Consider the following 288,358-nt stretch of genomic DNA (forward strand, 5'->3'; position numbering starts at 1 on the left):
AGACTGGGAAAGAATTTGGAGAGAGATGTGGGATGTGCACAGACCCTAGAGGTGGCTGAGGTTCTGACTGGTTTCCTCAGTGGCTGAAGGCACCCTGTTTCACTGGAGATTTCGGTCAAGAGAGGAAGGATTTGGAGTGACCAGCAGAACCTACCTGAGAGAAAGGGAGAGTCTGGGGTTGGCCTCATCACAGAATTTATTGATCAGGAGACAAATTGTTACCTGAGGGGTACTTTCATACCTTGGACTCTCAAGGAAGAAAGACATTTGAGTGAGTGCCCTGCTTTGATGATTTCTATGTTAGAAGTCATGCTACAGCTTAAGGTAGTGAAGGAACAGCTACATATACTGAATGGGACAATAGCAGGTAGTTGGAGCAACTGCATTTTGATCAGTAAAACTTTTACAAAACATTGAAAGATTTGTTTGTGCTAGGTATAAACTTAGATTTCACCCATTATTTTGATCAGCTTTATCATGAGTATATTTTGCTAGTTTATCCTTTATAATTAATCTTCCTCAGTCCTCTTAACTCTCAGAAGTTCTACCAGATGGTTGTTATTATTATTTTTTTTTAGCTAAAATTGGGTCCTGGGAAAGAATGCAGAGTAGATGATAAGAAGATGACTGTCATCTGACAATGTTCATTACGTACCTCACTGCCTTCCTCCCTGGAATTGAAAAGACCAGAAACTTAAGGTGACCCACATTCCTGAGCTCTTAGGAGGAAGAATAACAGTTTTAGGAATTCCTTAGTATTTCTGAAAATTATCAGAAGCTACTCCTTGTAAGTCTACTGTAGCAAAATCACAACACGCCAAACCTGCGGCAGGTTGCCTATCTCTAGAAAAATGCTTTCAGAGTCCTTTTCCCTGGTATGTGATTCCAAAGGGACTGCTTCATTTCGAAGGAAGTGCTTCAATTGAGCACTCAGGTCCCACCAATCAAAGATACGTTAACACTGGTAAAAAGTCTTCCCTAAAACGGGCCCTTCATCTTTGGTTATACAGGAGCTTCTGCTGGAGCTGAGGGCCTGTTACCCTCCTGACTGTTCTGGCCATCATCCCTGGCCTTGGTGTTGTCCACACTTCCCAAAGCAAGACTAGAACATCCCCAAACTCTCATACAATGTCACAGACTCTATGCATTCATCACACGTTTTTCTCCTGGTCTACAGAGAAGTCAAGTCCCATATTCTGACATGAGCGTTCATTTTATTCTTTTTTTTTATCCTTTCATTCTATTTGATGGTGGAGTCATGAACACTACTAAAGATATATTTGGATATTAATTTCTGTTTGTACCAGTGGCTTTAAAATAATTTTCCCACTTTAAAAAAGAGGAATATATAATAAAACAAACTGGAAATGATTAGTGAGGTTTTTGAAACATTATTATTAGCAATAACCTACTAAGGCTGCTTGGTCATAAAGATGAGAAAAAAAATAGATTTAGCCTAAAAATGAAGACATAACAAAAATAAATAAATAAATAAATAATCTACATCTCTGTTGGGTTTTTCCCACGTCAGTTGATTTTTAACCACAATTCTTAAACCTTCAACACCTTAACATTTAATTTTTCAAAACCTTCAAGTATTGGCCCTGGCCGGTTGGCTCAGTGGTAGAGCGTCGGCCTGGCGTGCAGAAGTCCCAGGTTCGATTCCGGGCCAGGGCACACAGGAGAAGCGCCCATCTGCTTCTCCACCCCTCCCCCTCTCCTTCCTCTCTGTCTCTCTCTTCCCCTCCCGCAGCCAAGGCTCCATTGGAGCAAAGATGGCCCGGGCGCTGGGGATGGCTCCTTGGCCTCTGCCCCAGGCGCTAGAGTGGCTCTGGTCGTGACAGAGCGACGCCCCGGAGGGGCAGAGCATCGCCCCCTGGTGGGCAGAGCGTCGCCCCCTGGTGGGCGTGCCGGGTGGATCCCGGTCGGGCGCATGCGGGAGTCTGTCTGACTGTCTCTCCCCATTTCCAGCTTCAGAAAAATACAAAAAAACAAACAAACAAAAAAACCTTCAAGTATTTATAATAGATACAGCTATTATATATAATAGAAATAGAATGTTATCATACAATGACATATCTCTAATTTTAAAAAATAAATATTATTTTTAATGGTCCATTATATAATTATCTGAGAAGCTTAACATATAAATTAATTACAAAATTTTGCAATGTTGACCTCTAAAATTTAGGTTTTTAAAAGAAACATGAAATTCAGCTGTGATCTCTATAGTGTAAAATTCAAGCTCATCAGTGAATGAAATATTGAGTCCTATGGGAATGACTAGAAGGTAAGTTTTTTTAATTAACAATCTCATTTTGACTTGTTGGTCACCATTAAAGAAAATATGTGCTCCCCAGAACTACTGATCTATGTCATAGCCTTAAATTATATGCAAAAATACAGCTAACTTATCTTAAGGAAAAAATTCTGGTACAAATGACTAATAGATTTTGAAACATATAATTATAAGAACAGTGATACAATGAAGTGAAAATCAAGAAAGCTATAATACTTTTGCAAATTTTTCAGTTTTTTTTTTCATTCATTCCAATTGTTGTACACATTCTCTTTTGAAGTTCTGCAATTGCTTGAATATAAAAGCTCTTTTGCCTGACCAGGCGGTGGCGCAGTGGATAGAGCGTCAGACTGGGATGCGGAAGACCCAGGTTCGAGACCCCGAGGTCGCCAGCTTGAGCGTGGGCTCATCTGGTTTGAGGAAAAATTCACCAGCTTGGACCCAAGGTCACTGGCTCAAGCAAGGGGTTACTCAGTCTGCTGAAGGCCTATGGTCAAGGCACAAATGAGAAAGCAATCAATGAACAACTAAGGTGTCGCAATGCGCAACGAAAAACTAATGATTGATGCTTCTCATCTCTCTGTTCCTGTCTGTCTGTCCCTGTCTATCCCTCACTCTGACCCTCTCTCTGTCTCTGTAAAAAAATAAAATAAGTAAAAATAATTTTTAAAAAAAGCTCTTTTTATCTCCATTCTGAAAAGTAGTAAAATAACAGAAATATAAAGAGAAATAGACATTTCAACCCAATGGCTCTCCAGGTTTTTCAGACTTCTCATCTGCTTGCTTCTGAAGGTTTACCACTTTCACAGTTCCCCCCAATGCTGTAGGCTTGAACCTTTATAAAATCTTAGAAACCATGTCCCTACTCTCTGTCCCTTATATGCAAAATTATCTGAACAATCTAAAAAGTTATGACATTTGAATGAAAACGTTTTGAAGACAGCGTGGGAAAACCAAATTTGGCTCATATTTGTAACCTAACAAAACGATCATGGGCACAAGGGTATGGGTAGAAGGAAAGGATAGTCATCTTAGCCTTATACATGTCATAATAGTAAAAACTGAGAATCTGTTTAAATGTCTAATAACATGGGATGGTATTTTATATTCATTCAGTGGACTACCATGCAGGCATTGAAAATAATATAGTGCCGAATAAGAATATGTGATGGCCTGACCAGGCAGTGGTGCAGTGGATAGAGCGTTGGACTGGGATGCAGAGGACCCAGTTTCGAGACCCCGAGGTCGCCAGCTTGAGCATGGGCTCATCTGGTTTGAGCAAAAGTTCACCAGCTTGGACCCAAGGTCGCTGGCTTGAGCAAGAGGTTACTCGGTCTGCTGAAGGCCCACGGTCAAGGCACATAGGAGAAAGCAATCAATGAACAACTAAGGTGTCACAATGAAAAACTGATGATTGATGCTTCTCATCTCTCTCGGTTCCTGTCTGTCTGTCCCTATCTATCCCTCTCTCTGACTCTCTCTGTCCCTGTAAAAATAAATAAATAAATAAATAAATAAATAAATAAAAATAAATTTAAAAAAAGAATATGTGATGATATAAACTTGTTTAAGGAAGGCTGTTAAGCCGAAAAAAATTCCTTACAATTAGAATGTTTATAAATATATTTTCATTTTTGCTAAACAAATATATATACAGCCCAAAGACAATCCAATTTAAAGGTGGGCAAAGGACTCATGTTAGACATTCCTCCAAAGAAGATATACAAATGGCAAAAAAACACACAAAAAGAATCTCAGCCCTGGTCGGTTGGCTCAGTGGTAGAGTGTCTGCCCGGTGTGTGGAAGTCCCAGGTTCAATTCTCTACCAGGGCACACAGGAGAAGCACCTATCTGCTTCTCCCCCCCTTCCCCTTTTTCTTTCTCTCTCTCTCTTCCCCTACCGCAACCAAGGCTCCATTGGAGCAAAGTTGTCCTGGGCACTGAGGATGCCTCCATGGCCTCTGCCTCAGGCTCTAGAATGGCTCAGATTGCAGCAGAGCAACTCCCCAGAGGGGCCAAGCATCACCCCTAGTGGGCGTGCCGGGTGGATTCTGGTCGGTTGCATGTGGAGTGTCTGTTGTCTGTCTGCCACCCTCCTCTCCCCCTCCCCGCTTCTCACTTCAGAAAAAATAAATAAATAAATAAATAAAAAAGAAGAATCTTAGTTTCACTAGTCCTTAGGGAAATGTAAATCAAAACCACAATGAGATACTACTTCATACCCACTGGGACAGCTATTATTATTATTTTTTAATGGAAATAGGAAGTGATGATGATGTGAAGAAATTGGAATGTTTATACATTGCTGTGGGAATGTAAAATGATTTTGGTAATCTCTCGAAAAATTAAACAGAATTATTGTCTGATCCAGCAATTCCACTTATAGGTATATACCCCCTAAAGAATTGAAAATGGTGATCCAACTATGTGTACAGGCATGTTCATAGCAGCACTCGTCACAATAGTCAAAAGGGGGCAACCAGCCAACTGTCCATCAACGGATGAGTGGATAAATGAATTGTGACATATATACACAATGGAATATTATTCAGCCATAAAATGGAATGAAGCATTGACACATAGTACAATGTGGATGAACTTTGAAAACATGTTGCTGAGTAAAAGAAGCCAGATACAAAGACCACATATTGTGTGATTCCATTTATGTGAAATATCCAGAACAGGTAAATCCATAGAGATGATGAAGACTGGTGTTGCCAAGGGCTGGGGGCGTGGGGGCCTCATGGGTATGGTTGCCTTTGGGGGTATTTAAATGTTTGAAACTAGATAGAGGTGGTGGTTGCACAACATAGTAAAGGTACTCAGTACCACTGAATTGTCACTGTAACATGGTTAATTTTATGTGACTCTCACCTCAGATTTTAAAATGTTATATTTTAATATTTAATTAATTAAATGTATATTTATACATGTATGACCTATATAAACCTGAAGGGCACACAGTATTTTTAAGCCTTTCTAATTAGAATGGTGATTTTTTTTTTTTTAATTTTCTTACTTGTTTTCTTTCGGTAAGTGTAAATTTTATTCAGAATAAAGGTAAACAGTTTTTCAAGTTATTGTAGAGTGTAGTGGACCAGAATCCTTCCTTCTACTTCTGGAGGTCCAGGCTGCTATTCTGAGGAGATGTCAGTAGCACCATGTCAAAGTTCGACCTTTCCAGCTCTTTATAATCAGGTAGTTTATAACGTTCTATAAGATTGGGAGTACTTTCGTTTTGTTTTGTCTGGAAGTGTTCTGAGACCAAGTAACGACAAGGAGGGAGGCTGGGGAGAAATTACAGTGATGGTGGCGTGCTGCCTTGCTCACATTTTACAACTGTAGCCATGGCATGAGAACCCAGGCATGAAAGTGAGGGGCCGCAAGGAAGCCTTCCAGCCCCTTGTTACCAACCTTAAAAAGAAAAGAACTCACACTATTTTTTTGCACCTGTGAGCCTGACACTGCTAGATTGTTTGACGCTGCTTGTGGTCCTTGAGCAAATCTCTGAGTCTCTGTGGGCCTACAGGCCGAACTGGCAGAGCCCTTTGCCTCTAATGTGCTATAGAAGCCTGCACTGGCCACCAAAGCATGGGCACCTTTTATTCCTCTTGTAAAAAGAGGCTTTGAGTCAGCCTCCCTGCTTCGCAGCCTAAGGGTGCCTAGCCCAGTCGCTACACCCAAGTTCCAGGCAGGCCAACCGCAGAAGCACAGCAAGACCTGAGCTTCTGCCTGACCAGGCGGTGACGCAGTGGATAGAGTGATGAACTGGGATGCCGAGGACCCAGGTTTGAGACTCCGAGGTCGCCTGCTTGAGCGCAGGCTCATCTGGTTTGAGCACAAGCTCACCAGCTTGGACCCAAGGTCGCTGGCTCCAGCAAGGGGTTTCTCCTTTTGCTGAAGGCCCACGGTCAAGGCACATATGAGAAAGCAATCAATGAACAACTAAGGTGTCGCAATGCGCAACGAAAACTAATAATTGATGCTTCTCATCTCTTCATTCCTGTCTGTCTGTCCCTGTCTATCCCTCTCTCTGACTCTCTCTCTGTCTCTGTAAAAAGTAAAGAATGAAATAAAATAAATAAATAAATAAATAAATAAATAAATAAATAAATAAATAAATACCTGAGCTTCCCTGAATTTCAGGTGGGGGCGGGGTTGCCATGTCTTTGCCGAGAAGCCTCCAAGCTCTCTCTCCACACCTTCTGAGCGTCAATACTGGTACCTGAGGATGTAGTGACTGGGCTTCCCGTCTTTCTGTAGGAGTACTCTCTCTCACCTAGCAGATACTTTCAGGACCTTTTATTCTCTTGCTTGGTTATGTTAAGAACATTTTATAAGATGATCTCTAATGAGAACACAATGAACAAAAATATGGTGTAGCCTGTAGTTAGAGATTCTATGCAACTCTAAGGAACGAAGTTTAATTCCACTTTAAGCCTGAATACAACTGTGTTTATAAATGCATTGGCATGTTTTCCATACCCTAAAGTACCATCTCCAGCAAGGAGGTGAAGCAGGGGTCCACTTTATCCCATTTAGGGTAGGTCCTCAGTATCCATTCCACTTTTTCAAGTATAACCAATCATCTCCTAGTGCCTGGAATCCTTCCCACACAGCCCTAGACTTCAATTTACAGCCAAACTTGAAGCTTTTCAAAAACAGTTGTAAAGATTGACAGTCTGCTAGAAAAAGCCCTCCCCAGGTAAAATTTCCTGACACTCTCATTTAGGACATAGGTTCTCAAACTTTTTGAAGTTGGGGTGCATTTAAAATCCTACAAATAACTGTAGGTGCACTATATACAAATTTCTGAGAAATACGTTATAATAATTAAGTCAAATATTAGAGAAAAAAATATAAAGTCCAAGCGTGCTTTTATGGTAATTAAACAAAATAAATACAATATTAAATTTATTCTGACATTTTATGTTACATTTTTTGAGTTATGCTTTTTAGAATTTGTAAGAGGGGATAAAAAATAAAAAAACGACAAAAAAAGTTATCTTTATATATAGATAGATACATTCTTAGTAAGATTTAGTAAATTCGGCAGGTCCCAGAGCAAACGTGTTTTTTCATTCTTGTGTTTATGAGAAACATGAGCCTGAAGTGTCCTAGCAATTTGTTCAATGTTTGGGCATATATTTGAAAGGCAAACTCTCATTTCCTTGTCAATACATTGAAGAATTCCTCTCCTCAACACATTTTACTCAATTAAGTGTTGAGGGTAGAAAATCCTAATTCACATATATAGGATATTGAAAATTGTAGTAAAATGTTCAAAGCTGTTTTAGATATTGCCACATATTCTTTTATAGCAGCAGTTCTCAACCTGTGGGTCGTGACCCCGGCGGGGGTGGTCGAACGACCAAAACACAGGGGTCGCCAAAAGCCATCGGAAAATTTCTTAATTTACACCAAAGAATAGAAGAAACTTGCCTCCAGTCTTTCAGAGAACATGGGGGTAGTGTAAACAATCCAGCACCACAGCTTAACAGCTTTTTGCAACCTAATCAGGCAAGTGAGGTGGGGGGTTGGGCGGACTGTTAGTTTACAGCCAATTCCCCACAACTCTGTCCTCCAAAAATCTAAACTCCAAAAACCCTGTTGGTTTTTGGTCCCCAACAGGCACATATTTCTCTGGACTACCATAGGGCACATCTGGAAATCTTCTAGGGTGCACCAGTGCGCCCTGGCACACACTTTGAGAACCACTGACATAGGATGTCAAATTAAGAAGGAAGTTTATTTTCACACTATGAATTACTTAAATATTGCAATAACTTTTTAGATAAATTATTTGTTCAGTAGTTTAAATAGCCAAGGTCTTTCACTTCTGATTTATCTTCTTGTATTTGGACAGCTCTAGACAAATGAAAACATTTCAGTATTTTTTTTTTTCTTTTTTTCCAAGTGAGAGGAGAGATAGACAGACTCCCGCATGCGCCTTGACTGGGACCCACTCGGCAACCTGTCTGGGGCCGATGCTCTGCCTATCTGGGGCCATGCTAGCAAAGGAGCTGTTTAACGCCTGAGGGCGAGGCTCCAAGGCCAATGAGCTGAACCAATCGAGCCATGGCTGCAGGAGAGAGAAAGATGGGGAAGGGGAGGGGTAGGGAAGCAAATGGTTGTTTCTCCTGTGCCGACTGGGAATCAAACCCAGGCCATCCACCAGCCAGGTTGACGCCTTACTACTGAACCAACTGGCCAGTGCCACATTTCAGTATTTTAATTTCACACCTTTTAAAAATTTATAGTTATTTCATGGAGCCTAAGAATAAACAGCAAAAATCTTGATTTATCATAAAAATCATTGCTAATATGCTTTATAGGAAGTATAGCTTTTGGGGGGTCAATTTGTTAGTATCTGCCAAAGTTGTAAACACAGGAATCTTGACTCAGCAATTCTACTCAAAGGTACCTAAAGACCTAAATGTGCCTAAGAAAAACATACTGAAGTTCACTGCAGTTAGTAAAAAATAGAAAATGGACAGTGGGGCATACTATGGAATGTTACATGTCTGAATTGTGACTAGAGAAAATAAAAATATGTACTTCATCATTTACAAGGACCTCTGCAACGTCCGTCCTCAGACTTGCTGATCACTACTGGCTTTCAGTTCTCACACCCAACCCTCACCTACCATTCCTGTCACCTACTGGCATAGGTGACATAATTCCCATTATTCCAGACCCATATTACTTCCCTTTTACTATGTGGAAGGTTCCAACCAACAGACACGCCTCTGGGTAGATACATTTCAGATCGAAAGTCATTAGAAAACGGGTGTTACACATTGCTGGATTGTGGCATAAATTGTGCTTGTGTCATTCTGTTATTTCTAGTGTACCACTAAACTGCAGCAGTCCTAGGGAAATACTTCGCCTTTTTACTCCAGGGAAAAACTTGGCTCAGACCCAGGGAATTTCCCAAATTATAGCAAGTGTTAACATCGCTGTTATCTTTGCTTGGAAGAGGACAAAACCAACTTGAATCTTCTGTTGCCTAGATATTCAAATAGTTTTGACTCTTAAATAGTTAAAAAAATAATTGAAAACACCAAAAGCTCAAATATGAGAGAACGTTTAAAATAACTTACCACACTCCTTATTAATGAAACAGCCTATTTACTAGCCAGTGATTCATACTCAAGTGAGTTAATTCCAAGGTTTAAGATGTATTTGATTTGTGCAAACTTGCAGTGCTACTATCACACACAAAGTGCCTGGCTGATAAAGAGCTGATAAAGGCCTTCTCAGGTGTGCTGCACCAAAGCGACCTAGATCTAAGCTTTTGTCACAGGTTATATGGTGCCAGAGGAGCTGACCACAATTTTCATTCATAAATCTCTAACTTCTGAGCAGTATTTACAATTCCCTCATCAGTGGGGGAAATACTTGAATGACTACACATTCATCTCTTAATTCTTACCCGTGACACATGGGACTCAAAAGATTTTTCATCAACATCTTGATCAGATTACAACTACTCAACAATAGTTCTCAACCTGTCCACTGAAGTGAGGAAACTATTATGTAAGTTTCAATCGGTATACTGATTTTTAAAAATGCAGAAAATTTAATACTAAAATTTATACCATTTAATCTTTTATGTTAAGAGCATCTTTATACCCGTGCTGAAACTATTCCTAAACATTATCTTAAAACATTAAAAATCCATTCAGTTTAACACTAAATCATCTAAATTACCTCCCACCTTCTTCTAGTTTTAGACACCCAAGTTCTAGGGGTTACTGTTGAATCACTAATGAAGTTTTCAAAGGGGGGGTTCTGTCCATTCCTTCCTGTTAAGATCTGAAGCCAATTAACTTTTCACACTTTGTTCAGATTCTCAACATCTTAAAAGTATTCATGACATACCCACTCAAATTTGTTTCCTTGAAGTCAAGTTTTCAACTTATAATGAAAATGTAGTTTTGCAGCCATAGCAGAAACCTTCACGTAAATCCAAGACGCAGATTTCTTCTACAAATTTGAATAAACTTGGACACGATGTCAGCCTTTCTTTTGAGGTTCTCATTTGGCTTAGAAAACTGGTTTTTACATTTATAATCACCATCCTCTGAGACTGCTTGGAATGTTTTACAAAAACCTATTTTTTTTTCTACCAGCCCATTAACCTACTTATAAGCATAAAGTATTTTTGAGAAAAAAAATTGCCAGTCAGTCCACATTTAAAGTGTTGCTAGTTGTCAGAAACAAGATTAAAATATGTACATAACAAATTCTTGAAATCTTAAGTGAAAGCCATTTAACTAATATTTAAAACCTCTGTAATTATTAGTTTATTAGTATCATCCAGGACTCAGATGTTCAGTATTCCTCCTGAAATTACATAAACAAATGCAAATGGAAAGATCCAAGTCAAAATTATATAACAAAACAGCACTCCATCACAAAAGCGTGTAAAATTACAAGAACACTATTTTAAAACACTGGCACTGTAAGAGAATGATGTCAAAAACCACAAAATTGCCAAATTGTTTCCTAAATGGCTAAGCAAATAAACATGACCCTAATAATAAATTTTGAATTTTATGAAGTCAAATTTAAATAAATTGGACAACTCATACTGTGATACCAAGTTTAAGTGTCTTCTTCCCTCATGTCTATTTGACTGATAAAGGGGCAAACCATATTTTGGAAAATATCGACTTTAAATGTGGCATACTTTAAAAGTTGGCCCATTTAATTAAAAATACCTTTAGTCAAGTTTCCTAAGCAATCCATATTAAAATAGGAGAAGACATTTAAAGCCAGCACTGTTTTTCAGAGCCTGTGTGCCAGTCTTGTATTTTAAGCTCACGCTTTTGGGAGTACAATCTCAGGTCTTAACGTGGGAACTGCAAATATAACTGCCATTACATGGTAATGGAAGCTTAAAAAAAAAGACGTCGAGTTCTCAATGTAAAGATTAGAACATACTTTTCTATTAGTCCTTCAAGGACAGACTTTCAAAATGTTTGATTCTAATAATCCCATGCTATTGAGTTGAGTGGTCACTTCTCACTTTGTAAATGTAACTGGGCTATGTGAAACTTGCTATCCACTGTTGATGATTTTAGACTTTCAGCTATGGATGAAAACGGTCTCAAGTCAACTCTTATTACCCCTCATCACAGATATGCAGGGTATGTAGACAAAAGCTTTTTATCAGCTAACTATATGAAAAGATAAACATTGTAATAAATCATAATGATCCAAAGTGGGCAAAAGCACAACTAGCTTCCCCTCAAAAAGAAAAATTTCAGACCTATGAAAAGGACAACAATACTAATAAAAAAATTGTATTTACTTAGAAGCATTCAGAATGTCAACAAAACAGCTGCAACTTTTTTTTTTTGCAATTACAGAGTGGTATTCGGTTAACAGAACAATTATTTCCTATAAGCTGCATCAGAGACAACTGAAAATGAAAATACTACCATCCCCATATATAACTAATTTGTGCTGTGCACCAAGAAGAACCTGCTTTAAATTTCCATGCCAATTTACAACCCCCATACTGTACCAGGCAAGGTTAGTGGCTATTGAAAATACCACCAGGACAGGGCTATCTAAAGACACATTCGGTAGTGTGTTAACTATACAAAAAAAGACACTGTACAGTTTAAAAACAAATCTTACACAGCCTTACATTTCAATTTTTTTCTTTAAAAGGAGTGAGTTGTGTACAGGGGGGTTAAATGCTTTATAGACAAGAAAAAAAACTGCGCTAGAACCAACTTATTCATCATCATCATCCTCTTCTTCATCTTCATCTTCTTCCTCTTCCTCCTCTTCCTCATCCTCTTCATCTTCCTCGTCTTCCTCCTCTTCCTTCTTTTTCTTGCTTTTTTCAGCCTTGACAACTCCCTTTTTAGCCACATCAGGCTTTCCTTTAGCTCGGTATGCAGCGATATCCTTCCAAAATAAGGGCAGGAGAAATTGGCAGGAAAGATAATACAGTTCAGTAAGGAAAGAAATAAAAGTAACATGGCAAAATTTTATGAAAAATCAAGATCCTAGTTATGCTAAAACACCACATATCTGAAGGCTCATGCCGGCTCCACAAAAAAACCCAGGACTCTGAAAAAATGCATCTAAAAATACTATGAGATGATTGTAATAAATATTCCATAGTTCATGGAATGACACGGTCTAGTATTTGCCATGTTATGCATCACTTAAGTAAAATTATTCACCACATCCTACCTTTCGTTTATCGAAACTAGAATGGAGAGCTTTGATTAAAGGGTAGACACTGCCACCTTCTGAATATAAAAAAGCATTCTACAGGTTCATATTGTCAGACTCTAATCCATAGTCAGAAATTGTCTTAAAAAGAAGTAATTTGCCAAAGTAAGCATGCAATTAGGTAAAGAAACAGAGAAATGAATACATTTTCCCAAATTAACTTAATAAGCTAAAATTTAGTATTTCAATTCAAAGTATAGAGGTTATAGTCTTCACATCAATTTATTATACGAACTTTAACTTTTTAACTTAAAACTAAGTTTTTTGGGTTATCTAAGGGAGAGAACATAAACGTTTTAGGATGTTTATGAAAACACAATCTATATTACTTTGTCCAGCCTATTTTTATATTGCGTGCCTGACCATTTAAGATAACTAATCTGACTCAAAGTACCTATCAAAATTTTCATCGATTTGGACTTTGGGAAATAACAAACCCAGCTTAAATGTATGGCCTTTGACCAGGTCAAATTATATAAAGTAAAAGAACATTCATAATGTGACTTGGTATACTATATAATTTGAAAGAGAGAAAAGGACTTAAGACTATATAGCCAGTGACATACTGAGTGTAACTGTAATACTGAAAACTGCACTACACCCCAAACGTTTAGAAATTCCTATGAAAATACACAATTAAGGTGAGGTACCAAGTATAATTACTCAACACCTGTGTACCCTTTCAGCATCACAACAGGCAAATCTGAACTCCTTACCTTTTCGTATTTCTCCTTCAGCTTAGCAGCCTTCTTCTCGTAAGGCTGCTTGTCGTCTGCAGCAGTGTTATTCCACATCTCTCCCAGCTTCTTTGCAACGTCACCAATGGACAGGCCAGGGTGCTCTCCTTTGACTTTTGGGCGATACTCAGAACAAAACAAGAAAAAGGCCGAACTACAACGACAAATTTCATTTTAGAATTTTTAGTTTACTCTCAAATGTGTTGTACTGACAAAAACTGCTTCTAATTTCTAGTATTAAGTGGATAGGGTGGCAAATGTCATAGGATGCTAATCATCCTTCATAACCAAACTCTGAGTTACAATTATTTAACTCACGACACTAAACACACTACTGATTATTTTAGAGCTCCAAAACAACATTCTGCAAATTATATAAGTTATTTCAGATAAATATTTGAGAAAAGACTCAAAACTACATTTGGAAATATACGAGGTGAAGAAAAGCAAATGTCAAATTCAAATGGTCTGGCTAAACTACTATCCCACAGGAATTTTACTTACAATACTTAAATATACCAATGTGAGCCACTATTCGCTAACAAACTTTTATTATACACTCCAAACCCACAGGTGGCTTGCTGAACTTCTGATTCTTGCTGCAAAACACGTATTTAAAGAAAAATGTCAAGATACTTACGGAGGCCTTTTGGGTGCATTGGGATCCTTGAACTTCTTTTTTGTTTCCCCTTTAGGGGGGATATAAGTTTTCATTTCTCTTTCATAACGGGCCTTGTCCGCCTTTGCCATGTCTTCAAATTTTCCTTTCTCTTTAGCAGACATGGTCTATGAAAGAATTATTTGTAAACGTAAAGTCAGAGACAGAATTTTAATAAATTTTCCTTAGAAACATTAAAACGAATAAAACCAGTGTCCTTAGCTATTAAGTAGCCTGTTCTAACATTATCACTCATATTATACAAACATGGAAGATTTCTTTAAAATTCTCTTTTGGTGTTGACTTTCTTTTTGTATGTTTGAAGCTCTTACCTTCCACCTCTCTGAGCACTTCTTAGAAAACTCTGAGAAGTTGACTGAAGCATCTGGGTGCTTCTTCTTGTGCTCCTCCCGGCAAGTTTGCACAAAGAAAGCATATGATGACATTTTGCCTCTCGGCTTCTTAGGATCTCCTTTGCCCATGTTTGATTACTTTTCTAAAAAGAGGATAAATGTTCAATATTAGCAATGAAACTAAGACATTTAATTTAAGAGCACTTTAACTTCTCGGAGTGTATGAAAACTAAGACACTGGTTATTTAACACAGGAATGACATCAACCTCCTACAATATCAAACCAAGAAATGGTAGTAATAGCCAATTCCTAGTAGAGGCAATGTCAAGCAGAAAACGGTTCTTCGGTGGGATCTCAAAAAGTCTAGACACAATGGTATGCGCATATAGTGCCTGTTACTCATTAGTCCGTAAATAATTAAACGGCCATTTAGATTCTTTTTAAATGTAAAAAGACCATTTAAAACCAACAAAACCAAATGCCAGAAAACTAAAGTGCTGACTTGTGGATTTGAACGACCTAAGGAATAAACATGTAGGAGCCTAAGTTACAGTAAGCAGGCCCTTCCCAATAACGGGCCTACACCATTCAAGTTTAGCCATTACTTGAAAAACATTCGCTAGGCACAAACTTTGCTGGGACGAGTGGGCGGGCAGGCCGCCCGGCTCGGACCCGGGCTGGGGAGGCGGCGGGGTGGGCACGGCACCACCGCACCGCGGGGCAGCCTGTTTCCTACGGGCTGGCCCGAGATGTCTCTCAGTTCTGAACAAACACGTCCCGTCTGAAGTTTCTCGAGTAAACAAGGACGAGGGACAAAAGCCACTCCTGCTCACAGCTCAGGCTGCCCCCACCTCCAAACGGGGATTTTTTTATCCATGCATGTTGGGCCGGGCGGAGCGGGCTCCCGGCGCCCAGGCTCCGCGCACCTTCCCGCCACTCGGCACCAGGAGTCCGGGGGCGACGCGGGCTCGGGGCCGCCACGTGCGCCCGCCGCCCCCATTTTGTCGGGCTCGCCGAGAGAGAAGCCCCGCTCGAAATGGGGGCTGGCTCCGCCCGCGGCCGCCGGCCCGGAGCGCACGGAATGGCCGCTGCGCGTCTTCCCCGCCTGCGCCGCCGCGAGGGCGAGCGCGAACATGGCTCCTTCCCTTTGTGTGTGTGTGTGTGTATGTGTGTGTGTGCGCACGCGTGTATAAGAGTGTGTGTGTGTGTGTGTGTGTGTGTGTGTGTGAGAGAGAGAGAGAGAGAGAGAGAGAGAGAGAGAGAGAGAGAGCGCGCGCGCGCGGGCGGGTGCGCGGCGCGCTCCGGCGCACGCTCGGCCATTGCGGCCGGGGGAGGGGCGGGGGGCGCGCGCCGGACCCTCCCTCCTCCCTCCCCGCCCCTCCCCCGCCCGTCCGCAGCCGCCGCCGCGCCCGTCTCCCTCCGCGGCCCGCGCGCCCGCCACCCCCGCACGGGGATCGCGGGGCTGGGAGCGGGGCGAGGAAAAAAAAAAGTTGCCTCCAAACTGCGCGCCCCGCTCCCCCGCCCGCTCGCCGCCTTGTTTTCTCCCCGCCGGCAGCGCCGGGCGAGTCAGCCATATTCCAGCGGGCGCAGGGCGCCGCTCCCCCCGCCGCCGCCGCCGCCCGGGCGCAGGCCGCCGGGCCCACCGCGCCCGCCCGCGCCCGGCTCTGCGGCGGCCGATGCAGCCCGGGGAGGCGCCGCCGCCCGCTCAACCGCCACGGCCCCGCCGCCCCCCGCCGAACGCTCGGCCCAAAGGCTGAAAACACATTAAAAATGTTTTTAGTAAAAAAAAAATTTTTTTTGCAGCAGTCAGCGCGGACGCCAGCGGGCGGGCGGCGCGGGCGCGGGGCTGCGGCGCTCGGCGAGCGGGACCGGGAGCGGGGTCCGGCGCGGGGCAGGGCTCGGCGCCCCGGGCTCGCTCCGTGCGCAGTTTCCCCCCCTCGTCCCCCCTCATCCGCCTTTGTGTGGATCCCGACCCGCCGCTCCCGGCCGCCGGATCCCGCTGCCGCGCGGCCCGGGCGCTGCCGGAGGTGCCCTCCCCGCTGCCGTGCCGCCCGGGACTCACCCTCAGCGAGCACAGAGTCGCCCAGTGCCCGTCCGGCTCGACTTGCCCCGGCGCTGTCTCTATGGAGCTCAATGTACTGCAATGGCTGTGAGAGCGGGAGCCAGACGCAGCCTCCTCACTCTCTCCGCTCTGTAACATTACTCTCCAGCCAGCGCGCCTCCTATTGGCTACCGCCAACTCACGGGACTCGCTCATTGGCCCGCTCCCTCCCATTGTCCTGACCAGAGCCCGTCGGCTATTGGCTGTCTCCGGGGACACGTCATCAAGGATTGAAACAGCGCGCAAATCTGAATGTGTGTGGATGCCGGGCAAGGAGGCTGAGGCGGGAGAGGCAGAGGCAGAGGCAGCAGCTGCTACGGGAAAGCGAGCTCTATGGTGTGTGTGCCTGTGTCTATCCCGAGCCGGCCCCACGCCGGAGCGGCCGCCGGAGCGGCGCGGGCCTGACTTCTCCACGAGAGTCTCGAACTCCTCAAGCAAAACAGACACCCACATGCCTCCCCCCCTACCGCAAACTCACTTGCAAAGACGTTGAGAAAAGAGACCCCAGAATTTCAACAGACCCTCAAAAGTGAGGGAAACAGTCTGAGGTCCCGTGCCCTGAAAACCTGGGTTCCTACCAGTGCAGAGGGTTGAAGGCAGCAAGATTGGGGCCCCTCGACAGCATGTGGTTGCATTACACTAGATCTCTGCAAAGGTAGAGCTTTTCGTATAAGAAAGTGACATGATCCGGTCGGCCGGTTTTAAAATGCCCCCTTTCTGGGCTTCTAAGCCGTAACGTCAGGCTTGCTGAGCAGCTGAAATTCTGACTCGCTGCACAGGCATTCGGTTTCACCCCTTTTGTTGGTTTGATCGAGTTTCACAGCGTGTTTAGAACTTTTTATTTAAATACAAAGCACTGTCTTAACTTCCTGGAAATCGAATAATTATTCCTTGTAATTAAAGCACAGCTATTTCTTTTTGATATGGGGCACTCCGGCAGGAAATGTTTGCGAGGGCCTGCTAGAATTAACAAATTCATTAAAGACTACGTTTTTAACTGTTTGGCTATTTTATTTGACTTGGTGTGGATTACTGTTATAATCAAACGAATCCTTGTGATGCTATCTCCCCCTCCCATCACACCACTTAGTGCATCCATGTACCTGCTCTAGGATTACAGAAACTGTAGGGATATGGTTACCTGAAGGACTAGATGAAGGAACGGAGTTCTATACCCAAATCCACAGGCTGTACTTTCTTCTAGTTTACCAAGCTGGCTGGTAGTAATAGACACATTTATTATGTCTGTAAAGAAAATGTGTTAGCTGTATGGACCAAACAGCTGAAGACCATACACATATATTAATGCTTTATGAAACTGTTATCTAGCTCTCCTTAGCCTGAGCAGAACACACTCATATTCAGTTATAACAGACTTCTCCCTTTTCACCCCTCCAATGCTATGATTATACACTTTTAAATCCACCAGCCAACTCCCCCTAATGTAATTGATGAATAATTTTCAATCCTTTTCATCTCATGGCACAAATAAACTAATTAGTGAAACTGCAGCACACCAAAAATATATTACATCTAACAAAAAAATAGAGATAATTTTGATTAATTCACACCTGATGGCCATTGTTCCGTTGGCTGTTGTCATTTTTTTTATTTGACAATCTAAGGGAAAAGAGGTCAGTGCCCCTGACTAAGTAGTCCAGTATTGCATGTTTTAAAAATTCTTGTGGTTGAAAATTGCTGTAATAGATCAAAGTTAATCACTTTATTATGATCTTTTTATTTCTTATATCCACTATAAGCATCCATAACCTAATGTATTCACTCTACGTTATTCAGGTGTTTGAGAATCAGCTTAGATAACCTTTCTTGACCTATGATTTTAATGTTTATACCTTTTTGTATACATGATTGGTCTCAGGAGTTAGAGTCTTGATGAACAGATAATACAGAACACATGCACATGAAAAAGTATATAATATATAATCTTAAAGAATACATAAAATAGTATAATGCACACTCAGTTAATTTTAGATGACTACTTTTTACACTTTTATATTGTTATTTTCACATGTATTTACTTTTATCCACTTTAGTAATCACGCTTTATTTGAATCTAGATATTTATTTCAATTCTGTTTTGCCATTTCACTTGATCTTAGCCAAAAGGCCGAGAAGCGATATGTTTTGCCATTTCAATGCCCATATTACAAAATATTCATGACACACCAATTAACACTTTATATCAGCGGTCCCCAATCCCCAGGCTGCGGACCAGTACCGGTCCATGGGCCATTTGGTACCGGTCCGCAGAGAAAGAATAAATAACTTACATTATTTCCGTTTTATTTATATAAGGTCTACCGGAAAGTTCTGTCCGTTTCTATCACAACAAGTTTCGACACGTAAGCACATGTTTATTTGGCGCATGTGTGCCTCTCTATTTTTATCACTTAATGTATACATACTGACGAAGCAAATTAACTAAAACAAAGTTGATTCACGTTAGTCTTATGTGTGAAGCGATAGTGTACCCATGGCTACTGATAAAGTTCATTTATGCCACTGTAATTTTTACAAATTTCAGCAAGGAAGAAATGCTATAGAATCATGTCTGTCGCATCCACCATATTCCCCGGACTTAGCATCCTCAGACTACCACTTGTTTTTGTCCTTACAAAATTTTTTGAAGGGCAAAAAACTCAAAAATGAAGAAGATATCAAACAAGCACTAGTTCAATTTTTCGCATCAAAAGATAAAACATTTTTCAAAAATGGAATATACAAATTGCCCTCATGCTGGCAAGAAATCATTAATAATAATGGCAATTATATTATTTAATAAAATTTATTGACAGTAAGAAAAATTTGTATTTTGTTTTATCCCAAAAACGGACAGAACTTTCTGGTAGACCTTATATTTAAGTCTGAATGATGTTTTATTTTTTTAAAAATGACCAGATTCCCTCTGTTACATCCGTCTAAGACTCACTCTTGATGCTAGTCTCGGTCACGTGATACATTTATCCGTCCCACCCTAAAGGCCAGTCTGTGAAAATATTTTCTGACATTAAACCGATCCGTGCCCAAAAAAAGGTTGGGGACCACTGCTTTATATGACACCCATGATAGGTGCTTTTCTTTCTCTTCCTCCCCCCCCACCCCTTCTCTCTCTCAAAATCAAGAGGATAAAAAGGAAGGAAACTTTTAAATAAGCCCAACAACTTCTAGCTCTAGTCCTACAACCTTGATGTTTTCTTATTTATATTAGACCCTGTCCTTCTTGAAAATAAATCATTAGCTACAAATTTGGCATATATTTTACCAAATATATGTTATTGGATGTTTTATCCCAAATACAGATTTGTCTAATTCAAAAAGCCTAAACAGAAAGCATTTAAGATCTTGCTCCCGGCATATGTCGCCAGTTTGGCTCAAATAAACTCATAAAAAGTAAAAGAAAAAAAGAAAAGAAACCTGAACACCCTCTCCCATGCCCAGTTTAGCCAAATGAATTACAGATCTTCATTAATATGGTTTATGTTCTTCCTGAAGCCTGCTTGATCTCCTCTGGGGTAGGTGAAGTGCCTGTCTTCTGTGATCCCATCCTATAGTATTTTGTATATTAATTACTGGGCTCACAATTGTAACTATCTAGTCATGTGTCTACTTGTCCCTCTGCACTGTGCCCCTTACAGGCAAGAACTCTATCTTACCTTTGTTTCCCAAACACCTAGCGGAGTGCCTGGCCTATAGCAGGCACTAAATAAAATCTGTTGAATAAATGAATTAATAGCTGAAAGAGTGCTTACTAAAAATTATTGTTTTAATCTTCCTCTTCCATCTTTGGAGACAAACATTTGGGTCTCTAAATCAGAACGTTAGAAAATAGAATAATAATTAATAAGTAAATGTTAGGATACTAAGATTGAAGATAGATGCCAATTACACCTCATTCTTATAACTTAAAAAGAGGATAATGAACCCTGGCCAGGTGCTCAATTGGTTAGAGTGTAGTGCCAGCTTGCCAAGGTTGCAGGTTCAGTCCTCGTAGGGACTGAATCAACCAATGAATTCATAAATAAGGAACAACAAATTAATATTCTTCCTCTCTCTCTCCCATTTTTTCACACACTCTCTCTCTACTCCCTTTCCTCTCTCTCTAAAACCAATAAACTTTTAAAAAAAGAGGAAGATGAAATTGAGAGGCTCAAAGGGAGCTCAAATATAGATAAATACTAAAATTTTTGGTATTTACCAGTTCCCAACTAGGTCAAGGTTACTCCTTGTTGGACACAGTGAACTATAGCAAGCCAAATAGAATTTATCACAAAAACTGCCAGAACGTCTGCCCAAAGGTTGCTTCCAACAGGCCTTTGAAACTTAACTCTAATGTAAAAAGAAAACATAAAACACAGATGAGGGGTTGCACGTCTTTGGCTGAAGGATATTGATTTCTCCCATTGCAATGAATCCTAAAGTTCAGCTATATGAAGCCTCTTGTTTCGCCTTCTTGAACAAGGTCAGTTTCTGAAAAAGATAGAAAACAATAAACCAAAATGTATGAAGAAGGCAACCATACTTAAAACGTTTATTCTTTCTTTCTTTTCTTTTTCTTTTTTTTTTGGGGGGGGGGAGGAGCAGTTGCTGAAAATAAAGGAGGGAGGAATTCAGGAAAAGAAAGCACACAGGTTTGTGAAGGCTGGCCTACACTGAGTTCCAACCCCCCACCCTCATCCCATTCACCACACATGGGCCTCTGATAGCCACTAGGGTCTGTGCTCAGTTTCCTCAGCTCTTAGAGCTGTGATACCTTACCTAACTTGCAAGGATGTTACAGAAGTGAATAGACAGACACCAAAGGTGAAGGAGGAGAAGCAGTGTTCTCTTTGTCAGTATGTGGAGAAGGGGAACCTCTTCCTGAACTGCTTAAGTCAGTGGTTCTCAAAGTGTGTGCCAGGGCACACTGGTGTGCCCTAGAAGATTTCCAGGTGCACCCTATGGTATTCCAGAGAAATATGTGCCTGCTGGGGACCAAAAAACCAACAGGGTTTTTGAAGTTAAGATTTTTGGAAGACAGAGGTGTGGGGAATTGGCTGTAAACTGACAGTCTGCCCAATCCCCCACCTCACTTGCCTGATTAGGTTGCAAAAGGCTGTTAAGCTGTGGTGCTGGATTGTTTACACTACCTCCCATGTTCCCCGGAAAGACTGGAGGCAAATTTCTTCTATCCTTTGTTTGGTGTGAAGTTAAGATGATATGTATGGTGGGGGTTTTCTGCACTCAACACAATTAGGAGTAAAAAGAGAGGAATTCTTCAATGTATTGATGAGGAAATGAGAGTTTGCCTTTCAAATATATGTCCAAACATTGAAGAAATTGCTAGGACACATCAGGCTTATGTTTCTCATAAACACAAGAATGAAAAAACTTAACACACTTGTGCTGGGACCTGCCCAATTTACTAAATCATACTAAGAATGTATCTATATATATAAAAAGATAACTTTTTTGTTGTTTTTTTTATTTTCTAACCCCTCTTTTTTATGAATTCTAAAAAGCATAACTCAAAAAATGTAACATAAAATGTTTTTTAATGTCAGAATAAATTTAATTTTGTTATATTTATTTCATTTAATTACCATAAAAGCATACTTGGACTTTACATTTTTTTCTTTAATATTTGACTTAATTATTATAACATATTTCTCAGAAATTTGTATATAGTGCACCTAATTATTTGTAGGATTTTAAATGCATCTCGACTTCAAAAAGCTTAAGTACTTGTGATTGAGCTCGAGTTTTCTGCCTGAATGTTGTGTGCGAGTGGGAAAACCAGCGGCCTCAGCTGCAGGCTGCATTGATGGCACAGACAGGGAAAATATACAAAGCTATTTTATACCAATACTTTCTCTAGAATTGGACTAGTTCACTGGTGAGTAAGAAAAAAGTACTTGGCCTGAGGTGGCGCAGTGGATAAAGCATCAACCTGGAACGCTGAGGTTGCTGGTTTGAAACCCTGGGCTTGCCTGGTCACAGCACAAATGGGAGTTGATGCTTCTTGCTCCTCCCCCTTTCTCTCTCCTTTCTCTCTCTCTCTCTCCTCTCTCAAATGAATAAATAAAATCTTTAAAATAAGGTATTAAAAGAAGGAAATATCAGACCTTTAAGAAAAGGGAAAATATCAGACTTTTTCTTAATAAGAAAGGGAAAAGGTCATTAGTAAAAGATTTTATAAAATGATGATCTAAATTCAGAAAAGACCACTATTTTAATTTTTTTGAGAGATAGTGAGAGAAGGAGACAGGAAGGGAGGGTGAGAAGCATCAGCTCGTAGTTGTGTCACTTTAGTTGTGCATTGATTGTTTCTCTTATGTGCCTTGACTGGTGCCAAGCCAGTGTTCCCTTACTCAAGCCAGCAACTTTGGGCTTTTCATGCCAGCCACCTTTGGGCTCAAGCTGGTGAGCTTTGGGATCATGTGGATAATTCCTCTGCTTCAGCCAATGACCCCGTGCTGACAAGCCTATGCTCAGAGCCAGTGACCTCAGAGTTTTGAACCAGCAACCTCAGTGTGCTAGGTCATTGCTTTATCCACTGCTCCAAAACAGGTCAGGTAAGATCACTATTTTATGTCTTGATCTAAATAATCACATAACATACCAAATTCAGCTGTCCTATTAAAAGTGACATAGACCTTAAAAATAAATATCTCAACCGCCCTACAAGACTGACTATACTCAGAAAGACAGATAATGGCAAGTGTGGGTGAAGATACGGAGAAGCTGGAACCATCAGCCACTCTGGAAAACAGTCTGACAGTTCTAAGTTTAAACATAGAGTTCCCTATAAATTACCCAGCAACTCCACTGCTAAACATGTACCCATGAAAAACAAAAACATGTCCACCCAAAAACATGTACATGAATGTTCATAGAGGCATTATTTGTGATAGTCAAAAAGTGGAAACAGGGCCCTGGCCAGTTGGCTCAGTGGTAGAGTGTCAGCCTGGCGTGCAGAGGTCCCAGGTTCAATTCCCGGCCAGGGCACACAGGAGAAGCGCCCATCTGCTTCTCCACCCCTCCCCCTCTCCTTCCTCTCTGTCTCTCTCTTCCCCTCCCGCAGCGAGGCTCCACTGGAGCAAAGATGGCCCGGGCGCTGGGGATGGCTCCTTGGCCTCTGCCCCAGGCGCTAGAGTGGCTCTGGTCGCGACAGAGTGACACCCTGGAGGGGCAGAGCATTGCCCCCTGGTAGGCGTGCCTGGTGGATCCCGGTCGGGCGCATGCGGGAGTCTGTCTGACTGTCTATCCCTGTTTCCAGCTTCAGAAAAATACAGAAAAAAAAAAAAAAAAAGTGGAAACAACCCAAATATCCATCAGCTGATGAGTAGATACATAAAATATGGTCTCTGCCTATATGATTGATTGTTATCCAACAACAGAGAGGAATGACATGCTGATTCACTATACAACACTGATGAACCTTAAAAATATGCTAAGTGAAAGAAGACAGCCAGAAAAAGACCACACAGTTTATGGCTCCATTTATTTAACCCTTTGAGTAGTAAGTTTTTTTCATGCTCCTTGACACCTGGGAGTGAGTTTTTTTTCAAAAAATGAAATTAGTTCCAGTTATAGTTTTATTAACTTAAAATCATGTTTGTTTGATAACCAATTTATGGAAACAAGAAGAACATACATTTGCCTTTTTTTAATGTTGCCTTACACATGTACAATCATACTCTGGATGGTCAGGAGGCACGAGAACGTACATGAACGTTCGTACTACTCAAAGAGATAAAATGTTCAGAATAGAAACATTTATTTATAAGCAGAAAGTACATTAGTAGTCTCCAGGAGTTGGGAGTTAGGAGGAGGGGGAGCGATTGCTAATGGGCATCAGGCTTCTAAAATTATAGTAATGGTTGCACAACCCTGTGAATATACTGAAAAAATCACTGAATTGTATGTATGTGAATTATAACTTGATAAAGCTGTTTTTTAAAGAAAAGAATAGATGTTTTACGAGTGGTTTCTATTAACCAAATAGAAAGAGATGACAGAACACGACCTACCTGCCAGTTATGCCCAATACTTTCCTGTAGCCCAAGGTGTTTAACACCACGTGAAAATGATGGCCTTCCTCTTTATTAGTCTGTACTTAAAATGTATTAAAAGAGCACTTTTCAAGGGTGGCTTTGGAGGTTTTCCTTGAGAGCCCAGGTTGGCTGTAGGAAGCTGAGCCATGAATGGTAGGCTGGACCACACTAACCAGCATTCCTCTGGCCTTATGTGACACAAAGATGTTTCATGTGGCCAGCACTGTGTTTTGAAAAGTTGGATTTTTTTCACATTTAAATTCAGAAATTTCACTTTTTTTGAAAAATCATGGCTATATCTAATAAGCTTGGATCCACGTTTTGGCAGGGTGACAATCTTGTGGAGTGAACACAGGCTGTCTCCATCAAAGGGGTATGTGTTCTGTGGTTTGCTACAGTCCCCACCTACCATTCTACTGGACTTACCCAGTTATGTCACCTGCCTGGCTCCTGTAATTGGGTCCTAAGCATTTCATGACTATGACCTGTGATTCTGAATTTTTCACCATCAGAGATTCCTTTCATGGGAAACAGAACACAGAGTAGGAAACTGAACTGAAGGGGTCCCTCGAGTGAGAGTAGAACCATTTTGGTGACAGAGGTAACATATACACTTGATGAGGAATGGAGAAACTGGCTGTGCTGCACAGGATGTCTCTGGCTCAGACCAAAGTCTAGAAAATAAGTTTTATTTATCATGTGTTTCTTCTGTGCTGAGCACTCTACATAGATTATTTCATTTAATTCTCACAGTGATCCTTCTGGCCAGGATATTTATCTCTCTTTTACAAATCATGCTAAGGAGGCTCAGAGACATCAGTGAGGTTGTTCAAGGTCACACAGCTAGTGAGAGAGTAACAATATTGACCCTGTTCTGAGTCTGAAGCTAGCTTTCTCCACTAAGCCACATGACCATCCAGGTATTAGCCTTGCTAATAAAATGGACACTGATCACATTTCTCACTCACCCATCCCTCATATTCTCATGGGAAGTTTCACACAAGTTTACAGCCTTACTGTCAAGGTTTTAGAATAGGAGCCATACGTGTTACAGATACAAAATTTGAAAAAAGTTTTATGAAGCAATACCTACCACTTCTGTGATGGAGTTTGATTTTTTTCCCCCTATAATTACAAATTTACTTCCAAACCCACCAATGGGCCCTGCTGATAGCAAAACACTGTATTGGAGCTATAGTAAACACACCTCATTTCCTAATAAAGGAGACATCCACCCTAACTGACAAGCACCGGTGCTGCAGGCTAACTGGGCATGACTGGGGAGAGGAGCAGGTCAGGAGAGGTGCCCACACTCAGGACCTGCAACCAGAGCACCCCAGAGCAACCGGTGAGGCTGGTGCCGAGACTGCCGGACTGCTCCAGAGAAAGAAGAGTACCACGCTCTGCCAGGGGAACCTCAGACCAACACTAGCAATCTAGTTCAGAGACCCAGGAAATGTGAAGAAGATGCCTGCAAATCCTGAGGCCTGGGGGGGTGGGAATCCTAGCAGACTTGGCAGACACCTCCTCACCCGGGGGACGCTCCCGATCCCAGCTTTGTCAGTGGGAAGTGGACCCATTGGGAAAATGGCCTCATCTCCCAAGGTTCCAGGACTTTTTGTTTAAAAAAACACTGAGCACCCAGAATGGTTTGTGGGACTAAATAGAAGAGGACTGCCAACCCACACCTGTTGCTCATAATAATAATAATTTAAAAAATCAACAACAACAAAAAACATGTTGGCCTTTTCTGAAGGGTTACTGTTGATCCTTGTTTTGAAGTGTCCTTTTGACTTCTAAAGATGGAAATAAGGAACTAGAGGGAAAAAGCACAATTTAGTATAGTTTAACCTAGTAAGTACTACCAGCAAATTGATACTTATGTTCAGAAACAAACTTTAGCTTAGGAATGTTCATGGCATTTGACCAGTGATTTTATTTTTAGGAAATAGTTAGAAAATACTAATCATAAATAAGTAAAAAAACGCAAATATTTAAATATTAATTACAGCATTATCTATGCTAGTGGTGGGCAAACTCATTAGTCAGCAGAACCAAATATCAACAGTACAACGATTGAAATTTCTTTTGAGAGCCAAGTTTTTTAAACTTAAACTATATAGGTAGGTACATTCCTTATCGAGGTAGTGCCCGCACGTGGTATTTTGTGGAAGAGACACACTCAAGGGGCCAAAGAACCACATGTGGCTCACGAGCTGCGGTTTGCCGACTACTGAATACTATTGAAACAACCTAGATGTTCAATGAAGGGGCTTGGTTAAATAAATTTTGGTCCATACTTATGATGGATTACTATTATGCCACTATCAATTTGTTATAAATAATAAAATATTCCTAACACCTTATCACAACAAAAACAGTTTCAAAAGGATTCCCTGGTTTGAAAAAAAAGTTCAAATAAATCCAAAATAGACTGGAAGAATATACTAAAAATATTATTAGTATTCACTTCTGGTGAAAGGTAACTATTTTCTCCCTATACTCTTCAATATTTCCTCAGTTTTGAATAATCTGTTTATATTACTTCTATACTTAGAAACAAAAAACTCCAATTTGTGTGTGTACATAGCTAAAGGACTTAAGTAAATATTTCTTTGGCACTTTTAAAAAACTGAATTTATTTGAGTGGTTAATAAAATTTTTATCGGTTTCAGGTACACAATTCTTTATATAAAAAGAAAAACTCCAGTTTTTTAAGAGAAGAAATTTGCTAATTGAAGACTCAAAGATTCAGATCATTTTTAAAAAGTCAGACGTCATTACTCTAGAAACTCTTCCCTATAAGCAGATATACAACATCTATAAAAATCATGTATATTTATTCTAGCACTAATGTCACCAGGCATCTCCAAGCTGACTGCCCTGAGAACTCAAATCAGAATCAGATAACTGCCTGCTTAAAAACTTTTGCCACTCATCTCTACTGAAGTGTCTTCTTTAATGGCTATTCCTTCTTTTCCCACAATTTGGTCCTGAATCCTCTCCTCTCTGCTTCTCTAGGCTTTCTTAGAGACTTTGGCAGCCAACACCCCATGGAGATTTAACTTTCACCTCTATGTAAATGACCCAAATTCCCTTTCAGCCTCAGGCTCTGTCCTGGACCCCAGTTCCTCCCAGTTCCTCAGGCTCACCAGTTTGCTCTGTAACTCACACCTCTTTCCAGTTTCTGTCCTTGCCAACCAGTGGCTCCAGTTCTAGGGGTCTGGCCCCTCTTCTTCCTTTTCCCTCACATCATATTTTATAGTATCTATGCCACACTATTTTGAATCATTTCCTTTTAATTTATTTTATTTTTCCATTTCTGTTGCCCACAACTCTCTACCGGTGTTTATTATTTTGTGGTTCAGAAGGGAGACTTTGGAACCAAATCCTTAGGTTAAAATCATGGCCCTGGCACTAGCTAGCTGTGTCACCTTGGACAAAGTGAATTAACCTCTCTGAGCCTCCACTGCTTCTGCAAAATGTATAAATACCTTTACAGAGGGCAGCTGGGAGTCTAAAGTAGCTTGTAACAGAGCTGAGCCTAATATGTAAATTGCTTCAAACATTGTAAATGATCAACCAATGTTGGCTGTTTATTTTAGATTACTTTAAAAATGAGTATTAATATTTTCCTAATGCACCAAAGTCCATTTTGAAAAAATTTCTATTTAATTACAATATTTCCTTTCAAATTAACTATCAATACAATAGCCTGACCTGGCCCTCAGGGCCATTCCTAATAAGGCAAATTTCTCTTTTGCTTTCCTTCTCCTCCGTTCTCCTAATTTCCAATCAAACTGGACCTTGTCCTGTCCTACCTTCGAGCTCTGGTCACACTGTTTCTTTTGGTTGTAGTGTCCTTCCCCCACCTCTGCTGCTAAAATCCAACCTGTCTTTTAAAACCTTCCTAAACTTTATTAATTCTCAACTGATGGGCTTTCTTTTATTTTTGAATTCTGTTGCTTTTGGTTGTACCTTTCTAATAACTTTTATAGTATTATAACAAAAATATATAATTATACATTTTATAACCTATCTAAATGTATTACATATTATGTTATCTTACTCATCTTCTCATCCTAGTTTCTCCAGCACTCACCTATCACTGGTACTCAATAAATGTTAGTGGAACATGAAGGTCATGTTCAATTTTCTGTCCACACCTATCACATTGTTTCTACTCAGTTTTAATACCCTATATCCAGAATTCTTTTCCCTTCATAGATTTAATTACCTTCTACTATGCCGACTTTAGGGACATGGAGCAAAACATATGGTCATTCTATCGTTTCTGTTGGTCAAAATCAGTTGATACTGGCAACATGTTTTTTGTTTTTATGATCGGTTGTTTTAAATTTTTTTCTCCTTTGCCTTTTACTGTGTGAGGTGTTCAGAAGGCTGTAAACTTTTGAAATTATTTATGTTTTAATTTAGAATTATTTATGTTTTAATTTGTGTATATTATGAAAAATCTTTAGCCTTGGCCAGGTAGTTCAGAGCATCATCCCGACACACCAAGGTTACAGGTTCAGTTCCCGGTCAGGGCATATACAAGAATCAACCAATGAACGCATAAATAAGTGGAACAACAAGTGATATTTCTCTCTCTCTCTCTCTCTCTCTTCCTTCTTCTTTTTCTAAAATCAACCAATAAATAAAATATTAAAAATAAATCTTTAAAGTCAAACAATAATGCCAGGATTCTAAATGGCTATATTTGTGTGGCAACAAAGATGCTTTTTGAGGGTAACACCTATTTTTTTCTACATATTACCAAATATCACACAAGTTTTTAAACTCCCCCAAAATGTTATCATCCTTCATGTGTAGAAATTTACTTTGACACCAAGAATATGTGCTTGTTGAATTCAACAAATTCAATCTAGGTTTTAGATTTAGATGAAGTCAGTTTGAATTTGCATGAAAGGACTCAGATTCCGTGTGGGGGATGTGGCCGTGTGAAGCCAGGAGTGCTCAAACAGGGGAAGTAGAACAGGCTGACCTGCAAGGTTCCAAGAAGGACCTATTCTCCTGCAGTGTGGTCCTTCTCAGTCATGACTGTGGTTCCTAATACCATCGTTTTCCTCTCTCTCTTTCCCTTTCTCCCTTCCCTACCCCCTTCTCTCTCAACAATAGTTTCAGCTCCACAAACACAGTACTTCAAGTGCCTCGTTCTTGGGGTTTATACTTGCCAAGTGGCTTTGGGGAACAAGCTTTTCTCAAGCCCGGACATCAAAAGGCACTTATTTCAACACTTCAGGGAGAAACAGTAACTGAAGAAATTCATAATCTCATCCGAAGCAATAAAATGGATTTTGTGAGGCTATCTCTATGGTTTCCTGCCTATGTTCTAAAAGATAGTCTCTTGAATCTCCTTCTTCTTGTATTTTCTTACCTTACTTAAAGAAATATAAACTTTTTTACAGGCAGAAACTATATCCTGACCTAAGAATTATAGGGTGACACATTATCTTCAAAAGCTATGTGTTTATTAATGATGATTGGAAGACTCAAGAACATTTCTATGTGGCTGTAAATTCTTCAGTGGCTAAAACTGAACTCTGTGTTTTTTTTCAGAGGGATTTTGGGATGGAGCAAAAATAATATAAATGAGATTAGAAGAGGAACTGCTAGAGCAATAGAAAGAAGACTGCCAAGAAGGGGCAAGGCAAAGGTAAAGAACTGAAAGCCAGTGCCAAAGCATTCCACTCAGACATTCTCCCCAAGTCTGTCCAACATCTGAGAAATATGCCTAAGGAAGTTGGTGGATCTCAATTGCAAGGGTTAGATCAGGGGTCCCCAAACTACGGCCCGCGGGCCACATGCGGCCCCCTGAGGCCATTTATCCAGCCCCCGCCGCACTTCCGGAAGGGGCACCTCTTTCATTGGTGGTCAGTGAGAGGAGCATAGTTCCCATTGAAATACTGGTCAGTTGGTTGATTTAAATTTACTTGTTCTTTATTTTAAATATTGTATTTGTTCCCGTTTTGTTTTTTTTACTTTAAAATAAGATCTGTGCAGTGTGCATAGGGATTTGTTCATAGTTTTTTTATAGTCTGGCCCTCCAATGGTCTGAGGGACAGTGAACTGGCCCCCTGTGTAAAAAGTTTGGGGACCCCTGGGTTAGATGCTATCTACATCCAGAAAGACTTATAAAAAATAATTTACATGAGTATCTCCAAAAGCTGAAAGATTTGGAGAGGGCTCAAGGCCAGAAAACCTGCAGTTTTCTAAAGAGAGATGCCAATTGCATCTTTCAGCTTAGAAGTACAAGATCCAACGACAGATGTGTGGAGCAAAGTCAGTCTCTAGAGCAGTGGTTCTCAAAATTTTGAAGTCGGGGCGCATTTGAAATCCTACAAATAATTGTAGGTGCACTATATAAAAATTTCTGAGTGGCCCTGGCTGGTTGGCTCAGTGGTGGAGCATCGGCCTGGCGTGCGGAGGTCCCGGGTTCGATTCCCGGCCAGGGCACACAGGAAAGGTGCCCATCTGCTTCTCCACCCCTCCCCCCCTCCTTCCTCTCTGTCTCTCTCTTCCCCTCCTGCAGCCAAGGCTCCACTGGAGCAAAGTTGGCCCGGGCGCTGGGGATGGCTCCTTGGCCTCTGCCCCAGGCGCTAGAGCGGCTCTGGTCGCAACAGAGCGACGCCCCGGATGGGCAGAGCATCACCCCCTGGTGGGCATGCCGGGTGGATCCCGGTCGGGTGCATGCGGGAGTCTGTCTGACTGCCTCCCCGTTTCCAGCTTCAGAGAAATGCAAAAAAAAAAAAAAAAAAAAAAAAATTCTGAGAAGTATGTTATAATAATTAAGTAAAATATTAAACAAAAAAATACAAAGTCCAAGCATGCTTTTATGGTAATTAAACAAAATGAGTATGACAAAATTAAATTTATTCTGACATTAAAAAACATTTTTAAGTATCACAAATCCAAAAAAACCCCACATTTTTATGTTACAATTTTTGAGTTATGCTTTTTAGAATTCGTAAAAAAGAGGGGTTAAAAAAAAAGACAAAAAAGTTATCTTTTTATATATATAGATACATTCTTAGTAAGATTTAGTAAATTCGGCAGGTCCCAGGAGCAAATGTGTTAAGTTTTTTTATTCTTGTGTTTATGAGAAACCTGAGCCTGATGTGTCCTAGTGATTTCTTCAGTGTTTGGGCATATATTTGAAAGGCAAACTCTCATTTCCTCATCAATACATTGAAGAATTCCTCTCTTTTTACTCTTAATTGTGTTGAGGGTAGAAAATCCTAATTCACATAAATAGGATGTTGAAAATTTTAGTAAAATGTTCAAAGCTGTTTTAGATATTGCCACATATTCTTCTTTTATAGAAATATAAAAGGTTTCAAGAGACAATTCCTTACGTTTAATCATCAATCCAAACCCCCCACCATACATATCATCTTAACTTTACACCAAACAAAGGATAGAAGAAACTTGCCTCCAGTCTTTCAGGGGAACATGGGGGTAGTGTAAACAATCCAGCACCACAGCTTAACAGCCTTTTGCAACCTAATCAGGCAAGTGAGGTGGGGGATTGGGCAGACTGTCAGTTTACAGCCAATTCCCCACACCTCTGTCCTCCAAAAATCTAAACTCCAAAAACTCTGTTGGTTTTTTGGTCCCCAGCAGGCACATATTTCTCTGGAATACCATAGGGTGCACCTGGAAATCTTCTAGGGCGCACCAGTGCACCCTGGCGCACACTTTGAGAACTACTGCTCTAAAGGAAGGGAAGCTACTGTCTTACTCATTAGCCAATATTCCAGCTCAGTCAAAGTCTTCAGAGTCTGAAATGAGGTATCATAGATGCATATCAGCGTCGCAAGCCCTAGGGCTAGGCTAACATTTCATTTGTAGTTGAAAAAGAACTGATGTTAGACACCTGAAGGAGCTCTTTCCGACAAAACTTTGATTTACTTAGAAAAGTCCTAAATGTAATTTGGATCCCTTCCTCTCATCTCTTCCTTTCTCTCCATTGTCTAAGAAACCAAACACACACACACACACACACACACACACATACACAGTTATCAGCAAGATAAATAGTAAAGGTAAGGGCAACATGAGAAAGCTTCCTTCATCAGTGAGAAAGCAGTATTGTTCAGGTGGTAAGTGCCTATGGATGGAGGTGAGAAGGCGAGCAGAAACTAATATTAATTGGGCATTAACCATCTGCTAGGCACCATAAACACTGTACTTCATTATTTCTCTCAAAACAACTCCTTGGAGTGAGTGTTACTTTCCTATTTTACAGAGGAGGAAATTAAGGTTGCCTAGTCTTATCCAGTTAGTCTCTCTGGCTCCAAAACCCTTTACATGGTGCCAGGCATGGACATGTCCTTCTAGTCTCTGCTTTAATACTAAAAACCAATAATCACAAAAAGATATGTTCCAAAGGTAGCAAAATGGCAGCTGTAGTGAAAATGGTGCGACACTGCATTTTTCTAAGAGAAGATGAGGAAACTGATGTTCTTTACCAATTATTGAGGACAAACCACAATGGAATGGGTGCTATGTCAGAGAATCTAGCCAAGGACCCCAGCACTTTTCACCCAAAGGTAAGAGAGTCCAGTGGGCACAGAAAACCCACTTCATTCTTACAATATACCTCCTCATTCTGAGTCCACCAGGACTTGGAAACCTGGTACTACTTTATGGTAGTCATGAGATTCAGGGCCCCATTCACCTTTGCACTCATCATTAAAACCTCATAGGGTGCTCTCAAGCTCAGCGGCTTGGCCTAGAAATCTGAGTTTCATCAGCGACTCTCCCCTTCCCCCCAATCCCTGAAAACAACAAATCATCAAGTTCTGTGGACTCTCCCTCTATCATTTACTGTATTTGCCCATGTATAAGATGCTCCCATGTATAAGATGCTCCCATGTATAAGATGCTCCCATGTATAAGATGCCCCATGTATAAGATGCTCCCATGTATAAGATGCTCCCATGTATAAGATGCTCCCATGTATAAGATGCACCTTCATTTTGGAGCCTGAAATTTGAAAAAAAATGTATTACATAAAGTTATTGAACTCAAGTTTTATTCATCATAAAATTCATACAACTCCTCATCACTGTCAAAACTCCTATCCATTAGCTTGTCCTCATCTGTGTCTGATGACAAATCACTGTCTTTATATATTGCCTCGTCCTCAGTTCCATCTATGGCATTTGAAATGCCACAACCACTAAACTCACTTTTTAGACACAAAATTTTTCAAAAAAGGGTGCATCTTATACATGGGAAATACGGTATATCTCTGATCTAACATTTCCCTCCATTCCAAAGGCCACCATCTTAGTTGAAGCCACTGTTTCCTGCCTGGTCTACTCCAGTGGTTTCTAACAACCTAAAGTCCTTGGGCCTTAGTGTTAGAAAAAAAAAATGCAAATTTTCTTAAAGTAAATACGATAATATGGTTATGACATTCTGCTACTTTAAAAATTCTGCTAGGACTTCCCGTTGCTGCCAGGAGAATGTGCAAACTCCCCAGCAGACCACCTAAGGCCATTCGTGGTAAGCAGCTGCTTCTCTTGTCAGCCCTACTCCAAGTCCCCTATCGTTAGCACTAGGCCCATGATGGCGAACCTATGACAAGCGTGTCAGCACTGACACGCGTAGCCATTTTTGATGACACATGGCCACATGCAGCTGCATACCAGAGAAGTATGGGGCCGCATGCCAAGAAGGACGCTTCATCATTGGCTCTTGCATGGCCAGGTGCAGGGGCTGAGGATAAAACATTTACTGTAGTGTGGACACTCTGTGCCAGAGGTTTGTAGGCCAAAACAACAGAACTCTGGCACAGAGCGTCTAGTTCTGGGACTTCCAGTTAAGCCGCTAGGGGAACTTTGACCTCACTTCCGGCCGGCGGAGCAGGGAGCAGCAGAATGCCGTGGGGGACGCATTTCTGGGGGCCCTGTGATTGCCATCACCAGCAACCACATAACCACAGCAACCATCATCCAATCTACTGTTCTGGGGTATTGTGGATTTCTAATTGACCATCATTACTGAGATAAGTGAGGGGGAGGCTGGGAGAGGCGAGGACCTGTGCTATGGGTGCCATTTCCTGCCATTAGAAATAGCGGCAGCCATCTTAATTTACATAAGATGCAACCTGCAGAATTTCAAGACAGCATCTGGGCTCAGGTGTTTGTCGACTTGAGGTCAAAGCTTGAGAATCTGGAAAGGTGCTGCTTGGAGAATCAAGAGGAGTGCCACTACGAACAGGAAATTTGGAGTGCCTGGAACCGATTACCAGACACTTTTAGCACCCTGAAAAATATAGCAATGGCTTTACTCACAATTTTTCCCTCTACATACTTTTGTGAGACCTTATTCTCAGCATTAAATAATATCAAAAACCAACAAAAGAAACAGATTGACAGATGAAGTTAGTAGCGCTTGCTTAGGCTTGAAGTGTACAAAATACCAACCTTCAATTGAAGATTTAGCCAATGAAATTCAGCAACAAAAAAGTCACTAATAGGCAGGTTAGTTAAAGAATCCCCCCCCTCACTTATCTTAGTTCACGGCACCCCACACAAGTTAAATAATATCAAGACCAACAAAAGAAACCGACTGACAGATGAACAAAGAAGTCACTGAGCAGGTAAGTTAGATAATTAGTTTTTGGTTTATTAAATACAGTTATATATTACAATTATACATTTTTGTTATTTAAACTATAAATATCGTGAAATTATGGTTTTTTTCTTAAAGTGACACACCGCCCGAGTTATGCTTGGGTTTTTGGTGAATTTTGACACACCAAGCTCAAAAGATTGCCCATCACTGCACTAGGCAGTCCTGAAGCAAGCACACTTCCCCAGGCACTGGCCATTCCTTCAGTCATGAGGTCCTCCACCTGCCCAGCTCCTGCTTGTCTTTCAGTCTGCTCCCTCCGTGGCATCCTGAGCCCATTCCCCTTTGGTGTTCTCACCCAGGCCTGCAATTGCCCGTGGTCGGCAGCCTACCTGCCTGCAAACCCCTCACGGGCAGGGTGTGCCTTAGTTACCATTTTTCTCAGCATCTAGCTTAGTGCCTGGCCTACAGGAGCCACTCAACTCGTGAGTAAATGTTTAACTATGATAAATTGGTAAAGTAATGAAGAGATGTGATTCTAATCTTGACTTTGCCACTAACGACTATATAACTTGCTACTGAAACTCACAGTAAAGCCAAATGCCAAGTTTCCACATCGTCTAGGAGGATATTCACCTTGCTCTTCACTCACCAGCTCACACCACTGCCACCTTCTCCCAGGGATCAGGATGACCATGAGAGTTGCTTTGTTTTTGTTTTCCAACATTTAAAAAATGACACAAACATCAGCCCTGGCCAGTTGGCTCAGTAGTAGAGCGTCGGCCTGGCGTGCAGGAGTCCCGGGTTCGATTCCCGGCCAGGGCACACAGGAGAAGCGCCCATCTGCTTCTCCACCCTTCCCCCTCTCCTTCCTCTCTGTCTCTCTCTTCCCCTCCCGCAGCCAAGGCTCCATTGGAGCAAAGATGGCCTGGGTGCTGAGGATGGCTCTGTGGCCTCTGCCTCAGGCACTGGAATGGCTCTGGTTGCAACAGAGCAACGCCCCAGATGGGCACAGCATCGCCCCCTGGTGGGCATGCCGGGTGGATCCCGGTCGGGCACATGTGGGAGTCTGTCTGACTGCCCTCCCGTTTCCAACTTCAGAAAAATACAACAACAACAACAAAAAAATGACACAAACATGGAAGTACACAGTGTACTCTTCAATTCTGTAGATGACTCTCGTTCTGAGTGATGAACAGCCAAGGGGGTGTATAACCAAAAGGTCTTTTCAAGTTTTGTGAATATGCAAGAAGTGAGAGACAGGTATTTCTGTGGCAGAGTCAGGTATTGGGGAGAAAAAACTTCAAATGTACTTATAAGATAATGGAGTCTGGGCCTGACCTGTGGTGGTGCAGTGGATAAAGCGTCAACCTGGAACACTGAAGTTACTGGTTTGGAACCCCGGGCTTGTCTGCTTGTCTGGTCAAGGCACATATGGGAGTTGATGCTTCCTACTCCTCTCCTCTTTTCCTCTAAAAAAAAAAAAAAAAAAAAAAAGAATAATAATAAAAAAGATGACAGACTCTGAATGCCTATTTATGACACAGGAAAAGCCTCTTGGGAGACATGTGGCAACCCCAAAAGATAACGACCCAGTGTTCTGCTGATGTCATAGAGCCGCCACACTGGGAGATTGTGAAGAAGCACACAGAGAACAGAGAACCCTGACTTGGGTGCACACTACTGTCTTCAGAGCCGGGGGCCCTGCTAGAGGTGGGTAATAAAAATAATTAGGATAAATTTGAGACTTTCTAAATAAAAGTGTATTTATAAGGAGAATACAAGAAAGTAGATTTGCAACCAGTAAAGCTCAAGAAAAAGGGTGTGTGTGTGATATTAATTCAGTAATGTGGCCTGACCTGTCATGGCTCAGAGGATAGTGTTGACCTGGAATTCTGAGGTTGCTTATTTGAATTCCCCGGCTTACCTGGTCAAGGCACAGACAAGAAGCAACTACTATGAGTTGATGCTTCTTGCTTCTCTCCCCTCTCTCTGTCTCTCTTTCTCACTCCCCTCTTTCTCTCTCTTTCTCACTCCTATCTTAAAAAAAAATTCAGTCATGTAAGCATAGACAGGGTGAATCTACAAGACTAGAAATAGCTGTATTCCTTTAAGTGTGACCAAAGTAATTTAGGGGCAGCTGTGGGGAAAATACTTCCAACAATAGTATTTTAAATACTATTTTGTATTGCCTGACCTGTGGTGGCACAGTGGGTAAAAGTGTCGACCTGGAACACTGAGGTCACCGGTTTGAAACCCCAGGCTTGCCTGGTCAAGGCACATATGGGAGTTGGTGCTTCCTGCTCCTCCCTCTGTTCTCTTTCCTCTCTCTGTCTCTTTCTCTCTCTGTGTCTCCTCTCTCTAAAAAAATGAATAAATAAAATGTAAAAAATAACTAATTGTGAATACTATTTTGTACTTACTATTAAGTAGTAGCTTAAAGAAGATTTATGGAATGTTAGAACAGTTGTAATCAAATCCGTCTTCCCACCCCACTATTTTAGCTGAAGGAACTGGGCCCATAAATGCCTTGTCCAGGGTCAGACATCACCTTACGGCTCCAACTAAATCCAAGACTCCTGACCCCTTGCCTAATGAATGTTCTTTCCTTTAGATTATTTAATATAAAAACACTACAACAGATGATAGAAGCCCAAACTAGAGAAGCTAGATACAAGGCCAGATAAATACTGTATTGTTAAAGAAAGCCAGAATGTTGCGTGCAGTAACCCTAAAAGTTTAAGTAAGACCGACATGGTGGAGAGCAACAGTGTTTTTTCACAAAATCACTCCTTAGAGCCACTGTCAGGGGTAGGAGACTGGCCTGCATGGTCTGCTGACCTAAACCAACCTGAACTTCTAATTTGGAGCACCTGTTCCCTGGGCTCCAATGGCCCCTGCTCACTTTGCTGCTGCATTCCCTTCAAGGTTGGATGTCCAAGCCAATTCTAGCCACCCTTGGAACTCTGAGGGCAATGGAATTCTACCAACACTTGCAGGGTGGGGAGGGGAGACAGCTGCCAGTGGAAGTGGCATGGAGGATGGGAGGGCTGTGCACCCCAGAAAATTTGACTGCTACTTTTGCTGGGAGTCTGGTAACTAGGATGCTTGTTTCCTAGGAGGACTGGGAATGGGAAATATCTGAAGTATTCTAGTCCTCCCCTTGGTGCTGCAGAAGCAAGAGAAAATAGAGCAGGGGAACCTGTTGAACAAGACCGTCAAGGCTGTTCTTGCTGTTGGAGACCTCCCCCTGCTAGCAGCAGCCTGACAGCTCTTCCTTCCTAGCAGAGGAGGGCAAGAACCAGAGACCAAGCAGACAGGATGCCTCTCTGCCCAGATCTCTAAGGAAGTGCAGGGGAATGCCCTGTGAGGCAACAAGCTTGTGCTCTGTCAGTCTGTTGCTCTGGGCTGGGTGACATATGTAACTGCCTAAACAACACAATTAGGGAGAAAAGGAAGCTGCTTGAACAGATTCTGCAGCAGAGGTGTGCGGCTCGGGGCAGATGCCAAAACTTGGTCCCAGGAGGAAAAAAAATCCCAATATCCCTCGTCTTCATGCTTGCTTACTTTCCTCTGGGTCGTTTTAATAAAATGGTGGTTCTAATGCAGAGACAGATTTAACGGCAGGCGCACTGGGCACACACCCTGGGCCCCAACTTCTGAAGGACCCTGCAAAAGCCCAACTTAATACTTTTTTTCTAATGACACCAAGTTTGGGTTCATATGTGCAATTTTAACATAATAGCACATAATATTTTCTATTTATTTAAAAATATGGTTAACATGTATTTTTATTTTCCCTGTCTCTCTTTTTTTTAAAGGGCCCAATATTTTCTTCTGTGTCCGGGGCCTCAACCGACCTTAATCCGCCTCTGTGCTATTGAGAGAAAAAAGAGTGTGAGAAATAGGACAGTGAGAGAGTGGAGTGAGAGCCTGGACCTACGGGGCAGAGATAAACGCAGGTGAGTGAGAGGTGTGAGAGTGCCTTTCCTGGAGAGATCTTGGTGTCCTTCCTCCAACATGCTGCAGGATGAGGATGTGGCTGTTTCTAACTGCCTACCACCTCTCTGCACTAATAACCCATGCCTGGCAAAGGCTAGTGTCCCTGGCTTGCTGGGCCTGAGTTTTGCATTTAGCACTTTGCCTTGATGTTTTCATCTGCAAGGAATGGGATGAAACATTTAGCAAAAAGCAGACCACAGGAGATGGCTTTGTCGACACAGTTCTGTGAGTGGAGACAGCTGAGGCGCCCTGTGGCACAACCTCCTCAGGAAGGGACCAGGACTCATGAAAATTTATGCAGAAATCTGCAGGAAAAAAAGCATCTGAACTGAATTCTGACTTGGTGGTTTCCACCAACCTGTATATAAACTCGGTGTAACTCAGTGTCTAAGACATATGGTATTTATCTTTCCATTTAGGAATGAAGTTACATGACGTTTTCCCCTTTCCATCTCCCCCTTCATCTTTCAGAAAGCTGCCACATCTATTTTACTTTATGGTCTAAAAAAAAGTTGCCTTACATTTGGTATCCAAAGGGGGAATGGACAGAATTATTAAAAAGTACAGGAAAACAGTACTGCTTGCTTAGAAAATAAGATGTAAGAACTGTTAAGAATGGGAAAACACCAGCTACAATAGCAGGGAGAAGACATTTTTGCCAAATTTAGAATCCAGTTGAAAATCACAGGTTCTAAGTTTAGAACTGAATTGAAACACTTGAGCTCGCATTGCATTTGGCATTGGTTAAAAAATTTTAAGATACTAAGTAAAGGAAAAAAATACATTCTCCTAGTAGTTCTAGAAGCTGGAAATTATTTTCAAACAAATTCTTTATTGGCTGAATGGATGGGCCTACAATTAGAAAAGGAATATTGTTTTTTCTAATTAAATTTTCCTGAAAAAAATAATAACTTTAAAATTGAGAAGAAAACATTTTGCCAAAGTCTTTAGAGAGTTACAGAATTGCTGTATAACCTTTGGACCCGACCAACCAAATACACCAGGTGGTTGTAGAAAGTTTGTTTCTATACTAAATGATGTCCAGAACAAAAGTAAGGCTGTCCTACAGCTGGTGCACTTTAAATACATCAACTTTGGAAACTATCATCCTAACAAAACAAAAAACTCTCACAAGCATTATTTTTATTGTCTGATTTAGATGCTGAGATAGTTATTACAATATCATTATGACACGGATCAGAATTGCTGCTCTGGAGAGAACTCTAAAATGTTTCAGACATAAAAGATCCAAAGTAGTAAACAAGGAACTAGTATTGAGTAGATGGTGCTCCAAATGCATCCAGGGGCTTAACCAGCTTCAGACCACTAACAACTCCTCCAGTCACAGACTTAAAGATAGCTTATGCTGTCTTCCACATAACTCTTTCTCTCTTCCTCTCTCTCTCTCTCTTTCTGTCTCTAACACACACACATGCAAATACAGATAATAGACTAAGAAGAGGACCTGAATTCATATAAGTGAACAAAAGCTTATTTATTGCTTTTTGAGAGAGGGGAGGAGGAGCAGAGCATCAATTCATATTAGTTGCTTTTCATATGTGCCTTGACTGGTCTAACCTGGGGTTTTGAACTGGTGACCCCAGCGCTCCAGGTCAATGCTTTATCTACTGCACCCCCACAGGTCAGGCGGCAACTGCTTAAACATCAACACTCAGTGCCAATATTTATTCATCACAGTGAGCACTAAAAAACAAAATATGTTGGGGGGTAGGGGGGTTGTTTTGTATTGGCGTAAAGAGGGTCAAAATGTAAAGTTGTAAAAGCAAAACAAAATAAAACAAAACAAAAACACTGCATATGTAAGTGGAAAAGAATTTGTCTGGAATATATTTTTAAATTTACTTGTTATTAAATTAGCATAGTTAAGCAGTCATTATATATTTCTTCTGATAAGGACGGAGGCTAATAGCTCTAAGATGTGTGTCAAAACCAGGGTACAAACATGGTGTTCTGGAGCCGCTGAATCACATGCTTCTGCTTACATGTTCTCCAACATATTCTTCTGTCCTTTCAAAGTTGAATTTTATATTTAGTCTTTTCTACTTCCATGTCTTCAAAAGTGCTCTCATATTAATTTAAAATTCTTATTTGTAAAAAACAATCTTTTAGACCTGTTTCCTTCTTTTCTTAGGTCATTATATCTAGAAAAACGGCAGGAAACTAGAGAATCTTTATGGTAACAAAAGTATTCCCTGGACCTCCATGAGGTGGGACGGGCACTATTCTCAGACAGTGGTTAAATCCATTTTCTGTAAAGCATTTGCTTTTCTTGGACTCTGGCAAGAAAAGAAAGGCTCACAAATTTACCCCAATGCCGGGGAAAGATGGCCAGTCATGCCAGTGCCCTGAAAGGTGACATTAGGTGGCACAAATAGGAACAAGAAGAGGCTGTGCAGTTTGCTGATGTCCAGGTACCTGCTTGTCTTTGCAGAAGAGTTCTCAGGTCCTTAAGCTGTCTTCCAAGCATTTTCAATCGTTTATCCTTTAAATTATTCCACAGAAATAACACATAAGTTCAGTGTTGTCAACATTTAGGTCCCCTAAATACTTTGTGCTAATGTGCATTTGACCAAGTCTAAACCCAAGTTTCCTATCCACTGCATTATAATTTTAGGTCTTGTCTGTAATTTTAGCCCATGAGAAATATGTATCTTTTATTTATTTATTAAAATTTTAGCCTGACCTGTGGTGGTGCAGTGGATAAAGCGTCGACCCGGAAATGCTGAGGTCGCCGGTTCGAAACCCCGGGCTTGCCTGGTCAAGGCACATATGGGAGTTGATGCTTCCAGCTCCTCCCCCCTTCTCTCTCTCCTCTCTCTCCCTTTCTGTCTCTCTCTCTCTCCTCTCTAAAAATGAATAAAAAAAAAAAAATTTAAATCAATAATTTAAGAACCAACAATCAAACTTGACGATGGTAGACAAACCTTCCTGAAGAGAGATTTTCTTCTCACTGGACTGGGCAAAGATACTTTGCTGATATTGAGCAAATGTGTAGTTCTAACTTCCTATTTCCAGCTTCTTGTTAGATACTTCTACCTGAAACAGAAGAGAGACCCCAGAAATAAACCCACATATACACAGTCAAATGATTTTCAAAAAGGGTGCAAAGGCTGACCTGTAGTGGTGCAGTGGATAAAGTGTCGACCTGGAATGCTGAGGTCGCTGTTCAAAACCCTACACTTGTCTGGTCAAGGCACATATGGGAGTTGATGCTTCCTGCTCCTCCCCCCTTTCTCTCTCTCTCCTCTCTAAAATGAATAAATTTAAAAATATATATTTTAAAAAGAAAAGGGGTGGTAAAACAAGTCAGTGGGGGGAACAAATTTGTTGGAACTACCCAGCCATATGGAGGGGAAAATGAACACTGACCCTTACTTTACACAACACACAAAAACTAACTCAAAATGAATGACAGACCTAAATGCAGAACCTAAAATTATTAAATTCTTGGAGTTACACAGAGGATAAAATCTATTTGATATTGAGGGATGCAAAAAAAATGTTTTAGATAGGACATAAAAAACAAACTTTAATAAAGGAGGAAATTGATAAACCAAACTTTACCAAAATTTTAAAATTTGTTCTTAGAAAGATACTGTTAAGAAAATGAAAAGACAAGGCATACATAGTATTGGAAAATATTTGCAACACATAAATCTGATAAAAGGCTGGTATCCAGAATATATAAAGAACTATTACAGCACAATAAGAAGACAAACACTGCATTTTTTAATGGGCAAAGATTCTTTTTATTATTTATTGATTGATTTGAGAGAGAGAGGAAGGGAGGAGACAGAGACAGAGAAAGACAGACAGAGAGTGAGAAAGAGAGAGAGAGAGAGAGAGAGAGAGAGAGAAACAGTGATTTGTTGTACCATTTATTTATGCATTCGTTGGTTAATTCTTGTATGTGCCCTGATCAGGGATTGAACCTGCAACTTGGCATATCAGGATGATGCTCCAATCAACTGAACTCCTGACCAGGGTCTAGCACCATTTTTCTAAACCAGTGATCCTGTCCCTCCACTGTTGAAAGACCTTTGTGTCCACTTTCAAACTACTATGAGATCCTATGTCTAATCCTGTTCTGCAGTGTACTTTTTTCCCATTCAACTTTTGAACAACTCTGATTAATTGAAATTTCTTTTTCATTTTAATTCAATATATACCCTCTGCTGTCTCTCTCCTATTGCTCCTTGATTTGCCCTTGAGAACAACATTGAATATGACTTCTCTCTCTCACATGGCAGACAACACTTCAAATCTGAAGATAGTCACCTGGTCTCCTTTTTCCAGGCCTTTAGTCATTCCTCAGATAACATGGTGGTCCTAGCTAGTCTTTGATTGTAATCTAAGTTGGTCCGTGTTCCTCTAGAGTGATTTGACTTTGGGTGGATGGGCACACAACACAATCAACAGTTCAAATGCTATATAGAAAAACCTATGCACTCTTATTGATCAATTTCACCCCCTTAAATTTAATTTTATAAATAAAAATAAATAAATAAGGGTATTAAAACAGAAGATGGAATTATTGTCTCCTCTTCTGCTGCTCTACTTCTATATAGAACAGCTTAATATGCCATTTATCTTTTTAGCTCCAAAGCTGATGTATACTAACTTGAAGTAAATTTAAAAACTTAGTTTTTTTTTTCCCAAATAAATATTTATGACACCACTGGTTACCTGAAGAGGAGGTGGCCAAAGGAAGGCAGAGGGTGAGTGTTGAAGGTAGGAAAGAATGTTTTCCTTAGAAATTCTGCCTGTTTATTGAACATTTACTGTTCTTGATAGCAAATGCAGGTAATTTCCACACCCACATCTCCCTTCAGGTCTCCTATCAGTTACTTACCAAACTTTATAATAAGTAATTGCCATTTCAACAATCAGCCTAGACATACAACATACAATCTGACACTTCCTCTTCTATCCCTGATAGCTCTGGGCACCTGTGGTGTGCAGGCAATGTTGGCAATTGCCATAAAATACACGTATCTAGCTCTGGTCAGATAGCTTGGCTAGTTAGAGCATTGTCCTGATGTACAGAAGTTGCTGGTTCGATCCCTGGTCAGGGCACATACAGGAACAGCTCAATGCTCTTGTCTCTTGCTCTCTCTCTCCTTCCTTAATCACTAAAATCAATAGAAATAAAAATAAATAAATAATTAATTAAAATAAATAATGGCTGCCTTTAAAACACACACACACACACACACACACACACACACAAACACACACACACACATACCTAGGAAATGCATTTATGTAGAAGTACTTGGCAGTTCAGACAATGAGCAATGAATAAAGACCTTCCAAAAAACATGCAGGGGAATTGAACCAGAATGCAGTCTTCTTAATTACCTTCCTCTATCTAGCTAAAAGGTTAAGCTATCAAGAAGATTCTTGATAAAAGAGATGTGGCACTTTTGTTGCTGGATTGTCAAAAGTAAAGTACAATATACTCAACAGGCAAGTTTAAGGATTGCTTTTCCAGACAATTTTCTCAAAACTTTGAGGTGTTAAAGAGGAAAGACAATTAATTGAACAAGCTTTGGTCCTTTTTTCCCTTAATGGCCAACTTCAGGCTGATGGGTTTCTACTCCTCTACACAGGGTTTCCTTCCATCACACACTTCACCAATAACACACACGTTTTACCAATATTCTCTTCATCCCCAAGCTTCCTGTGTAATGTCTTTTACTCTTCTTAGAAGTTCAGTGCTGGCCCTGGCCGGTTGGCTCAGTGGTAGAGTGTCGGCCTGGTGTGCAGGAGTCCCAGGTTCGATTCCCGGCCAGGGCACACAGGAGAAGCACCCAGCTGCTTCTCCACTCCCCCCGCTCCGTCCTCTCTGTCTCTCTCTTCCCCTCCCGCAGCCGAAGCTCCATTGGAGCAAAGATGGCCCGGGCACTGGGGATGGCTCCTTGGCCTCTGCCTCAGGTGCTAGAATGGCTCTGGTCGCAACAGAGCAACGCCCCAGATGGGCAGAGCATCGCCCCCTAGTGGGCATGCCGGGTGGATCCCAGTCGGGTTCATGCGGGAGTCTGTCTGACTGCCTCCCCATTTCCAACTTCAGAAAAATACAAAAAAAAAAAGAAAGAAAGAAAGAAAAAGAAGTTCAGTGCTAATATTCTTGTACACAGAGCAACCATTCTTTCCCTGGGCTTCTTTCATGTCAATCCTAGTTAGAGACCTTAAGGTCTGAAGTCATCTCTTCTTTTCCCAAAATTATCCCCTAACTCTTTCCACTAGCTCTTTCCTCTTTAAATAAGACCAGGACCCTCTGACATGAAGACTTTTGTTCAGTACAGCTGCACCAGCCTACTGCTCTCTCTTTTTGCTCACAGCAGCACACCTCAAACATTTATTCAACATTTTTTCCATCCTTGAATCCACCACTTCCTCTATTTTCATAAATCTACAAAAATATGTCCTCTGAGGACTTTTGGTTGGACAAATTCAATAGTCTTCTTTCAGAGTTCATCTTCTCATATACTTTTTCTTATCATATTGGGATCCAGCAAGAGTGGGAGAGAGTGCAAAGGAGCAGTAGCTGCTGGGAGCACAGGGCAGACCACTGAGTCTGGTTTCCTCTGCAAGGTTATTGTTCACTCTGTCCCTTAGGGCTTTTCTCCCTTAAGTCTAGTTATGGAGCAGGATACAAATGCAACAGTTCTTGCCCCAAATATCACAAATCTAGAAAAGTTTCTTAGTACAGGAAATAAATTATTTGCCCTGAACACGGAGTCAGAAATCACCCCAACCCCTTCTCTCTTCCCACTAAATATTAATATAACTGAATGATAGGTGTGCTGAAGTCTGAAATGGGCCTATTGAATCTCTGATGTCCAGACTGGTAGCTTGTCAACAGGAAGTCCATCAGCAGTTTTCAAAAAATGTCACTCTCACCTCTTCTTAATCTTTGATCCAGTGCCTTTGTTTCTTCCCCATCTCTCTGTTCATGTTTGGAACTGAGTTTCCCTTGATATGGCTGTCTTTCAAGCAGCCCATAGTGTGTCCCAACACATTCTCCAAACCACACTTTAAAATCAACAATTCCCTTCTCTTGTTCTCACAGAAGCACAAAGTGTAAGAAATAGCCCTTCATGAGCTGTTCAGACTCCCTTTCCTTTAAAAACCATCATTGTTGGTCTTGAACTTCTTAAGATCTTAAAACCAAAAAGGAAGCTTAAGATGTCAACCCTTTAGCTACATCACCTTTACATAATTATGTTATAACTTTATTAAAAGAATGAAGAAAACTGCTGACTTGAGATGTGCTAGTAAGCCAGGACGAGCAGAACAGGGAATCTGCGACAGAGAGTTAAACAGCCAAGCAGGTTACAGCCATCTAGTAAATCACAGAACCCTATCTTCTGTAACCAAGGACACTTAAGAGGAAATGGTTTTATACTTCTCCCCAACCAGAGAGTAAATAGTTTAAACACCCTGCTCAGGGAGCCAGAGAGCAGAAATCCAATTAGTGCCATTTGTGCCAGCCACACCCAAGGATAGATGAAACTAAGGGAATAAATCTCATTTTGGATTATCAGCATAAAGCTGATGAATATTCTATTGAGATCCTCCCCTGAGACCATCCCTAAACTCCTAGCCTTTAAAACCCTCGAGACAAAGGACCCAGGGGTGCTCTATCTCCCGGGAAGATGCTCTTTCCTTTCTTCTCTCTCAGGTGTGCATCTCCTAAACTCTAAGGGTCCCCATGAAACATGCAATCAGGGGAGCCAGAGGCAGCTTGTCCAGGCTAATGCTTTGAACCTGTTTCTAGGACGCTTGTCTCTGACTTCCTAGGGAGCCAAAGCAGCCCCACCCAGGCTCTCCTGCTGCTTCTTCTATCCTAGGCCCTTTGTTGTTCATGGTCCCCAGCTTTAATAAACATACTCTCAGGATCACCTAGACTTGTTTTGTGAAATCTTTTGTGCATGAAGAACCCACACATTACAGGCCGGCCCAAGGCAGACCCACTCTGGGCCCAGTTCCTTTCTGGTAACAACTTTATTTAAACAAAATTAAACTCTGTCCCAAACCACTGGGGATTAATGTGAATCTAAAGTTGGCCTACCAATTATTCAAGAGTCACTTTAGTATCTCTTACCTAGAGAAGTGAGTGTGATATTGAAATAAAGGAATTTGATTGTTTGAAGGGCCACAGGTTAAACATGAAAGTCACAATCAATACAAGAGCTAGGAGCTTTAGTCAAATTACATGTATTTAAGGTAAATATATATGAAAACTATGGATGTGAACATATCTATGGACATCTTCATGCATCTAAATGATTTGGAACAAGAGTTATTAACTTGAGGTTTGGGATCGTCTGCAAAAGTGTACGTTTTTCTAGTGCAAAGATTAATCACTTTCATCAGATCCTTAAGAGATTTTTGGCCACAAGTTTTAAGAACCACTGTTTTAGAGGAAATGTGAGATTTAAATCAAGATATTATTATTTTATATATTTATAAATGCATTAAGTAAAAATTACAAGTAACTTCCATTTCACCAAACAGCAAGATAATAATGTCCAGTATTGTAAATAATCATAACATGATTAGTAAGCATGTTTAAACACTAATATAGACAATACTATTCCAGTATTTTAGATACCTATCAATAAGTATTTACATTATAACCAAACAAGCTTATTAGGGGAGGGGAAGTTCAAACAAAGATTTTAATCTAGGTTGAAAACTACCAATAAAGTTACTTTTACTACTTTTGAAAAATAACTTTAGGTAATTTTAAAGCAATACCAAATACAAATAGAATTGCCATTTAACATAGTTCCTCAGAGCATCTCATTTTCTCATATTAGATAAAAAAATAAATTATTACATATACTTTATAACAGACTGAATAAAAGATATACTATGGAAACTCCTCTTGTAGCCAAATTATGCAGCCAAAAATCAGGTTCAGACCTGAACTTTTTAAGCTAGAACCCATTCAGAGGATTCCAAGAATAGTTCTTAAATTGCTGAAAAGCATCACTTACATAAATTGATTTTGGAAATGGATTTTAAAAACTAGCAAGCTTGAGAGTGCCATACACAAACCTACCAAGTTATTGTGCACAGTCATGCAAATTTACTTCTCCATTGATTTGACAAATATTTATTAAACCTGTGTGATATGCAGGCATTGAACTAGGTGCCAGAGATACAGCAGTAACTGACCAAAAAATGTAATAATACATGTATTTTTGCTCACTATAAAGCGTTTCGGTACTGAAGTGCATAGAAAAAAAATCAAAGTTCTCTTCAAGAAGGTCTGCCACATCTTAGTTCTCTCCTTATAAAAACTATTGTTAACAGTTTAGTGTATTTCCTTACAGACTTCTGTTTATGTACGTAGAATACCTTATAGTATAATGTTTTAAACACAGCATTATTGAGATATAATGAGCATGCTGTGTGTGTGTGTGTGTGTACTATAATATTGATTTGTGTAAAGGGTACAAGTGAATAATTTTTAGTATATTTTCAGGTTTGTGTAACCATAATCATAAAGTAGGTAAGTAGATTTTTAAATTATAAATATATATAATGTTAAAATCTACTTACACTGATTATGGTGATATATATACGTAAAGCTTTCACTTCTGGTTATCACTAACCCTTGAAGGTATTCTGTCAGTGCCAGCACGAACAGATTTGTGGTTACTTTTTTCTACAGAGGGGAATGTGGCATTGCTCAATCTCCCTTGTCAGGTTCCTTCGAAAAAGGATGCTGAAAGATAGCCATTCAATAGGACTGATTATGATAACCCTGTGATTTTAAAAGACAAAGAGAAGTTAGTTGATTTACAAAAAGTCTTACGAGTCCACAAATGAGCTGGGGAAAAAAAAGTATAGATAGTTTTTTTATTAAAAAAAATTTTTTTTTCTATTTATTCATTTTAGAGAGGAGAGGGAGAGACAGAGAGAGAGAGATAGAGAGAGGAGAGACAGAGAGAGAGAAGGGGGGGAGGAGCTGGAAGCATCAACTCCCATATGTGCCTTGACCAGGCAAGCCCAGGGTTTTGAACCGGTGACCTCAGCATTTCCAGGTCGACGCTTTATCCACTGCGCCACCACAGGTCAGGCCTTAGGTAGTGTTTTAAAACATACAAAATCTGGGACATATTGAGTCTCTCCAAATAATAACATTAATAGCTAAACATTATCTAATCTTTTACTACATGCAAGGCACTATATAACTTTTGAGTCTTCACAATTTCATGAAGAATTTATGTTTATCATACCCATTTTATAGATGTGAGAATGAAGGCACAAGAGGTCTACCACATTAATAAGCTAGAAAGAGGCAGACTGGAGTAGTTTAGGATAAGGGTAAAGGAGGTAAGTTGGTGAGCACTCTCACTCATGCACTCATTCAATCAAATACTTACTGTATGTTGTTCTCTCTCTCTCTTTCAGAATGTGCCTCTACTATGAGAAAAGTAACATTTCTGTTGCCAGCCTAAGTTGTCTTTATTTGGGGCCGCCACCATTCTGCAGGGTAACTGATGCTGCTAGACTTTCTCTGCGGAACCTCCCAGGTACTGAGCCCACGCCCTGTAAAGGTGAAGAATGGATAAATCGGTATGATTCTGAGACCTCAGGGACAGCTTCCAGGAAGGAAACCTTGAGATATACATGGAGAGAGAGGTGGAGTCAATCTCTAGTAACCTTACATGCCTTTAAGAAGGGTTTTTATCCTAAAGGAAATGCAGAGCCATTAAGAAGGAGGAATGGAGCGCCTGGAAAGGACATTTAGGAAGCTGAGTGTGAGTTGCTCCGCCCCAAACATCTGCAGTTCTTGCTAGTGGTTCCTTATCTTTGGATTTATGAAGTTAGTTGTTTTCAAGTTTCTCAATCACAGTGTGGTCTAAACCGAAAACAGTCTTTTATATCTGAAATTCATTTTTGCATGCTTGATATTGTTAAGCATCCTTTCAGTGCTAAAGAAGCTCTAGACGCTGCTTTGTCAAATTTCAGACCTATGGAAAACCTGGACTAAAAAAAAAAGGATTATTTAATTTGGAGATACCCAAGGGGAGAGTTTTAGGACATGAATGATAACCAGCAACTTGCTGTCACAGCGAGGTCACAGCTGCGGTAAAAGGAGAGCTTGGGCCAAGAGAAGGTTCCAGTTAGGTGTGGAGGGCAACCGCCTTACAAGGGCTACCCTCTCACATTCCTACCAGGCGGAAGAAAGGTGCCCCTGCTGCAAGCATGCTCCACCACGAAGGAAGCTGTAGGGTAATTCTGCTGAAAGCCAGGGAGGGAAGGTACCAGCTACCTCCGTCGAAGACTGGAGTTGGCTATGGGACAGAAGGAATGAGTCAAACTAGAAATGTTCTCCCAGAACAGTTCCTGCACAGTTTTTTTTTTACATTAGTAAATAGCATATGTTTATTTATATTCATTGGAGAAAATTGAAGTATTATTGTAAATTTACAGTATTTTCAAATTCCTACTATTTTATTTTTCACGTTATGAAAAATTGCAAACATGCAAAGGCAGACAGAGCGTGTCATGAAACCCTGTGTCCTCACCGTCCAGCTTCACGTTATCAGCGCAGGCTAATCTTGTTCTCATTCACACTCCTGCTTCCCGGACCGGTGCGCAGCTCTCACTGCGCCTGTAATCACCTCCGGGAGCACCAGCGTTTCTCAGTCGTGCTTGCCATTTCAATCCCACTTCTCCTCACTCAGTTCCATCCTCTCTAGGAAGTAATCTGAAGACAAGGAGGCAGATTGGAGGAGACAAGGTGGCTGTCTCCATTGACAAACCAAGCTGGCTGAACAGAAGAGAGGGAAGCCATGGAAATCGGGAAAAGACAGGAAGAGGACCCGAGCTGCACTCAGCTCCTTCTCCACGGGAGCGTGTGGGACCTCCCACAGGCAGCTGTGGGGCCTTAGAATGGGAGGAGTTCCAGGCCTAGCACGGCAGAGAGGAGAAAGGGGCAGGCCCTTGGGCGGAAACACTTAAGCTGTGCTGCCGACTCTGACTCTCACGCTGGCTCCCAGACCGAAGACCACATTCTGCTGGGCTGGGAGTAACTGAAGGAGAGGCAGCACTGGCTGAGCAGAAGCCACATTCCCAGAACCATCCGCGTGTGGTGCTAACGGTATACTGTACTATTATTTGATTGACCGGAACCTGAGTTGATTTACTCCAACCTGGTAAGCCAATATCTAGAGCCAAGTGACCCGTCTGCCTCCGCTGTTTAATTTCCGAAACATGGTAGCTGCTTTCACAGTGGACACACCTATGCGTCCAGTCATCAATTCATAAAAGCCAGGACATGCAATGGGTTGACTGGACGGGCACAGAGCCATTGCTTCCATATTACATTGTATTAAAAGTTGAAAATTAAGCGGGAATATGTTCCTTACTCTTTCAGGTCAGATCCTAATCCATGAAATTGGCAATAGTAACATTATTGAAAAAATAAAGATTAATCTAAGAAAGTTGTTTTTAAGCCATAACCTTATGCTGCTAAAAATGACAAAAACAAAACAAAACAAAAAAACCCAGACCTTAAAAAAAACCCTCTTTGTCACCTATTTCATGCTTTTACTCAAACAGTGTTCCTAAATTTGGCACCCTCCAACTCTGCTTTGAATATTTTTCTAAAGGTATCTTTGCTCCCCCCCCCTTTCATTTTTACAATCAGGGGATTTCCTGATTATAACTTAAATTTTTCTCTCAAATTTTTCTAAATTTCCTCTCCTGTCACTTTTCAATGGTCAGAATATCTGAAAAAACTTTTGCCTATTAATTTAGAAGGCAAGTCGCACAACAACACACAATAGTCCTGCCTTGGTTCCTATCAGGCACGCTTTTCACTTTAAAATGCATTCATAAAGTAGTCTAAAATCTTCCATTTCTACTCAAAGCATTGCTATTAAGACCTACTTCTAGCTCTGGTCAAGTAGATTAGTTGGCTAGAGCGTCATCCTGATACGCCAAGGTTGTATGTTTGATCCCCAGTCAGGGCATGTACAAAAACCAACCAATGAATGCATAAATAAGTGGGACAACAAATCAAGGTTTCATTTTCTCTCTCTTCCTGTCTCTAAAATCACTAAGTAAATAAAATAATAAAAATATTTTTTAAGAAGACCTATTTAAAAAAAAAAAGACCTATTTCTATTTGGCTCTTGATCTCTGCCTGGGGAAGGGAGGCATGATAATGAGATAATGGAGGAATATTAGTACAAAAAAATTTTTTTTGAGAGTTGAGAAGCATCAACTCATAGTTGTGTCTCTTTAGCTGTTCACTGATTGCTCCTCATACATGCCTTGATGGGGAGGGGTGGATTCTAGCTGAGCCGGTGACCCCTTGCTCAAGCCAGCAACTTTGGGCTTCAAGCCGGTGACCTTTGGGCTCAAGCCAGTGACCATGGGGTCATGTCTATGATCCCATGCTCAAGCCGGCAACACCCCACTCAAGCTGGTGAGCAAGTCCTCAAGCCGGCGACCTCATGGTATCGAACCTGGGTCCTCAGTGTCCCAGAATGACGCTCTATCCACTGTGCTACCACTGGTCAGGCCAAAATTTTGGTCTTTTTGAGGAATTTGCTAAGCTGTTTTGTCAGAGAAGATGTTGATACTATAGTGATGAGATACCAGTAATATTTTCAGTTTATATAGTGCTTTGCTGTTTTTCAGATCTGTTCACATTCATTTGATCTAAGGTAATCCATTGATGCAGACATTATCTTCATTTCCTACAGAAAAGAGAAAAGCTTGGGGTTCTTAAATGTCTTACCCAGGGTCTCCCCAGGTCATGTAACCCACTTGAGGTCTTAACTCTCACCAACAGATACTCATTTCCAAATCTGTATCAGATCCCAGACCTCTGTGCTGCAAAAGTCTAAATTCTCTGTAAAAATTACCTCCTGGTCAATTTCACCTGGGTGTCCCATGGACAGGTGGGGATCTGAAGGACAGTCAGCACCAGGTGCTCTTCTTCTGTGTTCCCCGTCACAGGCAATGGCACTATGAGCCACTCGGTAACCCTAGCCAGGAATGTGGGACCCTGGTGCCAGTGCACAGATGGACAATAAAAGGACCCTTGAAGAAGTTTGCTGCAAGGATGATTTAATAAGCAAGTGAGAGAGTGAGTGTGGGCAGGTCATCCTCAATGCTTTCCCCACCCTCAATTGGAAGATTAATTGGTCATGAAGTCCTGCTGTTTAAACATCACAAATCTCTCACAAATCCTTCCCCCTATAATCCCCACCTTGCCTCCTTTGCTGGACTGTGTCAAGACCAAAATGAGATTAATACACATAAAAGTGTTTTGCAAAGAATAAACCTCTGGGGGAGAAAGGACAAATGCCTCTGAACTCTGTGACTAAACATACCGGCCCCAGTTTGTCTATTGCCTATATCACGGCCTTCAAGCTAAGAGGTGTTTGTCCCCCTGACCTTGTTTTTTCCTCTGCGATGGCTTCCAGAGGCCCAGTGCCCTGTGTATGCAAATGCCACCCATGCGTGGGCCAACTGGCAGCTCACATAGACCCTTCATGCCACTTGCTGCTGGTCACTCCTCACAGGGACACCTGGCTCCTGAGAAGGCATTCAGGGCCTTGGGGAAGGGGTAGTTTACAGATTTCACAGCCACAGCATCTGACAACCTTAGCATACAGTAAGTGCTTAATAAATGTTTCCTGGTTGAGACGTTAGTCAATTCTCCTCCTCATTAGCCTGAGTTTCTCTCAAAACTCTATTCTATATATTCTGCTTATGTTAGGGTCATTTATTCCTAAGAACTCTGACAAAGGAAAACGTTTGGATGAGATTGTAGGCCGGAATTTCCAAGAAGCTGCTCATTCCATTAAATGTACTGAATAAACCAGGGTAGGCGTGGCAGGCTCTGACAGACCGGAATAGTCAAGTTGTACAGATACATAGTGCTCATAGACATACACCTAAAACAATGCATAATATTAATTAAGATACCTAAAGCACTGCCAATAACAATCACAGAACTAAATAAAAAGAATATATCACTGTGTTCCTCACCTTTATCTGCCATAGTCCATCAGTCACCAGATCTTGTTGCTTCTCTCTTTGAAACGACTGTTCAACATGGTGTTTCCCTTCTATACTGTGTCACCATTTCAGTCCTGGCCTTGCATAGGCCATCTACCTCCACTGCCATTAACTAGACTTCTGGCCTCCAGTCGATCCTTACTCCAATGCCACTTACCCTCAGTTTCAGATTAGCTTCCCCTAAACATGGATTTCACCGAGCCATCCCGCTGCCCCAAACCCATGCCTCCAGGGCCTCCCTAGGATTCACAAGGACAAGACACACCACTAGAATTCACATCCTTAGCCCAATTTGCAAGAACTTTTAAGCTAGCTTGCCCTCTTGTCCAACCTCTCTGACTCTTCTTCATAGCAGTGACGGTGGGCTGCCCCTAACACCTACAAAGTTGTCATCCACAATGTACATGGCTAGGCTCTCCACATGGATGTCACCGGCATGCGTGAATCGAGAACAGGCTTGCTCTGTAGATGAGTGACTGAGGATACGGTGGTGACCCAAAGCTCCAACCAAAACCTGGGAGCAATATCAAGGAAGTAGGATTAAAAAATGATTGTAGCAGATGGGGGTCAATGCGGCTGCAGATGCCTCGTCCAGGCTGGGGCCACCACCATCATGCCAGGACAGTGGGAATGCCTACTCTGGAGGATATGAGTCCAGGAGGTGACAACCAGTTCTGTTGTGCTTAAAGCTGCAGCCCATCACTGTGGAGCTCAGTGACTGTCACTGTGGAGCTCAGTGAGATAAATCCAACAAGGAGCTCAGCCTGTGCTACTGGGAAGGGAACAGCAGCAGTAGAGGAAGGCAAGCTTGTCAACGAGTGCACTCTGGACTTCTTCAGGCAGATGGAACGTCACTGTGCCAAGCCTCTCTCAGAACACTGGAATTGCATCGATTATTCTGGCCCACAGCTACTTTGTTGCTGGCGCAAATGATGGGCAAAGTTTTAGGAGAGTGTGCTGGACCAGCTGAGCTGGGTATGACCTGACCTGGGAAAGTTGTCCAAGGTCACCAAAGTGAAAACAGACCTTTATCAGACAATACTTATCACTCAAGATCAAGACCAGAGCCCAGCTCTGAGGTAGTGGAGCTCCGAAGCCTGCCAAACATGGTGATTGCCTTTTTTTCTGGACCCTGTAAAGATGGGTCCATGGTCTACACTTAGTCACACGCCCAGAAAAGGATGGATGAAAACTCACATGCAGTTCTGAGATCACAAACAAGAACAAAAAAGCTAATTTATATGACTTGTCAGTATACCATTTCCTGGCCATTAAAATACATAAAGGAAAAAAAGTGATTGTAATTTGGCAAGTAGGAGCAAACAAGGAAGTTGGTTCAGAGAAAAATTATGACTAGAAGTGCTGGCAAAGGAAACCTAAGGAGCAAGAAGCAGTGGACAACAGCCATCTGTTAAGTCAACCAGAATGTCTGTTGACAGGGAAAGTGATAGCCAGACTGACACTAGCAAACATTATAGACACCTAGCAATTCCCTTCACTAGGTCATGATCCCAGAGCAGTCTGCTAGCAGCTCAGTTTTCCATGAAATTGGCCCTGGTCAACCAAGCTGGCTGCCATTGTAGTTTCCCCTGAAAATCATTGTCCGCATGTGTGGCTCAGTCTTGGTGAAGTTGTTTAAAGAGAGATTACTGTGGAGAAACAAAGCCACTTCCACTCCAACAATAACAATGAAGATATATTAAATTCCTAAGCTTGAGAAAGAGCTTCAAGACTACGCTGAAGTGACTTCATAGTGGACAGAGTGCTCACCTTGTGGGCATAGTTACTACATCACTCTATGCTGTGTGCACTACTGTGAAACCAAATGGCAACACTCTCTTCATCTGGAGTCCATTTTCTCCCCAGCCACCTTTTGTGCTCTCTAGTCATTTTTCACCTGCTCTAGAAAATTTCTTTCACTATCCCTCCTGGCTTTCCTACTATCTCCCTAGAATTCTCCGCTTTAGGAAGTCACCCCACACAAATACTCTTTCCGGCTGGGCATGTGTCCATTGTAACATTGCAATACCTGCAGGTGGGTTTGGATGTGTCCACAGTGTAATACAGATAACTCAAACTTGATCTGGGCAACACTCAATTTACTTTTCCCTCCTTATGTTAGTCAATGTTGCCATCATCCAAATAACAAGCTAACCCAAACCCAGAGTGATCCTAAATCCTTTCTTGTTCATGCCATCTCTCTAACCAGTGTCAGACCTCACCTCTCCATGGTCCATCCACATTCACTTGTTTTGCCTCTCACCACAGGCCCTCGATATCACTCATGTAGACTGTGATGGTAGTCTTCTAATTGGTTTTCCTACTGTATTACTGTTCTTCTCAAATACATCCTCCGTGGAAATGCTCAAGTGACTTTTTGGGGGTATAACTCTGTTCATGGTATTCTACTGCTTAAAACCTCAGTGGATTCCCTACCTATGGGATAAATCCCAACAGGCCATTATGTTGTGCGAGTCCACTGATTATTGGATTCCTGGCTTCTTTTTCAGCCTCATCTCTTCTCTCTCCCCTTCACCTAGGGTACACTAGCCTTTTCGTAACCAGGTCACATGGCTTCATTCTTCCTTGCCTTTGCCCACATCTGGAATTTCTTCTCATCCATCCCAACCCTCCACATTCTCCTGGAGAATTATTCATTCTTCAGATCTAGCTCATGTCACCTCCTCCAGGAAGCCCTCAGTGACCCACTGAGGCAGAGTTGATCATCCTGTTTTGTGAGGCCATTATACTATTATTAAACTCTACATACTCCAGGCACGTAGTTTGTTTCCTGGACCCTCTCTCTCATTGTGACTTCCCAGGAGTAGGAATTGGATCTTACTTTTGTATTAACAGCACCTAGAGAAGTGTCTGGCTCGGGGTAATGGCTTAACAACGGATTGTTACATTGAATAGTAATAAGGAACCCATGGCTTGGCATTGCTCCTGGTTCTGCCACTTGCCAGCTCTCACTGCTCTGAACTTCTTTTTCCTCAAATGCAAAATGGGAATGATAGTAGGATTTTTGTAAAGACCAAATGAGATAATACATGTAAGCAGCATAGTACCTGTGGCTTATATATAACTCAGTAAATGCTAGTCATTGCTATTATTCCTCAGGACTCAGCACAATTAAAAAAAAACAACTGTAATTTTATATGTAACTAATGTCACCCTATAAACTATCAATACTTAAGTACTTTCTGTAGTAGTCATTTTAAAATTTATATTCTGTTTATATTTGTCTATCTCCTGAATAATTCTTAAAGTTTGGAGAACTGGGATTCACCTGATACTTTGCAACAGGCAGAATTCTAAGGTGACTCCACATGACCTTCAGCCTTGCAGCCTCTCCTCCCCATCTGAATGTGGTGCAGTCTGAATGTGAGACTACTCCAGTGATTATGTTAGACGCCACAGTTGACTTCAAGAAAGGGAAATTACCTAGGTGGGCCTGACCTAATCTCAATGAATCATTAAAAGTAGAGTTTTCTCTGGCTCGAGGCAGAAGTCAGAGACTGAAAGCGCATGAAAGAATGGACATACCCTTGCTGGCTTGAAGGTGGAAGGGGCTGTGTGGAAAGGTCCTGAAAGCAGTCTCTGGGACCAGAAAGCAATGCCCTACTGACAATAGGCAAGAACATGGGAACCTCAGTTAAATGGTCACCAGTAACTGGGTTCTGCCGATTACATGAATGCTTGAAAGTGTTAATTTTCCCAGTGCCCTCAGACAAGAGCTCAGTTTGGCCAACACCTGGATTTCAGCTTCCTGACACCTTGAGTAGAGCCCTGGCTATGCCTAGCTGGATTTTGAACCTGCAGAAGTGTGAGCTGGTATGTGGGTGATGTTTGACTATTTGTGATGATTTTTGTTATGCAGCTATAGAAAATCAATACTTTTTAATGCCTCAAATATCGAGCAAAACATTATTTAACATTATACTCAATAAATTTTCATTGAGGAAACATTAACAATTTAAATAACTTTACCACCAATGAGGTCAAAATGTCAACTGGCCTTCTTTTTTATCAAGATAAAAACAAAAATTTTAACAAAGATTTTAATTTGAACACTATTCGTCATGCTCACATTATACAGTTATTAAGTTGCTAAAAACACATTATATTCCAGAAGCAATGTTTTTGTAAAACATGGAAAGAATTCCTTAAAGCAGAGATGCACTTAGACATAGATTTCATATATCCAGGGGTTATATTTTAGTTTTAGGACATTAAAAATCCTAATTTTTAATAAATTAGGATTTAATTTTTAATAAATAAAATATTATTTTATTTATAAAATAAAATAAAATAAGATATTTTATTTTACCTTTTTAATTTATTGTGCTGGCATAGTTTCAAGTGTCCCACTCAATATAACACCCTCAACTCCCAATCTGCAGGATATTTTACAAACTAAGGTAATCATCAAACAAATTGACAGGCAAAATTTCTTTGCATAAATTACCATTACAAGAAAGATTCTGTATAGCAATATTTCCAAGTCAGTGCAGAAGGTCCTTAGAAACAATGCTTTATTGATTTGTTTCCAAAAATTTTTTTATTAGAAAACTATGGCCAATGCTGTGTGTGATATAACCCCCTATAGAGCCACAGTGCATATTACCTACTAAAGACTCAAAACAGTCATGAAGTGAATCTATGGATTTAATTATTTTCACACAGCATTTCCCATATGTATTTGACCCTGAGCCTTTGCCCTGAGGAACAAGTTGATATCCTACAGGAATTCGTTTGGGAAAGGCTGACCTGAACAAACTCCTCACTTCCCCAGAACGAGAATCAAATTGTCATATTAGTAGGTAAAGAAACGTTTCAGAAATTGAATTAAAGATATTCAAGAGCCAGAAAAGTGTTCTGTCTTCTATTGGCTATAGCAACTTTTCATCATTTTTTTTCTGGAGTCAATAAATTAGAAAATTGATATTTAACAACTATATTAAACAGATACCTATATGGCAAAATGAATATCCCTAGGAAATTCTAGAACAGTTTTAGTGATATCACATCTCTATTTGTACATTACTGATGTGGATATGTTTCCAAATAGGTGAAACAAAATGCTTTCTGTCATCTATACCTTAAAATTTAGAGCAGAAAACACTTCAGACTGACAGACTTTTTAAAACATATTTCTAGTCAATGTTTTTTAAAATTTCATTTATTTATTGATTGATTTTAAAGAGAAGGAGGGAGGAAGAGAGAGAGGGGTAGAGAGAGAGAGAGAGAGACATTGATTTGTTGTTACTTCTATTTATGCTTTCAATTCTTGTGTGTGCCCTGACGGGATCAAATCCACAACCTTAGCATATTGGGAAGACGCACTAACCAACTAATCTACTAGGCCAAGGAAATTTCAAGTCAACGTTAATTGCTAAGGAGGACAGCAGGAGAACAAGATCAGGGTTTCAGATTAAGATTTTTGTGCTTTTAAATAGTATAAATGCTACAAGAAATTTCATGTATGAAATATGAAAGTCAATACTTTTAATTGAATTTGAAATAGACCAGCAATATACTTCCAAAAAGGAGGAACAGCCTAGGATCCTATCCAAATTTTTGTTCTAGTTCAGAGATTTTCAAATGTTAGTAGGTGACTTGGAGTGGTGAACACACAATACAGTGTACGGATGATGTGTTATGGAATTGTGTACCTGAGACCTTAACCAGTGTCACCCCAATAAATACAATAAAATGGGAGGAAAAAATGTTAGCAGACTTCATAAAGCACAAATTGCAGGACCTCAGCCCCAGGGTCTCTAACCCAGAGGTCTGTCTGGGCCCCAACAATCTGCATTTCTGACAGGTTCCCAGGTGATGCCGCTGATCCAGGAAGCCTACTCTGAGAATCTAGTTCTTGGAAAATGTTCATTGGTGGTTTCAATGTGCGCCAATCTCTGTGGTCCTTTTTGGCTTTATAACTGTTTTTGGCATTTTGTTATAGGATACCCTTGTTCTGGCTCTACGTCTCAAACCCCATGTCGTTCTCTCTACGGGTATTGCCACACACTAAAGCAAAACCAGAATGCTTGAAGAATAAAGTTGGAAGACAGAAACTTAGTTTACAGTCAATCAGCAGAATTTATAGGAGGAGAAATCTGGAATGTGTAAGTACAGATTCTCACTTATCTTCGTTCCAAACTCTTTCCAGGGACTGGAAAGTGCGGGGTGACCGAGTTGACTTTCGTGTAATTAGAGAATGCCCAGAAGTCTGCAACTACCATATTACTACATCCATCTTCCTTTCCCCATTTCCCTCTGCATTTGTTTAATTGTTTGTAATTTTAAGACCCAATTTAGAATCAGCCATAAAGGTGTGTTAGCAGAGCAGTCAAAAGCAGGGTCTTCTGGAGCCAGACGAATTCAAGTCCCTGCTGAGGAATGCTGGGAGAGTTCTTTAATATTTTTAACCTCAGTTCCTTTCCTATAAAACAGGAAATGGTACCTTCTACACCCCACTCTTGTTAGGTGCCAATGAGAACATGTACAAAAAGCAGTCAGCACTATGTCTGGAACAGAGTAAGGGGTCAATAAAGAGGACATAACTCTGACAAAATCTCCAGGCAAGTTCTAAAACAAGTGTAAATTCATTTCGGTGCTCAAGAAGCAAGAATTATACTACTACATATGTTTTCAGTGAAACTGCTAGACATGTCATATTAGCTGAGATGGCGCTCATGGTCTACCTTTAATAAGTACCAAATATTACCAGATGGAAGACCTCTGCTTCTAAGATGCACAGAAGAAAATGCTGCCAATTGAACTACAAGATGTTTTCTTATAACTTAGTTTTTAATTTATACATTTTAAAAGTTGCTCTTTTACACTTAGATTTTTACAACATTTCTTACATTTTGCATACATAAAAAGTGAAATATAGGCAAAATACACTGGTTTAAAATATTCTTAAGTTGTCTTTGCATTCAGAGTCCCAGACTGCTGAATCCATTGTTGGACCCAGAGTCTGTGTCACTGCTGACTCACTCAGTGTCATCCTTTGTCCCATCAAGGGTACTGGTGATGCAGCCTTTTTAAAGAGAATCCACAAGTACCAGAGGCTCTGGGGGGCTGGGCTCTTTGCTGTCTATTTTTGATTCTTCTTTGAGATGACAGACCACATATGAAGACCTATCCTTTCTCCACTTCCTTTTCCATAAACATTGGTTACTACGGGTTAAAAGAGTGCTTCACTCTTCCTCCTGGGATTTTATTGTAAGGAACTGACACCATTTTTTAGGTTTAAACACTGGTGCTGTTGATATTTATGAATATGCAGGCAATGACAAGTGTGGTCTGGTCCAGCTGACAGACTGTGGGACATCCTGAGATCTCAGATGTTGGTAATAAGTCAACCAAGTCCTGAGTTGATCCTTACTGGAATTAAGCTGGGTTTGATCATTTGTAGAAAACACATCGTTATTATTAATGGCCTCTGCATTGCACTACTTGTTTTCCACAACATAATAAAAACAGTAATGTGACAGCTTGAGATAAAATTCACATACCATACAATTTATGGTATAAAATTCTATAGTTTTTAGTATATTCACAGAGAATACCAATATATCAACTTCAGAATTTCATCACCCTAAAATAACTCCTGGACCCACTAGTATCCAGTACCCACTACTCCTCCCAACTCCTAACCCTTCCAACAATTTTCTTTTCATCTCTATGGATTTGCCTATTCTGGATATTTTATATAAATGAAATCACAAATTGTAGCCTTCTTTGGCTGGCTTCTTTCACTTACCACAATGCTTTCAAGGTTCATTCATGTTGTAGCATACATCACCTCTTGTCAACATTTGTTATTCTATCTTTTATGTTTTATTTTATTTTATTTTTTTAGCTAGAGAAAAACAGAAAGGAAAAAAGGAGAAGGTAGGAGAGAGATGAGAAGGATCAACTCATAGTTGCTTTATTTTAGTTGTGCACTGATGATTTCTCATACATGCCTTGACAGAGGGGAAGAGGAGGAGATGCTCAAGCCCAGTCAGTGACCCCTTGCTTGAGCCAGTGACCTTGGGCTTCAAGCCAGTTAACTATGGGATCATGTTGATGATCCTGCAATCAAGCCAGTGGCCCCATGCTCAAGCACATGCCTGTGCTCTAGCCAGCAACCTCAGGGTTTTGAACTGGGGCCCTCAGAATCCCAGGCCAACACTCAATCCACTGTGCCACCACCGGTCAGGCTGTTATCTTTTTCATTACGGACATTCTAGTCAGCATGAACTGATAACTCATTGTGACAATTATGTTTATTTGTACTTTCACTTCAATTTTCTCATTTGATCCTGGCAACATCTGTTGATGTTCCTGATTCGGTAAAAGAAGCAAACAGATGGACTAACTTGCTCAGGATAGCTCAGAGACAGCATGTGAACTACAGTGCCTCTAGGTTCTGGTGTTACTGCTCCTCCACTCCAGCAGGTTAGTTACTCTATCCCTGGCATAGCTACCAGCTACAAAGGGAGAGCAAGAATGACAACAATTACATGTGATACGGGGAGGCTGGGCGGGGTGCAGGATGTAGTCCTGGCACTCTGTTATATGATGTGGTACAGTGCACAGCGTTCACAAGACAGGACTAGCTGGTGAACTGTATTGACTTGCAACAACTCAGTAAGATGATTCTGACTTTAGGAAAAGGCCCAGGTGTAGCTTGGGAGGTCTACAGCTTTGCCTTCGCAACTGGTAGTAAAAGACTGCACAGTCCAGATTAGTCTCTTTTTACACATCTGTTCCTGGAATTATAACTCTGAGGAAGAAGAATATTCTAGGTCGGACTACCTCCCAGTAGGTATAGTAGACATAGGCCTCAGCTGGTAAGCAGAATTCTTTACTTTTTATGTTCCTGAATTGAGAGAATGGAAGAATTTTTGCTTATACTAACATTTTCTATTTATGAACTATCTCTTTTATGCCCCCCCAAATCAATATTTTATGAAATAATCTCCTTAGAGGTTAAGTGTTACAGTACCACTCTTTCCTAGAAAGAGAAAATCTGCATGTTCCTAAATCTGCATGTTCCCAGTTGAGCGAGGGAAAAGGCCTTTAAAGGAAGCTTTCCTACCTCGCTGGTAAAACTTCTAATTAAGGACTAACACACTTTATTGGACTTATAGAGTGCAACAGGTTGATTGGTATGTCGTTTATCTTTTGAAGCCGAACTTTTTTTCCAGGATCTGTTCTAAAGATGTGTTACATTCTCAGTATAATAACAAGAAAAGGATGGTACTGATAGGGCCATTCTCTACATATGCTGGTGTGGTTGTAAGGCTTTGGTGTCCTCTGCACATCTAGAACATTAGTTGTTATTCTAATCATGTTGAAAGTAGCTGCCACTTGCAGCACCTGTTTTTTTTTGTTGTTGTTTCTGTTTTTAATTGAAAGGCAGTATATAACAACATGAAATAACCTACGACTAGCAGCTTCTAATTATATTTTGCTTCCAAACCCTTGTCTACGCGTTAATTCATGTAGTTGTAATCAATGTGCGTTATACTATTTCATGTTTTTCTTTATTAATCTAACATAATATTCTACAAACTTTATACTTTTACAGTTTTTGTAGATATTTTAGTGGTTGTATAATATTCTGTTCTAATCCACTAAGCCTTTCCCTATTGCTGGACATGTAGATGGCGTTGAGGCTACTTCCCCATAATCAGGACTTGTGCTCCTTTTTATTATTTCATTGGGACTCATTCTCATAGAAGAAACTTGATGTGAGCTAATCATTATTTTTCCAACTCTATGAGGTAGTATTTTTAAAATTCCTATTGTGCAGATAGGAAATGAAAGCTGAGAGAGGCTACGTCACTTAAGAGTCTCAGATTCCTCATCTATAAAGTAAAGGTAATAATAGTAATTACCTCACAGGGCTGTTGGGAGGTAACAGTTGTAAAGCACCTAATAGTACTCACCACACAGTAAGACCTCAACCATGTGAACAGTGAGAACTAGCATCACAGTCCTATCTCTACCATCACTGCCGAGTCATCTGTCCTCCCAAAAATAACCAGAAAGGGGCCTGGTCCACCTGACACCAACTCTCATGTCTTCTCCACTACAGTACTGTCTTCCTGTGGGAGGGCAGGGCCAAAGATGTCTTTATGTTCTTGCTATTTTTCACAATTGCTCTTATAATTTAGCAACACTTGGCACTGTTCCGTCTCAACTGCACAGAGCACAATCAGCCTGAAGTCTCTGTCCCCATGAGCCACTCATTTCTTACCTCAATGTTTTCAACATGTCCTGCTGATGATCTTTTCCTTTGCATCTGACAGCCAGGCAGGCTGCTTGGCCAAGCAGGGGACAAAGGGGGCCAACAGCTTGCATTTTATACAAGTGGCCTGGGCAGTTAGGCATTGGTGGCTCAAGGATCTCCAGCAGAGCAGGGTCCCCAGTGGTTGTGGGTCGGATGCTGAGCCTTCTCTCTGCAGGGAGGCAGGGGAGAAAACTGGGGATAGGACCCTGACTGGGGAGGCAGTTGCTGGGACCTAGGACTTGGGTCTGTTGGCTCCTATTGGCCAACAACTAAGTGAAGCCTTAGTTCTGAGAGACGCTTTAGGGAGAAAAGGTGCTGGCCAGAGGCAAGAGGATGGACAAAGCCCTCCACCCTCACCTCCCTTCATCAAATACAGGAAGTAACTGCTTCTCCTTTCCTCTAGGGGATGGCAGGGGTCTTAAAGGCAGGGTAGCTGGGTAAGTTAAGCTGGAGGGCTGGGTGAGAGCTCTCTGAAGCCTCTTCTCACCTTCCTCAGATATTGGCTAGTCTGCAGTGACCAGGGGACTTTCCTCTACAGGTAAAATAAAATCGACTGTCTTTTGCCTCCTCCTTCCCCAGAGTCAGCGTCCCCTTGTAGCATCCAGGCTCCCTTAAATACAGGTGGACTAGAGGCTCTGATTCCCTGTGATATAAAGGGATGGGAAAGGAGGCAGGTAAACTGCCCTCTACGGGGCCAGCATGTTCTGCCTTCTCCATATTTGTTATTTCATATTCACAACAAGGCTAGGAGGTAGTAGTATTCCCACTCCCCCAAAAGTTAGTCAAGCCTTAAAAGAGTCTTTCCCAAGGCCATGTAGCCAAATATTTGGTGGAACCAGGGTTCAAAGTCAAATATGTCTAATCATGAAAAACTGTGTTCTTTCTTCTATTAGAATGACTTCTATAGCCCCCAACCCCCCCCCCCCCACTCTCCCTCATATAAAAAAATTTAAAAAGCAAACTAGGTGTTAATGATTTTTAAATTTTATTTAAAGTTGAGAATGACTGCTTAAAGAAAACCGTCAGAGGATTTATGTGCTCTGGTAAAATTAAATTGGAAGAAGCAGACACTTTTACAGCCTCTGTCCTCATGTGGTCTTAACGATCTGATCCCTGCAGGGAACTGTGTGTGCTGGAGCTTCAGTGACCAGCAGTTCCTGGGCTGTTTTTGGCATAAAACTTTGGACTCAGGACTCCTGTCACCAGCTAATTGTGAATGTAAATCGTCCTTCTTCAGGTGTGGGGGAGGGGTGAGTTTGGTGATCTTGAACCACTTGTTGGCTTTTATGGCCCAACACCAACTGACTAGGAAAGTCAGAAGGGTGGGATAAAGACATTGAGGGGCTTTTAGCTCAGAGTCCTTCTTTTTTTAGGACTATAAAGAAGATAACCACTGTGGTAGGGGGAGGGTAAGGTTACTTTTACTCACGAAGTCCTAACATATTACATCCCCTTGCCTTTGATGGAATCTATGCATAAACTCCTGAGGTAACTCTGGTGCTATAGGTTGAGTAGAAGGCTTATGTGCCTATCCTGTATACATATTTGCTTAATTAAAAAAAAAGAAGAAACAATGAACTAGTTGTGAATGCAGTGTGTTTGGAAGACATGAACTCTCGAGACATAAAGTTTACGGGGTAAAAGCTGATAGGTGTTTAAGAGAGAACCACTGGGCCTACCTGGCAACTGCAACAGAATCGGGGAAAACGTCCTCCACTGGCACTTGTGGGAGACTGACTTGTTTTTGGAGGGCCTGGGGGGGTCAGGACTCACATTCTTCCCCAAGTAGATATCTCTGGGTCATGCGATGAAGACGACAGTAAAGACACCCTAAATGGTGAACAAGACAGTGGTGTCTGGGAGTTCCTTGCATAGTCCCTGTCACAGGGTGCCCTGGAGGCCAGTCTGTCTGCTCCCTCTCAGGGAGCTTGTGCCTCTATTGAGGCTCCTGGTTCTAAAAGGGGGGGGGGGTTTAATGTTTATTGGGACAAATGTTATAGTTCATATATGCTGGGGTATAGATGCCTGATGTATGCATGACAACTAAGGCAGTAAAATGAGACTGACCTATTACTGGTTGCAAAGATATCTGAACACTCTTTTCTGCACCGAAGGCCCTGCTCACATTTTCCTACATTTACAGTGGTTTGAAACATGACCACTTCAAGCAGTGATTCTGAAACTGAGTTCTATGAAATCCTTTAGGTATCGGAGGTACCGTTAGGTGATAGGTACGGTCTTGAAAAACTGATACGGGCTTGTCCAGATGCAGAGTCAGTATCAGGCCAGATCTCTGTGGGAAGAAGTACACAGAGAATAATGTACAAGGTTTCCATAGTTTCAAAACAAGTTGAACTGGAAGAGATGGCCCATTTCAGCCATCACGTGAGGAAGTCAGGGGTGCTGGAATCAGTAGCCATACAGGTATTGATTTCTATGCATGGAAATGTGCCATCATCTGACCTATCCCCCGTTTCCCCACCCCACCATGATGGCCAAAAATAAAACCATAAATATACCCTTGCACCATCTTCTCTGTCTCCTCTTCTTGAATGCTCTCTCCTGGACTCCATTTTCAAGCACATGCACACATGCCTCCCACAACTTAACCAAAATGTACATTCTAGGCCAGCCTCCATGTTGGATCTGCAGAATCTGCACACATTTCCAAATAGGTTGTACCAACAAAGAGATATTCATCATCAATGAAAGAAATTCAGATAAAACAATGAGATTCATTTTTCACATATCAGTTGACAAATATTTTAAGACAATAATAATTACAATATAAGTGAAGTTGTGTGTGGGAAAGGAATTCATACAATCAGTGCTGGTAGGAATGTAAATTAGTGCATGGATAATAATTATCCATGCAGATATGTTTTAACCAAAACCAATTCCACTTGCAGGAATTTATTCTACAGATCTCCTCACTGAAGTGGGAAAAATATATGTAAAAACATTTTTGCGACACTAAAGGCAATAGGAAAATATATATTGATAGGGGAATAGTTAAATAAATTATATTACACTTATCAAGTAGAAGAGTAAGCATTTTTTTTAAAAAGGATGTAGTATATCTAAACCTATGGTATGAGAAGATATTTACTGGTATATATGATATGATCTCATTTGTCTAACAAAAATACACACATTTGCATAGAAGTTATGCATAGAGGTTTTTAAGATGATATATTGAACCATTTCCATCTTTGGGGGTTGGAACTTGAAGGTAAGGGTGAGAATGAGGCTTTAAATTTTTACTTTATAAACTTCAGTATTGTTTGAATATTTAAGACAAGCTTAATTCACTCTTATAATTTTAAAAAACTAAAATGAATGATGGCATATCCTGTGAGGCATGCCCAGGGCCCGCTCACTAAAGCTGATGATAAAGGGAAAAGAACAGCTTTCAACTACAGTGGTCCCTCATCTGTCGCGAGGGTAGGTTCCAGAACCCCCGCAATAGGTGAAAACCCGTGAAGTAGCGACTTTATATTTATTTTATTATTTATATATAATTTAAGGCTTTATACACTCTCCCCAGACTCTTATAAACTTTTCCCACACTGTTACTAACCTTTCTCACACTCTTATAAACACTTTCATTTATTTAGGCTAGAAAATGCTTATTTTCCTGCAAAAATAACTAAAATAATAAGTATATAAAAATACCTATATACTGCAAAATCCCATGATATAGTGAAAAATCTGCGATACAAAATTAGATATATACAATTTAAAAATCAGCAATACAGTGAGACTGAGAAAAGTGAACCGCGATATGGCGAGGGACGACTGTGTACTGAGTCTAACAGGAAAGACAAATGTATTTATATATTTTCACACAGAAACCCTAAGCACAATGGTTGTTCTACTGCTATAAGAACATTCCATTTTAAGATGCAGAACACTTGTGCTGAAAGTGAACAATCACTAACTACCAAGAAGGTCTAGTTATGTGTCCACAATTACTATGCGGGGTAATACACCCATGTGCATGTATGTATATACAGCTAAATTTTTTTCTGAATATAAATTCACACATGCCCATGGTAAAAACAAAAAAATGTACAAAACAAATTTAAAGTCCTTCACAGTTCTGACTTCCAGAGATAACTGCTAGAGTTTCAAGTGCACACCTGTTATTAGATATTACATAACTTACTAAGCAATCATCCAGATAAATCTCACAACCATCTGACAACATACATAGATATTAGAATATTGACTGTATTCTCTATGCTGTACTTTACATCCTCATGACTGTTCTGTAACAACCAATTTGTACTTCTTAAAGAAGACCCTTTAATAGTATTTCATGTAATACTTATTTGGTGGTGAACTTCTTTAGCTTTTTCTTCTCTGGGAAGTGCTTTATCTATCTGTCCTCTGATTCTAAATCAGGGGTCCCCAAACTTTTTACACAGGGGGCCAGTTCACCGTCCCTCAGACCGTTGGAGGGCCGCACTATAAAAAAAACTATTGAACAAATCCCTATGCACACTGCACATATCTTATTTTAAAGTAAAAAAACAAAACAGGAAGAAATACAATATTTAAAATAACAAACAAGTAAATTTAAATCAACAAACTGACCAGTATTTCAATGGGAACTATGCTCCTCCACTGACCACCTATGAAAGAGGTGCCCCTTCCAGAAGTGCGGTGGGGGCCAGATAAATGGCCTCAGGGGGCCGCATGTGGCCTGCGGGCCGTAGTTTGGGGACCCCTGCTCTAAATGATAGTTGTGCTGGGCAGAGTAATCTTAGTTGTTGGTCCTTGCTTTTCATTTCTTTGAATTCAATTTCTTGCCAATCCCTTCCGACCTGCAAAGTTTCTGCTGAGAAATCAACTGAGTCTTATGAGAGCTCTCTTGTAGGTAACTGCTTTTCTCTTGCTGCTTTTAAGATTCTCTGTCTTTAACTTTCTGCATTTTAATTACAATGTGTCTTGGTATGGGCCTCTTTGAGTTCATCTTGTTTGGGGTCTGCTGAGCTTCCTGGACTATGTCTATTTCCTTCACCAGGTTAAGGAAGTTTTCTGTCATTTTTTCAAATAAGTTTTTAATTTCTTTCTTTCTCTCTTTTCCTTCTAGCACCCTTGTGATGCAAATGTTGGTACACTTGAAGTTGTCCCAGATGCCCCTTACACTATTCTCATCTTTTTGAATTTTTTTTCTGCCTTTCTAATTGGGTGTTTTCTACTTCCTTATATTCTAAACCTGATTTGATTCTTAGCTTCATCTACTCCGCTATTGATTCCTTGTAAATTATTCTCCATTTTTGTTAGTATATTTTTCATTTCTGTTTTTCTATGCTATTGATGTTCTAAATTCATTGAGCATTCTCATAATCAGCATTTTGAACTTTGCATCTAGTAGATTGCTTGTCTCCATTTTAGTTCTTTTTCTGTTGTTTCATTTGGGATATGTTTCTTTGTTTCCTCATTTTGGCAGTCTCCTACGTTTATTTCTATGTATTAGTAGAGCTACTATGTCTCCCAGACTTGGTAGAGTGGCCTAATGTAGGGTCCAGTCGCACAGCCTCCCCTATCTCCCAACCTGGGCACTCAAGGAGTGCCTCGTCCCCCCATGTGGGCAGTGTACACCCTCCTCTTTTAGTTGAGCCTTGATTGCTATTGGAATGTCAATGGGAGGGATTTAACCCTAGGCAGATCAGTTGCAAAGACAGGTTGTGACCACCAAACACTGACCTCCAACTACCATGGAGGGTAAGCTGTGCAGGGGCCCACTCCACAGAACAGCACTTAATTCAGCAGGGCTCTGGTGCCTACTAAGTATGCCTCTTGAGTGTATTGATTGTGCAGATGGTTTGTGATGATGCTTCAAATGTGGTCTAAAGTTGTCCACTGGGTGTGCTCTAGGGCCACTTGGGAGGTGCAGGTCAAGGTTAGCCACTACCTGTGTCCTGTCCAAGGCCATCCGGCATGAGCTACAAAGAGATCTGCAGATGGCTGCTACTTGTGCAGAACTTGGAGGTGCTCAGGTGTAGCCAAGCTGCAAATCAAGGCCAGTTGCTGCTAGTACTGAGCCTGGGGCCACTTAATGAGAGGCATAGGGCATGCTTAGGCCAGATGTTGTTTGTTTTAGAGATTTTAGGAAAATCTGAGGCATGAGCTATGACAGGCCAAAACCACTGGAAAGAGCATGGGTCCAGTCCAAAGTTGGGTAGGCTGGGGCAAACAGTGGGAGCCAGGTTGGTGGAGTCTCAGATATAGCTCCTGCCTGCCAGCTCTCTGGGTTAAGAGCTCATCAAAGGAACAATGGCCTCTGCCAACACTTTGTCTGGGAGAAAACTGTCCTCCAGCTGGTGTCCCAATGCCATACAATTCAGTTCCTCCCAGTATGCCTCTGCTGCCTTTTTAACTGCTGCTCCAGTGCTGGAGCTCAGAGGGAGTGAGTCTGAGTAAGTCCATGCATGGGCCTTTAAGAGAAACCACCTGAGATTCTAGCAGCCTCTGTCTCCCTCAGCCACAATCTCTGCTGGTTTTTATAGCCAGAAGTTATGAGGACTTCTTTCCTGGCACATGAACCCTGAGACTGATTTGGGGGAGGGACTCCTCACACCTTAGCAGGAACCTCCACCACTGAAGTATCCCTCCTGATTTTTATCCCTGACATGTGAGTGTGGACCAGCCTGTTCTGTGTCCCTGCTGCTCCTACCAGTCTTAATGTGGCTTCCTTTTTAGTTCCCTAGTTGCAGGACTTCCATTCAGACAGATTTCAGGCAGTTCTGAATGATGCTTGTTCTGTAGTTTAGCTGTAATTCTGACATGGTTGTGAGAGGAGGCAAGTACTATGTTTATCTATACTGCCATCTTGACCAGAAGTCCTTACAGCATTTTTTAAAAATTTACTGGATTGACACGGTTCACCAAACCATACAGGTTTCAAGTGTATAACTCAATATCATCATCTATACACTATATCATTCCCCCTCACTGTCCCAGTGAAAGTCTCTGCCCCCATTCTCCCCCTCTGCCTTCCTCCCCTACCTCTACCTCCCTTTCCCTCTGGTTAATGCATTCTGTAGTCTGTAGCTATGTGTTATGTATATATATTTATATACTAGAAAGCCCGGTGGCCATACGAAATGACTGCTGTTCTAGATATTATAAATTGTAATTAAAATGATTTGTGCAAAGGTGTCTACTAATTCAAACTGAATTACCCAGGGCAGGCGGCGAGGACACCCCTTTGCTTAGTGCCCCATGGGGTTTCCCCCTTCTACTTGCTTAATTGCTTAAAGTAGAGTGCAGTGAAGGAAACCACTGGAGATACATTTCTTAAGAACCACTGCTAGCTCAATAAATAAAGGTGACTTAAATAATAAAATGTTAATTCACATGTCAAAGATCTCTTTGTACACAACATTTCTTGTGTAGATCTTTCCATCATTTTTAAGCTCGCCTTGCAGAGGACCATCAATTATTTTTAATTTTACGTCCGTTCTTTCACGAACTCTTGAACAGGCAACATAAAGTTGACCGTGTCCAAATGCAGGCTCAGGTAAAAAAAATGCCAACACGCTTAAGCGTTTGGCCCTGAGACTTATTGATGGTCATAGCAAAGGCAAGTTTTACAGGAAATTGTCTACATCTCAATTGAAACGGCAACCCTGTTTGAGATGGAGCCAAATCAATTCTTGGAATGACATGTATTTCACCTTTAGAGGAGCCAGTCAAAGACTTAGCTATTATGACATTATTTTTTAATTGGAGACCCTCTAGTCTTGTACCATTGCAAAGACCCCTTCTGGTGTTAAGATTTCTTAACAGCATAATAATTGCTCCAATCTTTAACCTCAATTTTTGAGGTGGCATGCCAGAAGGCGGGACTATTTGAGTGCCGTGGCAACTTCACCCCATTGGCTAGTACAGTTACGCAAGCAACCAATAAGCTATCGGTGACAAACAGACACTTAAGCCACATATAATAAAGATGCTTTTCCTACAGTGTTTATGTATGTCCAAACTACTATATATTTTAAAATATGAAATCATGGCTTTACAACTTTTTCCTCCCAAATATCATAGTATTCAAGTATCTTTCCATATCAAGAGATCTAGGTCTATTTTGTTCTTTTTAATAGCTGCATAGTATTCAATACTATTGATGTATACTTAAAAAATGTTTAAGTGTTTCTAAATTTTTGGTTCTATAAGACTGCAACCAACTGTCCCTGTATATGAATCTTTGCACATATGAGTACTTATAGAGATATTCCCCTAGAAGTAGAAGATAGCTTGATTAAAGGGGACATTTACAAGTATCCCTTGCTTTTTAAAAGTTTGCTTTACTTCACTTTACTTTTACAAAAGACCAATGTTAGTAACTGTTTTTGCTAATTGAAAGAAATTCAAATAGGATTTTTGCTTTTATGAAAAAAAGTGAAAACAGTGTTCAGTGTTTGTCTGGCAGAGAGTTGCTGTTGTAGTATTGACTTCCTATCACAAGATACTAGGACCCAAACTTTCCCCCCAACTTTTTCCTTACAACACAACTCCCGTGTCTTCTCCCTAATTTCCTAATATAAAGATTTTTAAAACTTGAGTCAGTAGTCATCATTTATATTATCCATGGTACTGGACCATCATGACCTTTCCTTCTTGTACCTCTTTGTGTTTCTACAGTTAGTAGTCATCTTTGTTTCTTTTCTTTGGCTTAGATTCTATGTGCCTATCACCATTTATCACCGTGCTCTCCAAGAGCAGTGTACACGTCCTCTCACTCCTTAGGCCACTTCCCAGCAGTATTCCTTTTTGTTCCCTGGTCGTCCTTGGACTCCGTCCAGGCTGCACAGATTTATCCCTGGCCTGCTGCATGGCTAGGGTTTGGAGCTTCTTTTTACCAGCATTTTGCAGATTGTTTTTACTATTTTTTGCTTCCTGGATCATGTCTTCCCTGTTCTATTTGTGACTTTTATTTTCTAGAAACTTCCTGTGAATGGGCGCATGGGCAATAAGTTTTTTTGAGACTGTTTTATGATGTCTTTTAAACTTTTTTTTAAAAATTGATTTTAGAGAGGGGAAGAAGGGAGAGAGAGAAAGACTGACTGCTGTTCTACTTATTATTCATGCATTCACTGGTTGATTCTTTTTGGTGCCCTGATCAGGGATCCAGCCCACAACCTTGGCATATCAGGACAATACTCTAACCAACTAAGCTACCTGGCCAGGGCTGAAATGAAATGTCTTAATTTCACCTCCTTGAGGTTGAAAATAATGTTCCCTCAGAATGTTATGGGCATTTCTCCATTGTGTTGCAAGTTCCAACAGGACTGTTAAGAAGTCTTAAGTTGCCTGACCTGTGGTGGCGCAGAGGAATAAAGCATCCAACTGGAACACTGAGATTGCCGGTTCGAAACCCTGGGCTTGCCTGGTCAAGGCACATGTGGGAGTTGATGCTTCCTGACCCTCTCTCTTCCCTTCTCTCTCTCTCTCTCTCTCTTCTGAAAATTGAATACTTAAAAAAAAAAACAAAACTGTTCTTTATAAAAAAAAAAAAAAGAAGTCTTAAGTTATTTTCTGGCTTATTCCTTTTATCTCCCTACCCCCACCCCAGTGACACTCAAAGCTTTTAGGATCTCTTCTTTATCTCTGTTCTAAATTTCACTGAAATGTGTTTGGGTATGGAACTTTTAGAAATATAAGCTTTTTTATTGAAGAATAGTATACTTACAGAAAGGAGTACAAATCTTAAATACCATTTGCTGAGTTTTACAAAATGAACAGACTGGGTAACTAGTATCTAGATTAAGAAATTAAGAAACAAAATACTACCAAGAGCCTGCTTCCAGCCACTACCTGCCCATAGTGGTAAGCAATATCTTGATTTCCAACACCACAGACCAGTTTGCCTGTTTTTGAACATTTATAGAAATAATAGCATATAATTTATACTTTTTGCTACATTTACCATTAAGTTTGGGAGGTTCATCCATGTCAATTGCATGTAAGTAATTTATTTATTTTTCTCCCACTATATTAACATATTACAATTAATTTATTCAACTCTAGTGCCAATGAACTTCTTTTATATCCAAATACTGATTTTTTAAAATTAAAAAAATTTTTTTTGCCAATGGACTTCTAATTGTTAATAGTTTTGGGCTATTACAGATAGTGTTGTCACCAACATTTTTGTACAAGGCCTTTGCTGAATAGATGTGTGTACTTGTGCTGGCTGTTGGGTGATACTTTCTCTTTTTGCTTAGGACTCAGTGAACCTTTTCATCTGAATATTTATTCAGTTTAGAAAAATTCTTTAATAATTTCTTCTTTTTTTCATTTCCATTTATGTTTTCTTTCTGGAGCTCTATTAATCATTGATCATTTAATGCTCCAAACTTTTCTCTCGTATCTTCTTTTGGTTTATTTTCTGAAAGAACATTTCAACTTTACCTTCCAATATCTCTATTGCTTTTTAAAAATATTGTATTATTTTTTTTTTAAATTTTTTATTTTATTCATTTTAGAGAGGAGAGAGAGAGGGAGAGAGAGAGAGGAGAGAGAGAGAGAAGGTGGGGAGGAGCTGGAAGCATCAACTCCCATATGTGCCTTGACCAGGCAAGCCCAGGGTTTCGAACCGGCAACCTCAGCATTTCTAGGTCGACGCTTTATCCACTGCGCCACCACAGGTCAGGCATTATTTTTAATCTTGATGAGATTTAAACACTTTCCTCCTGATTTTTAAAGCCTGATATTTTACTGCTGCAATATTTTCTCTTTAAGAAAAAAACATTTTTTTTTCTAACACTCTCTGTAATATCTTGGTGTTAGTTTTTTGGGGTTTTTTTTTTAAGCAAGAGAGAGAGAGAGAGAAAGGAGAGAGATGATAAGCATCAACTAATAGTTGCGGCATTCTAGTTGTTCATTGATTGCTTTCTCACATGTACCTTGACCAGGAAGCTTCAGCAAAGCCAGTGACCTTGGGCTCAAGCCAGCAACCTTGGGTTTCAAGCCAGCAACCTTTGGGCTGAAGCCAGTGACCACAGCTCATGTCTACGAACCCACGCTCAAGCCAGCAACCCTGCGCTCAAGCCGGTGACCTCGAGGTTTCAAACCTGGGTCCTCAGCATTCCAGATGGACACTCTATTCACTGTGCTACCACCTGGTCAGGTGGGTTTTGTTCCATTTTCTTGTTTGCTTGTTTGTATTTGTCTTCCTTTTGGCTGGGAAGCTCCCCTCAGACATATGGTGATCCTTCATTGCCTAGTCATATTTAAGAGTGAGGCATTTAAAAGACGGATGGAGAGTTCCATGTGTGAAGGAATGCATGTTGTAAAGTGATGAGGCAGAGTGCCAGGCATGCTACGGAGGCAGGAATATCTGAATTTGTAGATTTTGCCTCTGTGGCAAGTCAGTTTTCTTAGAAAGGACTCTTCCAACCTGATCCCCAGGCAGTAGAAAGTGTTGAGAGATCTAATCATTCAGTGTGAAGAAATTTATTTACTTGCCTTGCTTTTCAGTGAGATAATCAATCTTGTTCTCAGCAGTGCCTGCTTTTCTGTCCCTCTGTCTAGAGCTGCACTGTCCAATATGGTATCTTTAGCCACATGTGGCTGCCTGAATTTAAATTAATTACAATTAAATAGGAAATTTAGATCCTGAGTCATACTGGCCACACTGACTGTTGAGACACCTGTTGATAGGCAATGCTGATATAAAACATTTTTATCATTACAGAAAGGTCTATTAGACTGTTCTGGAGAATAAACCTCACAATGTAGGCTTGGGGAGAGCAGTTTCCTAACTCTACTGTGGATAAGGAGATCTGAATGTTTGATGACTTCTTGTGTAACCTTTAATTCTTTAATTTTAAAACTTGCCCCAAATGCAACGTCAGAGGTACTCAAAGTCTCGTTTCTTAAAATTTGGCTCTTAACCACTCTCCACTTCAGCAAGCACACTGTCGGCAATAGGTTTCAGCGTTCTGTGTTAATAACCACTATCCATCTGTCTTCCATCCTCCAAAACTTATTTCTATCTATTCTACCCTTTACAGTCATTTTAATAAGTTTTAGGCAGGGAGAAGAGACAAGAGTTTGATCTGCTATGTTAAAGCAGATGACAAAATGAATACGCAAAAAGCAGTCTGAAGCTTAGCTTTGTCAAGCACAATCTCCCCAAGATATGCTCCTAAATGTTATAGTTTCCAGAAAATTTTATCACCTCTGATTTTTTAAATATTCTATTGCTTTGTTGTTTTTTTCTAAATCTTTTTTGAGAACTTAGTGCAGGTAAGTCTCTGCTATAGTTGTTACATTATCTTACTTTATCATTTCACCTTGTGAAAAATACTGTTGGTAAATATTTTTAGTGACAGTTTGATGACTGTGTATGATGGCAAAACCTAAAATAGGGCAAAATTGTTTTCATATGACTAAATATTAGTGTCCTTTACCCAGAGGCTGAATCAGAGCACACAGGCAAGTCCTTCCTATATATGCAAACCCTCTGTCAATATTAAGACCAATGAGAATTAGAATAAACTTATGTCAAGCACTGCACTTGGGGCCACTTGTTACACTTCATTGTCATTGCAAGAGCTAATAGTATGGGACAGGAGTCCTATCAAAAGGACTCTAGCATTAAAGGACTCTACAATGGAAAGTTCTTTCTCATCATTTGTTGCCTTTTTATTTAATGGTGTTTTCCTAAGAGAACTTGCAATGGCAACACCACTGTTTCAGATTTGTAAATGGTGTCATAAGCACCCATTATGACAAACCTTGACATCACAGATACTGTTTTACTTCCACTAAGAAAAATATTTCAGTAATAAACAGTGACTAGTACACAAATTACATCAAGATCTATGTACCTCTTTCCCAAAAGGTAAATTACATGAATTGTAACAAAATTAAAGAATATGCATTATTTGAAGAATTCTTTTTTTTTTCTTTTTGTATTTTTCTGAAGTTGGAAACGGGGAGGCAGTCAGACAGACTCCCGCATGCGCCCGACCGGAATCCACTCAGCATGCCCACCAGGGGGTGATGCTCTGCCCATCTGGGGCATTGCTCTGTTGCAACCAGAGCCATTCTAGCGCCTGAGGCAGAGGCCATAGAGCCATCCTCAGTGCCAGGGCCAACTTTGCTCCAATGGAGCCTCAGCTGCGGGAGGGGAAGAGAGAGACAGAGAGGAAGGAGAGGGGGTGGGGTGGAGAAGCAGATGGGCGCTTCTCCTGTGTGCCCTGGCCAGGAATTGAACCCGGGACTCCTGCATGCCAGGCTGATGCTCTACCACTGAGCCAACTGGCCAGGGCCTATTTGCAGAATTCTTATGAGAGAAATCCTTCTTTTCCCAGAATTATGCTTGCTTCTGTGTTTCCACTCAGTTATAATGTCACTCAGGACCTACATAGTCTTTGCTCCAGGGGACCTATAATGAGTCAGAACATCTCTCTCATGAAAGGAATTGCCCACAGAGCTGTCCTGGACTGGGGACAAACACTTCAGGGCTAAGACCAAATGAACCACACCATTTTGGACATGCTGGCCTTGGACAGCAAAGGCTATCAGTGCAGAACAAAGTCCTGGAGGCAGTCTCTGTTAAACAGTGTTCCTGAGAGTAAGTAAAGGAACAGTACAAGCTTCTTTTGGCTGCTTTCTCTCTTGGTGTCCTGAAATTTGTTTCACTAGAATCAAAAGCATCAGAGAAAGATCAGTCCAGATTGGGACAGCATTCTAAAAACAATGCTTTAGTAATAAATACTAATTTTGTAAAGCACACAACCTTAAATTTTGTAAGTTAATATTCATATTTACTAGATAGACTCTAAATGGAATATGTGTATAATAATAAAACAATCACATGTTTTCTTTAAAACAGTAAGTTAAAACTTATTATAAGGAAAAGAGTTAATACTCGTCTTGTTATGACTATTGGGAGCTGTGATCTTTTTAAGAAGTCACATGTGTTTATTTGTTCATATGTTCCTTCATATATGTAAAAACCATGGACCATTGACCTTGTTGTAGGCACAATGCTGAATGCTAGGTACACAATGGCAGGTGGCTTTCCTATTTAAGTCAGGGGAGGAAATCAGACAGTTATAAGCTACTATAATAAGTGTGATAAGTACTGAGGTTAAGTGGGATGAGGGCATGTGGTCTCCCCAGTATGGTGGGGAGGGATATATAGGACAGAACATCTAACTTGCTCCCTGATGTCCTTCATGTCTTCTTGATTTAGAGAGTCTCTCTTTGTATTTTTCATTTACTTTCCTTCTTTGTTGAGCTCACTAACCACCAAAGGAATCTTCTGATGACACACTCAGGTCACCTCTTTTTATGCCAGAGCACCTGCAATGTCTAGGTGAACCTGGCTTCAGTATCTTATTCTGTCACTGCTACAAAAACATAGGCATCACTCCCAGGACAAAATTTTTACATTTGAAAATTCATGTTGCATGAAATATAAGTACTTCCTACTTTGCAAGTTCTGTGAATGTACATTTCATGTATTAAGTTTACTAAGAAGTAAAAATACTTGTATTTTCTAAATTGAGACAATAAACTAGCTGATGAAAGATGAAACTAATCCTAGATATATCTGATAGAATTTTTTAAATTGCAGGTATTTTGAGTGGCACTGCCCTGGCAGGTGTTCATTTTAGATGGGGTGTAAATCAGTCCAACAAGTGTCAGAAGGCAGATGTTCAGCAAATGCTTAGCCTTCAAGGAGAAAACATTCACAAAATATAGAGCAGTTTCCTCTAAGTATCAGCAACTGAATAAAACATTTTACTATCCATGATTTCTAAAAACAACTTAAATTTTTTTATTGAATCACTACTTCATGCCAAGCAATACTAGATATGGTGATAAAAGATAAGGAAACCTTTTATATATCAGTGATGGCTAAAGAAGTTCTATAATTTTTTTCTCTCCACAAGTCTTTCCTTTGGGTTTAAAAGACTCACCCGACTGAACTGAACCAAGTTGGCATTCTTACCAACTCACTGAGTAAAACTGATTGCCAAGGCCTGGTAATTCTTCTGACCTAATACAGTTTCAAAGCTGTCTGTTCCATTTCTCTCTGACACCATTTTCCTTTAGGTCTACATCTGAACTACTGTAACATCATGTGAAGCTCATCGTTCTGCCATACTTATACCCCTTCTAGACCATGCTTGTTAAATTGCTGCTAGCACAATCACCTACAACACAAAAGATGTATACAACCCTTCAATGTCACCCTGATGCCGTCAAGTCTCAGCCCAGATACCCTAGCACGGCCCACTCCTTCTCTTGCCTTACTTTTCTCTCTGTCCTACCATAAGCATTCTGTGTTTGTCATACCTAACCACTTGCAGTTTCTGAAGAGCCCCGTGCTTCCTCACACCTTGGTGTCTCTGGCACAATCTCATCCGAGATCACTCCTCACTTTCTTACAGCCCCCGCCCATTGCCCAATTCACCAACCTTTCCCTCCATTTTTTTAATTTTGGAAAATTTCAAAAGTTTAAGATTAGTACAAGAAGCACCTGCATACCCTTCACCTATATTCATCAGTAGCTGACACTTGGCCACACTTGTATTCATTTGCTGGATTATTTGAGAGCAACCTGCAGACCTTACAACACTTCACTCCCACATTCTTCAGCATCTATCTCCTAACTACAGAACATCCTCTTATGTACCCACAATACAATGGTCACACTCAGAATATTTAGGAGTAAAATTTAATTGGAATATACAGTCAATATTCAAAATTGTCCCCAATGGGCTATTATTTCTTTCAAGACTAAGCTGAAGGAAAATGATATAACAATCTAACACGCACACACATACACATATCACATGTGCACAAGTTGAGTGTCTCTGTTCTATACAGGGTGGGCAAAAGTAGGTTTACAGTTGTGAGTACATGAAACAGTTTATTGTATTATTATTTATTATTGTACTATGTTTCATACAAACAATTGTAAACCTACTTTTGCCCACCCCAGTATTGCTACTTTCTTTTGTATAGTTCTCCTGAAGCACTTACCCATTTTGTCATACTGTCTACTTCCTTTTTTGTAGTATCTGAAATTTAACTAGACTCACTTCAACTCCTCTTGCACTTCATATGCTATGGTATTTGTTGACTGAATGGATAAATGAGTGAATAGTGACATTCAAGATCCTTATTCCACTCTCATTTCACTCTCATTCTAACAGTCTCAGAGCCTTCTGGGTACAACTCAGGTCTACTCGATTTCACCTCATTTCAAAAGCTGCCACTGGTGCCCAGTCCTGCACAGACTTCTACCAGCCTTGTGCAGGTGCAACCTGATAGCACCTCACTCTAAGCCTGTGCTGTGACTCCCCATTCTGGTCCCAGGCTACACTGGTGTTGTGGCAAAGTATTCCCACAAGAACTACTGGGCCCTCCGGTGTGCACACAACCTGGGCTTGATCACTGAGGGACAGGAACTTACGGAAAAATGCTTCCCCCACTTTTGATCTCAGGGTGGCCAGTTCTGAATGTGTTTTGTAAGGTTCCTCAGAAACTCCCACAGGATCAAGTAGCAGATGTTCATAATGGCTGCCAATTTGAAAAGGACCCTTGGATTGGCTTCCCCTCCTTCCTGGGATCATTCCCATTTCTCACAGTCTGCTCCCTGGGCTCATATTCTCAAATGAGCTACCTGCATCTAAGTCTTTGGTCCAGTCTCTGCTTTCAGATTGTCCAAACACAGTGTGTGTGTGTGTGTGTGTGTGTGTGTGTGTGTGTGTGTGTGTGTGTGGTGGTGGGGGGGGGGGTGAAGTGAAAAGAACACAGACGGGAGTTGGACAGACTTGATTCTGTTTGGTCATCTGCTAGCTATGATTTTGGGCTAGTAATTTACCTTCTTGCAGCCTCACTTTCCTCAGTTTACAGTAATAATAATGATACTTTGCAGGACTGTAATTATTAGAAGCCTGCCCCCCCATATAATGATGTTTATAGGTATATAGGTGTGTAGAAATACAATGCATACATTCCTAGAGTAATGCTTGACTACAATAAACCATGTTGGATGTCTGTCCAGCCTAAAAAGCCAACTGCCCCTTTCCCATTTCTCTTAAAACTCAGCTCCCTGGGAGTGGGCTCACATGCTTGCATTTGTCTAGGAGACTTTTTGATCCCCCCCACCACCACCTAGCCATAGCTAATTGGACGCTGAGTAGATTCTTTATCTTGGGAAATTGAACTCGAGTTCAAGACGTAGGCAATTCAGCTCTTGAATGGCTTTAACTCTAACGTGTAAATCTGGGATCTGCAGAGGGGAAGAAGCAGCACATAAAGCTGATCTACAGAAAGAAGCAAACACAGTGTCCCCCTTCATTATGGTACTTCATGAAGAAGCAGAGACAGGAGACAAAGAGGACAGAACAAGTTTCTTGGAGTCCAAATGGCCTCCACTTTTAGGGTCCTCTCCCTTCTTGAGGCCCAGCTTTAATCTTCTATCCACCTCCATTTTTTGCATTGACTAATTTTAGTTAGTTGTTTTTACTAGCACCCAAAGTTCTAGCTAAACACTGAATACACTAATACACTGAATGTCTAGAATTATTTTTTAAAATTCCCATCCTAAATTTAGGAATAGACAAACCACATTTCACAGTATACTATAATATAGTAAATCTAAATTTCAGGAAGAAACTCTCAATCTGTAAGTGAAAATATTAAGAAAACAAGTAGGACATCAACATCTGAGAGGAATATGTTCTCTTATTTCTACTTAAGATTTTTGAAGCTTTGGGACCTCAGAAGTAGCTTTCATTCAAAACCTCCTATTCATTACCACAATCCTTCTCCATAGTCAAACCAGAATGTATAGATTACTGTGTTTGAAAATATTAATCTGTATAAACCTCACAAAATACTCCAGGTTGCTTATACACTTAGTAGAAAATGAGATTTAAGAAAAAAAAATCTACCTTCTCAACAGAAGTGTCAGAAAGCAGAAAAGACCCCAGGAAAAGCAGCTTTTGAAAACCGCTGCCATAGTTGTTAATAAGCAGGAGACACCAGCAAGCCTCCAAAGAAAGAATTCATTAAAACAATTTATTGAATCTTTAAGATACTGAAGTTGATTTACTTATACAACAACCTGACTGCTGGTGGCTCCGTGGTTAGAGCTGAGGTCCCAGGTTCAAAACCCCTAGGTTGCTGTTTGAGCGCAGCTCATCAGCTTGAGCATGGAGTCACTGGCTTGAGTGTGGGATCATCGACATGATCTCATGCTCACTGGCTTGAGACCAAGGGTTGCTGGCTTGAAGCCCAAGGTTGCTGGCTTGAGCAAGGGGTCATTGGCTCAGTTTGAGCCCCCTTGGTCAAGGCACAGATGAGAGACAATCAGTGAACAACTGAAGTGCTGCAACTATGAGTTGAGGCTTTTCATTTCGCTCCCTTCCTATTTGTCTGTCTCTCTTACTATATCTATCTATCTATCTATCTATCTATCTATATATATATATATATATTAAAATTTTACTTATACAACTTAAAATCAAATGACTTATTGTTAATGTTTTTAATGTCTTAACTTTTTATGATTTTATGTAAATATTTTAAGTATGTATTGTGGTGAAGAGTAATAATTGTATAATGTGTTTCTGTAGGCTGAAAATTTTATACTGAATTCCACATTCTTTTAGGGTTACCATTTTCTGTTTTCATTTTTTTATACAAGCAGTGTTCTAATGGAAATATATGCCCTAATTCTAGCAAAATATTCCTTAGTTGCTGCACATCAGTCTAAATCAGTGGTAGTCAATCTGGTCCCTGCTGCCCACTAGTGGTGGGCGGTAGTGGAGCAACCAAAGTATAAATAAAAAAATAGATTTAACTATAGTAAGTTGTTTTATAAAGTATATTCTGCCAAACTTAGCAAAAATCCGACATAAAGTACTTGGTAAGTAATTATTATTATATGCTTTAACTTGCTGTAACTCTGCTTTATAAATATTATAAAGTAAAGGTACTTCCCTACTTTATAAATCACCATTACTGTGGAACTGGTGGGCAATTAAAAAATTTTACTACTAACAGAGATACAAAAGTGGGCGGTAGATGAAAAAGGTTGACTGCCCCTGGTCTAAATAATGTAATCTCTAAGAATTTAATTCTAAATATCATAGTGATCCTCAGCTACTTGAGGATATGTAATATAGCCCTGTGTATATTATTGTTATTATTTTTATATTTTTTATGTATATGTGTGTATATGATGACGCTTGATGGCAAAGACCAGGCTTTGTATCTCTTATATTTTCCCAATACCTGCACAATGCCCTGTGCAAAGCTGTGCTCCAACAAATGTTGATGACAGAATCCTGGATTATAAAGTCACCTTAGAGATAAAAGGGCTTTTGAGGTCATCTAACCAAATTCTCTAACTACCATTCTACTGTACAAATCGCTAGCCTTTGCAAAAACACTTCCAGAAAAAAGAATGCCTCTATGCCAGGTAAACTTCATTAACCATGACAAAGGTAGTACATAATTATTTCTTCTTTCTTTCTCTCTCCTCCCTCCCTCCCTCCCTTCTCTCTCTTTTTTTTTCTTCCCTTTCTCTTTTCTTTCCTCTTTCTTTCTTTCTCTTCTCTCTCTCTCTCTCTCTTTCTTCTGTCTCTCCCTCCCTTCCTTTCTTTTAAGTGAGAGGAGGGAAGATAGTGAGAGACTCCTGCATGCACCCCAACCTGGATCCACCTGGCAACCCCCTTCTGGAGCAGATGCTTGATGTTCTAATCAACCAAGCTATCCTCAGTGCCCAGGACCGACACTCAAACCAATCAAGCCACTGACTGCAAGAGAAGAACAGGAAGGGGAAACGAAGCAGATGTTCGCTTTTCATGTGTGCCCTGACGGGGGATCAAACCTGGGATGTTCTTCACGCTGGGCTGATGCTCTATTCACTGAGCCAACTGGCCAGGGCCTAATTACTTCTTCAGTCAATTTGTCTCTTTTTAGTCTTTCGCCCATTTGTCCTTGTTCTAACAGGAAATGTTATAGAATATGGTTATGGAAAGAACAGGGGATGCTGGGGAGAGAGCAAAAAAGACTTATTCCTCCATACTTAGGGAGGGACTTGAAACCCAGGTCTACCAGTTAGTCTGCATTGAAGTGGGCTTTGAGTCTAGTATATTGTTACATGAGTGCCCCAGAGGTTCCTATGCCTGGTTCCCTCTTCTTTTCACATCTGGCTTATCTTGTGTATGTCAGAGAAGGATCCATGCTAAAACTATATTGACATATATATCGAAATTAGCATCACACCATTTCCAACAATTGAACCTATGCAAAGGCTATTTTTAAAAAAAGGATAATGAAGGGAAGAAGGATTTGAATTGCTGCTTCTTGCCTTTCCCTTGGAGCTTTCCCAGGCAAATACTGAACAGAAAGCCTTCTTGTCGCTTCTGACTTGTGGTGATCTGGAAACTTAACCCTTGCTATCTTGATCGCCTGATTATATTTTTCAATAGAAAGGAAAAAATGAAAAAATAAAATATTCTAGATACTCTATAATTTGATGCAATTCAGTTTATGCTCTCTTGGCAAAAGTGAACAGTGCTGAATTTAAGAACTAGTGTCTGTATTTTGCATCTCATTGTTAGCCAAAATTGTGGAGTTTAAAACCATTTGCTCACCAAGACCTCAGGAGGAAAATACAAAAAAGGTAACTGAAATGAACACATAATTCACATAAAAAAGAGATGCATATATTTTTTTTTAACATAAAAAAGTGTTCAACTTTGTTGGCTTTAGGGAAATACAAAACAGCTGGGCTTTCAGCAATGATACTAGTTCTCAGTGAAATACTGAGTCTATCTCTAGCAGCCATGGACTCAGAAATCTTCAAAAGACATTCCAACAGATACAGTCAAATCTTTCAAGTATACAACAAGTACTGTAAATGTTAATCCTCAAAACCTGTTTTAGCTTGGTTGCTATTAACAAATTACCACAGACTAGAGTATTAAACAACAAACATTCATTTCTCATAGTTTTGGAGGATGGAAGTCCAAGATCACAACTCCAGCCAGCAGGGATGTTTCCCTTGAAAGCCCTCTTCTTGTTTACAGATGCCCCTCTGCTTGCTGTGTCCTCACATGGCAGAGCCTAGAGGAAGCAAGCTTTCTCATTCTCTTCCTATAAGGCCACTAATCCCATTACTGAGGGTGCCACCGTCAAGGCTTAATCACCTCCCAAAGGCCCACCTCTTTATACTATCACATTGGAAGTTAAGATTACAAATATGAATTCTGGGTGGGTTGGGGGGACACACAAACATTCAGTCCATAACAGAGCCACAAGTGTTTCCTTTTCTGTATCCCCTAACAATGGTTTTCAAAGAGTTATCCTGGTTCAGCTTCATGGGCACTACTTGAAAACTTGCTAGAGAGGCAAATTCATGGATCCTACCCCAGATCTACTTACTGAATCAGAAACTCTGGTGGTGGGGTCCAGCGATGGATTTTAACAAAACTTCCAGTGATTCTTCTGCATGTTTAAGTTTAAAGACACCACTTGGTTATGCAGGAATCAAAGCCTGCTGAAAGTTGAAACCCTGGCACATGGCTCATAAAGTGTGTTGAGTGAATGACTACATAGTTTCCTAGAAAACTCTGAATCTATCATTGTTTTTAAAAATAAAAAGTACCATTTGAGTACTTCACTAGAAATAGGTGACTGTTTCTTTCATCTATCTTTAGGCACAAAGTCAGGAAATTATTACATTCCCATTATCTCTTAGATTAGGATTTCTCAGCCTCAGCACTGTTGGCATTTTAGACTAGATTATTCTTTGATGTAAGGGTGTCTCTCCTGCACTGTACGATGTTCAGCAACACCTTTGCTCTCCACTCACTAGATGCCAGTAACCCCCACCCGGTTGTGATAATCACAAATGTCTCCATACATTACCCATGTACAGGGATGGGGGGGCAAAATCACCCCTTTTGTGAACCACTACCTCAGCCCATTCCTTACCAACACAGATCAGGCACCTGCCTTACTGTAGGCTACCTACTTTCTGTGCTTCTAGAATGGTGAGGAAATGACATTATGGGAGGACTGTTTTCTCACCATGGCAATGGTCACTCACAAAACAATGGACTGTTTTACAGGTTAAATCCCCAATCCCAGTAAGACTGCCAGAGTTTCAATGCTGATTTTCAATGTTTCCTTGAGCAGCAAATTTAAACAGTTTGTCAAAATTAAGAAATGGTAGAGGTCAGATTCAAACCAACTATGAACTCTGTTCACACCTCTTCAACACCATGGCATATCAAAAGGACTATTCATTGGTGTGCTAGTAATAGGCTGTCTACTCTAACACATAAGCTCTGCATTAAGAGAGCTACCTATGAAAGTTCAATTTCTAAGTAAGTTGATGGAATTTAGTTTCAGACAGATGGACATCTGGGGTGCTGTGGAGTTCTGCTGCTGCTCAAGTAAGGCATTAACTGAACAGAAGAAAATTTACAAAAATGTATTTAAGCCAAAGTCTTTTCATAACTACTAATAGAGATTGGGTAGGAAAAGCCTAAAAATATATAAAAAGTGTAGAAAATGGCTAAAACTATCTCCATTTGGAGACAGAATATTGTGAAAGGACACATAACTGAGTTATTAAATAATTTAGGGTATGACTAAGATGAATGTGCATTCATTCACTTGAATCCCATATTGAAAAATGAAGGAAGCAGTACAGTGTGACAGATGACTCCTGTGCATGTTCCAGATCCCAGGTGCACCAAGATCAGGCTCACATCGTGCTTAGCAGAATCTGTAGCAATTTATCATTACTTGTGTGATTTGATTGGCTCTTTCCTTGAATCCTGTAAACTCCATGAGGGCAGGGACTGTATTGTACTCATCACTGCAGCCCAGGGTCTAGCTCAATAAATATTCGTTGAATGAATCAAGAGAAGTCCCAAAGCTGCAGCAGAGAAAAAAGCTAGAAAGTTGGGAGAAGTGCCAGGGAAAAACAGGATCATGTAAATAATCAAAGGAGAAAAGTTCCAAGGAAGAGGGCCAGCAGTGTCTAATCTCACAAAGGTACAGTGTAAGGTAAAGATGAAAAACCATCCATTGGCTTTGGCAAACATGAAGCTCAAAGGCAAGTTAGCAAGAACTACTTCATCTGAGATTTGGGAACAGAAGCTAATTGTAGTGAGTCGAGAAATCAAATAGGCACAAGGAAGTGAGGATAGCCAATTAGATGCCACTCTTTCAAGAAACTTGAATCTCAGGGATGAATAGCAGGGTTAGTAACTAAAAAGGAATATGAGGTCAGAGACTGCTTTTCCCAAGAAGGATTGGAGTATCACACTGGATAAAAAGCCTGTATCAGCAGAGGACTTAGAACACAGTCCTGGAAAGTGGGAAGGGATTGAATCCAGCTAAGAAAAGTGGAAGCACATTGCTTCTCTTGGGACAGAGTAAGGAAGAGTGGATAGGTTCCCATGAGGGTATATTCCCAATGTTAAGGAAGAGGATGAAGAAATTCTGGCATGATGGACTCATTCCACTGCACCTCTATTTTTTCCTGTGAAGCAGGTGACAAAGTTAACTGCCAGGAGAAAGGGTAACAATACTAAAGGATTTGATGAGTGGTGGAAATTTGGAATAGCCATTTAGATCAGCAAAGACTGGAGTTCATAGGTCAGAACTGGCTTCAGGTCATATAGTTATACACATGAAGCAAGAGACAAGAAAGCTAGGTGTTTGAAGAAATAAAAGACTGGTCAGATGAGGACAGCTAGGGCTAGTGTGAGGGCGGAAGCATCTAGAGAAGTAGGGAGGAGCCAGATAATCCCTGGACTTATAATTCACACTGAAGTCAAGTAACTGAAGTGCTTTTTAAAGATAAAGTGACAGATTTAAGAAGAGAGAAATCTTTGCCAAAATGAAGTAGGAATAAATGCCAAGGCCTTCTGGAATCAGGGAAGCCAAAGAGAGTTCATCAAAGTGGGAATGGTCAGTAACTTCCTGTCTGGAGCTCAGAATGAGGAGGCAACGCTCTCAGGAGGTATCACAGTCATGGAGGTAGCAGAGATGACCCAGCCTGTGTCAGATAAGAGAAGATGAACCAGGAGAAGTTCCTGAGGAGCACAAGCATTAAGTGGGCAGTGGTAGGAACACAAGAAGATAGGCTTGCAAAGCCTGAACAGCTGTCAGCAGAGAGCTAAGTCAGTGGACTCAGAGAAGCCAAGGGGAGATAATGTGTCCAGAAGAAAGGATAAATGAGTAGCAGTGAGACTACTGCCATATATGGGTAAGCAACTGCTGACAAGGACATGTCTAAAGACCTCGGTGAGAGCAATCAGTGCAGTTATAGGAAAGACAATGGATGACACTGGGTTGAGGAATGAGAAAAACCTGAGAAGCTTGAGTTGTAATCGCTCTTCCACTTAGTTGTGCATTCATTAATCACTTCCCGTATGTGCTCGAACTAGGGAATCTAACCAGCAACCTTGTTGTTTTGGGATGACGCTCTAACCAACAGAGCTACCTGACCAGGGCGTGAGGAAGAATATTTTTTATAAGGTAGAAAGAAGATACTTAAGCATGTTTAAATATTGGTGGGATGATGTTATAGATCCTGAAGACACACCTCATTTTTGGATATATAGATCAGAACATGGCCAACACATTTAAAGATGACAGAATTGCCCTTGGGTTGGTTGGAGGAGGTACTACTGTTGTAATGTCAGGGGCTTGGTCTTAATGTCAGGGAGAAAAACGAGAAAAAAGTTTCTGGTTTTTCATGTTAGTATCAAAACTAGAGGATTCCAAAAGAGTATGGGTAAGATACTTTATAGAAGTAACCATGAGAGATTTGCTCTGGGAGAGGAAAGGGGAATAGGTTAAGCGTTAATGACCATGCTGTGAAAGAGCTGGAATGGGGATGAATGTCGCACCTAGTTTGGGCTATAAATCAGGTGTCAGCCTCCAGAAGTCAGTACTTAAGGCTCCACGCAGCAGTGAGAGCAGGAAGTCCACTGGCCCTGCCTTCTAAGGGCAGTTACTTCACCAAGTTTTTACTAGAACAAGGAAGATTTGCTTCCAAGTCAAAATCAATCCCTGCTATAGGGAAGCAGCTAGAAATTCTCTTGTTTAAAGAATAAGGGAGCCCTGGCTGGGTAGTCCAACTGGTTAGAGCATCGTCCTGATACACCAAGATTGCAGGTTTGATCCCTGGGGAGGGCACAGACAAGAATCAACTAACGAATACATAAGTAAGTGAACAAATTGATGCTTTTTTCTCTCCCTTCCTCTCTCTAAAAGTACAAAAAAAAAAAAAAAAAAAAAAAGAATAGGGGAAAATCCCCACAAATTTAATTTCTGATAAGTTGTCCCCCTACACTGCCCGGCAAATATTAACATCACCTGGCTATTAACAGTAAAACATGTTATTTATTTCACTTGGTACATTATCACTATGTGCTTCAAACGCTAGTAAGAGTTATTTTTTCTGCAAATCTACATTTAAATTCTCACCAACAGTAACCTAGGACCTTCATCTTAGGGGTGTCTCAGATGTGTTACATGGGAGAAATGTATTATCAATGGAGGATAAAGACACCTCACTGCCAACTGAGATATGGTTTAAGAATCTGATGTATCCAGTTCGTTTATTAACAACTTGTTTAAACTTTATTAGCTGGGTTTCTACTCTAAAACTGGTTTTTTTTAAATGTACAAGGCAATGAAATTAAAATAGTAAATGAAAAACCTATCTTGCTTTTCAATAAAGAGTTTATTTTAATAACTTCAATAACTTCAGGAGCATTGTGCCTAAATGGTTTAGCTGTGGGAAAAAAATTCAATTCACATTTTTTAGAATCAATTTTACTGAGGTGACAAGATTCTCAAAGGAAATGTAGACAAATAAATGATCAAGACCAGTACATGCTTAAGATACTAACCACTGCCCTGTGCTTGTAAAGGTATGTTTTTCTTCCATTCTAAAGACTGTTGGAAGTAAATTTTAGTAGGCTTATGATAAGCAAGAGTAATCATTTCTGTCCTACAGAAAAGGTCTCCTGAGGTTTTCTATTGCTGTTAGTAGTGGCAATAATCCAGAAGTCATATTTAAAGAATACAATTAGTATACTCAGCAGCTTTCCAAATATGTGCTTTTATCCCTCTAATATTCACAACTACAATTTATCAAAATGACCTGATGGTATTCAGTGGTAGTCAACCTGGTCCCTACTGCCCACTAATGGGTGTTCCAGCTTTCATGGTGGGTTACGGTAGCAGAGCAACCAAAATATAAATAAAAAGATAGATTTAACTATAGTAAGTTGTTTTATAAAGATCTATTCTGCCAAACTTAGCAAAAATCTGACATAAAGTACTTGGTAAGTAATTATTATTATATGCTTTAACTTGCTGTAAATCTCTTTATAAATTTTATAAAGTAAAGTTACTTCCCTACTTTATACAGTGTGTCCGTAAAGTCATGGTGCACTTTTGACTGGTCACAGGAAAGCAACAAAAGACAATAGAAATGTGAAATCTGCACCAAATAAAAGGAAAACCCTCCCAGTTTCTGTAGGATGATATGGCAGCATGTACGCATGCACAGATGATGTAACACCGTGAATACAGCAGAGCAGCCCACGGCCATGCCAGTCGAGATGTGGACGGTACAGAGGAAAGTTCAGTGTGTTCTGTGGCTCACTAACTTCGAATCCGTGACCAAAGTGCAATGTGAATATTGGCGCGTTTATAATGAAGCGCCATCACATAGGAATAACATTACTCGGTGGGATAAGTTGAAGGAAACCGGCAGTTTGGTGGAGAAACCCTGTCCTGGTAGGTCATCAGTCAGTGACGAGTCTGTAGAGGCTATACGGGATAGCTACCTAAGGAGCCCTAAAAAATCTGTGCATGAGCCCACATCGAATAGGTATGAAACTGGGAGAGTTTTCCTTTTATTTGGTGCAGATTTCACATTTCTATCGTCTTTTGTTGCTTTCCTGTGACCGGTCAAAAGTGCACCATGACTTTATGGACACACTGTAAATCATCTAATTACTGTGGAACTGGTGGGTGGCTAGAAAATTTTACTACTAACAGAGATACAAAAGTGGGTGGTAGGTATAAAAAAGTTGACTACCTGTAGTATAAACTGTACTCTATGATACCTTGTGGTGACAAACTGGAGGAACCAATAGAAACTGGAGGCCAAAAATCTGTAATCCAGTTGTAACAAATCTCTTACACAATGAATTGGTAAACTGTCACACTTTGGTTAACTAAAGCATAAAAGACCATGGTCTCCTAAGTTTGCAAATTAAAACATTTAACGATTGCTATAATTAATGAAACACATAGTTCTTTCTGGGCACTGTGGTATATCCTTTATATAGATTATCTTCCATACTCACATTCTTACCTCATTTCAGAGATGAGAAAATTTTCGTTCAGAGATGTTATGTAAAAATGACAAAATAAGGCACTGGCCGGTTGGCTCAGTGGTAGAGCATCGGCCTGGCGTGCGGAAGTCCTGGGTTCGATTCCGGGCCAGGGCACACAGGAGAAGTGCCCATCTGCTTCTCTGCCCTCCCCCTCTCTTTCCTCTCTGTCTCTCTCTTCTCCTCCCGCAGCCAGGGCTCCATTGGAGCAAAGATGGCCCGGGTGCTGAGGATGGCTCTGTGGCCTCTGCCTCCGGCGCTAGAGTGGCTCTGGTTGCAACAGAGCGACGCCCTGGATGGGCAGAGCATCGCCCCCTGGTGGGCGTGCCGGGTGGATCCCGGTCAGGCGCACGTGGGAGTCTGTCTGACTGCCTCCCCGTTTCCAACTTCAGAAAAAAAAATACAAAAAAAAAAAAAAAGACAAAATAAGTGACAGAGCTGGGATCTGAATTCAGGTATGACTGGGTTCATATTAAGCTTCCATTTTTGAATTTATATTAGGTCAATAACTCACCTTTGGCCCTTTAAAATATTATTTGGCCCTGTGATCTATACAGGCAAACCATCATTTTCAAGCCACCCACATAATTAAATGCCTGCTTCACTACTGTCCACACTTACTGTCAGGACTCCTAGTGTACTGCCACAGAAAATGCTCTTATTTTGGAGGTTTTAACCCTGAGGGTTTAAGAAAGAAAGAAACCAAAAAAGCAGGCACAGCCTATGGTACTAGGTTCCCAGGCAGAACTGCAATGGGGTAACCTCCTAGGGCCAAAAATATATGCCCCAAACTGCCTGAATATGTCCTTTTATTTCATAATATTGCTTGAAGTCCTGCAAAAGTAGGACTTTATTTGGATCTCATCTCAATTTTCTTTTCTTTATTTTATTTTATTTTATTTTTTTAAATTTTTCTGAAGCTGGAAACCGGGAGAGACAGTCAGACAGACTCCCGCATGCGCCCAACCGGGATCCACCTGGCACGCCCACCAGGGGGCGATGCTCTGCCCCTCCGGGGCGTCGCTCTGTTGCGACCAGAGCCACTCTAGCGCCTGGGGCAGAGGCCAAGGAGCCATCCCCAGTGCCCGGGCCATCTTTGCTCCAATGGAGCCTCGGCTGCGGGAGGGGAAGAGAGAGACAGAGAGGAAGGAGAGGGGGAGGGGTGGAGAAGCAGATGGGCGCTTCTCCTGTGTGCCCTGGCCGGGAATCGAACCCGGGACTTCTGCATGCCAGGCTGATGCTCTACCACTGAGCCAACCGGCCAGGGCCTCTCATCTCCATTTTCAATGCACATACAAATCACCTGAGGATCTCGTTAAAATTTGGAATCTGATTCAGGAGGTCTGGGGATAGGCTAGGGAGGCTGGACATCTGTAACAAGCTCCCAGGTGACTCAGCGCGATGGATCGGTTCTACCGCCACATTCCTAGAAGCAAAGCTGTGTTTCATATTCTTCAATTGCCCTTTCAGGGCTGCTCCTTTGGGGGGAATCTCCTCTTTGTGTATCACAGAGGAGAGAGGGGAATGCATTGAAAATTAGCAGTTAGAATTAGAATGAATTCTTCACTCCTTTGATTAAGTTAAAGTGACTTTGAATGAGTACCTGGTATGTAACCTAGGTCTGGTCAATCAGAAACTTTTTTCCAGAGCTAGGACCCTTGTGGCTTCACTGCAAAGATGCAAGGACAATTTAAAAACAGTTCCCGGGACAGGTGGCACTGGGAGTTCCATTTCAGTGGTTTCAGAGGCCTGTTCAGACCAACTGTTCCTTGGCTCACCTGCCCCACTGTTTGGCCATTTTCTCAGTGGAGTGTCTACCTGGCTTGCAGGTCCCTGTACACTGCCTTCAGTCCCCAGGAAGGAAGTCTGGCAGCAATCTGATACAACACACCCCTACTTTTCTCGGGTCCAACAACAGATTCAGGGAACAAACTCAAGTTTTCAATGTTCTGAAGTTCAAAAATCAGTATTTTGATTAAGATTTCACTACAGTAGGGGTCTACAAGGCTTTTTTAATAATGAGCCAGAGAAGAAATGTTTTAGGCTTTCTGAGCCCATATGGTCTCTATTATAACTACTGCTATGCCATTGCAGGACAAATGTAGCCATAGACAATGCACTAGTGAATTTTTTTCCCTTTGGCATACATCAAATAGCTTTATTATTCCTTAACTAATGATGTAATAATCTTGTTTAATAAAATAATGTGTGTAAAGTGTTCAGCTTCATGCCAGACACAATAAATATTAGCTGTCATTTTTATTATCACAAAACAAGTTAAAAAAAATAAAGACTTTTTGAATGGAAAGGAAATATAGGAGTAGAGTCAGAATCATGCAGACAGATCAAGATAAATCAGTCTACAGTGGGTTCTAGACGTCACATTCCTGTTGCCCCTCTAGGAGCAACTCATCCCCACTATTCCAATCAAATTTTGTGGACCCTGAAATTTCTCAATTTCATATGCTTTTCATGTATCATAAAACCTTCTTCTTTTGATTTCTGTCCAACTATTTATAAAGGTAGCAACCATTTTTGGCCTGCAGGTGACACAAAAATAGGCAGCAGGCTGGGTATGGCTCAAGGGCTAGAGTTTGCTGGCCTCTGCTCTGAAGTAACAATGCCTTGATTCAATTTATACCAATAGACTTTTCTCCTTGACACCAGGCATTTATTTCTTCTTACCAAGACAATGGGAAGTTATTCTGAAAAATGACAACATGGTACCTACTTAATCTAGCATTTTGATCATGTTATTCATTTACTTATCAATATTTTGATCATTACGGAAATCAGTTACAGCATATACTAAATAATAGGCTGGCTAAACATCTACAAAGGCACTGTAACAGGAACTATGAATGCAAAAAATAATGCAGTAATTAATTCTGAGAATATCTTGGTCCAGAGAGCTGATGAACAAATGAGTTTTGATTTTAAAAACTAGTGCAAAGCTTAATGTTTTCACAGGCAGTTTGCTATGTGTAATGGTAGAAAATTATATCATACAGAGTTACAACTCTCTACCAGCCTGAATTTTCTTCAACTAATTATCATTCCAAACCATTTTAGGGATAGCTACCAGGATCAAATTCCAAGTCTCTGGCAAAGGGCCCTGGTATTAGCACCATCCTTTTTCTAGTCACAACTCACACTGTCCTGAATAAAATTTGATTTCCTCATTCAGCCCTTATAGCCAATTTCCAGTGCTCCATTCAAAGCAACACCCAAAATGTCAATACCAATCCCCTCCACATACTTGTTAACCAAATCTCCATTAAATGCACCTAAGGTATGGTAAATTCCTGATGAAAGGGTTGATGTTAGTAATGCGATTGAAGAGGATGACAAGTCCTGGTAATGGTAGTGATGTAAGTGGAAGAGCTGACAGTACTGGCCATGTGGTGAAGTCACTGGGGGGGGGGGGGGGGCTGATGAGCTCTGATAACTACTGATACCTTCTGTAGCTGGTGCTGTTTAGAAGATCCCACATCACTCTCAAGACCAGCCACATGCATGTACTTCTAGCTCCGTTGCTTGTTCTTTACCAAATACAGCTAACAGGCTCCAGAAACTAGAGAGCACTGGCATAATTCAAAAAGAAAACTGGACAAATCCCATTGGCTGTTCACCTGCAGCTGAAGAGTGACAATTGCCCACTGGGCAGAGGTTTAATTGTACCTAGAAAATTAACCTTCAGTGGTCCCATGTCAAATGGCAGTGAAGCTCTAGTGTTCCCAGTGGGTGGATTCTTCAGGAAGTGTAGTTTTCCTGTACCAGTTCACCGTCCCAATCCCCTCAGATCTGGTCCTCTCTCTCATGCAGTACACAGTGGTTGAATAGGGGTCCTCCAAAAACATATGTCCTTGTTCCAGCCCTAGAACTTGTGAATGGAAACATGGTCTCTGCAGAAAGAGATCATCCTGGATAAAAAGTTGGCCGTAAATCCCATGGCCAGTGTACTTGTAAGAGAAAGGGAGAGGGAGACTTGGGACAGACACAGAGGGAACCCACATGAAAAGAGGCAGAGATGGGAGTCCTCAGCTACAACTCAAGGTATGCCAGCAACTCCCAGAGCTGAGACACACACAGGACAGCTTCTCTTCCAGCGGCTTCAGCAGGAACCAGCCTTGCTGACACCTTGATTTTGGACTTCTGGCCTCCAGATATTTAAAGAATAAATCTATGTTGTTTTAAGTCACCAAGCTTGTAGGTAATTTGTTATGGCAGTATTAGGAAACTAATCACACTACAGTGAAGTAAAAATGGTTCATCCTAGGACATAGCCCAATCTACAGAGGTTGATAAAGGTCTATTGTTCTGTATTCAACAAAGAATGTGGTTATGATTATAGGGGTGCTGGGATAAGCTCTGTTAAAGGAAGATTTTTCCACTAATACACTGTTTAGTGTACCTAATTTCATATTTATAGGTTATGTCCTTAAACCCTGTTAAAAAGTGAATTTTTCTAGAACACCTTACCTAGTAAGTTAAATGCATGACTCTTACTGCAAACAGGTCTAGTTCCATTTCCATTTCCAGCTATTTAGTATGCATTTTTATATGCTGGGCAGTATAAAAAGCATTTAAACACACTACTTTATTTAACCTTTGCAGAATTCTGTGTGGTAGACATTAGTCCTATTTCATAGATGAGAAAATCTGAGCAAGCAATACTATTAGTTGTCTCACTTGTCTGAAATGATATGTGTATTTATTGAGAGGCAGAGCCAGGCAATGAACTACTGTGAGTCTGATTCCCAAAGCCTCTGTTCCTCTAATGCCTTTCCTGTATTGCCTTCAGGGAGTGCTCTGATGGATATGGAATAGAAAGCACCAGTCACAACGTAGGGGTAAGACAGGGGCTGGGGGGAAGAAAATGATAAAAAATAATAAATAAGGGTCTAGGACACCAAAACCAAATTTATATACTTTACAACTTGAATCAGTTCTTGAGTTAACAAGGCCGAAGGTTATGCATTTCATCTCTTATGTGTTTATCCTTGCTCAAGTCTGGAGAAAACTAAGAATGTCTAAGCAGAGTCCATAGCCATCCACAGTTCTCTAACAACTTGCTAAGTCTATGAATGCATATGCTTCAGTAGAAGATAGAATAAAGCAGAACAGATGTTAGGAAGCTAGTTTATTCCCTGAGGATGGGTGTTTGTTTTCCTACCCCCATTCATGTTGATGAACTAATCCCCAATGTGATCATCTCTGGAGGTGGGGCCTTGGGAGGTGATTAGGTCATGAAGGTGGAACCCCCATGAATGGCATTAGTGCCCTTACAAGAAACATGAGACAGAGACAATCAGACTTCACCCTCTAGAACCATGAGAAATAAATGTTGATTAAGCCACCCAGTCTGCCTGTAATTTGTTACAGCAGCCTGAGCAAAGACTTCTTTGTATGTGAAGGACAGCACATTAGTCACAAACAGAGAGTAGGAGTGAAAAAGAAGTCTGAGGTTTTTCATAGAAGCAACACTTCTGCTTGAGTAAGTACACTAATACAGCAAGCAATAAATGATTCAAATTCTCTTTTTTTAAAAAAAAAATCACTTGTGAATTTCTAAATATTAGTGAAAAAATCTAACTGCTTTAGGGCATAATTAGGTTCTAATTTTACTCTTAGCCTACAGTAACTTTTTACTTTAAACTTGTCTTATTTTATGACCACTTAGTTGTTTTTTTTCCCCTTGAATATTTTGCTTTCATGGAGCAATTTCAGTAAGTGATTAACTTAATCTGCATTCACACACTGATATGTGTGGCTTTACTTACATATCCTTCATGACCAGGATTCCAGAAATCTTGATCTTTCTACATAGTGTACTTTTTTGTGCTGTTTTCTTGTTCAAGTACAGTATTAAATAAATGCTCTGCTTCCTACACTTCTAAGGACAATGAGAATAAAAGCAGTTTTGGTTACTTCTTCATATCAGAGAAAATTCATATCCTGATTATTAAAAGCTTTTGTTACATGCCCATTTTTTGTGCCACTGTGCTAAACACACCAAATAAGGCTTGTGCTCCATACAAATAATTTTATATTCCATATTTGGGGGGGGTGTGAAATTCTGATTTCATGCAAATTCCCTTTTCTAAAATAAAGACAATTTTCATATTCTTATAAGATTTCTCAAAAAATAGTAGCATGGGCCCTTTAAAAAGTGTTGTTCAAAAGTCAACCTCATGAATAAATGTGAATTACTGTAATTATATTTTCATAAATCAAATTTAAAAGAGTAAGGATAGTTGGAAGGTGTTAAAAAAATCTTATTCTAACTAGCCATGCACAGTCACAAGGAAACTTGATGTATATAAACATTTATTCTGTATTGACTTGTTTGACTGTGGCAGGAAAAAACAATGTAGATGGTTTGACAACTTAAAAGAATAGAAGTGCAGGAGAGCACTCTTTTAGTATTAGCAAAAAAAGTCTTTTATGAACAGGTAAGCTCATGAATAAGATTCCACTTTTTATAGATGGCATGGTATCTTGAGTCTTGAAGCCACATTTAAATCTGTTCCAGTCTGGGGAGAACTAGGAGTGTCTAAGCCGAGAAGGGAAACAGTTCAGTTTAAGGTTAGTAAGAAAAATTAATAAATACATCTGAGTACTATAATTTGTAAGCATTACTTTACATTCTTTTTATATTATAGTAATAGAAGCTAATATTTACTATATATTACCAATAATTTTATTGAGTTTTATATATTTTAAAATAATTTAATGGACAACTGTTTATATTTGCTCTCCATAAACTGAGTGTTATCTTAAGTCCAGCCCTATGCACCATGAAACCACGCCCAAGATTGTTTCTGCACTGCATTGACCTGAACAGCAGGTACTACCTGAGAGAAATAAAACAGCTTCAGGCCTAGTTCTGCAAGCTTATGATGTGAGAGAAAGCATAACTTCAAAGAACTGACTCTGAGTTAAAACTTAAGGGGTGAATGTGATGTCAGCAGGTATAAAACAATTCCAGGACTCCTGAAAGAGTATTCAGGTGTGTTGATAAATACTCTAATTAGGAAGTACCTTTCTTTCCTATACAAGTCAGCAACAGACTGTAAGGAAATACCAAGGTAAAGCATTTACCTTGACCTTCAGAGACCATCCAGTTACATTTTATAATGTCATAAGAATTACTGAATTTTCAAGGCAATTCTAAATGCAAATTCTCCACCTATTGATAGAAATTGGGCTATTTGTTTATCATAAAAAAGTTTTAAACAAAGTAAAATATGTAATTAGCATTATAGTAGTAAAAACAAAATCAGGATTCAAGACTTTACAATCATGCTAAAATTATTTTAATGTAACTTTTTTCTTTTTTTTTTTTTTATTAAGTGAGAGGTGAGGAGGCAGACAGACAGGCAGGTGTCCCGATTGGGCTTCATCGGCAAGCCACCTACTAGGTGATGCTCTGCCCATCTGGGGCTGCTGCTCTGTTGCTTGGCAACCAAGCTATTTTAGTGTCTGAGGCGAAGAGAGAGAGAGAGAGAGAGAGAGAGAGAAGGGGGAGGGGTGGAGAAGCAGATGGTCGCTTCTCCTGTGTGCCCTGACTGGGAATCGAACCCAGGACTTCCACACACCAAGCTGACACTCTAATGCTGAGCCAACCGGCCAGGACCAATGTAACTTTTAATTAACTGGAAATTTCCTTTATCTTTACATCTAACTTCTACTTTGAAAAACATTTTTCTATAGTTTCATCAGAGCAAGGTATCAGAAGGGCAACTCTTGAATCAGTGAACTTTGCCAGTTCTTAGTAACTCTGGTATGAGAAGAAATTGAATGGAATTTACATTCACTTCTGCTTTCTGTAACTTCTAAGACCACTCTAGAAAATCACTACTTATAGATACAATTTTAAATCTTGGATTAAGCAAGACCATGATTTTCAATATGGTCTTAGCTGGTTTCATTAGAAAAGCAGAGGCTTCCTCCACTCTTGATTTAATCTCACCTTTACCTAACTATCAACAACATTCTAAGGAGTTGGTTAACTATCAATGCCAAGGGCTTACAGTTTCACTTTCAATTTTCAGAATATCTATTGTTTCAGTGGTGTAAGACTATCACTAGAATTCCTACAAAAAAATTAGTTATAATTGTAACTCCCATTAGATTAGCACTAGGAAATAAAGAAGGTACAATTCATTAATTATGGGAATTTGACTTCGGGAGGCGGGGATCTGAATTTCAAATGAAGGCATTTTTGCAAGTCAGATCAACTGCTCACTACTGTGATAAAGGCTCCTCCAAATGGCGGCAGAAATGTATTACTGTTTAGAAATTCTAGAATAGTGCTAAAACTTACAGTTCTGCAGAGAGAACAAATTCAAAGAAAAATATTCTCAGAAGAACAGTATTATTCAAATTAAATATTGTCCTGACTGCATACCAGTACAGTTTTTCTAAATAGTAAGGTCGTTACAATTTTCTGCACATTATTTAAATATTAGAATATTATTTTTTTACTGTGGAAAAAAATGAGTGACTTGTTTCAGATAAGATATTTTATGTATAATCTAAGAAAATTTTTAAAAAAGTATTCATGTGGACTGATATACTCAAATATTTTTTATAAGCTTTTGGTTATATACAAAGTACATCAATTGTAAAAAACTGTCAACTATTCAAATTTTCACATATTAGTTACCAAATTAATATGGGGGGGGAATTTGTACAGCCAAATGATTCTAGCACTTCCCAACAAGAAGGATCTAGGCATGAATAGTAACATCAATAATCATGCTCAAGATCAGCAGGCCCAGAGGTCTAGCACAGACAGGTGGAAGGGAAACACAGTGACTATACCAACGGGCACACCATACCCAACATACCAGTGGGATATTCTTTAAAAGTTCAACTCAAGTCACTTTCTTTGTCAAAACCTCGCCAAACACTCCCATTGCACCTGAAATGAAGGTCTCTTCTGGAACCACACAGCTCTTTGCATTTTGGTAACAGCATAACTACATTTTGTTTGTAGCCACCTCTATAACTGCATAGCTATTTTTATAGTTACTTGTCTACATTTCTCTTACAGTAGCCATCTTCTTCATCAGAGTTGTTTACAGAATTTCCTTTTTCTTCTCTCTCTGCTCTCCCTCAACCCCACTGCTTCAAGGCCTGTCTTATTATTACTTCTGGTGCCAACACAGTGAGTGTTGACACACTGGTGGTGCTCAATAAGAGGTTGCTAAATATATTCTCTTATGTAACAGCACTATATTAATATGGTCCCCAGTCAAAAGTTCTTAATGTCTTACTTTATGAACAAAATGCATTCATTTGATAAACATTTACTGAGAACCTACTAACTTCCATGAACTATTGTATAATGGGACTATTAAATGAAAATTACAAGCTTTCCATTCTACTAAAAGTCTTGATTAGTACAGTGTTATGAATCAAACTTTTCATGAAATACGTTTGGTTATTCTTATTTGGGATAACACATTATAGATTCTGCTAATGTTCTGATACACTCTGAAACTATGCTTTGCCTATTTCATAATTTTCCTGAGAGCTCTGGCTGATACCATAACACCATACCATCCGTAATTGAATGTTATCTACTCCTTTTATATAATGCTTGAATAAATCCAGCTTGGTTTATTTTCTATATAATATACAATTGGTAATATGCATATACCCCCCCACACACACACACACACAAAACAACTCATGGACATGGATAAGTGTTGACTGCTGGGGGGATTTGGTGAAGGGAGGTGGAGGAGGGTACAGGGGGATAAATGGTGATGGATGGGGACTTGACTTGGATTAATGAATGCAAAAGACAATGTACAGATGATGTGTTGTGAAACTGCACCTGAAACCTGTATAATTTGGTGAACCAGGGTCACCCCAATAAATTCAATAAAAAGGAAAAAAATATATAAAGGTTTGGGAAAAAAAAAATTCTGGTAATGGCCTAGTACCAAGGTCGTGTCAGTTAGTGAATCAGTTATTTTGTATAATTTTTTAAAAATTTTCCATTGATTTGAGAGAGAGGAAGGGAGAGAGGGGAGGGTGGGAGGAGAGAAGCAACAGCTCATTTCACTCAGTTGTTCCATTTAGCTGTGCACTCATTAATTGCTTTTTGTACGTGCCCTGACCGGGGGTCAAACCTACGACCTCTGGTGTGCCAAGAGAATGCTTTATCCATTGAACCACCCAGCTAGGGCCTGTATAATTCTATCTTAATCAGTATATTAAAACCTAGCAAAAATTAGAGCAAAAATATCTTTACAGTGTGAATATATTTATTATGTTAGCTTATACATTTTCAAACTACAGCATTATACAAAATGAAAAAAAAAGTCATTTTATTGTATTAAATCAAATGCATGCCTGCTTAGCTAGTTTGAAAAAAAAAAAAGAACGCATTTAATACACAAGCCAAGATGGTAGTTAACCCCACTTTAGTTGTTTGTTCTTTAAAATGTGGAAGTGATAAATATAAACAAAGTCAATGCACATATTTTTAATAAGTACTGAAGAGAACATGCAGGCACTCTTGACTGCACTGACATCATAAAAATCACACATTGTTCCTAGTTGCAACATGCTCCACACATCTTACAGAGGGACTCTGTAATATAACCTGCAGTGCTTAACGTAGTGCTTTATTTATAGTAGACACTCAATATGTACTTCATTAATTGAATTACAAGATAAACTGTCTCTCTGTTGCCGACAGAAATTCTCACTTGGGGAGTTTGTGTGGCTGAAGGCAACTTTGAAATCCTGTAATAGAGCTGCTCCTCTCCATAAGTAATAACGTCTGTCAGTCTCAAGCTTGTAAGATATTGACTTAAAATTATTTTCCTAACAATACAGTATTGCTACACACCTAATACGGGGTTAGTCAATAATAGGAAAAAACATTTAAAAGTGTGTGCCCAGGGGTAATAGGTGATACACGGCTTCCACTCTAAATATAGTAGAGACAGAGGCCCTGTCTCTAAGTCCTCTCCCACGACTAGTCAATTTTCTTACCACTACTCAAGGTTGGCACTATTATCTTCCCTTTTAAACAACATTTTATATACATCTTCCTCCTTTCCCAAAATGCATATAATAAAATTCTTATGCTTCTTTCTTCACTTCAGTGTAATTTTCTACAACTTGGATCCAATTTTCAAATCCTACAGTGATGGATTCTATTTGATGTATTGTGAAAAGCACTAGATTGATGTGAAGAGGCTCGTGAGATGTAAATGTTGGTCTGCTTGGACCATGGAGACAAAACACTGGGCTTTGCAAGGTCTCACTTGTTTGCAGAATGAGGGCAATTGTAAAGGCATCTCTCTTGTCCTATTAGGCACTGGAATGCTATGATTCTATGTCTGTTTTCTTATCTCACCTAAGAATAAAAATCGGACACACAAGGCTGCAGGATTTGAGTGCTAACAATTCCTATTGCTTAAAGTTCTCTCTCCTTTTGGATTCAGGGGTGAATGTCTTTTATTTCTTAAGTGTCCTGGTTTTTCCTTTACCTCGTTTTTCTCAAGGTGATCAGACCCAAACTGAGGCTTCAACTGCCATCTATGTGCTGATGCCTAATCTCACATTAGCAACTATCTCCTGACTGCTCTCCAGAGGTTTCTGATTTACTACAACCCCAAATGAATTGTCATTCTCCCCAGATTTGCTCCTTTCACTGTCCTTTGTGAGAAATCCCAGAGTTGTCCTAAATTCCTCCTTCTCCCTTGCTCTCCACATCAAATCAGTCACGAACTTATGCTGATTTTATCTCCTATTTTCTGGAATTGTTGCTGTTATGGACTGAATGTCCACCCCCAAGGAAGAAGTTAGGTTTAAGTGCGTCATGGTGGGGCCCTGATCTTCAGCACCAGAGAGTCTGCTCTCTCCACAGGCACACACACAGGAAATGCTATATGAAGGCCTAGGAAAGGGCAGCCATTCACAGCCCAGAAAACGAGCCCTTACAGAATCCATTCCTGATCCTGATAGCACCCTGATGTTGGGTTTTGAGCTTCCAGAGCTGTGAGAAAATAAATTTGTTGTTAGGCCACCCAGTGGACAGTATTTTGTCATGGCAACCCAAGCTGACTTTTCTCGTCTGCCACCATTACCCCAGGCAGCTCATCACAATCTCTTCCCCATGATCAGGCCTCTCTCATTTACCTAGCAGCATACTGCTGTGGGTTAGTGTCAGGTCCCTGGAGACTAGGTCCTGGCTCTTTTGCAGACAGGGTAAACTTGAGCACCTTACTTACTCTGTGTGTCAGTAACCTTGCTGTAAAACAAGTAGGGTTGTTTCAACAAGGTGAATCACGTGAAATGCTTATAATAGTAATAAAAACACTATAAGTATTCAATAAAAGTTAGCTATTATCTTCTAATTTAACAGAATAATCCACCTGAGTCACAAAGCTACCTTTGTCGTCACCATGCTTTAAAACCCTTTAGTGGGCTCTCCACCACAGAAAGGATAAAGTCAGCCTCCTTAACATGATTTATGGGCTCTGTATAGACCTGCAAGTTCTACAGCAGGAGTTCCTGGAAAACTACTGGGGCCTCATTCATATCCTTCCTCAACACATGATGCCCCAGCAGTACTAAAATCCATGTGGTTCACACTGTTCTCTAGTTTTCAGGATGGCTTTCCTCTGCCTTACGCCTGCCATACTCCCAATCTTCTGCTTCAACTGGTCAGCTCCCACTCATTCTGCTAGATTCCACTTGGAAGTTTCCTCCCAGGAAGCTATGAACTTCTCGGTCTGGGTTATGAACCCCTCCCATCTTGGCTATTTATTTTATGGAAGCCTTTCTTGTAACACTTTCCCATTATAAATACTGAAGTGATTTATTTGTGTGTCTTTGCTTCCCACTAGACAGAAAACTCAAGATCAGGGACCATTTCTTACTCCTTTTAAAATCACAGTATTTAACAATCTGATACACAGTTAACCCTCAATAAACGTGTGACACTGAATGAAACTGAATTCTGGAACCTAACTATCTTTTCCATACCTACAACTGTTATCTTAGTTTATTTATTTATTTTTTTGTACTTTTTCTGAAGCTGGAAATGGGGAGAGACAGCCCGACCGGGATCCACCCGGCACGCCCACCAGGGGCGACGCTCTGCCCACCAGGGGGCGATGCTCTGCCCCTCCGGGGCGTCGCTCTGCCGCGACCAGAGCCACTCTAGCACCTGGGGCAGAGGCCAAGGAGCCACCCCCAGCGCCCGGGCCATCTTTGCTCCAATGGAGCCTTGGCTGCGGGAGGGGAAGAGAGAGACAGAGAGGAAGGAGGGGGTGGGGGTGGAAAAGCAAATGGGCGCTTCTCCTATGTGCCCTGGCCGGGAATCGAACCCGGGTCCCCCGCACGCCAGGCCGATGCTCTACCACTGAGCCAACCGGCCAGGGCCTGTTTTCTTAGTTTATGTCTTCATTTCTCATTTGAAGCAATGCAAAGGAATTCCTGCCTCGAATGTCTCTTTTCTCTAAACCATCCAGAGGCGGATTAAGGTCGATTGAGGTCCCGGGTGCAGAAGAAAATATTGGGCCCTTTACATTAGAAAAAAGTGTAAAGTTGGGGTTTTGTAGGGCCCTTCAGAAGTCAGGGTCCAGGGCGTGTGCCCGGTGCGCCTGTTGTTAAATCTGCCTCTGATACCATCCTTTAAAAAGTTGATAGAACTGTTTTCCTAAAGCCCAAATATCTTCGCTTACATATCCTAGATTGAAAGCCTTTTTGGGCCTCTCACTACATAAGAACAAAATCTAATCTCTTAACAAGGCAACAGCTCCTTAACCTCCTCACTTCTCTTCACTCTCCTAAAGTTGCTAAACTGAACTTATTACTGCTGCTGGAGCAAGTTCCAATCTGTCAAACCTCCCCATTTGTGCCTGCTCACTCAGGTCCCTTTGCCAGGACCACCATTCTCTTTTAGCTGGAAGATTCTTATTCATTCTAACATGATCTATTTTTCATAAGTCACCTTCTGTATCAATTCTTTCTTGAATTTCCACTGGGAGAGTTACAGATACACCTCGCTTTGCTGTGGTTGCATTTTTTTTCTTTTTAAAAAAACTATAGGCAAGCCCCTCCATCAGCAGTTAGGTTACAACCTGCTGTATATAGCAGGACACCCTGTATTGTGGCAGTCTGGAACAAAATCCACCGTACCTCTGAGGTATGCCTGTAGTTGCTTGCTCTTCTGTTCCCACTGTACATTGTTCATACTGAGACATTATAAAGATTATTGTAATTCTGTCTGTTTTACCCATATGAGTCAAAGGCAAGGGCTGAATCATGCCTATATATATATTTGTATACATTGGGACCTAGAACTGCCCCTGACATATACAGTTGTCCCTCACAATATCGCGGTTCACTTTTCTCGGTCTCACTGTATTGTGGATTTTTAAATTGTATATATTTAATTTTGTATAGAGGATTTTTCGCTATATTGCAGGACTTTGCAATATATAGGTATTTTTATATATTTATTATTTTAATTATTTTTGTGGTAAAATAAGCATTTTCTAAGTGACGTCAGAGAAATGGCACCGTGAGGAGCACTCCCGATACCTCTCCCCAAAATTTCAACAAGTTCTTCAACCAGCGACAGAAAAATCTATCCTTGGAGCATGTGGAAGTCCCATACACTGAACACAAAGGCAGAGGCAGCGGCAACCTCACAGCTGGATCATCAGGCTGCTAATTCAGGAAGGAGAGACTAGGAGAGAAGCTCCGGGAAAATGGACTCTCTTTTGTTGGAGCCTGCAAATGCTAACAAGCCTTGACTACCAACAAGACTGAAGTCTAATATATGACATCGCTGTAGAGACTCATCAACTGTAAATCTCTACCTAAGCATGCCACAGGGGCAGAGCCTGGGGTACAGAGCCACCGACTAGGAAGGAGAGGAAAGAAAAAGGAAGAAGATAACCTCTTAAAATCAAGAAAAATCCACAGACTTTATAACTTTTTCCACTTTTTTTTTGTTTCTTTCATCTTCTTGTCTTTATTATTATTATTTTTCTTCCACCTTGGTCCTTTTATTCTCTGCCCATCTTATTCTATTCTCTTCTTGAACTACATTACCCATAAGTGTTACATTTCCCATTTTCTTTATTTTCTTCTTCCTTACTCTCTATGAGGGTTACACTCCAAAACCCTTAACTCTCTCTCTCCTTTTTTTTCTTTTCTTTTATCTTCTTTTCTTTTTTCTTTTTTCTCCCTCTCTATTAGTTTCTTCTTTTCTCCTTTACTTTTCCTCTCATTCAATCCTCACTCATGAACAAATTATTTTATTTGGGACTCAAATTTTTTCTTTGTGGCATTTTGGGTGCTTTTTACTTCGCTTTTTAACTCATTAGCATTCCCCCCACCCCGGCTCTCCATTCTATCTAGTTTTTGTTCCACTTAATACAATAGTAATTTTTTTCCTTTTCTTTTTCCTGTTTCCCTCTTATCCTTCTCATTATATCCCTCAGTTGACCATCATTTACAAGCAAATCATTTTATTCTTGATCGAAATTATTTCCTTTTTTGCATTTTGTGGGTCCCTACCTCTTTTTCTGCCCCTTTATCACTTCTCCCCAACTCAGGCCCTCCATTATAGGTAGTTTTTGTTCCATTTAGCACAACATAATTCACAGTTTATCACAGTATTTTCTCAAGGAGGAAGGGAAAGGAGAAAAAAAATAATTTTTTCCATTTTTTTTTACTTTTTTATTCTTTATTAATTCTCATTAGTGCTATTAACAAAACCACCCTCAGATGCCATTAAGAAAAAGGAAATTGAATATCATGGATACAAAAGACAGAGATGTGGCACAGAGAGATGAGGAGAAATCTATGGAGAAAAAATTTAATATACTGGAAACCTTGGAGCTAAATGACAGAGAATTTAAAACAGAAATCCTAAAAATACTCAGAGATATACAAGAAAACACAGAAAGGCAATTTAAGGAGCTCAAAAAACAATTCAATGAACACAAAGAATATATTACCAAGGAAATTGAAACTATAAGAACAAATCAAACAGAGATGAAAAACTCAATTCATGAACTGAAAAAGGAGATAACAAGCTTAGCTAATAGAACAGGCCAGATAGATTGAAGGGAGGATTAGTGACATAGAAGACAAGGAACTTGAGGCACAACAGAGAGAAGAGAGAGACGCAAAAATTTAAAAAAATGAGAAAGCCCTACAGGAATTGTCTGACTCCATCAAAAAGACTAACATAAGAATAATAGGTATATCAGAAGGAGAAGAGAGAGAAAATGGAATGGAGAACATATTCAAACAAATAATAGACGAGAACTTCCCAAGCCTGTGGAAAGAACTAAAGCCTCAAATTCAAGAAACAAACAGAACACCAAGTTTTCTTAACCCCAACAAACCTACACCAAGGCAAAGCATAATGAAATTGGCACAAACCAACGACAAAGAAAAAATTCTCAAGGCAGCCAGGGAAAAAAAGAATACAACATATAAAGGAAGGCCTATTAGATTATCATTGGATTTCTCAGCCGAAACTCTACAAGCTAAAAGAGAGTGGACCCCAATATTTAAAGTTCTGAAAGAGAGGAACTTTCAGCCAAGAATACTATACCCATCAAAGCTATCCTTCAAATACAAAGGAGAAATAAAAACATTCACAGATACAGAAAAGATGAGGGAATTTATCATCAGAAAACCCCTACTCCAGGAAATACTAAAGGGGGTTTACCAACCAGATACAAAGAAAAAAACAAAACAAAACCACAAGTAAAAGTTCCACTAAGAATATAATAAAACCAAATTTAAACTGTGACAACAAAAAAAAAGGGGGGGGGAGGGGAGGACAGAGATTAGCAGTAGCAAAGGATAATGGGATGCAGAAGCACTCATAAGATAGTGTACCACGATGAACACAGTAGGTATCCTTTTCATTACTTAATGGTAACCACCCCTGAAAAAAACACCACATAAGCACATGACTTAAAAAAGGTAGCAACAGAGGAAAGAAGTATGGATTACAACCAAACAAAAACAAATGATAGAAAAACAAAAAAGAAGAATCAAACAAGATACAAAACTAACAGAAAGCAATTTATAAAATGGCAATAGGGAACCCACAAGTGTCAATAATTATACTAAAAGTAAATGGATTAAACTCACCAATATAAAGACACAGAGTAGCAGAATGGATTAAAAAGGAAAATCCAACTGTATGCTGCCTACAAGAAACACATCTAAGCAACAAGGATAAAAACATATTCAAAGTGAAAGGCTGGAAAACAATACTCCAAGCAAATAACATCCAAAAAAAAAGCAGGTGTAGCAATACTCATATCTAATAATGCTGACTATAAGACAGAAAAAGTAATCAGAAACCAAAATGGTCATTTCATAATGATTAAGGGAACACTGAATCAAGAAGACATAATAATTCTTAATATATATGCACCAAACCAAGGAGCACCAAAATATATAAGACAGCTACTTATTGACCTAAAAACAAAAACTGACAAAAATATAATCATACCTGGAAACCTCAATACACCGCTGACGGCTCTAGATCGTTCATCCAAACAGAAAATCAATAAAGATATACTGGCCTTAAACAAAACACTAGAGCAATTGGATATGAGAGACATCTACAGGACATTTCATCCCAAAGTGACAGAGTATACATTTTTTCTCTAGTGTACATGGAACATTTTCAAGAATTGACCATATGTTGGGCCTCGAAAATAACATCAGCAAATTCAGAAAAATTGAAATTGTACCAAGCATATTTTCTGATCATAAAGCCTTGATACTAGAATTCAACTGCAAAAAAGAGGGAAAAAAACTCACAAAAATGTGAAAACTAAACAACATACTTTTAAAAAATGAATGGGTCAAAGAAGAAATAAGCGCAGAGATCAAAAGATATATACAGACAAATAAAAATGAAAATACGACATATCAGAATCTCTGGGATGCAGCAAAAGCAGTAATAAGAGGAAAGTTCATATCACCTCAGGCCTATATGAACAAATAAGAGAGAGCCCAAGTAAGCCACTTAACTTCACACCTTAAGGAAATAGAAAAAGAACAAAGACAACCCAAAACCAGCCAAAGAAAGGAAATAATAAAAACCAGAGCAGAAATAAATGAAATAGAGAACAGAAATACTATAGAAAAAATCAATAAAACAAGGAGCTGGTTCTTTGAAAAGATCAACAAAATTGACAAACCCTTGGCAAGACTTACCAAGGAAAAAAGAGAAAGGACTCATATAAACAAAATCCAAAATGAAAGAGAAATCACCACAGACATCATAGATATACAAAGAATTATTGTAGAATACTATGAAAAACTATATGCTACAAAATTCAACAATCTAGACGAAATGGATAAATTCCTAGAACAATACAACCTTCCTAGACTGAGTCATAAAGAAGCAGAAAGCCTAAACAGACCAATTAGCAGGGAGGAAATAGAAAAACTATTAAAAACCTCCTCAAAAATAAAAGTCCAGGCCCAGACGGTTATACTAGTGAGTTCTATCAAACATTCAAAGAAGACTTGGTTCCTATTCTACTCAAAGTCTTCCAAAAAATTGAAGAAGAAGCAATACTTCCAAACACATTTTATGAGGCCAACATAACCCTCATACCGAAACCTGGCAAGGACAGCACAAAAAAAGAAAACTACAGACCAATATCTCTAATAAATACAGATGCTAAAATACTAAACAAAATACTAGCAAATTGAATACAACAACATATTAAAAAAATAATACATCATGATCAAGTGGGATTCATCCCAGAATCTCAAGGATGGTTCAACATACGTAAAATGGTTAACGTAATACACCATATCAACAAAACAAAGAACAAAAACCACATGATCTTATCAATAGATGCAGAAAAGGCATTTGATAAAATACAACACAACTTTATGTTTAAGACACTCAACAAAATGGGTATAGAAGGAAAATATCTCAACATGATAAAGGCCATATATGATAAACCATCAGCTAACATCATATTAAATGGCATAAAACTGAGGACTTTCCCCCTTAAATCAGGAACAATACAGGGTTGTCCACTCTCTCCACTCTTATTTAACGTGATGCTAGAAGTTCTGGCCAGAGCAACCAGACAAGAGAAAGAAATAAAAGGCATCCATATCAGAAAAGAAGAAGTAAAGATTTCACTTTTTGCAGATGATATGATCCTATACATCGAAAACCCCAAAGACTCCTCAAAAAGATTACTAGAAACAATAAACCAATACAGTAAGGTCGCAGGGTACAAAATTAATATACAAAATTCCACAGCCTTTCTATATGCCCAAAACAAAACATTAGAAAACGAACTAAAAAAAATAATCCCCTTCACAATTGCAACAAAAATAATAAAATACCTAGGAATAAACATAACAGAGAATGTAAAGGACCTATATAACAAAAACTACAAAGCATTGTTAAGGGAAATCGAAAAAGATACAATGAAATGAAAAAATATTCCTTGTTCTTGGATAGGAAGAATAAATATAATCAAAATGGCCATATTACCCAAAACAATATACAAATTCAATGCAATTCCCATCAAAATTCCAATGACATTTTTTAAATAAACGGAACAAAAAATCATCAGATTTATATGGAACTATAAAAAACCCAGAATAGCCAAAGCAATCCTAAGGAAAAAGAATGAAGCTGGGGGCATTACAATACCTGACTTCAAATTATATTATAGGGCCACGACAATCAAAACAGCATGGTATTGGCAGAAAAATAAACACTCAGACCAATGGAACAGAATAGAAAATCCAGAATTAAAACCATATATATGGTCAAATAATTTTTGATAAAGGGGCCAACAACATACGATGGAGAAAAGAAAGCCTCTTCAACAAATGGTGCTGGGAAAACTGGAAAGCTACATGCAAAAGAATGAAACTCGACTACAGTTTGTCCCCTTGTACTAAAATTAATTCAAAATGAATCAAAGACCTAAATATAAGACCTGAAACAATAAAGTACATAGAAGAAAACATAGGTACTAAACTCATGGACGTTGGTTTTAAAGAGCATTTTATGAATTTGACTCCAAAGGCAAGAGAAGTGAAGGCAAAGATAAATGAATGGGACTACATCAGACTAAGAAGTTTTTGCTCAGCAAGAGAAACTAACAACAAAATAAACAGACAGCCAACTAAATGGGAAATGATATTTTCAAACAACAGCACAGATAAGGGCCTAATATCAAAAATATACAGAGAACTCATAAAACTCAACAACAAACAAACAAAGAATCCAATAAAAAAATGGATTAGCTATTATCAACAAGACAGGTAATAGCAAGTGTTGGAGAGGCTGTGGAGAAAAAGGAACCCTCATTCACTGTTGGTGGGAATGTAAAGCAGTACAACCATTATGGCAGAAAGTATGGTGGTTCCTCAAAAAACTGACAATAGAACTACCTTATGACCCAGCAATCCCTCTACTGGGTATATACCCCCAAAACTCAGAGACATTGATACATAAAGACACATGTAGCCCCATGTTCATTGCAGCATTGTCCACAGTGGCCAAGACATGGAAACAACCAAAAAGCCCTCAATAGATGACTGGATAAAGATGTGGCACATATACACTATGAAATACTACTCAGCCATAAGAAATGATGACATCGGATCATTTACAACAAAATGGTTGGTTCTTGATAACATTATACAGAGTGAAATAAATCAGAAAAAAACTAAGAACTACATGATTCCATACAAAGGTGGGACATAAAAACGAGACTAAGAGACATGGACAAGAGTGTGGTGGTTAGAGGGGGGGGAGAGGGAAGAAGGGAGAGTGGGAGGGGGAGGGCAGAAAGAAAACCAGATAGAAGGTGAGGGAGGACAATCTGACTTTGGGTGATGAGTATGCTACATAATTGAATGACAAGATAACCTGGCGATGTTTTCTTTGAACATATGTACCCTGATTTATTGATGTCACCCCATTAAAATTAATAAAAACATAAAAAATAAGCATTTTCTAGCCTAAAAATTAAAAACATAAAAAATATAAAAATATTAAAATATATTAATATTTGCTGATGAGTACCCATATAGAATTTTATATGTTGTTAAAATTACTTAGGTTTAAGAGTGTAGAAAGTGTTTAAGAGCATATGAAGTGTGTTTATAAGAGTGTAGGAAAGGTTTGTAAGAGTGTGGGAAGGGTTTATAAAGCCTTAAAATATACATAAATAATAAAATAAGTATAAGGTCGCTACTTCATGGATTTTTGCCTATTGTGGGGGGTTTTGGAACCTAACCCCTGTGAAAGACAAGGAACCACTGTAGTAAGCACCCACTATATCCAAATATACTTTAAAATGAAATAATGAACAGAATGGCTAGAAAAAAAATGAGAAGAACTTCTGGCTTATTGAGTATAATACTTTCATACTAAGAATACATACTGAATAGAATCACATTAGATCACTATTTTTCAATCTATTAGTCATGTTCCACTAAAGAATTCAAATAAGAAACCTCAGAGGATATCACATACACTAAAGGCTGAGTACTAGTTTGCACAATTATTGTTTCAGTTTGTGTGTGTGTACCAGGTTGAAATGTTAAATGGTTTCCCCATTGTAGAGAGTGGTTTTTAAAAAACACTGCATTGGTCATTTTTTAGTTTAGTATAATTTATTTTTTATAATGACCTCAACTATAATGCCCACCATGTAGAGTTTCAAGAACATTCAGTGACATGTGAAAATTTTTTAGGTAGACTGGGTTCACAGCCTACTGTGACTGTGATACCTTACCAAACTTAATTAGCCTTACCCACAAGTTTCAATTTAGTCACCAAAATCACCCAGAGGACAATAATAGTACCGTTTTCATAGAGTGACTGTGAGAATTATATGGGACAATGTATGCAAAAGCCCTTAGCATAGTAGTTGGTACCTAGTATTTACTCAGTAAATCATAGCAATAATGATGATAACAGTATGGTGCCTGGCACATAAGACATTTAAAAATGTTAATTCCTTCCTTCCATCAAATACGCTTAAATTGACTGCTGATACTAAATTAGGGCAGGAGATCATTGCTAGCATCTTGAAAAGATAGATTAAAATAAAAAATGACAACCGTGTAAAAGGAATAAATACTAACAAAGTCAGGATCCCTTGGTACAATAGTGGAGCCACTCAATTGGGAGGAAAAGAAAAACAATACAAATGAAAATATAAACTTACATATGACAGAATAAATAAAACATCAAACAACTGTATCAATCTCCTAGATCAAGACTTTATTTCTGACACAAAGAGGCAGTGAGAAGAGAGGGCTTCCCTCACATTAACTACTTCATCTCTTTTAGATTCAGTTTTTCATTTGTAAAAATAAGTAAGGACAATTTCAGTTTTTTATTTTAAAAAAATCCTAGTAAAACACCAGAACACTAGAAACTTAGTAGGTGTTCAAAAAGAAATATTAGTTCTGCTTTATTAGCCAGCAAATACCCAGCTGGTTCTAAACTCCAAATTAGCTTACTTCTTTTCATAAATTAGTCTAGTGTATTTATTTAATTCAATCACTTCCTTTTACATACTTCAGCACTTATGTAGCAGTTGGAGACAGGAAGAGCTATTTCAATGAACTTGTTAAAACCACTAGACATCAGCAGCTATTGGGAATCACCTGGGGTTCATGGTTGGACATTAGCTTTGGCTTGTTTATTTATCAATTCATCCATTTATTCATGTTAATTGAGTCCATAACAAGTAATTTGCAAACAAGTTCAGTTTATTGATTTATAATAGGAGATAATTCAGCTGCAAATATTTATTGAGCATCTCCTACAGACTAGGCAATGAGCTATATATAGAGAGAGGCAGAATCCAATCATTTATATTAGGCATTTTTTTCCTAGTAAAAGGACATTCTCTGGGGACATAACTAGCACCATGCCTTGTACATAACAGATATTTAACAACTATTGGTTGAATAATATTAGAGATTAGAATGACACCCAAAGAAGCAAGAAAGCAAGTAAATTTGGATCTTCTCAAGAATTTCTATCATGTTTTCCCCTTGAGCTGTCTTTACCAATTCCTCATATTTTTACATGCATTTAATGACCATTGGTAATCATAAGTTACGTATCTTTTCCCTGAAAACTACTGGCTATATGAGGGACACTCTTTCTCTTTGGCATGTCTATTCTAGATGCAAACTTATAGTGGTGTATCTACCTGCCTAATGCAAAAAATATTTTTTTGGTAAAAAAACAAAAGAGAGAACCAAATTTCAGAATTAAATCTTATAATTTAGATTACTCAGAGGAGTGGATATATGATAGTTCCTTCTAATCACATCTCATAAATAGTATAGCCCAGCTTTTGATGATAGCTGAATAGTATATAGTTTGTCTAGCCATGGCCTAGAGACGAGTTTAGCAAATAAAGGCTTCTGGGCCAAATCCAGCCTGCAGCTGTTTTTTTTTTCTTTTATTATTATTATTATTATTATTTTTTTGTATTTTTCTGAAGCTGGAAACGGGGAGAGACAGTCAGACAGACTCCCGCATGCGCCCGACCGGGACCCACCCGGCACGCCCACCAGGGGCGATGCTCTGCCCACCAGGGGGCAATGCTCTGCCCCTCCAGGGTGTCGCTCTGCCCCGACCAGAGCCACTCTAGCGCCTGGGGCAGAGGCCAAGGAGCCATCCCCAGTGCCCGGGCCATCTTTGCTCCAATGGAGCCTTGGCTGCGGGAGGGGAAGAGAAAGACAGAGAGGAAGGAGGGGGTGGGGGTGGAGAAGCAAATGGGTGCTTCTCCTATGTGCCCTGGCCGGGAATCGAACCCGGGTCCCCCGCATGCCAGGCCGACGCTCTACCGCTGAGCCAACCGGCCAGGGCCTTTTTCTTTTTTTTTTTCTTTTCTTTTTTTTTTTTTTTTTTACAGAGACAGAGAGAGAGTCAGAGAGAGGGATAGACAGGGACAGACAGACAGGAACGGAGAGAGATGAGAAGCATCAATCATCAGTTTTTCGTTGCAACACCTTAGTTGTTCATTGATTGTTTTCTCATATGTGCCTTGACCGTGGGCCTTCAGCAGACCGAGTAACCCCTTGCTCGAGCCAGCGACCTTGGGTCCAAGCTGGTGAGCTTTGCTCAAACCAGATGAACCCACGCTCAAGCTGGCGACCTCAAGGTCTCAAACCTGGGTCCTCCACATCCCAGTCCAATGCTCTATCCACTGCGCCACCACCTGTTCAGGCTGCAGCTGTTTTTTTAAATAAAGTTTTATTAGAACATAGCCATTGCCACTCATTTTTGGCATTACACTAGTAGAGTTGGGTAGCTGGCCTGCAAAGACTAAAATATTTATCACCTGACCTTGTCTTAGTCAGCTTGGGCTGCTATAACAAAATACCACAAACTGGGTGTCTTACTGGGTGCAGAAAAGTATTTCTCCCAATTCTGGAGGCTGGAAGTCTCAAATCAGAGTGCCAGCAGAGTCAGGCTGTGGGAAGAGCCCTCTTCCAGGTGCAAACTACCAATTTCTTGCTGTGTCCTCACATGGTAAAGTGCACAGAAAGGAAGCAAGCTCTATCTTAACCTCATTCAGGGGACCCAATCCTCATAACCTCATCTAATCCTAATTACTTCTCAAAGGTCCTGCCTTCTAATACTGTCACATTGCGGGGTAGGCTTTCAACACATGAATTTGTGTGACATAAACATCCAGTCTATAACAGACCCTTATAGACAGTTTGCTTAATCTTGCTGATGAAGAGCAGAACTACATGTATATGAGGCAGATAAGCAGGTGATATTATAAATAATCTATAATGGAAACTGAGGTTCCTAAGCAGACTCTTCCTCTGGCAGAAGGCCATCTTAACTCAGCGAGGAGGGAGACAAAGACAAAACATTCTGCAGGAAAAAGTTTTTATCCACTTCACATATGAATGAAGGCTCAATTATTTATTAAGTCTGTTAACCAATCTTCCATAGATGGTTCTCCTTGGCAAAGATGGCTTTCTTCAATAAGCCCAACACCTTCTAGGAAGGTGGGAGAAATGGGAGATAAAGTGTCTCAGGACTTGCTAAACAGGGGTATTTTATAATTTTTAACAGAATCACCAAATCATACCAGAACAAGTAGGCATCAAAGCTGGAGTCAACAGCAAAAGGTAGAGAAAAACAAGACAGGAGGAAGAGATGTGGGGGTTCAGAACTATGAATGCTTTTATGTGGGATATATCAGTGTGCTCGGAGCTGGACACTTAAGCAAGATGACATACAGGAATGCTGATAAAACAACATCCTCCACTGGAATTGACACTTGTCCTGTTTCTTTCATTTTGCAATCAAAACCTTTAAAAAGTTGTTTGAAAAATACTATCAATACATTATTTTTTAACTAGAAAGAAAATCAATTTTATGATGTCATTTAGATGGGGATGAGAAGAAGTGATGAAGAACTACTGTCCAAGAAGGAGGAGGCAAAGCTGCTTAGATCATTTGTGTACTTGTTATCTAACATGGCTCCACATTTGAACAGGTGCTTTAATAAACATTTCTGCTGAATACGGTGACTGTTTCCCTCACACTCCACACATACCAGTACACCCTGAATCTAACCATGCTCCACTATCACGTTACAACCTTAGTCTCAACTATCACAATGGCTGTAGATGCCTCAAAATAGGTCTTCTTGTCTCTGTTCTACATGGTGTTCAGACTAATCTAAGTAAAAACCCTTCTCTGTTTCAAAACACTTAGATAGCTATTAAGAAACCCAAATCCGAGTTCTTTATCCTAGTCAACAAAACTCAAATAATCCCAACTGTCTGAATATCTCCTACCATTCTATTCCGATTACTCCACATCCCAGTCACACTACCCTTATCTTCCTGTTCCAGCCAAACACAATCCTGCCTCACATTTACATTTGCTCTTTTCTCTGACTTGAACCACCTTTACTGATTATTCAGTCTTAACTCAAAGGTGACTTCAAAAAGGCTGTTCTTGACCACTTAGCAAAAGTATTATCACAGTCATTCTCTACATTATTCCACTTTATTTTCTTCCTAGTAGTTACTTGCACTATACTAAGTATTAAACAACAGAAATTTATTCTCATAGTTCTGGAGGCTAGAAGTCCAAGATCAGGGTGCCAGCATGGTCGAGTTCTAGTGACAGCCCTCTCTCAGCTGCATACTGCTGTCTTCCTCTTGTGTCCTTCACATGGTGAAAAGAGAGCTCTCTGAGGGCTCTATTATTAGGGCACTAATCCCATTCCTGAGGGCTACATCCTAATAAATTAATCACCTTCCAAAGCCTCTTCCTCCTAATACCATCACATTAGGGGGGCCAGGATTTCAACACATAAATTTTGAAGAGACATAAATATTCACCTCTAATTATAATGTTGACTGCCTAGTTTACCATTTTTATTTTAAAGAAAATGAAAGCTCAACAAGATTAAAGCTAAAGTCACACAGTAAGTGGAAGGGCCAGGATTCAAAATGAAATGTTTGATCCCTAAGACTCTGATATTTCCACTACATTTAGAGTGAAGTGGATGAATTCAAGAACTATTTAGAAGGTGAAATTTGACAAGTGTATAGTCTGGAAAGGAAGACATATATGTAAACCCAAATTTTCACAGTTAAATACCAATAATAAAGACAAATATGCCAGAATAAGGGAGAAATCTAACCCAGAAACTGGGAACAAGCGGGACTAGTTAGAAATGGTTCTTCCATTAAACATGATATAAATCTTGAAGGAAAAGTAGACTTGAAATAGATAAGAAGAAGAGAAAGCAGTGGTGGATGGAGAGAGAACAGAAGGGTCCAAGGAAAGCACTGCCCAACAGAACTTTCTGCAATAATTTAAGGATCTGCCCTGTCCAGTAAGGTGGCTACTAGTCACATGTGGCTACTAAGCACTGCAACAGGAACTAAATTTTAATTTAATTTTAATAAATTTAAACTTAAATTTAAATGGCTACATGCTGATAATGGCTATCAGGCTGGAAAGTACAATTCTAAATTGTTAAAGTTAGGTGTGAAAAGGAAATGACTGGCTGCATGTTAGAAGATGAAGTTCAAGGTGGACTGAGGCAGGACAGGAGGCTAGAGAGGAAGGTAGAAGCCATATTACAAAGAAACTCACCTTAAGGCTGAAGTATAGAAAGTGACCAATATTCAACAGGCTTTCATTTTAAAAAGACTCCCTCAATAATTTTATGTACTAGGTTGTGCTAACGATTTTAAAACCCTTTGCATTTTGCTCTCAAAGCTCTGTGCAAAGCAATAAAAAAATTTAAATTTAAGACAAACTAGTTAATTCTTAAACTATATTAAAAATATAAGAACCTCTAAGTAGGCTATGTTTCATTTATAATGAGATTCAGAGTCATCTTATGGTTCATAATACTGTCCCTACTGTGGACAGCCCAACTAAGGTAGTTTGAAAGATCAATTATATTTATAGACTATACTTAACTGCATTTAAACTGCATGGGTGAAAATTATCTGTGTTCCTTTCCTCTCAATTTTAATAGAAAAAATACTCTCAAAATTAGTCAGCTTATTTGAATGTTATGTCAGAGACTTATTTTGATTAAAATACATATTTATCAGTTAAATATTTCTTTGGTTAGTATTTTACCAACATAAAAGCAAGGGCATATCTACAGACACTTAAAAAAAAAGAACTTCCCAATCTTATGTTATATTTATGGGTCTTCTTAAATTCTTTTCTGTTCTCGAGGTGCCCTTAAAATCCTATTTCTGACCATATAAAATCACAATCACAGTTCTTTTCCTGGTATTTAGTTACTGCATTAAGAAAATATAATACAGAATTTAGAATAGGTAGCTATTACATATTCTTTATTCTTATATTGAAAATTACATGAAAACATCAATCTTCCCATGTAAAACAGTTTCAGTTAAAGATAAAGAGTATCTACAATAGTACGCATACACTCATTCCTCTACACTGTTGGAAATAAACAGAAATGATCTTAGTGGTATTCTTATTGGAAATGATCCTAGCTTCAGCATATTAGTATGTTATTGCCAAGTTCAAATTAGAGTATTTTAGGGAGTGTATGCATAATGACATTGCCCTACTAAAACCAGAGTCACAAAGTCAAGTGGCTGAGAACAAATTAGTCGTTAGGAGAAATGAACTGCCCAGGACATTGCTGCATGGAAAGTCAGGAACAAAAGCATACTAAGATCATGGCATCAGAAGATGCAAAGTTGTTTTATTTTCAGACTAAAAAGACATTTTTCACCTTAAACTAATGTTAAACACTCATCCGTGATACTGTTGGGACTGATGCATAAATAAATAGGTATAAATTAAATTTTCAGCACTATTATTTTTTTAAAGTGAATTCCTGGGCATTTCATATAGTACAAACCAACTGCAACAATTCAAAAATTCAAGCATCAAAGAAATAACCTATCTTATCCCCAAGTTTCTTATAGGGATTGTTAAACCTACTGAAGTTTAATTGTAATTCTTAGGAATTATATAGTTAAGAATTAGGGAGTACAGGGTTATGAGGTATGTAAGTTAGTTACCTTTAAATGATTTAGAATAAACTCTGTGTGCATTGTGTGTCTACATATATGCACACACACAACACACAGTATCTACAAATGCTAGCACTGAGAGAGCAAGAACACAAAAGAGCATATGTGATAAAACAAATGAGACAAATTCTTAATAGGTAAATCTAGGTAAAAGGTATACAACAGGTGTTCTTTATGGTTTTTTTTCCAACTTATCTGTAAGTTTGAAATTATGTTTAAATAAAGAACACAAACAAGCAAGAATAAAAGGCATTACTTTTCTCAGTAAATTCTCTAAAGATAGCCAACTCCAACAATTCTTTCTGGTCCTGCTGTTTAGATACCTGTTAAAATGTTAAGTCCCATATAAATAATTGTATTTATGTTTCAGTTACATCTTCTTTCTTTATTTATTGAGAGGGAAAGGGAGAGGAAGAAAAGCATTGACTCATTCATTGCTCCATTTATTTGTGCATTGATTGTTTCTTGTGCATGCCTTTACTGGGGAACAGACCAGTGACCTCAGGTTCACACCAGCAACCTTGGGTTTTCAACTTGCGACCTCAGGTTTCAAACTGGCAATATCACCATTCCAGGTCGACACTTCTATCCACTAATCCCGCACCCCACTGGTCAGGCTCCTTTATAGAAAACCTATTTAAAATATAGCATTTATTTCAAACAAAATAGTAGAGGTAATTTATATCTTTCCCAACAGAAGCAACCCAGGTGTTCCAGACTTTTAAAAAAGTTAATCACACTCAATTAAAAATATTTCCAGAGCAATGTCATTTCCAGAATATCTCACTGGTCACAGAGGTCAGGCCTATTTAGACTGGGAGGGAACTTCACAAGTACATGAGTAACAAAGGACAAGAGTCATTGGGGGCCATTTTGCAGGCTGACTATCACAAAAGGCTGAGCAAGGTAGTGCCAAGGAGGTGTAATTAAAATCCATTCCTTGGGATGCCAATGATTATGACCTTTTATTTTCTTTCTTTTTTTATGATTAATTTCTTTATTTTTATTTATTTCATTAAATTTATTGGGGTGACACTGGTTAATGGGATCATATAGGTTTCATGTGTAACCTTTTAAATTTAGTTCATTCAAAAATCTGGCCAGTAATTGCAAGAGAAAATCTGACAGTCTATTCCTCCCTCTTGTAGTCAAATGTCACTAGAATATATCCATAGAGAGCTTTGGCAACAGATTTTAGAATCACATGCTGGGGCTTCACAATTAACACCCACACATACTACTTCAACTACTTCAAGTTTTAATCTGTATAGAAGTTTAGCATACCTCACCTGACCTGTGGTGGTGCAGTGGATGGAGCGTCAACCTGGAGCGCTGAGGTTGCTGGTTCAAAACCCTGGGCTTGCGCAGTCAAGGCACATACAAGAAGCAACTACTGCAGCCTAACCAGGCGGTGGCGCAGTGGATAGAGTGACAGACTGGGATGTGGAAGACCCAGGTTCGAGACCCCGAGGTTGCCAGCTCTCAGCTTGAGCGCAGGCTCATCTGGTTTGAGCAAAGCTCACCAGCTGGGATCCAAGGTCGCTGGCTCGAGCAAGGGGTTACTCGGTCTGCTGAAGGCCCACGGTCAAGGCACATATGAGAAATTAATCAATGAACAACTAAGGTGTCGCAACAAAAAACTAATGATTGATGCTTCTCATCTCTCTCCCTTCCTGTCTGTCCCTATCTTTCCTTCTCTCTGACTCTCTCCGTCTTGTAAAAAGAAAAAAAAATAGCAACTACTACAAGTTGATGCCTGCTGTTCCTTCCGCCCTTTCTTTCTCTTTCTCCTCTCTCTAAAGTCAATAAATAAAATCTTAAAAAAAGGTTTAGCATATCTCCTTAGTATAAAGTTAAATATGTGGTCCCTAAACAACAGATACCTATAAGTGGGTCTCATTGCACACACAAAATTAGAATCTCAGAATTCTAAAAGTATAAGAGATGTTTGAAAACCTCATCCCTTCTTTTATTTTATTTTTTAATTTATTGATTTTAGAAAGAGCCCTGGCCGGTTGGCTCAGTGGTAGAGTGTCGGCCTGGCGTGCAGAAGTCCCGGGTTCGATTCCTGGCCAGGGCACACAGGAGAAGCGCCCATCTGCTTCTCCACCCCTCCCCCTCTCCTTCCTCTCTGTCTCTCTCTTCCCCTCCCGCAGCCGAGGCTCCACTGGAGCAAAGATGGCCCAGGCGCTGGGGATGGCTCCTCGGCCTCTGCCCCAGGTGCTAGAGTGGCTCTGGTCGCAACAGAGTGACGCCCCGGAGGGGCAGAGCATCGCCCCCTGGTGGGCGTGCCGGGTGGATCCCGGTCGGGCGCATGCAGGAGTCTGTCTGACTGTCTCTCCCCATTTCCGGCTTCAGAAAAATACAGAAAAAAAAAAAGAAAAAAAGAGAGGAAGGGAGAAAGTGAGAGGGGGAAAGAGAGTTCAATCTGTTCCTGTATGTGCCCTGATCAGGGATCAAACCAGCAACATCTGGGCTACAGGACACTGACCAACTGAGCTATCCGGCCAGGATCATCCCTTCTTTTAAAGAAATGGGAATTTAGGCTTAAGGAAATTATTTCTCAAAGGTCAAAAGTAAGTGAGAGTTGATTCTAGAGCTCCTGGATGAGCTATCTGCCTATAAATGCTATTGCAATAGATCATGCACAGGTCCACACTAATGGAGCTCTCTCCAACCTTCCAACCACCACCACCTAGCCTGCACTGTGCACATACGCTTAGACACTCTACAGTAACAATGAACCTTTGTCCAATGCTTTCTGAACTAAATATATATAGTATATTTAATTTAATCTAAAATTAGTGCATGATGTGCTTGTTTGTGTAACTGAAATGATGGATTAATTCTGATCCATCTCTAATTTATTAATCTTCTATGATTAATGGAAGGCACATAAAAGATGTGGAATAATATAACTAAATCAATTTTATATTATGGTGTAAAGCATGAGGTGAACAAGTACTGGACCACACAGCCTATATTTTAATACTAGTTTTGCTCCTAGATAGTTGTAGGACCTGACTGGCTTCTTTAGACATTTTTGGCCTCTGTGTTCTTATCTGTAAAACAAAGATTTAGAAAATGTTGTAGGTAGAAGTAGAACTGAGTCCTCCAAAAGGATGTTGAGGTCCTAACCATCAGGACCTGTGAATGTGACTTTATTTGGAAATAGGGTCTTAGCAAACTATCAAGTTAAGATGAGATCATTAGAGTGGACCCTACTCCATTATGACTGTGTCCATATACAAGGGGAAATTTGGACAAAGACAAATTCACAGAGAAAATGCTAGGTGAACATGACATAGATTGGGGTGATAATGATTAGAAGCCAGGGAACACCAGTCTGCCAGCAAACCACACAAGCTAGGAAGAGGCCTGGAACAGATTCCTTCTCATAGCCCTCACAATAAGCCCACCACATTGACCAGCACATTATTTTGGACTTCTAATGTCTGGAACTGTGAGACAATAAATGTCTGTTGTTAAGCCACCCAGTTTGTGGTACTTTGTTACAGCAGCCCTAGCAAACTAATACAGGGGAAGATGATCTCTTAACATTCTATCAGGTCTAAAATTGAATAATTCCATGAAATACTACACATGTTCAGCAAGACTGCTCATTATTTTGCAGTTTATAGTATGCTACTAGTCTTTCAACAGAAAACACAAAACAGATCCTCCATAACTATAGGCAAGAAATGGCAAACTTTTCTGCAGAGTCAGATAGTAAATATTTTAGGTTTTGTGGGCTAAGTGCAGCAATAACTCTTTAAAAATTATAAAAACATTTTAGCCAAACAAAAACAGGCCTCAAGGCACACTTAACCCACAGGCTATTGTTTGCTGACCCTGATGTGTAGGGTTAACAAGCCTCCTTTTGCTTGAACTCCTTTTTCTTCAGAATTTCAAGCCTAAAGAAAACTATTTCAAAGTTCTTCCACAACAAGGTAGAAGATACTCCGCACCAATCCAGGCATGCTTCCAATGTCCTTACAACTAGCTGTCCCTTTTTGACTCTTATAACCATGTAATAGTAGTCCAGAGGTTAGCAATATTTCCCATTTTTCCTTCAGTTACTCTCTATGAAGAAGGGGATACAAACATGCAAATTACTTATGACTATCAATGGGATACTCTCAGCAACCTTATGGTATTTCCAGGGCTTTTCCTGAAGGATACCCCAAAGATACACTGCTTTCACATCTCACAAAATGATTTATATCTAGAGATTTAAATAGTTAAGGCCCTTTTCATAACCACCAGGTATTGTGGATCTTATAATGGTATGGCTAAGTATATAAAAAGTAGGGCAATGGCCAAAGACTCCAAGTTCCACAGTGATGTCATACAGCTGTTACATTTGTTCTTCCTTCTCTTTTTCTAAATTAGGCCACTGCTCTTTTTTCATTAAAGATGATTTATGGAAAGTGAGTAACATAGTGCCTAGCATAGGTGCTCTCTAAATGCTAAGGCCCTCTCTCCTTCTTCAATCAGGCTACTCGTGTTTTTTTTATACAAAATGAAGGCAGAAAAACAACATGAAAGATTTATCTGTTGCTTAGGAAAAATAACTAAAGCTCGTTGACAGAATGTACCTGACAATACAAGAACTGAAGCTGAAAGAGCCAGTTACCTGGTATGCCTGTGTTGGGATGGGATAGGGTGGTTGTAGGACAGGGTGAAAGGACAGAGAAACAAAAGGAAAAGGGGTTATGGTCATTGGGGTAAAATAAAAGGAAAGAAGACATTTCTTTTTTTTTTTTTTCCTTTGCATTTTTCTGAAGCTGGAAACGGGGAGAGACAGTCAGACAGACTCCCGCAGGAGCCCGACTGGGATCCACCCAGCACGCCCACCAGGGGGCGACGCTCTGCCCCTCCGGGGCGTCGCCCTGTTGCGACCAGAGCCACTCTAGCGCCTGGGGCAGTGGCCAAGGAGCCATCCCCAGCGCCCGGGCCATCTTTGCTCCAATGGAGCCTCGGCTGCGGGAGGGGAAGAGAGAGACAGAAAGGAAGGAGAGGGGGAGGCGTGGAGAAGCAGATGGGCGCTTCTCCTGTGTGCCCTGGCCGGGAATCGAACCCGGGACTTCTGCACGCCAGGCCGACGCTCTATCACTGAGCCAACTGGCCAGGGCCGAAGACATTTCTTAACCTGGTCTATTTCAGAGACCAGATCATACCACAATTCAATGACTTTTTAAGAAAAGGTTCCTATAATCCATTCCTAATTTGTTTTCCTAAAACAGAAATTTTTGGTTTTGAAAAAAATAAACATTAAACATCATGTGCAACAGTAGGAAATGAGCCCTCTATTAGTCTTCTTGGGCTGCCATAATAAAATACCAGACTGAGTGGCTTAAATAACAGAAATTTGTTTTCTCACAATTTTAGATACCAAAAGTCCAAGATCAAGGTGTAAGCAGTTTTAATTTATCCTGAGGCCTCTCTCCTCAATCTGCAGATGGTCACTGTTTCACTTGATCCTCATATGGTCTTCTCTGGGTACAAGTGCATGTCTGTGTCCTAATCTCTTCTTCTTATAAGGACACTAGTCATATTAGATTAGGGCCTAACATAAAGATTTTATTTTAACTTAATCACATCTTTAAAGACCTTATCTCTACATATACGGTACTTACATTTTGAGGCACTGGGGTTAAAGCTTCCACATATTAATTGGGGGAGGGGAAGGAACACAGTGAAGCCTATAATAGGCCAAAACCTTAATTTTGCAGCATTGTAGTTTGCATTTATAGTACTGAGACTGCATTTGTATTTATCTAAATGTTAAATATGCAAATGAAATAATATAGCATGATTATCTGAATTTATTAAAAGGCATCTCCTCTTTTTCTATGGAAACCCAAAGCGTAATGAGTTACTTGGTAAGGTGCCAAAGCTGGCCCATGGTGGCAGGCAGACCACAAGAACATCACAGAAAGATCCCTTTCCTAATCTTAGTTTCCTCACTGGCTTGTCACTAACCTAAAATTCTATTTCATTCCTTCACTGGCATTTATTTCCTCTGGAAATATAAGTGATATCTGGAAGAGTAATATATTAAGTGATCATCAGCCACTAACACCTTAGGGTAGAACAACTAAGACTGTAATCTAACTAATTCCATTGGAATAGAATATTTTTGTTTTGTTTTTTTAATTTACAGAGACAGAGAAAGAGTCAGGAGAGGGATAGACAGGGACAGACAGACAGGAACAGAGAGAGATGAGAAGCATCAATCATTAGTTTTTTGTTGCAACACCTTAGTTGTTCATTGATTGCTTTCTCATATGTGCCTTGACCGTGGAGCTACAGCAGACCGAGTAACCCCTTGCTCAAGCCAGCAATCTTAAGTCCAAGCTGGTGAGCTCTGCTCATACCAGATGAGCCCATGCTCAAGCTGGCAACCTTGGGGTCTCAAACCTGGGTCCTCTGCATCCCAGTCTGATGGTCTATCCACTGCACCACCACCTGGTCAGGCAGAATAGAATATTTTTTTATTACTGCTCTATTGGAATGTTAGTGACAGTCTACTTTAACAATGATTCTAATCTAGGTTATTCACAGTTTTTTTTAAAAGATAATGAAACTAAAAGTGTGTATAAAAACATTTCCTGATCTAATAAAGAAACCTGAGAAGAGTAAGAGAAAGGTGGTAAAACTAACATTTTTGAGCACCTGCTCTCTATCATATACTCTAAGCACTTTAGAAATCAAATTATTCATCCTAAAAAATAATTCTGTATAGGAGTATTTTTTTTTCTGAAATGAGAAGCAGGGAGGCAGAGAGACAGACTTCCACATGCACCCGATGGGGATCCACCCGGCATGCCCACCAGGGAGCGATGCTCTGCCCATCTGGGGCATTGCTCCATTGCAATCGGAGCCATTCTAGTGCCTGAGGTGGAGGACATGGAGCCATCCTTAATGCCCAGGCCAACTTTGCTCTAATGGAGCCTTGGCTGTGGGAGGGGAAGAGAGAAATAGAGTGAAAGGAGAGTGAGAAGGGTGGAGAAGCAGATGGGCACTTCTCCTGTGTGCCCTGGCCAGGAATCAAACCCAGGACTTCCACACGCCTGGCGGACACTCTACCACTGAGCCAACCGGCCAGGGTCTGTATAGGAGTATTAACAACATTTTACAGATGAAGAAATAGGCTCACTGAATCTGCTGATAGGTAAGGAGAGAGTGAACCCATGTCTGGTTCTGGCTTGCCTGCTGGTAATCTGGGTCAAATAGTGGTGAGCTTCAGTTTCCTCGCTTTAAAAATTAAGATAATAATGGTACCTATATTAATAGGATAGCTGTAAGGTTTAAATGAGTTAATCTGCACACACAATAGTGTGGTAGAATGTAGCAGAGCTGATGTTTTCACTTCTGACAGTCTCAGGAGAGGCCTTGAAGCCTTTAGCTTTTGTCCTCTTGGACATTTCTGCTGCCATGTTAGACAGTCTGAGGGAGACAACAAATAAGGAGAGATCACTAGGAGACACAGAAAGGTCCAACTGGCCACACTGACATGCAGCATCTGGCCCCCAAACATGCAGTGTGGCCACTGTAGACTACAGCTGCACGAGTAGACCCAGGTAAGACCAGCAGAAGAACATTATAGCCCCCCTTCCCTGCATCTCACGTTTTCCTCTGTGGCATTTGATTCAAGAATTTTAGTTTTATCATACTAAATGTCAAGGCTTTCCTTTCAATCTTGCATATAAAGATCCTCTCATTTCTATTTATTATACTGCTCACAAGAATTAGGGGATATTTCAAAATGAATATGAAGTGATAAAATACCCCTAATCTTTGTGAGCAGTGTATTTCCAAACCTATACCTACAGCCCTGACATTTCTCCTGGGATCAGGATGCACACCTCTTAGCCACCTGACGGACTGATCTCCTCATGCAAGTACCTTGGAGTCAGTTCAAAAGTGAACTGTTTGCTTCATTTTCTCCCTCTACTGGTAATATCTTTCTCTCCTTGACACTACCAGACCAAGTCCTATTCACACATCATTTTTTCTGTGAGAACTTTCAAGAATCTCTGGGGCTAGGTTAGGTGCTAAGCCTTTCTAGAAATGTTAGCACTTGTTCTTGGTACACTATCACAGTTGTATATATTATTAAAATTGTACATCTTGTGTACATTGTTGTACTTCACATTTTACCATTCACTCAACAAATACAACATGTAGGGTGGTGATAAACTATGAAGAAAAAAAAATAAAGCAGGGGAAGGAGCTGCCTCTACCTAGTTGAAAGGGTGCCCTCAACAATCTGCAAGAAAAACAGATCTACACAATGAGGAAAAGGTGATGTTCAGCTGGGTGTGTGTGTGTGCAAGGGAAGGAATCTGTAAGCACTTACAAGATTTGATCCTAATGAGATGCGATGGGAAGCCACTGGAATGTTCTGAGCAAAGGCAAGAAATGATCTGATTTATGTGTTTATATGACAACTTGGTTGCTGGATGGAGAATAAACTGTAGGGAGGCAAGGAAGGAAGAAGCAAGGAGAATGGGAGGCTATGGCTATAATCCACTGGCCCTCAACTCTAGGCAATTTTGCCTCCAGGAAACATTTTAGCAATATTTGGTGACATTTTTGGTTGTCACAAATGATACTTGCGTCTAGTGAGTAGAGGCTAGGGATACTGCTAAGCATCCTATAATGCACAGAATAGCCCACTTCCTCAGAAGAATTACTGTCCCCAAATGCCAATAGTACTGAGGGTGAGAAACGATATAATCTGTGATAGAATGGTGGCTTCGATTCAAATGGCAGTGGTGAAAGTTGTAGAAGTGCTTAGATTCTGGATATATTTTAAAAGTAGAGCTAATCATATTTTCTGAGGGATTAAAAAAGAAATCAAATATGATACCAAGGTTTCTCATCTGAGCAATCAGAAGAATAAAGCTCGTCTTAAGGAAGTGAGAAAGAATGTGGGAGTAGCAGGTAGGGAGCAGGTGCTTTGTTTTGTTTGGGGCTGAGCAGAAGTGACTGGTAAGACTCAAGTGTTCAGTTCTGCACATTATTAAATTATAAACTCTACTTCCTTGGCATCAAGGGACTCTACCAGGTGGGCAGATGGACACATGAGTCTGAAGTTGAGGGGAGAGGTTGGGGCTGAAGATACAAACTTGGGAGTCTTAGTAGCTACACAGAGTTTCAAGCTATAGGAAACGTAAGATCACTGAGGGATGAGTGTAAACTAAAAAGAGTTCTGGACACTGAGGCGTGCCAAAGTTTAAAGAAAGGGACAGCAGAAGGTACTAAAAAGGTGTAGACCTGAGGTAGGAGGAGAACTGAGAGTAGGACAGAGTACTACATGATATCTGGGGGAGAATATTTTCTCCCAACTTCTTGTTTCACATACTCAAACATACAGAAAAATATGACACCCTCCCTTATATCTACCACACAGATTTGACATTTAACACTATACTTGTTTTTCCTACATGTACATATATATATGCACACACAAATATTGAAGATAACTTTACCTCTAGATACACTTCAGATACACTTTCTAAAAAAAAAAGACCCTTCTCCTAAATGACTTTAACAACCATTAACAAGCCTACAGAAATAAAAAACATAACCCCAAATATATTTTTACAGCTAGGCATATTCAAATTTCCCTAATATGTGTTTTACATTCCCCCGCCCCCCAAATCAGGATTTAATCAAAGTCTATGCATTGCATTTGGTCATCATGTTTCTTTGGTCTCTATTAATGACATTTTGAAAGACCTGTCTTATAGAATGGATTTGGCTGATTCTGTCATGCCATTCAACTTGTTCTGTCCTGGAAAGGAGGTTTTTGAAGACAGTAAATATACTTATTATTCCTGGCACAATATCCTAAAATTAACATTTCCCAACTTTCTTATATCTCTGCCCTTTAATTTTCAGAAAACAATTTATTCCAAGATGATTTTCATTTAACTGCCAACTGAGAAAATTTCAGGGTTTAAATACTTCATATTCAGAAAAAACACACTACCACCTCTCATTTACTACAAGAATTCATGGGAGATCTAGCCTGCCCAGTGGTGGTGCAGTGGATTGAATGGTGCCCTGGGACACTGAAGGACCTGGTTTGAAATCCCAAGATTGCTGGCTTGAGGGCAAGATCATTGACATGATCCTAAGGTAGCTAGCTTGAGCCCAAAGGTCACTGGCTTGGCTTGGGTGTCCTGGTCAAAGCATGTATGAGAAGCAATCAATGAACAACAGAAGTGCCACAACTACTTGATGCTTCTCACCTCTCTCCTCCCACCCCCTTTAAAAAAAAATTCATGGGAGATCTCATCTTAAAGCTAATCAGTACCCAAACCAAACATCATTTTATTGATTAATCATAACAATTACACTTGAGAAGTAAAATGAATTGTCTGAAATTTATTTCCTAATTAGAAAAACAGTGTCTCCTAATACTTCTCCGGGGTGAAAGCTGTCAAATGTGTTTACATGACTGAAAATTCTAACAGCCAAATGAGCCAGTTGGTTTGGTCCTAGGTCAAATGCTCTATATGTTCTTCTGTCTGCATAGTAAACAACTTCATTAGAGATAAAAATTTTATCAGGGCTTCTATAATTGGTCTTTCATGTATAAATTCTTCAAACAACTTAATAAACATTCTTTTAGCCAACTGAAATGGCAGACTGACCCAACAATGTTTATGGCTAGAATTCCAAAGAACACTGATACATTGCCAGTTAAAATATTTTCTGCCAAAACCTTCAAATTATTGTTGGAAAGCATTAAAAATAGAATGTTTTTAATATAAATTCTTTATACAAATGAATCTAATATTCTTTAATTTAATTCAATGAACATTTCAAGTTCCCTCTAACTTACCTTGCTATTTTTTTTGCTATCTTACAAAGCCTAAAATTTAGTATATGAACTCTAAATTACAATAAATAAATAAAATAAAATGATTATCATTTTAAAATTTTTTATTAAAGTATAGTTGGCGTATAGCACTATAGTAGTTTCAGATGTACATCTTAGTGATTCGACATTTATATGCCTTACGATGTGATCACCATGATAAGTCTAGTAACCATCTGTCACTGTACAAAGTTATCACAACATTCTGAAAATATCCCATATGCTGGAAGCAATGTAAGTGTCCATCAATAGATGAATGGATAAAGATGTGGTATATTATACAATGAATATTACTCAGCAATAAAAAAGAATAAAATCTTGCCATTTGCAACAACATGGATGGACCTAGAGGATATTATGTTAAGTAAAAAGTTACACAGAGATATTTATAAATACCATATGATTTCACTTATATCTGGAATCTAAAATAAAAAGGTTAATTATTTTGACTATTTTATTTCCCTTATTTGGACTTCTTTAGTGCTCTGGCATTAGAATTTTAAACCACTGACTCTTACTTGAGTGATAATTTTTTTCAACTCCTTTGGGCCTGTAGATTACATTGAGGTAAATGACATTCACTAGCCATCTAGTTAGTCTGCCTAATCCTGATTAACACTGGTAAAAAGTCCTCACTTGAATAAACCAGATGCTGAGGATCAGACTTTATGAAGTCCTTCCCAGAAGACCGTAAGTAAATGATTAATTCATACTGAAAGCAAAATTGTAGCCATTATCACCTTAGAATAAGGTACCTGTAGATCACCTGAACTTTCAGACTATGGAAGATCATGCAAACCAAGGGCAGCCCCTGATCATACTATCTAAAATTTTGATTTAGAAGGAGTTACACAAGAAGTAGGAATCAGTAACAGGAAATCATCCTCTTTTTTTTTTTTTTTTAATTTATTCATTTTAGAGGGGGGGGAGGAGCATATGTGCCTTGACCAGGAAAGCCCAGGGTTTCAAACCGGCGACCTCGGTGTTCCAGGTCGACGCTTTATCCACTGTGCCACCACAGGTCAGGCAGAAATCATCCTCTTAACTTATTCTCCAGCTAGGAAATTATGCAACATTTTTAATTTCAATTATTTCACAGAGCTACCATTAACATTTTAATAATTTTAATGAGATATTAAAGGCTACTGAAATACTTGAAGCAATTTGAGGTAACAAAATCAAACCAACATATATGATTGTGGTAGCAGCGTCCCTGATGACCTCCAATGATCCCTGCCTCCTGGCATTCACACCTTCAGGTAGGTTCATCCCACATTACCTCCAGGTGAGTCTGTGCAAGAGTGATGGTAAGTCACTTCTGAGACTAGAATAAAAGACATTGTGGTCTTGGTCTCTCTGAGATCACTTGCTTTGGGAAAAGCCAGGTGCCATGTTATGAGGCCACTCAAGCAGCCTTCAGATGACTGTAACCATGTAAAAGACCCTGAACTGGAACTACCCAGCTGATACACTCCTAGATTCCTGACTATCAGAAAATGTGTGAAATAATAAGTATGTTTGTTTTGGGGTAGTTTCTTACATAGCAAAAGATAATACAATTAGGCCCTGGCTGGTTGGCTCAGTGGTAGAGCGTCGGTCTGGCGTGTATAAGTCCCAGGTTCGATTCCCAGCCAGGGCACACAGGAGAAGCGCCCATCTGCTTCTCCACCCCTCCCCCTCTCCTCCCTCTCTGTCTCTCTCTTCCCCTCCCACAGTGAGGCTCCATTGGAGCAAAGATGGCCCGGGCGCTGGGGATGGCTCCTTGGCCTCTGCCCCAGGCGCTAGAGTGGCTCTGGTCGCTGGTCATGACAGAGCAACGTCCCGGAGCGGCAGAGCGTCGCCCCCTGGTGGGCATGCCGGGTGGATCCCGGTCGGGCGCATGCGGGAGTCTGTCTGACTATCTCTCCCCGTTTCCAGCTTCAGGAAAAAAAAAAAAAAAAAAAAAAAGATAATACAATTATATATACTAATTTAGCTGGTTAAAGCTGCAACTTTAGAATTTCTCATTAGGTATTAAAAATCACAGCATGCTGATGCAATGCAAGGTAAGTATTAAAATACCCCTAACAAATAACTACGTTGTGCCTTTGAGGGCAAGAAAGCTCTCTCATACTCCACATGAAACTTCCTTAAAATAATATTCATGGCTGATCTCACTAAGTCCTCCTGAGGCTCAGCCACCTTCATTCCCATTTCTATTTGGGATTTGTCCAACGGAAGAGAGCCATTTGTTCAGGTCAGCTCTCTGTCACATAGTAGGTATAGTAGGACAAACTCTATTCTTTTAGACAGAGAAACTTAAGGTTTCCATCTGCCTAATTTTGGAGTGCAATATGAGGAAGCTTATTGTGGCTGCAAATCTCAGCCATATTTTCCAAACAACTTTCTCAGTAATCAAACTTCTATTTGAATCTTGATCTACCTGACTTCTGCATCTTATTTCTTAACTGGATTCAAACATCAGCAGGAAAGGGTACATTACTTATCTTTTAACCTCTAAACTTAAGTACAAAGTCAAGTACAAGTGGTATTTTTCACCCTGTGGAGTTTATATTTGGGGTACAAACTAAAACACCTGAAGGGGTTACATAATTAAAATTACCTAACAAATATAAACTATAAGAAGCACATAATTAACAAATAGGTGAGAAATTATGATCATTGGTGAGCATCAGAAAATCTGAAGGAGAAAAGTAAAAACTTTCTGGATGCCCAGACTCCATCCATGCTAAATTCACAGAGCCAGAAATGAAACCCAAGCAATTGCATTATATGTTTGCAAATATAATGCTGATCCATACTAATTTAAGAACCCAAGTATACATGGTGAGTGCAATGACTTATAATGAGACTTCTATGAGCTAGCAAGGAAAGATGGTAGCAGTCAGGCCTTCAAAGGATATGATATGAAAGAGGGTCGGGGAAACCAACTTTTTTTTTTACTGAATTTACTGGGGTGAAATTAGTTAAGAAAATTTTATTGGCTTCAGGTGTACAATTCTATAATACATCATCTGTATATTGTATTGTATGTTCACCACCTCAAGTCAAGTCTCCTTCCTGTGGGAAACCAACATTTGCTGAGAACTTATTAACTGCCAGACACTGTTCTACATATAATCTCACTGAATTTCATTTTTTTTTTTCTGTGACAAAGAGAGTGAAAGACAGAGAGACAGATAGGGACAGACAGACAGAGATGAGAAGCATCAATTCTTCGTTGCAGCATCTTAGTAGTTCATTGATTGCTTTCTCATATGTACCTTGATGGGGGGGAGGGGGAACAGCAGAGTAGAGTGACCCCATTGCTCAAGCCAGAGACCTCTGGGCTCAAGCCAGTGACCATGGGGGGTAATGTCTATGATCCCACACTCAAGCCTGCAACCCTGTGCTCAAGCTGGTAAACCCATGCTCAAGCTGGATGAGCCTACATTCAAGATGGTGACCTCGGGGTTTCAAACCTGCGTTCTCTGCTTCCCAGTCTGACACTCTATCCACTGTGCCACCGCCTGGTCAGCCTGAAGATAATTTCACTTTATATATGAAAAAAACTTAGGCTGAGATTGAATAACTGGCCTAAGGTCACAAAACTAGTTATATGACACAGTGGGATTAGTAAATATTTTCATTTTACAAATGAAATCGAGTCTCAGGGATGTTAAATATTTTGCTGTAATAAAATTGGAAAGTGGCAGAACTGTAATTAATAAGTGGCCAAGTTGCAATCAGGTCTATGAATATAAAGCCCAAGCTTCTTTGTTTTTTTAACAAGAGGGAAAGAAGACAGTCTATATTGCTTAGGAAAATATACAAAGGTAGGAAAACAAAAGTAAACTTAAAAAAACTGAAATTAGATCATCGAAAAAAAATTACCTACATTTTATTTTTTTAATTAAATTATCTACATTTTAACCCGTAATAGTCTGAGAACCAAATGTTAGAACCACCAATCGCTTTAAAAAAATGAATGTTTTTAAAAATAATTCGTTTGTCTTACTTGATTAGTTTACTAAATGATTACTAACTGAAATTAGCAATCAGTTAGAATCCAATTATTAGCTTGAACCGATTATTAGCAACTAGTCAAAACAGTCAAGTTAGTTTTATGGTTAGCCTCAATTTTAGAAGTGTAATGTTTAAGCTCAGAGTAATTTTATTTATAACTGAAGCTTTAAAGATTGCTTCTTTGTGGTCAATATTACTATTTTAAAGACTTTTAATTTATTTTTTTAGTTGTTTTTAGTGAGAAAGAGAGGAAGAGGGAGAGAGAGAAACACTGACCTGTTGTTCTACTTTTCATGCCGTCTTTGGTTATTTCTTTTATGTGCCCAATCAGGGATCAAACCTGTGACCTTGGCATGTCAGGACAATACTCTAATCAACTGAGATATCCAGCCAGGGCTGAGGACTTTTTAAAAAGAGAAGCTAAGCATTTATTCCTTTCTATTCTGCATGTAGAGAAACTTCAGTTCTATTTCTTTTTCTAGCTTCAAGACCAAAGTCAAAATTCAACTCCATGAGGCCCCTCCTGTTATTAATCACATTTCTTCATTACTGCTACAGAACAGTGCTTCTTCAACTCTATTTAGCATCTATTTCATTTTGCCCTATATGAAAGCTATTTATTTACAAATGTTTCTACTTTTCTTTAGGGCTAAGGACTATGCATGACTCACCTTTATATTCACCCAGCATTAAGCACATTGCCTTGCATATTCACGAAGTAACAAATCTAAGAACATGGGGTGATATACTATTGAAAATCTTTCATTTTAAAAGTTTGGTCAGCCAGGTAAATTAGGAACTAGGAATCACCAAGATCATTCATCTTTATTATATACGTCTTAAGTGTCTGTTTGTCGCCGATAGCTTATTGGTTGCTTGCATAACTGTACTAGTCAATGGGGTGAAGTTGCCACGGCATTCAAATAGTCCCGCCTTCTGGCATGCCACCTCACAAATTGAGGTTAAAGATTGGAGCAATTATTATGCTGTTAAGAAATCTTAACACCAGAAGGGGTCTTTGCAATGGTACAAGACTAGAGGTTCTCCAATTGAAAAATAATGTCATAATAGCTAAGTCTTTGGCTCCTCTAAAGGTGAAATACATGCCATTCCAAGAATTGATTTGGCTCCATCTCAAACAGGGTTGCCGTTTCAATTGAGATGTAGACAATTTCCTGTAAAACTTGCCTTTGCTATGACCATCAATAAGTCTCAGGGCCAAACGCTTAAGCGTGTTGGCATTTTTTTACCTGAGCCTGCATTTGGACACGGTCAACTTTATGTTGCCTGTTCAAGAGTTCGTGAAAGAACGGACGTAAAATTAAAAATAATTGATGGTCCTCTGCAAGGCGAGCTTAAAAATGATGGAAAGATCTACACAAGAAATGTTGTGTATAAAGAGATCTTTGACATGTGAATTAACATTTTATTATTTAAATCACCTTTATTTATTGAGCTAGCAGTGGCTCTTAAGAAATGTACCTCCAGTGGTTTCCTTCATTGCACTCTACTTTAAGCAATTAAGCAAGTAGAAAGGGTAAACCCCGTGGGGCACTAAGCAAAGGGGTGTCCTCGCCGCCTGCCCTGGGTAATTCAGTTTGAATTAACAGACACCTTTGCACAAATCATTTTAATTACAATTTATAATATCTAGAACAGCAGTCATTTCGTATGACCACCGGGCTTTCTAGTTTATTAATAACTATGCACTATGTACCAGACAATGTATGTATATAATGGTGAACAAGACATATGTGGTTCCTGCCCTCAGAGAGTTCATAACCTAGTAGAGAGACAGGCAATAACAAATAGAGAGGGACATATGTTATGAAGAAAACAAACAGTAGGTGGTGATAAGGAACTGGAGTGGGGGTGGAGGGCAGAAGGCTTCTCAGATAGAGTGAACAGCTTGACAAACCAGCAGAGTTAAGGCCCCAAAAGTATGCTAGGAGTGTCAGGTGCTGTGATGCCAGTTTTAAGGAAATAGTTACTACAATACATTCTCTAATTTTTCTATAACTTTTTTTCTGATGGTTTACTTTAGATTGTCCTGGCTAAATTAAGTGATGGCATGAACTCTGGGGAATGTAAGACTATCCATTTACAAATAATTCTAATTTCCTTGCATTCCTTATGAGTGATAAACTATGGCCGTTAGGAGTGTTTCTCTGTATCAGCTTTAGTTTTTTTGATTTGGAGCCCTTCTGATTGCTAATCAACATGTTGTGTGATTACTTTAATAATCTTATAAAATGCCATTTTGTCATCAAAAGGAAGTACGGCTGCTTTCTGGAACTCCAGGTTGTTCTAGAGCCTAGGCAGAGTAAACATATCTAAACTAGTCCCTAACCACCCAGCATTTTTCAGATCTTCTGCTACAGCCACATGTTAAATTATGAGAATGTGATCTACTAGAAAACCTCCTGGGTTAGAAATCAGATGTAGGTTATATATAGTCCTAGGTCTGCTACTTTTTCATGTAAATCTGAGTCAATTGTTTACTTCTTTTAGGCTATTTTCTTATTGGTAAAGAGAAAATACATAGAAATTACATCTTACACAAATTCAACTACAGGTATATGTGCTTGGCAAAAAACCTGAAATAAAAATATCAATTTAAATAGCACTCAATGAGCATATGCCATGATGTGAGCATGAGATGAAAAGCACACACCTATTGTCACATCAATTAATATCAGTTCTTACACACCTCTCATCGAAAGTCTTGCTCTGTTGCATGATTTTAGTGTTTAAAGATACAAATATTTGTTCAGCACAATGGGCCTACACATAATCCACTTGCTTCGTCTAAGGCTCAAATTAAGAGACAGCCATTTAGGAGTTATGATTCAGTTTATATAATTACTTCTTCAGAACCAAGTAGGGCAGGGGTCGAGAACCTATGGCTGGCGAGCCTGATGTGGCTCTTTTGATGGCTGCATCTGGCTCACAGACAAATCTTTAATAAAAAAAATGTTAAAAGTATAAAACATTCTCATGTATTACAATCCATTCATTTCCTACCGCTCATGTTCATGGTTGCGGGTGGCTGGAGCCAATCACAGCTGTCCTCTGGGACAACACCAAATTTTTATTGGATAATACTTAATGTACACAGGTCATTGTATGGCTCTCATGGGATTATATTTTAAAATATGTGGTGTTCATGGCTCTCTCAGCTAAAAAGGTTCCCGAGCCCTGAAGTAGGGTATTGACTGCACTATACTTCTCTATTATACTGGCACAGGAAATACTTTAAGTCAAAGTTGATGGAACCCTAGAAACACATCCTTGAAACCCTGATTTACCAACTAGTTCATGTTACTAGTTACTAAGTAATATTTTATCAACTGTGTCACTATCCCAACAGAGACATGCCACTGTCTTGTGCACAAATATGGACACATGTGGAAAAAGATGTACAAAGTTATTCACTGCATAATAGTTGTAATAAGAATCAGGAAAAAACCTAAAAGTCCAAAGAGGAGGCCTGATGGAATGATACATCATACAATAGAATAATACACAGGCATAAAAAATTATGGAAAAACTCCTCATATAATGATACAGAACTTCTGACTTCAGTGAAAAATTCAAGTAAATTTTGTAAGGTATGTACCATTTACGTAAAAAAGGAAGAAATATAAAACATATAGAGTATTCATTTGCTTTTATTTGCATGTGTATGCATTATTATTATTACTGGGCGGGAGGATATATAGCAAACTGTTGGTGTTAGTTGTTTCCTAGGCAAGAAACTGGGTGGTTGAGGAACAAGTATGGAAAGAAGATTTTTAACTGCATATCATTTTTACTTTTTGAATTTTGAACTGTGTAAATGTACTGCCTAATCCAAAAGGAAACAAAATTTAGATCAGCAAGAAAGTAGTTTGAGATGAAACAGGATCACATTCTTAACTGAAAACATTTATAATACGTAAATATAGTCTAGGGTAAATGCCTGCAGGTAGAATGTTGGGACTATAAAGGGACCTTCCCAAAGAGACTCATCTATTGCAAACTTCTCATATCTCTGTAAACCAAGGCCTTGAATACTACTAAAGGACTTGTCTAAGGTCACATGGCAGAAGAGATAGGATTAAAAATCAGATATTTGAATATCTACTCTTAGGATTCTTTATCATACAATCTTTATCATTTTGTGCAGGCAAAACAGAGACAGGTAAGTTTAGGCTACATAACGGGTTGTCATGTTCTAGCTAAGATGTAGAGTTGAAAGTACAAAATAATCTCAAATGCTCAGACTACCAATTTCTTGTGTGGTTTCTATCTCAAACGACGAACATACAGTATTACAGTATGATAAATGTACTTTTTTCTATCCTTCTCCCTGAAGTGAATTCACTGAGGGAGAGAACTAAACTGTATGATTTTAATTTTTTAAATATACAAATGCCTAACAATTGTTTTGCCAAAAATTAATATAGGTTTGCATTCCTTAACCAAAACCCTGGGATGATGTGTTTTAAAAATAGTAATTTCTTGGAACTTTAGAAATGTTATAAGGTACACAAACCATTATGTAACACCTAACATACCAGTGAAGAAGGGCCACACCTCATAATCAAACATATTTCTTGAGCAAAACATATGTGATAGACTATATATAAGCCCATAATCAAACACAATATATGTGATAAAGACCACATATAACTCTTTCGTTCAGGTCATATTTTGCTATCAAATGAATTGTTTACAAGCTTAGATTTTGGTTTTCAAAGCCTTCTAAATGTTGGAATCAAGTAAGAGATAGGTGATGTTAGAAAGCATGGTTAGTCACTTCAACTCTCATCTTTCTGATGAGACCAGAACAACCAAGCAGTTTTTACATCCCAAGTTTGGTGGAAGACGTTTTATGATTAAGGAATCCAACCTAACAGAGGAGATAAAAGCTCACATTGTGAGAAGAGAAAAATGAAAAAAGAAAAGAAAATCCTAATTGTACAACACTATTCCTATTGTAGCTGCTCACTGGTTATTAATTTAATAAAAGCTCTCTTGATTACATAATGTTAGTTTTTAAACGGAAATAGATAAAACTCTGTCCCACAATGTTGAAAGGGGATAGAGGCAATTAGCTTTAATCCTACCAGAAGGTAACTGCACTCCTTTTAAGACCAGTGTAGTACATAGAGACATTCCAAATATACCAGTAAGGAATAAGCATAAATGTATACAATTTTCTGAACATGGTACCATTCCTCTATTATAAATTAAAGGAGAATTTTGTAGCTAAATTCTCCTGACTGTTCTGTATTTGTGTTCTTCATTTTATAAAGCCTTATATGACTTTTTCTACCTTTTACAAGGGAAAAGCTCTGGGATATACACTAAAATCCCTTCCTTTAACAACCCAAGCTCCACCTCCATTTTGTTTGTTACAGTTAACATTTTATCCTTGCAAAAGACTACAAATCAATTTTGCAGACACGTTTGATATAATTCAGTTTGGGAACGTTGATTTTCAATCTAACAACTTTTATGTACATTTTAACTGAATCAATTATTTTGTTCAATTTATGAAGTTCATATTCAGCAAGTGTTCTAATTCCTAACTAGCGAGATCTTATAACAAATATACCAACCAGCACATTAATAATCTAGTTCAACAAAAAAGGTAAGCAAAAACTAATCGATCTGGAAAAACAACAACAAAAAACCCCTGCTTGATTTCTTGACCAGCATTAAGATTTGCACTAAGTACCAAAAACTAAAACCCTTTTTACAGAAGAACTTGTTAGTACACAGGACTTGTTTCCTTTATACTACTCTATCAAAATGATGAGCATTATTACACAATATGATCATTTAGAGACCACTAAAAACAACAACAAAAAATCCACAATTGCCAATGGTTACTCTGTAAAAAAAAACCCAAAAAAACTGGTCCGAAACTACACGTTGCTATTCTAGGAAAGGACTACGCTGCCCCCAGGATTCAGAATGCAGACTGCGAATTAGCACGCGCGGCCACCACGTCCGTTTTAAACCAGTGCTTTTCCGTTTGGCCAGAAATGTCACGCAGGTCTGCCCTGGTGTATGAAGAGTATAGACACCATGATCTTAGCCGGATTTGCTTCTACTCAGGGTGACTTCTGCCTTAGTGGTCCTGAGATCATTCTATTTTCACCGATCCCCCAGGGTGAAAAGGTTGAAAACCACTGCCTGAAACCACGCGACCTTCCTACCAAAGCAAAGCTTTCAACTTAAAAACACTAAATGAGAACTGCCCGTTGCTCCCGTTAAAACCGGGCAGGCGCCGGACGTCGGCGGGCAGGGAGCTGGAGGCTGCCGGGTCAGCCCCGGTCACGGACATCGGAGCCCAGGGCTCTGCCTGCTCCCCTTACCGTCAGAAGAGGGGGGGGGGAACACCCCAGAATCCGGGCAGAAACGCCCCTGGCCTCGAAGACGGGGTATGGAGCGACAGGAAGGGGCAGCCTCGTGTGTGGGGACCCTTTGTGAACGCGCACTCGGGCAGCTCGCCTCTCACTGAGGCTTCGGCACGGCGGCCCGCGGAGGCCTGGCGCGACCCACGGCCGCCAGCACGGCGGAGCCTCTGCGCGTCCGCGGGCTCGGGAGCGTCCCTCCCCGCCCGCCAGGTCTCTCCAGGGCGCCTCAACTTCCCACTCGGGGACGCGCCGGCCACGCCGCTGCAACACGCGCGGCGCTCTCTTTCCTCAGCGTGATCCCGCCGCCAACTAGTTCTGATCACGCCCCACCCGGCGTCCTCTCCGCTGCTCAGAGCTTTCCAGCGGCTTCCAGAAACATCGCCTGCTCGCCCGGTCTCTCCCTCCCCTCCCCCCCCCCTCTCTCCCCCTTCCTCTGTCTCTTCCTCTCTCCCTTTCTCCCTCCCCTTCTCTCCCTCTCCCCTTCACCCTTTGCCAAACCCCCAGTCGTATCCGGGCCGCGGCCACGCCCCGCAGGCCTCCGGAAGCGCTGTCGTCCTCACCTTCCGCCGTGTTCGCCGACGTCATATTTCCGGGCTGCGCTCGGAGCGGCGAGGGGACTATTTGGCCGCGGGCACAAACCGGAAGCTGCTTTCCTAGCGGGGAAGCCGCGCGGGGGGGTAGGGGGGGGCCGGCTGAGCGGGAACGTGGTGTGAACGTCGCCCCGCTGCTGTGGAACGGGAGTTCGGGTTGAGCCCATGCGAAGAAGAGTAGCCGCCGCAGGTAACGAAGAACGTGTCCTTCCTCCCCTGAAAGAGGGGACGGGGACGGAACCGGGTCGGTATGTGCAGCAGTGCGCGCGCTGGAAAGACAGGCTGGGCTGGGAGAGGGAGGGCCGGGGACCAGGTTCGGGTGGGAGGGTTGAGGATTAAGGTGTGGAGATACAAGTATAGATTCATTTGAACTCAGAGAGGTAAACGCTGAAGAGAAACCAGAGCTGTTCTCCTCTCTCGCTAGGAGCGGGGGAACGGGGAGGGTTGACAAGGTTGGGGTGTGAAACAGGCCTCTGTGGGTTCTGTGCGTCTCCGATTCATGGCTTGGGGTTTGGTAACCTATTTCAAGCCCACCCCACCTCATTCCTCGGTTTCGAGTCAGTTGTGGCCTCACTTTTGACAGTACATGTGCTGGGCCCACTCGGTCTTGGAGGGGAAGCTCAGTTAGGTATAAGGCTTCTTTTGGAACAGTTTGCGCTCTGGGTTTTCCTGTTTTGCACGCAGGACTGTGAATTAATTGCGTCTTTTTCGCTATTCCAAGGGTTACCTTTACACGTTCATTGCTCTGACTGGGTCCAGCCTGGGTTAGTAATTAACACTCGGGCTTCTGGAATATCAGCGGCTCACAGTAGTAATAGAAAAAGGGGTGCAGTCAGAAGAATGATGTTGGGGGTGAAGAGGAGCGTAGGGTCAGACTGCGAGGTCACAATGCAGTGGACCGCTGTTTTAGGTCACACTGCGCTTTTGGGACTTTTCCTATAATCAGGCTCGTGTTAAGAGATGATTTTAAGCTGGTAAGAGAGAAAATCAGACTTGTTTTATAGAGGCATCACTTTGGCAGTGATACGGAGTGCGGATTCCTGGAGAGAGGTGGGGATTTGAGACGCTTCGAAAAAACTGTGCACAGATCTTGGTGACTTCTACCGGGTGAAAAAGAGGGAAGTGAAAGGATATATAATCACTCCAATTTTCTAATTTATGTGTTTGGAAAGGTGGAGATTCCAGGATACAGATGAGATACAAAAGAGGGACCAATTTTTTTTCGAAGAGAGTACAAAGTAAATTGTATTTGGAAGACCCCACTATCTCACTTATGGTGTTTTATTTTAGTAACTTTTTCCAGGGTTCTGCATATTTAGGATTCCAACCACCAATCTACCTGCTTTCCTCATTGAAGTATTGGTGGTGGGATCCAGGGAGCAGATTTGAAGGCTTCTTCTGTTTCACTTTTATAATTGAAAGAGAGCCTGCTAGAACCAGTGGGGGAAAGTCTTATTGATCCCTCAGGAAAATGGAAATTTTTGTTAAAAACAGTTTATTCAAGATATGTTAGAATACTGGTTTTTCTTTGGAGAATGATACAAGATGGGTTGCATATTTTCAACAGTGAAGTATAAAATTAGCACTAAATATGGAGCAGTTAGGATTTACTTTGTGTTAGGTGTTAAACATTTTACATGTATTTGTGAATTTAACTCTTAGAACAACCAATTTTACAAAGAAATTTCTGAACCCAGATCTGCAGATGTAAAAGCCCATGCCTTTAGCCATTGTAAAACCATAGAAGTTTGCTCTTTCCTTTATAGATCCCTTTTGTAAGCAGATTTTAAATAGAACCAGCCAAAGATAATAAATTGGTGTTGTCCCATGAGCAGTTTAAAAAGGAAAACTTTAGCACCAAACTTGTTTTTACCTTTTCACCAGTGGTTCTCAGTGGGGTGATTTTGCCTCCCAGGAGACATTTGGCAGTGCTTGCAGACATTTCTGATTGTCACATGTAGATAGAAGTCATAGATTGAGGCGTCTAACAGGCATCCGCAAACTATGGCCTGGCCGCATGTGGCCCCTAGAGGCCATTTATCTGCACCCCCCCACACCACTTCCGGAAGGGGCACCTCTTTCATTGGTGGTCAGTGAGAGGAGCACTGTATGTGGCAGCCCTCCAATAGTCTGAGGGACAGTGAGCTGGCCCCCTGTGTAAAAAGTTTGGGGACCCCTGGTAGTAGATAGAGCTCATAGATGCTGTTAAACATCATGTGAGTAAAACACACAGGGCAGCCCTCACAACAAAAGATGAGTTGGTCCAAAACGTGTCTGTAATACTGTAGTTGAGAAACCCTGCCTATATTTCTTCAGGAATAAGAATTTGATATTAAATGATACTGACTTTCTAAAAAGAATTTTTAATTTTTAAATTAATCTTTGGCTTGAATATGTGTGAACTGTATACAGCTGGAACAGACTAGCATAACTAGTTTTTCAAGTGAACCTGTGTGCTGAAGTTTCCTAGGAAATGGTTATTAGCAGAATCATGAATTCTTAGATTTGGAGAAAGCTTTTGCTTGAAATTATTTTACAGCATCCCTACTAAGTGGTGATTCTGCTTAAGATTTTTACTTTTAAAGATTTTGTTTATTCATTTTAGAGAGGTGGGGTTAAGGGGAGTAGTCATCTTAACCGGTCATTCCGGGGGCCCTGAACCTGGAACCCCAGCCTTCCAGCTCTATCCACTGTGCCACCACAGGTCAGGCTGGTTTCCCTGTATTTTAAATCCATGTCTACACTAATTGAAACAATCACTTTTCATACACTGCGCTCCAGTCGCATAATTTTGACTTTCCTGAATGTGATTCTAGGCCAAAGGAGTACACTCAGAATAGGCTTGTTGTGCGTAATTTGTACTGTGACAATGTTTATTTTTTTGTTCTGGTACAGATCATTTACTTTAATATGAAATGGTATTTTGTTGGCAGCTTTTAAAAAGTGACATTATTTTCAGTTGGTGAGGTATTCTTGGTGGTTGAAAGCACTGGGAATGTATGGGGTTCTTTGGTTCCTGTCAAGTAAATAAATAGCACAATAGATCTGAGATCTGATGTATTTTCTTAGTGTGATGCTGACCTGTTTATTTCAAATTGTGCATAGACTAAAAACTTAGGCTTTCAAAGTCTGGTCAATAAAAATTGGTTTTAAATAAGTTACCTCTATTACAACCTTTTTTTTTTTTTTTTTTTTTACAATTATTGATTTTAGTGAGAGAGGAAGGGGGAGACAGAAACAGGAACATGGATCTGTTCCTGCATGTGCCCTGACTGGGGATGGAACTGGCAATTGCCTCTTCACTCTGGATGGATGCTCTAACCAACTGAGCCATCAAGCCATCGGGCTAGGGCTTTATTACAGCTTTTGATAAATCTGTTTATAAATGAGTCTATGAAAACCAGTTCTATTGCTAGTCTCTGCCCTCTTCTCTCAAATTTTCTAGATCTATAAATATATTTAGGGTTTTTTTTTCACTTGAAGATTACAATTTCAAAATATGTTTATCCTAGAACATACAGTTCTTAAAATATACTTTTATGTATACATCTTGTATAATAGCATAGCTCTATTTCAAATTAAATAGGATTTTAATTTAATTGTCTATTAACTTTTTTTTCAGGGTTCATTGAAAAATCCTTAGTGATATTGACATGTTTCAAGTGACATAAATTAGCCAGTGACTCGGAATGATGGATTCCCCGAAGACTGGAAATGGTTTGCCAGTGATTGGACCAGGGACTGATATAGGGGTATCTTCACTCCACATGGTGGGGTCTTTGGGAAAAGTTAGTGATCTTATTTTTTGCCTCAGTGGAGAGTTGGGTTTTTTCCCTCCTGATTTTGAGACTCAAATTTGATTTTAATTTTACCACTTAACTTATGAATAAATTGTATCATCTTCCACGGAAATCTTAAGTATTGGCGAAAGATTGTTTTAATGTGTTTACCTCTCTGTTTTATTAATATGTGAAACTAGAAATAAAATATAGACCTTACAGTTTATTATTTTTTGAAAATATGGAACATGCATTTTACCTGGCAGTGGACATCACTTTTTTTCTTGCAAATAAAACTGTTATTTTTAACACTTTAAATTTAATATTTAAAACTACAATATGTTCTTTTTGGAGTAATTTTAAAGCCTATATGCATTTTTTTTTTTTTATTGCCATGGTCAAAATAACTTGCCAGGATACTTCTAGGTTAAAGTTGTGCTTCTTTTCTGGTTGCTTTTCCAGTTAACATTTTGTAACTTGTTACAATCTAGGAATTGTCTATATTTTAATTTACTTTATTTCTCTTTTAGAATTATGATTCTACTAACATCCCACCAGATGGGTATTGCCCTGCTTGTAAAGAGAAGGGAAAGTTAAAAGCCTTAAAAACTTACCAAATTAGTTTCCAAGAATCTATCCACTTGTGTGAGGATCTGCAGGTAAAGTATTATTTTTAGATAGTATCAAGGTTTTAAATAGTAACAAAGTTTTGGCCTTTTCCTTTTTCTCTTCCGTGTTTAAATTTGTATTCATTTTGTATATTTTAGACTGTACATTTTTAATAGATAATCAGAGTCTTAGATCTGTCTGGTATACTCTTTTAAATGTTATTATTTTTCCACCTGCTTTCCTGAGTTCTTGCAAGAAGATGTTTGTTTTTACTGTCATAAGATTTGTAAGAGGAAAAATATATTTCAAGATTGATTTTTTTTAACCTTGTTGGGAGCCTTATAGTTGGTATGTAATCTCTTCTCTTTGGTTTATTTGGGATTTACTGGAAAAGTTATTAATCACTACATGTTACAGTATATACTTAAGGCTCTAAATATCTTATAGGATTAATTACAGTAATTTGTATCTGTGGTATAAACTTTTATATTGAAGCTCGTTAAACTCCATAATACTCTGTTTTATTGTACTTGACACTTATGAAACTGTTATATTCACATTTAATTCTTAAAACTTTGTCAAGGTAGGTGTTCCCATGTTATGAATAAGAAAACAGATGCAGCAAGTTTAGGCACTCAAGATCTCCATAAAACGGCAGGACTGTGATAGGATCACAGTCATCTAATTTCAGATACATACTTTTATTCCAGGTAAACTAGCAGTTCATCAGAGTCATCTGAAGGCTTTTCAAAAATTCCTAGTTCTCACTTTCAGGTGCTGATTAAGTAAAGCTGACTGAGACTTCTGTAGTTTTGCAACTTTTGAGGGGAAGTCTAATGAATAGCCAAGTTTGGAAAATTCTAGACTAAATCACTCTGCTGGTGATGCTTTCCTGACTGCAACTTGAAAAATCCTGAGCATTCTTAAAATTTGAAGTAAACTTCTTTTTATTTATTTGATAAAATTTTTTTGAGTGTCACTATGTTGGCACTGTTTCAGATGCTAGGATACAATGAGTAAAACAAAATTTTCATGCTCTCTAGAGTGGGGAAGAAAAAAAGTAAATTTTTGTGTGTGTGAGGTGATGAAAAGTACTGTGGAGAAAAATCAAGCCACATGGACTGAGTTTCAGGGAATGGGGAAATCACAATTTTAAATAGCATGGTGAAGGGAACTCTACATTGAGAAAGAGACATTTGAGCAAAGGCCTGAAGGAGAAGAGGAATGAGCCCCCTCGGCAGGAAGAGACATGGGTGGAAGGCTGAGAGTGGAGGCTGCCTGTCCGTGTTTGTGCCACTGCAAGGAGGCACGGGAGCTGAATCTGAGAGCATGAACAGTGTCAGAGAAGATGGGTCAGAAAAATAATGGGAGGGGTTGGGCCAAGTACATTCCTAACCGGCCATTTGAAGGTCTCTGGGTGACATAATCTGATTTACATATTAAAAGGATCGTGATGGCTTGCTTGGGTCCTGCGCATGACCTGAAGCAGAGAGACTAGCTGGAAGGCAGGCGTAGTACTCCAGGGGGACCAAGTATAACTAAGGTAATGAGGTATGGTTGTATTCTATAAATGTTTTAAAACTGGAGCCAAAAGGAATTGCTGAAAGGTTGGGATACATGGTAGGAGAGGGATAAGTCAGGGATGATTCCCAGAATTGTGGCTTAAGTGATTGGAAGAATGAATGGAGTTGCCAGTGACTGAGATGAGAAGACTTTGGGAAGAGGAAGATGGTTGGAAAGACCAAGAGGTCAGGTCCAGTCAAGCCTGAAACATGTATCTAATAATGTATGTGGGTGTGTAGAGCAAACAGTGTTCTGTCTAGCATTAAGTGGAGAGTTTGGGATTGGAGATACACCTTTGTGAGCCATTATCATATAGATGATTGGACTGAGAGACTGGGGGAGTTCACCTAGGAGTATGGATTAAAAAAACCCAATAAACCATAAAGGACCCTTGTTTATTGTTCTTTTTCTTGAGTAGGGGTGCTGACACTGTGATGGGTACAGATTTTTGCCTCTTAAAATTTTTTATTGTGACAAAATTTTATCATAACCATTTTTTTAAGCAAGAGAGAAAGAGACAGGAGGAAGGCAGAGAGGTAAGAAGCATCAACTCACTTTAGTTATTCATTGATTGCTTTCTCATACATACTTTGATTGAGGGTGTTGTAAGGGGCTCCAGCTGAGCCAGTGACCCCTTGCTCAAACCAGTGCTGTCGGGCTTCAAGCCAGCAACCATGAGGTCATGTTGATGATCCCATACTCAAGCCAGCGACCTCAGGTTTTCAAACCTGGGACCTCCGTGTTGCAAGTTGACTATCCACTGTGCTACCACCGGTCAGGCCCATCTTAACCATTTTAAGTGTATAGTTCAGGAGTGTTAGCTATATTCACATTGTTGTGCAACAGATATCCAGAAGTTTCTCATCTTGCACAGTTGAAACAGTCCCCATTAAACAACTCCCATTTTTCTTCCCTCAGCCCTGGCAACCACCATTTATTTTTGTCTCTATGGATTTGACAACCCTAGGTGCCTCGTATAGGTCAAATCATACAGTATTTGTCTTTTTGTGACAGGCTTATTTTACTTAGCATAATGTCCTCAAGGTTTATCCATGTAGAATGTGACAGGATTTCCTTTTTAAAGGCTGAGTAGTTTTTCATTTATGCATATACCCCGTTTTCTTTATCTGTTTGCTCATGGATATTTGGGTTGCTTCCACCTCTCAACTACTGTGACTAATAGTTCAGTGAACATGAGTGTACAATATATCTTTTTGAGGTCCTGTTTTCAATTTGGGAGGTATGTACCTTTTTATGATTCTTTGAATACTAAATCATTGCTATTGATTTTAAAGCATTCTCCATTTATTGACGTGGTAGTATTTAGGAAGTAAAGGTATAAAGTTGCTGTTTATGGTGACTGTACAACTAGTTAGTGACAGAAGGGTCCAAAACTTGTTCTGTTAAGAAATTTCATAACAAATGCAGTATTATGAATATCATGTTCACTTGTATTGAAGAAGCTATGTTTTAAATGAGGATTTAGTGCATTTCAGTTACCTCTTGCTATGAAATTAACCACCTCAAAACTTACTGACTAAAGTAACTTAATGGTTTACTTATTATTCTTCATGATTCTGTAGGTTGGCCAGGGAGGCCTTACATTTTAGATGCTGTTGTCTGGGACAACTGACATGTCTGCAGGGCTGATAGTGGTGCTAGCTGCCATCTGCGCACTCAGCTCAGGCATCAGCCATGATCTTGATTCTTTTTCACAAGGGTTATCCTGTGAGGCTTATGGGCTTCTCACAATACAGTATAGTGGCTGGGACTAAGAAGGAATGTTCCACAAGGAGGGCTCCAAGAGGATAAGCCCCGTGAGCCAGTGCTTATCAGGCCTCCGTGTACATCATGGTAGTCACATAACCCAGCCCAGAGTTGTGTGGCAGGGGCTGCTTCTGTGAGGGCACAATACCACAAGGTATGGTTTTTCAGAGGCCACTAAGGTAGCAGTCTGCCATTTTTGTGGAGAAGGTGGCATACTTTATTTGTTCATTTGTTGTTATTTTTTAAGGACTACCTACCAGGCAAACACCTTCATAGGTGATGAAGGGCTGCCTTAATATGGGGAGCAAATTCCTGATGATGGGAGCCATAACTGAGGAGGGAGGGAGTAGAGAATCAGGAAGGAACTCATTGAGCTCGGACTCCAGAAAGAAGCAGAACTCATATATTTATATTTTAATTACTGTTTACATTCAGTGTTATTCTGTGTTAGTTTTAGATGTACACATAGTGGTTAGACAATCATGTACTTTATACCAGTGGTCCCCAACCTTTTTTGGGCCACGGACTGGTTTAATGTCAGGAAATATTTTCACAGAACGGCCTTTAGTGTGGGGCGGATAAATATATCACGTGACCGAGACGTGTTAAGAGTGAGTCTTAGACGGATGTAACAGAGGGAATCTGGTCATTTTTAAAAAATAAAACATCATTCAGACTTAAATATAAATAAAACGGAAATAATGTAAGTTATTTATTCTTTCTCTGTGGACCAGTACCGGTCCACGGCCCAGGGGTTGGGGACCACTGCTTTACACAGTGGTCCTCCCGATATGTCTAGTACCCATCTGGCCCCATACGTAATTATTCCGATATTATTCACTATTCCTTTTGCTGTGGCTTACATCCCTGTGACTATCTGTAACTAACTACCAATTGTACCTTTCCAATTCCTTCACCTAGGTCCTAGCCCAACTCCCCACCTGTCATCCATGAGTCTGTTGAAGGTATATTTTTAAAAAGGCACAGAGAATATCTATTTCTTGAATTTGTCTTAGAAAATTTTTTGCTGGCTTTCAAACTTAGGGGAAAGTCACTGATTATTTTAGTTTACACTGTTGCTATTTGGCTGAAATTGTGTTAATGTACAGTGTGTACATTAATATTGAAGTTACTAAAATTCAACCAGCTTGACCCTTAAACCCAATAAGGATGTAAAGTTGACGTGCTGATTACTCTCAGATTACAGTACTATACAGTTTCAAAAGTAAGAAACAGAAATTACTCCATGCAACTTTTTTTATTTGAAAATACTCTTCTAATTCTTAGTGTTATGCAGTGTACCTGTCCAAAAAAGAATGACACACTCATCATAAAATATTTCTTTACACTGTTGAAATTTTTTAATTCATTTGACATTAGCTTTTTGTTAAGGCAAAAATATTTTTCTTGTTAGAGGAACCTAGTAGAATTCAGATTAAAGCTTTGATCAAATTAACTAGGAAAAATTTTTTGGAGGGGACCAAATGTTTTATTAAACAGTTGTTTATTCCTAGTTCCTTCAAATTTAGATGTATAGTATACTCATGTCAAATTAATGCTAATATGTTATACATATTTCTCATGACTTAGAAACATAAAGTAAAATTTGAGCTTGTTTGAATTTTTGTAGTTTTTATCATTTTATTTTTCCTTCCTAGTGCATCTATCCTTTGGGCTCTAAATCACTGAATAACTTAATTTCTCCTGATTTGGAAGATCATCAGACTGCTAATAAGCCTCAAAAAAAAAAGCTCTTGGAAAGCGACTATAAAAATTCCCCTTCTTTAGCAAATTCCAAAAGGATTAAAAGTCATATTGTTATTGATGGTGAACAGGTTTTGAACAGAAAACATAATGGAAAAGCATGTGATGAAACCTCATCACACTCACCTGACTTACTGTGCAGTGGTCGGCAGGGTCCAGCTTGGACTGCTGATTTCTTGGGACAGGCTGAGATTTTGGAAGCGGTTGTCACTGATGTGGCTGCTGAAGAACATGCTGCTGCTGTCATCGGTTCTGGAACTGGGGAGACTCCTCCTCAAAATGAAGGAGGCCCATCTGAACTGGAAATGCCACTGCAGGGCAGATGTACACCATTTTGCCAGACTTCATGTGTTCAGTGGAAAAATTCTTATTCCCTTTGTTGGTTAGACTGTATCCTGTCAGCATTGGTGCACTTGGAAGTGGTAAAGAAGGTGGTGATGACTGACCTCTGCCCTAGAGAGGAATCCGTGTTCTGGCAGTTGTTCACAAAGTATAATCAAGCCACTAAGCTTCTGCACACCAGTCACTTGGATGCAGTTAAAGGTTGGTGATAATAGTTTATTTCTCTTTAATTGTAAAGAGGTTAATATTGAGTTTTGTCTCACAGCACGTGGAAGATGCCATCAGTTCCCTCTGTTTTATGTGGAGACCTGGGAGCAGTGAGCCCAGGGAGTGGTCATGAAGCTTGAGACAACACCAGTTGCATTATCCTGACTGCCCCAAAAGACATCTTTTTAAAAAATAGAGTCAAGATAAAAACGGCTGTGGTGTATCCTAGCTGTCAGAGTAATGGTGGTCATCATGGAGCCCATTGAAGTATAATTTTAAGTTTTTAAATTGCTGTAAGCAGCAAGAAGGAATAAATACAAATCACCCACTGTTCTGCAATTCCCCCCAAATCTCTCTTCACAGTGAGGGATATACTTTACGTTTTAGTTTCTATAAAAGGGGATATCCATGAACCACCTCCTGACTAAAGAATTGAAATATTTTTAGTAACTTACACCTACCTATGTATTCCTCCCTATCTCAGCCTGTACCTCCTCCAGTGGTAATGGTCATCCTGAAATGTTTTATTTCTTTTTAACAGTTTCCCTACATATGAATGTTTAAAAAAATTATTATCTAGGGCCCTGGCTGGTTGGCTCAGCGGTAGAGCGTCGACCTGGCGTGCAGGGGACCCGGGTTCGATTCCCGGTCAGGGCACATAGGAGAAGCGCCCATTTGCTTCTCCACCCCCCTCCCTCCTTCCTCTCTGTCTCTCTCTTCCCCTCCCACAGCCGGCAGAGGCTCCATTGGAGCAAAGATGGCCCGGGCGCTGGGAATGGCTCCTTGGCCTCTGCCCCAGGTGCTAGAGTGGCTCTGGTTGCTGCAGGGCGACCCCCCGGAGGGGCACAGCATCGCCCCCTGGTGGGCAGAGTGGTTGCCCCTGGTGGGCATGCCAGGTGGATCCCGGTCGCATGCAGGAGTCTGTCTGACTGTCTCCCCATTTCCAGCTTCAGAAAAATACAAAAAAAAAAAAATAAATAAAATTATTATTATCTAGTATGTTTTCAACTGTAATACTAAGGATATACAATGTGTCTTTTGGGACCTTTTTTTTTCATAAAGATTTATCTAGGAAGCTGCTTGTATTTGTGCTTCCTTGATTTTCATTGCTGTTTTCATTTAGTAAATATACTAATACATTTATTTATTTATTTTTAATTTTTTTTTTTAAAGGGAAATTTTTTTTAATTTTTTTATTTTATTCATTTTAGAGAGGAGAGAGAGAGGGAGGGAGAGAGAAGGGGGGAGGAGCTGGAAGCATCAACTCCCATATGTGCCTTGACCAGGCAAACCCAGGGTTTTGAACCAGCGACCTCAGCATTTCCAGGTCGACGCTTTAATGACCTGCGCCATCACAGGTCAGGCCTATTTTTAATTTTTTAATTAATTTTAATGGGGTGATATTGATCAATCAGGGTACATAGGTTCAGAGAAAACATCTCCAGGTTATTTTGACATTTGATTATGTTGCATACCCATCACCCAAAATCATATAGTCTTCCTTCTCCTTCTATCTGGTTTTCTTTGTGCCCCTCTCTTCCCCTCCCCACCCCTGGTAACCACCATACTCTTCTCCATGTCTTTGAGTATCATTTTTATGTCCCACCTATGTATGGGGTTATATAGTTCTTAGTTTTTTCTTATTTACTTATTTCACTCAGTATAATGTTATCAAGGTCCATCCATGTTGTTGTATATCAGTGGTCCTCAAGCCACGGACCGGTACTGGTCCGTGGGCCATTTGGTACCGGTCCGCAGAGAAAAAATAAATAACTTACATTATTTCCGTTCTATTCAGATTTAAGTCTGAACGATGTTTTATTTTTTAAAAATGACCAGATTCCCTCGGTTACATCCATCTAAGACCCACTCTTGACCAGCGGTTCTCAACCTGTTGGTCGCGACCCTGGCGGGGGTCGAACGACCAATACACAGAGGTCGCCTAAAGTATTTTCCGATGGCTTTAGGTGACCCCTGTATTTTGGTCGTTCGACCCCCCCAGGTTCGCGACCCACGAGTTGAGAACCACTGCTCTTGACACTTGTCTCGGTCACGTGATATGTTTATCCGTCCCACCCTAAAGGCCGGTCTCTGAAAATATTTTCTGACATTAAACCGGTCCGTGGCCCAAAAAAGTTTGGGGACCACTGTTTTAAATGATCCGATGTCATCATTTCTTATGGCTGAGTAGTAGTCCATAATATATATGTACTACATCTTCTTTATTCGGTCATCTATTGAGGGGCTTTTTGGTTGTTTCCATGTCTTGGCCACTGTGAACAATGCTGCAATGAACGTGGGGCTGCATGTGTCTTTACGTACCATTGTTTTTGAGTTTTGGGGGTATATACCCAGTAGAGGAATTGCTGGATCATATGGTAGTTCTATATTTAATTTTTTGAGGAACCACCATACTTTCTGCCATAATGGTTGAACTACTTTACATTCTCACTAACAGTGAATAAGGGTTCCTTTTTCTCTACAGCCTCTCCAACACTTGTTATTACCTGTCTTGTTGATAATAGCTAATCTAACAGGCGTGAGGTGGTATCTTATTATAGTTTTGATTTGCATTTCTCTAATAACTAATAAAGATGAGCATCTTTTCATATATCTGTTGGCCATTTGTATTTCTTCCTGGGAGAAGTGTCTGTTCATGTCCTCTTCCCATTTTTTTATTGGATTGTTTGTTTGTTTGTTGTTGAGTTTTATGAGTTCTTTGTATATTTTGGATATTAGGCCCTTATCTGAGCTGTTGTTTGAAAATATCATCTCCCATTTAGTTGGCTGTCTGTTTATTTTGTTGTCAGTTTCTCTTGCTGTGCAAAAACTTCTTAGTCTGATGTAGTCCCATTCATTTATCTTTGCCTTCACTTCCCTTGCCTTTGGAGTCAGATTCATAAAGTGCTCTTTATAACCAAGGTCCATGAGTTTAGTACCTATGTTTTCTTCTCTGTAATTTATTGTTTCAGGTTTTATATTTAGGTCTTTGATCCATTTTGAATTAATTTTAGTACAAGGGGACAAACTGTAGTCAAGTTTTATTCTTTTGCATGTGGCTTTTCAGTTTTCCCAGCACCATTTGTTGAAGAGGCTTTCTTTTCTCCATTGTGTGTTGTTGGCCCTTTTATCAAAGGTTATTTGACCGTATACATGTGGTTTTATTTCTGGGCTTTCTATTCTGTTCCATTGGTCTGAGTGTCTACCTTTCTGCCAATACCGTGCTTTTTTTTTTCTTTCTTCCTCTTCTTCTTTTTTTCCTTTTTATTCTTTTTTTCTATTTTTTCTTTTTTTCCCCATGTCCCCCCATTCACAGTACAGACCAGGCAAAGAGCCAGGACTGAGGTATACATGGGTGGGTTTACTCTGTCTCCTCTTTCTGTACAGTCAGTGTAAGAATGCCACCGTGCTGTTTTGATTATCGTGTCTCTATAATATAATTTGAAGTCAGGTATTGTAATGCCTCCAGCTTCATTCTTTTTCCTTAGGATTGCTGTGGCTATTTAGGGGTTTTTATAGTTCCATATAAACATGATGATTTTTTTGTTCCATTTCTTTTAAAAAATGACATGGGAATTTTGATGGGATTAAATTTGTGTATTGCTTTGGGTAATATGGTCATTTTGACTATATTTATTCTTCCTATCCAAGAACAAGGAATATTTTTCCATTTCATTGTATCTTTTTTGATTTCCCTTAACAATGGTTTGTAGTTTTCATTGTATAGGTCCTTTACATTCTTTGTTATGTTTATTCCAAGGTATTTTATTTTTTTTGTTGCAACCATGAAGGGGATTATTTTTTTGAGCTCATTTTCTCATGTTTCATTGTTTCACAGCTTTCCTTTCATATAGGAAGGCTATGGATTTTTGTATATTAATTTTGTATCCTGATACCTTACTGTATTGGTTTATTGTTTCTAGTAGTCTTTTTGTGGAGTCTTTGGGGTATTTGATGTATAGGATCATATCATCTGCAAAAGGTGAAACCTTTACTTCTTCTTTCCCAATATGAATGCCTTTTATTTCTTTCTCTTGTCTGATTGCTCTGACTGGAATTTATAGCACTACGTTGAATAAGAGTGGACAACATTGTCTTGTTCCTGATTTTAGGGGAAAAGTCCTCAGTTTTATGCCATTTAATATGTTAGCTGATAATTTATCATAAATGGCCTTTATTATGTTGAGATATTTTCCTTCTATACCCATTTTGTTGAGTGTTTTAAACATAAAATGATGTACTATTTTATCAAATGCCTTTTCTGCATCTATTGACAAGATCATGTGGTTTTTGTTCTCTGTTTTGTTGATATGGTGTATTACGTTAACCGTTTTACATATGTTGAACCATCCTTGTGATTCTAGGATGAATCCCACTTGATCATGATGAATTATTCTTTTAATGTGTTGTTGTATTCGATTTGCTAGTATTTTGTTTAGTATTTTAGCATCTGTGTTCATTAGAGATATTGGTCTGTAGTTTTCTTTTTTGTGTTCTCCTTGCCAGGTTTCGGTATGAGAGTTATGTTGGCTTCATAAAATGTGTTTGACAGTATTGCTTCTTCTTCAATTTTTTGGAAGACTTTGAATAGAATAGGAACCAAGTCTTCTTTGAATGTTTGATAGAATTCACTAGTATAGCCATCTGGGCCTAGACTTTTATTTTTGGGGAGGTTTTTGGTGGTTATTTCTATTTCCTCCCTGTTTATGGGTCTGTGTAGGCTTTCTGCTTCTTCATGACTCAGTCTAGGAAGATTGTATTGTTCTAGGAATTTATCCATTTCTTCTAGATTGTTAAATTTGGTGGCATACGGTTTCTCATAGTGTTCTACAATAATTCTTTGTATATTTATGATATCTGTGGTGATTTCTCGTCTTTCATTTTGGATTTTGTTTATAGAAGTCCTTTCTCTTTTTTCCTTGGTGAGTCTTGCCAAGGGTTTGTCAATTTTGTTGATCTTTTTGAAGAACCAGCTCGTTGTTTTATTGATTTTTTTCTATAGTTTTTCTGTTCTCTATTTCATTTATTTCTGCCCTGATTTTATTATTTCCTTTCTTTGGCTGGTTTTGGGTTATCTTTGTTCTTCTTTTTCTAGTTCCTTAAGGTGTGAAGTTAAGTGGTTTACTTGGGCTTTCTCTTGTTTGTTCATATAGGCCTAAAGTGATATGAACTTCTTATTACTGCTTTTGCTGCATCCCAGAGATTTTGATATGTTGTATTATTTTCATTTGTCTGTATGTATCTTTTGATCTCTGATTTTATTTCTTCTTTGACCCACTCATTTGTTTAGTTTCCACATTTTTGTGGGTTTGTTTACTTTTTTGTATTTCAATTCTAATTTCAAAGCTTTATGATCAGAAAATGTGCTTGGTATAATTTGAATCTTTCTGAATTTGTTGACATTATTTTTGTGGCCCAACATATGGTCTATTCTTGAGAATGTTCCATGTACACTAGAGAAAAATGTATAGTCTGGCACTTTGGGATGAAATGTCCTATAGATGTCTCTCATATCCAATTGTTCTAGTGTTTCATTTAAGGCCAATATTTCTTTATTGATTTTCTGTTTGGATGAATGATCTAAAGCCGTCAGTGGTGTATTGAGGTCTTCAAGTATGATTGTATTTCTGTCGGTTTTTGTTTTTAGGTCAGTCAGTAGCTGTTTTATATATTTTGGTGCTCCTTGGTTTGATGCAAATATATTAAGAAGTGTTATGGCTTCTTGATTCAGTGTCCCTTTTATCATGATGAAATGACCAGTTTTGTCTCTGATTACCTTTGTCATCTTGTAGTCAGCGTTGTTAAATATGAGTATTGCTACCCCTGCTTTTTTTTTTGAGTATTGTTTTCCAACCTTTCATTTTGAATTTGTTTTTATCCTGGTAGCTTAGATGTATTTCTTATAGGCAGCATACAGTTGAATTTTCTTTTTTAATCCATTCTGCTACTCTGTGTCTTTTTATTGATGAGTTCAATCCATTTATGTTTAGTGTAATTATTGACATTGGAGGGTTTCCTATTGCCATTTTATATTTTGCTTTCTGATAGTTTTGTATCTTGTTTGGTTCTTCTCTTTTGTTTTTCTATCATCTGTTTTTGTTTTGTTATAATCCATACTTCTTTCTTATATTACTTCTTTTTTCAAGCCATGTGCTTCTGTGGTGGTTTTTTTCAGGGGTGGTTACCATTAAGTAATGGAAAGGATACATATGTTCATTGTAGTACACTATCTCATGAGTGCTTCTGCACTCCATCATCCTTTGCTACTGTTAATCTTTGTCCTCTCCCCTTTTTTGTTTTTGTTGTCACAGATTAATCTTGTTTTTATTGTGTTCTTGATGGAGCTTTTACTTGTAGTTTTGTTTTGTTTTCTTCTTTGTATCTGGTCAGAAAACCCCCTTTAGTATTTCCTGAATTGGGGGTTTTCTGATGATAAATTCCCTCATCTTTTCTGTATCTGTGAATGTTTTTATTTCTCCTTCGTATTTGAAGGATAGCTTTGATGGACATAGTATTCTTGGCTGGAAGTTCCTCGCTTTCAGAACTTTAAATATTGGGGTCCGCTGTCTTCTAGCTTCTATAGTTTCTGCTGAGAAATCTGCTGATAATCTAATGGGCCTTCCTTTATATGTTGTATTCTTCTTTTCCCTGGCTGCCTTGAGAATTTTTTCTTTGTCATTGGTTTGTGCCAATTTCATTATGATGTGCCTTGGAGTAGGTTTGTTAGGGTTAAGATAACTTGGTGTTCTGTTTGCTTTTTGAATTTGAGGCTTTAGTTCTTTGCACAGGCTTGGAAAGTTCTTGTCTATTATTTGTTTGAATATGTTCTCCATTCCATTTTCTCTCTCTCCTCCTTCTGATATACCCATTATTCTTATGTTGCTCTTTCTGATGGAGTCAGACAATTCCTATAGGGCTTTCTCATTATTTTAAATTTGTGAGTCTTTCTCCTCTTCTCTCTGTAGTGCCTCTCATTGCCTGTCTTCTATGTCACTAATTCTCTCCTCTGTATGGCTTGTTCTATTGGCTAAAATTGTTACCTCGTTTTTTCAGTTCATGAATTGAGTTTTTCATATCTGTTTGATTTGTTTTCATAGTTTCAGTTTTCTTGGGGATGTATTCTTTCTGTTCGTTGAATTGTTTTTTGAGCTCCCTAATTTGCCTTTCTGTGCTTTCTTGCATATCCCTGAGTGTTTTTAGGACTTGGATTTTAAATTCTCTGTCATTTAACTCTGAGGTTTCCAAGCTATCAAAAAAAATTTTTTGTAGGTTTTTCATTATCTATCTCAGCTACATCTCTTTCTTTTGTATCCATGATATTCTATTTCTTTTTTCTTAGTAGCATTTGAGAGTGGTATTGTTAATAACACTAATAAGAGTTGATAAAAAATGCTTTTTTTGAGAAAATGCAGTGAAAAACTGAAAATTCTATTGTGCTAAGTGGAACAAAAGTACGTAGAATAGAGGGCCTGAGTTGGGTGAAGTGACAAAGAAGCAGTAATGAGGCAAGAACCCACAAAATGCCACAAGGAAAAAATTTGGATCAATAATAAATTAATTTGTTTGTAAATGATGGTCAAATGAGAGAAATAGTATAAGAGAAGAAAAAGAGGAAAGAAAAAATACAGTGAAAAATGAAAATTCTATTGTATTAAGTGGAACAAAAACTACATAGAATGGAGAGATGGAGTTAAGGGAAATTCTAAAGAGATAAAAAGCGAAGTAAAAAGCACACAATATGCCACAAAGACAAAATTTGAAACCAGACTAAAATAATTTGTGGGTGAGATTTGAGTGAGAAAAAAAGTGAAAGAGTAAAGAAGAAACAGAAGGAGAGAGAGAGAGAAAAAAATTGAGTTAAGTTTTTTGGAGTGTAACAGTCATAGAAATAAAAGAATGGAAAATGTAACACCTATGGGTAATAAAGTTCAAAATGAAAAGAATAAAATGGAAAGGGGATAAAATGACCAAGAAAAAAGATAAAAAATAGAAGAAAAAAAATAGAAAAAGTTATAAAGACTGTAGATTTTTCCTGGTTTTGAGAGGTTATCTTCTTCCTTTTTCTTCTCTTTCTTTTTGGCTGGTGGTGCTGTACCCCAGGTTCTGCCTCTGTGGCACTCTTAGGCAGAGATTTTCAGTTGATGTGTCGCTATGGTGATGACAAGCTAAGCCTCAGTCCTGTAGGCAGGGCTTATTAGCATTTGCAGGCTCCGACAATGGGAGAGACCGTTTTCCCTGAGCCTCTCCCCAAATCTCTCCTTCCTGATCAGCAGCCTGGGGATCCAGCTGTGATTTGCCGCAGCCATTGCCTGGAGAGCAAGAAGCTCTAAGAGCTGCGAAATGCCCCCTTTATCTCCGCTCAAAGCAGGATTCTGGGTAAGGATTTGCCAGCCAGAGCCGCCAGCATAATCAGGCAGGGCTGGGAGCCAGTTGTTCTCTAGGTGTCTTTCTATGAGCCTCTGGGTCTGTCTAGCATGCCTCAGCACTCTGCGGGTCTACTCTCCCCAGGCTTTTTGCACTTTGTAACCTGTATTGGCTGGCAGGAAGATGCCCCAGTCACTGTCTGCAGAGGAAGAGGTCCTAAAAGCTGCCAAGTTCCTCCTCCAGGTTCGTTCAAAGCACAGCTCTGTGTATGAAAGCTTTGTCAACGAGAGCCACCAGCTCAAGCAGGCAGGGGAGTGAGCTGATTTCTGGTTCTAGTTAAATTTGCCACAGTGCTCCATGGGTCTGCTCTACACAGGCTTCTCCCTTGTTGGGAAGCCTACAGCCCAGCCCGCCCAACTTCCTCAGTGTTCTCTGAGGTCTGTTCCATGGGACTGTACTTTTTAACCTGTATTGGCTGGCTGGAAGTTGCCCCAGCCATTGCCTGCCGAGCAAGAGGCCCTGAGAACTATCAAGTCCCTCCTCCAGGTCCCCTTAAATCTCAGGCCTGAGAAAGAAGGCTTTGTCAGCCAGAGCCGCCAGCGTAAACCCGCCTGGCAGTGAGCAAACTGCGGATTAGGCTCCTTTCAACACTTTACAGGTCTGCTCTTCAGAGGCTGTCTGCACGCCCTTCCCCCCACCACTTCCACAGTTCTCTTTCCTGGGAATGTGCTTTGTTGGCCTGTATGGCTGGCGGAGGCGCTGTGCTCGTAGTAAAGCCAGCTCTCTGCGCACTTCCTGCATGCTGCGTTCAGTGCACCAGGATTATACAGAGACTCTGGTCACAGCCCACACAGAGGGTCACTACTGACAGTCTCCGACTCAGCCCCTCCTTCTGGGAATGCAGGCACCCGTGCCCGAAGCGCCAGGTGGATCCATTTGCACACTGCCCGTGCGGGCTGACTGGGATACTGGGAGTAAGGAAGGCAACTGCTCGCCCACCTCTGCCGGGGTCTGCGACTGGCGTTAGCTCCACGTGGGCTGAGCCGTGTGCACACTCTCTTCTTGGCTTGAACATCTCTGCCCTCGCCCAGCTTTTTCCACGCCCCCAGCCCTCCCTTCCTCTCAGTTCCAGGTGAAAGCAGCCCTTGCTGAGGTCAGTGAGGAAAGCGGAATACTCCATTCTCTGTCTTATTTCCTTCAGAGTGGATTATATATTCAGCCACCTTTTTGCCCAATCGTACCTTTGTTTGATGTATGTGTATTTCAGATGCTCCTATGATTGTTTCTGTCTCTAATCGTTGAAATTTTAGGAAGAGGTCTCGGGAGCACCCCTCACGGCGTCATTTCTGACGTCACTAATATATTTATTTAGTCCTCTGTCATTGGGTTTTTTTTGCCATTATAAATGTGCTGCTGTGATTACTCAGACAAGTCTGCTGGATGCAAGTAGTGTTGCCCTTAGATATATACCACAGGAATGAAATTGCCAGATCATAGGCTCTGAGTTCAGTTTACAATATAATGGTGAGTTGGTTTTCAAGGCGTTTATACCAGTCAGCACTCCCATTAGCAGTCTATGAGAGATCTTCCTGATCCATATTTTTCCTTGATTTTTCCATATTTTCACACTTGGAGATTTTACTATCTGAATGGGTCTGTGGTCTTGGTTTATCTTTCCCAGATTTTAAAGAGGTTGAATATCTCTTCATATGTATGCTCCTTCTATGATATATGCTTGGTTGTGTCTTATCCCTATGTGTTGTTCTATTGACATGTTCTTACTGGTTGTGTGAGTTGTTATATGTTCTTGTTGCTATTTTTATGTCAGCGATGTGTTGCTAAATCTCCCAACTTTTATCTTGTATGTTTACCTTTTTAAAGATCTCTTTTGTCGATAGAAATTACCTTTTCCTTTTGTAACTAGTAATGTGATTTTTAAAATAAATCTTTCCTTTCCCCCAAATTAGGAAGTCACTCTCCTGTACTGTCACTGAAAACTCATAAGTTTTGCTTTTGATATAGATGTTTGTAATTCTGCTTGAGGTAATTTTTGTGTATGGTGTGTGGTTCAGACACATATTTTCCTCCATTGCATAGCTTGTTTTTCTAGCTCTACTTTTTGTCTCAACTGATCTGCCATGCCACTTTTGTCATGTGTTATTTCATATGTGTATGCAACTGTTTCTTAGCTTTGTTCTCTTGGTTGCTTTATCTGTCCCTGAACCAGTACCGTACTATTTCAATTATTAGGACTTTATAGGTTTTGCTTTCTGGTAGTATAAGAATCCTCATGTTTATTAACTTGACTTTGGTCATGCAATCTTTTATATAAATCTTGTCCGTTGGTTCCCCCTTGGTGACCATTCAGGCTGTTTCCAATTTTTTGCTGTGACGATTTAAACACCGTGACAAGTCTCTCTCTATATTTTGGACCCATTGCTGAGTATACTCTAGAAGGGATATTAAAATATGAATATAAGGAGTTTATCAGTGGCTTTCCAGAAGGCTTATATACTAGTATATAGTTCTATTTTCATATGTGGAAGAAAACATGCTTGAGCACTCTAATCACTTCTGGGTATAAACAATTAAAAAGTAGTTAGGTAAGAAAAAAAAAAGTAGTTAGGTAAGAAATATTTTGTTAAATAAAATTTTCTTTGAGATTGCACTTTTTTGCATTTTTAAAATTCAGATTTTCACAAGTATTTTTGTTTTGTTTTCTTTCTATTCCTATTTTCAATTATTACAGGAACCTCAGTACTGAGTAAGTGATGATTATTCAATCAATTGTTGCAGACCATATATCTCATTTAAATTTTGACTTAAATTTTTATATTTTAATCTTATACTAATTTTTTACAGAATATTGTAGCTTTTTAAATATGGCTATAATTACATTTGAGCTGCATTACTTTCAGTTGTGTTTGAAGAAATATATTGTACACCACAAAGGGGAGGAAGAAGTAAGAAACTTTTGTGTTTTGCATTTTGTCTCTGCAGAATTTATTGCCTTTCAATAAACTTTCATTCTTGACAGTGTCTTGATTTTTTTGAAAAGTATAGATTGATAAGAAATTGATAATGTTCTATACTTTATATTTAGATGGCGATTATAAAAAACTTACTTCAGAAATATTTGGAGAAATAGAGACCTGTCTAAACGAAGTCAGAAATAACATTTTTCTCAGGCTTCAGCCTCAGCTTAGGTGCACATTAGGTAAGTAGTTTGTATAATTTAACTGTATAACTCATCTACCATAAATAAATAACTTATAAGGAAGTATAATACTGTTCTATTACTTTGGATGATCCAGATTCTTGCTGGAGAGAATCTGGGTGGTTTAATTTAGGAATTAACCACTGGCTAAATCTTCAGTGGACAGAGAGGGCCCATGTAAATATGCAGGCTGTGTTCTGACCCAGGAATTGATGCTGGTCTCAAAAATAGGTGAACACTCATGGGTACTCTAGTTGCTTTTTCAGTATTTTCCCCCAGTAGACTACTCCAGCATTTTCAGCATTGACTGCATTCAGAAGCACCTAAGGAATTTAAAAGTAAACAATAGTGCTAGGGGCCAGTTAAATAAGAATCTAAGGATGGACCTGAGATATCAGGAATTTTAGAAGCTTCCAAGTGATTCTTACAGGTGGACAGCATGGAGAGTCTCTGGTCTAAACCAACCAGAGTTACTCTACTTCTTCCAGTAATTGGTTTAGAATTGGACAGATGGTACAGTTTTTGCCATTGGGATATGAGGAGAAATACACTAATTACCTTTTGGGGACAATTCCTTACCTTTAAAAGAAGACAAAAGAATGCGACCTGCTTTTTCCTCTGTTGCATTTTGGCCTCTGGGGGCAGTGTGGAGCAAGGGCACTAGCTCTCTGGGTCTTTCTAAAGGTTTTTTTGTCGTTTTTTTCCTGAAAGAGAAGAAAGGAGAGAGAGAGGGGACTCTGAGGGGAGAGAGTGACTGAGTATTATCAAGTCATTGTTCTATTTTAGTTATGCCATTGATTGCTTCTCATATGTTCCCTGACTGGGGCCTGAACAGGCAACTTTGGGGGTTGAGCTGGCGCCCCCAGGATGGAGCCACTGACCTTGGTGCTCTGGACAACTCTATCCACTGTGCCACCAGCCAGGGCTAAATGTTTTTAGTATTACAAAAAGCAGCTGTAATGATTTGTTTGTTTGAGAGAGATGTCTATTTTATTTTGATTTATGTATTAACTCCTGTATTAATATTGTATTGTAAGAGCAGAATATAGAATATATGGTGCCCCTATGAATATAGTACCCATTATTATGTAAAATATCAATGTCTTCAAGTTTTTCTCAACAAGTGGCATTTATTTGATCAGAACCAGATAAGTGTCTGAAACTGCTTTGTTTTTATGGTAGTATCTCCTGCTTCTTTGTTCCACACTGTTGTCTGCTAGTTTTACTCTTGTTTTTTCATGAAATCCTACAGATACAAGTTTACTCTGTTATAATAATAAACTGATCTTCTATATGCTGAGTCTTTGTCATTGCCTCCTCTAGATCTAAAGGGTAGTTCTAATTTATCATTAGATGGGATGAATATTCTTTTTTAAAAATTTTTATCAAAGCGTAATTAACATATAGTAAAACACTTTTTAAATGTATACAGTTGTGTAACTATTCAATATTACCACAATCGAGATATAGAGTGATCCATCACCCTTAAAATTTTCCCCAGCCTCCTTAGTAATTAACTCCCTTCTTTACCCCAACCACTGATCCGTTGAGTGACCATTCATTTCAAGTAGTCTTTTTCATAAGATCACCAGAGTATATAGACTTGAGGGGCTCTTATGGTGCATTTTGCAAGTATCATTTCCCTTCTAGCATGATTTGAAATGTTTTATTTAGGGTCCAGACTCTAGGTCCCAGTTAAATTAAGGGGTGGCTTCTTCCCCAGTCTGAATCATCACCCTTATCCCTGATAATTATGTTTGGAACATGATTGAATCTTGCTCACCCTGTCACTTGGGCTTGTATTCCTTTGTAACAGGGAAATGATTTTTAAATGATTATTTGAGCAGTCAGCAATTAGACAAACACTCGGCTCTGCTGATACAATAGAACCTCTCTTGTTTGTGTTCCTTCTTTTTCATTTAGCTGTGCTAGGTGCTACATCAGAGCTTCAGATAATGCTGATGAAATCTAATCTTTGCTTTAAAGAGCACTGTAAAATCTTAGCATGTGTGTGTTGTCATTCTGAACATGAATATGTATTTTATTTTTTTATAATTATTTTTATTTATTCATTTTTATTAGAGAAATAGAGAGGAGAGAGAGAAAGAGATAGAACAGGGGGAGGAGCAGGAAGCATCAACTCCCATATGTGCCTTGACCAGGAAAGCCCAGGGTTTCAAACCGGCGACCTCAGCTTTCCAGGTCAACGCTTCATCCACTGCGCCACCACAGGTCAGGCATGAATGTGTATTTTAAAGTACCAAAGAAAGAGAAGTAGAATCTCTACTGACCCTGAATTTTGGTTAAAATCTTAAGATCAGACACTCTATCATTTTGATTATTATTTTTGAAAACCCCATTGTAAGTTACCCTCTCTCCCTCCCCACAGTGTAAGAAATAAAACATTACAAATGCAACTGAACCCCTGGTTCTGTCCCCAGTCCGTCCTTAGCTCCCCACAAAGGTAACAACTATCTCCAGTCTAGTGTTTTCTTCTCTTCTAATATCTATAGTACTCTTTTATTTTTTTTTTAAGCAAAAGCTAATATTGTTATAGTTTCTACTTATTTTGTGTAAGTTGAAAGAATAATTTAGTCTGAGTGTTGTAGCAGTGTAAGGGTAGACCAGTGGAACAGAATGGCCTAGATCAGGAGCTTCCCCTTTTGGTCACTTCATCCTGTGATGGAGGTAGTGATACAGATACACGATTACATGGTTCCTGCTACAGAGGAAAGATGAGATTCCCTACTTGCCACCATCATCAGAAAGAAATTTCGGCATGTTTAATGACCTACACATGAAAAATGGAGTTGTAAAACTTTGGAAGAAAATATAGTTAAATATTTTATCACTCATTGGGGAGGAATTTCTTAAATAAGGTAGATAAAAGATTGATAGATATGATTATATTGAAGTTTAAAACCTCTGGAAAAAGAGAGCAAAGAAGCCAGTATGGCAAATGAAGATAATTGGGTAGGAGTTGGGGTTGGGTTACTACAGGCATAGAAACCACTTAACTAATTGAGGCAGGAGGATATAAAAATTGGAATTAGTCATTGGTATGTTCTTTAGTAGGTTGCTTTATACTTCATACCCAAAAAATTTAATAAAGGAAAAATAAGATCTAAATTGAAGTTATATATTAGCTAAAGTGATCCGTAATAACACAGCTTATTTAACAGTATATTCTGAGCTCTTTTATATTTTGAGTTATTGAGAACTTTATATTTTAGACATGAGGATTCTGTGTTGTCTATATGAAATATAAATTATTTACTTTTTCAGTTAATACTTGGTTACAATAGAATAAGCATTTTATTTATTTACTTATATTTTGTTTATTGAATTTGGAGATAGGAGAGGAGGTGGTAGAGAGAGAATGAGGAGAAGGGGGAGAGGAGCAGGAAGCATCAACTCACAGGAGTTGCTTCCAGTATGTGCCTTGACCAGGGGAGCTTGGGGATTCGAATGGTGACCTCAGAATTCCAGGTCAACATGTTATCTACTGCACCACCACAGGTCAGGCTCAGTTGAGTAAGCATTTTAAAGGTTGAGAACTAATTACAAATTTATGCTACTCTACACACTTTATGCATGTGGTGTTGCATATGTTAATATTGAGGAGACTGATTTGTATTTATTTCTATTTATATAAAAGATTTTGTTTTGATTTTATGTTTTGTGCAAACCCAGCAGCAGGACTGTACCACAAAGGTGACTAGTAAAATAATCTTTGTAACTACTGATACTTACAGAGTATGTGTAGGCAGTAACAGCTACTACTCTTCTGCCTTTTGGTCCTACCAAGGTGACTCCTCCTGGTGGTGCTCCTGGCAACTGTGGTTCCAGGCAGGTAGGAGAAACTAGACCATGGGTGTAAGACCTGTCCCAGGGGAGGGAGGGGATGGAAAGACTCGGATTTTTCCTAGCATCTAAGCTCCCCTGAGGATAAGAATGAGAGAAACCCTTTGAAGAGGAACATAAAGGAAGAATATAAATCCTTCTGTTTAACCCTTTAAGTAGTGAGATTTTTTCATGCTCATTGACTCCCGGGAGTGAGTTTGTTTTTTTTCCAAAAAATGAAATTAGTTCCAGTTACAGTTTTATTCACTTAAAATCATGTTTGTTTGATAACCAATTTATGGAAACAAGAGCATACATTTGCCATTTTTTAATGTTGCCTTACACATTTTTAAAATAAAAATTTTTGTTATGATCGTACTCTGGATGGTCAGGAGGCACGAGGATGTACATGAACGTTTGTACTACTCAAAGGGTTAACTTGCTTGCTGGTCTCCACACTGAAAGACAGTGTTCATGGTTCAGGTTTTATTTTAATGACAACAAAATTCAGATCTTTGCTAGTCTTAAAGTTGTTGAAATTTAACATTAATTGTTAAAAGATTTTTAAGCAGAGTGGTCAGTGAGAAGCTTGGAGGCTGGTCCTTTCTCTGGTGTGTGTCCTGCTCTCTCCAGAATAGAAATGGCTTTGTAATGCTTCTGCCCAGCTCTGGCATCAGTCTACCGTGTTTTACCAGTTACAGTGTTTTTAGTATCTGCAGCAAACTGTTTATATATATTTATCTTTTTATGATATTCCAGAGTTGTTATAGTTCTGCAGATCTCTTTTTCCTGAGAAAAGCTAAAAAGATACGGAAAGATAGTATGGATCTTTTGTGTCTCTTGTCTAAGACGTTTTCGTACACATCCACTAAGAAAAATGAAAAAGACCACTTTTAGGAATATATCCAAAGAATACCAAAATACTGATTCAAAAGAAGAAATGCACCCTCACATTTATTGCAGCATTGTTTACAATAGCCAAGATCTGGAAACAGCCCAAGTGTCTGTCAGTGGACAAGTGCGTTCAAAAGCAGTGGTACATATACACAATGGAATACTACATGGCTGTGAAAAAGAAGGAAATCTTACCTTTTGCAATGGCATGGATGGACCTGGAGATTATTATGCTAAGTGAAATAAGACAGACAGAGAAAGACAAATATCATATGATCTCACTTATATGTGGAATTTAATGAACAAGGTGAACTGAAGAACAGAATAGAGGCAGAGACGGGGTCACAGGGACAGCTGTCAGAGAGAAGCTGAGGAGGGGATGGGATCAGAGAAGATGAAGGGATTAGTGATATTATATATACATAACACAGAGATACAGATCACAGGACAGCAGAACCCAGAGGGAAGGGGGAGGGAATTAGGGAGGGGGCAAAGGGGATATAATGGGGGGCACATGGTTGAGGGGTAAAGAAGTTGCGTTGAGTGAGACACTTGAATCCATGTTAACACAATAAATTAAAATTAATAAATTTTTAAAAAGGAAGAAGACCAAAGTGATTATTAAATCTTTATTATGGACATTTTTTAGAAAAGTGCTTTAAAAACTTTCCCTTGCCTACCTGTGAATAACCTTTTCTGTCATATATCCATATTCACATGTATTCATACTGTGAGTTTAGTGAGAAATGGCAATAGTTCATAATTTGGGTTGACCTTTTTTGATTCAGTATAAGCAATCATTTTTCCATTTCTTTTTGAAGGTGACATGGAAAGTCCCGTGTTTGCATTTCCCCTGCTCCTAAAAATAGAAACCCACATTGAAAAACTCTTCACATATTCTTTTTCTTGGAACTTTGAATGTTCAGAGTGTGAATACAAGTATCAAAACAGGTTCGTTTTTCTGTTAATTAAAATGTGTTTATTGAAAATGGTTCTGAGTAATCAAATTGGAATAAAGCTTGTTTCTACTTCTAACACTCTCTCAATGGTTCCTTGTACTTCAATAAAACTTCCCGCCCTATCTTGAAGTCTCTCCATCATTAAGATTAAAAAGAAGAATTTGAGCCCCAGAAGTTACATTTTGCTTCTTTAAACTGGAAGTAAACCCATGGTTCGATACATTACCAGTAGGAGTTTTCTTAAGTTTTTCAGTGGTAAGTGGGGCAAATGAGGAAAGTAGAACCTGCCCTTCCACTCCTCTCTGGATTCCCGCTGAGTAATAATATCTCTCAGAACTCTTTGAAACTGTGTGTTTTGCTTCCTCTTCTATTAGACACCACGGTTTTTGGGTTTTTTTATGTTTTGGAAACTTGATTTTGGTCTCCCAGAGTTAGGCAGCAGCTCTCAGAGGTAGCTGTGCTTTCCTGTTCCTGACCTTAGTCCCGAAACCAGCTGCCCCAGCATCCTCCATGTGCTCTGTCAGCCATACTCTCCACCTCCCCAACCCAACTGGGGAATCGTGACTAGTGTACCTGGCCCTGAGATTGGTACTTGGGAGGAAGCAGGAAAAAAAAAAGAGACTGCACCTACCACGTAATGAGAGATTCGTTTCCAAGGGGGTGTTAGGGAGAGAAGGGTTCTATCAAACAAGATACCCTCACTTTGTCAGTATATGAGAAAATGCTGGCTAGAGGTCGAAAAAATGACCAAACTGATTCTCTTAGTTGTTTCTTCAAATTTTTATAACAAGGATAAAGCTTTTCTTTATTTCTTAAACTCGCCTACTAGTAAATTAGAAAATTTGGGTCCACAGTTACTTTTCAAAATATGAGAAAAAATGTTACATGTTAATCATCTAAATTGAGATTATTTTTAGGTATTTTAGAATCATTTGAGAATCAAGTGTGAGATAATGCAAAGCAACAGGACCAGAAAACAAATTTTTTAACCAATTAGCTAGAACAGAATAAGAATTAGCATTTCACACATACCTAGGACTTACATATTTTTGTGTGAGAACAAATATCTGTTTTCTGGTCTATCACTGATTTATATAAATTATCTGATTTTTCTTCCCATTTGGCAGATGTGAAAACTGAAGCTTTAAAGCGGTTACATAGATATCCAAGGGGACACACTAATAAGTGACAGAATTCAGGCATAAGTTCCTCTCATACCTGAAAAACTAGGTAAACGTGGAGAGTCTTCACAAAGAGTTTTACTAGGGCTAGGAAGCAGCATTGGCCTATTTATTACATGTTTCGGGGGATAGGTTAAGTATGAATAAACAAATGAAAGAAAGTACCTTCTGTTTTAGGTATTTATTTAAATTAGCATGAATGAATTTGATTTAAATGAACTTGTCCTTTTTTTTTTTTAATAGATATATGAAGAATCTGGTTACCTTTACAAGTGTCATTCCTGAGTGGCACCCACTTAACGCTGCCCATTTTAGTCCTTGTAACAATTGCAACAAGAAGTCACAAATACGAAAAATGGTATTGAAAAAGTGAGTTAAAATAGCCTTACTAATTTTAAAACAAAATGAGGTGGATTTACATATTTTTTTTAATGTGTAGTATTTAAAGTGATTATTGCAAACTACTTTTCAGGAGTTTACGTTAACACATTTAGGAATTGCCAAACCCTGCTCTCTGAGTGTCTTTAATTCCTTTTGCCCTTTTTCCCCTTTAAGAATATTTGTTTTCATATTTTATCTTCTTTTAAATTTTTATTTTATTGTGTTTACATGGATTCAAGTGTCCCACTGAATATAACTCCCTCACCCCCCACTCCGTGTCCCTGTGTACACCCCCTTTGCTTCCCTCCTGCTAACTCCCTCCCCCCTTCCCTCTGGGATTTGCTCTCCTGTTATCTGTATCTATGTGTTACGTATATATAATTTCACTAATCCCTTCACCTTCTCTGATCCCATCCTTTTGTCCCCCTTCCCTCTGACAGCTGTCCCTCTGCTCCGTGACCCCGCCTCTACCTCTATTCTATTCCTCAGTTCACTTTGTTCATTATATTCTACATATAAGTGAGATCATATGATATTTGTCTTTCTCTGTCTTATTTCACTTAGCATAATAGTCTCCAGGTCCATCCATACTGTCACAAAAGGTAGGTTTTCCTTTTTCATGGCTGCATAGTATTTCATTGTGTCTATGTACCACAGCCTTTTAATCCACTTGTCCACTGATGTACACTTGTCCACTTGTCCACTGACGGGCTGTTTCCAGATCTTGGCTATTGTAAGTAATGCTGCAGTAAACATGGGGGTGCATATGTTCTTTTGAGTCAGTAATTTGGTATTCTTCCCCTTTGAGGATATTAAACATCAATTTTTCTCTCCTCTGGAAAGTTCCTGAAGTCACTAAGAATTCTGGGATTTTCTTAATCTGATTTCAAGAACTTATGATTCAGAGATGAGCCAGGCTCATCTCTGTCTTCTTCCAACCTCAGCTTGCTGACTACTCATCCTCTTATCCTCTTATAAGCTGCCTGCTGGCCTTGAGCATATGTCTTTTTATTATTTTCTGCCAGCCTTTCTGTGTGTCCTCAGTGGGAGGACTGTCAGAATTACCTTTTCCAGGGGTACCAGAAGCCCCCATATCTTTAAACTTGCAGGTCAGTTCCATTTTAGGGAGTATGTCTCTCTGTCAATATGCTCATACGTATACATCCTCTGTAATCTTTTTCTGTTGCTCTTAACTCTAAAGGGAGTGTTTTGAGATATAATTTGATGTAAGAAAGAAACAGGGATGTTCTTAACCTTTTCTGATGCCCTTGGATATGCCAAGAAACCCCTAAGAATCTTTCCCAAATTAATTAATTAGTATTTTATATATATTATATATATATTCAGTGAGAGGAGAGGAGGCAGGGAGAGAGACTCCCTTGTGCACTGCAACCAGGATCTGCCCAACTAAGCCTGCTAGGGTGCGATGCTCCATTGCTCAGCAACCATGTTCTTATTAACTCCTGAGGCTGAGGCCATTGAGCCATCCTCAGCACTTGAGGCTAACTTGCTTCCATCAAACCATGGCTGCAAGAGAGGAAGAGGGAGAGAGAAGCGAAAGGGGGAGGGGTGGAGAAGCAGATGGTTGCTTCTCCTGTGTGCCCTGACAAGGCATTCAAACCTGGACATTTACACGTGGCTCTGCCACTGAGCCAACCATCAGGGCCCCAAAGGTCTGTTTTTATTCAAGTAATAAATTCCCAATCAAATAGTACCAAGACTTAAAAAGGAAAAAAACAGTACCCCTCCTACCCCATCTCCAGGTATCTACTTTAAACCTTATAGGTTGTATTTACTTGACTTTTCAAAACAATGTGCTTATTCTGCCTTTAGACAGTCTTCTCCTTTGATAATAATTGAGTATTAGGGCTCTTAACCGACACTTGGGGCCCATTTCTAACTTCTTCCTTCCAGTATGTTTATATTTTGGGTTAAATCCTTACTCATTGTTTATTATGAACATGCATATATTTTCTTTCTAGCCAAGCATTATACATGTTTCTGTATAACATTATTTTTTCTGGAATTATTATTGCCTTGTGTTTTTATTTGCTTTGTTTTTATATGCGTTTTTTTCCTTCAAAGTCTTTACTTATTGGTAATTATTTTTTATTGTATTTTCTTTTTTATTTAGAAATTACATTTAATGGGGTGACATTGATCAGGAAGAGTACCTAGGTTTCAGTATTAATAATTTTCTAAATATTGAAATGCTTCACAGTTTTTGAATCTTCACCCCCTTCTGTTTGTTCCCGGAAACCTGTCTTCTGCTGCTTTCATCCTTCTGCTCCAGTCTCAACCTACTCTGATTCCTCTCTGGGCCTGGCACATGGGAATGCTCTGTTACACACGTCTGTCACTGCCCTAATTTGTAGTCCAGGGCCTTCCCATCACATTCTTTAGTGTTTGTTTCCTCTGTATTGAGTCTTTTGGGGCTTCTATTCTTGGCAGTGCCTGCTGTCCCACTCATGTCATCACTTCGTCTGTTCAGCTGAGTTACCACTTTTCTGTTTGCTTTTTGACTTCTAAATATTTATTGCCTTCTTGTCTTGCTTTCTCATGTCTCCTTTCTCCTTTTTTGTCCTTTCAGTTCATTACCTTTTTTTTTTTTTTACCTTCACTGTCATATGACAGCATTCACATCAGAGGGCAGAGTGGGAAAGAAGTGATGTCTTCAACCAGAAGTCCGTATTTTGTCTTGGCTGCCTGCAGTCCAAGCTTTGAGATCTAAGTGACAAAGGAGCCTCTTTTTCCTTTTTTTTTTTTTTTTAAGCTCTTTTTTGATGAGGAGATAGAGAGGCAGCAGGTGTGGCTATGTGCCATCCTTCACTGGACCATTGAATTGCTCAAGGCTTCTAGGGTATATATCCAAGAGTTTATACCTACTTTTCCTCAAGCCCCACATTGAAGATAAACTCATACTACTGTTTTGTTTGATCTATGAATTGGTCACATTGCAACATATAATTTTTATTTTTTTTTGCATTTTTCTGAAGCTGGAAACGGGGAGACAGTGAGACAGACTCCCGCATGCGCCCAACCAGGATCCACCCAGCACGCCCACCAGGGGGCAATGCTCTGCCCATCCGGGGCGTTGCTCTGTTGCAACCAGAGCCACTCTAGCGCCTGGGGCAGAGGCCACAGAGCCATCCCCAGCGCCCGGGCCATCTTTTGCTCCAATGGAGCCTCGGCTGCGGGAGGGGAAGAGAGAGACAGAGAGGAAGGAGAGGGGAGGGGTGGAGAAGCAGATGGGTGCCTCTCCTGTGTGCCCTGGCTGGAAATCGAACCCGGGACTTCCGCACGCCAGGCCGGCGCTCTACCACTGAGCGCAACATATAATTTTTGATTACCAATATGTCTCTTTACTTTAAAGATTCATGCTCTGATCTGGAAATGTATCTGTTGGGTGTAACAGGATTTTAGCTGGAAGTGTGTTTAGTGTTCTAATGGGTCATTTTATAAGCAGAATTTATAATTTGGTCATTTACTGTATTCAAAAATAAATTGTACTAGTGAGTAAAATTTCATGAGGAGGTCTTTATAAAGGTCTTTGTAGTTTCTTTGAAATTTGTCTAAGTTCATTTGTGGCATTTAATGGAATTTATAAATAAATTTAACATAGGTTTTATGGATAACTTAAAAGTAATTAGGGCTATTATGACATCATACATAATTCAGTCTTATAGCATTCTAAAAGTTAATAGTGTTATATTAGTTTTTAGAACTAATTCTGAGCACCTCATCTCAGGTAATGCATGTCTAAAATGTTTCCATTAGAACCGCTGTTGTAGAGCTTATTAAAATGTCTAATATAATGATTTCTGAGACTTTTTAAAGCAGATAAACAACACTTTATTATTTTTTTAAGATTCTGTACTATCTCCATAGAACACATCTGTCTGAAGATGTTTGTTGAACAGTTGAATTTTTCTGAAGATGCATTTTCTTGTTTATAATTATATGAACAAATTCTAATTATTTGAATCACACCTGATTTTACTCATTTTAAAAATTTTGATAGTCCAAAATAATTCAGTGACGTAATAGATCTAAAATGTAATGAAGTTTAAATATTACATTTGCAGACTTTTTTCTGCCTAAAGCCTACATTATTACAGTTCAGAAGTATGCATAGTTAAGTTTTGCATTTTCTAAAATATGAATTATTTTATTATGTTAGTTGGGATGAAAGTTAAAAACTTGTACTCCAGGCCATTAGCACAAGACTGAGGCCACTTGCTGAGGTCAGAGACTCGGTGTCCTACTGTCTCTTATGGCAGAGCAGGTGGCCCGGTCACTTTTGCTTCCTTTCTCTCCTCTTCCTGGGGGTAGAGCCTTATAGCTAGAGGAGTCAAACTTCATATTAGGGAGGTGGAGGAACATGAATCCTATCTTGAAATATCCTGGTTCTAGTTCCATTAACCCTCCCCATCCAGTTTTCTTAGGTTTGACTTAAAACCTTACTTGGTCTCCTCAGCTCTGAGTATCGTCTCTGAAACCCCGAGCTTTGTGGATAGGAAGGAGGCTGAGAACAAAGTTTGTTGCTGGCTAAGGGTAAACTCCTACCTTCACCTGAGAAGCTAGAAATGAGACAAGCTGAACTTACAAGTAGGAGAATACTGGGACTTTTAGGAGACATTAGAGCAGGGGTCGGGAGCCTATGGCTCGTGACCCAGATGTGGCTCTTTTGATGGCTGCACCTGGCTCTCAGACAAATCTTTAATTAAAATAATAACGTTAAAAATATAAAACATTCTCATGTATTACAATCCATTCATTTCTTACTGCTCATGTCCATGATTGCAGGTGGCTGGAGCCAATTACAGCTGTCCTCCGGGACAACACCGAATTTTTATTGGATAATGCCTAACGTACATGGGTCATTGTATGGCTCTCATGAAATTACATTTTAAAATATGTGGCGTTCATGGCTCTCTCAGCCAAAAAGGTTCCCGATTCCTGCACTAAAGTCTGGTGGACCCACAGGAAAATAAACTAGAAAAGGAAGAAGAGGCATGTTTTATTATATTGACTCCAGTATGCCATCATTTATCAGTTGTACTGTTTTTTAAATGGGCTATTAAGAAAGAAATGCTGCTGCCTATTTAACATTTTCTATGTTTTATACTCAAATTACTGAGATTGGAAAGTCTAGGGATCATCAGGAGAATGTTATAGTAAGTAGCCTCAAAAGATATATTGGAATGGTATCTTGAAACTAAGAGAAAACTAAATATTAGTACCTCAAGAGTCAGGCAAGTCCGATAGCCTGCCTTTCTAGCTGGGAGCATGTATCGCTAGTTTTACTGTGGGTGGTTGGTTCCAAAGTACATTCTTTTAACAATTAGTAATGTGAATACCTCTAAAAATTGTTGGTATGGTATAGTTTAATTGGCATTATTAACATCATAGTGGTACATTTTACAACCAACATCTTAGATCGATGAAATAGGTATGATAAAAACCAATGAGAGTTGAGTGTTTGAATAGTTTGCAGGACTTTTTATATGTAGGCACTTAAATCTTGGAGACTTAATTATTTTCTAACAGAATGATTGACAACAGATAATTTACAAATTGTCCTTGTCGGTCTGAATAACCTGCATTTTTGGCATTGATTCAAGTTTATTTTCAACTGACCTTAGCTTTGACAGCTGTTTAAATATTGGGGAAAGAGATTCAACATTTTTCTTAATTTCTAAGAGCTTTGTTGAATTTAGTTATTTGAGACTCATCTTTGGGTTCTGCTTTTTGGTTTGCCACATTTCTGTAATTTTTTAAAATTATGCATATCTTGAAGTTTATAGTAAATTAACCAAGTATGCTGTATTTTCTTCTTTTAGTTATAAATTAAACTTTTTCTAAATGAAAATTTTAATTTGATGAATCTCTCTACTTCCTAAGATATCGAGAGGAAAAGGCCAACTTGTTAGCATATTGGGGATTTTTCGATGTGTATTTGAACATCATAGGTTTGTTGCTTTGTTTTACGTATTACCTATCTTCCCTCCCCCCAACAAAAGCAGATCATTTGAACACTTGACGCCAATGACCACTCTAACAGGTCTGGATTTTCCCCTTATTTCTACAAAGTAGTTGCCAAGAGAGCAACTGAGCCAAAGCAGCAAGTTTTGTTGAATGGTCTGTGTTAAAGCCTTATTGTACGATGGCTTCCAGTTAGTGATTCCATTCTGAGACGGTTTTCAACGTTGCCCATGTTGTGGGCGAGTTCTCCATTTCTAATTAAGGCATACATCTGGAGGTGCTCAAGGAGAATTAGTGCAGCCTTGGAAGTACTGTGTGACTTACCCTTTCCAGACCATCTTTTGTATAACCAGATGCATGATATTAATTCATTTGACCTCTCTTGCCTTTCTCTCCCACAGAGTATCTTCCATATTCATGTTGCACTTTGTGGAGGGCTTACCACATAATGACTTGCAATGCTACTCATTTCATTTTGAAAGCTGTCTTTACCAAATCACTTCTGTAATTCAGTACCACGCAAATAATCATTTTATAACATGGATTTTAGATCCTGATGGTAAGTGTTAAACCATTTTTCTTTTATGGTAATAGACATAGAGAATAAACTCTGGTGGGTTGTTTTTGTTTTTGTTTGTATTTTTCTGAAGTTGGAAACGGGGAGGCAGTCAGACAGACTCCCGCATGCGCCCAACCGGGATCCACCCGGCACGCCCACCAGGGGGCGATGCTCTGCCCATCTGGGGCGTCGCTCTGCTGCAATCAGAGCCATTCTAGCGCCTGAGGCAGAGGCCACAGAGCCATCCTCAGTGCCTGGGCCAACTTTGCTCCAATGGAGCCCCGGCTCCGGGAGGGGAAGAGAGAGACAGAGAGGAAGGAGAGGGGGAGGGGGGGAGGGGTGGAGGAGCAGATGGGTGCTTCTCCTGTGTGCCCGGGCCAGGAATCGAACCCGGGACTCCTGCACACCAGGCCAACGCTCTACCACTGAGCCAACTCTGTTTCTTAAAAAGACAGACTGCCTTGACTCTTTTTTTCTCTTCTTGCCTTTGCCATTAATTTTTCTGCCCTTTTCTCTACCCTGTCACATGGTGTAAAACAACTAACTTTTTCCTTTGCTTATGTCACTATGTTTCTTTTTTAGACAGATCATATACTACTAGTAGTTTATAGTTGGCTATTTTCTACTTAATATCTTTGATTTTATTTTCTTTATTACATGAGTTATATATATTCAGTATAGACAAATGAATGGTGGTAATTTTGACTTTTTAGGTACATAACCTTGTACTTGTAAAGAAAGTGCTGAAGGTTTTTAATTGAGAACAAAAATAACAAGTTTTACTTACTTTGCAGTTGCTAGTAGTATAAATAAAGGTGAACATCTATTTCTGAAACTATTAGACATTACAGACTGTGCAACTTTCACTGTGATACAATTTGCTTAACAGCTATAGTCAAGGTAAAGCCTATATCTAAATAATTAAGCTTTTCAGTAGAAAGATAAATAGCACAGCTCATAGATTTTGCTAATTTTTCCTTTCCATTTATCTAATGTAATTTACTCTTGAATGTGTTTTCCTTTTAATGTTCACTTTGTCTCAGACAAAAACAACTCAGTCCTCTAAAAGTGCTTTATCAGGCTGTTGATATTTTTTGTTTTTCTATTTATTGTTGGGATACTGTTTATAGTGATATTTTCCTCCTGGGGATGGTTAGGGTGTATGCCAGACACTATAATGTGTTATAAAAGTACTTTGCAAACTGAAACTTGCATTATCAATTTATTTATTACCTTACGGTTTTACCCTACTTCAGAATGTGGGAGAAAGTGGTTCTCAGTAAGAAGCAAAAACTAAAAACCCAACTTATTTCAGTTTTTTACTATATCCCTGAATGAAAACCCTCTTTAGGTAGCTGAGGTTAGATGTTTTCCAAACCTGACAGCATATAAAAAACATGATCAGCTTATTAAAAATGTCTTGTTTCTCCACCAGACCAGTGGTCTGTCTCTGGGGATTGGGCCCAGTTATTAACCAGGTGATTCTGATGTGCTTGTGTGGTGTGGAACAGAGGCAAACTAAAGGTCCTCAAGTTGTAATGAGTATAGAGTAAGAAGTAGTGGGCTCATGTGGTTTAGAAGGGTGTGTCCACGTAACTTTATGGTTTTGGGGGGTGTTTGTATGTATAGAGGGAGTTAACCTCTTCCCTTATCATCTGTCATCTCTTTCCCACTTGACAAATGAGAAAACCAAGGCTCAGAAATGCAAAGTAGACACCTAAAGACCTAAGCTTTTTTTTTAAGAATTGAAACAAAAATTGGTACTTGAAGTAACAGCTTCATTTATTTTGAGAATTCATATAAATATCAGAAAAACTCATTTTCTGATGTTGTTGGATAAATTAGGCAGTACTGTATTCTCAGTCCCAAAAGTTCAATATACTTAATTTTTTATATTTTAAGAAAGAGTAAAAACTTGTTTTCAAAATTCTGGATGTTGTAATTTTTGTTATCCAAATAAGGACTTTAAGAATTGGCAGAGAAAAATAGTGACATGAGAATATGGTCATGCTTTGGAGTACTCTCCTCAGTGGGTGTACAGTGGTACAGAAGTTAAAGTGGCCAGAGAAAGTTAACCTGGGATGGTGGTGTTGAGTGTCTGACCTCTTTTACTTCCTTCCTAATTCCCTAGGAAGTTGGCTGGAATGTGATGACCTAAAAGGCCCATGTTCTGAAAGGCATGAGAAATTTCAAGTTCCTGCTTCAGAGATACATATTGTTATTTGGGAGAGAAAAACAGCCCAAATGACAGATAAAGCATCTACCTGTCTTCCACTTCAGAAGACTAATGATCACCATGCTTTCGGGGAAGAGAAACGGGCACCGCCAGCCTCGGCTTTGGCACCCTCGGGAACACCCCCCCCAGATATGTCCGTTGCTCCTAACCCTCTTCCCCAGGGTGAAGCTGTAGCTCCTGGACCTCATTTACTTTCGAGTCCGAAAGGTGTGGTTGACAATGATGTTTTACCTTTGACGCTTGAGAAAATACAGGTTAACTCTGGAGGTTTCCTACTAGAAAATATACCTGTGGCTGAAAATGGAGTGGCTATCAAAACAAATACTTTGCAGTCACAGGAGTTGCTGATGGCTTCTTTAGTATCAGCTCCATGTAAGGAAAAGCTTACCCAAGGCCATTTTGTGGGCTTCAGCTTTCCACCTCAGGTTGTAAGTGCAAAGATGCAGTCAGTACAGCCGATTTCAGGAAGTACTGTAATTAAACCTGTGGTTCATATTCCTGCTACTGGTCCTATACAGGGAGTCAAGTCGGTAGAAACTGAGGATACAGTTGCCTTAGAGAAGGATGTTCTGTTGAAACAGTTTCTTTCACCGAAAACTAAGGAATTAAAACCAGAAGAGATCATTACACCTCGGGTATCTAATTTGAAGAGAACATTTTCTCAAACCATAGAAGCCGAGTCATCCCGGAATCCATCTCTTAGAGAAAATCTGAAGAAACCATTTGTGGGCAGTTGGGTTAAAGGCTTACTAAGCAAGGGTGCTTCTTTTATGCCGCCTTGTGTTTCAGCTCATAATAGAAATACTGTTACTGTTTTGCAGCCTTCAGTTAAGGGGGCAAGTAATTTTGGTGGCTTTAAAACCAAAGGTATGAACCAGAAGACTCACCAGGCATCCAAGAAGGCTCGTAAGTGTGCGAGTAAGCCTCCTCCAGCCAGTAAGCCTCTTCCAGCAAGTAATCCTCTACCAAGTCTTCCATCAGCAGGTCACACAGCCTCTCCACACACTAATGTTAAAACGGAACTAGAAATGTTGAAGAAACATGAAAACGCCTCATATGGAGCTCACCTCAACCACAGACCTTGTGGAAATGAAAATGGTGTTTCTTCAAAAAACCATGAAGACTCCAATGAGAGTCAGATTCATAAACTTCGTCTAAAACTTCGTAAAAAACTTAAGGCGAAAAAGAAGAAATTAGCTGTTCTTATGTCTTCCCCTCAAAATGGAAAACTTTCAAGTGAAAATTTAGAACATGTATCCGATTGTGGGTCTCCAAATGACAGTCAGTCATTAGAAGACTTGTTAAAAGAACTACAATACCAAATTGATATTGCCGATAATAAATCTAGAGGAACCACCATTCCTAGTGTTTCTCCATATAGTGGTCAAACTCATGAAGAAATTTTGGCAGAATTATTGTCTCCTGCAACTGTTTCAACAGAGCTTTCAGAAAATGGGGAGGCTGACGTCAGGTATTTAGAAATGGGAGATAGCCATACTTCAGCACCAGTACCTAGTGAATTAAATGGTATTCCCCAAAACCCACATCTGAATCAGGACCATAATTATTGCAGCCCTACCAAGAAAAATCAGTGCCAGGTTCAGCCAGACCCAGCAAATAATGCCTGTGTCAGAACATTGAACTTGGAAAATTCCCTGAAGACTGATATTTTTGATGAGTTTTTTTCCACTTCAGCATTCAATTCTTTAGCAAATGACATGTTAGATTTACCTTATTTTGATGAATATCTGTTTGAGAGTTGTTGAATGTATATTAACTTTTTTTTTTTTAGTTTAATATTTATTGTCTGGGACAAACTTACTGTGTTTTTAGGTAATGTTTATACACTGGCCTTGTCAAGAACAAAATGTAATAAGCTGCTGAAGGTTTTACATTTGGTTCTGTCCATAATGCATGTAATTTATTTTATAAATTAAAATGACCAAGAATCTGTTCACTTGTCAGCTTCATTTTGTATTTATAGGATGATGAGGATTTCAAAATGTTAAAAATGAAAAACAAAAACAAAAAACAGTATGTAGTTTCTGGCAATTTGTACAGCTTGGAAACATACCTTTTAATTTTTGGTTACATTGGTTCAGGAAAAACACTAATTTATCTAAACTTAACTTGCTGTATATGATGTATGACTGCATGACTGTTTTGCTGATGGTTCTGTGGTCTTATGTAAGAGCCCGAGCCTCTTTCTAACAGGGGTAGAGTGGAATGTCAGCTTACCCATACACCTGGTCTTCTTTCCTTACAGAGGGTGGCAGGAAACCTTGTTACTAGAAATTTAAGTAATGGTACTAGAATGTAAGTAATGGTAGTGATCAATAAATGACTTATAACAGGAAAAAGTAATCTGTTTTTGCATTGATGGGCAAAGAGTTTACATTATTATAAATATCTTTCTCCCCAAGACGTTTATTTCTGTAGCCAAAGTGGGGCACCATCCAGCAGTTCTGTTTTGGAGAAAAAATAACCAATGCTTATAGATCTTGCTGTGTGTCAGATCTTGTTATTTATAAAACAATTATGTTTCTGTGAGCAAGATACTTTTTATTACATTTAACACATAAGGAAATAGCATAGAGAGTTGTAGAACAAGGATTGGAGAGGATGGTTACTATGCCAGTTGAAACTGCTGAACTTGCCAAGATAGGTTCCCCTTCTCAAGCTTCATTTAAAGTTTGGCTGCCCAGGAGTACCCCTGTTGTAGTGATTTGATAGTAGCAGCAGTTACTAATATTTAAGGGTAGAATACTTTGCCAGGGACTCAGTACTTTATAATTGACTTGTCAAATTTACTCCCAAACCTCCCCCTCCTCTTCTTGTGATTACAAAAGTAATACATTTATTGAAAGGGGAAAGTGGGGAACTACAGAGAAAAACCAAGGAGATTTTGGATCATCATCTTCACACAGAATGGTAATAGCTACTACAAACATTTTCATATTTTTATGCATGTGGGACTGTAAAAAGTAAAAGTAGGATTCTATTGTACCTATTTGTATGATCTTTGTTTTTACTTAATGTTTAGTGAGCCTTTTTTCCATCTTACAGTTTCTGACAACTTTTGGATAGCCATATATTATTTATATATTGTGTAGATTACCATTGTCTCACCAATCAATATGTTGAAGTGATTTGTAATGTCTTGTTATTTATTGTCAGTTGTGTACAGGGATTATCCTTCTTGATAAATTTTGGCACAGATCCAGGTCTTATTTCCTGGGATTGGAATTGCTAGGTCAAAGGATATGTACTTTTAAAAGTCTTAATTGCATGATTGACTTCATCTGAAACTTTTTTTAAAAACTTAAGGTAATGAAGGTTTTTACCTCTGGTTCTGCTTTAGTTGTTGAATGCTTGTTGACTCTTCTTAGTTTAATATTTATTTTTGTCTTCGAAAAGCCTACTATGTTTTAGGTAGTGTTTAAACACTGGCTTTGTCAAGAACAAAATGTTCCTGAACCCTCATCACTATGGGGTAGTAGCATTGACAGGGGAGCCCTTTGCTATTTTTGTTTACATTTCCGTGATTGCTTTTGAGAATAGATACTTTCCATAATTTGATTGGCTAGTTGAGTTTCTCTGAGGAATTGCTTATTTCTCTTTTATTTGTTATTTTCATTCAAGGATTTCTAGATTTCTGCTAAGTGCCGGTGCACTGCTGTAAACCTGAGATAAGGCAGTTAAAAAAAAAAAAAAGAGAAATGTTTGCTTTTTAGGAATTTACCTTCTAAACAAGGAGATATTTTTATAGTATTAGGTGATGATAGGAGATACAGTCAATTCTTGTTATTTGCAGTACTTCTGTTAAAGCCACTGTGAATGCTGAATTTACAAATACTGAATGAACCATTGCTCCTAGGGTAAATAATGTTAGGTTTTTGTGAGCTTCTGGTCACATTTTTGTTAACTGATCAACAAATAACCTTGTTATTTGTGTATTTCTGTTTAAAGACACCTTATGAATACAGTGGTTCTCTTCCCTTATCCTCAAGGAGCATGTTCTAGGACCCCCAATGCATGCCTAAAGCTGTGGATGGGACTAAATTATAGACAGACTTCCTATACCTGCGTACCTATAATCAAGTTTACGGCTTCTCTGGGGCATTTCTGAATTGCAGCATCATTGCTCTTACATATTGGGGCCATTATTAAGTAAAATGAAGTTTCTTTGAATGCAGACACTGCAATACCAAGACAATCAATCTGATAACTGAGATAGCAACTAAGTGGTGGGTGGGGAATGTCTACAGCCTGGAGATGCTGGACAGACAAACGGAGGATTTACATCCTGAGCAGGAAGGAGTGAAATGGCTCAAGATTTCACCAAGCTACTCAGAACAGCATGCAATTTAAAATTTACACACTGTTTATTTCTGGAATTTTAAAATTATTTTTTGACCATGGTAACAACGAACCACAGGAAGTGAAACCACAGATAAGGTGTGGGGGTAGGGGGTGAGATTAGTGTATACGTTGTTGGTTCATTAACATTGAACACAAAGCCAGCAGCACTACAGCATGCACAAAGCTGATCTAATAGGTTTTTTTCTGTATTTTTTCCATCTTCACTAGACAGTATTTAGCACTAGGGGCCATTTTAAAATGAAATCAACAAAAAGCACAAAAGGTTTTTTAAAATGTGACACTAGACTATAGAAAGCAAAGTGTGTGGAGACACGTTTTTCACTGCTCTCTGCATATCTGTACATGAATATAAAAACTTCATTACTGATTTTTAGGGTTACAAATACATTTTAGAAAGGCAAATTCACAAATACAGAATTTGTGAATAATGAGGCTTGACTACAGGATGTCACATGACCTAAATGCCATGGAGAAGAAAAGTGGATGAGTGGGAGGACTCTTAGACTGAGAAGACTTGGAAGGATTCTTGGAGGTGGGAACTTCGTGCAGCCACTGCAATGAAGTTAGGGAGTTGACTTTGTGACTGGATGAAGGGAGGAACAAAAGTCCTGAGAAGTGAGGGTACTTAGCATGATTGAGGACAGGGAAGAGGCTACTGTGGTTGAGCAGAGTGAACAAGGGAGAGGTAGAACATGAGGTTAAAGAAGGTGGATGCCAGATCTTGAATGGCTTTGTGGACCATAGTGAAGCCTTCCCTGTACATGAGAATCATGAGAAGCCACTGGTTTCAGGCAAGGGAGTAACATCCGGTCTAAGTTTTAAAAGGATCATGGAAATTTGGAAAAGGACTTCAGTTGGTCAGAGTAGAAGTGCTGGTCTGTTGCAGCCTCTTAGAGTTGAGGGGGTGGTAGCTGTGGAGGTATGAAGAAGTATTTACTTTTATTTACTTTTCATTTGCATTTCAAAGAGTCAACAGGATGTGTTGATGGGTTGAATATAGGGTAGAAAGAGAAGTCCAAGATCAGTCTAAGGTTTGCTGCCTGACCAAATGGGTTGTGCCGTTTCCTGAGATGGGACTAATTTGGGAAGAAAAAAATTTAAAGGAAAGATTAAATTTTGGATATGTTAAATGTAAGATCCCTTTTTGTAGGGGAACTCATTGTAGTGATACAGTATGGCTCCAGCGGCCGAAGCATCTGGGAAGCACTGTACTCTGTCACTCGGCTCCGAAAGCCAGAGTGCTGCTGCCCAAAGAGAAACCTCAGGTCTCAGGAGAGAGGTTAATGACTATAGAGTGTAACAACTGCCTGATTTTGTCTTTTAATTTAGAACTACATTGTTCTTTCTGGTCTATGTGACTACCCACCATATGGTTTTGCTATTAACCCCCCCCCCCCCAAAAGGGACCCTATTATGGGAGGAGTGTAGATTTTGCCCAGCCCACCACTATTATCAGAACTAGCCGGGATTCAAATTGCCCATCACTGTCAACCAATCATAGAGATGGAGCTGAGTGGTGTAAGAGTGTCTTTTATTCAAATTGGCAGCAACCTGAGAATGCAGGAAGCCTAAAAATGCATCCAATTCCTGCCTTACAGTCTCAGTTGACTAGTCAGTTTATGTACTTTTTAGGGGCGGTTAGTAATTTAGTAAAGATCATGCAATTAGTCACAAAGTACGTCGAAGGTGGGAGTCCGGTTGGCAGGAACATCTCCCAGCAAGTTCTCCTGAGGGTGGTATCTCCAGGCAACTGGAGCCGGGCACTTCTGAGGCCATCTGCCTCTAGGAATTACCTGCATAAAAAGACTCCCTGTTCTCCTTGGGAGGCAAAATAAAGATTTAAGTTTGTGAACTAAATTCCTAGTTATTTATAGGGCCTTGACTCTTTATAGGAATTCTGTGGCTATGCTCTTAGAAGTAATTTGTGATTTAACCTCTCCTTAATCTTCAGGCCCCTCCCTGGTGTCTGCTTCCAAAGAGGCTTCCCAGGCCTTCCTGCAAAGATAAACTTGCCACATTTCTAAGGGGAAGGCCAGGGAGCTATTAAGAAAGAATAGCAAGAAAATTAACTATTTCCTAACCCCTGTTGATTACAACTAAAAGCTGCTTTTACTGAGGCTAAATTTCTAACTCTGGAGTGCCCCTATCACCATCACCAGAGGAAGCAGCTGCAGTGCCCATGTGTGTAAGTTTCTCATATTAAGGCTCTTATGAATTTGGATAAGGCTATGTGTCAGTTCTTCAAAATCTATCCTGAATTTAGACTTTTGGGGCTTTCCCCCAACACTTAGACTTCCAAGTGGAGAGAATTTCATAGGAAGATGGAGCTGCAATGCTGGAGCCCAGGAGAGGTGGACACTGGAGATGCTCGTTCAGGAATTATGAATGCATGGATCATGTTTAATACCATGATAGAGGATGGGATCACTTGGAAGGTGAAGCCAGCTCTGGGGAACAAAAGGGACTGCAGGAGAAAAACCAGGTGAGTGGGGTGTCCTGAAAATCAAGGAGAGAAAGTTTTTGTTTCTTTTTGTTCTTTTCAAATGAGTGACTGATGCTGATCTGTCAGAGATTGCTGAGAGGTGGAATGATGGGAGGACTGGGAAGTGATCATTGGTTTTGATAGGGAAGTCCTTAGTGACTTAGCAAGGACAGTTCAGTGGAGTTGTGAGGACAAGTCAAGTGGGCTCAAGAGCGAAGGGACGGTGAAAACGCAGATAAAGACTCATTCTTTCAAAACATTTATCTGGTGCCTCATGAGGGAATAGGGTTCAAGGTTTTTGTTAATGTTTTTAAGATGGGAGCTGTCACATGTTTATGTGTGAAATGGAATATTCTGAGAAGGGACAGTCATGGGAGCAGATTTCTTCAGGTAAGGGATCCAGTATATGAGAGGAAGAGGGGGTGGCCTTAAGAGCTAGAAGAGTTTACTCATTTTAATGCTAGTGAAGATAAGAGTATCTTCTTCCCTATCTAGGAGATGTTAGAAGACTTGATGATTAGAGAATGAGAATAGTCTGGTGATTATTTTCTCAGGGATACGAGAGGAGGAGTTGAAGATTGGGGAAGAGAAGTTTGAATTATTTTCGAGAGCTCATTGAGTACAGACATGCAGTAGGCTCTCTAGGCAGTTCTGAAAGCCCACCAGAGGTTTATGGTCACAAGTTTAACAGAGACCAGCACAGCTGTTTATTTTTCTCCAATCATGTTTGCTGCTCAGGTGCAGGACAGAGTGAAAGGAGGAAAATTGGATTCCGCCAAAGTTAGAGGTATTTGCAGATGAAGAAGACCAAGAGAAAAGGAATTCAGGTTTTATGCAAGGAAAATGATTGTAGTGATGGATGAGGAGGAAAGTAGGGACATGAGACAGGTGATGGTCTTTTAAGAAGTGTTGGTAGATCTCAGTGGATTGGAGGTGGGTTCAAAGACTGCTAAAGTAGGGCTAGTGGACAAAGTCAGCTGGTTTGAAAGGGATGTGCTTGAAATTGGGCTTCTGGAGGCAGTGCAGTTATTAGTCATAACAAGGCATGAAGTATGACAAGGAATGGACGTGGACAAGGTTGGGGGAGAAGTCCACGAAAAGTAATGAAATAAAGGAACCAAGAGACCATGGATAGTGTGTGGATAGACTTTGTGGAAGCCAAAGTTATCTAAATTGCAGAAGGAGTCCTGGTGGAAAGAAATATACCGTAAGCCAGGAGCTGAAGATGCCAGATGACAGCAAAAGGAACCATATGGGCAGTTTGATCTAATGGTTTGTGCTTCAAAGTCACTGGAGGTTTATAAGGGAGATGGAGGTACTGGTTGAAATAACAACTGGAAGTAGGAAGATAGGACTGTATAGGAAGCAATTCCTTCAGGGGATATTCAGATTTCATGTAGCATGAGGGCAGGGAAGACACTTTTCACTGAAGTCATGAGGAGATGGGAAGTCCTGTCATACATTTCAGAGGGCACTGTGAAAGATGAAGGTGTTGAATAGGAGTGGGAGAGATTAGATGTAGAGTTTAATGTCCCAGTAGGCTTAGAGTTCATGGGGTGACAGAGATAAACAAGAATGCAGGTTAAGATAGGATCTTGGGAAGAGGAGATGGGAGGTTCACCAGTTCTAATTATAGTAGCCCACTTGGGATGGTGTGGGAACAGAGTATCTGAGCAGGGAGCACGAAGAGCTCTGTGGGCTGCCCTTTAGACCTGTGGTGGTTGAATTGGAGTCTTACTAATTTAGATCTGCTCTTTAAGTGTAAGGCTATTAAACCTTTCTTTGTAATGTGGCAATTTTGGTTTCCAGTTGACCATCATTTTTATTATTTGAAGTTTTACATTCTTTTGACTTCCCGTCTTGGTATTATGTTTTAGCAAGATAATTTTACTCCCCCAAATATAAATACACATATCTTCTAATAAAACTCGATTTATTTTCTTTCCCTTCTCTTTTTTGATCATAAGTCTTTCTCTTTGAATATGTTTTGATGTGTTGCATTGCATTGAGGGTTTGTTTTTTCTCCGTTAGTAAATTTGTTTGAATATTATTTATTTCACCTTACTGTTCTTTAAGCATTCAAAATACACCATTCACATATTTTTTTGTTATATTTATTAACAAATATTCAATTCCTGTTGTAGGTTGAGGTTATGTGGGAAAAAAATTAGTGACCAGTTAAAGAATACTAATTAAACAGTGAGAATACCAATTTTTCGGAAGAAAACAAGGCTAGAGGAAAGTCTATGAAGTTTTAGCTGATTTTTTTTCCAGTTACCATGATTGTAATAATGCCCTCTGCAAGTCAGAGTGTATGAAAGTGGAAGATACAACAGATTAGAGTTGCTTGTTATTTTTTTCCCCACTTTCATTGAGATATAACTGACATACATCCTTTATAGTTTATGTTGTCCAGAATAATTGATTTACATATATACTACAAAATGATCACTGTATTATGTTTCGTTAACTTAGAGTTTTGCTGGGTACTGCAAGTGCTAACACAAAATGGACTGGCTTATCCAAACTTAGAGTCTGGGAGCCAAAAGTAGCATTAAACTTAACAACTTCAGAATAAGCAGTTTCCACAGCCAACTCCTGTGAGCACCCTGCCACAGGCTGTGAGACAGGCTGATCATTGAGCTGCTCTGTGACTACCTTTCTGGTCCTTTTCCCCTTTTCATCACCAGGAGCTCCACACCCCTGTCCCACAGGAGTCCCCTCGGGAAGCCAGAGAACAAACAGGCAAGTGGGGCTGGAAGGCACACCAGGGTACTCCTAAGTAAAGCAGATCTGTGAAAAGGTGCTTATTAACTCCTGCAAAATAGCAAAAGGGTTAAAGAGACAACAGACTTGGTCCAGGAGAATTTTAAAACAACCAGGAGATTTAATATAACCATAGAAGCAAGAGGTCATCAGGAGAAAAGGAACTTATGTGAAATACTTCAAATCTCTCAATGAAAATAGATTTCATTTTGTTTTTTTTTCTTTTTGTACTTTTCTGAAGCTGGAAACGGGGAGAGACAGTCAGACAGACTCCCGCATGCGCCCGACCGGGATCCACCCGGGACGCCCACCAGGGGCGATGCTCTGCCCACCAGGGGGCGATGCTCTGCCCCTCCGGGGGGTCGCTCTGCCGTGACCAGAGCCACTCTAGCGCCTGGGGCAGAGGCCAAGGAGCCATCCCCAGCGCCCAGGGCCATCTTTGCTCCAATGGAGCCTTGGCTGCGGGAGGGGAAGAGAGAGACAGAGAGGAAGGGGGTGGGGGTGGAGAAGCAAATGGGCGCTTCTCCTATGTGCCCTGGCCGGGAATCGAAACCGGGTCCCCCGCACGCCAGGCCGACGCTCTACCGCTGAGCCAACTGGCTAGGGCCTCCTTTTGTTTTTGCAGGCACTTAATAGCTTGGGAAAGCACCCTTCTTGCCAGCTTTTTCTTAGGGTAATTTTCTCACTGGGCTTGCAGGCAGAGGTTATCCAAGTGTGCTAGGAGGTTCAAGTGTCTCTACAACCGCCTGGCAGCTGATGCTCCCCAGCCCTAAGGCACCTTCAAACAGACCTTTTCAGCAGGATGGCAAAATGTTTGCTGTTGTAAACTGACATCCTGCTGGCCATAGGACTCATAGTTTCTGTAAAGAATCCATGTGCTTAAAATTAATAGAGAAATTCTGTATTTAAAACTTTCATTCTGCATTGAATCTCATCCATTGTAGGTTTTCACCTATGCAGTACTTATAGTGGATTCCAATGATCAGTCCAGACTATACTCTAGTATAAGTAAGTATATTATGTGATTTAGAAATAAACTATCATGGTGCTCACATATACATATGATAGATAATATGATCATCTACTTGGTTTATTGCTGAAGTAGTTGAGGACTTCCTTATTTTAAAATGTGTATTTGATTTCCTTGTTAGGGAAAAACTAGTTTTAGTCATCCTTGCGAGACAATTTTTGTTTTGTTTTTGCTAAAATAAAAAATTAAACACGGCTCAATTTCTATGAGCAGTTAACTAAAACATAACAGTTTGCTGGGTTTCATTAAGTAATTAACAAGGAAAGAAATACAAATTGGTATAAATCCCTATAGCAGTGACCCTGAGAGGATTGATATATTAAAGCCCTTTAAGTCCAGTCATTCCAGATTGTGACAAGCAGTAAGTGTTAAAACCTCAAGAAGATTTTTTGGTCTCAAGTTCTTTATTATTAATTTTATATATCTAACTAATTGCTCAGAAAAAAAATGGCTTTATTTGTCACTTGTCAATAGTATTAGACATTTCTAGTTCTTTGTGTTACCTTGAAATCTTCAGTGTAATTCTTCCATACCTAAACACTTTGGATTTGGCCCACTTTATGACCTTTATCAGTAACTAGAATACAGATTGAGTAAATAAAATATAAAGCTGGGCCTTCAAAATCTGGGGGCCAAGAACTGCTCCAGACAGTTTGTGACTCCCTTGGACATTAAATCAAGTATTATCTGTGACTATGTACATTCTGGGGAAGGGATCCTTGGCTTCCCACTCAGGTTTTCACATGGTTCCATGGATCCCTTAAGTTGTCTCTTGGAAAGTTCATCTTAAAAAAAGTTTACCTTAAAATAGAGTTAAACTTTTTTAAAAATGAAGGTTGTTTCTGGGACTAGGTTCTAGATAAATTCCAAGATACTCTTTCAAAGTTTCTTTAAGACCCCTCTAAATGACCATTATCAAGCAGTGTTACCACTAATTTCTGAGTCACCAAGGCTCTCACTGTAGGTATCTCCCTCACAGTCCCTTCCTGTTTCTGTCCGTAGGTCCTGTCCAATTCCCCTGAAGTGCATCCAAGGCTATACCCACCGTAGCAGGGAGCCTCGTTGCTCCTTTCAAATATAATTGCCTCTTAACTGTTCTCTTTAACACGATCAGGAAATATTTTATGTGCTAAACTCAAGTATTTGAACTGTGTCTGAAGGGAATGCTTTGGAACCTAAAATGATCACTAATAACAGAAAACAGTGTTTTCTTTCAAGGAGCTTAGAACCTAGTGTATCTACTATAATGCTCACAAAAACTAGGGGATATTTTAAAATGAATATGAAGCGATAAAAATACCCCCTAATTTTTGTGAGCAGTGTAGATCGCCTTCAAATTGGACGGATACACTTTTCAAATCCCCTTGGCTTCAGTAGTAGCCAACTGAAATGAGATTCAATTGAAATCGTGTATAAGTAATTTTGTGACTTAATCTCCTCCCCCTTGTTTTCTTGTTTCATTTATTTACTCAGTTTGACACTTAAAACAATCCTTAAGTGTCAATGGAAAGTTTGGAATTTTGAGGAACATCAGAAAGGCCCCTACCCGAGGACATTTTGGGGGCTACCTGTTACTCTGCCAGGAATTCCACCATTAAGTGGCAATTGTACCTCCTCCTTTAGGGCTCCTAACTAGGCAACAGTGGATAATTACCAGCCAACCTTTGCAAGGCATTACCTAAAAGCCTAGTGAGACAGCTCTTCCTTTTAGGTCTCTAAATTCTATCCCTAGTGTGTCTGTCTCAGAGGACACCGCACCTACTGTAACTTGACCTCAGTATGAGCAGAAATGAATTGTTTTCACGTTTATCACAGTATCGTGCGGTTCTCCATCTATATAGCGGAAGTCAATGTGATCATCTGCTTGAAAAATATGTCTTCCGAGAGACCAGAGTTGAAAATAAGCCACGCAGACCAGTCAACGGGAACCCCTATTATTTTTACCTGAGCTTAGTGTCCTGTTAGAATTACGTCACAATCTGCAGTAAATGTTGCCGCCTTCGCCTGAGTTCGAGGTAGTGGCACAAAAGCTGCAAGCAGGGCTTAAGCGAGCAGATAGTTTTTTAGGGTGCCTTCGTTCCCCCATGTTTCTCGGTACTACCTCCTGCATGCCCGCCCCCACGCATTTTGGCAGGAAATGGGCTATGCTGAGTAGCTACGTTTGCTTTCGGTGGTTGCAGCGTTTCTGAAAGACGCCATTGGCATTTAATTACTCACCTGCCGACAGGCAAATTGACCGTGCTGGTGCCTAGCCTTGAGTAGGCCTCCTGAGCCTGTGTGCAAAATCCCCTGGGATACATAGCATGTCCAGAGCCTACGCGCTGCGGGCTGCTGCTGCAGAGAAGGGCGGCTGTAGTCCCTTTCTCCGTCTTAGATTCAGGGTAGGGCGGGCAGCTACATACTCCGATTTCATCAAAAATCTCCCCCTGACCCAGTTAAAATGCTGCCTCCTGGAGGTTGTCTCGAGAAAACTATCAACTCGTCCCTGGGTGGGCTCGAACCACCAACCTTTCGGTTAACAGCCGAACGCGCTAACCGATTGCGCCACAGAGACTACGCTGAGTAAGGACGCCTGCGGTGTATACACATTCCCATAGCCACACCTCCCCCATCCCGCCCCGCCCCGCCCTGGGCGGTGTGGTGTGGACAGCGGAAGGACTCCGAAGACCAGGATGCCCAGTTCCTGCGGAGATGAAGCGGCCAGCTGTGCCCGCGCGCAGTAGGGGGCGCTTCGGGCCGCAGGTCTCCTGGGTGGGGAGGCCAGCGGGGCTCCCTGAGACGCCCCATTCTCTGCCTCGCCCTGCCACCCTGCCGAAGGGGTGTGCTCTCCATACGGTGACTCCATTCTGTTCCGATGAGTGAGGGACCGTCATCCTCCCCCTAGTCCTTTCCCATGGCCCCACCCCACCTCCTAGCTCCTTTTCTCACCATTTTAACTCACAGTTTTTTTATAGCCCACATTTCAGGGCATTAGGTACATTCACATTGCTGTGCAGCCATCACCACCATCCATCCCCAAAACTTTTTCATCTTGCTAAATTGTAATTCTGTTCCCAGTAAACAACAGCTCCCCTCTCCCTCCCCAAATCCTGTGACCCATCATTCCACTTTCTGTCTCTAGGAATTATACCACGCCAGGTACTTCATATAAATGGAATCATACCGAATTTGTCCTTTTGTGACCATCTTGCTTCACTGAGCATTATGTCCTCAAAGTTCATCCATGTTGTAGCCTGTGTCAGAATTTCACTCCTTTTAAGGCTAAATCATATCCCATTGTACGAATGGACCACATTTTCCTTACCCATTAATCTATCTGTCCATGGACACTTGGGCTGCTTCCTACCTTTTGATTATTGTGAATAATGTTGCAGTGAACGTGGGCATGCAGATCTCTTTGAGGTCTTGTTCTCAACTCTTTTGGATAAGTACGCTGAGGTACAAATGATAAAACATATAGTAATTCTACTTTTAATTTTTTGAGGAACAACCATATAATTTCCCACAGCAGCTCCACCATTTCACATCCCCACCAACAGTGCACAAGGCTATCCTTTCCTTTTCTCTGCATCCTGGCCAACACTTCTGTTCTTTCCTTTTCCTTTCTCTCCCTCTCTTACTTTTCTTCCCTCCAACCCTCTCTCCCTAGCTCCTTTCTTTCCATTTCTTTTTTCTCCCTCTTTCTTTTGAAAAAGAATAACCAATCTAATGGGTGTGGAGTGTTATCTCATTGTACTTTTGATTTGTATCTCCCTGAAGGTTAGTGCTATTGAGCATCTTTCCTGAATGCCTTTTGCATCTAGGATCTGTGGGTTCTAGACCCTTCTTCTACTTGCTTCCTTCTAGCCAGACCCACCTCCGCTTCAGTGAGGAGGAAGCTGAGAGCAATGGAGGCCAGCTTCTGATAAAGGGTGGAGGGAAGGGGCTAAAGGGGCCTGCAAAGTTGAGCATATACCGTGCAAGGGAGGAGATGAAGGAGGAATCTTCTGAGGAAGACCATCTAGTGGTCCCATTGTCATGAGAAGTACTTGGTCATCTGTGCTGGACAACAGTTGGAGTTGGTTATGTTTATTCTAGCTCTATAGGGATATTTATGTAAGTGTTACTCATGATTGGCCCATGTGTGAAGAAGGAATCAATGACCTCCACTTTGAAAATATTGGAATGTATAATGTTTTCCAAACTGTGTTTATACAAGCTAACTTAAAGTTATGCTAATTTAGAATAATCTTCCATTTGCATTTTTCAGTTTTTTCATAAGAATTGTGAGAATTTCTTTTTAAGCGTTTAAATGGTGATCTCTTCACTTTGGGACGATGCCATAACCAACTGAGCTATCCAGCCAGGGCTGGTGATCTCTGTTTTTGTGTGTAATTCTTCTTAAAAACACAGTGAGATCTTTCAGACGTGTAAGAAATAAAACTTTATTTTTCTGTAACTCCTTTCAATTCTATTTAGAGTCCCTTTTCTTCTGCTGCCAGAAGAACAATCTCAGTCAATTCAGGGTTCCTTTGTCCTTTTTCCTGGGGCTGTTTCCAAACACTGAGGTTTGAGAGCAGTCATTCTTCTGGTCCTCGAGTCGCATGTGCACAGTTTGCTGAAGAGGCAGTTTTTTGTTCCTTTTGCAGATACCATGCTCTCCGAAGCCTCAACTTATAGAACGGAATCTCTTGTGAAATTGGCTTTGTTGCATCAGCCATTCCATAAAGTCACTCCTGGCACAGTCCCTTCCCCTTATGGGACCTGTTATGGACTGAATGTTTGTGTCCCCCCAGATTCACATGTTGAAATCTAATCTGCAATGTGATGGTGTTTGGAGGTGGGTCTTTGGGAGGTATTTGAGTGGTGCCTTCGTGAATGAGATTAATGCTCTCTTATGAAGACTCCAGAGAGCTAATTCCATCTCATTTCATCATGTGAGGATACAAGGAGAGGTCCGCAGTCTGCAGCCCAGAAAAGGGTGCTCACCAGGACCTGATTATGTTGGCACCTTTATCTTGGACTTATAGCCTCCAAAAGAGTGAGGAATAAATTTCTGTTGTGTATAAAGCACCCAGTTCATGGTACTTTGTTATAGCAGCCGGAACTGACTAAGCTAGGATCCCAAAGTTCTTTATTCGCATCAATCTTTCCACTGTACTTCCTCTTTCTTCAGCCCCAGACTGCAAGGCATATAAGTGATTGTCAAGTTTTAGAGGCACCTTTGTAGAAGGAATAAAAGGAAATAGCCACTGAATGTGCTCTTGCCTCCTCGGGCAAGTCCAAGGGTGTCCTTTTAGTGATACTTGTTTGGAGATACTATCAAATTTCTCTTCTAGGCTGAGTTCTGAAGTTTCTCTTCCTCCATATTCATGTGGGTACAATTGTTTTCTGAAAGGAAGATGACATTAATAGGCCAATTATGTTTAAGTAATTGTCTATATTTATCAAACTATAGAACAGGCATTCTAGAAACCAGATGGTTCTGTCCATTGATATTATACTCTCAGCAGGAAGCTCCCACTAAAATGTAAGCTTTCCAAGGATTGAGATCTTAACAGGTTTTGCTTCCTACTGAGTCCCCAGTGCCTACAACAGTGTCTGGCACACAGCAGACACTCAAACACGCTAAATCAATGAGTACGTGAAAATCGTAAGCCATAAAGTAAACTGGAAAAATAAAATGTGTCAGAAAAATTAAATTTCTAATATAGAAGGAGCACTTATCAATTAATGTGAGAAAACCTCTTTACAACTTAACTGGGAAAAAATCAAGCAAACAAACAAACAAGAAGACTAGGGGCATGAGCAAAATATTCCCAAATGAAGAAATACGTGTACTCATGACCAATATAATCATGAAAGTTTAGCCACACTAGTAAACAAAATCAAGGTTAAATAAAATTTAAAAAAATTCCTTTTCCCAAATAGGAATAGAATTTAAAAATTCTCTTTTTCCAAACAGAAAAAGAGATAATACTAAAATGCTATCAAGGGCACAGTTAGAGCCATTCTTACACAGACTGATGAGAGTAAACTTGGTATGTTATTTCTGGGTAGCAGTTTGTTTTCTAAGAAAGTAACCAGGGATGTGACCAAAGTTTTAAGTATATCATCACGGTATTTTTTACAATAGTGATAAATACCCTAAATGAAAACACCCTAAATGTCCAGCCACAGGAGAAAATAATGATTATGGTATATTTAGGAAAATAATATTAATTTTTTTTTTTCTTTAGCTGGAAACGGGGAGAGACAGTCAGACAGACTCCCGCATGCGCCCGACCAGGATTCACCCGGCACGCCCACCAGGGGCGAAGCTCTGCCCACCAGGGGGGATGCTCTGCCCCTCCGGGGCGTCGCTCTGCTGCGACCAGAGCCACTCTAGCGCCTGGGGCAGAGGCCAAGGAGCCATCCCCAGCGCCCGGGCCATCTTTGCTCCAATGGAGCCTTGGTAGCAGGAGGGGAAGAGAGAAACAGAGAGGAAGGAGGGGGGCTGGGGGTAGAGAAGCAAATGGGCGCTTCTATGTGCCCTGGCCGGGAATCGAACCCGGGTCCCCCGCATGCCAGGCTGACGCTCTACCGCTGAGCCAACTGGCCAGGGCCAATATTAATTATTTGGACATCAAAAATAATTTTTTTTCAAAGAATAGTTAAAAATATAGTGATGTTACAGACCAGGTGGTGGCGCAGTGGATAGAGCATCAAACTGGGACACAGAGGACTAAGGTTCAAAACCTCAAGGTTGCTCGCTTGAGCGCGGGCTCACCAGCTTGAGTGTGGGGTCGCTGGCTTGAACATGGAGTCATAGACATGACCCCATGGTCATGGCTTGAGCCAAAGGTTGCTGGCTTGAGCAAAGGGTCACTCGCTCTGCTGTAGCTCCCTGGTCAAGGCACATGTGAGAAAGCAATCAATGAACAACTAAGGAACCACAACAAAGAATTGATGCTTCTCATCTCTCTCCATTCCTGTCTGTCCTTCTCTCTGTATCTCTCTCTATCTCTTTCATACACACACACACACACACACACACACACACACACACACCACAGAAACATACACAAATGTGGTGATGATAATATGTTAAGTATTATCAGGTAGGCTATCCACACCATATCATATAATCATTAAAATATCTTCAAATATTTGACACCACGGTCATGATAAAATGCTAAGTTAAAAGGTAAGATGGTGAACTAATTATGATAACTACTGCTTACACAATTCTTTCTATGTGTGCTCACACTATTGTGAACACTTTCTACATTTCACCTCATTGAAGCCCATACCAACCCTATCAGGCAATTACTACTATCATTCCAATTACACAGGTGAGAAAATGTGTTCAGAGAGCACTTTGGTAAGGTTCCAGAGGGCCCAGTTTCAAACATGAATCAGGCTCCAGCTGCCACACCTGTAATCTTGACCCACACAGCTTCTCATGTAACATACGTGGTATGAACCCAGGTGTGGGGTGCGTGTGTGTGTGTGTGTGTGCCTGCATGTGTAGTATTTGGAAAATTCTCTGAAACATTATTAGCGGTTATCTCTGAATGATGTTTTTCTTCATCTCTACCCCACTTTGCTACTTTCTCAATCATGTGCAGCAAGCAGCACTTATAAAGAAAGAGTCAGTGAGGAAAGGCAGCAGCAGCAGTTTCCCGAAATTACAGATAGAGGGTGGTAGGTGGTTACTCTTGTTCTGCATCTTCACTTCTGGAGCAGAGGCATGCCAGGCTGTGCCATGGCACCTTAGTCCAGTCTGTGCACACACAGGTCTTTGCCAAGCACCCAACAACTGTCATGCTGTTTTCTCTGTTCCACCTGTCACCCACCTTGAAGAAGATGTGAACCACTCCTGTGTGTGAGTGACTTCACAATCTGTGACCCTTTGGTAATGAATATGCTTTCATTTAAAAAGAACTGGAGAACCTGAGATTTTAGGTAACTTTTATACTCTTTTAAAGCACCTCTTTGCACTATTGTTCTTTTTCACAACGAGTTGTTTTCATTTGAATAAAACCTAGCGTTGGAAGTTATTTTAAACATTTGTAAACATACTATGTAACATTTAATACATTTTGGGTTAGATGAGAGTCAGCAAATGTTTATTGAGTCTTGTGAGAACCTGGGCTAGATGCTTCAGGGATCTCCCTTCCACCCAAGACTTGGAGACCTTATTTCTGGACACAGATAACTTTAAGAAGATGTATAAAAAATTGATAGTGAGTGTCAACTGAAACCTGAGGCAAGAACAAGCCCTGAGCAGTCAGTGGAGGAAGTAGGTGTGGGGCTGATTCTTGGTGAGACCCTAGGCAGTGAGGAGAAGGAACCGAGGCTGGGACAAGAGGTCAGCTGAGAGGATACAAAGGACTTACGTGGAATGTGGTGGAACTTGCAGAAAACTAAATGATGATAGAGCACAGATGGCCTTACATACCAAACTAGAACATTTGCATTATGGACAGTACTGTTAATAATAGTGGCAATTTTTAAATGCTTATCAAAGGGGCAATGTCTGAAGTACTGTGGTATGTTTATACAATGTGTGCTGAGGATGCACTGAACATTTTGAATGGGAGAGAGACTTGCTAACAGCAAGGTTTGGGGGGAGGTTAACTGGATGTGTGAAAGATGGGTGGGAAGACTAGTTAGGTGACTATTTCAATAAACCAGATGTGAAGTGAGGAGGCCTTATTAGGATGGGGGCTGGAATAGTGATAGTGACTCCAGAATAAAGAACAGAAGAGCAGCATTAAGATGCCCACATTAAAGGGTTTTTACACTTCTGGTTAGATGTTGCCAGGTGGAGTTCGAAAAGTCTTGAACCAAATGACAGTATCCCTCCAATACTGTATAAACACACACTTTTCTATGATTACTCCCGCACAGCATTTTGCCATTTTTATTGATTTATCTTCATTTAATACATGTATAAGAGCATTTCCCATTTTCTAGAATTTGCATTTCTTTAATTGCTTTGGTGGCTGTGTACATTTTCTCTGTTGTGATTTATTCTGCCAATAAACATGGAAGCCTACCTCGGGCATGTTTTTTTGTGTCATAAAACAAAATTAAAAAAAGATGCACTGACTGTGAATTAGATATCTTGACTGGTACCAGGGTTATGGAGGTGAATGAAATGCAGTCCAGGTTCTTGAGCAGCTGGCATTTGGTGGGGCAGATTGGGCATATCCTTGAATGCTGGTGATGCCACAGAAGCAAATGGAGTGCCCCGCAGGAAGGAATCAGGACTACACTGCTGGTAAGAATACATAAATGCATCACATTCACTTTAACATTCACTGCTTGAGTAGTGAGTGTGTCCTGGAGGGTGGGGACTGGAGTTCTGATTGGCAGCTGCTTCTCAGGTTTATTCTCAGGGAGACTGAAGAAGATGGGGTCATGGAGAGGAGGAGCAGTGGGAGTGAGTGGAAAAAATGACAGAATGCAGGAAGGGTGGGCCCTCCAAGCACATCTGAGTCACCACAGGCAGCCTCCGCTCCCTCACCAGCCACTCCATCCTGAGTGTTCATCAGGGTTCTTTCAGGAGCTACTTCAGGAGACTGAAATAAGGAGGAAGTGCTTTCAGAAAAAGGATTCCAAGAGAAATGTATTTTACGTGCACAGTATTGTTGTACTGTCTTTCCATGTGGAGTGTATCCTAAAAAAGAAAATTCTTTCTCTGACCTTTGTTCTCAAGGGAGGCAGTGTTCTTTGCAACAGAATCACTCATGCTGTCACTTACCAGCTACTGGTGCTATACTGGTGTGGGGCCCTGCTCTCGGTGCTGCTGGAGAGACCCTCACTTCTGGATTGCAAACTTTGCAGGAATTCTAAATTCCCTTTTGTAAGTCATGCTGGGATTAACGGCTCTTTCTTGCAGCTTCTGAGACATCTGTGGGCTCTCCCAGAAGTGCTGAGCAGACAGTTGGGAGGCCCCACTTCCCGCCGCTGCATGGTGAGTGCCCACTGAGAGCCACTGGAGGAAGGAGAGAAACCTCAGAAGAGCCAGCCCCAAAGTGATGGCACATAGACAGCCCTGGCTGTCAGCTTGCCCTGGAGAAGCCCAGGCAGGGGGAGAGAAAAGCCAAAGTTTTGAGAAAGAATGAGTAAAGGGAGGGGAACAAGACAAAGACCATGAACAGGGTGTGGAGAAAAGAAGGGAAAGAGCTCAAATTATGAGCATAGGCTCTGGCCAGGTTGCTCAGCTGGTTAGTGCTGGGTTAGATCCCCGGTCCAGGGCACAAACAAGATCAACCAATGAATGCATAAACAAGTGGAACAACAAATCAATGTTTCTCTTTCTCTCTCCCTTCCTCTCTAAAACCAATCAATAAAACAGGGATTATGGATATGAATGGTGAGAAGTGGCCTCCATGAACCTGGGAACAGCCTTATCTTATCGGAAGAGAAAGATGGGCTGACAGACAACAGGAAGGAAACAGAAAACAGCAATGTCACATTGAAGCTGGCCAGGAGGAAACCGAGGCCTGGAAAGGGGAAGTGGTTGGCTCAAGGGCAGATTCTTGGAAGAATCATCTATCTTCTCTCTTGCTCTACTTCACTTCCCCCTTCCCTTGTCATGAGTCAGTGCTGGAAGGTAGGCTGGTTGGAAGCCCTACCCAGATGGGCCTGGGCAGGCATACAGTATGAGAGGGTCCTGGGTGAGGAAAGGAAGCTCTCTAAGATCTTTTCTACTCTCTTTCTGGAAATCTCTCTCAGAGCTACAGACGGACAGGGGACAGGGTGGCAGGGTGGCAGCTGCACCTGTAGCAGGCGTCCTGCGAGTGAAAAGTGGCCTGTGAGCTGGTGCAGCCGCAATGCGACTGTGAGCAGAGCCAAGGGCCCCTGTGGCTTGGCCAGTGGGTGCCAACAATCCACAACCCTCCTCTTTGTCCCCAGCATTGCAAAGACATGCCTGTCTGAAGACCTGTGGGTCTGTTCTCCACGCTTTGTATTTAGTCTTCACACGAGACTTCAGAGACAAGTAAGGCTGGCTCCTGCCTTTGTGCTGTTTCCACTTCCTCCAGGACCTCCTCTGTTCTGCAGAATTAGCCTGTGTTCCCTGCTCACCATATTTTTACGTCTGTCTTGTAAGGCTGGTTGCTGTGGCCATGAAGATTCACATTGGATTCGGGCAGATGGTAAAGGAACTGTGGGGCCAGAAAATGGTGGGCTATACTCTTTATTAGTCTCACAACAGTGGGTGAGCAAAAAGGCAGGGAAAACCACATCTCTTTCTCAGGGCTGATGAGCAAACAGGCCAGGGTGGGGGACACCCCTTCTCCCGAAGATAATAGCAAAAATGGCCCCTCCCAAAGGTGGCAGGCAATCCACAATTTACAACCTGCTGCCCTGAGGGCAAGCACCTGCAGCCTCACATAGACTACACACACATGGTGCTGCCCCACGCTCATGCACCAGTCAGGCAAAGTGTAAGAGAGCAAGCCTAACACAATTGTTTGCCCAACACTGTCCTGTAGAGTTTGCCTTTGCCCCCATCCCCCCCTCAGCCTGGACTTTAGTTACAGCACCTCGGTTTGCTTCCTTCTCTAGACTGGAAGTGGTCTGAGGCTGGAAGGACCCCACCCTGTCAGTATCCGTACCTTGCCCACCTGTGTCAGGGCACAAATGTGTGCCATGCTTTGGAGTTTGGAACCAGCAGTTAGCACCAGAATGTTGGTCACATGTTTAAGATGGGAGTTCCGCAGGGTGGAAAGAAGAGGGATTTTGGTTCTGGAAATGGAAGGTTATTCTAAGAACTGGTGTGGCAGGAAAGACAAATATAAGCTCATGGTAGAGAGTGAGTGGCAGGAAAGGAACTGGATGTCAGAAGAGAAGGGGTGGAGAGTGAGAGTGGAAGCACCAGGGAAGGTGGAGCCTGGGCGGACACAGAGCCCCAGGGCAGCAGGGTCCCCTGTCACCCCGTCACCCACCACCCCTGCCGCATTGCTCACCTGCTGGGTACTCACAGGACCTCCAACTCACACCTCCCGGGTCCTTGTCTATCATTCTGAAGCTGGGTCATTTAGAAAGATCATTTGTTTTATTTCCATCAGTACTCTGATTTGGGACATTTGTCAAAAAAGGGTCATGGTCCTTGTGTGCAGCCCTATTAAGTTGAAAATAAATACATCAATCAAAACTGCTTTTTTAGAAAAATTTTACTTATTGATTTTTAAAGAGAGAGAAAGTGAGTCAGAAAGAGAATGAGAGAGAGAGAGAGAGAGAGAGAGAGAAAGTTCAATTTGTTGTTCCACCTATTCATGCTGTCATTGATTGATTCTTGTATGTGCCCTGAGCGGAGATGGAACCCATAACCTTAGCATGTTAGGATGACACTACCTAATTGAACTACCCAGCCAGGCCCCCCTTTTTAAATAATAGTTACTTGTAGAAAAAAAAATCCCCATGATTGTTCTGGTTTTGATATCATTTTCAGCTCTTTGAGGATAAAATTTACAATTTGATGCCATATGTGCCTGTATATGTGGGTAATGAGATCTTCACTGTTCACCTCCTATCTTGTGTTTCTGCCTGTACATCCCTTGAATTCGCTGGTGTTTGGCAACCGCAGCCCAGGTCTCAGGAGTTTGTAAGTAGGAATGAGTCGCTAGTTCACTCTTGGCTCTGTAACAGGGGTCTGGGTTTGCTCACTGGGACAGTGTTGCTGTCACTTCTGGGCCAGAGATGTTGTGGCATGAGTTGCTATTACTGCCTCCTCCTTGGCAGTAAATGGGCTTGAACCCCATTTAGAATCCTGAACAAACATTTCCTTTGACATTTTTTATAAAGTCGCCTGTCCTCATTTGTCAAAATATGTTCTGAGGAAGATTTATTGAAAGTGAAGAAAGCCCACAACCTCTTCTCAGGGACCTACAAGCAGTGTGCGGCCATCCTCAACCAGCCGGCTGGCTGCTCTCACCCCCCTGAGCTCTCCTAACTGCCGCCCAGGTGCAACCCCTGGCCACCAGCAGGGGCCCTACAGGCCCTCCTACTCTGGCGTGACTCTGTGACTGGCGACTCTAGTCCCCAGCGTCCTGTTTCAGAACAGCTTCCCTCTGCTGCCGGCCCCTCCTCCTCCCATGGACAGTCAGTGGCTCCTGCATCTCCTGCATCTCTGGAGAGCCCCTCATCACAGAGTGGTGCAGCTCATTACCTGGAACCAGTGTGGGTTCTACCCTCCGGCAATAATGAGGACATCGCCTCCCTGTGTAAAGGCTCCTGTTAGTCCCAAAGTTATCAAGACAGTTCAGCTCTAGCCCAAGTCATTGCCATGAAGATCTGTATGGGTCAGACGATCTCTCCCCGATTCCCTGCCTAGGATCTCTCTAGTGACCCTGGGAGGAGAAGGGGGCCTGAATTCAGAATCTTTGTCCTCACAACCCATGGTCACACTGGATTGTAACCTGAGTGCTAATTCTTAGAACGCTCTTGACTCTTATAGGAGCTGAAGAATTTGGTCTTTTCCATTAAGGGTCTAGTTTACACCCAGCTGTGCTTCAGTGGGCATGGCAATGTGCTACATTCTATACGCCAAGATATGATGTCCGGGCCACAGTGCCACTCACCCTGGGACTGTGCAAGTCCTTTGGTCTCTGTGTCTTGGTGAAGGAAATGTGATGCTTCATCATTGGCAAAGAGGAGGGTATTGTGGGGAACTGAGGAGATAGAAGGTAAAAGTATTCAGAAGGCTTTGGACACAGGACATAGTCACTAAACAGTGGGGGTGTCAGTGGAACAACCATGAAAGGAAAGAAAAACCCTGTTCTACCTGTCCACTCTTCTTCAAACACCTCTCCTCTGCTGGCTGCAGATCCTGAAATACTTGTTTTCTCTGCTTACAGCCTTTTGCCCCTCCCACCTCCTTTCCCTCAGGTTCCTGCACTCACTCACTCACTCACTCACTCACTCACTCACTCACTCACCCCAGCATGCCTCTTCTGGTTCCGCTCCAAACTCGTCCTCTGTGTAAGTCAGTGGAGGAATTTGGTTTACAGACAGAATTTCATTTTATGGTTAATTTGTCCCAATATCCTATACAACAAAGGGCCTCTGTATAGTGGAGTAATTAAAAGTGTGGCTTCAGAGTCAGCTGTCTTGGTGGTTATCCCTGAGAGCCACTTGATCTCTGTGTGTCCATGGGCAAGCTCTTCATGTGGCTCCATCTGTGAGATAATGACTGGGTTGTTGTGAGGGTTCAGCAGGTAAAGTGCTGAAAACAGTGCCTGGCACATAAAAAGTGCTCAAAAAAGATGAACTTTTCTTAATAACAAGAAACTGACATGTATTTCTTGAGCGGGCTGGTGGGTACATGGTATCCATTTTCTTAAGCTTAAACTGTGGATATATATTATAAATCTGTTTTATGTTTCTGATAGATTCCACAGGTGTTAAAAATACATGAGCATTTATGAGGTTGTTTTAGCACACCCATGTCCACGTGGTCCAGGCCTGGACTCATGTGCCAAACAGGAAGACTGTGCAAGTATTCTTCTTGGTGCAAAAAAAAAAAAAAAAAAAAAAATGAAATCAGTAGTACTGATTCCCTGGGAATTAATATCTGAGCATGTTTTCATTTTTCCCCTTGTCCTTAGAACGTCAGTAGGTTCTAGATTCATCAGAGAATGCTGGTAGTTTCAAGCTGGCCATCCTGGCCTGAGTGGGGAATGTTAGTGCTGGGGCAGCTTTGGGTAGGCTGGTCCATTCCTGAGTGAAAGAACCCCGCTGGGACTTCTCCACACATCCCCATTCCTAATGCTCTTCTTGGCTCTCAATTCCTTGTGTAAAAAGAGGGAGAAGTTAGCAAGTGCGTTTTGTTCTGGGGACCAGGCACGTGGTTCATATCTTGCTGGGCAAAAAAAAAAAAAAAAAACTGCGGCTGTTTATTCCTGGTTATCTTGCTGGAAAAAAAGACACAGGTGTAGTTTGTGGTGGTTACTGCTGTGCTCAGCAGCTTCCACAGCTTCTGCCCCCACCTGCTGGCCCAGGAGCATCTTTTGAAATGCTGCTAGAACCTGTTTGCTGTAATGCTGTCATTTTCCTTGTGCTAACAGTTGCATTATAGTCATTTGTGTACCTGTGTGTCTTCTCCACTGGACTGCAAAGGTCTTAACAAGAGAAACTCACCTTGTTTATCTTTGAGTCCCCACAGTAGCTTGCTCAGTGTGTTCTGAGTGTATGTATATATGAATGAATGAATGGGAACCATCACCAAACATGGGAGCACCAGCTTGTTCACAGACTGGGCTGCTTGAGAGGTCTTTCCCCAAAGGATAGGGCTGTCTGACTTCACAGCACTTCTTCCTCACTGCCAGCTGCTCCCTGGTGACAGCCTCTCCATCAGTATTTTTGTCACATGGCCTTTTTGAGCCTCAAGAGCAGCATCTGCTTCCTGGAACTTGTTCTCTAGCTGACAGCCAGTGACCCACAGAGGAGAGAACTTGGGCTGGGCTTGACAAGTCAGAGTCTGTTGTGGTGCCAGTCTGTTGGGGAGAGGAAGTCAGACCCTGAGTTTTACAGAAAGCCTCTGTCTCACTCCCTTCTATCCTGCTGCTGAAGCCACCAACTTCAGTATGCCCGACTTCATAAATCCCAAGAGGAAGAATGCCTCTCATGTAATTGTCTTATATGACAGTTACATTGACACTGAAGGTACTATACAGCCAGGTGACAGAAAACTTCCAGGAAGTAAATATATAGCTGTATGAGTCTTAGGACAGGCCTGAACATAAACGCTTTGGGATTTGTAAGATCCCAAAAGCTTTGTTGCACCAATTGGAATCTGACTGGGGGTCAAGCAAGAAAGTCCCCAATCATGGAAACCTGAGAAAGGGCGAAGTGCTTCTCAAATGGGGTCTGCAGTCCTGGGCACAGGCTGGGGACTGAAGAAGATAGGTGACTGTTGTTCCAGAGCTCTGACAGTTCCTTGGGAGGATTTCACAATTGTGTATTTTCATGTTTATGATAATCTGAATAGATTGAGACAAGCATATTTTGTGCGGTCCAGACAACCCCCTTAGGTAGGAGAACAGCAGGTCTTTGGATAATGTCATTTTGTTCAACGTCGTTTTGTCATAATGTGGATGAGTTGCTGGAGGAACTAAGCTCACATTTATATCAATTCGCCTGTGGTAAACTTGGTTTTGTTATGTGTTGTTTCGCTAAATTGAAGAACCTATTGATGACGTTAAGAACTTACTTGTACTCTCTTGCCCCCTCAGGATCCATATCTACAAATGTGTTTATAATCATTTTGATGCCAAGTGGCATTTCTTTTTTCTAATTGGTTGATTTTAGAGAGACAGAGACAAAGAGAGGAAAGCATTGATTTGTTGTTCCACTTAGTTGTGCATTCATTGGTTGCTTCCAATTATGTGCCTTAACCAGGGATCAAATCCGCAACCTTGGTGCTTTTGACTGAGCTAACCAGCCAGGGCCCCAAGTGGCATTTCTTAAAGGGATTGTTGACTAATGAAAAGATGAGAGATGGGTTCAGTCTGTAACAAAGCATTTGTGTTCAGTCATGGCCAAGTGACACTTAGTGCTCTGTGTGAACAAACAAGAATGCTGAAGCAAGTAGGGCCACCTTCACGGTTGGGGGAATCAGGATTCAGCAAAAACATATCATCTGTCACTCTGACCTAATGTGGTTCCTTGGGATTTTGGGGGTTTTGGAGCTTTGCATTTCATTTGAGGCTGGGCACAAGGTGGAAAAAGCAAGTGAAGTGCGGCATCAGAGACCAGGTGTCTCCCATGAAGGCCCCACCAGGTGCTGAGCTGCAACTGCCCAGGCCTCCTCCAGGCTTTCTAATTAGTAAGCAAAGTCTTCTTCCAAAGTCAGAGTGGGGGTGAGAGCAGGAAAAAGAAACCAGAAGTCTCCTTCAGTACATTTCTGTGGAAGAATGGAACTTTTTCCCCTCTGAGTGGGGACCGGGGAGCCTAGGAAAAGAGTAACCCCAACCAAAGCTATTATTCCACCCCCTTTCAAAATTATAATCACTTTTGCTGCTAAGCTGGAGTCTGAAAAACACAACTGCTTTTACTTTCTAAAAAAAAGCATTTCCTGGAGATCTGTGACTCCACCAAAAAAAGAAGAACGGAGAAAAAGAACCACTAGAGGAATACCGTTATTACAATCATCACCATCATTACCGTCACCACCACCCTCAGCAGCGTGCTGGCTGGTGAGCGCCCTAGGGACCTCAGTGGTATTAGTACCAGAATGCTGTTGCTGTTTCTCTGCGAGCCCCACCGATGCTGGAGTGTGCTCTGGGATCTGTTAATGAGGGCTGATGCTAATGAGGTGAAGGCCCCACTTCTGACCACCCTGGAGGGGGTGGTGCAGATGGTTGAGTGCAGGACTGTTTCTGGAGCCTCAGTAGGGCGGGGCTAGGGGTGTAAAAGAGGATTTGGGGAGAATGTCTGTCCTAGAATCAGAGGACAAGATGATATATGTTGGGATGTAATAAATGGGCAAAGAAAGAGATTTCCCACAACAGGGTCCCCTACTGCAGTGAGCAAAACTTCTTTGAGCTAAAACCAAATCACTGCAGTACACAATGGCAGGATATGAGACTAGGGACAGACACCAGCAGGACCTCAAGAGCACACCAAGCACCAGGTATCCTTTCCTCCTCTCTCCCCTCAGCAAATCTACCCTCTATGTTAATTTGAGCCTTCTGGAACTTCAAAGTTTAGGTTCATTTTGTTCAAATACACCACTTTCTCGCTGAAAGTTTCTAAAGCTCAGCTCATCCCATGACTTCTGGACTGCCCAATAGCTCACCTGCCCTTGGCCCTCAGTGTCCCCTCAGGAGTAAGCACATGGACTCAGTCTCCACCCAGCACCACCTGCTTACAAAGCTCTGTCTTTTCAGTAGTCTTCCTAGCCACCTGCACATGAAATCCAATCAAACCATGCGGCTAAGGTAACTGATGAGCACTGATTTTACTATGCTTCTGAAGGCTGGAGGACTTCAAAGGAGGTCACACTGTGTACTACACTGCCCTCTGTCCTGTCTTTATTTCACCTTTATAAGATAATAAAGATATATTTTCACCCTGCTTTTCCCTTCCTGAATCAGGGAAGAATTTCATTTTGCTGCATTAAAAGAAACCTGACTTGCAGGGGCATAACCACATAAACAGGGCAATTTTTTTCAGAGCTACTCTTTATATTTAAATTTCACACATTGTAAGTGTGCAGTTCAGTGAGTTTTGAGATGTGTACTGTAAATCTATATAAAACCACCCTATCAAAATAGAAAACATTTTTATTACACTAGAAAATGATCTTATGTCCTTTTTATTTTTTGTCAATCCTGCCTACCACCGCTTCACCCCACCCCAGATTTCTCTCACTACAGCTTAATTTTGCCTATTTCTAAAAACTTGTATAAATAAAATAATATGAATGTATCTTTTTATGCCTGGCTTCATTGTTCAGCATAATGTTCGTAAGATTCAGTTACGTCCTTGAATGGATCAGTAGTTTTTTTCATTTTTATGGCTGAGTAGTAGTCTGTTGGACACATATACTTGAATTTGCTTATCTATTCATTAGTAAATAGTTGGACTGTTTCCAGTTCTTGCCTATTTTAAATAAAGCAGTTAAAAAACATACTTGTACAAGTCTTTTATTTATATGTTTTTTCCCCTGGAGTAAATAAAAAGAAGTAAAATCATTAAATAGTAAATAGATGCACATTTAATACAGTAAGAAACCACACACCCGATTTTCTGAGTGGCGGCACTTGGCCCACATGCCCTCTGACATTTGGTGTTGCTAGTTTTGAATATTGTAGCCATTCTAGTGGACGTGAACTCCCACTCTGGTTGTAATCACATTTTCCTGATGAGCGATGACATTGAGCATCTTTTCATGTGCTTACTGGCCACTTCCATAGCTTCACATGTCATGCTGGTTAAAGTTGTTAACTCATTCTTTAAAAACGGGTTATTTTCTTTTTCGTTTTCTCTTATTTTTTGGGTATAGCGGTGTATATATTCTAGATACAGCCCTTCATCAGACAGATGGATTGTGACTATTTCCTCCCAGTTTGCCTTTTCATATCCTTAATGTCTCTGGATGAGTGGACACTTTTAAGACTGAGGTTTGATGTAGTTCTGCAGATCAGGTTTTAATTTTGTGGCCATTGTGGACCTATTTCTGGGCTCTCTATTTTGTTTTATTGATCTGTTTTTCTACCCCTATGCCACTTGCCACTCACCTGACTCAGGTAAGGTTATTTTGTTTCCAGAGATAGGTGGATGGGGCTGGTGAACCTGTCCAAGGTAGTCATCTGCTCAGAGCCAGGCTCCTTCTAGCTTTCTACTCCACCATCCTTGGTGGGTAGATTTTTTTTTTCCCAAGCAGTGAGATGATTGCTTCTTCACTGGCACCACATTCTAGCTCCTGGTAGGAAGAACAGGACACACAGGCTAAGGGCCCAGCTGAGGCTGCCTCTTTTTATCAGAAGTAAACAACAACCACAGAAATCCAAACCAATCATAAGCACTTTCCCAAACTTCCATCTAGAATTCATTGACCAGAACTGACTGCATGGCTGACCTTAAGTGTCAGTGGAGACTGTGAAAACGAACATTTTCCCACTGGGTCCTGACTGCATTAGTGAACCAGCCACTATGCAAAGTGGGGCGGAGTGTACTTATTTGGGCAAATCAGAACCCATCCTTGGAGCTAGAAGTGGGTCACTCTCACCTAAGCTGTGAGGATGTTACAAAATATCTTCTTGGGATATAAGTAGAGTGAGGACAGAGAGACACATCCAGAACACACACACACACACACCCCATATATATATATTTGTGTTTTACTTCTCCAGTTACAGCAAGGGGGTATACAGGAGGGGGTAAGATTTATAAAGGGAATTTTTCAAATGACTCATTCTCATCCACAAGGCTATCCCATTTGCAACATAAAACAGCAATCTCTTAATTCAGATCATTAATTAAATTTGCAAAGTTTGAATCTTTGAATAATACTTCCTCATTAATACCTTAAATTAATCAAATCGAGCATGACCTGCTCTTTGTTTGCTTAGTGACCAAGGTAGGAGCTTTTGTAGGGTGGCTGTCCTACCATATCCTAGAGTGGGTGTTGCTCACTGGGCCAGTATGGACATTGGCTATTTCTTGCCTGGAGTACTTGTAAATCCATTTCCACTGCTGCTATTGAGTCATTTGTTTGGTGTATAGCAGTATCACCTCCTCGTTTGAGTTGAGTGATAGTAGCCAGGCTGGAGCATACAGACAGCAACCCAGTCATTTCATTGTTCCATTTGATGGGATGAATCAACACAGCATATATATATAGCAAAGAACCCACTGAGTTGGTAGCACCCATACTGACTGCTATGTTAGCTTCCTAGATCTGCTGTGACAAAGACCATGACTGGGAGGCTTTACTAGCAGTCTAAAGTCAAGGGGTTTACAAGGCCATGTGTTCTCTAAAGGCTCTTTAAGAGAATGTGTTTAATGGCTTTTCTTTAGCCTTCTCTGTCATGTGTCTATCTCTGTGTTCCTTTTCCTTTTCTTATCAGGACTTCGGTCATGTTGGATAAAGGCCCACTCTACTCCAGTATGACCTCATCTGCAAATAAGGTTAGGACTAGAACATATCTTTTGGAGTGGCACAATTCAATTTGCAATGGCTGCTAAGACATGTCATGGAGTTTGTAAGGTGAGCCAGGACCAAGATGCCAGGATTATAATTTTGTAAAGTCTAGGAACAAAGCCATGTTTAAAAAAAGAACATGTTTTCTTTGGATCAGGCTGGACAGAGTGCTTCTCTAGTTAACTCTGGTGGCGGTTAGCTGCAGCTTTCATTGCTGGGGGTCTGAGCTGGGATGAGACACTCACCACTGCACTACTCTTGAGGTGCTGGATTTTCCAAAACACTGAAAGAGACACCTTCCAAGGATGGGAGGTGGGGGTGGGAAATAGGGGTGCTAGTGGTGATGGGAGGAAGATTATCTTCCAAAAGGGAGCAGAGTCTAGGACATCCAGTAGCAGGGGTGTGGTAAGAGGCAGATTAAATGGAGTGACAGAGAGGCTGGGAAAGAGGAAGTGTCCACATAGGACACTGAGGGACATGAGGCTTCCTCCCTCATGCAAATGAGTACATGAGGTAACTTTACAACTGCTGGCCTTTTCACCCTACACTGCCCTTTACCCCATCTTTGTAAGAAAATGACACCTACCTTCCACTTTGGTCTGGGGGAAGTTGGTGAGACAAGAATCACCCCCAAAAAAGGCCAACTTCCCATCACATGGAAACGTTGAGGTGAGGGTGTCACAACTTTGGCAGATCTGGGCTCAAGGGGCCTGGGCGCCAGCTGTGGAGTAGCATTGCTTGTTTGGTTTCCCACCCACGACTGGCCCTCTCTCCCCTCCTATTCTAGAGCCCTGAAGAAGGGAGTGTCCTGATGTGGCTGCAGGATTCTGCAAGAACTGTGCAGATCTCCCTTCATTGCGAACTGGGGCATTATACAATATAGGGAGTCAACAGAAACAAAAATGCTGGCATTTACCCACAACTCACATGGTATACATGGGAGAATCTGAAAACTTCTGAGTTTGGGAAATTAGTAAGTACCTTGTTGGCCGTCTCTAGTGTTAGAAGTATAGGGCTGTGTGTGTGTGTGTGTGTGTGTGTGTGTGTGTGTGTGTGTGTGTGTGTATTGGAGTCATCTTTTGCATGTTCCCTACCAATCTACTTGAGCCCCAGGGCCTCATGCAGTGGCTTTAAGAGCACTGGCTCTCAGAAGCCGTATTCAGAGCCAAGTAGTCCCAGAATATACTTCCACCTCCACCTACTTCTCAACCGAGTTCCTTTTAAAGTTCTGTTCCATACATCTGAATCAGGGTCACATGCCTTCCTAGCACACCATTAAGAGAGACTTTCCTTCCTTGCCTTGAATCACTGGACCCTCTCTGAAAGAAACCCTGTGGAACTTACACGCAGGTACTGAATAAGTGTTAGGGTGAGTGATGGACTTATCAACCTTAAAAGAGTGTCCAGAGTGCTCAGAGCTCCACAAAGATGAGAAAACCCTTTTGTTTCTTTGCTGGAGAAGCCAGGTGATCTTTTCTACTTTCTCCTGAGAAAGACACCTGGGCAGGGAAGGATATATTTGTTCTTCACAAAGAGGGTTTTCCTGGCCCAAGGGTGAAGAGAGAAGCAGGGAGAAGTCGAATTGAGGATTAAGTGTGGGGTTTCACTCACATGCGTGGAAACTAGCACAGTGATCAACTTTGTCATCATTCAGGGTGAATAGTCCATTTTCGAGGATTATTCATTCTCTACTGCAGGGGTTAGGAACCTATGGCTCGTGAGCCAGATGTGGCTCTTTTGATGGCTACATCTGGCTCGCAGACAAATCTTTAATAAAAAAAACAGTAATGTTAAAAATATAAAACATTCCCAAGTATTACAATCCATTCATTTCCTACTGCTCATGTTCATGGTTGCGGGTGGCTGGAGCCAATCACAACTATTCTCTGGGACAACACCAAACTTTTATTGGATAATGTGAAACGTACACGGGTTGTTGTGAGGTCAGGAAGTAAACTTCCCTCCTTTTAATCAGGTAGTCAGCTAGCTAATTGCAGAAATTATTTTGACGAAGAAGATGGCTAAAGAAAAAAAGATGAGGAGTATCGTACTTTTCAGCAGGAATGGACAGAGGAATTCGCCTTTGTGGAGAGAGCAGGTTCTGCAGTTTGTCTAATATGCAATGATAAAATTGCATTGATGAAACGGTCAAATATAAAGTGGCACTTCAACACACATCATACTACATTTGCATCAAAATATCCAGCGGGGGACAGCAGGAAAAAGCATGTCAAGAGCTACTGTGCAGAGTGCAAGCTAGTCAGCAGCAACTCCATGTTTGGACCCAACAAGGTGACTGGAATTTGTCTAGCTTTGCTGGTGCTTTAGCAATTGTGAGAAATGGAAAGCCATTCACAGATGGGGACTATGCCAAAACATTTATGCTTGATGTTGCCAATGAACTTTTTGACGACTTTTTGGGTAAAGACAAGATAATCAAATGACTAAAAGACATGCCTCTGTCGGCAAGAACTGTTCATGATTGTACCATCATGATGGCAAATCAAACTGAGGCAGCACAAGTGAAGGACATAAATGCAGCACCATTCTTTTCTCTCGCTTTGGATGAGTCAACAGACATAGGCCATTTATCCCAGTTCAGCATGATTGCAAGGTATGCTGTCGGTGACACACTCCGTGAGGAAAGTCTTGCTGTTTTGCCTATGAAAGAAGAGACAACAAGAGGGGAGGATTTATTCAAGTCTTTCACTGAGTTAGCTAAAGAAAAAAAATTACCGATGGATAAACTAATTTCGGTGTGTACTGATGGTGCTCCGTGCATGGTGGGGAAAAACAGAGGATTCGTAGCACTTCTTCATGAACATGAAAAGAGACCCACCCTAAGTTTTCACTGCATCCTACATGAGGAGGCGCTTTGTGCTCAGATGTGTGGTGAGCAGCTTGGTGAGGTGATGTCTCTGGTCATTCAGGTGGTCAACTTTATTGTTGCCCAAGCTTTAAATGATTGCCAGTTTAAAACACTGCTGGATGAAGTTGGGAATAATTATCGTGGTCTGCTTCTGCACAGCAGTGTGCATTGGTTGTCAAGAAAGAAGGTGCTCAGCCGTTTCGCGGCTTGTCTGAGCGAAATCCGGACTTTTCTTGAAATGAAAAACATCGAGCATCCTGAGTTAGCTAACACTGAGTGGCTCCTGAAGTTCTACTATCTCATGGACATGACTTAACATCTGAACCAGCTCAATGTGAAAATGCAAGGTGTTGGAAATATAGTCTTATCCCTTCAACAAGCAGTGTTTGCATTTGAAAACAAGCTGGAACTCTTCATTGCTGACATTGAAACAGGTCATTTACTACACTTTGAAAAACTGAGAGAGTTTAAAGATGCATGCATAGCAAGTGACCCTGCTCAACACCTTGATCTCCAGCAGCTAGCAGGCCTCACATCTAATCTCCTACAGTCACTCAAAGCGTGCTTTGGAGAATTTTGTGAGTGCACTCGTCTTTTTAAGTTCATCACTCATCCACACAAGTGTGCAGTGGACAGCACTGACTTGAGTTACATCCCTGGTGTCTCCGTCAGAGATTTTGAGCTACAAGCTGCTGACCTGAAGGCCTCAGACATGTGGGTGAATAAGTTCAAGTCACTGAATGAAGATTTGGAAAGACTTGCATGACAGCAAGCAGAGGTGGTGAGCAAACACAAGTGGGGAGAAATGAAAAAACTTCGATCCGCGGACCAGCTGATTGTCAAAACTTGGAACGCGCTTCCTGTCACATACCACACACTGCAGCGTGTGAGTATTGCTGTACTGACAATGTTTGGCTCCATGTATGCATGTGAGCAGTCTTTCTCACATGTAAAGAACATTAAGACCAACCTATGATCACGTTTAATGGATTGAAGTCTCCACGCCTGCATGAAGCTTAACCTCACCACGTATCAGTCAGACTACAAAGCCATCAGTAAAACCATGCAGCACTAGAAGTCACACTAATGGTAAGAAGTACTTTATTTATCATTGGTTAGCAACAGCATAACAACATTATTAAAAGAATTCAGAGACTTATTGTACTTTAAAAGTGTTGGTCTTACATAAAATGCACACATTTACTTGTATTTAGTGTTAAACATATTGTATGGCTGTCACGGAATTACATTTTAACATATGTGGCGTTCATGGCTCTCTCAGCCAAAAAGGTTCCCGACTCCTGCTCTATTGCAATCCCCGCCTCCCCTGGCTCCTGTTTAGAGAAGAGTGGGCTGGTGAAGGGGCTTGGTGGGAGGATGTCTCTGAACCAAAGGAGCACCCCTGGGACCCAGCACATGGTTTGTGGCCTGGTGACACTCTCACAGACAGTGCAGAGGGTACAATCCCAGACATGGAAACCACAGTTAGGTGGTTCTGCAACATTCCTATGTGGTCAAGGGGTCAAGGTTGCCTCTGAGAAGACTGTTTGCCCCTGGGCCCTGGGCACTTGAGAAAATGTCTCCACTTAGTTTACAGTCCCTGATTCCTGTCATTTTACTATGTAGGCAAAGTCATTCCTGATGTTAATCTTGTTAGTCACTATACTTTTGCTTGCTTCTCCTTCTGAGTTGGTGTCACATTGTGGGGACCATCCCTTGTCTAGGGATAGATGGGGCTTCTCTGTGATCAGATCATTTCCAGATTGGTTATGGCATACCTCAAGTTGTAGGAAGGTTGTCCCCTTCCTTGGGTTTGTTACCTTGCTCCCACCATGTTGACATGTGCCCTTGGACGGGTCACTTAAGCCCCCCAGGCCTCTGTAGAACAAGTAGGTCTCAGTGGCATTGGAGTTTGACAGGTCTGGCTTTGATTTCCATAGTTTTTGTTGTTGTTTTTTATTTTGTATTTTTCTGAAATGAGAAGCAGGGTGACAGAGAGACAAATTCCTGCATGCACCCGACTGTGATCCACCTGGCAAGCTCACTAGGGGGCAATGCTCTGCCCATCTTGGCCCTTGCTCTGTTGCAACCAGAGCCATTCTAGTTCCTGAGGCAGAGGCCATGGAGCATCCTCAGCTCCATAGGCCTTTTCTCCAATGGAGCCTTGGCTGCGGGAGGGGAAGAGAGAGATAGAAAGAAAGGAGAGAGGGAAGGGTGGAGAAACAGATGGGCGCTTCTCCTGTGTGCTCTGTCCAGAAATCAAACCCAGGACTTCTACACACCGGGACGACGCTCTACCACCGAGCCAGCTGGCCAGGGTTTGATTTCCATGTTTTAACTTGCTGTGTGACCACAGCCAAGTCACTGGGGAAGTCTCTGAGCTTCACTCTCCTCATCTGTATAAAAAGCAATAATTGCAGGTTTTGTCCATATTAAATGAGACATTGGATACCAAGCAGATGGAACAATGCCTGGAACATTTATTGCACTTGATATGTGTTAGCTTTTTTTTCTAACCAATGCTCTGTGAGTGTGAGTGTGGTTGTGCCACCTTGCACTGGTCGAAGTGAAGGAGGTGAGTGCCTTCTCAAGCACTGGGGTGGCAAGATTTCCACATCCCTTACTGTTTGTTCCTGGGCCTGGATACTTCAAAACCAGGCAGGGGAGGCAGCAGTGACCTCTGAGCTTAGACTGGAATGGGACTCATTTACAGGATGGGAAATGGCCAAGGCTGTCAGTTGCTGCCCCATCCCAGTGATTCCTCCTGGCTTGTTGCTGCGTTGAGCCCTATGGAAGCCACCTTGGTATTGGGAAAACCCTGTCTATCAGGATGTGATCAGAGGCCTGGGATGTTTGTTTGTTTATTTATTTATTTATTATTTTAATTTTTAATTAATTTTAATTTATTGTGTTAACATGAATTCAAGTGTCCCACTCAATATAACTCCCTCACCCCCACACCCTTGTCCCCCATTGGCCCCCCTCTCCCTTTCCCTTTGGGATTTGCTGTCCTGTTATTATCTCTGTGTTATGTATATATAATTTCACTAAATCCCTTCACCTCCTCTGATCCCATCTCCTCATCCTCCTTCCCTCTGACAGCTGTCCCTCTGCTCCATGACCCCGTCTCTACCTCTATTCTGTTCCTCAGTTCACTTTGTTTATTAGATTCCACATATAAGTGAGATCATAAGATATTTGTCTTTCTCTGCCTGGTTTATTTCACTTAGCATAATAATTTCCAGGTCCATCCATTTCATTGCAAAAGGTAAGATTTCCTTCTTTTTCATAGCCCTGTAGTATTCCATTGGTTATATGTACCACTGCTTTTTAATCCACTCGTCCACTGACAGACACTTGGGCTGTTTTCAGATCTTGGCTATTGTAAACAATGCTGCAATAAACATGGGGGTGCATTTCTTTTGAATCAGTGCTATGGTGTTCTTGGGGTATATTCCTAAAAGTGGGATAGCTGGGTAAAAAGGCAGTTCCATTTTTAATTTTTTGAGAAAACTCTATACTGTTCTCCATAGTGGCTGCACCAGTCTGCATTCCCACCAGCAGTGCAGGAGGGTTCTCCTTTCTCCACATCCTTGCCAGCACTTACTGTGGGTGGATTTGTTAATAAGCACCATTCTGACAGGTATGAGGTGGTATCTCACTGTGGTTTTAATTTGCGTTTCTCTGATGATTAATGATGTTGAACACTTTTTTGTATGCCTATTGGCCATCTGTATGTCCTCTTTGGAGAAGTGTCTATTCAGTTCTTTTGCCCGTTTTCTAATTGGATTGTTTATCTTTCTAGTGTTGAGTTTTAGAAGTTCTTTATAAATTTTGGTTATTAATCCCTTATCAGACGTATTGGTGAATATGTTCTCCCATTGTGTGGGTTTTCTTTTCATTTTATTCATGGTGTCTTTTGCTGTGCAAAAGCTTTTTAGTTTGATGTAGTCTCATTTGTTTATTTTGTCTTTATTTCAGTGGTCCCCAACCCCCGGGCCGTAGACCGGTACCGGTCCATGGGCCATTTGGTACCAGTCTGCAGAGAAAAAATAAATAACTTACATTATTTCCGTTTTATTTATATTTAAGTCTGAATGATGTTTTATTTTTTTTTAATGACCAGATTCCCTCTGTTACATCCATCTAAGACTCGCTCTTGACGCTTGTCTTGGTCACGTGATACATTTATCCATCCCACCCTAAAGGCCGGTCCGTGAAAATATTTTCTGACATTAAACCAGTCCATGGCCCAAAAAAGGTTGGTAACCACTGCTTTATTTCATTTGCCCATGAAAATAAATCAGCAAAAATATTGCTACGAGAGATATCAGAGAATTTACTGCCTATGCTTTCTTCCAAGGTGTTTACAGTAGCATGACTTACATTTAAGTCTTTTATCTATCCTGAGTTTATTTTTGTGAATGGTGTAAGTTGGTGGTCTAGTTTCATTTTTTTTTTTTTTGCATGTACCTGTCCAATTTTACCAACACCATTTATTAAAGAGACTGTCTTTACTCCACTGCTCTTACCTCCTTTGTCAAATATCAATTGAACATAAAGGCGTGGGTTTATTTCTGGGTTCTCTGTTCTGTTCCATTAATCTGTATGCCTGTTCTTATGCCAGTACCAACTTGTTTTGATTACTATGGTCGTGTAGTATAACTTGATATCAGGAAATGTGATACTTCCCTCTTTATTCTTCACTTTCAAGATTGCTGAGGCTATTCAGTTTCTTTTTGGTTTCATATAAATTTCTGAAATATTTGTTCTATATTTTTGAAGTATGCTATTGGTATATTAATAGGAATTGCATTGAATTTATAGATTGCTTTGGGTAATATAGACATTTTAATGATGTTCACTCCTCCTAACCATAAACACAGTATATGCTTCCACTTGTTTGTATCTTCCTTGAGTTGTTTTTTCAATGTCTTATAATTTTCCGAGTACAACTTTTACCTTTTTGGTTAAAATTACTCCTAGGTACTTAATTGTTTTGTTGTTGCAATAGTGAAGGGGATTGTTTCCTTATTTTCTCTTTCAGACAGTTTATTGTTGGTGTATAAAGATGTCATTGATTGCTGAATATTAATTTTATATCCTGTCATCTTGCCGAATTTATTCATCAGGTCTAGTAGTTTTTTGACTGAGACTTCAGTGTTTTCTATGTAGAGTATCATGTCATCAGCAAATAACGATAGTTTTACTTTTTCTTTTCCAAGTTGGATGTTTTTATTTCTTCTTCTTGTCTGATTGCTGTGGCTAGGACTTCCAGAGCTATGTTGAATAAAAGTGGTAAAAGGGGGCTTCCCTGCCTTGTTCCTGATCTTAAGGGGATTGATTACTTTTAATTTTTGCCCATTGAGTATGATGTTGGCTGTGGGTTTGTCATAGATGGCCTTTATCATATTGAGGTATGTTCCCTGCATTCCCACTTTGCTAAGAGTTTTGATCATAAATGGGTGCTGGATTTTATCAAATGTTTTTTCTGCATCTGTTGATATAATCATGTAATTTTTATCCTTCCTTTTGTTTATGTGATAAATCACATTGATTGATTTGTGAATATTGTACCAGCCTGGCCTCCCGGAATAAATCTCACATGATCATGATGTATGATTTTTTTCATGTATTGCTGGATCTGGTTAGCTAATATTTTGTTGAGAATTTTAGCATCTAAGTTCATCAGGGATATTGACCTATAGTTTTCTTTCTTTGTAGTGTCTTTACCTGGTTGTGGAATGAGGATCATGCTTGCCTCATAAAAGGAGCTTGGAAGGCTTCCCTCCTCTTGAATTTTTTCAAATAGCTTGAGAAGGATAAGTATTCTTCTTTGAATATTTGGTAAAATTCACCTGTGAAGCCATCTGGTCCAGGACTTTTGTTTGTTGGAAGATTTTTGATAACTGTTTCAATTTCATTTGTTGTAATCAGTTTGTTTAGGTTTTTTGATTTTTCCAGATTTGGTCTTGGAAGATTGTACTTTTCTAGGAATTTTTCCATTTTACCTAGGTTGTCCAATTTTTTGGCATATATATAGATCTTCATAGCATTTTCTTACAATCCTTTGTATTTCTATGGTGTCAATTGTTCCTTTTCCTATTTCATTTCTAATTTTATTTATTTGTGTCCTCTCTCTGTTTTTTGATGAGTCTGGTTAAAGGTTCGTCAATCTTGTTTACCTTTTCAAAGAACCAGCTCTTGGTTTCATCGATCTTTTGTATTTTTTTTAGTCTCTCTGTCATTTATTTCTTCTCTGATCTTTATTATATCCTTTCTTCTACTTCCTCTGGGCTTTATTTGTTGTTCTTTTTCTAGTTCTTTTAGATGCAGGGTTAAGTTATTTATTAGAGCTTTTTCTTGCTTCTTAATGTATGCTTGTAATGCTATGAACTTCCCTCTCAGGAATACTTTTGCTTTATCCCATAGATTTTGAGTTGTTTTATGTTCATTTTCATTTGTTTCAAGAAAATTTTTTATTTCTTTCTTGATCTTGTTGTTAACTTATTCATTACTTAACATGCTATTTAGCCTCCAAGTGTTTGAATGTTTTTCAGTTTTTCTATTGTAGTATACTTCTAGTTTCATGTCATTATGATCAAAGAAGATGCTTGATATGATTTCAATCTTATTAAATTTATTAAGACTTGTTTTGTGTCCTAACATGTGGTTTATCCTAGAGAATGTACCATGAGCACTTGACAAGAATGTATATTGTGCTGCTTTGGTGTGAAAGGTTCTGAAGATATCTATTAAATCCAGTTGATCTAGTGTGTCATTTAAGGCTACTGTTTCTTTGTTAATTTTCTGTCTGGAGGATCTATCTATTGATGTCAGTGGGGTATTAAAATCCCCTACTATTACAGTATTGCTTTTGATCTCACCATTTATGTCCATCAAAATCTGCTTTATATACTTAGGTGGTCCTATATTAGGCACATAAATATTTACAATGGTTATATCCTCCTGGTGAATTGCTCCCTTTATCATCTTGTAGTGGCCTTCTTTATCCCTTTGTTTTAAAGTCTATTTTGTCAGATATAAGTATTGCTACCCCAGCTTTTTTTAATTTTCATTTGTGTGAAATACTTTTTTCCATCCCTTCACTTTCAGTCTATGTGTATCTTTTGTTCTGATGCAGGTCTCTTGTGGACAGCCTATGTATGGGTCCTGTTTTCTTATCCTATGTCTATTGACTGGAGCATTTAATCCATTTACTTTTAAGGTTATTATTGACATATACTTTTTTTTGTCATTTTATTCTTTAAATCTACAATCCTCTTTCTAGATTTTTTTCTCTTTTATCTTTTTATAGCAGACCCCTTAACATTTGTAGTACTGGTTTGATTGTATTGAATTCCTTGAGTTTTTCTTTTGTCTGTAAAGCTTTTTATTTCTCCTTCAATTTTAAAGAATAGCCTTGCTGGATAAAGAAGTCTTGGTTGTAGGTTCTCTGTATTGTATCACTTTGAATATTTCTTGTCAATCCCTTCTGGCTTCAAGTGTTTTTGTTGAAAAGTTGAATGTCATCCTTATGAGGGCTCCTCTGTGGGTAATTAACAGCTTTTCTCTTGCAGCTTTTAGTATTCTTTCTTTGTCTCTTAACTTTGGCACTTCAATTATGATGTGTCTTGGTGTAGGCCTCCTTGGGTTCCTCTTTAATGGGACTTTTCTTTGCTTCTTGAACTTGCGTGACATTTTCCTTCATCAATTTAAGGAAGTTTTCTTCAAACAGGTTCTCTATCCCTTGTTCGTTCTCTTTTCCTTCAGGAACTCTTATGATGGGGGAGTTGTTTTTCTTCATGTTGTCACAGAGCTCTCTTAGAGTTTCCTCAGTCTTTTTGTGCCTTTTATTTTTGCTGCTCTCCTTCTGTGCTTTCATTTATCTTGTCCTCTAAATCGCTGATTTGATCCTCTGCTTCATCCAGCCTTCTATTGATCCCCTCTAGTGCAGTCTTTATTTATGATATTGTATTTGTCATTTCTGACTCATTCTTTTTTATAATTTCAATGTCCTTTTTGATGCTTACTATCTCTTTATTTAGGTCCTCATTATGTCCATCCATTGTTACTCTAAGATCCTTGAACATCCTAAAAATTATTATTTTAAACTCTGCATCTGGTAGTTTGGTTACTTCCATCTCATTCAGTTCTTTTTTTGGGTATTTCTCTTGTTGATTCCTTCGGTTCACATTTTTCTATCTGCCCCATTTGTCTGTGCATTAGGTAGTGCTGTCTGACTTTGAAATTTTTGTGGAGTGCTCCTGAGGCTGTTGGAAGGATTCTGAGATGATGTTCATAAAACAATCTGTATAGTGGGTTGCATCATAAGTCCAAAGAAGACTTAGGTATTGTTGGATGGTGGCAGCTGGAGCACAGCAGGGACCAGACTTAAACAGAGATGGTCTTCTTTCTATGACAGTGGCCCTGATGATCAGAGAGGGCTGGGGTCAGATCAGGGAGGGAAAGCTGGAGGGTTTCCTCTAAGGGCATCTATTTTCTTTCTGAGGTGCATCTGCTATTGAAGGTAGTAAAGTGTAGTATAAACTTTGGGGAGAATAATGAACATTAGAAATATATACTTAAGAATTTTTTAGTTTCTAGAAAAGAGCAGTTGGCATGAGGCTCAATGGGACAAGGACAAAGAGAAGATGGTCTCTAGAGCAAAGGAGAAATTTGGTGCATCCAGGCCTGGAATGTTTTAAAAAGCTCCCCATGGAGTTCTTTCCATGACACACATTAGCATACCTTTGGGCTCCTGGGCTTCTTTTCAGGAACTTATTTTCAGGTGAGTAGCCCTTTAATTTTGTAATATTCCAAACCATCAGATGTTATAGATGACCTAAACCCTCTGGCCATCTAAATAGATCTCTAAGTGGTTTTCAGCATCCTTCAAATACAATGTAAATTGTAATATCTCTCAGGATATGTGAGAACATCTGTTTTTCTTCAAATGCAGTAAACATAGATGGGTCTCTTGGGATATCTTTAAAATAAACTCAATACAATATTCAGGAATGATAAGCAAAATCTAATCAGAGTCAGTAGGGAATGTGAGCATGTCATATTAATAACATTGAGACCTTATGTTTAATTCAGTGTTAAAAGTTGACAATTAAGCCTGTAGGAGTTAGGAAATTCAATTAAAATGATCACAATAATATGAATTTAGCCACATCCTACATTAGTTATGAAATCCATTTAACACCACAAACAATAATGTTTTCAGCTGGTTTATCGAAAAGGAAAACAGAACTAAAAACATGTTAATGCTATATATACTCTGTTCATGTGGCCAGGCTAATTTTGCCAGGGGAAGAAATTTAACTTTTGAATCTTCAAATGTCAGCCATTTAATGAGCTTGCTTATTACATAATTTCTGTCAATGAAAGATACAAAAAACAAGCAAAGGAGATTTTCTGTCTCCTTCCTGTTGATCCCTCAGAGGATGGGATTTCAGAGACTGGGCTGCCTACACCTTGAGGGTGTCCTCAGGGGCGCACAACAACCTCTCTAATTACCCCCCCCCTTTTCCCCTGCTCTTTGATTGCAGGAGTTGTAATTGAGTGAGGATGCTGAACCTCTAAGGTAGAGCTGGGAATCCCTTGTGGCCATTTATTGGTGGAAAATGAAGCTTGTAATTCCACTCATTGAGCCAATCCCATGTGCCTTCTTCCTGCTAGCTGATCACATCTGCCTCTACTCCTTCTCCATAGGAGATGGATATTCATTTTTAACACATGTACACGGGCATCAAGTCTAATCTCACCACATCTCAATAGTACTGCCAGGTGGGTTGTTCAAGAGCTATGATACTTGTCCAACATTCCCTCAAGAATAGCCAGACAGCCAAACACTAGGAACTTCAGCTGCATGCCCGAGTGATCCCTGACAAAGTACTGTAACAATGGCTATAGTGAAAAGGTCTTAGAGGTAGTGCTCAGGGAATGGCACTGACATTTATCTAGAATGTTGTCAGATTTGAGAATTATTCTTGATTCCTCATCCTATCCCATATCCCAAACCAAACCTCATAGTGACTAATAAAAAGGCTTCAAATCCACCAACTTCTGGCCAATGCCATGGCTACTTATTTCAAAACTCCTAGATGGGATTGGCAAGGCCCAGTTCCCCAGGTCCTTCCCATACCACCTTTTCAGTCTAGTTTCCAGCCAAGTGTAAGTTGTTTTCAGTTCCTCAACTGCATTGTGATTTTTCTCTTGCTCAAGATCTTTGGAAATGTGATTTTCCCTTTTCTCATCTCTTTGCCAAACTAATATTCACTCACTTTTCAAGTCTTATCTTAGATGGCACCTCCTCTGGAAGATTTTCCCAATATCCTCTGTAAAAAAAAAAGACTAAAAATAGTTGTCTACTTATTGTCCATTTCCCATTCATCCAAGACTCCATCAGGGTAGTCTCTGTGGAAAGACTACAATACTAGTTTCTTCTGAAGTGAGTAATGGTCATGTGACAGCATTTTCGCCAATGAAATGAAAGCTGAGATTTCAGGGTAGTATTTTCAAGAAAACTCTTTGGAAAGGTGGTTCCTCTTTTCTCTTCTCACTCTTTCTCTTTCTTGCTTCCTAAAGTGAAGAACAGATGGCAGAAACACCGGAAGCCACTTTGGACAATCAAGTATCAAGTGACAATGAGATGGCAGCCACATGTTATGATGATGGAGCAGAAGAAGAGTTGGCATGCCGGTCATTGATGACCTTGGAGTTGCCCCAACAGCCCTGGTTTGCTTACAACTGGAACTTCTCTATATATGAGAAAAAAATAAACCTGTATTTATAAGCTATTATTATTTTGGTTTTTCTGCTCAAATGTGGGTAAATTTAATTCTAATCAATATTACCACTGACTGGCTCTGTTTCACTTAGTACTAAGCCAGTAGTATGTATGCTCCATAAGTATTTGTTGAATGAGTGAATGAATGAGAGAAGATAGAAAATACTTAGTCCTCTTGTATAGCTGTCATCTGATTCTTTTTAGGATCTGGGTACTGTATATAATTCCATGAATCCTTTAATAAGTCAGTCTAAGATCCTGGCTCAATCTTCTAACAAATTACTTAGGACTCTAGTCACCACATATCTCTAAAAATACTTGCTGTGTTGAAGATCCTTTAAGATTATGATTTGTTTTAGATCCATTGACCATTGCTAAAGGGATATAAGAAGAAGAAAATGCAAAGAGACAAATGTATTGATAATTTTTGTAAAGAATGTAAGGTCTGTGCCTAGAATAACTTTTTTTGCATATTGGTGTCCAGTTGTTCTGCACAATTTCTTGAAAAGATGATCTTTTCACCATTGTATTGCTTTTGCTCCTTTGTCAAAGATCACATGATTATAAAATTGTAGTAACTATGTATGGTGCCAAATGAGTACTAGAATATTGGGGGAGATCACTTTGTAAATTATGTAATCATCTAACTGTTATGCTGTATACCTGAGACTAATATAAAATAATATTGAATATCAACAGTAACTGAGAAATAAAATTGAGGCCAAAGCAAATAGTGGAACAGGGATATGTAAAAAATAAATCAATAAATATAAATAAATAAAAAAATTAGTCAGGAGAATACAATATACAGATGATGACTATAGTTAATAATACTTTATCATATACATTTTAAAGGTGCTAAGAGAGTAGATTTTAAAAGTTCTGACTACAAGAACAAAAATTATAACTATGTGGTATTGGATGTTAACTAGACCTAGTGTGATAATCATTTTGCAATTATACAAATATTAAATCATTATATCATATACCCAAAACTAATATAATGCTATGTATCATTATATCTCAATAAAAAAATAAAGTCTAAAGTCAATTGACTATATTTATGTGGGTTAATTTCTGAGCTCTATATTCTGTTTTACTGATCTATTTATCTATTCTTTTGCCAAAGAATGGGAACTGTCTTGATTACTGTAGTTTCATAGTTAGGTCTTGAAGTTAGGTAGTGTCAGTCCTCTGAATTTATTTTTCTCCTTCAATATTGAGTTGGCTATTGTGGGTCTTTTGTCTCTCCATATAAATTTTAGAATTTAATTTGTCAACACCCACCAAATAACTTGGTAGAATTTTGATTGGGATTGCATTGACTCTATAGATGAAGTTGGGAGGAACTGAAATCTTAGCAATATTGAGTGTTTCTATTGATGAACATGGAGTCTTTCTCCATTTATTGACTCATACTTTCATTTAATTCATCAGTTTTTTAGTTTTCCTCAAATAAATCTTCTACATATTTTTTTAGAGTCACTCTTAAATATTTTATTTTGGAGGAAGGGTGCTAATGTAAATGGCACCATGTTTTTAATTTCAAATTCTACTTGCTCAATCCTAGTATACAAGAAAGTGATTGATTTTTGTATGTTGACCTTGTTCTTGCAACCTTACTATAATTACTTGTTAGTTCCAAGTTTGTTTCTGTTTTTTCTATTGATTCTCTTAGATTTTCTATATAGACAATCATGTCATCTATGAACAAAGACAGTGTTATTTATTCCTTCCCAATCGGTATATCTTTTATTTTCTTTCTTGTCTTGCTGCATTAGCTAGAACATCCACTACAATTTTGAAGAGAGTGATATCTCATTCCTGATTTTAGCAGGAAAGCTTCTAGTTGCTCACCATTAAATATGATATCAGCTGTAGATTTTTCATGTTCTCTATCAAGTTAAAGAAGTTTCCTTCAATCTCTAATTTGCTGAGAATGTGTTGACAATTGAAAGTATTTGTATTTCCTACCAATTCAGCCAATTGAGAATTTAGGAGAGGACCAGAGCTTATGGCAGAACTCATAAAAGGTAGAAATAAGACCAGAAAAAGAGCTCAGTTCTTCCTTTGATTTATGCCATTTACTAGGTTAAATCTCAAGCAAGTTACTGTGAGTCTCAGTTTCTATCTTGGTAGAATGGACTAAATAAGATAATGTATGTAGAATGTTTAGCACAATTCTGAGTACAAAGTGAGCCCTCAGTAAATGTTAGCTATTACTGTTTGTTCTTCCATAAAGTTCCTCTATCAGTATGTCTCTACCAGTGTTCTATGGCCTAGGCTTAAGTAAAACCATTCCATTCTCTCTTGACTTGGGGTATTTAGTCCCTAGGACTTTACTTGGGATTGGTTACATAATCACCAACTTTTGTGAAGCCCTTTTTAATTTCCTAACAGAATAGGAAAAACTCTTGTTAAGTGATTTGCTCCTTCTTTGAACTAATTTGTAATTAATACCTTCCTTTAACTTCTAGATGCATTTTTGTCCTCACTCTCCTTCTTCTGAGATTAAGCAGGTAATCCAATCTCATAGTTAGGTGGCTTGTGGCTGAAGATAGAGGATCTGAGATCTATAGCAATTTATACCTATTTCATTGATTTTTTTTTATTTTTAAAATTTTTCTGTGGAAGAGATATCTATCTGTTGCTTGGGCCAGTCTGGAACATCTGGTCCCTGACTAGAATCTTAGACAGGTGATTACAGCACCTACCTACTTAAAATAGAGGCCAAAGCTAACAGTGGAACAGAAATATGAATATGAGATAGCATTCCTGGCTCTGTCCTTCAGGAAGCTTAACTGTTTTGTGGAGGAAGAAAGGATTATGAAGATTTCTGCCACCTGAGATTTCTAACCTATTTGAAATACAAAGCTAGAAGATCTATCCTTTAATTCATACAGTCTATAATTTACTTAATAGAAATTCCTTTGTTGAAACTATCAAATAACGTGTATTTTTATGCAACTTACTTTTTTTTTTTTTTTGCAAGAAAGAGAGTGAGAGAGACACACAGATAGATGGATAATCAGGAAAGGAGAGAGATGAGAAGCATCAACTTGTAGTTACAGCTCCTAAGTTGTTCACTGAGTGCTTCTCATACATGTCTTGACCAGAGGGCTCTAGCTGAAACCTTGGATTTTAAGTCAGAGACCCTTGGGCTCAAGCCAGCAACATGGGTCATGTTGATGATCCCATGCTCAAGCCAGTGACGTTGTGCTCAAGCTGGTGAGCCTGCATTCAAGCTGGCAACTTCCAGGTTTTGAACCTGGGTCCTCAGTGTCCCAGGTCAATGCTCTATCCACTTCGCCACCACATGGTCTCTATGTAACTTACTTTAATCTCTAAGTGAAAAACACTACTGAGATACTAAATCAGAAATTAAAAAACTTAAAATATCAGTTTTATTGAGATACAATTTACATACAATAAAATGTACCAATTTTAAGTGCACAATTTGACAAGTTTGGATAAATGTGTACATCCATGTAACCATCACCAAAACCAAGATACAGAATGTCTCTGTCACCCGATAAAGGTTCCTAGTGTTTCTCCCCAGCCACTGAGCAGCCCAGCCTCCCTTCCAGGCAAGCATAAATGTGCTTCCTGTCACTGTAGATCATACTGTGTATCTTCTCTAGAACTTTATGGAAATGGAAGTACACAGAGTGCATTCCCCTGTGTCTTTCTTCTTTTGCTCAGCACAGTGGTTTTGAGATTTATCTATGTTGTATGTATCAGTTGTTTGACCCTTTCTATTACTGAATAATTTCACTGTAAGAATGCACCACAATTTGTTTGTTCCATTCACATGCTGATGGACATTTGGGTGGTTTTCAGCTTTTGGCTATTTTGAATAAAGCTGCTACAGACATTATGATACAGGCTGTGTGTCTAGGTGTAGTGAATTTGCATTTCAAAAGAATTGTGAGCCATGGCAAATTATGTATTCCAAGTTGAAGAATAAGTTGTTACATTTGGCCCTTCCTTCCACTAAGAAAGAGGTACAATGCCTAGTAGATCTATGTGGACCTGAGAGGCAACATATACCTCATTTGGGCATGCTAGTTTAATCCATGTACTGAGTAACCTAAAAAGCTGCCAGTTTTGAATGAGACTCTATAATGAGAGAAGACTGCATACAAATTCAGGCTGCTGCACAAGCAGCTTGGCCTCGTGGGCCTGAAGACAGCGACTACAATGGTGTATGAAATGTTAGTGGCAGATAGTGATGCTGTTTGGAATCTTTGGCAACCACTACAGGTGAACCCAAGCATAGCTCCTTCAAATTTTGGAGGAAAGCTATATTTCCTTCTGAAGATAACTGTTTTCCTTTTGAGAAGCACTGGACTTACTATTGATAATAAACACTGAATGCTGTACCAAAAGCCATCAAGCTACCTTGTGACCTCTCATCTGACCCAAGCAAGGAAGTTGGGTTTACACAGCAGCAACCATCATCAAGGAGAAAGGGATATATAAGTGAGACTGGGCTCCAGCAGATCCTGGAGACACACAAAAAATGGCAGGAGCAAGAAGAAGATGCCCTGGCCAGTATTGTTGCCAAGTTGACTGGTCCCCTCAGTCTGAACCTATGCCCTCACAAGGAGTTCTCAGTGACCACTCAACTGAGGGAAAAAAGAAATTGAGGTGTGGATTATAGGTGTCTTCACAGTATACTGGTGCTACCCAAAAGTGGACAGCTGCAGACTAGAGCATTACTCCAGGGTGGCCCACTGAGGACAGTGTAAAGAGTACTCTCCTCAGTGGATGAATGCTGAGCAGTGAATGTTCCTTTTTCCCAGAGGAAAAAAATACCCCTAAGCACACATCTTCACTAACTCATGGACAGTGACCAATGGCTTACCTGGATTGTCAAGAACTTGGAAAGGACGTGATTGAAACACTGGTGGCAAGGAGATCTAGGGAAGAGTTGTATGGATTGATTTCTCTGAATTCACAGAAAATATGAGACTATGTGTCCCATATGAATGCATACAAAAGCAACCAAGGCAGAGGAGCTTAAAAACCAAGTGGACAAGATAATCCCTCTTTTTTTTTTTATTAAGTGAGAGGTGGGATGGCAGAGAGACAGACTCCCACACATGCCCAGCAAATCCCCTATGGGTGCTACTCTGCCTATCTCAGGCCCCTGCCCCATTGCTTGACAAACAAGCTATTTTGGTGCCTGAGGTGAGGCCATGGTGCCATCCTCAGTGTCTGGGACCAACTTGCTTGAATGAACCATGACTATGGGAGGGGGCAAGAGAGAGAGAGAGAGAGAGAGAGAGAGAGAGAGAGAGAGAGAAGGAAGGATGGAGAAGCAGATGGTTGCTTTTCCTGTGTGCCCTGACTGGAAATCAAACCCGGGACTTCCACACACTGGGCCGACACTCTACTGCTGAGCCAATCAGCTAGAGGCAAGATGATTCCTTTTGGTGGCATCAGTTAGCCTATTTCTTAACCACCTTGGTTCTTGACCAGTGGGCTTAGAAATATAAAGGCCAGGGAGGGCAGGGTTATATATTGACACAGCAATATGAATTTCCACTCATCAAAGGTAATTTGGTTCTAGCCAGTGTTGAGTGCTCACCTACTATGCCTGAAAATCTACATCAATATGGTGTCATTCCCTGGCTTGAGGAATAGAAAGCTACCTAGGAGTAGGTTGGTTATAATGGACCACTCCCATCATGGTAGGGGTAATGCTTTGTCTTCACTGGAACAGACACTTGTTCTGGAATATGACTGGCTTCCCTGACTACAATGCTTCTGCCAAACCTACCATCTCTGGAGTTAATTCCATTGTTGTGAAATTCTATGCTTCATTGCTTGTGATCAAAGGAGTAATTTTACAGCAAAGGAAATCTATGGGCTCATGATCCGTGGCCTTCATTGGCCTTACAGTGAAACAATTGGCCTGATTAGAATTCTGAAATGGACTTTAACTTTTTATTTATTATTTTTTAATGTTCTTTGTACTATATATATATTTTTAATTAACTTTATTGAGGTAAAACTTACATACAGTAAAATGCACCAATTTTAAACATATATTTTGATGAATTTTGACAAATTTGTACACTTGTGTAACCACTAACTACAATCAAAATATACCGCTCACAAAAATTAGAGAATATTTTATAGCTTCATATTCATTTTGAAATATCCCCTAATTTTTGTGAGCAGTGTGTAAAAAGCTCCCATCAGAGTGAAAAGTTCTCCATTGCCTCATCAGCCCATCCCATCAGCCCCAGGCAAACATGGTTCTGCCTTCTGTGACCACAGACTAGGTTTATCTTTTTTATAGTTTCAATGAAATAAAACTGTATAACATGTATTCTTTAGTGTTTGGCTTCTTTCACACAACATAACATTTTTGAGCATTGTCCATGTCACTGCATGTATTAGTAATTCATTCCTTTTATTGCTGAATAGTATTCCATTGTGTGGATGTACCACAATTTGTCCATTCACCTGCTGATGGATGTTTGGATTGTTTCCAGCATTTAACTATTACAGATAAAACACTATGAACTTCCATGTACAAGTTTTAGGATGAACAGAACATGTTTTCATTTCATGTGGGTAAATATATACTTAGGAATAGAATTGATGGGTTTCATTGTAAGTGTATTTTTAGCTTTACAGAAAAACAAAACAAAACACTGTCCAACTATTTTGCAAAGTAGTTGTGCCATTGTACATTTTCACCAGCAAGCTAATAGGGCTCCAGCTGCTTCGTATCCTCCCCAATAGGGTATTCTTTTCATTGAAACTGCTGAGGGATCTCCTTATGGTTTTTTAAATGTGTTTATTGGCCACTCATATATTTCCTGTATTTGTGAAGTATGTTCAAATTTGTTGCCCTTTTAAAATTAAGTTGTTGGCCCTGGCCGGTTGGTTCAGTGGTGGAGCGTCGGCCTGGCGTGCAGGAGTCCCGGGTTCGATTCCATGCAAGGGCACACAGGAGAGGCGCCCATCTGCTTCTCCACCCCTCCCCATCTCCTTCCTCTCTGTCTCTCTCTTCCCCTCCTGCAGCCAAGGCTCCATTGAAGCAAAGTTGGCCCCGGCGCTGAGGATGGCTCTATGGCCTCTGCCTCAGGCACTAGAATGGCTCTGGTTGCAGCAGAGCAATGCCCCAGATGGGCAGAGCATTGCCCCCTGGTGGGTATGCTGGGTGGATCCCGGTCGGGCACATGCGGGAGTCTGTCTGACTGCCTCCCCGTTTCCAACTTCAGAAAAATACAAAAAAATAAAAAATAAAACTAAGTTGTTTATTTTTGTATTATTGATTTGCAAGTGTTCTTTATACATTCTGGATTAAAGATGTTTGTCAGAAATATATATTGAAAATATTTTCTCTTAGTCAGTGGCTTGACTTTTTGTTTTATTAACAGTGTCTAAAAGAGCAAAATATTTTAATTATAATGAGATTAAATTTATTAATTTGATCTTTTCTAGTTTGTGCATTTTGTGTCCTACAAATTTTTGCCTATCCCAAGATCATGAATGAAATAGATTTTTTTTTCTGGAGGTTTTATTGTTTTAGAATTTACATTTAGGTTTATGGTTCATTTTGAGTTAATTTTTGTGTACAACATAAGGTAAATACTGGAAGCACTTTTTTTCATGAGTAGCCAGGTGTTCTAATACCATTTGTTGAAAACTGGAATAGGCTTTTAAATGTTCCCTTATAACACCAGCTGGGTGACAACACCTCACAGGGCTGGGATTATGTCCTTTAGGATGCACTATGTGCTCAAATCAGTGATCAGTTAAGGATGCAATTTCTCCCATAACCAGGATTCAGGGTCCAGGGGTCACGGGGTGAAAATGAGAGCTCTTTTCTCACTGTTACACCTGTTCCAGTAGTAATTATGCTTCACATCTTTGCCACTGTTACCTCTGCTAGTCTAGAATTTGTAGTTTCTGTGGGAGCAGTGCTTCCATTTGAGAACACAATGATGGTTCTGTGAAACTGGAAGCTGAGTTCACCATCTTGTCACGCCAATGAACCAAAGAAGGTTCCTCTTTCTGCAGGGGTGGTTAAACCTGATTCTAAAGGGACATTGGACTGCTACTGTACATGGGCAGTGTGTGAGGGGTTTGTGCTCCCATGTCTTGTAATTTTTGTCAATGAAAAATGGCAATAATTCAACACCTATGGAACTGATAATGGGACAGGCTCTTTGGGAATGAAGATTTGGGTCCCTTCTTCAGGAAAGGAGAAGCTGACTGGTTGAGGTGTTTGCTGAGGGAAACTATGGGATGGCTAGTAGAAGGTAATACAAATGTTAGTTAATAGCTAAAAACCAGTTAAAGAAATGAGGACTGTTTAGAGTTGAATATTTCTTCTTTATCTTAAACTAAATATAACTATCAGTCATTTTTCTATTCCTTTATTCAATTTCCTCCTATATAACATAATATCATATATGTTAATATATTAATATATATTAATGCTAACCTTATATTTTAGCATTTAAGTCGCCAGTTAACAACATGGGATTGTGACTCAGAAGCAGAAAGAATGTCACCTAAAGATGAAGAAAGAGATCTATGTCATTTTGCAGAGGAGAGGATTAGCGCATTTTCTGTTTTATGGGAGAAGGTTTCATTGTGTTAGATGGAATCATGATTTTGCTATGCCTTTTTCAAACGTTGACTTCTATATGGCCATCAAATTGACAAGGGGTAGACTGTGGCAGATTTGTACTGTGTCAACCTGTCTAAGCTGGAGCCATGTTTGCCTCAGTCTACTTCCTGCATAGTTCTGGGTTAGCGTGTGCCACAGGAGGCATTCTCACGGGATCAGGCAGGTGGGAGTGAAGTGGCAGCATCTGTCTCTGCTGCACGCACATGGCTGAGTACTGCTGGCTCACCTGGCCAGCTGAGCCCTCAGCTCTCCCAGCCTCTGCTGGAAACTCCTTCAGCTTCTCAGACTGTTCTGTGCTCAGAACATCAGGTTTTTCTGCAGAAACCCCTGGTCATTGACAGCTGGACTAGAAGTCAGTGAGTGACAGACATGGGCTCCAGTCTGCCCTCATGGTTTCCTAGCAGATTTTTGTCTCAGCTCATTCAGGCAGGTTCAAGTTTGTCCTTGCTTTCCCCATTCCATGTCCCTGTTCCCTTCCTGACAGCCTGCCTTTGAGGTTTCAACTTCAGCTCTGGTTTCAGAAACAGCAACTTCCCTGTTATGGGTTGAATTGTGTCCTCCAGAAAGACATGATGAAATTCTAATCCCTGTACCTCAAAATGTGACCTTATTTGGAAATAGAATAAGTGAAAATGTAATTCATTAGGAAAAGTCATCCTGGATTAGGGTGGGCTCCTAATCCAGTACGGCTCTAGTCCTTTTTTTGTTTTGTTTTTTGTTTTTTTTGTTACTTCATAATTTTATTTTTTCTAGTCCTTATAAGAAGAGGGCCATGTGAAGACAGAGGCATGAGGGGTGAATACCACGTGACCATGGAGACAGAGCTTGAAGTGGTATGGTCGCAGCTAAGGAACACTAGGAACTGTTGGACACTACCAGCGGCTAGACAAGGCAAGAACAGGTTTCTGAAGCCGTGTGGTCCTGCTGATGGTTTGATTGCAGACGAGACAACCATTTCTGCTGTATTAAGGTGTCTATTTGGAATGCTTTGTTGCAGCACCCCAGGACAGTGATATGACACAGAGACTATTTATGTGGCTTCCACAGTCGTGCTTGCTCAAAACTCTATTAAAATTTTTATATACTTATAATCTTTTAGTGGTTCAGCTTCTCTGGTCAAACTCTGACCAATACAGGACATGAGTTTTCATTCCTTGTGCCTAAGAGGGAAGTGCTAGGTCTTATAGTAAAGTGTGTATGTAGCTTGAGAAACTGCCAAACTTTTTCCGAAGTTTTTTTATTTATATATATTTTGTCATCTTTACACTGTCAGCAGCAACAGATCAGAGTTCCACTTGCTCTTCATCCTTGCTGACCATACTCAGAGGTGTACAGTGGGATCTCATGGTGGTTTTATTTGCATTTAATTTAATGATGGTGAGCATATTTTCATGCACTTATTGGCATTTGGATATCTTCTTTTGTAAAATGTTTGTTTAAATCATTTATCTATTTAAAAAATGGGGTTATCTCCTTATCATTGACTGAAAATAAGTTATGTATACATTTTAGATAGAGGTCCTTTATCAGATTTATATATTATAAATATTTTCTCCCTGTCTGTGGCTTGCCTTTGTATTTTCTTAATAGTGTCTTTTGAAATACAGAAGTCTTAAATTTTAATGAAGTCTAATTTATTGATTTTTTTATTTTACAAACTTCTTGTGTCTTATCTAAAATATCCTTGCCTTCTTCATGGTCACAAAGTCTTTCTCCTACATTTTTTCTAGAAACTTTCTAGTTTTTTTTTTTTTCTGAAGCTGGAAACTGGGAGAGACAGTCAGGCAGACTCCCTCATGCGCCCGACCGGGATCCACCCGGCACGCCCACCAGGGGTGATGCTCTGCCCACTAGGGGGCGATGCTCTGCCCCTCCGGGGCATCACTCTGTTGCGACCAGAGCCACTCCAGCGCCTGGGGCAGAGGCCAAGGAGCCATCCCCAGCACCCGGGCCAACTTTGCTCCAATGGAGCCTCGGCTGCGGGAGGGGAAGAGAGAGACAGAGAGGAAGGAGAGGGGGAGGGGTGGAGAAGCAGATGGGCGCTTCTCCTGTGTGCCCTGGCTGGGAATCGAACCCGGGACTTCTGCACGCCAGGCAGACGCTCTACCACTGAGCCAACCAGCCAGGGCCTATAGTTTTGGTTTTTATGTTTATATTTAAGAAAGATTTCTAGTTATATTTTGTGTGATTTTGAGGTAGAGTTATGGTTCCCCCTTTCTTCATATGAATCCAGTTTTCAAACCCCTCAATTACTTTGTCCAAAATCAGTTGAGCATATATGAGCATCACAATTTTTAATCTCACTAGGACAAAATGTTCCCAGATCAGACTGTGCCCATGGTTGCCACCTCCTCTTAGAGATTCTGTAAGACACAGCATGCCGATACTCGGGCAAAGGAACCTTTGTCTGACCTCTGCTATTGTACTCAGTGTGCAGCATGATGTTTCCTGCCCTTCTGAGTCACTTGCTTTATTTTCATGCAAACTCATAACAATACACTGTGCTGTGTGTATTTATGACAGAAGAGGGAACAGGCCTCCTGTACACTATCGTGGTTTCTTGCAGTCTGTGTGACTGTTCATGAACCTCTGCGCATATATATATATATATATATATATATATATATATATATATATATATATATATAAAATATATACATATATTATATATTACTAGCTTCTAGATTGAGATTCTAGAGAACAAAGATCACATTCATAAATGTCATTTAGATTTGTAAAGCACCTAACAGGATTCTGAACGTGTATGGAGTTTAATTAACAAAGTTGAGGTTACAGCAAATTCACCCTCCCTGTTTCCTCACCTGTATAATGACATGAGGGCTCATGTGTGTTGAGTTCAATTCAGTTCAGATCCATGGCTGCTCATATGAAGAAAGGCCATCTGACTGTGACTAGGGAAGGAGATGTGACACTCAACCAGGCTGACTTGGTTCTCTTGGAGACTATCAACATGTGACATCTAGAACAATCCATAGCCAGGCATTTGTTCATATCACTTATCTTTCAGATCATTATTGGTCTGAATACTCTTTTGATTGACTGAAATTAAAAGGACTTCTCTATCACCATCTATAATTTGTGCCTGTAGACCCAGGCACATATATCTATGTCCAGTCTAATGCTGACTCCCCAGTCCAGGAGATTTCCCCCTCTCTCTCACTCCCAACATTATATTACAGGTCCTCACAAGGGCGACAGTGAATGGATAGTGAAGGGGTGAGATGTCCTGAAGTGGCAACACTGGAGGTGAGACGCAAGAGATATGGATGCTGTTGCCTGACAGCCAAATCAAGTGGCTCCATGTTGCCATGGTAATGGAGGCACGTTGCCCCTGAGTGCATGAGCAGCTCCCATGTTTCAAATAGCCTCTCATTAGTGCCACTGCCTTCTCTGAATTGCTGCCCCCCCAAGCCTCTGCTTGTTCCTAGCTGTCCTGATCTCTGCTGACAAATGGTTGTCCTTCACAGAGAAATTACTAAGAGCACTCTAATTAATTAATGTGCTAATTATTCTTTCCTATACTGAGCACATTTGTCTAACCAGCTTGGCACGCTCAGATAAGGGCAGCACACGCATCAGCACTGAGGCGCTGGGAGCAAGGGTTTGGGAGGAGCGGGGTGGGGGTGCTCATGGCCTTGTAGCTGTGGTTAGTTCTTGTTAAATTATCTTTACTAAAAATCAGGTGGCTGGGGAATACGTTATTTTCTGTGAAATGTATATGCTTTCCTTTCTTTACTTTTATAAAAAGGAAAATCTCTCCTTAGGGGCTGATGAACCACTGATTAATTCACAAGCCTCTGATGGGACTGCCCAGCAGGGGTGCAGAAGGACCCATCAACAGTTCTGAAACTGTTGTGGAAGCAGTGTTCAGGGGGTTATAAGCTAGAGGCCTGGATTTGAGTGCCAGTGTCTATTCCTTACTACATGCGTATCCTTGGGCACGTGGCTTAACCCAGCTGAACTTCAGGTTTACCTTTTGGGCAATGGGAGCGATAATTTGTACCCAGAGGATTGTGTTGAAGAGCAAATGCACAAGTGAGGTCCTCAGCATCTCAAAGCCTCAGATCTCAGGCTTGGTTTGATTTGGTCCCGTCAGCGGAAAGCTGGTGAGCCACAGGGCTGGAGACCCTCTTGTTAGGAGCCCAGGTTCCAGTGCAAGGCAAGTGCTCCCCTCTCCACTTCCCAAGTCCTTTTCTTTTTTTCTGTCTTGGCAGCTTCCCATTGAGATGATTGCCATTTCCAAAGGCGTCACCTCTAAGTGCTCTTCTGTACTACAGCTTAAAATTCTAGCCCATTAAAATTCTATGGGCTCACTGAGATTTAATGGCCAACTTGGCTGGCTATTAAAATGCTCTTCCTGGGAAGTGGACTCACTCCATGACCCATGCTATCCCACCACAGAGGCGGCGCACCTACGGACCTCCTACAAGGAGCTTTTATCAGGTGATAGAGTGGCAGTGGTGGGGCACCCCTTTCTTCCCATTTGTGGAGCTCTCGAGGGCTCGGGAAACAAGCAGGAGCTGCCTTTTTCTGGTTCCCTGAGTTCCACAGAGTTCCAAGATTTCCAGTGGCATCTGGGAAGAACATCTCAGATTCTGTTGACATGTTTTCCATGTACTTGCAGATTGTGGCACACATGCACACACATCAACATAAACACCAGCCAGGAGGGAGATTAGGGTGCACCTCAAAGACACTGGACTGCAAGACAGAGAACATTCTTTAAAAACTGGACATTTTAATCTGGGATTATAAGTAATAGACAATCACAACATGATCATATATGTACCCAGTACTGCCCCCCGCAACCTCCAATGTTTCCTTAGGGGACGATCTCCCTCAACCATAAGACAAACTGTGGAAACTATCGGATTCTATCATTTTTCTTCCATTGGTTTGTCCTAGGAATGGATATCTGATGAGCAAGGGCGCAGGAGCGCAGCCTTGCCCCACCCGCAGAACAGAGGCTTGTGGGCTGACTTGGGAGCCAGCTTCTCCCACAGGGGTGGAGCTAAAAGCCCAGAACAGGCAGAGTCCTGCTACTGAATGTGGGCACACAGTCCTGCCCGGCCTGTGGAGCCAAGGCTTGCAGTCATCCCACGGGCGGGCTCCTACTGCAAGGGTGAGGCGAAGCCCAGAATCAGGCGAAGACTGGCAGCTGAGCAAAGGTGCTCACCCTTACCCTCAGGGTTGAGCATAATGCCACCTGTGAAGCCGGGGCAAAGGCCAAGGCCACTGAGGCTTGTATACCCGAGCATGTGATCACACCCACTCTCATGAAGGAGAGGTGGAAACCACAGCAACAGCCCAGGTGGGCTGGCACCGGCAATGCCCACACCCAAACACCCTAGGCAGCAACAGCAGAGGAGGTGGCAGGCCTGTAGACAGACCACACCTAGGGAACACAGAAGCCACACCCAGTGGACTCCAGTGGCCAAAACCTTCTTTTACACAGACAAAATGAGAAGGCAGAGAAATGCAACACAAATGAATCAAGAGAAATCCCCAGAAAAGGACCTGAATGAGTCAGATATAACCAAATTACCAGATGCAGAGTTTAAAATAACGATTGTTAGGATGCTCAAAGATATTAGAACAACAATAGATGGTCATTACGATCACCTGTAGTGGAATAACCCATTGCATGGCCTTGGATGGGAACACAGCCAACAAGAAAAGAACGTTTTGCCAAGAGAATTGTTTTGTGACTTGAAGGCAAGTCACTGAAACAGGTCTATGTGACTGAAGGCAGTTGCTGGGCTTTTTCTCAGTAAAACATTCTCATAAGATTTCTGTACCTTCCAAGGTTATCCCTTGAGATAAAGAGAGGAATGTTGTGGAAATCATAGAAGCAACAGCAATTAATGCCTTTTGATATTATATTGTTATTAAGCTATCATGCAGGTGTACTCCATGTATCTTTAAGTAAAAGTTGTGCTTGATGTTATGCCAGTTTCTCAGTAAACAAGCTTTTTTGAATTCTTGTGAATAAAAATAGGACACAGCGCGAACTCGGGGCCATTTGCCTGAGTGAGAGGTGGTCCTTTGCTAGTCCTTGATGATTTCGTCAGCTGATCTCTCTCTCTGTGCCCCAACTCATAACAACAAACACCTAAATAAAGAGATAGCAAATATAAAAAAGGACATTGAAATAATAAAAAAGAATCAATCAGAAATGACAAATACAATATCAGAAATGAAGAACACAATGGAAGGAATTAAAAACAGGATGGATGAAGCTGAGAATCAAATCAGCGAGTTAGAGGACAAGGTAAATAAAGGCACCTGACCTGTGGTGGCGCAGTGGATAAAGCATCGACCTGAAAATGCTGAGGTTGCCGGTTCGAAATCCTGTGCTTGCCTGGTCAAGGCACATATGGGAGTTGATGCTTCCTGCTCCTCCCCCTTCTCTCTCTCTGTCTCTCTCTCACTCTTCTTTCTCTCTCTCTCCTTTCTAAAATGAATAAAAAAAAAAACAGACTAAGAATAAAATAAATAAATAAAGGCATGGAAGCAGAGCAGAAAAAAGAAAAGAGACTGAAAAAGTCTGAGGAAACTCTAAGAGAGCTCTGTGACAACATGAAGAGAAATAACACCTGCATTAAAGGGGTTCCTGAAGAAGAAGAGAAAGAACAAGGGATAGAGACTTTGTTCGAACATATCATAGCTGAAAACTTCCCTCAATTAAGGCAGGAAAACATCTCACAAGTTCAAGAAGCACAGAGAACTCCATTAAAGAGAAACCCAAAGAAATCTACACCAAGACACATCAAAATTAAAATACCAAAGCTAAGTGATAATAATATCAATAGATACAGAAAAAGCATTTGATAAAACCCAGCACCCATTTATGATCAAAACTCTCAGCAAAGTGAGAATACAGGGAACATACCTCAACATGATAAAGGCCACCTATGACAAACCCACAGCCAACATCATACTCAATGGGCAAAAATTAAAAGCAATCCCCTTAAGATCAGGAACAAGGCAGGGGTGCTCCCTTTCACCACTCTTATTCAACATAGTTCTGGAAGTCATAGCCACAGCAATCAGACAAGAAGAAGAAGAAAAAAAGAAATGAAAAAAGAACATAAATGTCTTGTTAATGTTGAGGTACTCAGAGGGTACTTGAGTGTTCCAACTGGCCTAGTGTCCCTTTCTGCAGGCCTCTGCATGTTCTCACTCCTCACACTGCCTCTGTGAACCCCATTCTTTAAGTCAAACTGAGGACACTCATACTGGTCTCCGCTGACCTCTGTATGAGGGCTGGTGTGAGATGGCTTGTTCACGCTGGCTGCTCCCACACCAAGAGGCAGCTCCTTGCTGCCACCAAGTATACTGGCCAATGTTCTCTTCCCAAGTGAGGCTTTGTTAAAAAGCTCCTCTTGATCACTGCCAAATAGTTGTTGAGTCTGGAAAGAAGATTGCAGGAATCTTGCATTTTCTCTGTAATTTCCAAGGGGTTGCCAGTTACCAGAGAAAGCTGTCCTATAAACTGACAGCAACCACCTGCCCCACCCAGCAGCCCTGCTCTCACACCCTCTCTGTCTTCTTATCATTATGTTGAGAAGTCACCAGGGCAGGTGTCTTCACAATTACCTCATGGAGGCCAGTTGTACTGTTTAATAACACTTCCTGTTTAAAGGTTTTCTTTAGGGGCCATCTACATCCCCATTTCAGCCCCTTATCTCAAGTCTTTGGTATAGTTTTAATTCTCTTGTGGCTTCAGCTGTCCCTTCTCCTTCTCATTCATTCCCCAATCCATTCTTTCACTCATTCATTTATCCAGGCCTCATTACCTGGCTGCTACTGTGGACCCTGTCATGTGTTAAGTATTCCTCCTCAAAAGAGTACAAAAAGATCTGTACTCAGGACACAGATATTTTTGGTTCTCTATAAATAAAAAAACAAATTTTTATATTTCTTCCTTGATTCTCCTGGCAAGTCACACTGAGCCAGGGCACTTTGGAGGCTAGTTATAAAGGAGGAGGAGGGGAAGAGGAGGAGGAAGAAGAAGGCAGCACTGTGTAATTGTGTTGGGACCTTCAGAAATTCTAATGATGAAAGACAGAGTGCAGGCCCTCACTTCCCCTTTCTGCACAGTGCAGACGTGAGTGCCACGGAGCAGTCCTCCCTGGTAAGCCTGAAGCAAACATGGACCAAGAAACCCTGGGCAATATTGTCTTGTTGGCCATCGTCACCCTTATCAGCGTGGTCCAGAATGGTAAGGGAAGCTGCTCACTCAGGAGGGAAAGCCAGGGGAGATGTTATTTGTTTGAAAGTCAGGCTTATGCAGCTCTGTGTGTGTATGTACTTTTCATCTATATCTGTTGCTTTTTTTATTTGAATGTAATTTTGCAGGGACTAGGGGTTTCTTTCACTTTGATGGTGATAACTTATCACCGCCAGGGAAGCCACCTGGAGGCTTTGGCAAGCCCCTCACCCAAGGGCCTGCAATCAGCATTTCAACTATTATTAGTTAATGGGGCCACAGAGGAAGGCCAGTGCCTGGAAAGGGAAGATGAGACATATGTTCACTCAGACACTGGGCTTCACTCTGATCAGCTGGGCTGACTTTAGTGCATCTGAGGTTACTTGTCAAATGGAGGCTAAAAATAAAAGGTGAATTTGGGGGATTGTGAAAGGGAGATCACCTTATCGTTATTTTACCTGTGTAACCTTTTCTTTTCTTTTGAAGAAACATGTCCTTTGTTATATTTTTTTCCCCTCTAGCAATGTATAAGTTTTGAAGGATTTTCCATATGCATTATACACTTACATAAAGAAAGAGAGGGGAGGGTACATTCTAGTGTTGGGGCTACATGTCCACTAATCCTGCTATCAGTTTTTAAAACAACCAAGCAGGATACCCAGATTTGAGAAAAGTAGGACTGTGTTGGACTCTCTGCTAAAGGCTTGGAGTTGTTAGGGCTGCATCAGACTCTTTTCATAAGTATCTCCAGTGGCTTTGTAATCTGCAGTTTATTGAGAGAGAGAGAGAAAAGGGGAGTACTTACTAAGGGCAGCTCCACAACTTCATAGCAATGAATGTTCACACACTATCACACTTTGGAATTTAAATATTTCATCAATTTGGGATATTCTGATATTTTCTCCCAATTTGAATGTGGACAGAGGTTGGTGATTAGCTCTGGGGCACAGAGTGAGGCTTCTCTGTGGCTCCCCACACCAGAGGCCTAACTTTGAACACTCTGAGGAGGTCTCCTATATGGGAGAGCACTTTGTGGTTTTCTGACCCAAACATTTTCACATAAAGTCACAGTCAGTAGAATTGCAGCTTGGGAGGGAACAACTGATTGTTTAGACCACCATTTCCTTAAGCCACTGCTATGTCATGTGGCTACTGTGCCAGGGCTCCCTCAGTTTGTCAACAAGCAAAGGGTTTATTCATCCTTGCACACACCTACAGGGACCCCGCTCTGTGCCAGGCAGTGGCCTGGTTACGGGGAGAAATGGCAGTGAGCAGAGAGCTGTGGCTCCCGCCCCCTAGGGAGGGAAGCAGTGGGAGCAGATGGGCAGGCACGGTCAGCAGCGAGCCTGCAAGGGCCTCCCTGGGGACAGAAGTTGGGCAGTAGGCAAGCAGTGCTGGTTCACTCTGTGCAGGGTCTTCTCTCTGGCCCTTCCCCTGGACCCATCCAAATAGCTGACAAGTGTGGTGACCAGGTAGCCAGTGCTGTCTCACAGCCAGCAAAGATGGCTGAGCTGAGCTGGGCAGTCGGCCTTCTCTCTGAGCTCCTCTCTCTCAGTTTGGAGGTGGGGGTGGGGTGGGGGAAAGGAGATGGGGGTGGATTTCTGCAGTGTCTCCTGCTATGAGAATAGTCTTTTATCTCTCCTAATGGAGAGGGACCAGGGCCTGGCCCTGGGCTGTCGAGCGGGTGCTGGGCTTCTCTGTAATGGTATAGCAAACCCTGAGCAGACTTGAGCCAGGTGGTAAGATTTAAATTAGTTTTGGCACATGAGATTAAGAACTTCTTTGGTACAAAGGGGAAGGAGGAATGGTAGATGGCCAAATGTCTGTGTCTTAACCACAGTCTACAGGCCATTTAAGATAGATAAAGATAGAACACTGTGGTCTCCCAGAGGCCCAATGACTGTGATTGGGATGGAGGGTTTCTGGTGGGTACATGGCGCATGGACAGGCATGGAGCCACTGGTTTGGCCTGGAGATGTTTTCATGCTGGGAAGACCCTACATGGCCCCCATCACAGTTTCCACCCCTCCCCAGCCCCCTGTGAGCAACTCCAGCTGTTAACACGAGGTTAGAATGACTTAGTACAGTGCTGCTCCACCTATGTTTGTGGAAGGGGCAGACTGAAACCAAAGAAGGATCCCTTGTCACCCCCTTGGTGGCTCAGGACAAGCTATGCTCCCTTGTGAGGCACAGACCTAGGCACCCATGCAGTGCAGAGATCACTGTGTAAGATCTTTTTTGGTAACTATTCAACGTACCAGGTAGAAGAACAAGAAAAGTTCCAGTGACTTGGGAAACAACACCTCTGCCTGTTTGCTCTGTGACTTGCCAGGCAAACACAAAAGCCCAAATGTATGTCCAGAGCCTCTCTTTGCAATTCTAATCAACCTCAATGTAGCAACCATAGATCTACCTTATGGAGTTCGGAAAATATGCAAAAACTTTGCTTTTCTCCCCCTCAACCACAACATATCATTCCATACCCTTCCTGTTTGTTTTAAGAAACATTTACATGCTGTTGCCAGGCACTGGCACTGCACACCTGTCTTTGTCCCAAGGAATGTCTGTGTGTGTCTGTGCCGGTGGCTGGGGGCTCTGTGCCTCCATATGCTGTGTGAGCCCATTTTCCAGAGAGGCCAGGGCCTGGCCACCTGCTGGAACTTCCTCCTATGCCTTTCAAATGTTCCTTCGTCATCAAGATCTTTGAACTTGTGGCCTCTTCCAGCTTGATCCAGCAGAGCACATGCAGGGAAATCCGCAAGTTTGAAAGATACCTTTCTAAGAAAGCTAGGCCAGAGCCACCAGAGCCTGGTTTCCCAGGGAGGACAGATAGATGCACTTCTTATGACAAGCCTCCAGAGAACCTGCCATGTCTGCTGCCCAGGTGCCAGCAGCTTTGACCGGAGCAAAGGGTGGACACAGGTTTGGAGAAAGTGCTTTCCACAGGAAGCCAACCTAATTAGATGGGGAGGAGAGAGTGAGGCTAGCCAGTGGCCGCAGAGAAAAGGTGTTCTCTGGCTGGAAGGTTGTCCTGCAGCCCTTCTGGTGTGTGTGTGGGGGGAAGGTGGCCAGAGTTAGCAGCAACTCTCCTCCAAGAGTGGCAACCCCTCAAGTCTCTTCTTACTCTGAAGCCAAGAAGGGGGACATGATGGCCCTGCAGTCAGAAGGGTTTGTGAAAATTGTGGTAAGGAGAGAAATAGAGCAAGTAGGGACTACCTACATTTTCACGCCTTCTCTTCCACTTCCACCCCAATACTCACACTCACACAGTGAGTGTCATGGACCTCCATATGGGAAGACTTCACAACCTAACCTGGGGTTTGATGGGCTCTAGAAACAGGATCAGGAACTCATGAAATTCTCCAGTGCAGAAATCTTCCTTACAGATCCTCAGCAGCTCCTCCTGGAATACTCCTGTGGTGGAGAACTCACGACCAACTGAGTGTGCCCTGTTCATTGCCAGGCGTGATAAGAGTTTGCTTTGTGTCAAGTGCAGTCTTTCATGCTGGCGTAATATTATCTTATTTAATCCTTGCACCCTATGAAATATATACTATTATTATTTCTGTTTTACAAATAAGCAAAGTGAGACTTAAAAGGTAAACTATTGGTTGGAAGTCCTAGAGTCAGTAGAGGTGAAGCTAGGATTCAAACTTCCTCCAAAGTGTAGGCACATACACTATGTATAGTGCTTCAAATTCATTTATTCAAGAGTTCACTACCCAGGAAGTTCTTTCTAATATCAAGGTGAAATCTGCCCTGTAACTTCTATTCCCCAGTCCTACTTCTGTTCTCTGGAAAAGGTCAGATGATGCCTGCTACTTCTGTGTTTGCAGAATCAATTGTAACATTTCCTCTTCAAATGATAATTTATCGTAGGTCTTGGTTTGCACCGTCCCTTGTCATTGCCCACTTTCCCCATCTTGCCATGTTCTTCCTACAGTGCAGATAGATGTCTCTTGTGCAGGTAACTGCTGGTTCATATTAACTTTGCAGTTAACTAAAGTCTCACAATTTTTAAAATGTTATCCTGAAGAAGTTATTTAACTTCTCTGACCCTCGGTTTTCTCAACTGAGAAGCAAATTTATTAATAGCTTCCACATGTACTGGTTGAAGGTATTCCATGAAATAACATAGGGAAGGCAGCTATCCATGCCTTGGGTGTGGCTGATTCTCAGGAACAGTTTGCAGCCTTCTCTCTCGGTGTTGCTACCTCTGTCTCTCTCTGGTTTGGCCTAATGTTAGCAGCTGGCTAAGATAAGTGTGTTAATGGTCTTTGCACAAACAGTTTCTTCAACATAGTTGAGGATAACAAGGAATTGGGGTAAAGTGGATCAAAGTAGCTCAACACTTTCACGTCTAGCTTAGAGGGAAGGAGAGGTATATCTAGTGTAATATTGGATGGAGACAGGCTAGTTTTTGTTTTGTGTTAAGAGTAAGAAAGATTTGAGTGTGTTTTCAGGGTAAAGAGAAGAAAAAAAAAGCCTGAAGATTCAGAAAATAAGGAAAACATCAATGAAACAAAGTCCTGAAGAAGTGGCAGGAATGGGGTCAATGTCACAGGTAGAGGGCAAGCTGTGAGGAAGAGTAAGGGGTTTGTTCTCTGAGCAAGGAGAGGAAGAAGGGCAGACACAGGAATCTGAGTCCAGTTGTGATGCTGGCTATAGAAATAACCTCTGACTTTCTTAATATTGCCCAGGTTACCTGTTCAGAGGCCAGATGTCACTTTGGATTCTGGAAAGACAATGATTAGAATTTTCCACTGGATTCTGTGTTAAGAAGAGACATTCATGGCCCTGGCCGTTTGGCTCAGTGGTAGATCGTCGGCCTGGCGTGTAGAAGTCCCGGGTTCGATTCCCGGCAAGGGCACACAGGAGAAGTGCCCATATGCTTCTCCACCCCTCCCCCTCTCCTTCCTCTCTGTCTCTCTCTTCCCCTCCCGCAGCCGAGGCTCCATTGGAGCAAGGATGGCCTGGGCGCTGGGGATGGCTCCTTGGCCTCTGCCCCAGGCGCTAGAGTGGCTCTGGTCGCAACAGAGTGACACCCTGGAGGGGCAGAGCGTCGCCCCCTGGTGGGCGTGCTGGGTGGATCCCGGTCAGGCGCATGCGGGAGTCTGTCTGACTGTCTCTCCCGGTTTCTAGCTTCAGAAAAATACCCCCCCCCAAAAAAAATTAAATGATGTAAGAGACATTCAGAATGGGCAGACATGTGCTTAAACCCTGTGTAGCCAAGGGAATCTGTGCAGTGACTGTCAGTGTGACAATGACAGGAGACATATCGCCATAGGCCCAGCTGGAGCTGATCCCCAGATTTATTGCTCCCAGGTAGAGTGACTCTGACAGAGTTATGCAGCCTCCCTGAACCATACCATCTTTGTCTACAAAGTGGGAACAGGATGAGCCCAATAAGGGAACCTATGTTGCATGCCTGCCACAGTGCCTGCAGTATGGTAGATCCTTCTTCATATGAGCCGGCCCTAGACATGGGCTCAGAATGAGCCCATTCTTGGGGAAGAAATGCACTTTTGCCAAACAGAAAAACACAAGAGGCTTTTATTAAAATATAACCTATCTTTTCCATGTCTTTCTGTGGAGGTTAATGAGAAGTTGGTGAAAGAGAACCTTATAGATGGATCCCTGACAATATCACTTTTCCAATTTTCACTCTTGAAAGAGGAGTGATGGCATAAAATGTGGAGAGGGGAGATGTATAGGTAGAGAGCGAGACCTTCACCTCTATCCTCAACATCTACTTTATAGACAAACCCTTTGGACCAGGCCTCCTCCTTGACATCTCTTATATCCCATAGCCATCGCCCTAATTGGCTGCCTCCCATCTTCTCCCCTGTTATGGTCTCACCCCTCTCACTAAAAACACAGTGACTTTCTTATTACACCATGGCTTAGCTTACACCTGTCAATAAGTCCTCTCTCTCCTCAAGATGGAAAGGAATTCAAACTTTATTAACATGGCTCTCATTGAGGTCTCAGTTGCACTGTTAAATCCAGTGAGCACTTCTCAACCATCATCTTCTTCAAGCCTTGGCTTACTTACTACTTCCTCATGTAGGCTCAGTCTATCTACCCTGTTGGGCACTTCCAGTGGCTTCAGACCATGCTCTGCTTTCTCTTTGTCCTTAACTCTACACACTGTATAATTATAATGGACATATTCAGTTTGCTGTGCATGGTCTGTCTTCTTCTCTTTTGTTCTTGTCAAAACATAAGCAACCCAGGCCAAGGCTCTTTGCGTGTTTTGTTCTCGGATGCAAGCTAAGTGGCTGGCTCATGACAAGTGATAACAGAGTAATGTCACTGAAAGAAAAACTCATCACCTATCTATTTCCCTGACCTCATTTGTAATTCAACCAGGTTCTACTCCTCACTTTCCGTCATAAGCTAGACATACTAAAGGAAGGACAGCTCTTGCCTCTGCACCTTTGCATATTCTGTTCCACTTGAGTAGAGGGATTCTTCTGTAACCGGACACCGAATTAAGTTGTCTCCTTTGCCCCTCTATAGCACTGTTGTCTCACTCAATCTCATCTTGGCATACATCATTATAGAGTAATTTCTGCTTTATTGCTTTTTCCATTCCCTTCAAATGTAAAGGCCTGGGAAGGGGGTTATATTTTGCTCACCATTGTCTCAGCAACACCAAATGCAGTGATTCAGGGAGAGTAGTTGCTAAATACATTTTTGCTGAATGACATTTGATGGAGGACATTTGGGCTATTTAGAGGTCAAGACAAAAAAATTTAATATTTAAGATAAGATGGGAGGCTCATGAGTATGCCGGTTATAACTCAAATGCAAACCTTCCCCTGGCAGGATTCTTCGCTCACAAGGTGGAACACGAAAGCAGGACCCACCCTGGGCGGAGCTTCCAGAGGACGGGGACACTTGCCTTTGAGCGTGTCTACACTGCCAAGTGAGTCCAAACCTTGACACTCCTGACTGACAGAGGGGGGCATGGGCACAGGGCCTCTCTACTAGAGTGACAACCACCCTCAAAGCCACATGGGAGGATTTGTGGAAACCCCCACCATCTCAGTAAGTGAGTTAAAAGAAGGGAAGTGAGGACTGTGGGTGAGGAAGGAGATCACCACAGCTCCCCCTTGTTCCAGGAGCCTGGGGCCAGTCATTTAGTCACATAGTTGACCAGTTTCCTGTGGGGTTAGTGCAGAGGTAATAGCATGAAAACCCGCTACTCCTCACCTTCCGGCTGCAGAAGTAGCAGGCAGGACCTGCGGGCAGCAGCCTGGCACTCACCGACCTGCGGTTCCCTCAGTGGAAGTCTGGGGGTGATGCAGTACATTTCATAATGCTGTTCTCCTTGAGCAACCAGAACAAGGACAGAAGAAATGGGGAAATTATGCAGTGGCTTTCCTGCCTCTCATTCTTTGCTTTTGAATATAAAAGCTGTTTGAAAACACCTGAACAGTCTGGTGAAGGAGCTGGGGCTATTTGGGATGCAGTAGGTTTTATTAAAACCCTCACTCTTCCTCTGTGCAGAATGCATTGGAATAGAAGCCTCAGCCCAGCCTCTCTGCTGTTCCTCTGTGCCTGTGACCAGCAGCCTGTAAGAAGGAAGGTTTTGGCTGTGAGCTGGTTTAGGACCAAGCTTGGCTTGGAGGTGACTCTGATGTCCTTAGAGATCTTTCCAAGGGCGGAGTCATGGCCACCCAAAAAAAGGACTTTTATATTGGCAAAAAACAACACCCAGAAGCGACAGAGGCTCTGTGGGAGCAGATGGGGTGAAGGTTCCACACTTGGGGCTACTGTTAGCTTCTGTAAATTAGAGCAACTTCAAAGGTTCTCAAATGGGCAGGCCTTCCTCACAGTCCCCAGCATGCTTTCTCTTCTGCCCTTTGCCTTACCTACCTATTTTTATTTTATTTTTTTTAGTGAGGCCTAGGAATGGGAAAGATAGCATACTTCATCATCGTCCCGCTTGGTCCCCATCAGACACATTCTGAGCTACTCATGGGCACATGTGTAGAGGGTCCCAGGCTGACCTTCTGGTCCCTCTCCTGCCCCCTTGTTATTCTGGCAGCTTGATCTGAAAGAAATTCTTTGCTGAACTCCTTAAGGGAGATTTCTATTTTAACATTTGGGCCTTCAGTGTATTCATTCTCAGAATCAGTTAAAGACATTTAAAGATGTGAATGTAGGCATTTTGGATCATTCCAAGGGGGGGTAGGGAACGCATGCAAGGTACCATCAACCACTTGTAGGGGGAGAGGCGAGAACTCCCTTCAGATATACTCCATGTGCAACAGTTGTAACAAAGGTGTCTTTGACCTGGGGCTACATCAACACCTCTCCAAACATAGATTCCAAAACAAATATTGATACTTTTCCACAGGTTTGGAATGAGGAGTTTTTTCATCCCATAACATTCTCACCAGTTACGCTGTGTTCTCGGGCATTTCTCTGCTCGTATGCTTTGAAGAGGTTAGGCAGTGTGGCCATGCAAGAATTCTACTCTCCCTTCGGAGAAAAGAAATGACCTTTTGCTGGCAATGAAGAAGAAACAGTAGGTCAGGGCTTCTGTCTCTACCATTCTCCTCTGGAGCAAGCTAGCTTTGTTTCCAAAAAGTCACCATGTTGACACCTTACCCTGTTTCCAGAATCTGAATTACAGAAGTGCCGTTTGGTCATGGTTGGAGGGTGACTGGAGGTTGTGCAGTGGTGTGGGGTTCCTGACACAAGAAGTGGCTAGCGGAGTATGGCAGGTAGTTGGTGCTGCCCATGCCTGCAGCTCCCCAAACCAGTGTCAGTAAGTGTCTTTCCCACTTAACCTTTACAAGTTTACGAGAAGGGGTAAAAGAATAATAAGAGGAGGAGAGAGAGCTGGGGGGAGAGGGAGGTAAAGAAGAACTTTCTGTAAGACAAAGTTTGCCCAGACACTGTTGTGGTTCTGTTACAAAGACACTTTCTCCCCGACTAGCTCACAGCTGGTGTGTGTCTGTGCCTGCGGTGGGTGGTGTGTCACAGAAGGTGCTGGGAATCAATGCAGCCGGGCACGGCATGTTGACCAAAGCCACAGGACCCCATCTACTTGCTTCTGGAAACCACAGGGATGGGGTGAGTGTTAGTCCCGTAGAAAATTACCCAGCAATAGCTTCTCCAGGGATCTCCAAAAGCACCAAAGAAAGGTGTATGGTAACTCCTGGGGTACAAGAAGAAGAAAACATGTCTTTAACCTTGCTATCTAAAAAATAGAAACTTCAGGTTTACTCATTTTTGCTATACAGGTGGAGAGTAGTATGTGTATACAGTTTATGTAAAATATACCTGTTATAGGGTTGCATGGTCAAAACTTTTGGTTGATGGGGTACAGAATCATAAATGTTTATAGACTGTGGCTATGAAGGACAAGCAACAGGAAGGATAAATGATTCTGGTGATTGAGAAACCCGATGCATATTTTTCAATATAAAATATCACTATTGATTAATACAGGTAGTTCAAGATTGTGGGGCAGTTGATAAACAGACATCACAGCCAGATGTGGTCCATCAGCTCAGACTTGCCTTCTGTTTATGGTCTTCTCCACCCCTATCCCCATGAGGGCAGACCTTGAATCACTGTTCATTGGAATAAAACCTAGTTCAATGCCCTGTTCCCAGATGATGAGCACAGATAGAGCAGTCAAAATTTGTTTTTTTTGGAGAAAAATCTCAGTTAACTGACCCATTAATGCAGGTAAATATAGGTTGCGGAGAGGAGATGTCTAATTCATAGTACATGTTTCATAGGTAACAAGTTCATGGGCTGTTAACAGGTGTTACAAGAAGAACAAGTTCTGTACAGCAAAACTTTTTGAGAGCCTTCAAAATATTATGGGCACTGTGATTCTTAGTTCTCCAAGAAGGGGGTATCTTATTTAACTGTAGAACCCCTCTATTTTTGCAGAGCATACCAAGGATTTAGTGTTTCACAAAATGCATTTTGGGAAATGTCACTCTTGTGTTTCTTCTTCCCTGCACCTCTCAGAATTCACTCTAGACTCACTATCAATCGTTTGAAGGTGATAGATCTTCACTGAGTCTATTAATTAGTATTGATACCATTACTATTGTTTACTTATTTTAAATTAACCTATACCAGCTAACAAAACACTAAGTGCTTCTATATCTCATTCCAAAGGTGGAGAAAAGTTAAAGGAAAAGTAGCAATGAGTCTTTTTCTTCATTAAAACATTGGCACAGCAAACTGAACATAGCTTGGTGAGATGTCATGAGATCTGCTGAGTAGTTCACAGTTAGACTTCAGGCACTGAGAACAAAAATGGGTTTGTCAGTTTTGTCTTACAGAAAAAAAATGGCACAAAATTCTTCACAAAAGAAAACTTTAAATAATAAAAACTTGTCAGTAGGAAAGACAAATTTCATTAGGGATTCTAAGAAGGAAGACGTTAGAGCAAAAATAGCCACCATTTCTTGAATGCTGCTTGTGAGCAAGACACTACTTTATCTCATGTTATTCCCACAGTAGTACAGAGAGAGAATTGCTGATGTCTCCATTCAACTTCAATAGATGAGAACATTGAGGTTTTGTGTGGCTAGGAGATGCATTCACTTTCACACAGACACTAAGTGGCATTCCCACATTGGACCGAGGCTTTGTGGCTTTAAAGGCTACATGAATGCCCAAGAGGCAATGCGTCACTGACCACAGCTACTTGAATTCATCCCAGTAACAGCTCTTTGTTATGAGGGGGCATGCTTACATGGAGCTTTGTTTGAGTAGAGACATGTCAGGGGTCCTGGATGGGGACAGGTACTGGTTTCAGCCTGGGAGAGGGACAGGATTGAGACATGCTCTGGAAATACACAAGAGGAACCCATTCTCTTATAGCTGGGAGAGTTTCATTTGACTTGGTAGACATTGTTTAATTAGGGCAAGAATGACTGAATGGTTGATCCAGTGTCAAATTATAGGGCATTCTGGCTAATGACCAAATTTTTTGGACAATAAAGAAATTTTAGGAATGTTGTACCATCCAGAAAATCTCACTACTTTAATGTCAACCAACCAACCAACAACCAAAGCAGAAGCATGAGGAAGGAGAAGGGATAATCTTTGGTATTAATAGACTTTCAAACTGTGGGAGCATCAGATATTAGATGCCATCAGTAACAGAATATTTTTCAACTAAATAAAAAAATTATATTCACTCTAGTTTTCTTAAACTGGAGAATGGGTCACATTCTCAGTCCTGAGGCTGTCAATTTGTCCTATTATAATGTATAAAAACTGCTGCAGCTATCACCCTGGGACCTTTTTATTCACCAAAACTGCATCCCAACTGATATTTGTAAGGAGATCCTGCTCTGTCCACTAGATAATGACAATCCTGGGCATCCAGAACACCTGGAGAGCTCTGCTCTCTCCTGTGTCTGTATCCTAGCATAGGACACACTGGTTTCTTTGCTTTCACATTCATTGATCCTGCAGTAAAGGCTGTTGTGATCATCAGAGTGGCTGAGAACATTGCTAGACTCTCTCTGAGTTCTCTCCTGGTCATTCCAGAATGCCCTGTGGTCCCACTGGGATGCTAGGCCCTATTAGTTTGAACAGGTGTTCACAGTTGATTGAAGAGGAAAATCATGAGAACTGGATCAAGAGGGATCCAGATGAAGGACTCCAAGGAAGAAATTTGGATAAAAGGCCAGATATATTTGGAAAATTGCTTCTTGGCTTTTACCTGCATAGTTTGAATTGCATGGGACCGATGGTTCTCAAACATGAACATGCATTAGGATCCCCTGCAGGGCTTGTTAAAATATGAACTGCTGGACCTAGAATTTTTGATTCTGGACTTCTTAGGAGGGCATTAACACCTGTAGTTCTAATGAGTTTCCCAGAGGATTCTGCTGATCTAGGACCACACTTTGAGAACAACCAATTAGACCACCAACTATTAGAGCTTAAATGGTTCTTTGAGTTGTTCATTATCAGTCTCTTAGTTTCACAGGTAAGGAAAATAAATTTAGAGAGACTGCTCTGCCAGTGGTGATAGTTGGTCAGTATCAGATCAGGGACTCAATCCTAGTTTCATGCCCTTCCACTCTATTGGGCTGCCCCTCCCCCTTCTGTGTCTCCTTGTACTGTTGGGTTGTTTTTCAGTGGATATGGGGAGGGGTCCCCGGAGGGGTCCCCAAACTTTTTACACAGGGGGCCAGTTCACTGTCCCTCAGACCGTTGGAGGGCCGCCACATACAGTGCTCCTCTCACTGACCACCAATGAAAGAGGTGCCCCTTCTGGAAGTGCGGCAGGGGCCAGATAAATGGCCTCAGGGGGCCACATGCGGCCTGTGGGCCGTAGTTTGGGGATGCCTGGATATGGGCATCAGTTGTCCTGATCTGTACTGTAAACTCCTTAAGAGGACCCTCACTATTTAATTTCTTATAGTCAAAGAGGTAACAGATCTGCTTTAGAGTCAAACTGACCAGTGTGTCAATCTGAGCTTTGCTACTCATAGCTGGTGACCCTGGGCAATATACTCAACTTGTTCCAGCCTCTGTTTCTCATCTGAAACATAGTAGTAATTATCGGTAGAATCATGGCCCCTTAAAGACCATAGCTCCTATCCTAATCCCAGGTACTTAAGAATATGTTATATTACACAGCAAGGAGGAATTAAGGTGAGTTACCAGTTAACTTTAAAATAAAGAGATTTTTCTGGATTATTTGGGTAGGACCCAGGGCAATGAAAAGAGTCCTTTAATTGTGAGGAAGAAGGCAGAAGAGTTGGTGTCAGAGCAATTCAGCGTAAAAGCAATTCAGCGTTAAAAAGACTTGCTCAGCCATTGCTGGCTTTGAGGTTGGAAGGGGCCACTGACAAGGAATACAAGTGATCTCTAGAAGCTGAAAAAGTTAAGAAAACGGATTCAGCCCTAGATCCTCTGGAAGGAAAGCAGACATGCTGACATCTAGATTTTAGCCCAATGAGACCCATTTGATATTGTGACTTGCAGATAATAAATTTGTCTTGTTTTGAGGCAGTAAGTTTGTGGCGACTTGTTACAGCCGCCATTGAAATCTCGTACAGTAACCAAGTTTTCTCACAGGGGAGCGGTAAACTTAAAGGAGACAAAGGTGTAGAACACCAGCCCAGTAGAATGCGAGTCTGTCCGTGGGAGCAAGGACTGAACCCTACACACAGCAATTGCACAGTTGGCAAGATACCTTTCTGAAAACCAGCTTTTCTGAATCCTGGTTTCCTTAATGTGTGACTTTGCCTTTCCTTCCTCTGCCTGGCCTGAGGATCTGAGCTGTGTGTCTGACATAATGGCCTTCTTAGCTGGGCTCTTCTCCCTGCTACCCCACCCTGACTGCCACCACAGCACTGCTCACTTATCAATTCCAGAAGCACGTTGGCAAAGCCAGGAGCTGGAATCCTGCCAAAGAGAATCTATCAAGAAACTGAATCTCTAGTGGGTTTCACCAGGGAAGAGTGTAAATAGGTTCTGAACATGTGTCACTTTACACTCCTGTCTGTTTTTTTTTCTTTTTTCTTTTCTGCGAGAGGAAGAGAGAGAGAGAGAGAGAGAGAGAGAGACATCAACTTATTGTTTCACTTAGTTGTGCATCCCATTTATTGTTTCTCATATGGGCCCTGACCAGGGCTTGATCTGGCGACCTCAGGGTCAAGCCAGTGCCCTCCGGATTGAGCTGGTAGCCTTGGGATGGAGCCAGCCCCCTCAGGATGGCACTGGCAACATTGTACCGGTGACCTTGGCACTCCAGGATATTGCTCTGTCCAATATGCCACTGGCCAGTGCTTGTTTTTGTTTTTTTTTTAGATTTATTTATTTTTATTAAATGTAATGGGGTAATATTGGTTAATAGGATCATATAAGTTTCAGGTGTACATCTCTATAGACATGTTTTGTATATTGTGTTGTGTGCTCATCACCCAAAGTCAAACCATCTCCCATCACATTTGGCCCCCTTTTCCTCTCTACCTCCTTACTCCCCTTACTCTGTTATCCACCATACTACTGTCTGTGTCTATGAGTCTCATTTTTATATCCCACAGTCAAGTGAAATCTTATAGTTCTTAGCTTCCCTGCCCCTTTCTGATGTGGCCACTGGCACCAGTTTTCGAGGGTAAATGTATGTGGAATTATGAATGGGTTTGTGCTGGTGTGATGGTGCTTATTAATTTGGGGTTTCAGGTAATACTGAGGCAACATGTTTGCTAATTCTTCTTCTTTGTATTTATTTATTCTGCAGCCAAAACTGTGTTGATGCATACCCCACTTTCCTCGTGGTGCTCTGGAGCGCGGGGCTACTGTGCAGCCAAGGTAATGCAGCTCCCCTCTGTGGGCCCTCCCTGGTGTGTGCCTGAGGAAGTGTCAGTGCAGGCTCTCTGTTGAAAAGACTATGCCTGACCTCCAGCTCTGATCTGTGAAGCCCTAGAGAGGTGAGACCCCTGAGAGGGAGGCTGTGTCTTCCGCAGGCTCTGTGCCTGGGGATTGGTGTGATAATGCCTTGTTAATGCTGGCTCCCTGGGGGCTGGTTAGGAGTGTGCCCTGACAAGGGTGATATAAGGCTAAATGTGACTCAGAATCCTTAAACAGTGTTAGCTCAGGTACAAGGGCATCCTAAATGAGAGCACCAGTGCGTCTATTCTGGGACTGCTGTCGCTTGGCTCTTCTGCTAATAAGCTTCCGGCCTGGCAGTTCTCCCTTGGGCCGTGTCTGCAGAGTCATGTCAGATGCCAGGTCTCCAAGATTTCCCCAGTTATAAGCAGTACACAGTCTTGACTTCAGCAAGTTGGCTCTCAGAGTGTTTTTAAAAATTAAATGGAAACCAGAGTAATAGTTTTTGGTCCCCTTTGGAGACTGGCACTGTGTCTGGTGGAGGCGTGGTATGAGCTGGCCAGCATCCATGCTGTGGCACAGTAGGTGTATCAGAAAAGGCTGCTAGTGTTCTCTGAGGAACTTATTAACCCAAGTTACCTCCTTCCACTTCCTAAAGTAGGTGGAGTGGATACTATTTCCCCTATTGTCTTCAAGGACACTTTGGTTCCGAGAGATAAGGTGATTTTCTTGAGGGTGCTCAGCTGGTGAATGACAAACCAGATTGAGATCCTGGGTCTCTTGGGCTATATCCTGGATTATTTTGGGGCTATAGCCTTTTACTTGATTCATTTATAAAACACACAAACTCAGAACGCCCACTGTGTTGAGTACACAGTGACCAATAAAGAGATGGCAGGGAAGCCCACAGTGGTTGGCAAGATGAAGCACAGAAAGTCAGTGAATGGCTACGTTGTCACCAAGAGTGAGAGGTGCTGTGAAGGACAAGAGTGAGGGCAGGGATAGAGAAGAGGGGTCAGGGGTGGCTGCAGAAACCACTTCAGGGACACCCTGTTGTCTCCTTCTATGCTCCATTGAGGCTGTTTGTAAGCTCACTATTTATTTTACACTTTCTAGTGTGAGTTAAATGAGGAACATGTCCAGCAAGACTTGAAACACCAAGTCAAAATATGCTCCTACTAGGAGTTATGATTCCTTTGTGGTTTTGATAATACTTGCTGTACATGAATCCAGAGTTGTTCCAGCTAGACAAAGACGAAGGGGGTCTGCTGGTGTATCAGAGCCTGGGACAATGCATTCCCTGTTAAAAATGCCCTGGCATTGCCAGGGAACAGAAGTCTCAGTTAAAACTGGTTCAATAATTGCCATACCTTATCAACAGAGTAGGTTGTAGACTTTCTTAGCTGAAAGGAACCTTGGGAACCATTCTAGTCCAAACCTTTACTTTACAGGGAAGGAGGCCAAGCCCCTGAGGGACAAGTGGCTTCCTCGGAATTTAATATTGTACAGCCCAGGTTTTACCCACGGTGCCCCTCCTGCTGGTCGAGGTGGCCCAGGTCTACAGAGACGTACACCATTACAAGCACGTTGGCAACAAGTGCAGCCATTTCCCACTCTGGCTCCGGTTATTATTCAGTTTAGTTCCAGGTAAAAGAGATGAGCTGGTAAGTTAGCACAGACAAACCAGGAAAAACTTCATCTAAAGCAGATTGTGACTTGTGACTGTTTTGTGACTTTTAGAGAATAGAATGAATTTCACAAGCAGTTCTTTTTTTGTTGTTTTTGTTGTTGTTTTTTGTATTTTTCCAAAGTTAGAAGCAGGGAGGCAGACAGACTTCCACATGTGCCTGACCAGGATCCACCGGCATGCCCACTAGGGGTGATGCTCTGCCCATCTGGGGTGTTGCTCTGTTGCAACCAGAGCCATTCTAGCACTTGAGGCAGAGGCCATGGAGCCAACCTCAGCACCCGGGCCAACCTTGCTCCAATGGAGGCTTGGCTGCAGGAGGGGAAGAGAAAGACAGAGAGAAAGGAGAGGGGGAAAGGTGGAGAAGCAGCTGGGCACTTCTCCTGTGTGCCCTGGGGAGAATCAAACCTGGGACTTCCATACGTCGGGCCAACAGTTTATTGCTGAGCCAACTGGCCAGGGCCCAAAAGCAGTTCTTTTTGTGCTTTGGATTTCTATCTATCACATAACAATAGTATTTTGGGAGACAAGGCACAGTTGTGGAAAGAATGTGGATCTTGGGGACTGATGGACTGGGGACAATTCTGAAGACAATTTTTTTGCTGCTGTTGTGACCTTGGGTTGTTACTCAGCTTTCTTAAGCCTCAATTTCCTCCTTTGTAAAGCAGGAATGATAGTGTTCCCAGGATGATTGTGTGACGTATGTGCATCTATCCCAACACAGTGCTTGGCATATGAGATTGAACCATATAAAACTGCTGCTATATGATCAGGTGTGGCTCATAAAAATGGCACTTTCATATAGTTCAGTTTAACAATAGAACACCAATGAACGTTATTATTGATGTGTTGTTGGTGGTAACAATGTTTTGAACTCAGACTTGGTTTCAAATTCCACCTCTTCCCTGGCCCATCTATCTGACTTTTATGTGCCAGGCATGATGCCAGGCACAGAGTAATGACAGGAAAAATATGGCTGTCCTCATGGGTCTTTTGGGCAAATGTAAGGCAGGAGGTCCAGACCTGGAAAGCCAGTCTGGTGCTGTTGCAGGATTCTGAAGAAGCCACAGGAAGACCAGATGGAGTGAACATAACCTTTGTTACTTCCATACAAGGGCAGCACTGATGGTGGCAGGTTGGTGAAAGCTTGGAGTGGGGCTGTGGTTTTTTCAGTGAAGCCGTGGGTGACTGCTTAAGTGAGACTCTGTCTACATGCAGGCAAGCAGGAGGTAGGGGGAAGCGTATGCGCTGTTCTGTGCTGTTTCTCCTGGATGATATCTGGTGACTCAGTCCCAGTGTTCTTAGTAAAACCTTAGTGATAGTTCTACTACCTTCTATCTTATGGATCCATGACCATGGTGCTAGGGACTGTGGAGGGGGAAGGGCCACAGCTGGCATCGACCCTGCAGCAAACTGACTTCCTGGAGCCTAAATTTCCTTACCTGCCAAGTGGTGACAGTAATGTGCTTCTTCCTAGGTGGCTGAGAGTACCCAAAGAGCCTTGGCAGAGCTGACATACGAAATGTGCTTGGGCAGCACAATTAATTTGGCACTTGAATAACTGGGAGGTTTTCCAAGCACTTTCATACCCATGCTTCTCTTTGACCTTCAATTATTCCTAATAAATAGGAAAGCTGTAATGGACCCTTTATCCAGATGTAAACTGAATTAAATACTAGCTCCAGTTCATAGTAGTCCTGGTGAGGCTGGGTTTCCTGAGTCGGCTCCAAGCGTCATGACTATGGGATTACTTGGGCGCTGCTTGTGACTGTCCTTACAGGCCAGAATGCAAATGGAATCTGCTCTTCCAGAGACCTTTCTTGAATGATAACAACTGTTCAGAAAATTTTGAGCATTGCACTGCCGGGAAGTCCAGAAATGAAGTGTATATTTTAAGAGAACTGAGCTCAGAGCTGGGTTTGGGGTTCAAGTCTGCTCCATCCCCACAGACACATCTACCAGTAGATAGTCTCACACAAGACCCTTGACTGCTCAAGCCCTAGTTTCCCATATCTAGAGAAAGGAAAGATGACATCAGTCATGTAGAAAGGATTCAAATGAGATAATGGGTATAAAAATACTTTGTAAACAATACCACGGTGCCAATATAAAGTAACATCACTATTATTATTTTTAACTTTTATTTTTCCATTACAGTTGACATTCAGTATTATATTCGTTTCAGGTATATACAACATAGAGATCAGACATTTGTATAATTTTCGAAGTGATTCCCCCTGATAAGTCTAGAACCCACCTGGCATCATACTTAGTTAATACAGTATTATTAACTGTACCATATATCTCTGTGACTATTTTGTGACTACCAATTTATGCTTTTTAATCCCCACACATTTTTCATCCAGCCTCCCAACCTCTCTCCTATCAACCACCAGTCTGTTCTCTGTGTCCAGTCTGTTTCAATTTTATTTATTTATTTTGCTCTTACATATAAGTAAAATCATATGGTATTTGTCTTTCTTTGTCTGACTTATTTCACTCAGTGTATAGTGGTCCCTCATGTATTGTGGGGGTTAGGTTCCAGAACCCTCTACAATAGACGAAAATCCATAAAGCAACAACCTTATATTATTTTATTACACTGGGGAACAAAATTTTTGTTGCACCCACAAAAACACATGTTCTTACCTAATTCAAGTGTGCTGATCTCAAATATGACATTAGTTTTTCTCTATAGGCTACAGTTATTTTTGCAATTGAAGATTTTAGGTTTTCATCTTATTATAAAATTTTCCACATTTAGTTTAACATAATGAAGTAGAATGTCTTTTTGTACATTAATACACTAAAAGATATGATTGCATCAGAATTTGTCTACAATTTTGAAATAGAACATATTAAAACACTTATTTTAATCATAAAATTTGTGCAAAACTTATTTAAATTCTATTCAGGCAAAAATTTGTGTTTGTAGTTCTTGCATTTGTGTACTTGTTGAGGACAATCTCGTTTGATGCTCCAGCAGTAGTCTGCTCATCACTAACAGCTCCAAGATTTTCGGGAAACTTATCAGGTGACTGTTCAGGAAGTGAATCTTAACGCTCAGGTTACATCCAATGTCATGGAAAGCCAACAGCATCCTTTGAACCAGAAGTTCATAGTTTTCTACTTTTTTGTTGCCAAGGAAGTTCTTTGTAACTGCCACAAAACACTGCCATACTGCTTTCTCCTCCTTATTCATCTTCCTGGAAAATTCCTTGTCACGTATGAGGGTTCGAATTTGAGGTCCATCGAATACATCTCCTTTTACTTTCTCAAAACACAAAGCAGGAAAATCAGAAATAATACGTTGAAAGCATTCACTTTCTCTATCCAAAGCCTGAACAACTGCTTCATTAAGCCAAGTTTGGTCTGAAGTGGGGGGAAAAATGATCCTGTCTCGATTAACTACAGTTCATTCACAATATTTTGCATTCCTACTTCCAGAGCTTTATGTTTTGGCCACTCTTTCTGTGTCCAGTGTTTCTCCCGAGCTCGGCTGTCCCACAAACACAGAAAGCAAGGATACTTCATGAAACCTCTCTGTTGTCCTAGCAGGAAATTTACCATTTTAAGATCCACACAAATGATCCAGTTATGCTCCTCATACTTCAGAAAGTCGAGGACAATTTTTATGTCATTCTTATTAAGTCATTCAATTCAGGTTGGCTAAACTGCTGAGGGGTTAATGACTGCTTGGCATCAGAAGAAGACCCTTCAGATTCTACAACCATTTCCTCATGCATCTTATCAAAATACACTTGATCACCATGTTCACTTTCTTTGTCCTTAGAAGAAATAAAACCATTGAAAACTGGAACCGGGAGTGTCTCAGACTGTGGGATAGGTCATATTGCTGAAGGAATATTAGGATATGCAATCATATACTGTTTTTTCTTGCTGATGCCCTTTGTATGGATCAGACAAAAATAACAGTCACTGATGTGGTTCTTAGGTTCACGTCCAACCATGGGAATACCAGAAGGCATTCCTTTGCATTTTCCTTTTGTCCAGTCACAAAGCATTTCCTCACAATTATGACACACAATATGAGGAGCCCAATTCTTGTCTTGATCACCAAGGAGAACTTGAAAATAGGCAATATATACACGTGTCACAAATGATGAAATATTGCGCCTTTGACGTTGAAGCGTGTAACAGCCACATATATAACAGAAGGTGTCAGGACTATTCTTACATTTATGCCTACTTGAAGAAGCCATGATTCAATTTTAAAACAAAATAAGAGGTTGTTTTTATCAGATAATAATTTTTTACATTTAAAAACAACTACAATTATGTAAAAGTGATTTTTGTAAAACATTAATTGCCTTGTGGTTATGTTCAATCCAAGAGTTGTTGCCCTTTAACTCCAATTAATTAACCAATGCAGATGGACCTGAAGATGGCTGTGGAGTAGGCAGATGCACAGACTCCCAGCTTGCACCACCAAGCTGGATTACAAATTAATTTAGGAACAATCAGCATGAAAAACCAACTCTGGACTACAAGAACAGCTCTCAAAAACCAAGGAGCAAAGAAGAAGCCACACTGACCCTGGTAGGGAGCGCCAAGGAGCAGTGGGTCTCCCCTGCCTACAGGAATGAAGGGAGGGTGAGGCTGAGAGCCCAAAAGGGCTCTCATTTCAAGGAAAAGAACAGAAAATATCAGCTCTGGTTGGTTGGCTCAGTGGTAGAGCGTCGGCCTGGTGTGCAGGAGTCCTGGGTTCGATTCCTGGCCAGGGCACACAGGAGAGGTGCCCATTTGCTTCTCCACCCCTCCCCCTCTCCTTCCTCTCTGTCTCTCTCTTCCCCTCCCGCAGCAAGGCTCCATTGGAGCAAAGATGGCCCGGGCGTTGGGGATGGCTCTGTGGCCTCTGCCTCAGGCGCCAGAATGGCTCTGGACACAACAGAGTGATGCCCCAGAGGGGCAAAGCATCGCCTCCTGGTGGGCATGCCGGGTGGATCCTGGTTGGGCACATGTGGGAGTCTGTCTGACTGCCTCCTCGTTTCCAGCTTCGGAAAAAAAAAAAGAACAGAAAATATCGCTCACAGCCACTTGCCTAGGGTCCTGAGAATGAGGTGTGTTGAAAGGGCTGGCTTATCTTCCAAAAGGAAAGGGGGGAGAGAGAGACAGACAGTGACCTGAGAAGTTGACTCATCCAGTGCTTGAGGTGGCCATAGCTTGGGGAGGGGTTGACCCTTCCACACAACACAAGACTAAAGTGGTTCCAGGTGGCCCATCTCCAGATATCTCTCCAGCTCCAATCAGTGCAAGAAGACACAGCTGAAAACAAGAAGTGGGAAGGAGGGGCAATAACTCAGGTCTCCATGGAGATCTGAGATACACCTTCCCCTACTGAAGCAGAGAAAGCACCCTGCCCCGGATAGGGTAACTGGCAGATCAGACCTTCAGAGTCTCAGGTTACATCCATGACATTCCTGGATACAGTTTCAAATAAACCCCCTGTTGAGATCAGTAAACAAGACTACTACTGAGTTAAGAAAACAAACAAATCAAGACTTCAAAGAAGTTCTACTGGAAAAGCCAAATCCGACAGTGGATTACAAACAACAGTTGATGCCAACCCAAGAAGACCTAGAAATAACAAAACTGAAAATTGGAGGCAGACAACACCAAGCCTAGACTCAACCAGCTCTACAAACAACACACACAAATACAGAGACAGAATGAGAAGACAGAGAAGTGAAATTCAAATGAAATCATAAGAGAAACCTCCAGAAAATGAACTGAGTGATATGGAAAAACCAAACTACTGGATGCAGAGTTTAAAATAATGGTAGTTAGGATGCTTAGAGATCTTAGAACAACAATGAATCGTCATTATGAACACCTAAATAAAGAGATAGCAAGTATAAAAAAGGATGTTGAAATATTAAAGAAGAACCAGTCAGAGATGACAAATACAATATCAGAAATGAAGACCACAATGGAAGGAATTAGAATCAGGATGGATGAAGCTGAGGATCGAATCAGCAAGTTGGAGGACAAGATGAATGAAGGCATGAAAGCAGAGAAGAAAAAAGAAAAGAGACTCAAAAAGTCTGAGGAAACTCTAAGAGAGCTCTGTGACAACATGAAGAGAAATAACATTTGCATCATAGGGGTTCCTGAAGAAGAAGAGAAAGAACAAGGGATAGAGACCTTGTTCAAACATATCATAGCTAAAAACTTCCCTAAATTGATGCAGGGAATGGTCTCACAAGTTCAAGAAGCACAGAGAACTCCATTAAAGAGAAACCCAAAGAAACCTACACCAAGACACATCATAATTAAAATACCAAAGCTAAGTAATAAAGAGAAAATATTAAAAGCTGCTAGTGAATAAAAGGCTATCACCTACAAAGGAGCCCCCATAAGGATGACATCTGACTTCTCAACAGAAACACTTGAGGCCAGAATGAAAGGCAAGAAATATTCAAAGTAATGCAGAACAAGAGCTTACAACCAAAACTACTTTATCCAGCAAGGCTATCATTTAAAATTGAAGGAGAAATCAAAAGCTTCCCAGATAAAAAAAACTCAAGGAATTCCTTACAACCAAAGCAATGCTGCAGGAAATGTTAAGGGGCCTGTTGTAAACAGATCAAAGTGAGAAAAGAATATAGCAAAAATTCTCTGAAACAAATACAGCTTAAAAGAATAAAATGCCAATAAACAACTACATATCAATAGTAACCTTAAATGTAAATGTATTAAATATCCAATCAAAAGACATAGCGTAGCTGCATATATAAGAAAACAGGACCCATACATATGCTGTCTACAAGAGACACACCTTAAAACAAAAGATGCCCATAGACTGAAGGTAAAAGGATGAAAAAAACATTTCATGCAAACATAAATAAAAAAAAAAGGTGAGGTAGCAATACTATAAAGTCCACAAAATGGACTTTAAAACAAAGGCTATAGTAAAAGATAAAGAAGGTCACTACATAATGATAAAGGAAGCAATCCAATAGGGAGATATAACCATAATAAATATCTACACACCTAATATAGAAACACCTAAATATATAAAGCAGACTTTGATGAATATAAAGGGCAAGATCAACAGCAATACTATAATAGTATGGGATTTCAATACCCCACTAACATCACTAGATAGATTCTCAAGAAAGAAAATTAACAAAGAAACAGACATAAAGAACACACTAGATCAGGGGTAGTCAACCTTTTTATACCTACCGCCCACTTTTGTATCTCTGTTAGTAGTAAAATTTTCTAACTGCCCACCAACTCCACAATAATAGTGATTTATGAAGTAGGGAAGCAACTTTACTTTATAAAATTTATAAAGCAGAGTTGCAGCAAGTTAAAGCATATAATAATAATTACTTACCAAGTACTTTATGTCAGATTTTCTCTAAGTTTGGCAGAATAAATCTTTTTAAAACAACTTACTATAGTTTAATCTATCTTTTTATTTATACTTTGGTTGCTCTGCTACCGCCCACCATGAAAGTTGGAACGCCCACTAGTGGGCGGTAGGGACCAGGTTGACTACTACTGCACTAGATCAACTGGATTTAATAGATATCTTCAGAACCTTTCACCCTAAAGCAGCATATATACATTCTTCTCAAGTGCTCATAGTACATTCTCTAGGATAGACCACATGTTAGAGCACAAAAGTGGTCTTAACAAATTTCAGAAGATTGAAATCATATCAAGCATTTTCTCTGATCACAATGGCATGAAACTAGAAATCAATCACAAAAGAAAAATTAAAAAATTCTCAAACACATGGAAACTAAATAGCAGGTTGTTAACGAATGGATTAACAATGAGGTCAAAGAAGAAATGAAATAATTCCTAGAAATAAATGACAATGAGCATACAACAACTCAAAATTTATGGGACACAGCAAAAGCAGTACTGAGAGGGAAGTTCATAGCACTACAGACATACTTTAAGAAGCTAGAAAAAGCTCAAATAAACAACCCTGCATTTAAAAGAACTAGATAAAGAATAGCAAGCAAAGCCCAGAGGTAGTAGAAGGAAGGCAATAATAAAGATCAGAATGAAAATAAATGACATAGAGACTAAAGAAACAATACAGAGGATCAATGAAATTAAGAGCTGGTCTTTGAAAAGGTAAACAAGATCAATGAACCCTTAACCAGACTCACCAAGAAAAAAAGAGAGAGGACTCAAATAAATAAAATTAGAAATGAGAGTGGAGAGATAACAACTGACACAACAGAAATACAAAATATTGTAAGAAAATACTATGAAGAACTGTATGCCAAAAAATTAGACAATCTAGGTGAAATGGACAAATTTCTTGAAACATATAATCTTTCAAAAATCAATCTGGAAGAATCAGAAAACCTAAACAGACCGATTACACCAAATGAGATCAAAATATTTATCAAAAAACTCCCAAAAAACAAAAGCCCTGGGCTGGGTGGTTTCACAGGGGAATTCTACCAAATATTCAAAGAATAACTCCTATAATTCTCAAGCTATTTCAAAAAATTCAAGAGGAAGGAAGACTTCCAGGCTCCTTTTATGAGGCGAGCATAATTCTGATTCCAAAACCAGGCAAAGACAACACAAAGAAAGAAAATTATAGACCAATATCCCTGATGAACTTAGATGCCAAAATCCTCAACAAAATATTAGCAAACCGGATCCAGCAATACATGAAAAAAACCATACATCATAATCAAGTGGATTTTATTCTGGGGAGGCAAGGATGGCACAATATTCGCAAATCAATCAATGTGATTCATCACATAAACAAAAGGAAGGAGAAAAACCACATAAAAATTTCAATAGATGCTGAAAAAGCATTTGATAAAATCCAGCATCCATTTATGATCAAAACTCTCAATAAAGTGGGAATACAGGGAACATACCTCAACATGATAAAAGCCATCTATGACAAACCCACAGCCAACATCATACTCAATGGGCAAAAATTAAAAGCAATACCCTTAAGATCAGGAATAAGACAGGGGTGCCCCCTTTCACCACTCTTATTCACCATAGTACTGGAAGTCCTAGCTAGAGCAATCAGACAAGAAGAAGAAATAAAAGGCATAAAATTGGAAAAGAAGAAGTAAAACTATCATTATTTGCAGATGGTATGATACTATATATAGAAAACTCTAATGTCTCAGTCAAAAAACTACTAGACCTGATAAATGAGTTCAGCAAAGTGGCAGGGTATAAAATTAATACTCAGAAATCAGAGGCATTTTTATACACTAATAATGAACTGTCAGAAAGAGAAATTAAGGAATCAATCTCCTTCACTAGTGCAAAAAAAAACCACAACATAAGTACCTAGGATTAAATTTAACCAAGGAGGTTAAAGACTTGTACTTGGAAAATTATAAAACATTAATAAAAAAAATCAAGGGAGATACAAACAAGTGGAAACATATACTGTGTTCGTGGTTAGGAAGAATAAACATCATTAAAATGTCTATATTACCCAAAGCAATTTATAAATTCAATGCAATACCAATTAAAATATCAATGACATACTTCAAAGAGAACACATATTCCAAAAATTTATATGGAACCAAAAAGAACACGAATAGCCTCAGCAATCTTGAAAAAGAAGAATAAAGTGGGAGGTATCACACTTCCTGATATCAAGTTATACTACAAGGCCATTGTACTCAAAACAGCTTGGTACTGGCATAAGAACAGGCATATATATAGATCAATGGAACAGAACAGAGAACCCAGAAATAAATCCACACCTTTATGGATAATTGATATTTGACAAAGGAGGTAAGAACATACAATGGAGTAAAGATTGCCTCTTTAATAAATGGTGTTTGGAAATTGGAGAGCTACCTGCAAAAAAAATGAAATTAGACCACCAACTTACACCATTCACAAAAAACTCAAAATGGATAAAAGATTTAAATGTAAGTCATGAAACCATAAGCATCTTAGAAGAAAACATAGGCAGTAAGCTCTCCGACATCTCTCGCAGGAATATATTTACTGATTTATCTCCATGGGCAAGTGAAATAAAAGACAGGATAAACAAATGGGACTATATTAAACTAAAAAGGTTTTGTACAGCTAAAAACAATATGAACAGAATAAAAAGACAAACCACACAATGGGAGAACATATTCGACAATATGTTTGATAAGGGGTTAATAACAAACAATCTAATCAAAAATGGGCAAAAGAAATGAATAGACACTTCTCCAAAGAGGACATACAGATGGCCAATAGATAGATGAAAAAAATGTTCAACATCACTAATCATTAGAGAAATGCAAATTAAAATCACAATGAAATACAACCCCCCACCAGTCAGAACGGCACTCATTAACAAAACAACACACAATAGGTGCTGGTGAGAATGTGGAGAAAGGGGAACACTCCTGCACTGCTGGTGGGAATGCAGACTTGTGCAGCTACTGTGGAAAACAGTATGGAGATTCCTCAAAATATTAAAAATGGATCTGCTTTTTGACCTAACCATTCCACTTTTAGGAATATATCCCAAGAACACCATATTACCGACTGAAAAAAAGAAATGCACCCCCATGTTTTTGACAGCATTGTTCACAATAGTGAAGATCTGGAAACAGCCCAAGTGTCCGTCAGAGGACGAGTGGATTAAAAAGCTTTGGTACATATATACTATGGAATACTACTCAGCCATAAGAAATGATGACATCGGATCATTTACAATAACATGGATGGATCTTGATAACATTATACTGAGCGAAATAAGTAAATCAGAAAAAAATAAGAACTATATGATTCCATACATAGGTGGGACATAAAAATGAGACTCAGAGACATGGACAAGAGTGTGGGGGTTACGGGGGGGCACAAAGAAAATCAGATAGAAGGTGACGGAAGACAATTTGACTTTGGGTGATTGGAATGCAGCATAATCAAATGTCAAAATAACCTGGAGATGTTCTCTCTGAACATATGTACCCTGATTTATCAATGTCACCCCATTAAAATTAATAAAAAAAGATGTGCTCTTCCTATAAAAAAAGAAGAAAAAAGAAATGCACCCCCATGTTTATGGCAGTATTGTTTACAATAGCCAAGATCTGGAAACAGCCCAAGTGTCCGTCAGTGGACAAGTGGATTAAAAAGCAGTGGTACATATACACAATGGAATAGTATGGGGCTATGAAAAAGAAGGAAATATTACCTTTTGCAACAACATGGATGGACCTGGAAACTATTATGTTGAGTGAAATAAGCCAGGCAGAGAAAGAAAAATATCATATGAGCTCACTCATTTAAGGAATCCAAGGAACAATGAGAACTGAGGAACGGAATGGTGAGAGAGGAGGGATCAAAGGGACCAGAGGAAAAGAGGACAGAGGGAAAGGGAATGATAGGATGGGATAAACCTGAAGGGAAGGGGGGAGGGTGCTGTAGGGAGGGGGACAAGGGAGATGTTGAGGGGAATATGGGGGAGAGGGGATGCATTTGGGGTGATCTTAGAATCTATGTAAACACAATTAAATAAAAAAACCCCAATGTATACCATTAACTGTAACAAAAAGAAATTAAAATTGCATAAAAACTAGAGTATGCACCTAAAAACGGATTTTAGATTTGGAATCAGCAATGCAGAAGTATATATCAACAGTTCTAAAACCTCATGCAACAGAAATTGAAAAAAAAAATTGTTCCCCAGTGTATGTATTTTAAGGCTTTATAAACTCTCTGCACACTCTTATAAACCTTTCCCACACTTATTTTGCCGCAAAATAATTAAAATAATAAATATATAAAAATACCTATATACTGCAAAATCCTGTGAAATAGCAAAAATCCATGATACAAAATTAGATATATACAATTAAAAAATTCATGATACAGTGAGACTAAGAAAAGTGAACCATGATATGGAGAGGGACGACTGTAATTCCCTCTAGGTTTATCCATGTTGTCACAAATGGTAAGATTTTATTTTATTTTTGAGTAATATTCTATTGTATATATGCATCACCTCTTCTTTACCCATTCATTTATTGGTGGACACTTAGGTTGCTTCCATATCTTGGCTATTGTAAACAATGCTGCAATGAACATAGGGGTGCATATGTCTTTTCAAATTAATGTTTGAATTATTTCAGATACATACCCAGAAGCGGTATTGCTGGGTCATATGGTAGTTTTATTTTTAGTTTTCTGATGAACCTCTATCCTGTTTTTCATAGTAACTGAACTAATCTGCATTCCCACCAACAGTGAACAAGGATTTTCTTTTCTCCACATCCTCACCAATACATTATTGATGATAGCCTTTCTGGCAGGTGTGAGGTGATATCTTGTTGTGGTTTTAATTTGCATTTCTCTGATGATTTGTGACATTGAACATCTTTTTATATGTCTATTGGCCACCTGTACATCAACATTATTAAAATGCTCAGATTGGCCCTGGCCGGATAGCTCGGTTGGAGAGCACTGTCCGGAAGAGCAGAGGTTACTGGTTTAATCCCCAGTCAGGGTACATACATACAGAAACAGATTGATGTTCCTGTTTCTCTCTTTCCCTCCCTTCCTCTCTCACTAAAAGTAATAAATAAAAAAATTTTTTTAATAAATAAAATGCTCAGATTTCTTCTAGCCCTAGGTTGTTTACTGAAGTTCACATCAGCCCAGGCTGTCAGAACCTGAAGCCACTGCTAGATTTTGTGACAAACAATAATTGCACAATGACTATATTAATATGGTGTTAATTTAGCCTGTTTTAGCATCTACAAAACGGAGGTGTTTTTCTTTCTCCACTTAGTTCCTGCTGCCTTTGCTGGGCTGATGTATCTGTTCGTGAGGCAAAAGTACTTCGTCGGCTACCTAGGAGAGAGAACTCAAAGGTAGGAACTGGGAATGTTTGAATACCACAGCTCAGTCACGCTTATTGAGCAGGAGAGTGATAATTCACAACCATATTCTGCGTAGCATTCAAGGGCCTGGGGGACCATGTGGGGCAGGAGGGCCAGGCTGACTAGGCTCCCTCCTTTTTTCCCTGAACTTTGCAGGCTCTGAAAATACAGCTGGGGGACTTGACTAGTGTTTCCATCGAACAATTTCTCCATGGCGTTGGGCTTACGAAGGTGCTTTAACACTGTGAGCTGCACAGTCCCTGCAACCGCACACCACCTACCCCCACACTTCACAGTCTGGGGCTTGAACGACATTACATGCCTAGCCTTCCCAGGCCTCCAGTGAATGCAACATCTCATTGTTTGTCTGGAGAAAGGAGAACTAAAGTTTGCACCTTGTTATGAATTCCCTTGAATAACAGATCTTCTGGGAAACACCAGAAGGAACGTTGAGAACATAAGATACAATCACAGGCAGAGGATGGAGACTGAGAACAGAGTCACCTTGCGTGGCATATAAACGGTGCCACTCCCACTTTACCTGGATTGGGAAATCTGAGTCTAGTAAAATAAATGATGGCACTTGCAGAAGAAACATTCAAATGATAGTATGCTTAAGAGAACAGGATTCCTAATGTACCAGGAACAAACTCCTGGCTCTGGTTCCAAGAGCCAGGAGTTTGTTCTGGGAGGCCAAGCCCAGCCTTCCCCTCCATTTTTCTTTCTTGTCTAGTTTCATGCCATTCCCAGCCTTTTACAGCAGCACACTTCTCTAGTGGCTAATGGGCTCTACAGTTAGATAGCATCCTTCAGTGGCGGGATCCCCAGAGGTTGGCATTACTTCTGGGGACCTGGGAGCTGCAAAGCTGAATGACGCAGTGGCTCCATGGTGAGCAGCAGCTGGAGAGGAATGGCTCCTTCCAGTAATTTTTTCCCCTTTGTTCCTCCCTAGTGGCCTTCCTATTTATCCCCTAAAACCACAACTCCATTATCTCTTTCATCCTACCAACACTGTCTTAAATGATGTTCTTTATTCTCTTTTACCTCGGAAAGCCTCTATTCTGTTTCCCCTGGAAGATTACTTGCTGTGAGTAATCTTGGTGGGGCGAGGGAGTGTCTGTCAATAAAATAAAGGAGTTCCACTTTCATAGGCTGGCTCCCCATGCAACCCTGTCTTCCTCCCCAAAGTCCCAGGGATTTAGCCAAGGCACATTATTTTCTCTTTATCTGTCACCACTGTCTGAGATCTTCAAGTGCTTTAATTTTAAGACAAGCTGTGGCGCATGACAAAATTTGTCCATTTACCCAAGGGCTCTTTTTATTTTAAAGGTAATCATTACTAGGAAGTGGACAGAGGTGGCAAAAATCAGCAGTAGAATATAGATTTAAAATCTGAAAAATATTTGCTCTTTCTGCGCCTCATTGAAACAAAAATGGTCTACCCTTTTCAGTCCCTCCTGACCTCTCCCTTTGCATGGTGTGAGGAGACCCCACTCGCCCTCTCCCTGTGACCTGTGCTGGCAGCTATTCCTTACCAGCCCCGGTGCTCTGCCTCCCAGTGCTTTTTAACATACCACACAGTTCTGAGCAGCTGTCTTTGACAGAAATGACACACTCTATACTGGATGAGACATCCGGTCTTAATCTAAACCAAAATGTGGCCTGAGGTGAATGCACGCCTGATAGGCTCTGTGGCCAGATCCAAAGGGATTTTCAATTCTGCCTTCTAGAAACTACTTGCTACTACCTTCTTACATTGGGACCCCCTCTTTTGTCCATCTGCCTCTGTCTCCGGGCTGTGTCATACTTAGTCTCTGCAGATGCCTTAGTGCCCTATGCCTTCAAGATCTGCTTTAGTCCTTGGCCTCGCCAACAGAGGAAGGTCCTGCTCAGTGAGATTCATCTTCCAAAATTTCTCCCTTGGGCTCTAGATCAACTTTGCTTCTTCACAGAACTTGCTTTGCCCTGTCCCCATCAGAAGTTCTGGTGCTGTTTTGTTCTAGTGGGTAGTAAAAACATTCCCTGGTGTATCTGCCCCACCGAAGCTTCTTCTCCCAGGGATTTGGTAGCTTCCGTCTTTCCTACCTTTAGAAATGTATGTCTCTTGCCTGACCAGACGGTGGTGCAGTAGATAGAGCATCGGACTGAGATGCAGAGGACCCAGGTTCGAGACCCTGAGGTCGCCAGCTTGAGTGTGGGCTCATTTGGTTTGAGCAAAAGCTCACCAGCTTGAGCCCAAGGTCGCTGGCTCGAGCAAGGGGTTACTCGGTCTACTGAAGGCCCGTGGTCAAGGCACATATGAGAAAGCAATCAATGAACAACTAAGGTGTTGCAATACACAATGAAAAACTAATGACTGATGCTTCTCATCTCTCCGTTCCTGTCTGTCTGTCCCTCTCTCTGACTCTCTCTCTCTGTCTCTGTAAAATAAAACAAACACAATAAACAAAACAAAACAAGAAAAAAAAAAAGAAATGTATGTCTTTTATTGTTAGTCCTACATCATATTCCCCAAGCCCTTTCTCTCTGTTTTGATTGGGTCATCCGTAGCATCCTTAACCACACAGCAGTTAAGGTTGAATCTTAGTTTCTTCCCTGTTCATTCTAAGATACTGTCTGGACCTAAACTCAATGACAATTAGCATTATATTATAAGAATATCTGACTTTCATCACCTACCTTCACCAGCTGGCACTAGGCTGCTCTCTCTTCCTGTCTCGAAGAGTCCTATCTCCTGTTGGAGCTTGCACTAATCCATCTTTACAACTTGAGGTTCTCAGCTCAGTGGTGGGTGGTACAGACTGGCGACTCTCAAGGCCAATAAGCTCAGGTTATTCAGCTCCACCTTCTCATTGCTTGCTCACTCCTTGCTTATTCACTCAGCATTCATTTAGTAAATGTTTAATGACCACCTGCTCTGAGCCAGGTATTGTAAGCCAGTCCCCCAAGGAAACCCTAGGGATTAGGGTCATAGGGCAAGTACAGAAGTATTAAACTTCCAACATATGAATGGGCACAATTTTCAGAAGAACTGATCCCTCCCAGTCATTTCTTCCTTTAATGTCAATACTCTAGAGGCTCTGCCCTGCCCCCCAAATGTGGACCATGGATTATTTCACCTGAGTTGGAGAATGAATTGCTTTCTTTGGAACATATGGCTACCAAGGCTGGAGTTGTAGAGTGAAACCCACCAACAACTGCACCAGACTCTCCTGGGATGCTTTTTTAAAACACAGATTCTTGGGCCCGTCCCTGGATGTGTGGATCCAGAAACCTGGGATTCTGCATTCTAACAGCTTCTTCAGGTGATTCTTATACACATGGAGTTAGGGAACCATAGAATGCTGCTCATGCTTTTTTCCTGAGAATGATTCATTCATATGACACATCTAGGAAGGGCCTGATTTATTGGAGATGAGTGTATGAACAAAGGAGACAGTATCCTGCTCTCCTGAGTCTTACAATTGTTTTTCCAACTAGAAGTTTCCAGGTTAAAGTGATATTTCCTTATTGAAAATAATAGAATTTTAAAGCCAGAGGGATCATAACATTTTCTTTTTCTACCCATATTTTGTGTACATTTTTGTGTGAGGTGAGAGAAACTTCGGCAGGTCACCCAAGGCCACAGGGCAGAGGTCTGGGGCTGGGACTCGGGTCTCCAGATGCCTGGGTTTGCTTCTCTCCCATCTCATTTCTGCTTCCTGGAAATTGTGGGCACATTCAAGATGGGAATAGAATTGTTTGGCATAATGCCTCTTTTATGCTTTCCTACAGATTTTATGCTATATGTATTTGAGGGTGGGGGAGCACATTTGTTTCAAAACTAATAGCCAAACCTAGTCTCCGAAAGCTGAAGGAGTCCTCAGAAAGTCAGTAATAGTGGGACTCTGGTGTCACACAACAGGTTTGAATTTCTACTCTGCATCTTCTTGGCTATGTAACCTTAGGTAAGTCAACCTGTCTGCTCTCAGTTTCCTCACCTGTAAAACAGGTTAATAATAATACCTCATGGAGTGGTTCTAAGAGTTAAATGAAGTCACAGGTTTGAAATGCCTGGTTTCTGTAGGTGCTTGTTAATTATTTCATTCTGACCTTCTCACTCCATTTAAAGAGAACTATGCACTAACATTTATTTATTTATTTACATATTTTTCTTATTATTTCAAAAAAATTTTCAATCATGGTTGTCACTCAATATTAAATTAATTTCAGGCATATAGCATGGTGCTTAGTCATTTATATAACTTATGAAATAATCCTCTGATAGGTCTAGTATCCACTTGATACCACACATAGTTATTATAATAGTACTGACTACATCCCCTACGCTGTATTTTATATTCTCATGGCTATTTTGTAACTGCCAATTTGTACTTTTTAATCCTTTCACCTTTTTTACTCTCCAAATCCCTCCCTTCTGGCAATCATCAGTTTGTTCTCTGTATCTATGAACCTATTTCTGTTTTAACTTTTTTGTGTGTGTGACAGAGATAGAGAGAGACACAGATAGGGACAGATAGACAGGAAGGAAGAGAGATGAGAAGCATCAGTTCTTCGTTGCAGCACCTTAGTTGTTCATTGATTGCTTTCTCATATGTGCCTAGACTGGGGTGCTACAGCAGACCGAGTGACCCCTTGCCAGCGACCTTGGGCTCAGGCTGGTGAGCCTTGCTCAAACCAGATGAACCTGCGTTCAAGCTGGCAACCTTGGGGTTTTGAACCTGGGTCCTCCATGTCCCAGTCTGACACTCTGTCCACTGTGCCACTGTCTGGCCAGGCCTGTTTCTGTTTTGTTATTTATTTATTTATTTATTTATTTATGATTCCACATGTAAGTGAAATCATACGGTATGTCTGTCTGACTTATTTCACTTAACATAATACCCTCTAGGTCCATCCATGCTGTCCCAAATGTTAAGATTTCATTCTTTGTATAGGTCAAGTAATATTCCATTGTATATATGTGCCACATCCTCTTTATCCACTTGTATTTATGGAAACATAGGTTGCTTCCATATTTTGTCTATTGTATATGAAATGTCCCTCTTTGTCTCTTCTTAGAGACTTTGTTTTAAAGTCTATTTTGTCTGACAGAAGTATTGCTACTTCAGCTTTAAAAGCCATTCCATTTGCATGGAATATCTTTTTCCACCCTTTTACTTTCCGTTTTTGTGTGTCTTTTGCTCTGAGGTGAGTTTCTTATAGGCAGTGCATGTTATAGGTCTTGTTTTCTTATTCATTCAGCCACCTTATATTTTTTTATTGAAACATTTAATCCATTTATACTTTAAAAAGTGATTATTGATAGGTATGTAGTTATTGCTATTTTATTATTTATATATTTTTTATCTCTTTTTCATTCTTTTTAAAGTAGTTCCTTTGACATTTCTTATAATACTGGTTTGGTTTACGATAATTTCCTTTAGCTTTTTCTTGTCTGGGGTATGCATGAACTTTTGAAACAATAAAAAAAATGTCTCAATGGTTCAAAGTCTGATATGCAGCATGTGGCCCCTTGGGACCCCTCACTCTCACTGTGCTCTGACTCATTGTGGTTTTTTGCAGCTTTCCTTGAGCCCAGGGTGGGTCTTATCCTTTGCACATTTTGTCTACCCCTAAGGGCTGTAGCTCATCTCCAAACCTGAGAGACTTAAAAAATGCAACAATGAAGTGCCTGGCTGGGGACCCTACTCACACTGGACCTTGCACATGGTGGGCGCAGTCTGAGTTCTCTTTGCACGGCTGGAGAAGAGTTAAAGCATCATGGACACATCTCTTTTGGGGGTTGGTTCACCTTAAGACCTTCGAAAATCTCACCCAAATCCATTAGGGGGCATCACCATTTCAGTGCTCACCACAGATTTATCTTGAATATGTTCTAAACAGTTTCACAAATCCTCCCCCCCTTTTTTTGTCTCTGTAATGAACATATGGTGGCCTCATTCATGTGATAAAATATATAGAACCCCCAAAACATTTGCCTTTTAACAATTTAATGCCTCTGAATCTTCTGTTCTTTATTGGAAAAATAGACTCCTTTACTTTCTTCTCTCTTCCTTACCAGCATTAGCAGGTAACTTGGTATTTGTTGGCCACCATAACAGAGTGCTACAGACTGGGTGGCTCAAACCAAAGAAATTTAGTGTCCCACAATTCTAGACATTGCTGTCTTCTGTGGCCTTTCTCCTTGTGTAGATGGTCATCTTCTCCCCCATCTTCACATGATCTTCTCTCTGTGGGATTGAGTCAGGGTCTCTAACACCTTCATTTTACCTTCATTACCCTCTTTAAAGATCTTACCTCCAAATACAGTCTTTTTCTGAGGTGCTGGGGTTTAAGGACTTCAACATATGAATTTGGGTGGATGCAATTCAGCCCACATCCCTCTCTTTTGGGACCACATTTTCCCTCCAATATGGAGCTAGAACTTCTCACTTCATGAGCATCACTGTGAACCAAGAAAACCAAGAAGAGACCAGCACAGTTGGCTAGGGGCAGGGCGCCTCAGCCAGCAGGCCGCTGAGACTCAAATGTGCCCAGGAGTCATCAAACGAACTCGTCACAGTTCAGACTGTGATCCCATAGACCCGGGAGGGCTTGGGATTCTGCATTTCCAATGAGCTCCATGCTGCTGGTCCGTGGATCACACTTGGAGTAGCAGGGAGGTTGATATTAAACTGCTGAATGGTTTTCTAACTCATGACATGGGAAACTATGGATTACATTGTGAAACTTAGGTATTCCTTTCAAAAATATAAACTTTCTAAACATTAAACCCACAGACACTAAGTTTTCCTCTCAAATATAGCAAAAATCAAGCTCAGCAGCATTAATTCACCCTGTTCAGCTGAGCTAGCTGAGGAGTCCTGGTTGCCAAAGGGTCCCTTTGCTGGGTCCACACTACAGCTTTAACGAGCCATTTGGCTGGACTTTGCTAATGCCGCACAGATGGATCCAGTCACAGTGGTCACAAGATTCTGCAGATAGAAGGAAGAAGCTAGGGTCGCTGCTGTAAACAATTAGGTGGTCACATATCTCTGGGGAAATGGCTCTTGACTCCTGCTGATAATGTGCCTCAGCAGCTCAGGTTAGAGCCTTTGATAGAAGGGTAGAAATGTATAAAAAGCCTTTCTCCCTCCATTCACTTAAAATACCTGTCTTCCATTTCTGGATGCCCAGCTCCCATTAGAATGAACATGACTTATTCCCAGACAGATTGAAACTTAGATGCCAAAGCACCTATTAGATGCCACCAGTCTTGTCTCATTTAAACCATCACTTCTCTCCTAGAGACCCTAAAGGCTTGCATTATACACAGCTTCCAGAAAGGCTTTTATAGGTGCTCCTGAAGAAGAGCAGAGCAGAGAGGGTCTGAATGAATCGGTGGGGTTTCTAATCCCCAGTCAGAATGCCCAGTGACTAGCAGAACCTGCTATCTTCGTGTCATACAGGACCTGGAGTTCGGAGTTTCCCCAGGAGCACACAGAGCAGCTGTCTGCTGGGCCTTATCAATGGGGGTTAAGGTCTCAGCTCTTTAGGTGGGTTTTGAAGTATGTTCAATGACTAATAATAGCTAAGACATCTTCATCTTTCATATGAAGTAAATGGAGCATTCTTGAGTAAAAGGAGCTATAATTTAAACCCGGTGTATTTCAAAGTGATGCCTGTGTGTGTGTGTGTGTGTGTGTGTGTGTGTGTGTGTGAAATGGGTGTCATTTGTGCAGCTTCTACAGGTTTCTCTCTCCTTTTCCAGCACACCTGGCTACTTATTTGGGAAGCGCATCATACTGTTCCTGTTCCTTATGTCCATTGCTGGCATAATCAACTATTACCTCATCCTACTTTTTGGAAGTGACTTTGAAAACTACATAAAGACAATCACTACCACCATCTCCCCTCTGCTTCTCATTCCCTAACTCTCTGCTAAATGCAGGGTTGGTGCTCTCATCTGATTGATCAATACCTAGAAGTCATCATCACTCAACCCTTGGAGAGATGCAGCTCCTCTTAGGAAGTAAATCTATCGACCATCTGGGCTTCACATCTTGGCTTAACTTTGCTTTTCTTGGAAAAAAATAACTGTGTCAGCTCCACCCCTTGAAAATGTCAGTGGCCCCCAGATCTGTTATTCAGACCTGCTCTGTGTTCCTTGACTTTCCCTGCTTTCCAAAGATGTTTTGGAACTCGATTTGCGTTTTCCTGAAATAAAATGTAGAGTCATGTTTTAAGCTGGTGGTTGAATTTTTTGTGGGTCTTTTACTGAAGTTGAACAAGTAGCTTGTTTTACTCAACTTAAATCATCATAATAAGGCATACACTATCCTTACATACACCACCACCACCACACACACCCACATTCACACGCATGTGTGCGTGTCTGGAAGGGTATTCACCAAAATGGCAATTCTGATTATCTCTGGGTGAAGAGAGTTGGGGTAAGTTTCACTCTCCTGTTTATATTTTCATGTATAATTTCAAATTTCTTAATGAGAAAATACCAATAAAGAAATAAACAGAAGAGACACAACTGAAGTCTTGCTTCTTTCAAGAAAACTTCCTTGAGTCCAGGTTGGTTGATGCTACCCTCTGAGCTCCCACAGCACCCTATGCGTGTCTCAACCACAGTGAGTCCGTCTTACCATGTAAAGGTATTTATTAAGATGTGCCACTCTGCCCCACTAAGTCACTAGTTCTTGAATATCCCCAGAGTCCTGTGTATTTCCCTTCTCTTGTGCTATGCTCAAGAAGGGACCTGAAGTGGGTACTCATGATTCAAACTATTTGGCAATTCCTGCAAATGTCCTGTAAAGTGTTATATTGTGAGGACTGTAGGTATGAGTTTTATGAGAGCAAGATGTGTTTTCTTTCCAAAGATTTTAATGAGATAAATTGTGGAGTAGTGACAAAGAAGGGAAAAAAAAAAGAAAGAGAGGGAGAAAAGAAAGAATCTTTTCTTCTACTGATAGACAAACTATGTTAAGAGTTGTTTGTTGACTGTGTCCTAGTCATCCCCATGAAGACTAGTTTGCACTCAGCATGTTATTCAGTTTGAAATGTGCTGTAACTCAGTGTCAGCACCTATGACAAGGCCAGGCCCATCACAGGTGCTCCCAAATAGTGAATAAATGAATGACTGAGGTGCCAGCTGGCAGTATTTAATAAAATATGTTTATTGAGCCATTTTCCATTTTGTCGGCAGACTCACAGTTGTCCAATCATTGTCACGCTTGGTGTCCTTTGGCACAAAGAGCACAATTTGGAAGATGGCTGGTTGTGGTCAAGAATCAAGGATCTCTGACAGAGAGAAGCCAGCTCCTACAGGGGAATCAACTCATCAGGGCTGAGCTGTCAGTTGAGGGGACCAGCAATAGGTGAGCGCCCTTAATCCCAGCTAAGTCTAGTGAGGTTCCGAATCTTAGGCAGGAAGAAGTAAAGCCCAAGTTTGACCCAAGTCAAACTTCTCCCAACTTTCCCTGGGGGAGCAGAGCAGATGAAGACATGGAGACCAGCCTGAGTGATGTCTGGGTCAATGTGCCTCATCTGTGATGCTTAAGGCAGCAGCCCTCTGGGTGGAAGGGAAAGCCCCATGTGGATGGTTCCCGAGGCCTGTCTGATGGGCCTGGCTGAAGCCCTACCTGGGCTTTCACTGTCAAACTCCATCTAGCAGAAACTTTTTAGTGTCATTACTTTTGCAGAGTTGCTTCTGCTCTTAGCTCTCTATTGAGAATCGGACTTGAATATCCTAGCTGGACCTCTTTTTTCTACTTGGTGACAGGAAAGGTCATGGCAAGCTGTAGAGAAGAAATAGCCCCTAGGCCTGCCTTAACCTGGGCCTAGTGTGCAGGGAGGCAAGGTGATTGTCTCAGCTTGCCCAGGGCTGAGAATTTCCTGGGAGGTGGGCTTTCAGTTTTAAAACTATGACAGTCCTGGGAAAGCCAAGATGAGTTGGTCTTCCTAAGGGTGGAATAGACCAGAACATTCCCAGTGGAGCCTGTGAATACCTTAGCTGCTAGAGGCCACACTGTCCCAAAAGACCATGGGACCTTATCAAGGGGAGGAGATGATGAGATGGCACATCAGTGGCCTGGATGGAGCATGCATAACTGAGAGCATGAGGGGTTAAGATATGGCAGTTACAAAAAAGAGGGTCTCAAGTGTAGAGCTCCTGCTGGAGGGGCTCCTCCTCTGACTGGAGGCAGGACTGAGTTGGTCCAATTCTCTGTCTTCTGAGTTTCAGGCCTGGATGGAATCCGATACATTCTCAGTTCCATGTCTTCTTCCTAGGCCTCAGTTTTCTCATGTTGGCTCAGTGCTTTGCAGTTATAGGACCGAGGTCTTCAGTTCCTGGAAGTCCTTCTTTGATTCATGGCTTTTTCCACAACGTGCCCATTTTCTTCTTTAAGGCCTACAGAAAAGCATCTTTGGTGTTTTTTTCCCCCCTTTCATTTCTGACCTGCAGACCCACTTTTACAGGGCTTACCTGATTAGGTCAGGCTCACCCAGGGCAAGCTCCCTCTGATAACTTAAAGTCAACTGATGTGAAAAAGGAAGCAAGCTGGAGATAATTGGCCTATAACAATTTTAATAGTTTAAATGCAAGATGGCACCTGGACTAAGATGTTGGCTGAGAGAATGGAGAAGACAGAATGGAAGATATAACATTGTGAATAAACAACCAATAGGAAGTATGATTGGTTGAATGAGAGAAGGAAAATGAGAAGGAGAATAAAGAACTTGTGATTTTGAGCTTAGATGAGAGGAGAAGCACACATAATTAAATCCCTACCAGTCCCCTACCATATTCTAGGCCCAGGCCTAGGTGCTGGGCATCGCAGTGACTAAGAGGACTAAGACCCCTGCCCTCACGGAATTTTCCTTCTAATGAAGATGTTCAGCAGCCAGAGAGTTAGAAAACAACAGAACAATGTAGATCACAAAACAGAGTAGACCGTTTCAACTTACAGTTCTGTGTAAATGATCATGTAAAGTGAACATCAAAGAACATTGAAAAACCACTTGTAATCCATAAACCCTTGATGATAAACATGACAATGCCTCTATTACTCTCTTAGTGTGTTCCAGGTACTCTTCTATGTGTTTTGCATGACTTATTTTATTTAATTCTTTAATAACCCACAGGTGAGGACATCTGCCCCAAGGTCAAAGAGTTTGGAAAGTAGCATATTCAGGATCCAAATTCAAGCTTATCATATCTTCAAGCTGTGAACTGACTTTATCAAACAGGGCCAATAATAACTCTTAGATAATCTGGGTAGATGGTGGCACTGAGAAATTTATGGTGGGTGAGAGTTATCTATGCCCTTGGACCTCGCTATCATGTTATTAAGAAAGTAATTCTCAGGCCAAATCTCTCCACAAATTTGTACGAAACAAATATTTCTTTAGAAAGTAGGGCCCAGGACAGTTCATACAACTTTGAGCTTGGTGGATTCCACCTCTTTACTAAAAAACTTCTCTGAGTCATAAGCAACTATATTGCAGAGAAAGGACCCTAGAGTGGATATTAGGCAATCAGAAATCTTAATCAATGGCTGGTCATAGGACTGACTATGGGTGTACGTACATTCAGTGCCATTCCTGTAGACATGACCACAAGCCATTTCACACACGGATTAGAGAGCACTTCTTATATTTCCCCCAGCCTTCCAGACTTGTAAGCTTAAGTTTATCATTTAGTGCCTATTTCTAATAGTTATCATGTAGTCTAGCAAGCTTCTCATTTCACAAATAAACACTCATTTCTGACATTCACTAGCTTAATTTTCAAAGATTCAAGTGATGACTGAAATCCGAAAAGTGCATGTCTTTCTGTTATATTGCCACTGGACCACCTCTTGAGGCTGAATTTTCTATTCGAGCATCTCAATGCCCTAAGACCCAAGGCCCCAATTAACCCAAACTCATGTTCTCATTCAAGATGCCAAACTATTTTAAAGTAAATTATGGGCATCATAAAGTAAATCTATGCTCTTCACTGCTACTCCATAAAACCTGTAAAATAGATTTGTTTAAAGAGATTGATCCCGATAAACTATGAAGTGTTTAGTATTATTGTTGTTGTTGTTGGCTAGGGAATCTTAAACTCATGGCCCAGGCATAAGAATAACAGTTAATGATGACCAGCCTTCATTGTGGGCACAGCACTGTGCCAAGAGCCTCACAGGAACCTCATTTTTCTTCAAAATACACCAATAAACTTGTGTGTGCTTATTACAGACCCATTGTACAAGGGAAGAGAGTACATCTGGGAGAGAGTCAGTTATCCCATCCAAGTGCCACAGTTCAGAACTGACAGAGCAGCACCGGGTCTGGACCTTGGTAGTGGGGAAGCTGAAAACCCTAAAATTACCCTCAAAATTGTGTGTGGGTGTCCATGCTGTTCACATTGTTCCTGGGGGTGGGGAGCGGGGAAAGGTTATGGTTAGTTTCTGTGACCTTCAGTGAATTATTGAAGGCTTTCGACACCATGGTGGAAGCCAGCACCGTCAGAATCCAGATGACTCGCCTGACAGCTGCCAGTTATAAGTCCTCGTCCTAATGGAGGCACAAAGCAGATGCTTCATTTCCTCTTCCGCGGGCAGACATATCGAACCAGGTCTTTTCATCTAGGAACACAGCAACGTTGTCCTAATTTATGGAAAACACTTCAGGTAAGAAAAATCACATTCATATGAAATCTATAGATTCTTTGTATTTTCCAGTTTAGAAGTGAGCTCAAAGAGCAGGATGGCTCCAGACCAGGGAACATAAAAACACAGGTGTTTTTCTCATTGTTTGTTAGAGAAATGCAACATTCAGGAGTTTTCCAGACTATGGATTTACAACCTTCAGTACAGGTGATTTCCAACGCTATGGTCATCCACTCTGGTGTTTATTTCCACCAAAGTGATCCTGTTTTCCCTGGGCTTGGGGAGACCTTGAAAGAACAATAACTGAAATATCTTACTATTGTGGAAGCAAACTGACTTGAAAAAATTTGCAATAACTTGAGATATATTCTACCCACATATGCCCAGCAATTCACCACTATAATAGCCAGCCCATACTCTAGAAATTAGGCTAAAATAAACAAATGCCCGATTTTCCTTAGAGACCCCTTGTACAGAGTTCCTGTAAGCACCAAAGCTTTGCTCAGTATAATATGAGGATTTGAGTACATTATGCAAAAAGTCACCAACTTCCCACTATAATGCTTGTGTGTGCAGGAATGAAAAGTATTTTGGCTTACTCTACCTGAACGGAGTGGGAAATTGGTGTGGAAATTGATTTATTCAAAGCTTTAACCTTTCAAAATTTCTTTATCTGGTGACTTCTGGGAAAATATCATCTGGGAACTAGTAAAGGATAAGGGAAACAGAGTGCCCTCAGCTCAAGATGGTCCCAATTCTCTTTCCAGCACCATCTCAGTGGAAGCTTAGCCAGGATACTAAGCACCTAGGAAAAGCCTCCTCTTACTCTCAGCAGGTGGCTAATGTACTTTGAGGTCACTTTCTCAGAGGTTGTCACCACCAGGCTGATTCATTCACATTCATTTACCTGATTCCCACACCCCTGGTGCCTCCAGGCCACATATGCATGGGAAAGCACAGCAAAAGGGAGATGTTTCAGGCTGGAGGGTAAGAAGAGGGTCTTTTAATCTGAATGGGTTCCTCTTGTCCAAATGCCCAGTGTATTCCCATTCCTCCCTCTAAGGGCCTTTACTTCTTCTCTAAATCTTCCATTTGTTTTTCCTCATTTCTCCTCAGCTAGACTGTAAATCACATGAAACAAGGTCTTTGACTTATATTTGTCTTGTATATTTTCAACCACAAGCAGAGTGCTATGAATAAAGTAGACACACAGTGAGTGCTGATGAATTAATTCCTATGTGGTTGCTATATTTTCTCTAGTAGTTAGAAAGCTTCATGAGGACAGAAACTTTGTATTAATCATTTTTGCATCTTGTGCAACATTTGATTTAATTACTGATGGGAGTAAATGCTCAATAATTATCCCGGAAAGGCTGACCAGTAAGGCAACGAAGAGTGAACCAAGTTTTTGCGATGCCTCACCGGAAGTTTGTAATGTTGGAAAATGGGGATGGGGTGGTATTTAGATTTACTTCCTGGCATGGGAGCATTTACCTGGCATGCTCTGATCACTCTCTTCTCCTGACATACTTTCTCCACCTGGTCTGCAGCAGGGCCCGCATGCCTGGTTGTTGTTTCCTCCTCATGGTGGAGAGCTCAGGCTTGGCACCAGATCTCGTGAACACATTGTCATATCTGCATTGGATCCCAGAGTTATCTTGCTGACACTTGCCGATTTCTAAAATTCTGTCTCCTGCTAAAGAGACTTCTTTTTATTTTTTGGCCTCCTGACTAAAATATCCAATTGCCCTCATCTCCTCTTAATGTGTCCAAAACACAGCCCCTGGTTTCTTCCCTAATGCCCAAATTGTTTCTTTCTGGTGCTCCTCATCTCTGTAGATGGCAACTCTGTGCTAATTGCTCAGGATAAAGCCTTGGGTCAACGTTGATTCCTCTTTCTCCCACACTGCACATCCAGTCCTCAATCAATCTTGTCAGTTTTACCTTCAAAAGATGTTTTAAAAATCTGACCATTTTCACCACTCTGACACCTCAAACCTGTTCTAAAGTTCCACCATCTCCACCACATAAACTCTGTGAAGACACAGACCTTGTCTGTTTCATTCATTGTCATATCTTTGGTTCCTCGATCACTGCCAGACACACAGTAGAGCTCTTGCCTGGATTATTGCAGTAATCCCCTAACCCTGATTCTTTAACCGTGGCACTACAGACATGTTGGGCCTTGTGGGAGCTTGGTGTGTACTGTAGGATGCTAACAGTGCACCTGGTCTCCATTCACCAGGTGCCAGTAGCGCATTCTGCCCGACCCCCACCCCAAGTGTGACAACCAAAAATATTTCAGACATTGTCAACTGTTCTCTAGGGGACATAAACACACATGTAGCTGGTCTTTCACTTTCATACTCATGCACCATAGCCTCTGAGCAACCAGATTGCCTCTAGACATGGATGCTAAACCATGTTGACACAGTAAAATTCAAATATGATTCAGTACCTATTAGGCCTCTCTTGCCTCCTCCAACCTTGTCCCTCTCCACCACTTCCTCTGTCCCAGACCCACTCTTTGCTTATCCTCCAGGTTCACCGGGCACATTGTTGCCTCGGGGCCTCTGCTGGCTGTCCCCACTATCCGGGACAGCCTGCTCCTGGACCCTACACGCAGCCTGTAGAGCAGCATCATGCCATCCCTGTCTCTTCATCTTCCCACTTTGTTCTGGGCCTCTAGACTACTTACCACCTCCTGACAGACAAATATGCCCAGAATGGTGCCTGGTAGGTGTTCAGAAACATCACTAAGTGAATGATAAATGAACAGGTGGATGGACACAGAAAACAGGGGTCTGTTGCTGGTCTTCACTGGCCCCCTTTCTCTTCTGTCTTTGGTTCTCTCCTAAGTCTAGTAGAGTCACAGTTGGTTTTCCTTCCTCCTTACTCCGAACGTATGACCAGAACTAACAAATGGTATAAGAAGAAGCCCACGTAGACAACCAAAAGCCTCACAGGAAATACCTTCTAGAACCAAGCTTGGACCTAGTCTCCTGTATATCGCAGGATTTGGACTGGGCTTGGGGTCAACAACATAGCTTAGTGGTCTGTGCTTAGGATTTGGAGGTGGATGGCCTGGGTGCATCCAGGCATCCCCTGAACCCCTGTGTGGTCATGGGCAACTTACTTTTCCCAGTTGTTCTTCAGGCCCTCCTCTGGAAAATACAATAATAATAAGGCAGAATTCCCAAGGATGTTGTGAAGATTAAGAGAATTAATTATACATATAAAAAACTTAGCAGTGGTAGAGCATCGGCCTGGCGTCCCAGGTTCAACTCCCGGCCAGGGCACACAGGAGAAGCGCCCATCTGCTTCTCCACCCCTCCCCCTCTCTGTCTCTCTCTTCCCCTCCTGCAGCCAAGGCTCCATTGGAGCAAAGTTTGCCCGGGCGCTGAGGATGGCTCTGTGGCCTCTGCCTCAGGTGTTAGAATGACTCTGATTGCAGCAGAGCAATGCCCCAGATGGGCAGAGCATCACCCCCTGGTGGGCATGCTGGGTGGATCCCCCCAGTCGGGCGCATGTGGGAGTCTGTCTGACTGCCTCCCCATTTCCAACTTCAGAAAAATACAAAAAAAAAAAAAAAAAACACAAAAAACTTAGCATGTAATAGCCCTGAACAAGTATTTGCTAGTATTATCGGTGTGTGTATATGCTGTCTGCAAGAGATTTGATGTCTGATGAGATGATAAAGCTTTGAAAATTTCTGCAAAACGTTTGTTCATTCAGTCCATTGGTATTAATGGCCTGCTATGTGTTACATGCTGTTCTAGCAACCAGAGATATGGGTGAATGGGGTGAGCAGAGCCCTATTTTCCTGGAGTTTACATTCTAGTTTGAGGATACGGACAATATAGAAATAAACAAAGACCCATCAGATAGTGGTCAGTGGTATCAGAATAAATCAGGGTGGTGAGAGATGGGAAGTGGGGGGATTACTGTAGGTTTTACCATCTGGACAAACTGCTTTGACAGGTGACTTTTAAGTTGGTACCTGAATTACATCAACGCAGCAACCAGCAGAACACCAGAGGTGAGAATTTTCCAGGCACTTTGAGGGGTGGAGCCTGGTGTGTGTGTCTGAGCAGAAATGAGGCTGATGTGTGTGGGTGGGGGGGGGGGAGCGAGTATCAGCAGAGAGTGAACATGAGGTCCCAGAGGTTGAGTTGTGGTGCATTGTAGACCACAGAAAAGTGTCTGGGTATTTTCTGTAGAGGGATAAGGAATTGGCATTTTACAAAGATTCCGTTGGCTGAGGGTAGAAAACAGACTGAGAAAAGCAAGCCGAAAAATAGGGATACAAATGGGGAATAATAACAAGTAAAATGTGACCAGTGCGGTTATGATGCTCAGTTGCAGTTCTTAACCTTGCCAACAGGAGACATTGGCACACGGGTGAGGATGTGAGGCCAGGTAGCTGAGAGGTCTTCCGGCCCCAGGAGAGAACTGGTTTGCCCTCAGGCCTCTTGTCTTTTCTCTCCAAGGAAGTTTTAATGTAAACTGACAATGTCATCCTTGTGAGGTAAATGGGTAAGGCTGGATTTTCCTTACTTCTAGAACCTTCTCACAAGGCTTCTAGGAATATTAAGAAAACAAGCTAAAACAGTGTTGAATCTAATGGAAGAACAATAGTGTTTATACAAAGGTTGATCAAGAATCCCATGTTGACAATGGTTGTGTTTATTCAATATCAACTTTTGACAGTGGTATAACTATCCATGGACAATGTTTGTTTTAAGAGTCAGAGATTTCTTGCAAGTTTAAAATCAGAAAGGCCCCCTGTGTTTCTATTGTATAAATTCTATTAAGAATGAGGCTGTATGTTTTAGATTTAACAAACAGTCACTGGGTTGGAAGGATTTATTTTCTTGACCCAGTGGACCGAAGGCCAAAGTTTGTTGTTGGTTTTTTTATT

The 288,358-nt window shown here is 40.6% G+C and overlaps 3 protein-coding genes, 1 long non-coding RNA gene, 2 other non-coding genes and 1 pseudogene across 11 annotated transcripts; 3 read left to right on the forward strand and 4 right to left on the reverse strand.

The window, feature by feature from the left end:
• Nucleotides 1-10,584: 10,584 nt before the first annotated feature.
• HMGB1 (high mobility group box 1) lies at nucleotides 10,585-16,517 on the reverse strand. 2 transcript variants are annotated; one of them, XM_066369291.1, is made up of 5 exons: nucleotides 16,371-16,517; nucleotides 14,287-14,450; nucleotides 13,937-14,082; nucleotides 13,276-13,450; nucleotides 10,585-12,226 (listed from the first exon to the last, which is right to left on the reverse strand). In XM_066369291.1, the coding sequence occupies exons 2-5, from the start codon at nucleotides 14,434-14,436 to the stop codon at nucleotides 12,050-12,052; spliced, it is 648 nt and encodes a 215-aa protein (XP_066225388.1). In that variant the 5' UTR covers nucleotides 14,437-14,450; nucleotides 16,371-16,517; the 3' UTR covers nucleotides 10,585-12,049. The 2 variants fall into 2 exon arrangements, with proteins under 2 accessions (XP_066225388.1, XP_066225389.1); XM_066369292.1 differs by lacking the exon at nucleotides 16,371-16,517 and adding an exon at nucleotides 15,160-15,308.
• Nucleotides 16,518-19,123: 2,606 nt separating this feature from the next.
• Nucleotides 19,124-142,201, reverse strand: LOC136395112 (uncharacterized). 2 transcript variants are annotated; one of them, XR_010749270.1, is made up of 5 exons: nucleotides 141,773-142,201; nucleotides 49,495-49,660; nucleotides 42,016-42,127; nucleotides 41,507-41,573; nucleotides 19,124-20,897 (listed from the first exon to the last, which is right to left on the reverse strand). It is a non-coding gene; the product is annotated as an uncharacterized lncRNA (long non-coding RNA). The 2 variants fall into 2 exon arrangements; XR_010749269.1 differs by having other exon boundaries at nucleotides 41,399-41,573.
• LOC136393928 (NADH dehydrogenase [ubiquinone] 1 alpha subcomplex subunit 8 pseudogene) lies at nucleotides 54,807-55,292 on the forward strand (annotated as a pseudogene).
• A 276-nt stretch (nucleotides 142,202-142,477) lies between the features above and the next one.
• USPL1 (ubiquitin specific peptidase like 1) lies at nucleotides 142,478-182,399 on the forward strand. 4 transcript variants are annotated; one of them, XM_066369294.1, is made up of 10 exons: nucleotides 142,478-142,594; nucleotides 146,027-146,192; nucleotides 146,714-146,842; nucleotides 151,781-152,429; nucleotides 163,903-164,016; nucleotides 167,825-167,869; nucleotides 169,575-169,704; nucleotides 171,137-171,262; nucleotides 177,661-177,818; nucleotides 179,950-182,399. In XM_066369294.1, exons 2-10 carry the CDS (start codon nucleotides 146,094-146,096, stop codon nucleotides 181,818-181,820), a joined length of 3,321 nt encoding a protein of 1,106 aa, XP_066225391.1. In that variant the 5' UTR covers nucleotides 142,478-142,594; nucleotides 146,027-146,093; the 3' UTR covers nucleotides 181,821-182,399. The 4 variants fall into 4 exon arrangements, with proteins under 4 accessions (XP_066225391.1, XP_066225393.1, XP_066225395.1 ...); XM_066369296.1 differs by having other exon boundaries at nucleotides 146,027-146,156; XM_066369297.1 differs by lacking the exon at nucleotides 167,825-167,869 and having other exon boundaries at nucleotides 142,479-142,594.
• Nucleotides 155,732-155,864, reverse strand: LOC136396137 (small nucleolar RNA SNORA51). The gene has a single exon (XR_010749552.1). It is a non-coding gene; the product is annotated as a small nucleolar RNA SNORA51 (small nucleolar RNA).
• A 10,796-nt stretch (nucleotides 182,400-193,195) lies between the features above and the next one.
• TRNAN-GUU (transfer RNA asparagine (anticodon GUU)) lies at nucleotides 193,196-193,269 on the reverse strand. Its single transcript has one exon. It is a non-coding gene; the product is annotated as a tRNA-Asn (tRNA).
• A 48,515-nt stretch (nucleotides 193,270-241,784) lies between these two features.
• On the forward strand, nucleotides 241,785-279,003 carry ALOX5AP (arachidonate 5-lipoxygenase activating protein). Its single transcript, XM_066365830.1, has 5 exons — nucleotides 241,785-241,909; nucleotides 248,729-248,828; nucleotides 256,149-256,219; nucleotides 270,697-270,778; nucleotides 278,541-279,003. Exons 1-5 carry the CDS (start codon nucleotides 241,840-241,842, stop codon nucleotides 278,701-278,703), a joined length of 486 nt encoding a protein of 161 aa, XP_066221927.1. The 5' UTR covers nucleotides 241,785-241,839; the 3' UTR covers nucleotides 278,704-279,003.
• Nucleotides 279,004-288,358: the final 9,355 nt, after the last annotated feature.

Source organism: Saccopteryx leptura, chromosome 2, assembly GCF_036850995.1.
Source record: "Saccopteryx leptura isolate mSacLep1 chromosome 2, mSacLep1_pri_phased_curated, whole genome shotgun sequence".
Classification (NCBI taxonomy): Eukaryota; Metazoa; Chordata; class Mammalia; order Chiroptera; family Emballonuridae; genus Saccopteryx; species Saccopteryx leptura.

Excerpts from the sequence above, each read along its gene's own strand:
- HMGB1 (XM_066369291.1), bottom strand. The coding sequence starts at position 14,436 with ATGGGCAAAGGAGATCCTAAGAAGCCGAGAGGCAAAATGTCATCATAT. Across the intron at positions 13,451-13,936 it reads AATGCACCCAAAAGGCCTCC|TTCGGCCTTTTTCTTGTTTT; the intron begins GTAAGTATCTTG and ends TTGTCGTTGTAG. Across the intron at positions 12,227-13,275 it reads TGAAGGAGAAATACGAAAAG|GATATCGCTGCATACCGAGC; the intron begins GTAAGGAGTTCA and ends TTATTTTGGAAG.
- USPL1 (XM_066369294.1), top strand. The coding sequence starts at position 146,094 with ATGATGGATTCCCCGAAGACTGGAAATGGTTTGCCAGTGATTGGACCA. Across the intron at positions 146,193-146,713 it reads TGGTGGGGTCTTTGGGAAAA|AATTATGATTCTACTAACAT; the intron begins GTTAGTGATCTT and ends TTTCTCTTTTAG. Across the intron at positions 171,263-177,660 it reads CGAAAAATGGTATTGAAAAA|AGTATCTTCCATATTCATGT; the intron begins GTGAGTTAAAAT and ends TCTCTCCCACAG.
- ALOX5AP (XM_066365830.1), top strand. The coding sequence starts at position 241,840 with ATGGACCAAGAAACCCTGGGCAATATTGTCTTGTTGGCCATCGTCACC. Across the intron at positions 241,910-248,728 it reads TATCAGCGTGGTCCAGAATG|GATTCTTCGCTCACAAGGTG; the intron begins GTAAGGGAAGCT and ends TTCCCCTGGCAG. Across the intron at positions 248,829-256,148 it reads GAGCGTGTCTACACTGCCAA|CCAAAACTGTGTTGATGCAT; the intron begins GTGAGTCCAAAC and ends TTTATTCTGCAG.